This window comes from Denticeps clupeoides, chromosome 2 (genome assembly GCF_900700375.1).
Source record: "Denticeps clupeoides chromosome 2, fDenClu1.1, whole genome shotgun sequence".
NCBI classification, from domain to species: Eukaryota; Metazoa; Chordata; class Actinopteri; order Clupeiformes; family Denticipitidae; genus Denticeps; species Denticeps clupeoides.
The window spans coordinates 3,388,728-3,638,966 of record NC_041708.1 but is presented as its reverse complement, the minus strand read 5'-3'; the positions used below and the strand labels follow the sequence as shown (position 1 = coordinate 3,638,966).

Genomic DNA, 250,239 nt, shown 5'->3' with positions numbered 1-250,239 from the left:
GTGTGGGGGGATTTGGGAAGGTTGAAGATCAGTCGTGCTGCTGCATTTAGTATGGCTAAGTATGCAATGCAGTCCAGTAACCCTTTTGCTCAATGCGGGGCCGGTGTTCTGCCATTTCATCCTACTTATCGAAACGTCCTCCCAAAGGCAACTGCGCATGCGCACGGCATGAACGCACGCTGCCACCGAACGATTATTTCGAGAATTTGAAGGAAAACACGGGGAGTGCACCACCAAATACTTGTGTTTATGGGCTATCAGAACATACACGTGGCTTTTCGACAGTAAAGTGTCATAATTATTATTCAGACAGGTAAAACACTGTTGGTAGGACGATCTGATGGGTGTTTCTGAGCTATCACAACATTCTACTTGTGGTTTACGGACAGTATAATAGTATAATTATTATATGAATAAGCTAGCCGGAAGAGTCGCTATAAAAAAATCCTCCGGTAGGAAATTCTGACAAGGCAGGACAATCCGACAGAACACCCGATTCATGACGCCGCCGTCCCTCTGCAGGAAAATTAGCCTGCATTAGCCAGCGGGACCACCTCGCATCAAACTGTTGCTGAGGCCAATAGCTCTTCGGCTGCACTCGGCGGCGTCTGTCGCCAGGTGTCGCTGCAGCGTCCCCGGCCGTCAGGGGGGAGCGGCTCGCCCAGCCTCGGTCCCGCCAGCCCGCAGACGCTCGGCGAACAATGGCGGACAGCGCGAGCGAGAGCGACACGGACGGGCCGGGCAGCGGTGGCGGCGGCCCCGCTGCGCCGCAGTGCTCCTCGTCCGCCAAGCCGGGCGTCGTCATCTCCCCGTTCCGCCTGGAGGAGCTGACGAACCGCCTGGCCTCGCTGCAGCAGGAGAACAAAGTGCTGAAGATCGAGCTGGAGACGTTCAAGATGAAGTGCAAAGCGCTCCAGGAGGAGAACCGGGACCTGCGCAAAGCCAGCGTCACCATCGTAAGCGGCCAAGCTAGCGCGGCTCGGTTAAAACGCGCAGCGCCTCGGCCCGCTGCCGTCATACTTTATCACGCGAGAATGAGACAGCTTTGTCATGGCGGCTAAGCTAAATTAGCCCGAGATTCGCTCCGGCCCGAGTGTCCCGAGTGAACGGGACGCGAGTCTGTTTCTGCGGCGTCCGAGCGGAGCGGAGCTTCGTCCAGCGTCCGTTCCCGGTCGGTTTTTCCGCGACGCAGCCCGTGTTCCGGCTCCGTTCGTCGCCGAACCGAACCGCGTGTGTTCGGACAGCGGGCCGCGAATCTTCATTACCTTTTATTACTAATAGCGTCGCTCTTATAAATGACGCGCGGACTGGCTGGCTGGCCGAATACCTGGTTAACAGTTGTTCCGTGTTGTCTCTGAAGTAAATATGACAAATATATGTTCCAGTGCATCTTTTAATAGGTACGGAATTAATTACATTTACAGCATTTATCAGACGCACTTATCCAGAGCGACTTACAATCAGTATTTACAGGGACAGTCCCCCCCTGGAGACACTCAGGGTTAAGTGTCTTGCTCAGGGACACAATGGTAGTAAGTGGGATTTGAACCTGGGTCTTCTGGTTCATAGGCGAGTGTGTTACCCATTAGGCTACTACCACCTAATGTTTTAGTGTCTTTTTTTTTTTTTTTTTGGTAGCTTGTGTGTGCTGTTTTCCTTAGTGGTCTCATTCATGTAAATATAAATGTTTTTAAGGATATATATATATATATATATATATATATACACACACACATATTGTTGGGCGTGACTCATAAACGCATGGTCACCCTGCGTCGTGGCACCGGCAGATGTCACACGAACCTCGAAATCCAACCGGACGAAACTGGCAAGCTGCTGAACTTTATTCCGATTTCTGCAGCAGAAGAGACGTCGGCCTGCATGTCACAGGGTTGCGCCATTGTCCCCGGGCCCGCCCGCACGTCACTGTGCCCGCGTCCTGCCGACCCGCCGTGAATATTTAACCGGGTCTCCGTCGGCCCGCTTTGTAGATTCTGGGGGTGTCGGGATGTGAAGAACTCTGTTGGTTCTGTAACGTTGCGGACGTCTCGCCCGCAGCAAGCGCGAGCCGAGCAGGAGGAAGAGTTCATCAGCAACACGCTCTTCAAAAAGATCCAGGCGCTGCAGAAGGAGAAGGAGACGCTCGCCGTCAACTACGAAAAGGAGGAGGAGTTCTTGACCAACGAGCTGTCGAGAAAGCTCATGCAGGTGAGTTTCCGCGCTCGGGTTCTCGATCTCGGTGCGCACCTTGGAACCGCAGGGCTGAAAGCATTCAGGCGCCGCGCCGGACGTGGCTGTGAAAATACAAAAATAAAAATGAGATTCATCCAGTTGTCTGACAGCATGTCTGATGGGTGCAGTCAAGGGCCAACCAGAGATAGGGAAGGGGGCGGGCCTTCCCTGCACTGACCCAGCAGTCGCTCCACCTGCGAACGGCAACATCGCGTACAACATGTTTATTAAGCCAGGGAAGACACCAAAGATGTCGATAAAGGCATATGGAGTAAATGGCGCTGGGCTTGGACTGAGGTCATGACGAAAAAATAAAGAAATTCTGCCCTCTGTTCACATGGAAACTGCTGTGTGGAACTATATTAATTTGACCGGTCGCATGTCAAATTTAAAAACTCCTTCGTTGCTGAGCATGACGTGTCATTTACTGTCGCTCATCCACTAGTCACTTTATGTAAAACCTCTGTCTGAGAAGCTAAAGTAAACTCTCTCTCTCTCTCTCTCTCTCTCTCTCTATATATATATATATATATATATAGAGAGAGAGAGAGAGACAGCATTTTCATTCTAATTTAATAGCAAATTGTTTTGAATAAGCTTTAGTGTTTTAGTGTCCTTTAGTCAATTGCTACTTAGTCAAGTACACTGGAGTACTGTAATTGTCACCTACTGATCTTTCGTGCTATGCCTGTAATATCATGGTGCAGTGGTGGCTTAGCGGTTAAGGAAGCGGCCCCGTAATCAGAAGGTTGCCGGTTCGAATCCCGATCCGCCGATGTGCCACTGAGCAAAGCACCGTCCCCACACACTGCTCCCCGGGCATGGCTTCCCACTGCTCACTCAGGGTGATGGGTTAAATGCAGAGGACAAATTTCACTGTGTGCACCATGTGCTGTGCTGCTGTGTATCACATGTGACAATCACTTCACTTTATTATTATTATTAAAAAAATAAATTGTGGCGCAAACTTGACTAATGATTATCAGGTATCACGTGGAAGCATACCTTGCTGGCCATATTCAATGGGTCTTTTTTTACATTTGGCATACTGTTTACTTCGAGAACGAAGAACTATAGACTGCTGTCGGACCACGAGGAAGCTGTGAGAGTTGCCCACAATGGTGCTTGTTGAGGATTGAGCTAAATTTGTGTACGAAAATATTTGATGTCCCTGTATCGAGACAATATCACACGCTTGGGGCTGTACAAACCGCTGTATGCTCCAAACCAGATCCCGGGGATTACATTTCATAGGTAAAGCGGGACAATTGTTTTGAATATATTTGGCCATTATAAAATCTTGTTTTATAAGTCTTAACCTTAGCTAAGCTAGGCTAAGCTAGCGAAGCTATGCATTCCTGTGTTCAAGTCAGCCTCCAAACAACGTTTTGGCTAAACGTAGGCATTAACTATTGTTCTTAGCTGTTTAATTAACTTTTCTCAAACTTTGAAGGTTTCCTAAAGAAATTCACCTCAGTTTACAAATCTTAACCTTAGCTAAGCTAGCAAAGCTATGCATCCCTGTGTTCAAGTCAGCCTCCAAACAACGTTTTGGTTAAACGTAAGAACTATAATACAGGATTTTATGATGGCCAAATATAATCAAAACAGTTGTTTAGCCTTACCAGGATTTGTTGTTCGACAGTAATATAAAACATTTTTTTGTGATTTATTTAATTTTGTAGAATATTGTATTTTGAAAGCACTGGGCATTTCAGGTTGTTATAAGTAGTTTGTATGTTTCACTTTGAAATTAAACATTTCACTATTAGTATGCGACTTTTCATTGGTATACAAGCAAGTGTCATTTAGCATATCGCAATCGCATATTGCAATATTGATCTCAATAATCGCAATATGTCTTTTTCTCCAAATCGTGCAGCCCTAATCCCTAGTTGTGTAATAAAGAAGAAGAACTAGAGTAAAATGGATTATGATAGATTATGGCTTTGCTTATCAATGCTTGTTAGAATTTTTATTTTTATTTTTTTATCTAGTGTGTGAAATGGGACATGCACGATGCCTCACTCGCTGCAATGCAGACCTACCTTACTGTGTCTGCCGCTTATTCGTTTTAATAGAAATTTTTTTTTTTTCGAATTCCTGCTTGCGGGCTTCATCACGTCCCTGTCGGTCCCACAACGAAATGTATGAAGACGGGTTTGCACTTGTTCCGTTGCATCGCCGAACCCGGCCTGCCTTATCAGGTTTGTTCGGTCGGCTCAAGGCCGACCCTTATCTCCTGCCCGTAAACGGCAACCTCGGCTTTGATCGTACGCGCTCGCCTTGGAAGCCTGTGGTCACAGAGCGAACGGCGCGGTGTCTTTGCCGTGCGCCTGCTTCCAAAAGAATGCGAGGACCAGACGGCTCCTCACAAGGTTTTTGCAAATGCTACCATTTCAGGCTTCAGGCCAGAGTGAGCGTGTACGGCTCGTCACCGCACCTCCTCCTGTTCCCTTGGTAAACGCTGACTGGCGGTGCGAAGCCTCGGTCCGATTTTTATTTTTTCTGTTTTCCATCTGCGTGCACATTCCTCGCCGTACCACGCACCTGCTGAGCTCCGCAGCCGCTCGGAGCCGTGGGAACGCGCCCTGCGCCAGCGCCGTGTTCCAGGTGGCGCGCGGGCGTGGCGTATGCCGCCGGTTGCCACGTGCTCCAGCTTTCTCCCACTGTGATAAAGGGAACAGGCTTATCTCCTGGGCGGGAATTTCCTTTTGTTTTTTTTTTACACACGGATGACCTTATAAATGCAGAACTTGCCTGGTGGTTTGGAATCATTTAAAATCCGTAACGCATCTGAGTAAATGAATCCGGTTTTTACCACATTTTCACACGTGTAATAGCCGCTTAACCCGCTATAAACCAGGCCGACTGGCCGGTGTATGTGCAAGGTGAGTTTCGTATAATGCTTCTGGTTCGTCCAAGATATGGGAAAGTGGAGCGATTGTCGTTGCGAGGCACAGCACACGGTGACACAACAAAACGTGTCCTCTGCATTTAACCCGCCGCCCTTGGTGAGCAGTGGGCAGCCATGAAAGGCGCCCGGGGAGCCGTCTGTGGTCAGTGGCACCTTGGTGACCTTCTACAGGTCTGTTTCCGTACCTGCTAGACCGCCACACTCTTAACCAGCTGAGCTAACTGCCCTTGCCGGTATGTGTCCAGGCACTCAGTGACATACCCACAATTCAGTTTGGCGCCCAATTTGAAGCTTTAGTCTGGAGAATTAGTTGCGGTTAATTTTCTGTGAGCTAAATTTAGCTAAATTCTGAGGCGTGAGACCCACCTGATTTTAACCCGTCGCCGCCTGCAGCTGCAGCACGAGAAGGCCGAGCTGGAGCAGCACCTGGAGCAGGAGCAGGAGTTCCAGGTCAACAAGCTCATGAAGAAGATCAAGAAGCTGGAGAACGACACCATCTCCAAGCAGCTGACGCTGGAGCAGGTACGACCTCCTCGTCTGGTCCACGGGTCCGTCTCTGTAGCCGCCGTCCCAGCGAGTGGACGAGCAACTACTGTGTGCGGATCGTGTTTTATGGTTTTTATTACCGCTGGGAATCGGAACGATTTTGAATCGTTTAATTTCTAATTTCTTTTTTGGTTTTTGTAGCTCAGAAGAGAAAAGATTGACTTGGAGAACACACTGGAGCAGGAACAAGAAGCCCTTGTCAACCGATTATGGAAGCGCATGGACAAGCTAGAGGCGGAGAAGAGGTTTGCTTCCACGGATATATAATGTATATATTTTTTGACTCTCCATAAAGTTGTGACTTTGGGGGACGGCATCAAATGTCCTCCGCGTGACAGATCCTGCTTTCAGTTCTTTTTTTTTTTTTTTTTGCTACGTTGAGTACAGTGTGAGATCTTGTTTGGTATGTCGTGCATTCCTCCCGGTCCAGAATCCTTCAGGAGAAGCTGGATCAGCCGGTGTCTGCGCCGCCGTCGCCCAGGGACATCTCCATGGAGATCGACTCTCCCGAGAACATGATGCGCCATATCCGCTTCCTGAAGAGCGAGGTGGAGAGGCTGAAGAAGAGCCTGCGCACGGCCGAGCTCCAGCGTGAGTTTCAAGTTCCTGCTTTTGGTGTCAATCTGTCCTGGCGGGGTCCCCTGATGGAACGTTTATCAGACCCACGTCACGTGTTCAGTGTCACGCACCTCCAGGAACAGGCTGGTGAAGCCTGACCAGGGGCGTGCCCTCCACTCTGCCCTCGTCAGGCTCAGGTCTTCATTAATTGGCTTATGATGAATGTGGCTGGTTGGACTTAGTGTGGCGGGGAAAGTGTGAGGCCTGTGAACGTCCTCTAGATGGAGCTGCAGCCTTCGGGTCAAAGCTGGTGAAGAACTCAAGCTGATGAAATCCTGAATCATGTGTGAACACACTTGAGGTCTTGCCACAGATTTCCTTTTTTTAGTCGTCGCTTGTTTTTTAAGGACTGTCTTGGTCCGCTTTTGTAAATCTTAACTTCTGGTCCGATTTCATCACTGCTCTGAGCCAATCAGAGCAGAGTGCAAGAAACAAATTTTCACTTTTGTTGAGTTGGTAGGAGCCTAGTGGGTTAGACACTCGCCTATGAACCAAAAGACCTCAGAGTCCCAGGTTCAAACCCCACTTACTACCATTGTGTCCCTGAGAAAGACACTTAACCCCGAGTGTCTCCAGGAGGGGACTGTCCTTGTAACAACTGACTGTAAGGCACTCTGGATAAGGGCGTCTGGTAAATGCTGTAAATGTTGGATTCTTGCATGAGGTCGCTAATATAAACAAGTTATGTACAGGGTGGGCCATTTATATGAATACACCTTAATAAAATGGGAATGGTTGGTGACATTAACGTCCTGTTTGTGCCACATTAGTACATGTGAGGAGGCAAACTTTTCAAGATGGGTGGTGACCATAGTGGCCATTTTGAAGTCAGTCATCTTGGATCCAACTTTAGTTTTTTCAATAGGAAGAGGGTCATGTGACACATCAAATTTATTGAAAAACAATGGTGTGCTTGGTTTTAACGTAACTTTATTCTTTCATGAGTTATTTACAAGTTACTGACCACTTATAAAATGTGTGTTCAATGTCACCAACCATTCCCATTTTATTAAGGTGTATCCATATAAATGGCCCACCCTGTACACCCCATGGAACCTGCTTGAAACCGGTGGATCCATGAAGATCAGCGCAATGTGACCCGAGCGGCAGCGCTCTGGTGGTCCCATCAGAAATGTGGTCACGCCACCGGAATGATCCGGCTGGCCTCATTACCACAGGCTCTGTTGGATGTGAGCAGTAAGGCTCACGTCCGTAATTACAGGGCGGCGGTAATTGGCCTCCGTTGATGCGGCGGACTGACATGGTCCAGAGAAGAAGCCATTATCAGTGGGGGGCGTTGAGAGTTGGTGATTTAGAGCGGCCTGGGCCAGATGTTCAGCCCGTCCATTAGAGTGAGACAGGCAGAGGTGAAAGGTCACTACTCGAGAAAACGCTGAATCTTTTCATACGTCAGCATCGGAGGTTGCCATTACTTGGTGGACCTGTGGTGTTTTATCCTTTTATTTGCCATGTAAACAGATGGGCGTTCCTCTCTCCCCTCTATTACCACCCTGAGCCGTAAAGCCACCAGCTGCTTCCCGAGGAAGAGGACCGGTGTTTGTTCAGCGTCCGCTCCCCAGCGTTTATTGACCAAGCGCTTCATGGGTTGGTGGACACGCGCGATTGTCACGTCAGACCCGGGGAGGTGGCCGCTGGTAATCCGCCGTGTGCACAGTGACCCAAACGTGAAAGGTTAAAGGTGACTGGCTGTAGGGTTTCTTGGGCCGTGTCTGAAATCGCCTGCTGCGGTCGATACCCATGTAGTCACATGATGCACAATCATGTGGCCTGTTCAGCCACTAAATCTCTTATTTTGAAGGGCAAATTGATTTATTTATTGTTATGATGAGAGCATACCGATTAACATACCGCATTCCTCACAATACGGTTGGTTCTGCAGCCGTATGAAAAAAAGGACTTTCGTAAATCAGTGCATTTTTTTTGTACTATGTTTTGCGTTTCTGCTGTTACAGTATATTGGCGTATTGGTTGAACCATTTCCACTCATGGAAATGCCACGTTAGTGAAGTTCAGAAAAGTGTGGGTGGCGTTGCCACACCCTGTCTGGAAACTTCCGAGTCGTAACCGTGCGGAGGGTGACAGTTACGGAACGTCTGCGGAGTAGGCCGTGGTTTTCGCGCTGCTCCGTGGCCGCCGTTTTCATGTTTTACGACCGCTGTCGCTCTAAAAGGAAAGTGCAGCTACAGCCGTATTTAGACTGTGTTTTCATCAAATGACTGTTGTCTGTCATTTCCATCGCATGACAAAGACTCCAGTGACAAAGTAAAAGTGAAGTGATTGTCATTGTGATGCACAGCACACGGTGCACACCGTGAAATTTGTCCTCTGCTTTTAACCCATCACCCTTGGTGAGCAGTGGGCAGCCATGACAGGCGCCCGGGGAGCAGTGTGTGGGGACGGTGCTTTGCTCAGTGGCACCTCGGCGGATCGGGATTCGAACCGGCAACCTTCTGATTACGGGGCCGCTTCCTTAACTGCCCCCTAATTACAGTATTCATCTATGCCATCAGACACGGAGAAGCGCGCCCAGTACATCGAGGAAGAGCGGCACATGCGCGAGGAGAACATCCGACTGCAGCGGAAGCTCCAGCGGGAGGTTGAGCGCAGGGAAGCGCTGTGCCGGCAGCTGTCCGAGAGCGAGAGCAGCCTGGAGATGGACGACGAGAGGTACGGTAGAGAGGACCTCGCTCTCTTTTTTATTATTATTTATTTATTCCTTTAACAGTAATGAGACTGTGTGAATATAAAACTGAATTGCTTGTCCGTGCTCCAGGTACTTTAATGAAATGTCTGCTCAAGGCCTCCGGCCGCGGACGGTGTCCAGCCCCATTCCGTACACCCCCTCACCGAGCTCCAGCAGACCCATATCACCAGGTGTGTTACGGCTGTAACGCTGAGGATCGGTTCATCTATACACACACACAGTAAATTGCAAGAAAAAAAATTTTGCTTTACTTATGCTAATGTTAATATATTTTGTAAAATATATTTTGTCACTTTGGATAGTGTAAAAAAAACATCAATGTTCACGTTGAAAGATTGTGCATGTAGGGGGGGTTTGTGCTCTTTTTTTTTTTTGTTACTGACATATTATGTGTTCGGATTGTAGTCTCAATATCAATGAAATATGTGGTTTAAAATAAATCATACATTATCCAAACTGTAAACGTGTATGTACTAAGCTAGTCATAAAATATAGATATTTTTCCTATGATTAGGAATTAATTACTGATCACAGCTCTTTTGCTTGAGCGTTTCATTCATTTCATTTGACTGGCGCTCTTATCCAGAGCAACTTGCATGAGTGAATTGTTTTCATCTTGAATCAACGGTGCCAGTCTGAAGGACAGGATCATTATTTATTTATTTTTGTCTTGGCAGGCCTGTCATATGCCAGCCATACAGTGGGCTTCACACCCCCAACCACGCTGACGCGAGCGAGCATGTCCTACTACAACAGCCCTGGCCTTCACGTGCACCCAGGCTCGTCCCACGGCATCGCGGTGAGTCACGCACCAGCCACACCGCGCCCTGATGACACACACGCACAATTACCACAGGTCCTATATGCAAACGGACATTTTCTGACCCCTAGAAGATTTGCTTTCCCTCGGTTCTCCACATTCCCAATACCCCTTGTACAGACCACGCCCACTACCGACATGCAGATTATCAGCGCTTTAATTTAAACGTTCTGATTAGAGCTGCGGCGTATAAGCGGTGTGAGATATACATTTGGTCAACAGGAGAGATTATACTGCCGTACCGCAGAAATATCTGCTCCTCGCGAAAACGTCGAGTCATCTGAGCGAAACCGAAGGCTCACCGAAGGCATCAGATCTATGACTGAACACATGTGGAATTATATACTTAACAAAAAAAAGGTGAAATAACTGAAAACATGTTTTATATTCTAGTTTCTTTACTCTGATTACTGCTTTGCACACTCTTGGCATTCTCTCGATGAGCTTCAAGAGGTCATCACCTGAAATGGTTCTCCAACAGTCTTGAAGGAGTTCCCAGAGGTGTTTAGCACTTGTTGGCCCCTTTGCCTTCACTCTGCGGTCCAGCTCACCCCAAACCATCTGGATTGGGTTCAGGTCCGGTGACTGTGAAGTAATTAAGTACATAAGTAATTAAGTACATAACTCCACATGTGTTTATTCATAGTTTTGATGTCTTCAGTGAGAATCTACCAACGTAAATGGTCATGAAAATAAAGAAAACACATTGAATGAGAAGGTGTCCAAACTTTTGGCCTGTACTGTATATGTGGCAATAAATATATATTGTTTATGGTTCAATTTATAGCACAATATGAATTTAGTCATATCGCACAGCCCTAGTTCTAATGAATCCAATCTCTTTCTTCAGAGACCATCTCCAAGAAGAAGCAACAGCCCGGATAAGTTCAAGCGTCCAACGCCCCCACCCTCCCCCAACACACAGGCCAGCGGGCTGTCCCACCCTCCGCTGGCCCCGCCCACGCCAGTCCACTCACCGCAGTCGACGGCGACCTCCCAGCATGCTGTGCACCAGTCCTCGCACCCATGAAGGCACCGCAAAGCTCTCCACCCGAGGCCTCGCCAGAGCAGCTTACACTTATTCCCGTGTAAAAATGGAGTCGGCAACGTCTTGCACTGAAATCCTACAGACTACACTTCTGCGTGTGTTTAAAAAAAAAAAAAAAACGACAAATACTTTTGTTTCTCTCTCTCTCTCTCTCTCTTTGTTTTATGCAGTCGATGTTGTGGACTTGCAGCACTCAGCCCCGTGTCACGCCGCCGCCACGCCCCCCTCTCTCTGTGTTTTAGCCGCCGTAGGTCCCGCAGGAGGCCGTGCGACTTAGCGCTTTCGTGTTCCCGGCAACGTGCACAGTGGTTTGGGGTTTTTATATAGAACACGAGCGGGAATCGGGAACTGCGGAGAGGATAATTGACGTCTTGGGCGCATGCACTCGCAGGGAGGCTGCGTAGCTGCAGCTACAGTTCTTCACGGCGCAGGCGAGTGGCAGATGTACGTAGGAGCAGGGGAAGGGATGCTTTCGGTTACTATTTAATACGGGAGACCAAGGTGCATTCACTGTGCTGCTCCGTGCATGGGGACATATATGTCTTCTGTCTCTGTAATAATCGTACTTTTTGTTTTTTGGGGTGCGCGAGTTTTGCGGTGGTTTGGACGGGAACCATTTATTTTTTCTTTTCCTGCTGCAATGTTTGCGTTCCTGAGATGACGATCATGATGATTATGATGAAATGATTTTATATTTTTTCCTCCTCCACCCATCACGTGTCCCCACATTGGCGTTTGCATACCTCCGTCGTTATGGTGTGCAAAATTTGTCGTCGCGAATGTTCCTTCACGTACTTTTGCATCGCCGCGGTTTTGTCGAAAGAAGAAACGTAGCGGCTGGAAATGGCACAAGTCGTGTCTGCACACACCGTTCTGGGGGGGGAGAAGAATCCACCAAACCCACATCCTACGAAAGAACGGACCAAGAGCAAATGTATATACGCTTCGCAGAATAAGGGTATAGAGGAGGTTAAATCCTGATACGTTTGGGAGTCGTTCGAGTCCACATGTCGTGTATTTGTCTGTGTTTTTGTGATCTTCTGCACAACTTTCAGCCGATTACTGGCTACCTTGGGGGTGAGACAAATAAAAAGCACTTATGTAATCGTTCCCACCTAAATTATTACCGCAGCAGGTTACGCAGGTAATAAAATGATGAAAATAAATGTTGTTTAAAAGCAGACACCCCCCCCCCCCCCCACTGTGACACTGCCTGTTTACACTTCCATCTCTCTCTCTTTTTTTTTTTCTTTTCTCTTCTTTTATCCTCTAAGAGGTGAGGTTGCCCCCCAAATTGTTTTAACGTGTATATTTTCTACACTGTAAATACTCCACCATTTCATTGTTTTACCATGCAGCGTTCATGTACATTTCGATATTTTTACTTTTTTTTTTTTTTTTTTTTTTTTTTTTTGAGACTTGACAAATGAATGTAAAATTTGCTCTCATGTTTTACAGCTGTTATCATTTCTGGATGGGACACCTTTGAGCCTTAACTCACTGTGGTATCGCAAAATGTAAGCTTATCCAGCTTATCCCCACATCAGATAATTAAAGCCTTAAAATGTGGTCAGACCCGCTTCTCTATCGTTCCTTCTTTCGTTTTTCACGTTATTTTAGAGATACTGTGGCATCACTGAGCAGACAGTATCTTGGACCTCGACCGGCTTCCACGGTAACGTGTCGTGTTGGAGGACACGCTGCAGAGCTGGGCCTTCGCCTGGGTGTTGTTTTAGGTCAAAGTAGGTCCAGTTGCATTCGTTCATGTCAAGTAATAGCCGTCATTAGGCATCCAGCATTTTGCAATGCAAATTTACCAAGCCCGGACGTTACTCCAGCTATCAGGCCCTGGCTGCTCCAACGCAGAACACTCTTCATGCACACAATCCGAACCAAACCGGCAGTACGCCCCTCGCCATTTAGTAAACGCTTCATCGTCCCTTTTCTTTTGACGACAATGAAGATATTTCACTCACTTTAGTTGCCAGCGGTGCACTTTACAAAGTGGCACGTCTGCAGCATTCGCCCAAGGAATGTTTAATAAAATGCAAGGGCTGTGCCAAAGGTTTGGACACACCTTCTCATTCAATGTGTTTTCTTTATTTTCATGACCATTTACATTGGTAGATTCTCACTGAAGGCATCAAAACTATGAATGAACACACATGGAGTTATGTACTTAACAAAAAGTGGAGACCTGGCCTCCACAGTCACCGGACCTCAACCCAATCCAGATGGTTTGGGGTGAGCTGGACCAACAAGTGCTAAACACCTCTTGGAACTCCTTCAAGACTGTTGGAGCGTTTCAGGTGACGACCTCTTGAAGCTCATTGAGAGAATGTCAAGAGTGTGTAAAGCAGTAATCAGAGCAAAGAAACTAGAATATAAAACAACGTAAATGGTCATGACAATAAAGAAAACACATTGAATGAGAAGGTGTCCAAACTTTTGGCCTGTACTTTATATAACAGTCAATGGTTTGCAAGCACCTACTCTGGTGGTTAGAGAGACTAAGGAGACTAAGAATCCAACGCAAGAAACATGTTCAGTATTTGTTGGATCAGGAGAAAGTGAAGTATTTGATGAATCTCTTTTCACCTTCACAGCTGTTTTCTTCACTATTGTCACCATTAAAAGCCACTTAACGAGATGCTCATTAACATGAGTGAATGATAATAAAGTGTAATAAACCTTCAGGACTGTTGGAAACTTAAGGTGGGGGAGAGAAGACAAGATCGCAGCAAAAGATCCCTGATTTGGAGAGACGCAAATATTCAACTTTTAGCTTTATTCGCTTACATTTTTACATTTACAGCATGTACCAGACGTCCTTATACAGAGCAACTTACAGTCAGTAGTTACAGGGACAGTCCCCCCGTGGAGACACTCTGGGTTAAGTGTCTTGCTCAGGGACACAATGGTAGTAAGTGGGGTTTGAACCTGGGTCTTCTGGTAATTAGGCCACCACCACCCAACGTGTAACTTCACACGTGTGTTATTTTATAGCCATGTGTCTTCGGTTTTGTTGTTTAATGTAAAGGATGCAAGACCCATAAGTCCACATGCTGGACTGGTAGAGTAGAAATACGGTATTTTTTAATAAGCTTTCAGAACGTAGAAATGACCCCCAGGTCCTCTTACCTCCTCTAATCCAGTCAACCTACCTGCTTGGAAAAGAGCTTCTTTTTCAGACTTCATCCTTTACCGGGGCCTGTATATATACGTGTGTGTATATGTGTGTTTTTATGTGTAAATGTGTGTATGTGTAGATGTATGCGTGTGTTTTTATGCGTAAATGTGTGTATGTGTAGATGTGTGTGTGTGTATATGTGTGTGTGTGTTTATGTGTAAATGTGTGTGTAGAAGTATGTGTGTGTGTTTATGTGTAAATGTGTGTGTAGATGTATGCGTGTGTTTTTATGTGTAGATGTATGTGTGTGTAGATGTATGTGTGTGTTTATGTGTAAATGTGTGTGTAGATGTATGCGTGTGTTTTTATGTGTAGATGTGTGTGTGTGTAGATGTATGTGTGTGTTTATGTGTAAATGTGTGTGTATGTGTAGATGTATGCGTGTGTTTTTATGTGTAAATGTGTGTATGTGTAGATGTGTGTGTAGATGTGTGTGTATATGTGTGTGTGTTTATGTGTAAATGTGTGTGTAGATGTATGCGTGTGTTTTTATGTGTAGATGTATGTGTGTGTAGATGTATGTGTGTGTTTATGTGTAAATGTGTGTGTAGATGTATGTGTGTGTATATGTGTGTGTGTGTTTATGTGTAAATGTGTGTGTAGATGTATGCGTGTGTTTTTATGTGTAGATGTGTGTGTGTGTAGATGTATGTGTGTGTATATGTGTGTGTGTTTATGTGTAAATGTGTGTGTTTATGTGTAGATGTATGCGTGTGTTTTTATGTGTAAATGTGTGTGTAGATGTATGTGTGTATATGTGTGTGTGTTTATGTGTAAATGTGTGTGTAGATGTATGCGTGTGTTTTTATGTGTAGATGTGTGTGTGTGTAGATGTATGTGTGTGTATATGTGTGTGTGTTTATGTGTAAATGTGTGTGTTTATGTGTAGATGTATGCGTGTGTTTTTATGTGTAAATGTGTGTGTAGATGTATGTGTGTATATGTGTGTGTGTTTATGTGTAAATGTGTGTGTAGATGTATGCGTGTGTTTTTATGTGTAGATGTGTGTATGTGTAGATGTATGTGTGTGTATATGTGTGTGTAGAAGTATGTGTGTGTATATGTGTGTGTGTTTATGTGTAAATGAATATCCTTCACCCGGCCATGTAAACGCCGCGACCGTCCCGACGCGCTCCCGGCGGGGAAGAAGGCGGCGCGCCGCGGGGTGGATGTCGGGTGATGGAGCCGGAGACGGACCGGCGCGAACAGCTTCAAACCGGTTTCGGCGCCTGGCAACAAAAGCCGCGCCGCGCCGCCCGCGCCGCCCGCGCCGCCAGTCCGCCAGCCGCGCGAGTCCCGCCGGCCGCCGCAGGGTCGCGGGGAGGACGCGACGATGCCGAGACGCAGCGGCGCCGCCGGCCGCGGGCTTCACCTGCCCCGCAGGGCGTGAGGTTTGAGGTGAGACCCTCGGTTTTTGTTCCGATTCCTCGAACGCTGTCACGTTCGTTGTTGTCGTGCGTATTAAAAAAAGATATAAAACTGTAGAAAATCATAACCTTTTTTTTTAGTATAAGACACGTGACGTGGCCAATAAGCATTGGTTACATTAATCATTTGCATGTTATTTTAATGAGGTCGTGATGTGCATGATGCATTCAGAAAGCTTCCCAAAATTCCCAAAATGATTCATCAAGACGTGCTTCACAGAGTGGAACATCGAAGGGTGAAAAGGACCGTGTTTAATAACTGCGTCTGTGTCTGCTCACCCCTGTCAGGAGACCCAGCCAGATCCCGGAAGGCCGAGGGAGACGACGCGGCGCGCGAGACCATGAGCCCGCAGAACTCGAAGAGAGCCCTGGACGGTGGCTGGGGCTGGGTAATCGTGGTGGCATCTTTCCTGGCACAGTTCCTGGCCTATGGGTCTCCCCAGTCTGTCGGCGTGATCTACCCGGAATGGCTAAGTGCCTTCAAGGAGGGGAAGGGCTTGACGGCGTGGGTGGGCTCCTTGGTGTCCGGCGTCGGGCTGATCGCAAGTGAGTTCAGAGAGAAAGTGAAAAGATTGTCAGTGCGAGACACTCCATGCGTCCTCTGCTTTTTAACCCATCATCCTTGGTGAGCAGTGGGCAGCCATGACAGCCGCCCGGGGAGCAGTGTGTGGGCACCTCGGTGGCACCTTGGCAACTTTTCCGATTACGGGTCCGTTTCCTTACCCTGCAAGGTCACCTTTGCCCCACCACTGTTAACCATGATGGACCAACCTTCACACTAAGACGTCTCCACTGAACGTTCTCTCTTTTTAGCTGAGCGCCAGTCCAGTTCCAGTAGCTCAGAACTCCCGGCTCAGTTTGACATTCAGTGGGTCCCCTACCCCCCCATCTGTATACCTGTGGTGGTTGTGGCCTAGTGGGTAACACACTCACCTACGAACCAGAAGACCACAAAGTCCCAGGTTCAAACCCCACTTACTACCATCGTGTCCCCGAGCAGGACACTTAACCCTGAGTGTCTCCAGGGGGGGGACTGTCCCTGGAACTACTGACCATTAGTCGCTCTGGATAAGGGCGTCTGGTAAATGTCGATGTAGATGTAAGAAGCCCTTTTTCTTTCTTGCAGGCCCCATATGCAGTGCCTGTGTGGTCAACTTTGGTGCCAGGCCTGTCACCATCTTCAGCGGTGTCATGGTGTCCGGTGGCCTCATGCTCAGCGCCTTTGCACCGAACGTCCAGTTCCTCATGTTCTCTTATGGCATAGTTGTTGGTATGTTCGGTTCACGTCCAGGGCACTACTTTCAAACTAAGCATGGCGCAGTGCACAAAGTGTGGGACTTGCACGCGAGTGTAATGCCAAGCGCGTCCTCGGAATTTACATACGGTGAAAGAAACGTCTTTAACGATCGCTTATCTTTCTTGTTTTATAGACACATAGCTTTGCGTCTAGCGTGGAAATAGTGAACCTACTCATAATACATTTGCCTCTATTAATGTGTGCATTTCTAGATCAATTTTTCCATAAAGTTTTTTTGTTCTCAGGACTAGGCTGTGGGTTGGTTTACGCTGCTACTGTTACAATCACCTGCCAGTATTTTGACAAAAGACGTGGACTCGCCCTCGGAATTGTTACTACAGGTACGGCTGCCCTTGAACACTCACGTTTTCCTCCCTTTCGTATTTGGACGTAGCGACAACGGGCTCTCTTTCCAGGCACGAGCGTCGGAGGCTTCCTCTACGCCACTGTCCAGAACGAGTTCATCGAGCTCTTCGGCCTGGACGGCTGCTTGCTGATCATTGGCTCCTTGGCCCTGAACATCGTGGCCTGCGCTGGACCCATGAGGCCTCTGCAGCTGCCGGCCTACTACCTCAGACAGAGGGCAGCCCTGGAGAAGGCCGAGCAGCTCCTGGACACCCCCGGCGCCCCCCGGGAGTCTAGCAAGGCCAGCGACAAAACCAACGACCCTCTGGTTGCTGCGGACCCAGAGGAGCCAATGGGGAGCCAGAGGAGGGTTTGCTTGGCTTTGCTGAGGTTGGTCAAGAAGAAGCAGAAGTCCTACAGCCGCTACGTTCGCTCCACCGCGGACCTGCTGCAGGACCCGGTGTTCTTGGCTCTGTGCGTAACCATGCTGCTGTTCACCATCGGGGCCTTCCCCCCATTGCTCTTCATGGAGGACGTAGCCCAGAGCGAGGGACTCATCGACGGCATCAGCGTGATCCCCCTGGTGTCCATCGTGCAGTTTGCCGGGGTGCTGGGCAAGCTGGTGCTGGGCATGCTCACCGACATCAGGTGGGTGAGCAGCACCTGCCTCTACGCCTCCACTGTCGTGGGGTCTGGACTGGCCCTGCTGGTCATCCCGGCGACCCACAGCTACACTGGGCTGCAGGCCATCTCGGCCGTCATCGGCTTCCTGTCCGGGAACTGGTCCATCACGCCGTACGTCACCACCAAAATCGTCGGCATGGAGCGCCTTACCGAGGCTTATGGGATTCTCATGTTCTTTGGAGGCTTGGGCATCATGCTGGGACCCCCAATTGTCGGTAAGGCCATTCGTTTGTTTGCATTCACATTCACGCCCTTATCCAGAGCGCCTTACAATCAGTAGTTACAGGGGACAGTCCCCCCCTGGAGACACTCAGGGTTAGGAGTCTTGCTCAGGGACACAATGGTAGTAAGTGGGGTATATGGATTATAAAATATATGGATTATAAAAATATGGATTTTGTAACATTGCAACGCTGGAAGGAGCCATGTTGTCTGCCCACAGTTTATGCGCGGAGGTACATTTATTATGTAAATAATAAATGTACCCTTCTATCAAGGGTGATGGTTAAAAGCAGAGGACACATCTGCTATTCGCTGTGCTGCGGCGTGTCACAATGACAGTCCCTTCACTTTCACGTCATATAAGTGTTAACAATATTTCGGATTTCCCGGCAGGCTGGTTCTATGACTGGATGCAGTCGTACGACCTGGCATTCTACTTCAGCGGGACCTGCGTGCTGCTGGGGGGACTCTGCCTTCTCGCCTCCATCACCCACAACTGGTGCAGGTCCGAGGCGCTGGACTCCGAGCCCGAGGAGCGGCCTGCTAGCGACCTGGTCGCCGCGGTAGCCTGAGGAAGTGACATCACCACACTGTCAATATTGCTGTCGATCATAACCTCTTCACCAAACCTTACTGTCAGCAAGGTATTATTATTATTATTATTATTATTATTATTTTCATCTGTAACCTGCACCAGTGACATATTTATACCACGTTTGGAAATGCAGGACTTATTAAGCCACAGGATCTAGTATTTACCGAGCATGCCAGTCCTCAGGTTCATTGATTTAAGAAATGAAACACGATTCGAATTAAATATAGCCCTGTTTTAAGAGGCCCGTGCAGACACTTTATGTTTACATGATTTTATGCCACTATTATTTGATAGGAAGCCTTTAGTTCCTTTGTAAATTATATACAAATTTGACCAAAAGTCTGTCTTCAGTGTATTTCTGAAGACTGTATTTCACATGCAAAAGATTATAATTATTTTTTGGTGACAATAGACACTGCGATGAGGGTGTTATTTTTTATCCAAGATAATCCAAGATGCACGCTATTTTTGTACAACAGGGAATTGCCACTTCTGAAGCAATATTCTCAAGGTCATTTCATATCTTTTTCCTTTTTGCTGCAGTGTGCATCACCCTTTTAGAGCGACTGTATGTCGAATGCTGTGTTGAAATGTTCTGTTTTATGTCTTACTTTCCCGAACTGACCCGGAGGACGAATTTGTTACTTGAAATTGTGTTTTGGATTTAAGGACCCAGTGCCGTTATGTGGATTTCACAGTGTTCCATGCCAATTGTTCTTCTTGTATTTATGTGTGTTCCCTACACTTTTGTGTTTTTGATTCATTTTGTCTTTTAATAAAGTTTTTGTATTTAAAAAAAAATATCTGGTCTTTTTTTTTTTTTTCATGGCAAAATCTGATGGTTTGCAAACAACTGGCTGCAGTTTCAAAATTGATCTTCAGTGTGTTTGACACTTTTTAAGTTCAATGAGTCACTTCCCAATCCAGAAATCCACACCACACACACACACACACACACACACTGGTACCGGCCGGGTGCTGGGTTTCTGGTAAATCCTTTCATGTCAGCAGAACAAATCGGCGCTGTTTATTGGTCATGCAGAGTTGCGCCGTTCAATGGCAGTGACGCACTGTTTGCTCTTATCGTGTTCCAGCCACACTGGGGTTGAAACCAATCTGGGGTGAGGCACAGCGAACCTTGGAAGCCATGCAGATATGCCGTCCCCTGGCATCCGTGACGCTAGAGAGAGTGAAATTCCCTTTTTCCTGAAATTTCAGTCTCGGTGGATGTGAGACTCTGGGAATTTCCTTCCACTAGGAGGCACAGACATGGCTTCTTGCAGGATGAGTAATGAAGAACAAAGAAAGGATCATTTGTTGTTCGGAATTCTAGTCTAGCCTGGTCAATTAACTGACATAATTGCTTTGATCTCCCACAAATACGGAACCACATAAAGTAAACGCTGCCTTTTATGACATTTCACTGATGGTGAACTACTTCAAAGCTCCAAGGTTATATTTATCTGATTCTGTTTTTTGTTCATTGTTGTGGATCATGCAAACAAAATCCAACACACACACACACACACACACACACACACAAAAAGAACAATCTAGATTTATTAGCAGTTACTGTCAAGCAGTCTGGGCTTTCATTCCAGCCATCTGATATGTGGCCTTCATGGAAGTTCACAGCTTCATTAGAACCTTCAAAACAAGGCAGTGGTGGCCTAGCGGCTACGGAAACGGACCCGTAGCAGAATCCTGAACCGCCAAGGTGCAACTGAGGTCCACTTGATGAAAGCACCGTCCCCACACACTGCTCCCCGGGCGCCTGTCATGGCTGCCCACTGCACAGGGTGATGGTTAAATGCAGATGACACAGATGTGTGCTGTGCTGCAGTGTTTCACAATGACAATCACTTAACCTTTCTTGTAGTGTGACTGGCGCCATCTAGAGGTACTTTAAAAAAAAAAAAAAAAAAAACACCACAACAGGGCCCTCCTTCTATCCAGCAGTTTTCTTTATTATTCTGATAAAAGAAAGGCGAACATTTGTATAACGATTGCATAACGATTTAGCACCCCCATTATCAAAATTCTTTACAGTCGTTGGGAAACTAATAATAAATGGACTGAGTATCTTATTTGCTCTACTTTGGTATGAACATCTTTGAAACTTATTTTACACATTCGGTATAATAAATATTGATAAAAAAAAAAAACCTGTCAAGTAAAAAGAAGTTTGTCGCAGCATGCAACGTGCAGCGTAAAAAAGTGGCATTGCCACCACTATAGTGCAAGCGGTTGTGATCCCTTTATCATGGTGCCAAGGCACAAATATACAGACCACGCACGAGTGGTGTCAGTTCCCATAGAGTTACATTTACAGCATCTGGCACATAAGTGCTTTAAAACGTCCAACATTAAAACCGCTCGTTTGGATCACTAGGATTCGATCTGTAAAATGCCATTAACTCAGAAACAGACGTAAGAGCACTTTTCAATCTAAGTATGTCCTAACAGGAAGGTTTACAGCTTTAGTGATTCAGCTGAGTGGAGGATTATTCCACCACTTGGGATCCAAGACAGGGAGGAGTCCAGCTGGATGCTTCCCTGGCACCCTGAGAGGTGGCGGTACCGGCGGAGGAGTGACGAGAGGGCTGAGGTCGGAGGGCGTGACCCTTCCTTGGCACCAGCGTTTTGGATCGTCATGCTTCGGTTTTTTTTTTGGTCCACGTGCTACACACCCAGGCAGTGGTTCTAATCATCTCAACCATCCCAGCAAAGAAGTGCAAACTGGTAATAATACTCTTATTAACACAGATGAGGACACACAACATGCAAATACAATTTAAATATATCAAACCAACATTTAAATCATCAAAAATAAATAATCGCGCAGCGTTTGCATTAAAACCCTTTTGAGCCGTTTCAGTGTGATTGAGGGACCGCCGCCGTTCCGTTACTGGTCGGTTCCAACTGTAGCCGCTCCTGCTCAGACTCCCCGTTCTCCCGCCGCTCCTCCTTGCGGCGCCTCTGGAACTCGCCGGTGATCTCGGCCACAGTCCGGCCCTTGGTCTCCGGCAGGGTCAGGCCCAGGTAGAGGCAGGCGAGGACGCAGACGCCGCAGAACGGCAGGAAGCAGAACTGGCCCAGGCCGGCCACGATGAACGGGAAGGCCATGCCCACCAGGCCGAGGTTCAGCCACATCAGGGAGCCGGCCACCATGTAGGCCGCGGGCCGCGCCATCTGGTCGAATATCTCGGCGGGCAGCACGCCCGTCACGCCCGCCGGGCCCATGCCGAAGCTGAGGATGTAGCAGAAGACGCACGCCATGCTGAGGTAGGGCATCCCCGCCACCTTGCCCTGCAGGGAGAGGGCGAGGGTGAAGACCAGCGCCCAGGCCGCCATCAGGGCGTAGCCCCCCATCAGCAGCGGGCGGCGGCCCACTCGCTCGATCAGCAGGTTGCACACGACCGCGGCCGTCAGCTCGCAGGCCCCCGTGCCGATGATGACGTACTGGATGGCGCTGGCCGGGATGCCGGCCTCCTGGAAGATGTAGGAGGCGTAGAAGTAGATGGAGTCGTTGCCGCAGAGCATCATGGCGCTGCTGGCGGCCATGGCGACGCGGAGCTGCGGCCGCAGGGCGCGGTCGGCGAGCAGCTCCCGCAGCGTCCGCGCCCGCAGCCCGCTGGCGGCCGCCTGCTCCTGGAGGATCTCCTCCATCTCCTGGTGGGAGAAGCGCTCGCCGCGCAGCCTCCTCAGGGCGCGGCCGCAGGCCTCCTCGTCCCCCCTGTCGATCAGCAGGTAGCGCGGGCTCTCGGGGAACCAGGGCAGGGCGAGCAGCTGCGCCAGGCCGGGGAGGGCGTTGCTGGCCAGGAGGTACGGCCAGCGCGCCTCGCTGCCCAGGAGCTCGGTGAGGCCCACCACCTGGCCCAGCATGATTCCCAGCGCCGTGAAGATGGCCGAAGAGAAGGCCACGGCCCCGCGCAGCTCCTTCGGCGCGCTCTCTCCAAAATACATGGGCTGCACGTTCATGCTGACCCCGGCGTTGACGCCCACCAGCAGGCGGGCGAGCACAATCATCTCGAAGGAGCCGGCGGCCCGGCTGGTCAGGGCGAGCAGGGCGCTGAGGAACAGGAAGCAGTTGTTCAACAGCAGGGCGCCCTTTCGGCCAAAGCGGATGGACAGGGGCCCGGCCAGCAGCGCGCCCACCAGGCCGCCCAGGGTGTAGATGGTCACGATCAGGGTCCAGATCAGCATGACGTGGCTGGGCTCCAGCACCACGGCCCAGCGGTCCCAGCACGTCTGGTTGACGAACTTCTGGATGTGGCTGGTGGCAGAGTTGATGATGGAAATGTTATAGCCGTACTGCAGCGTGCCGCCAATGGCGGCGGACAGGACTGTCAGGGCCAGAGTCAGCAGCCCTCTCATCGTCCCAGAAATACTCCCCAGGAGGCCGAGAAGAACCGTCTGTGGAGGCCTCGCACCAATTCTGCCGACTGAGTCTGTGATTTGTCAAGAAAAATAAGCTGCGCGGCATACTTTACAAGATGAGGCGGCATATAGACAGGGGCTAATCATTTCAAACAGTACTAAAATATATCATATTGCTCCACGGTCACACGCCTGTCCCCGCATTCTGTCCTGTCGCCGGTTTTACCGTTACGTTAGTGACCGTTCTCGTTTACTTCTGGGTCCACGCAAAACCTTTTCTATCACAATAAGGGCACAAACCGCACGATACGCATCCTTTCGACCTCGGTACCATTTTTTTTCAGTCAGGAACAAATTCGCGTTAAATGTACCGTTTCAATGGATCGATCTAACTGCTTAGATATTGCAACATTACACTTGGAAAGGTGTATCTTGGAGCGCAGACCCTTATTTTGAAGCAAAACGCAAATCTGATTGATTCCACTTCAGGCGCAGCGCCGTGACGTCATTCGCCCGCGACGTCGCCTCTTTGTGGGTGGAGGAGATTTCTCGATTAACGCGGTGAAATATGTGAGTTTTGTTGCCCTTTTCTTGCTGTTAGTTAATCGTGCACTGTTATATATTCTGTAAATATTCCTAAATAATTCGTGTATTTTTTCAAAGTAGCCAGAATGAAGCCGATACTAATAATAGTTGAATTTGTAGCCTAGCCAGCAACCGTGCTAATATTGAGATATTTATTTTGTGGTTGTTGTGCAGAATTTTTTGGCAACCGAGTTAAATTAAATGGCCGAACTTGAGCGCGTTATAATGCGTCGTGTCCGTCGCCCCCCGTCAACAGGGCGCCTTCTCCCACGAAGAGGAAGGACCGATCCGAGGACAAGGCTAAAGAGCGCGGGAAGGAGAAGCCGGCCGCCAAGGACGGCGCGGAGAAGGACCGGAACCGGGAGAAGAGCCGCAAGCGCCGCAGCGCGTCCTCCGGAAGCAGCAGGTTCCCTCCTCGGTTCTTTTTTTCCTCTCCCCCCTCCGGGATTTCGGTCGCGTTTTGTAGCTGAAACGGTCTCCGTCCTGCACCCCCAAGCTCCAGCTCCAGCAGCAGCTCCGGCTCCAGCTCCTCCAGCGGCTCCAGCTCGTCCTCGGCCTCCAGCCGCTCCGGCTCGTCCAGCTCTCGGTCGTCCAGCTCGTCCAGCTCCTCCGGGTCCCCCAGTCCCAGCCGCCATCGCCATGACAACCGACGGCGCTCACGCTCCAAGTACGCAACGCTCTTATTTATTATAAGACTTAAATACTTTTTTTATTGTCATTGTAGAGTTACCTGGACAATGAAATTAGCTGGCAAGACGGCCAAGATGCAAGAAAAACAATATAAAAACACTACATACACAGTATATAGGTTCAAGGGACATGGGGGTATATGCAATATTATCATATTTATGCATAAATATGATAAATAAGGGGGGAAGGGCTTTGGTCAGTAGAAATAAGTGAAACAGTTGGGTAAATTGGTAATTGCACATTGCCAGGATATCACAGGCCCGTAGTCGTAGCAGCAGTGAGATGACTGTACGAAAGAAATTTGCGCTCACACATTGAGAGTTAGGACTGCCCGTGGGTAGAAGCTATTCTTTAGTGTGTTGGTTTGCACCTGATGGATCTGAACCTTTTACCAGAGGGCAGTATGTTGAATAGGTGGTGGTTAGGATGGAGGTGGTCTTATGATTGCCCTGGCTTTTGAGAGACGTCTAGAGCTGGCAATGGAGTCCAGGGAGGGGAGTGGGCAGCCGATCATAATCATTGGTCATTAAGTATATACGACAGCAACTCGTGGGCATAATTGACGGATATAATTAATTGAGATGTTATGCTGTTGCATTGGATGCGTGCAGGTCCAAGTCGGTGAAAAAAGACGAGAAGGAGCGACGTCGCAGGAGCCCCAGCCCTCGTCCCACCAAGGTTTACCTGGGCCGCCTGACCAGGAATGTCATTAAAGTGAGTCTACACAAGTAGGTTGTGTCTTTTGAAATGTCTGGAAAGTCGTGTAAACACCCAACTTCACTGTGGCCCTCAAGGAACACATCCAGGAGATCTTTTCAACCTACGGAAAAATAAAAATGATTGACATGCCAGTTGACCGACTACACCCGCACCTCTCCAAGGGTTATGCCTACGTGGAGTTTGAGACACCGGACGAGGCCGAGAAGGCCCTCAGACACATGGATGGAGGTGAGCTGGACAAGACATCACCTAAATCTCAGAGCAGAGCCGGCGTGGCTGAGTCATGTGCTTCGCGTGTCCACGTCTGCAGGTCAGATTGACGGTCAGGAGATCACCGCCACCGCTGTACTGGCCCCTAGGGTGCGCCCGCCCCCTCGCCGCCTCACTCCGCCCCGCCGGATGCCCCCGCCCCCTCCCATGTGGCGTCGTACCCCGCCACGCATGAGGAGGAGGTCTGTTGCCTGATTGGCTTATCTGGTGTATCTGTTGCCAGGTTCAGCGTTAAGTGATCTAAATTCTTTTTCTTTTTTGTCTTCCCCTCAGGTCGCGGTCACCACGGCGACGCTCACCAGTGCGCCGCAGGTCGCGCTCCCGCTCCCCTGTTCGCCGTCGCCACCGTTCCCGCTCCAGCTCCAACTCCTCTCGATAAATTAAACAAAGCCTCCCCAGTACATCTGATTCTAGAACACCAGTTTAGAGACAAAGTCACCGTCTGAAAGGCACAGTCTGGCACAAAAAAAAAAGAGAACAAAAACACGCAGCTTTTCACCCAAATATGTCTGTTGCTGACAGCTCTGAAAACCCAGTCAATCTCAGGATTCATTTTCTTCGTCAGACTGTCCCTTTCAGGGGGTGGGGCTCGTCTCTAAATAAAATAAAAAACATTTTTTAAGAAACCTTCCCAGCAATTGTTCCCATCGTTTTCGTTTTTGTACATATTTTCACATTTCATGTGGGTTTAACGCTCTGCTGCAGGTATGGTGTTGTACAGAAGTTGACCGCCTGCAGTGTAGATGATGGCGGTTGATTCTGTGTAGGAACTGCATGTGTTGGAGACGTGTTACTTTGCTTTTAATAAACTGTCGTGACCACAATTGCAATTGTGTAAATTGTTTTGTTTTCAATATAATACATCCGTGACAGCTTGGCAGCAAAAAAAAATTATGAAGATTGTCTGATTCCTATGCAGTTTATGTACAAAGAGGGTATTAGAGGGTGCAGCTCTCATCTCGGGTTGGTCTCCTGCGCTTCACCTTTCGGCTCCTCCATGAGGTCCTTGAAGCCCAACTTTTCCAGGGGTTCTTTTGCCATTAGTTGCCTACGGACGACAGAAAGAAGATTGTGCTTTCATCAAAGCAACTTTTATTTTAACTGCTACAGAAGATTTTCTAAGGTGCAGCGTTTATTGACGCGGCCTGAACCACAAAGTCCCAGGTTCGAAGCCCACTTACTATATTTACATTTAAGGCATTTGGCAGACGCCCTTATCCAGAGTGACTTACTACATGCTTTCAAGTTACCATCGATGAAGTGGTCAGTTCTGGTTCATTAGGACCCCAACTATGAATACAATCTTTTTATTCACTCTGTTCTAGTTTCTGTACAGAAGTCAGAAGTTCATCTAAATATTCTCTAAAGAGGAAGGTCTTGAGCTGTCGTTTGAAGGTGCTCAGTGACTGAGCTGTTCTGACCTCGAGGGGAAGTTCATTCCACCACCGAGGGGCCAAGACGGAGAAGAGTCTAGATGAGCATCTTCCTTTTACCTTCAGAGATGGAGGGACCAGGCGAGCAGTACTGGAGGCTCGGAGAATACGAGGTGCAGTGCGAGGTGTAATAAGGGCTGTGAGGTAGGATGGTGCTACTCCATGTTTGGCTTTGTAGGCCAGCATCAGTATTTTGAATCTGATGCATGCAGCTACTGGGAGCCGGTGGAGGGAACGTAGCAGAGGGGTGGTGTGGGAGAACTTGGGAAGGTTGAAGATCAGTCGTGCTGCTGCATTTTGTATGAGTTGTAGAGGTTGGATGGTACATAGAGGTAGACCAGCTAGAAGGGAGTTGCAGTAATCCAGTCGTGAGATTACTAAAGACTGGGTGGTAGTAGCCTAGTGGGTAACACACTCGCCTATGAACCAGAAGACCTGGGTTCGAATCCCACTTACTACCATTGTGTCCCTGAGCAAGACACCTAACCCTGAGTTGCTCCAGGGGGGCTGTCCCTGTAACTACTGATTGTAAGTCGCTCTGGATAAGGGTGTCTGGTAAATGCTGTAAATGTAAATGACTGAACCAGTATCTGGGTGGCCTGTGTTGCCTGATAATGGCGGATTTGTCTGATATTGTAGAGAAGGAATCTACATGAGCGGGAAAAGTTGCTGATGTGAGTCAAGAAGGAGAGTTGGTTGTCTATTGTTACTCCCAGGTTGCGGGCTGTTGTAGAATGAGAGAGCTGTGAGTTGTCCAGGTAAATAGCAAGATCCTGATGTGGTGAAGAATCTGCTGGAATGACTTACTACCGTCGTGTCCCTGAGCGAGTAGAACAAATTTTCTATGTTAAATTTTAAAGGGCGATGGTATAAGAGCAGAGGACACGTGTCGCAGTCTTTCACAACGAAAAAAAAAATCACTTTTCAGATGACTGTTTCATGCGTTTGTTTTGCGGCCGCGACACTGACCCCTGGTGGTAAGGAGCGCAAACTACAGATCACGACGCACAGCACAGGCATAGTATACACAGTACACGTTACTTTCTGATTATATACTTATACTTGAGGGGTGGAGACGCACCGGTCCATGCGACACTGCAGATACTCCTTGGACTGCAGCCGGCAGCGGGAACTGTCGAAGCTGCTCTCCCGCAGGCACCGCATGAACGTCTCCTGAAACGCGCGGCACTCGCCTGCACACACAACACCGGGGTGAGCGGCAGCTGGAGCGGCGCGGCGCGCAGGGACCCGACCGCCGCCCGACTCACCGAAATGATCTAACGGGAACGAGCCTTTGTCCGGGGGACGCGGACGGAAGGACTTATTCCCGAAATTCATCGCCGTCGACATGTCGGGTCGCTTCTTCTTCTGAAAATAACCGGGCGATAATGTTTCGGGCTGTGGGGTATACCGCCACCTAGAGGTCTGGTAGAAAATTGACATTACATTACATTACCAAGAGCACGTCAAGAAGCAGAAATGTAATTACGCAATTACAAATGTTATTTTTTTTTTAAATACATGTATTGCATATGATTATGTTTACATTTGTTTGATTACATTTTTTGATGACTAGATCTCCCAAGACACATCTTATGTAACATGACGTACTTTTTTAAGAATGAAAGATTATTTAATTCAAGTGCACGCCATGTATTAGTCTTTGCTGCTGCTTTGCAACCTTTGTTTGCTGCGGTTTGGTCAGTTCAGAGTTCAGGATGAGTCAGGGACATCTCCTATGCACATATCCCTCCGCTGGTGGGCATGCATGTTTTCCATATGATTTTGATAGGGCGTCCGACTTGTTAGATGTTAAAAGTTCAACCTTATCCCCTCTGGCTAATGTCATTAAAGTTAAAAAATATGTAATTAGAATGAGAAAAAAATTAAAGAAAGAGAGGGTAATGGAGTTTAAATTTTATTATTGCAATGACATACAACGCTGATGGAAAATGTGAAAAGCCTCATGCTGTTTCAAACATTTTCAACATATCCTGAATAAAAGGCACAGGCTAAAATTAAATAAGAGTGCATAGGTCCTTACAAGAATAGAATCCATTTCACTTTGCAGTCCTGTACAAGAATACATCTTTTAATAATATACACAATGGGCTATATATACAGTAAAAGTATACACAGGGACAAGCTACTGAATAAATAAAGGTGTTTCTAGGGATTGTTCATGGTTTTGGGGCTTGACAAGTCCACGTTGGGCCTTCAGGGTGGTATACAAAATCCTTCCTGAGAAAGCAGCGACAAGCGAAAGGTCACCATACAAACCGTAAAATGTAATAGAAATATTCTACAGGTTACTGATAGGTCAGAGGTCCCGGTACTCACTCTCTCCTTGGCTGGCCGCCGCCTCCGCGGCACAGCAGGCCCTCGGAACAGGGGCAGATCTGGTTAATGCTGAACGCCAGGCCGCCGTCCGGCACGAAGCAGCTCTCGCCCGGGGCCAGCCTGCGCTTGCACACCCGCTCGCCGTGATGGCGGGCGCAGCACATGGACGCGCCACAGTCCCTGTCAACTTTACACCGGGCACCTGTGGAAACGCCCCAACGTTTAGAGGGCAACCGGACGATCGGTCTTCGGTGGCACCTTATCGATGGCTTTACCTTCTTGGCCGTCTGGGATGCTCCTGAGGCACTTCCCATACATGCAGCTGAGGCCGCGGACGCACTGGCCGTCCCTCCGGCAGTACTGTCCCTCCTGCCTGAGTGGGACGCACAGGCCGAAGTGGCGATCGCACGAGTGGCCTCTTCCACAGGCGCGGTCGTGCTCGCATGTCACCTGCGAATCCCACGACACAGAGCAGAAATGCTGATCTCAGAAATAATGAGGTTTTGTAAACTCAAAAAAAAAAAAAAGATGGCATGTTATTTATTCAATATGCGCTAATATGCAAAAAAGTCTCTAAGATTAGACGATGCAAGCTGAGCTAAACTTTTGAAAAAGAACATTGAAAAAGAATGCCGCGTGGGACATAACCATGGCACCTACCACGTCTCCCTTGGGCTCGGCTGAAGGGACCTTCGGGTCCCTCTCTCGGAGTGCCAGGGGCCCGTCCTCCGGCGGGCTGTATGGCATGGCCAGCATCCAAGCCCAGATGCGAGCCTGGGCCCCGGACAATGACAGGCACAGACCCAGCATCTGGAGCGTCCTCACCAGGCCAAAGATCTCCATCCTTCGCGGGGGCCCAGTCCAGTAGGGGTTCTTGAGTTCTCTAAAGACTGAAGCCTGATCTGTGGGTAGTTAAACCGTGTGGGATAAAAGACAGAGGATGAGATGTTACGAGATACCAGGTGTCCAAGATGTCCTTAGAGTAGGCGGCGCTGGGCTTTTATAGGCAGCCAACCCCCTACCACCCCCGCCACCCTGCCAGTCTGTTTGTATAAACCATATGAGAGCAGGAGACAATTAGTGGTTAATGGATTAGCTAAATTGCCTGCACCACCCCCTGTCCCCTCCAACGCAAATAAGCGTGGTGAAATTATCAGCGAGGGTGGTGAAAGGGGAGCCGGAGGGGGTTATTTGGGGTAATGGGCTGACAACAGGCCCACACAATGGGGGCAAGACAAGCATCTCGTCAGCTTAGAGCTGTAACCCCGCTTGGACAAACACGGCGGGTGAGGCCCGGGACAAAAGCACAGACAAACAAACGGACAGGTCCCTCAGCCCGGGGAGGCATCTGCGGGGAAAGTCAGCGGTGACCCACCCTGACCGTGGAACCCATGCTGTGAGCAATTTGCGGAGGTGCGCTCCTCAGACGACCCCAACGATCTCATTAAACAGAATTGTCATTAGTGATTATCACGCTGAAGAGGGGGGGGGGGGGGTTACAGAAAAACCCACAGGGGTTTGAGACGGTCGCACGTCCGCTTTTGGGTTGCTGTCCAAGTTCCTGTTAAGCCTCTTATTAAAAATGTACATTTCACATATTTATTCACACATAAGTGAAAGTGAAGTGATTGTCATTGTGAAACACTGCAGCACAGCACACGGTGACACAACAAAATGTGTCCTCTGCTTTTAACCATCACCCTTGGTGAGCAGTGGGCGGCCATGACAGGCGCCCGGGGAGCAGTGTGTGGGGACGGTGCTTTTGCTCAGTGGCACCTTGGCGAATCGGGATTCGAACCGGCAACCGTCTGTTTACGGGGCCGCTTCCTTAACCGCCTGGCCACCGCTGCCCCAGTCAAAAGTGTGGACGCACCTACTGATTTATGGGTCTTGCATTTTTTACATGACAGAACAAAGCTGAAGACACGGGGCTATGTAATAACTGGTTAACTAATAAACAAAAAAAGTTGAAGATTTGCGTCTCTCCAAATCAGGAAGCTTTTGCTGTGATGGCAGCATTTCACACTCTTGGCTTCTCTCCACCACCTCTGGTTTCCAACATTCCTGAAGGTTTATTACGCTGAACACTTTTTTATCATTCACTCATGTTAATGAGCATCTCATCAAGCAAATTTTCATGACGACAATAGTGAACAAAGCGGCCGTGAAGGTAAAAACAGGTTCATCCAACATACTTCACATTCTCCTGATACAACAAATGCAGATTAGGGGCGTCCACACCAGTCTAGATGGTAGAAGGTAGTGTAGATGACCGCGGCTGATAGTTCATGTTAGTCCAGTATATCAAATTATTTAAAACTACATATAATACTTCTGAAAAAATGTATTAATTGATACAGTCAGTTTTTTTGATAGGGTTAAGGCTGTTTTTATTAATTAAAAAATTATAAAACCATCGTTTTTTTCACATTGTTTGGAAATTGAACATGTTGAATGTGGTTTGGATTGTTCGGTTTCGGTCGGACTGTTAGTATTGTTTGTCTGTTCCGTTTGAAAGGGACCATGAACCTCTCCAAACCCCGGTTGTTCCTCAACTCTGTCCTGTGAAGATCCATTTCTCGCCCCTCGGGGGGAACGGCAGGAGAACTCCCTTACACATCACGCGTTCCCCCAGCGTCGTTTCAGGGCGCTGAGGTCATGAGGAGCTGACTGAACGCGTTAGAGTCGAGCGCAGATTCATCAGCTCCGGCAGGGCCTCCTCCGGGACACGGCTGCATGGAGAACAGACGAAGAGCTGGGCCACTTCCTGCTTCGGCGAAAGCGACAGCTCAGTCTCTCCGTTGGCAAGTGAACGCGTTGCGAAGCCAAACGTCCCGTTTTTGTAGAAGGCAACGTGCAGGAAATAATTTCAGATGGATTGTGCAAGGTTGAAATATATATCGATAAGGACATGCTTGGGCTTGAAAAACAACACGGTTTGTATGCATTGTATGCAGATGTTTCAGCTGTTGCCCCCCACTTCAGGCCCCATCCACACAAGAAACTCTTTTTCTTTCTGATGAGCGAGAACATTTGAAATAGTTTTTGCCTTGCGTCTACACAGAAACCGCGATTAGAGTAAAAAAAAAAATTTTTTTTGGATGTATTAGCGGACCTCCAACGTGGCCCTCAACCCCAACAGTGTTGTACAATGGCGGATGTGGGTTCGTGGTTGTGCTGCGGATGTGGCAGAACCTCGTGAATCAAATACTTTTTGGCCGAAAAGAGAAGGCCGGTGAACGGCATATTCCAGATGCCTGACGGTGCCATCTACAGGCATGGGGGGGTTGAGATCGCATTTTGGACAAAAAAATCGGAAAACGTTCTCGTGTGGACCGGGTCTCAGGTTGTTATTTAGCCAGTGTGTGCAAAGACACCTCAAACCCCCTCATCCTCATTAGCGTCAATTAAAAGCCCTTATCAATTAACGTAGGCCTTGCACATAATGAGTGCAGGACATGGAGACTGCAGGGTGTTTTGGGTTGGCTAGCGGATGGGAGGCGGGGGTCTGCTTGTGTGCTGACCGGCTCCCCGGAGCCCCTGCTCCAGATAAGAAAGAGATGGGCCTGAGGGGTTTCGGCACGAACGATGCACCAGCAGCATTAGCCTAGATTTAAACGGACACTAGCACAAGCCCAGTTCTAAACAGGCGCGTGCAGAGAAGGTCCCAGATAATCACATTCTTGCCTTATTTTGATCATCAAATTAGAAATCACATTCCAATCACATTCAAACATGTCAACCCTATAACTCCATTTGGCGAGGAAGAAATGGCCAATCAAGACAGACACCCAGAATAATGCTTTAACCTTTTTACATGCTGCCTGAGCAGAGTTATAGGAGCTGATCGGGGATTGGGGAGACAATGGGTCTTAAAATAAAATGTATTATTATTATTGTTGTTAATAATTAAATAATTAATTAAAATAAATAATATTAGATAATCAAATTAAATAATGTCCTTGGGGGATATTTTCTGCATTTTCATGCATTGCATTTTTTAATCCTTAACCTGTTTGGCTGTGTTGAATTAATATGGGTCAGACTTCCTAGAGGATATTAATTTTAAAAAACTTTATTATTGTGGTGTCAGATTCTTAAAATAGCATAAAATGGCTAAGCTACAAGAAAACGTCTTTACGTGTTCCTAACTGCAGAAAATGTCCCATGGGAAACCATTATAAGCACACCTATTGATCCCTTATTTTTCTTAACGTGAATGAATGCAATCCTTAATTTTTCAATATGCGCTAAGGCTTTCTTCACTTCATATAAGTGTCCACCAGTGTCCTTCTCAATGCATGCAGTAAATTCTATGATTTTTTATTTATACAAAAGGGGCTTCCTTTTGACATAATTAGGGTGCTTCCCTAATGAAATAATTAGGGTGTGTCAATATTGATGTTGGACTGATGGAGTGTGTGAGGTGTGTCCAAAAGTCATTTCACACATTATAGGTGTGATCAGGTGTGTGTGTTGGACATTTCAGTACATGGACACAGAGGACGACCTACAGGCTTGTGTGAGGCTGCTCATTTTGTATGCTGTTTACCGCTCAACAAACAAATCAAATGCAAAGGACGTGTTGACAGCTTTGATAAGGTAGGTGCTATTACACATCAGATGTGCATTTATTTATGTTCTTGTCTCAAAGATAAACATATGAAAGAAAGCATATAAGAAAGAATTCTTGTTTCTGTTTGTGTCGTGGCACCTCATTCCTCAGCAGGAGACCAAATCAGTGTAAAGTAAAGTAAAGTGAAGTGATTGTCACATGTGATACACAGCAGCACAGCACATGATGCACACAGTGAAATTTGTCCTCTGCATTTAACCCATCACCCTGAGTGAGCAGTGGGCAGCCATGACAAGCGCCCGGGGAGCAGTGTGTGGAGACGGTGCTTTGCTCAGTGGCACCTCAGTGGCACCTTGGCGGATCGGGAATCGAACCTGCAACCTTCTGATTACAGGAAGCTTCCTTAACCGCTAGCCCACCACTGTGGTCACTGGCCCTGTTCCACAACCTGGTTGACATCCATCGAGCCATCCTGGCAGCAGCAGAAACCATACAGGTAGAGGTGGGAGAAATGCTGGTGACGCCACACCTTCCCTGCTCTTCCTCCAATGCAGAAGTTGTTGAAAATCTAAATCTAAATCCCTTCTGTCATCAGCAGGAAGCAGTTTGACTATTGCATCGGGAGGGGGGGTTATGCGCCTTGTGCATGCAGCAGTTTGTATTTCATTATCAGCCGACAAACAGCAAAATGGTGTCTCTCAGCCACGTGGCCGTTTTGTCATGTGTGTTGAATGTGTGCCGTTTAATAAGGCAGATAAGGCAGGACTGTAACAACGATGTAAATTTCATGTGCATGGTTCAGCTGCTTCAAATAGTTCTTTGGAAATATGGGAGTCCTGGAAATCCATGTGATCCACGAAATCTAGTGAGCGCTTTGTGTCTTCAGACCTTGTTCTTATTAAATGTCACTAAGATGTTTCTGAAAATTAACTGGCTCTTAAAAACACATTTACAGTTCCACAGCCACCCATTAAGCCTTTACATTGTCCTTCTGTGATACTGTCAGCATCGTATTACTTTCTGCCTGTAGGTACCACATGTGGGCAGGAGCTTCAGTCGGTGGGATTCATCTCCAAGCAACTAGTGCACAGCTTACTTGTCATGGCCGAGAGCAGAAATCATCACCAAGCACACATGTAGTAAGGCTGCAGTCAATGTTAGCATCACAATTGGCAACCAGTCAAGACAGCAGACCCATTTGTCCATTGTAGTAGAACTAGACCTCCTAGAGAGGGAGGTCAATGGAGCATGGTGGTGTGTATTCAGGGCCGGTGACAGGGGTGTGTGCGTCTCTGGATGCACTTTTCTCTAATGAGTAGGGGGCTGCAGCAGCCCATGCAGTTTTTATGAAAGGGCAGCGAATGGAAAGCTTCCCCCCCGCATGTCTTCTGTTAAGAAATGACTTACTTACTATATACCTGCTAAAGAGGATGTTGTTTCTTCATAGCTTTTGTCCCATCTGAACATATATCAATCTGTAACACATGAATTATGCATTGGATCTAAAAGACCTGAAAAGAGTAAAGTTAAAATAATCTTTATGGGAAGTAATGGGCCATAACTGTGTCTCTTGTCAAAAATGCATAAAGCACAAGTTCACTAGTTCCAGGGTGAATGCTTTATACAATATTTGTTAAGACTTGTTTGTTTGGTGGAAAAAATGGTGAAAAAAGTAAAAATGTCAGAAATTAGTACCTCAAGGTTCTGCTATTGGTCCTCTACACTTCTGATTTTATCATTTGTGTTTCTTTCCATTCAATGCCGTTTTATTAAACATGCAATGCTATGCTTTCTAAGACATTAAATAAGTAAATTCTCAGTCTGTAAAAGAAAAAAACACCCATTTAGAACCGGACAGTCTTTCTGTCCCTCTCTGTTTGTTGCGTTTGACCTCTATATCTTCAGGCTTTATGCCTCTGTGAAGCGTAATTGTTACAATATCTGGGAATAGTGTTGCAGACAGATCTTATGTTGAATTGGAGAAAAAAATGAATTATTGTTTTGGGGGGAACAAAAGGACTCTTTTTTTGCCATTTGTCTAAAGTGTCTAAAGGTTTCCAGTTGGAAAAAAGCCTTTAGGCTCCAGTCTGACTTCATTTTAAAGGTTTAGAGAATCACTGCAGAAAACAAGCAACCGTTAAAAAAATTTAGGAAGGGCAACAACAGTTTTGATGGTCATGTTCTTGTCTTTCATTCAGGTTTACAAGCGGCATGCAGACATGTCGTGATAAAAACCCTGGTGGAAAGTAGATGATCGTAGATGTTTACAGTGATCTCATTACATTTATCACTTGTTTGTTTTGACACTTGGTTTGACAGTGATGTCACACTACATTCATTGACAACATCTGATCTCTCAAATATATGGTGTTTATTGGAACATCGTAAAGTGATGTGCTGTCTGAAGGAGGTAATTTAAAGTCTTTCTTTCATCGCTTCTTCTGGTTTGTCCTCATTTTTCATCGGCATCAGTACAGCAGTACTGGATATTTTCTCTATTTTTTTTAATCTCCTTGGAGACTATGTTAGGTACTTTATATACAGTTAGTTTGCTAATCTACTCTTATTTCAACTTAAAGAACCATGGCTAATCAGACAGCAATCAACACATCAATGATACAGACACAGTTATGGGCTGCTGGTGCCTTTTGCTTGGCACCTTCTGGGAAAGGGGTGGTCCACCACTGGAAGAAATCCCGACAAAAGCTGTCCTGTGGTCAGAAACTGACCAGGATGAGGAACACAAAAACGCTGGACATCGTGGACCTACAGGGCAGGCGTTTCTATAATCACGTTTGGTTAGTGTACCTTTCACCACATTGTAATTTCAATGGTGGGTTTCCATATTTGTTTAAATAAGTATGGACGCATGCTAGTCGATGTTTCAAACACCTCATACAGGTTCTGGACATGGGCACCCGTAAATACACTCACACATAAACTTCCAGGCCCAAGCATGGTTTGGTAATGTTTTTCTTGGTCGTTCCTGTTATACTTCTTGTGTTTTTTTCCCCCATGCTTCAGTCCTCAGATGTTTTGCTGGCTTCTTCTTCCCCCTCAACCTGTTTCCAATTGGATTTCAGGGAATGTGTGATTCCTTCTTTAATGGGAACCAGTCCACAGCATCTCATGCCAGGTGGACAGAGCGCACCCAAGAGGGAAAAAAGTAAGAATGGAAGGAGGGGGGAGATAAAAATGGAAGGTGGCGATGGAGAATCATAGCAGAGCTTCTTTTTTGTGTAGTTTATTTTTCGTGTTCATGCAGTTGGTTCCAATAAAGCCAATGATTTGTGACTGAACCTCACAATCAATTTCATTCGGTGGCTAATGAGTTAATGTTGCTTTGCTGCCTCGTCCATAACACTGAATCATTCTGAACATCATGATCGGTTTACATCAGTTTAAGTATTTACACATATTATTGTAAAAAATTGCACCCATCCAGTCTTTTTCAACTCTCACATAACCCCTTGTATTTGAACCAATAAAAACTTGCGTACAACGTGATCATTCTATCATAAATTGAGCTGATTTGGTGAACATTTCACTCACCTAAAACTTTTTTTTTCATCTTTTGGTGGGTTTAGAGTATGCCTTCCCACTCCATGGCTTTGTTTAGATCACAAGCACTCAGTAAATTGCCCGACTAACGAATCAGGCAGAGAGCCTACGGACCAGTCTCTCTTCTTCTGAAGAGTGGATGTATGAGTCTGGCTCTCATCCGTTTAGATCAGTAGTAGCATTTCATTGTACGGGTGCATGAGGCTGGGCCCAGCTGCACCAGACTCATGGGCCCAGCTGCCAGTTGTTCATTCTGATCAATGTTGCGGTGATGCATTGTGCAAATGTGAAATGTGAATTACCCACAATGTCCATGTTCTCACCTGTTGCCATGGCAATGGGCTGCATTTGTGTGTGGGAGGATAAATATTGCTGTTGGCAATTTATCCAGTTTTTCATTGGCTATTCATGTGTTCTGTAGAAATGAATATATCCACATGTCCATATATAGGCGTGGGAGTTTATCTTTATATAAACTATATATACATATGTGTTTTTACGTATTAAATGTATTAAAGTACCATATTACTGCCCTGCTCTCTATGTTTACATATGGTGAGTGCTGCATGCAACAGGATGATTGTATAAAAGAGATAGGATAAAATAATATAATATTTTTTCTATCTGTCTGTCTGTCTGTCTATCTAATAAAGATGGTTTGTTACAGCAGCGCCATTGTCTGTATTTTTCCACTAGGTGGCGATGGCTTCAGGAGGAGCACAGGAACATGTTAATAAATAAATAAATTTTCCTTTTTTTTAATGTGGGGTAGAGTTAGCCTCACTTCAAATCCAGAGCACTCCACCAGAGACAGAGCAGGAAAGAGCGACAGCAGAGAGAAACAGAGAAACCCGAGACATGAAAAGAGGCACAGACTGAACGCGCTGCATTTCCATGACAACAACATCCCAGAATTTTTGAGTCATCCAAGAGAAACAAAGTTGGAGGATAAGTGGAAGTTAAAGGAAAACAACTGTTTTCTCCCCTCCCCTTAAGTTGAGAACAGAGGGAAGAGGGTGGGCTCTCAGGCAGAGGACAAGCCGGAGAGGCTGAGCGCCGTGCCCTCCTCCATAAAGAGGTGTGAGGGAGCGAGGGAGAAGAGGAGTGGAGAAGGAGCGAGGAGAGTGAGGGAGAGACCTGGGTGGCCATGGGTCTGTATGCTGTTCTCCTGCTCTACCTCTTCCAGGCGGAGGTGCTCACGGTGTGGGGTGAAGAGCAAACAGGTAAGACCTGTCTCACACACACACACACACACACACACACGCACACTGTAAAAAGTAATCTTAATCTCAGCAGCCAAGGGTACATCTTTTGATTTCTTCTGGTCTAAACACTTTAAACTGTGTTTGTGAGAGAGTCTCACTTATTGCACGCTTGTGCATGTGAGTTTTCTTGTTCTCCAGCTGATCAAGGACCAGTTCCCTGAACTGTTATCACATTTTCGGTATTATATATGTGTGTGTGTGTGTGTGTGTGTGTGTAAAAACACACCTGCTGAGGTCTTGCGGCATGTTGCTCCTCCTTCCATGCCTGCGTTGTTCTATATTTTCTATATGTGCCTTCATCCGTCTGTGCATATGCATATTTATCTTTATTGTTGAGTTTTTATGTGTGTATTGTGTATATATGTATGTGCCATTGTGTTCATTGTCCTGATGGGTGTGTGTGTGTGTGTGTGTGTGTGTATTTTTATCCTCCTCGGAGATGCTGTATTTTTAGCAGTCCTGATTCTTCTGTCCTCCTCTCTCTGGCAGCCCAGCGCTGCTCTACTTTCCCCTGCACCTCTCCTCCGCTCTTGTGGCCTCCTCACGGTCTCTACCCAGTCGTTTCCTGCTCCTCCCTGCTGGAGGTAAAGCGGAGGCTGGCATCTCCCCACCACGCCACATCCTCTCCACCTCCAGCAGTGAGGAGCTTTAAAGGACCCGCGGACCATGGGGCCACGCTGTGTCGCTTCAAAATAAATCACAAAAAAGTGCAAACGTGGGACGTCTCATTCAGAATATTAGAACACCACCATAAAAACCAGATCTGAAATATATTTGGCCAATTCTGTGAGATTACTCCTCCAGAGGAGGCTGAAAGAGCCTGGTGGGAGGCAAATTTCAAAAAAATGTCACAGATGCCTGACCCAATTTCCCGGGGCCCGGAAATATAACTCTATATACCATTCGTGTAAAACTGGCTGCTAATATAATATCTAAACCTCCCTGACCAGGACAATGTACGCAAATAGCAAGAAAATATGAAGCTTTACTGGCGCCACAAGGTGAGATTTCGTCATTTACAGCAGAATATTTGGAAGGAAACGAGTGTTAGGCTGTTTAAATGGGTATGCGTTCCAATAAAAAAAACACACACACACACACACACACACACATATAAATATTTCTTATATTAATTTTGTCCCTGGGTCCCTTCCAGTGTTGCTTGAACCTTGCGTTCATCCATCTCCTGTTCTCGTCTGGCCAGATTTCCAGCATTTAATGGTGAACGCGACCACACTGCTGCCGTGGTTCGCTGTTGGATGTTAAGAGATCACGGAGCATCCAACCTGAAAAAAAAAACCCTTATAACAGTTTATGGAGCTAAGAGGTGAACGCTGAACATGTTCTTATTTATTAACATTAACATTTCAGAACGTTTACACGGTTCAGTCCGAATGCCAGAATTATGAAACTGAAACACTGCAGAACGGTAAACTGTGCATCCTTACAGCTGTGTACGAAATAACAAGAAAGATCTTCATGAAAAAACGAATAAAATGACACCATGTCATTTTAAAATGAGTGATGACTAAATGTCTGTGTTACAAAATTTAAAGCATAATCTTTTATTTCCTGTAATTTTGCAGGTATTCGGTGCAGTTATGCAAACAGCGCTTTGACAAAACCTGAATTTATCAGATGTGCACATTTGTAGGATCTTCCTTCCTTAGGCGCCAGGTCTTGCCACGGGCCACCCTGCAACCATTCCCATCTAACAATGACTCCTCGGGCCAGAAAAAGTTTCCCATCTGTGTGACAAAGTGACAATTTTCTCAACCTTGCAAGTGCTTGTCAACGTCCATTTAGAGTAAAAAAAGAAGCCATTAGAGGGTGATGCTGGCTTAACCAGAATCCGAGTCAAATTAGGCCTCTGGAAGATTAGGGACACGGAATGTCACCACCCCGTGACCGTGTTTATTCCCGTTTTGCACTCACTAGTCCCCATCTGTTTTCCGTTATGTCTGGCGTTGTCCTAAAGACGCCGAGCCCATATATTCTCTTGCTTCAACCTCTGCCGTCTTTCCACTGCAGTTATCAGAGACGCTGGCTGTGTTTGGGTCCGGGTGTTGTGGATACTGATTCGGCCTGTTCGACAAAGAAAGCCAGAAGGCTAGAAAGTCACAGGTTCGAACCCCACTTACTACCATGGTGTCCCTGAGCAAGACACTTAACCCTGAATGTGTCCGGACGGACTGGGCCTGGAACTACTGATCCTGTCACTGCTGCTCTGGATAAGGGTGAACGGGGATTCCAGTTCGGGGATTCCAGCTCCAGATTTGGAACTGGGAGCATGTTGGGAGATTCTGGAGAGAGGGGTTGCATGGTGCATGCCCTTGCACTCTGTCCAGGTGCTCTTCCATCTGCTGCAGAATCTGGATTATCATAGACAGCACTTGTATTATCCGGCTCTATTCTCCGAGGGTTTGGGTGAGCAGAACTGGTAAAGAATAGGCTAGATTGTGAGTTAGGAGTGAATTAAGGAGAGGAAAGTGACTGCCACTGTCAACATTAAAACCCGACGCTCTGGCGTCTTTCCTCGTTACATTGCTGGAAAGAGGAAGTGCATTAATCTGATCTCGCCTTTGTTTTGAAGTCACATTGTGCATCATATTGAAGATGTCTGTATTTCCATATTTCCATAAAAAGTATTTTTTTTATGCTCTGTGCATTTAATTGACGACAGATGTTCTCGAATGATAAAAGAGATAAAATGGGTTTGAAGACCCCCAGGGGACTGTGGGAACAGGGCTGGAGCCTGTTCTGTTTAAGTTGGTTAATTTGCATGTGTTCTTGTCATGAGGTGATCTTGTCATCTCTTTTAGTTCTTCTGACTTTCCGGAATCTTGTATTTCTTGCATTTTTTTGTCTTTGTCCCCTCTTCTGCCCTCGTCCCTCTCTTTGCTCTGTTGGAGTGGCACACATGAACGCGGGCAAGTTGACCTAATTAGCCAGCGGCACTTGTGGTGAATAACAAGGCGCTTCTAACCTGGAGTTTTTCGGCTAGTCTGCCCATCATTGTATTCTGAAGTAGAGGGTGACCTTTGACCTCTTAGGGTTGAACAAAATGTTGGAGCTGGACGGCTTGTCAAATCAGCGCACAAAAATTAATAAATAAAGAAAATAAACCGAAATAATGAAGTAAAATGAAATGAGTAACACGATGGAGTCCATAGTGAAGTAGATCACATTTCCATAACCCAGATCTCACATGAGGGTGACGCCCAGCTTCCTTAAATTAAACCAAGTGTCATCATTATCACCCAGAGTGTCATCATTATCATCACCTTGATTTGCTGTGATTATTTTTTCCCGTGGGTGCTGATGCGGATTGCTGTGGCTGCTTTGGTTTCACATTTACATTTACGGCATTTATCAGACGCCATTATCCAGAGCGACTTACAATCAGTAGTGACAGGGACAGTCCCCCCCTGGAGCAACTTAGGGTTAAGTGTCTTGCTCAGGGACACAATGGTAGTGAGTGGGGTTTGAACCTGGGTCTTCTGGTTCATAGGCGAGTGTGTTACCCCGTAGGCTACTACCACCCAGTATATTACGTATGAAAGGTTTCAGGACTCACACCTTGGTCTGTTCTTACATTTTCTTTATCGTTTTTAAACCACTTCCCTGCAGAAGAGCCACTGCTCTCGTGCTGTTTTGGGGACATTTATAACTTGGCTAAAAGAAGTCCGAATTCCTCTGGTTTTGATGACATGAGCAGCCGACCACTAACTATTTGAGAGGGCGCTGTGGTTTCTTTGGCGCAGCGAGAATCAGGTCATTTATTTCTCTTTTTTTTCCCTCGCCTGTTCTCGGCTGCCTCCAAGAACACATGCTGTTAGAGGGGAGCTTACTACGGGAATTTCGCGTGGCCGGCGTAAAAGAAATATGCGTTTAACAGGCGTTGGTGAGGAGGGGCAACGTCAACAAAAGCCTGCGATCTGAGAGCTGGAAAGGCGCCGTTTAGGGGAGGGGGGGTCATGGCGAAACCACGGAAGGCTTTCTCTTCTATCTCCTGCACCTTTCATTCATCTGTACCGCATGTGACACATAGGCCACGGCACAAACGTTTAAAAGCTACGGCCGCCTGTTTTATTGTACATTCTACACGTATTATACTGTACGTACACACTGTAGGGGTGTGAACTGTGGTAATTTTCAGTTTTACACACTTCAGCTCAGAATCTTACAGATTCCTTTAACATGCCTTAATATGGAGAATATGTGATGAAGGGGTCTATAAGGTCCCCTTACAACAGTCTAATCTTGGGCGTCCTCCCCTTCAGAGGACCCCCAATGGGATGCAGTGTCCCTCGAGTGAATCAAGTGATGCGGAGTTGCATGGGTGTCCCGACATGCTTGTAAACGTGGAGAAATCTTGCTGGGTGCCCCTTCTAGTGAGGACAAATGTGATATTTAGCCACAAATTTCACTTTAAAACAAATGGGGGGTGTACAGCTTGATTCGCACCAACTCACAAAGGTCAGATATAAAGACCAACGTTTTCCTTTAGACAGTGAAGCAAAACAGAAAAACACTAAACCAGAATAGAACAGGCCACACCAATGAACACTTATTCCAATAATTCGGTACATTATTCAGTAATGTATGTAATGTATGATTCTTTGCTGATTTTCAGCCCACTGGAACATTTAGCTACGGCTACAGAATAGAATATAATTAATGCAATTCTACAAGAATCTGGCAACATTCTTATATAGGCCAGTGCGTGCATGTGCATTCGCTTGTGTTGTGTGCAGCTTTGGCTGATGGGATTTCTGTGTCCTGTGATCAGATGGAGGACTCTCGGTGCCGCAGAAGACGAGGAGGGACCAGCCAACGTCCAACCGGACCAGACAGTTCCCCCTGGGAGGAGGCCTGGCCATTGACACCTTGCCCGACAACTTGACACGCGTAGTGGTGAGCAGCCAGCTGTCTGTTGTGTCACCAGACATGACTGGTAGCCCATCTGTAACGTCTGTGACATTCGGAGACAGATGAAGCAGACCATTCAGCATACACTGGGAATGGCTGCATTTTATACCATGCATGAAGCATCTCTGCTCCTCAGGAGACCTGGAAGCACCCAATCTCTCCATGTGGGCGAGACAGCGATTTTATGCGCTGCAGCGATAACTTATTTCCTATAGCGATATCCTGTCACTGGCACCACAGAAGCAGCACAAATCAGATGTTTGGTTCGGAAGTCTGAATCGTGGGGTATCAGGGAAATGTCCCGCGAAGGTCAGGCTAATGTCCGTCCATGCAAAACATTAATGTGCAAGATAAGAAATCTTGGACCACCCCGGCTTACATAAAACACTGTGCTAACGCAGTAAAAAGCCCTTCCAACACTGTTCCAAAATGACACAACAAAAAAAGGTCCTCCGCTCTTCAGCCGGTGTTTTATTGGTGATTAGTGCTTATCGGCCCCTCGCAGGTTTATTTAGTAAAGGAACATGGTGCTACGTCCCTAAACAGTACACAGGATTGGGGTCAGTTCAGTGCAGGAGGGAGATACGGAAAGCCAGAAGGAGGAATAATATGTAACGGTTAAGGTTATGGTACGGTGTTTAAGTGCCTGGGAGATATAGGCAGGCACTGAAGGGCTGCAAGAAGGCTTCATGTAAAATCTGATATTATCTCTTATCATTTAAAAAGTTTAAGATCATAAATTAATTAAGTTTTGAACCCATGAACCATTTTGCTCCACGCATGTTAGTCTTGTTAGGCTCAGTAGAAGTGCTCAGGCATTTCTGCCTACTGTAAGACCTACAAATACTAATAAAAATGTTCTGGCTCGCTCCTTCCTACCCTCAAAAATAAAAAAGCGAAGGCACAAGTGGCCAGTGGCAGTGGTGGCCTAGCGGTTAAGGAAGTGGCCCTGTAATCAGAAGGTTGCCGGTTCGAATCCCGATCTGTCAAGGTACCACTGAGGTGCCACTGAGCAAAGCACCGTCCCCACACACTGCTCCCCGGGCGCCTGTCATGGCTGCCCACTGCTCACTCAGGGTGATGGGTTAAATGCAGAGGACAAATTTCACTGTGTGCACCGTGTGCTCTGCTGCTGTGTATCACGTGTGACAATCACTTCACTTTACATAGTGGTGGTCACGTATTTAGGGCCTCTTTAGGAGGGGTCACAGGGCAGGCTGCTTGATTCTTTTTGAGATATGCCACAGTTTACCTTTACATTTATGGTATTTATCAGACGCCCTTCTCCAGAGCGACTTACAATCAGTAGTTACAGGGACAGTCCCCCCCCCGGAGCAACTCAGGGTTAAGTGTCTTGCTCAGGGACACAAAGGTAGTAAGTAGGGTTTGAACCTGGGTCTTCTGAGTGTCTTATCCTGTAGGCTAATACCACCCACAGCGGTTTGTGTTCCATTCCTCCATTCCTCTTTTGTGGTTACTCCAGTCTATGGGAATAAAACAGAAGAACAAGACAAACAGAGTAAAAAGGGAATAAAGCCACAGTGTTGTTTGGTTGGTTGGTTGACAAAATGCAGTTGGTGGCGACTTTTGCTATTGCTAATTCAGGGAGTTGTTACAGAGAAATACTGGGATGGGCTCCCCACATTTTCATTAAGAATGCTGGTTGTAGCCTAGTGGGTAAGACACTCGCCTCTGAACCAGAGGACCACAAAGTCCCAGTTTACTACTGTCCCTGAGCAAGATACCTAACCCTGAGTGTCTCCAGGGGGACTGTCCCTCTATATGTTGATTGTAAGTCGGGTGTCGGGATAAGGGTGTCTGGTAAATGGCGCAAAAGTAAATGCAAGAATCATATGAAGCCACGTGACGTCAAAAGTGGCCAAAAGTGCTATTGCAGATTGGGCTGAGATGAAAAGGAGTCTTATGGCCTCCCACACTGGCCAGGTATTAACGTTGCGTGTAATAACTGTGCGTAGGAGTTAAATGTGGAGTTAACCGATCGCGACGATGCAATGTCTCAGTAGCTGTAGCGGCGCACGTCCAGCCGGCACAGCGGCCGATCTGAAGTGGTAGCAGGCGAAGTGTGTCCGCCCGGAGGACCGGAGCTGAAGCGTCCCAGTGAGAGGGTCTTCTCAGGGTCTCCCGGAGAACGTCCAGCCTGCGCGTGCACTGGCACGGGTTTGCCGCGTATGGCCTGTGCCTGTGCTTATCCTGTTTCCCCCCGGCGTCCAGAGGAGGATCATTTCCATCGAATGATGGACTTGCGTTGTTGCTTCTCCCACACCCCCGCACCCAAATTCAAAACAGATCCTCTCCGGCCCCTGCCAACAAACAGTGTTTCTTTTAAGTGTGTCTTCACCTCTGGGGTCTTTTCTTTGCGTGTGCATCCAAGCCACCAAGTGAATGCATGCTCTTACAAAACATGTGTTTTGGGCTTTTTTTTTTATGTTTTCATCTCTGTGTGTCTGTGTGCGTCTGTGCTTTAAGTACCCTGGGTGGCCCACCCGACCTGGGCCGGTGGTGGGACAGCACCCCCCTCCCGGCACCGGAGGTTCCCCCAGAAACAGAGGCAGGTCTTGGGGGAGCAGATCTGGGTCAGTGCCTGTGCTCATCTGTATGTGGAGCGGAGCAGTGCGGCAGAGAAAGAGGGAGAGAGATCTGCTGTTACCTGCTCCACTTTTCAGATGCTCCTCCCCTGCCATGCCTATACCACTCACTTCCAGTCACCTTGAAAACGCGCCGCGGTTTAACGTTCCAAACTCACACCTTAACAACAGTAGATCAATAAACTGGTTTACAACTTATTTAGTGCAACGATGAAGCTCTTCAACGTCCAACAATGTCTGCAGTTTGTGGAACTCTGGCAGTTGTTCTGACATATTAAATGGATTAGTAGGGCATCTGCGGACCATTCTGGAGAAGCTGAACTTTGAAGTGTTCTGCGCACAGTTTAATTCGGCCAAGGGACTGTAAAGGTTCTGAGATTTCTATCAGCTCGTCGCGGTATGAACAGATGTGTGAGTGGATGGTGTGTGTGCGTGTACGTCCAAAGGTGGGCCGGTGCCCCACCTGGCGTCCAGTGTCCTGGGAATAAGCACGTCAAATTTTAAAAAGTTTAAGATGTTGTCTTTCAGACATGATGCATATTATCTTGTAATATACTGATATGTGATGTTGTGCTTCCTCAGGCCGACGCTCATAAATACTACTCATGGCGCAGCTTCAGTGCTGCTGTGGACAGGCACACCAAGGATCTCTGGACAGACCTGAGTGCCATTCAGCAGAGTCAAGTCAGAGTGCATGGCATTCTGTCCAACACACACCGCCAGGCAGCGGTAATACGCATGCTTGCAGACAAATACACCTTCATTTATACATACCGGCTTGCATCATATTGCAGGCTGACATGCACATAGAGAATAAGTATATAAGTATATGATATATATACAAGCAGGCATGCAGTAGTGGTCAAGGCTCAACATTTAAACACACATAAAAAAAAAAAAAGATTTTTGTCAATGTTGAAATTAAAACCTTTTATACACTTTCTCTCTTGCCAGCGTGTGCCGTTGTCCTTTGACTTTCCTTTCTATGGACACTATCTGAGGCAAATCACTATTGCAACTGGAGGTATGGTGCACAGTTCCAAAATAGGGCCCTATGTCATTGTCAGCTCAGTCGCTGTCTGTTGTCTTTAAACAAGGCCATGGCGAGATGAATGAAGCTCAGCCGCTGCGTTGGTACCTTTAGACTTACTAGGATAAGAAACCCTTTCACTAAACTTACCCGTTTTGCATTTCGTAATAGTTGGACACAGCAGTTTTTTTACTATTACAGCAGAAAGCTGAACATAACAAAGTGGGTGTTTAAATTGTACTCCAGCTTATTATTTACAATATATTGGTTTGCAATAAATACATTTATTTACTGCTGATAATAACTAAATTAGCTGGTATTTAACGTACTTATGCATCATTGATTAACACCTGACATTCCCAGGCTTCATTTTCACTGGAGAGATCACCCACAGAATGCTGACAGCCACACAGTACATTGCTCCCCTCATGGCGAACTTTGACCCCAGCTTCTCGAAGAACTCCACGGTGCGCTACCTGGACAATGGTGAGCTATTTAAGAGAAGGGTAATGTTGTGCCACGGCTGGCAGATGGATCTTTACCTGCGTGAGGAGCTCTGACCCACGACCTCTCACCCTAGGTAGGATGTTCGTGGTGCAGTGGGACAAAGTGAGGCTACAGGGTCGGGAGTCGGAGGGGTCCTTCACATTCCAGGCTGCCCTTCACCGCAATGGCACCATAGTGTTTTGCTACAGAGATGTGAGTTTCCCAAAAATGGCAAGGCCAGGTTCAAGGTCACAGTGCAGATTTGGTACAAATGTGCACTTCTCTCCTGTAAGATTCCTTTACTAGTAGAAAAGATCAACTCTACCGAGCATCCAGTGAAGGTCGGTCTTTCGGACGCCTTCATGGCTCTTCTCTCTTCCCCGCAGTCACCAGGTCAGTAACTTTTCCAACATACCACTTTTGGCAACACAGCACTACAAAATTATAGTACAAAAAATTATATTCATTGGTTTAAATATTGAAAGTATTTTTTATTAAGTGTTTTCAGCATGAACCTGTCATATTTTACTGTCCACACCACCCAAATTTTATATTGGCCTTTGTTAAATTAACCCTTTAAACCTGAAGCAGCTAATTTTTTCAAACAAACGGACAAAAAAAAAAAATCAAAATATAATCAGCATCCTGACAAATTTCAAGATTTCCTATCATGAAAATGTCCCTTTGTGAGATTATTTAACATAAATTGAGTTCCCCCAGCCTGTCTACAGTCCTGCAGTGGCTAGAAATGGCGATAGGTGTAAAGAGTGCTTTGGCCATTCTGCTTCACTGTTCACAGAGCGGCAGCTGAGACGGTGGGATTTGGAATTTGTCCCCTTATGACATAATAAGGGGAAAGGTTACCTCCCATTTCTCATGCTTGTTCTGCCCATAGAATTTCCCACCCCTCTTCTAAAACATTATCTCCACCAACCGTCATGGCTATGCGATGCATTGCATTTCATGTGAGCCTCTGAAGAACCAGGGGTTCATCAATTTTTTTCTGAGAAAAAACGCGACACGACTTCCGGTCTGCACCAAACACTTGTTGATGAATGGTGTTGATGACGTCATTTCTGTGAATGCCCGCTCAAATTTTATAGGCCGATCTGCTCCTCGTCCTGCCTCTCTACTCCTCATTAACATTTAAAGCTACAGACACCAAAATGGCACGTCCTGGGAAATCTCATTGTGGGACTGGTTAAAAGTAGCTGTAATTCTGCACCAAGGCTGAATTTCGGAGAGAGAGATTTCAAATGCTTTTGCTTTCCCTTATATTTCATAAGTCAATCTCTCCATTGCAGTTTCGTATCTCCTCCAAACATAACAATATTGATGGTGCATCATTTAATAGTCCAAAGTCTATTAAATCTATATTATTCAGGAATTTGTATTTTAATAATGAACAACATCACAGAATGCCTTTTTGGACTAATCGCACATCAAGCAATCTACCAATATCGGCATCTGACAAACCAGTCTCCTGTCTCCAGCTCTCATTATCGAATGATCCTGACCTAATTATTCAGGCCCAGTTTTTGTGTCACTGTGAATATGTGAATGCTAAAGCCCATCGGAGCTTAGTCGTTCTTTCGGCCTCTTGCAGATTCGAAGAGGAGGACTATTTATGAGTACCACCGAGTGGAAGTTGACACCACGAAGATCACCAATGACTCTGCCTTCGAGTTCTCTCCTCTCCCCAGTGAGGGCTCACCCCCACACACCTGTCCCATCACAGTTGCTGTAATAAGCACCCATGCAACCATCCACCAATCACAGATGATGCTGTCATAGCGTTAATATGGACGCGTTCTGAATTCTTTCTGAATTTTTTTCCAGCTTGTTTACAGCACACCAGCTGTGAAAGTTGCCTGAACTCCAACTTGACCACAAACTGCGGTTGGTGCAATACCCTCCAAAGGTAATGTGTTTTTTGCCATTGTGATACACGGCACATCACGCGGTGACACAAGGTAACGTGCCCCCTGCTTGGTGAGCAGCGGGCAGCCATGAAAGGCGCCTGACGAGGGGATCTCAGTGGCACCTTGGCAGTTTGGGATTAGAACCCACAGCCATGGAGGAACATGATAACTGAACAGATCAATTAATCAATCCATATATATGCATTTAATGACAGCGTATTCTGAGTCTTTCCTTATAATTCAGTTAGTGACTCAGTGGTCAGTAATCCTCCGCCCAGCTCTGTGTGCCCAGGAGGGGCATCATTTACCAACGCCCGGCGGTGAATGCAGGCGATGGTCCCCTTTCAGAATTACAGCCTCGGCCCTGAACGCGTTGCGGCGCCCGCTGAAGTGATGCCAATCGACCCAGTAGATCTCCGCCGCTCGTTTACAGCGAAGCCACGCCGCAGATGTCTGGCAGCGCAAAGCAAACGGGGAACTGACTTGCTGGCCGGACGCCAGTCATGCTGCTCCCCTTGTCTCGCGCTTTAGCGTCACACCTACAGAGCAGCGGGGTGCCGATTGGTGATAAGAGGCGGATTGGCTTCACTTCGTTGGACAGCCTCAAACATGAAAAAGGAGCCTTTTTCCCTGGGGGATCCGTCCTACGTCTTTTCCACTAAAGAAAAAACTATATTTAGAGCAAGCATCAGAAATCTCATCAGAATGACAAACCTTTTGAATACTGACAGGTGCACAATACAAATGTGACATGATATAATATACATGTGATGTTTGGATGCTATGATCTCAGAGCCAAAATGATTGAATTCCGGTGTTTCGATAGCTTCTGTGCCCACGGGAGTATAAAACCAAGCACCAGGGCATGCAGCCTGCTTCTGCTTAGCTTTGTGTAAGAGCAGGCCTCTCACATGAGGATTGAGGGAGGATTACAGTGTGGAGTTGTATTTGGCCCCTTGTGTTCCAGTGAAAGGAACTCTGGATGCTTTGGACAATTTCATGCTCCCAACTAACACCCCCGTCTCACAAATACCCTTCTGGAAGAATGATTAAAAAAAATCCCATAATCGAACCGAAAAAACCCTGTTATGGCTGTTCTGCATTAAAGCCTATGGTTTAAAATGGGATGAGAAGTTCACGTGCGTGTAAAGAATGGTGTACGTTTGACCCCGTGTGTGTTGCAGGTGTTCAGATGGCATCGACAGACACAGACAGGAGTGGTTAGACTACGGGTGTTCAGAAGAGGTGAGGTTCACCTCTGCACTGGCTTCATATTGCACGACTCCGGACGGGTCGGGCAACTGAGCTGTTGCTTGTCACACAGGCCAAAAAAGGCTCATGTGAGGACTACGGCCAAGACAGCTCCATGGGGCCCTTTTCCGAAGCCCCTAAAGCCACGCCCTCTTCTGCGGCTCGCCCCCACAGACCCGTGACTGAGGGTGAGTGTGTGTCCGTATTCCAGGTACATGCCACAACACTGTCATAAATATTCATGTTAATAATGGTGGTTGCCGTGTGTGAAATTTATGGAAATGTTCTGAGAGGAACATTTCAGATTGACAAATTTCTGAAATGTCCCATCTCTGTCCCTGATCTCCATTGTCCATCACCACCCTAATCTTAGTCGTTGGTATTTTCCATCTGCTCATATTTGCGATGGTCTTGGAAGAAGCTAACTGCTTGACATGGTCCTCACCTGCACAGTTTCTTCTCCGTCTGCAATGTATCTAGAACACCTAGCTCCAGCATTCCCCACAACCACTAATACTAGGGCTAATGTTCCATTGCTCCATGCTTTACTTCCTAGAAAACATCTAACATAGCATCTTGTGACAGTTTTTTTTTGTGTCCATTTGTTAGTCCAGAGTTTGTTCATCTGCTGTCTGCTGCAGTCGTTGAAGAAACATCACACATTTGGAATTACATTTACTTTGATGTAAAAAACAATATTGCATCTTAAATTCAGCTCATGTCAGTGATATAACTCATGTGCTAACCCGTCTGCTGTCTAGTGTGTTTGCACGAGGGCTTTTGCTGCCGAACAGCCATCTGTGACACGATGTCCATCTTCGCCGTCTCTCCCCGCTTGGTTTCTCTCATCTTTCTACACTACAATGCTCTTTTTCCCCCTTACAGATGACACCAAGCTTCTCTTTCACTACCATGGTGATGGTGAGTCTGCCAGTAGGTAGTATGGGTGCAGAATCGGTTCAGGCAATCATTCATTTCCCATCGGCCATGGCGTGAACACGGAAGAGTCTGTTTTTCATGCACTACAAGGCTGTGAGAGGGATCGAAACCCACGCGACACGTCCCTGCCAATTAAAGCCTCTTGCTACGTATTCATATCATCACGCTGTTTGGAGAATGACAGTCATGTGACCACAGCCTTGTAGAATGCAGACGATTTGATGTGCTGCGTGTGCTGCATGTGGTAACTGAGACTGTTGCTTGTGCATTTAAATGGATTAATTTGCTGCATGTGCGACGCTGCTGCTCTGTCTTTGTGCTCAGATTTCACCGTCCTCTCTCATCCAGTGCTGCGTCTGTTTCATAATCCGAAAAAGGAGATGCTGAAGGTTTGATGTTTTCCTAGTTACACTTATGCAACTGGGTTTCTTTCCTGTCTCAGTCAGTTTGTGGTCTCTGCTTTTTATTTATTTACTTTTCATCTATAAGACACACTGACGGGTACGCCAGGACCACCAGAGCACACGGCAATCATCGCCGGCGTAGTCGCCGCCTTGGTCCTGCTGGTCTTCCTGACCCTGCTGGCTGTCTACTACATCAACACACACCCCACTGTCGCCCCTCCATTCTACCTCATGCAGGTAGGGTCTTGTAGGCAGAACGAGCTCTAATTTTGTTTCAGTGAACAGAGTCCAATTGTATTCCATTACAGCAAAATACTTAAAATACATAAAATATTTGTCTCTCCAAGGATCAGTGTTAAAAGCATTAAAATGCATTCTTAACATTAGAATACGGCAGCATGGGCCTACAGTACAGGCCAAAATTTTGGACGCACCTTCTCATTCAATGTATTTTCTTTATTGTCATGACCATTTATAGTCTAGTTTCTTTGCTCTGATTACTGCTTTGTACACTCTTGGCATTCTCTCGATGACCTTCAAGAGGTCGTCACCTGAAATGCTTTTCCAACAGTCTTGAAGGAGTTCCCAGAGGTGTTTAGCACTTGTTGGCCCCTTTGCCTTCACTCTGTGGTCCAGCTCACCCCAAAACCATCTGGATTGGGTTCAGGTCCGGTGACTGTGGAGGTCAGGTCTCCACTTTTAGTTAAGTACATAACTCCACATGTGTTCATTCATAGTTTTGATGCCTTCAGTGAGAATCTACCAACGTAAATGGTCATGAAAATAAAGAAAACACATTGAATGAGAAGGTGTGTCCAAACTTTTGGCCTGTACTGTATATGTACATATATAGTTTACTGAGGAGACAATATTATTCCTAATATGAATATTATTTATTGTTGATTATCATCCATAGCCACTGCCACTGTAATGCATATTGACTGATGTGTTTTTTTTTTCTCAAGTCTGACAAAACCTATTTTAATATTTACAGACTTTGTAGTTAAGGATTTTCGCTAATTATTTCTCACAGAAATTTCAGAGGAATACCAGTAGAGGGAGCCTGCGTCCAAGAAAATTTATTTTTCTATTCTAAAAATATCCTCTTATTTCTACTGATTCTTAATTTTTTGTACTCTGAGTACCTGTTGTTATTTGTGTTTTTATTATGGCACACATGACTGTGCCAAGTTTGCTTGTTGAGACGAGTTTGTTTGTTCACAGCGTCGCACCACAAACTATTGGCCTTCCATGAAGTTCCGGAACCAGGGCTGCCACTCCAGCTACGCTGAGGTCGAGCTAGGAGGCTACGAGAAGGAAGGCTTCATCGAGGCCGAGCAGTGCTGAGGAGGCAGAAGGTCGTGGAGCGCAACAGTCTGCGGAACCAACTAGGGATTCCGATATTTCTTGTTTGTTTCTCTCTTCTTTATTTTTCGAGGAAACTCCTAAAGACTACGGTGGAGCCATTTAACCCACATGGACAGGTGTAACTCCATAGACTTGCTCAAAGGCTTTCTCTTTCCCCCGGTCCATCTTGCGGTTCCTTCTTGTTCTAACTATTTTAAGATGGAAGGAGAAGAGGAACATGAGAACGTGCAGAGAAGATCTGGTCTCCTGAAATCTGCGGCACTTCCTGTGAAAGGAGTCTGGCAACAGGATATTGCCAGTGTTACTCCAGCGTGTACAATATGATATATTTTCATTTCCATTCTGGTCAGATGTAATGTGAGATGTTCTTTGTGTTTTTTATGTTGTCTTTCTTTTTTTTCATGTAGAATTTATGGCTATGATAACTGGACTGCACTTTAAAAACATTTCCTTTTTTTAGCAACTAAGGTAGTGAACGCCCATTATTGTTAGGATGTGGTCTTTGAGGCTTAGTGAGACATCACTCTGATAGTCAGAAGGTATTTATACAAGCAGCAAAGGCATCTATTTTTGATTCACGAGAGCTTATGAATTCTCTGTCATGCGGGGAGAGCTTTTTGTTTTACAGAATGCGTTGGTCAACTAGAAGGCTCTCCCTGCCGGTGACCGTCCGACATTTAAATTTCCCACGCAGAGACTGCCATAGGGATCGATCATTCAAACGTTTCTTTTTGACCATACAGCGCACTATAAATAAAAGAGCTGAGCTGTAATGAGACCTTGTGTGTGACTTTTTCCTGCCTCGTCACTCCTCTTTCACCGTGCGTACGGGGGGGGGGGTCGCTCTGGAGAACTCCCGCCAGCAGCACTTTGAAAATACTTTGCAAACACAGGTCTATTACAACATATATATATAGTACAAAAGTTTGGACACACCTTCTCATTCAATGTGTTTTCTTTATTTTCATGACCATTTGCATTGGTAAATGGCTGGATCCAAGATCCGGACTCCTCCTGTTTTTGTCTTTTATACTTATTTCTAACAACCCTTCACCGGCAAATCCACCACTGAGCGCATTAAATACAGTAGAGACCCTCTTGTTTTCACTCAGAAGGGAAATTATGTTAAAATGCTTTTCATTGACTACAGTTCAGCATTTAAAACACTCACCACCAAGCTGGAGCACCTGGGACTCAGCTCATCTCTCTGTCAGTGGATCTCCAACTTCCTAACCGGGAGACCACAGACAGTAAGGATGGGTGGACATGTCTCAGCCTCCATCACCCTCAGCACTGGAGCCCCCCAGGGCTGTGTTCTGAGCCCCCTGCTGTACTCTCTGTACACATACGACTGTACAGCCACTACTAACTCCACCACCACCATCAAGTTTGCTGACGACACCATCGCGGTGGGCCTGATCTCGGACAACGACGAGACGGCCTACCTGGAGGAGGTTGAAAATCTGGTGAACTGGTGCCAGAGGAACAATCTCCACCTGAATGTCAGCAAGACAAAAGAGTTAATAGTGGACTTTAGTACCAAGCAGGAGAGGATCTACCAGACCCCTGTCATCAACAGGAGCCCAGTGGAGAGAGTGGACAGCTTCCGATACCTCTGTGTTAACATCACACGGGACCTGTCATGGTCCTGTCACATCAACAACATGGTGAAAAAGGCCCGGCAGCGTACCACCTCAGATGCCTGAGAGACTTTAGACTGCCCTCCAGCACCATGCAGGACAGGCGAGCCCTACAGAGGGTGGTTCAATCAGCTGAATGCATCACTTGTACCAAACTCCCTGACCTTCAATCCATCTACAGCAAGCGCTGCTGGACCAGGGCCAGGAAGATCGTTCCACCCCAACAATGGACTGTTCCCTCTGCTGCGATCAGGGAAACGCTTCCACTCCCTGAAGTCCAACACAGAGAGAATGAGGAGGAGCTTCTTCGCGCAGGTTATTCGAGATCTCAACAACAACACTACATAGAACTCCAATACACTCCAGCACTTTCTCTTCCACTTGGATCAATCACTCTGGACTCAATCCCCCCAGAATTTTGGCACAAACTCTTTACTCTTTTTTTGACTCTTGCACAATTTTTTTCACTTTATACCTTGCTGTTACACATATTTTATGTTAAAGACATTTTTGTGTGTTTGTGTGTGTGTATATATACTGCATTTTACTATATTATTTTATATAGTCTGATACACTATATAAACTACACTTAAAATATCCTTAAGCATCACATATTCTGTGAAGAATGTATGTTAACAAAACATGTCATTAATTTATTTAGGTGAGAATTAAAAAAAATCAGGACTGAGAAGCACAAAATTCATTCAATATTCTCATTTTACACTTTTCCAAATGAACGCCCAATCTCGAGGGCTTTTAAAAGCTTTTTTAGCGGATTCCTTCACTTTTAGAAGAATCACTGAAAAGACCTGGCGAAGAAGAACGAAAAATGTATATTTGAGGGGGCACCCGGATTTGAACCGGGGACCTCTTGATCTGCAGTCAAATGCTCTACCACTGAGCTATACCCCCGCACGGCCAAAACAGCGGGAACCGCGCTTTTCTACCCAGCAACCCGCACGGACGCTCCCGACGTTCACCGAGAGAAGAGCCGGTTTGCGTGCAATACACTGAATACGGATTTAACACAACAGCAACATCGGGTTTGTGAACCGACGTTCGCTTCTTGTAATGATTTAAAAAAATAAAAAAATCATAAATCGCCAATCAGAGGGAAGGACCGGAAATTCATTTCGACACCAGAGGGCGAACCGCGACGAACAAATCCCACGATTCGCTTATGTTTCTATCAACAGGTTAAAACCAATTATTTGCTTCTCCTGTGCGTTTTTTATGGCGAAATAATGTCGTGGCAACGTTTTTTTTAAGAATTACGAGTTGCTGGCATTGCTCAATAAAGTGCAGTGGACGCTTGTGCGCACCATTACTCCATATATGGCTCATTTTTGAACGGCGCCCACTGGCCCCGCCTTCCTCCTCCCAAAGGCCCCGCCCACTCGCCACATAACCCAGCGCGCATGCGTGCGCCCATTGCTCGAAACGCGGTCTGGTTGGCGATCCTGCCGGGCTTTTTATTACGATAACCAGCCTTCGCTCAAAGGGGAAAAATACATAATAAACATTCCAGGGAAAAGTTGTAATATTTGAATCTAATAGCGCGTTTTTTCCCTTCCGGAATAACGTACTGAGAAGATGAATCCGTTGTGCGGCAGATGTAATCGGGTGGTATACCCGACAGAAAAAATCAATTGCCTGGACAAGGTGAGTGACGATCGCGCATTCCGATGCACGGAACTTGTTGCCTTATACCTTTGCGCACATTAGCGCGTTTTTTTTGCGCAACGTACCCACTACACGCACACACGCGTTTAAACGTTCAGTCGGTGGTTTTGGGGAATGACGATGGAATGACTCTTGTGGCGTTGGCGCGCTTCCTCTTTCCAATGCCGACTTCTTTTTTTATTTTTCTTACGCGAGAAACCGCTTCCTGTTGTGCGGACCTGCGCACAGGTCAACTTTTCTTCCTCCTCCTCCTCCTCCTCCTCTTCTTCTTTTCTGTATTGCACGGGCTCGGCAGACGCGTAAACGCATCCGGATCGCACGCCGGATGCGCAGGAACACGCCCTGTTCCGCGCCCGACACTTCACGTAGGCCTGCGTTGCAGCGGCCGACGTCGCGACGCAACAACAATCGCCGCTGCTCGTCCCCCCCACCCCGGAGCCCGTGGCCGCCGAGCTGAGCGCCGCTGTCGCGGAGTCGCGACCCGGGTCCCCAGGTGTGGGCGTGGCCCGCCGCCTGATCCCGCGTCTGCGCCTCCGGCCTTTTTTATTACCCCACAGTCGTCCTGCAAAAAAATAAAAAAAATAAAAATAAAGGTTAAAAATGCACCTGGACCCTGTTTATTTGCGGCATGAGCCGTGAAACAGGTTTCTTTTTGTTCTTTTTCTGCCTGCCTGTTAGGGGGGAACTATTTTTAATGCCCCTGCGGCCTCGGTGAGTGCATGCAGGGCCGGATGTGGTGCAGGATTCCATGCATGCGCGCATATTTTATCTTTTCGAACCAAGAACGCGTTATTAAGCCACAGTCCTGCTGTGCGTGCGGCCGAGAATGTGGCTTTCGGTTCGAACCTGTGACATTAGAAAAAGGGGGTCAAAGAGGAAGTTCAGGAGGCTGACACAACGCCCCGGTGTAGGAGTAGCTCGTGTTAAGCAAAAACGACTTGCATCCCATAATTCGAAGTGCGGAGCAGCTGCAGTAGATTTGTGCATTTGCAGGTTTTAAAATTACCCTCCACCCCTTCTCCCACCGAGTCAGTGACAGCTGAGCTTTGTTGTCCTCGCACAACTCCGGAATTTTCCCATGCTGTCATCAGCGCGATGAAACGGCCATCTGATACCCATTAGATGCTTTTCCCTCGCCGCTCTCGCTGATGGCGAGGCTGTTCCATTGTGTGGGGGTGGGGGTGGGTCGGGAGAGACCCCGATTGTGCAAGAAGGGAACGTGCCGGACGTCCAGCAGGCCAGTGGCGCGGTGTGCGAGGTTTCGTGGCCGCGAAATCTGCTCTCCTGCTCGGACCCGGTCAGCGCTTCGCAGGCGGCGTCTCTCTGCGGGCTGCCGGCTTCCGCAGTGTCCTGGTTTCTGAGGCTGTGGAGACCTACTTCTGCTGCAGACCTGAAGACCAGAAGCTCCGTGTGTGTGTGTATGTGTGTGGGAAAGTGGTAGATCTGACATGTCAGAAGGGTGCTACGCGCTTATGGCCCAAGTGTGGAAGTCGAGAACAAAGTCTCCCTCGGCCCCTCGGGCCTGCTAATGGAAATGCAGAGGTCTTAGGTCGTGGTGCTCCGAGGAAAGCTAGTGGGCAGAGGTCAGAGGTCTCCATGTTTGCCAGTAGGACGGGCCTGATAACACAAGAATTTAGGCAAAAAAATTTGCGTCCTGGTTGTCAATTAACTAAAGATCTTTAGTCACCATTATGACAAATTTTAAAGCAGGGCCGGCGGGCCCGTGGCATAGGCAATGTAGGCGTCCAGGGGGCGCCACAAACGTAAGAAGAAAAAACTGTGTTTCTTAGAACTAGTTGGTTTCTTAAAACTAGTTGGTATTAATGTGTCTTAATATGAATATGACAGGCCCACAGCTTTAAAAAATCCCCATTCACTGCCATTCAATCCCCCACCGTGGCATTTTTTACTCCGCTTAGTGGTAAAACGGCAGAAAATAGCGGCATTCTGAACAGTGTCACCCAGGACGACGTCAGAAGCGCCGCCACTTAAAATCTTGCCTTGGGCTCCATATTTGTTAGGGCCGGGCCTGTTTTAAAGGCATACCTTTTCTGTCCTTTGCATTCTCTTAATTATTTAAGTCGTTTTTTTCCTTCTCATTTTTATTAACCATTTAAGTGATGCATGTTTATTTATTTCCGTGTAATTACAGTGTCTGTGCTTCTTTTTTTATTGTCCTATTGTTAAAATAATTCCTCTTTGTCTTTTTTTTTTTTTTTTTAACAGTACTGGCATAAAGGCTGCTTCAGCTGCGAGGTCTGTAAATTGACCCTGAACATGAAGAACTACCAAGGGTTCGACAAGAAGCCTTACTGCAGCCAGTGAGGACCCGTTCTGCTTTTAACTCGTCTTTCTTACGTCTGTGTGTTCGTGTTGTTAGTGTCTCTCTCTCTCTCTCTCTTTTCTCTCTGTCTGTGTGTGGGTGGACAAGCATTTTCTATTTGAACAGAGGAATACAATCACATGCTTATGATTGTTTTTTTTTGTCTGCTTGAGACAATACACACACATTGAAGAACTCCTTACACTGTGGCACAGTTCCTGCTGTACACGCCCTCAGAGACATGTTGTGTCTACTAGAGCATCCATTAAAAAAAATGAGTTAAATTAATGTTTAAAAGGCTATTTGGTTTTGTGAATACATTCATTACGTCTTTTTTGTTTTAATTTTCATTGCTGTACTTGGTTGGTGCTTCTGAAGCCTGGGAACCATGGTACCCAGGTGAAGTTAAAGTGAATAGTTGTCACATGTGCCGCCCAACAGCACAGCACACGGTGACATGTGGACTCTGCATTTTACCCGTCCCCTGAAGGGGCATTGTGTGGGGACTGGTTTCTTTACCCGCCACTTTGAGCCAGTCCCACAATGAGATTTCCCAGGACGTGCCGTGTCTGTAGCTTTAAATGCTAATGAGGAGGAGAGGGGCGGGACGAGGAGGAGAGAACTTGAGAAGTTGGCCAATAGAAGTAGAGTGGTTGAAAAGTTCCTAAAACACTTTCACTTCAGTTCAACTGCATAAAGTGCTGTACAAAAACAAGACCAAAATATATACACAAATATACACAATCCAGTCATGGAGCAACTGCAATGCTTTGCACGTTTGCTAGCCATGTGGGTTAGTGGAGCTTATTTTTTTAGTGGAGGGGTGCGGGCAAAGCATGAGAAAGGGGAGGTTTTCACCTCTTTACTTTACACCTATCGCCATTTCTAGTCACTACAGGACCACAGACAGGCTAGGGGAACTGATATTAAATAAATAAGGGAAGGCTGTAGAAGTTGTAGAAGTAGTATTAATATATCAGCCAGTTGATTAGTGCCACCAAATATGGTGTAGATCCCCCTCTATCTGCCAAACCAGCTTGGATCCATAGAGGCCTGGTCTCTGGTACCATAAGGTGTGAGGTGCTCCATTAGATTGAGTTCTTGGGAATTTGGAGGACAAGTCACTACTTGTCATTTCATGAATGTTCCTCGTGCAATTCCTGAAGAATTTTGTGCAGTGTATTATCCTGCTAAGAGGAGGCACTGCCTCCCCTGACTGGTCTACTTTCAATGCTCCATGGTCCAGTCAATTATTCACCGGTTGTCCTTCCATGGGGAGATTTTTGGTGGGTGGTAACTACGGCATTCTGGGACCAGTCATGAGAACTGCAGTTTTGACGAGAGAACGAGAGAACTGTGCTGCAAGTCCAACCGAATCCTCGGGCAGCGTAAACGTCCAACGAGGCGGAGCGACTGAAAAAAGCGAGAAAACGAGAACGTCAAACTGTATAAACGAACAACGTAATGGAGCAAGATCTATGTACGTTGTCAAAATTACAACCTCTTATTTTACATTTCAACGTCTTGAAAGTTTTGTTTAAAAATTTTGTCACAAATCTGATTCCACGCTCTGCCTGCCTTTGGTCCTTGTCAGAGTCGCACCGTCACGCTTTTCCTGCACAAATTAATATCAAGTTCACATTCTGATTCCTTCCAATATAACCAGATTATGCTATTCACTTCACCGTCTGTGGCTGATTCAGGATCAGGAATTTGTCCATCACTGCTTTAATATCATGATTCAGCTGCTCAGGGAAATAGCCTTTTTAAGGAATTTCAATACCTGAATGCACCACCAAGGGGGCTTGTTTCTAGAAACTTCTAGAAAGGCCAATGCGGCCACTGGAAAGCACGATGAGAATTGTTAGTACCCATTTAGCGTCCACTGTGTGCAGAGGAAATGTATCCTGTCAAACTAGACTGCATGTCTGGATTGTGGACAGACTACTACAGAGTAATGGAGGCTGAGCGGGTTCTGTTGCTGCACTGCGCTGTACTCTCCTTATTAGGCCATTTTTCAGCCGTTCAAAAGCATTTTGCATCGATGGTAAAGGGAATTGTGGTGCTTTAATCAGGCTCATCAGCCAGTTTCACTTTGCAAATGGGGCTTGTAATGTAAAATATATTTAGTGTTATTACTTTGGTGGGCCTTATTAGTACACCCAGGAGTATTAAAATGAGGGTGGGGGGTGATTGTTGCACGCCTACCTGGCCTATTTCCCTTTTCTAGCCTTGCTGCTGAGTCTGGGTGCATGTAATCGTCTTGTGTCTTTATTGTGTGTGTGTGTGTGTTTGGTCTGAGAGGGCAGGTATTAACATCTTCCACCTTGTTGTAGACACTATCCCAAGACCTCCTTCACCAGTGTGGCCGACACACCGGAGAACCTTCGCCTCAAGCAGCAAAGCAAGATGCAGAGTCAGGTCTGGTCCAAACATATAACTCTTTCACTGAATCGATCTCGACTCACGGAAGCCCCGCTGCCCCATCTCAGACAGCCGTTTCTGTCCTGCTGTCATGACGATGAGATTCCCCTGGCAACCGACGTTAACAGGCAGAGTGTCTCAGCAGTGGGAGAAATGTGCTCCTTTATCTCATTGATTATTACACACCAACACTCCCGCAGATTACTGCCCTGAGCAGTTGATGGCCGGTGACTGCGGCTCGCTAATTGACGTCTGCGAGGTGAAGCCTGTAGCATGAACTTTGTTCCGCGTTCATGTAGAAGCACTGGTCCACTCCCACTGTTTATACTAGTGCATTTGGAAAAATCTGGATTTTGGATTGGCACGATTGTAGTGACGAATGTAAATTCAACACCATCGTCTACTGAACTTCAGGTACGAAACAGCGCACATTAATGTGCAATGTTAACAATTGTTGTCCCATCACAGAAACTTGACCTATAAACGTCTTCTCAAAGCATATGGTGGCTGTTTATATCACTGTTATGCCTTAAATGTGCCCTTCAGACCATGTCAATGGAAGAAATGAAGCTGTTTGTTGCTGTTAAAATGTTCATAGGGAGATACTTTTCTGCATTGTGAAACCTATTTTGATTATAAGTAGTAAGATGCACTAGTGCGTTGGTCTGAAATATCTACTTTTATCCAATAAGTAAAATTAGATTAGATTTAGATCTTATTGGTTGGTTTGTTTAAAATCAATACGTGTACAGAATGCAGTTTAGTTAGCTTGTTAGCATCTTAGCAAGGCTAGTTTGTGTTTGTTTTTGTATTTAGAGAAAAATTCATTCAGTTACTCCTGAATAATATTTTTTTTTTCTGTATAGCTGTACAGGGCTACAAAACAGTGTCAACATGACATTAACTATGGCATGGAAAAGATATGTAGCCTAGTATTCGGCGTATCAGGATTTTTAAACCTTTTTATCATTGTTCCCTCATAATTTCTTATTTCTTGTGTTGCTGTAGGGTAAATTAAGCAGTTTGAGATTGATGTAAAAATATAATTTTGATACAACCGGGTCGGTACGTTGGTGCGCCTTTTTTTGAACCAGTGTAGCCAGATCCTAAAAGTTTAAGTATCGTACCAGCATCTTTGAAATGGTGAAACAAATGAGAAAATTCCCCAATTTCCATTCTGACGTTGCTCAGAAAATCTACTTCAGTAACACATATCTTCATACACTGTGCATATTAGTGAATAATGCAACCTTTACCTACAGAACGTTTGTAAAATCCTTACGCTGAACACCAGAGCAAAATAGCATTTGCACATTGCAACAGCGACAGGAAGCTTTACTGCTTTCGTAAAACGAGGGTCTCTCTCCCGTTCATTTCTCTACGTCTGATGGCGATGTTAATCTTTGCGTTTTCCATAACTGCAACTCTGCCATGCAAATCCACGCTTAAACCCCTCATCGTGGTTTATTTTGTGCGTCACCCCGTGTACATTGGCAATTTATTGGTTGTAAAGGCACGTGAGAAGCATGTCCGCACAGCCAGATGAGAACAGAGATCTGTACCTCGTCGTGCTAATGAAACGACTATAAAACCATGACCATGAAATTAAAGGTTAAAATTAATTATTTTCGCGCGTTATGGAATTTTTGGTATTTTTATGGTACAAATACGATAATTAGCATACATCTGGTAACACTGTTCCAGACAAAACACACACGGAATTCCCTTTTTAAAACAATGCCCCTTTCACGTGTCTCCTCCTCGGTGGACTTCCTCCTGTGTGACCGCACATGCCCATAAAAGCCCACGAGCACAAGAGATCTTTATTAAGATGCTGCAGTGCCCATGGCACTCATAGTCACCGAGTGACTCATCATTTTTGGCATTTTTCTGCGCCGTCCGGCTATTAGGGAGCATTTTTTTGGGGGGGGGGCGCTGCACCCCAGGGGTCGGTTGAGGGGTACTTTATGGGGAATTTCCGGGATGGTCACTCTGGCTGAAGGAGTGGAGGGGGAGGAGAAGGGCGTCTGGGGAATTTCATCGGCCTTTCGCATACATGTGTCTGTGTATGTTAGTGTAGGACTCTTCACTGGCTGAGAGGGCTGTTGTGGTGGTTCGGCAAGGGTCTTATTCTCTTCTTCTGGCTATTCTAACTATAATTTAATATTACATACCTATATTACATATGTAACTCTCTCAAAATTCTCTTTCTCATACATATAGCTTAATCGATATATAGACTACAAAACATCTGTTTTCTGTAGAAACTCATTTACAGCATTTATCAGACGCCCTCATCCAGAGCGACTTACAATCAGTAGTTACAGGGACAGTCCCCCCCTGGAGACACTCAGGGTTAAGTGTCTTGCTCAGGGACACAATGGTAGTAAGTGGGATTTGAACCTGGGTCTACCACCCTACTCCACACACTTTTATCTACACCGTGAATTATACATATTGCACTTATAATGGAAACTAAACACCCATCAAGAATTCAGGTCGGCAGTGGGATGTTCAGGGTGCTTGTGTATTGTTTCTGAAAATCCGCCACATCGGTGTGACTCAGATGTAAATGTGCTCGACTGTGGTCCGTTGACCTGAAGGGCGCAATTGAATAGGACGTTGAATGAGAGTGCGAAAGCAAGTTCATTTCTACTGTAGTTGCCGTTGATAGTTCTTTGGTAATTTTTCCCTAGGAAGTGTCACATTGTGGGCGTCGGTGTGAGATTTGCCGGCACCCGGGGGCTTTCCGTGGGCCTTGTTCACGGCTTTCCTGTGGAGCGATCGGCTGGCATCGCTGCCAACCCACGGCTTCCTCGCTAGGAAATGCCAATCATTAATTCACAGTCCGGCCCGGCGTAACGAAACGCGCGACCCCGTCATTAACGGGGTCATTGGCGTTGTGTCATTTTGTAGAGAATACTGGGTCTGTTCCGCCCGAGGGAAACATCTGCAGTTTCTTCCAATCATCAATCATTAGACGCCCAACCGGGGACTTAATGACCCTAAAACAGTGTTAATCTGGGACTCTTGTTCCAAACAGGATCCTTTTTGTCATTAGCTCGTTGGGGAATTTTTCTGAAGCTGTTTAGGCTGAATGTGGTTTTGCTATCGGGGCGGTGTTCGTTTCATGTGGGGTCGCTGCTGGTCGATGCGACCGCTGTCACGTTACCGGGATGCTGCTTGTGGGCGCGGCAGGGTGGCGTCAGGAAGAGCGTTTCGTCGTACACACATTGGCCGCATCTCTCATAACCTTATAAGACCCTGTGGGTGAGCTTCAAGTCTGACGCACTGCAAACGCTGCTGTTTCAGAATCAGCTGAGGAAGAGACATAGACGGCACATCGCCACGTGCTCGCTCGCTCGCTCACTCACACACACACACACTCTCTCGCTCCTGCACAGGCACACAGTGGCCAATGCAAACGAATGCACTTCATTTGCATATATGGCTTTAGTGCGCTAACATTTCAGCATGTAGGGCACTTTGATTTGGTTTTACTTCAAGGATGCAAAAGACGTGCTGCGTGAGTCGGGTGAGCTCACTAGAGCCACAACGTTTTTCTGAATTTACAGATGTAAGAAGATGAAAACAATGAAGAGACTTCTAGCTGGTTATCTGTGTGTTTGAGTTGAGGAGCCAACTGCCACACACATCTACACTTTTTGTAGATGTGCAGTTATTTCTGACACCCGGAAATAATTACATTTCAGAATTGGAGGAGCCTGTAGGTATGATTGACAGCTCTCACTCAACCTGCTTCCTCATTCGGGACTATTTAACTACCAACTACCACGACCAGATTATGAGCACTTTCTTTGAAAGTGAAAGTGAAGTGACTGTCAATGTCGTGCACAGCACATGGTGACACAACAAAATGCTTTTAACCCATCATCCTTAGTGAGCAGTGGGCAGACTTGACAGGCACCAGGGGAGCAGCGCGTGGGGACGTTATTTCTGTTCATCAGGGGGACCTCATGTCTTACAGCTCCAGGAAAATATGGATTTAATATCCCCTATTAGGAAAAATGCTTTCATACATGTTTTTCATACATTTCTTTTTTCTTAGTGGTCCCCTAATACTGTATCTGAAGTCTCTTTCTGAAATTCAGCCTTGGTGCAGAATTGCAGCCACTTTGGTCCAGTCCCACAATGAGATTTCCCCAGGACGTGCCGTTTCAGTGTCTCCTCATGAGGAGGAGAGCGGCCTATAGATGTTCACGGAATTTACGTCATCAACATCGTTCACCAACCACAATGTTTTGTACAGACAGGAAGTCGTGTCGATGTTTTTCTAGAAAAAATAAAATTAATTCTTCTAAAAAAAAATACATTTATGCTCATTTTTACATCCAATCACCGAGCAATTGCAATGCTTCGCACGTTTGTAAACCATGACGGTTGGAGGAGATCATGTTTTAGGGGAGGGGTGGGAAATTATTAATGTTAAATCAGCTCACAAAGTGAACTTTTAATAAAAGGGGACCTTTAATGCATTTTATTCTATCACTAATCACTCTCTCTTTCTCCGATTGGTTTTCTCTTTCTCCGATAGGTGTTATACAAGGAGGAGTTTGAGAAGAACAAAGGCAAGGGCTTCAGCGTGGTGGTGGACACACCAGAAATGCAGAGGATCAAGAAGACTCAGGACCAGATCAGCAACGTGAGGCTCGTGTTCTTGTATTAATGTGAGGTTATGTAGTAAACACAGGGTTTCCACGGATCTTTAAAAATCCTTAAATTGGATTTTCCCAAATGAAGGCCTTAAATGTCATTAAAAATGACTATAATCTGTAAATCCGGAGTTTAAAGATACTGCAGACTCAATAAATCAAATAAAAACAAGCCTTGAATCTGCCAGTAATCTGCCGCTCGCTGCGCACTTCCCGACGCCCGTTTGGTGCCCTGTGCCAGAACACACCTCCCTGTCCTGCGCTAAAGAATCTTGGCAGGTTCAGGCTCAATTTCTATCAGGCTCGAGTCGGGTCGGGTCAAGCTGACGCGGTAAATGAGCGGTCAGCAGTTTTCCCAGATCCTAAAATGATCATACCTTAAAATGATCATATTGTGAGACATTATTGTACACACACAATTTCTATTCTGACGTTGCTCAGGAAATCTGTTTCAATAATTTTACCTACACTGAACAGCCCAGAATATAATTTACATCTTGCAACAGTGGTTGTCGGGTGTCTGAGAAGCTAAAGTAAATTTTTTTTTTAGTTTTCTCTATTGTATTTACATTCTATCATTTATTTAATAACAAATCATTTTGAATAAACTTTGATGCTTTAGGGTCCTGTAGTCAATTGCTACTAATCAATTCCTAGTTTACTTTGAAGTACTATGATTGTCACCTACTAACCTTTCTTGGTATGGCTATAGTATCTTCTCAGTATGCTATTCAAGCAATAGGTGGGCAGAGAAGTGACCATTTAAAAGGTCTCAAGAATTTTTCACCAATTTTTCACCATAATTTAAGGGTCTATTAAAATAAATCCTCACAGGGGAGCATACCCATGGACCTCGCTTGACATTAATGATGATCAGAGATATTATAAATCAGGCTGTTTATGTATCTGGGCACAGGGGACAACATGGAGAAAGTTCAGGCTCAGGTTTTTTTTAATGGCCCATGTCATAATGGCCCATGTCGTCCATATCAAAAACTGCCCGAAATGACTCACAAATAGCAAACCGAATGAATTGCAGTCTGTTAATATGAGACTGTTAACACTGACAAAGGCTGAAAATTCACAGAAATTTGCAAAGAAATCTAACACATCAAATAATAACATATTAACATATATTAATTTGATATAAAATAATTTTGTATTTTAGAAGAGCATCTGGCCCTCAAGAGTGTCTGCTGAGAAAAACTCTGGCCCTTGGTCAAATGTAGTTGACGACCCAGATGCCAGGTCTTAAATTTGATGAAAGTGGCCTTAAAAAGGTTCTTTAAAAAAGTTCAATTTGGCTTCCTTAAACCTGCAGAAACCCTGAAATCTTTCCAACTTTCACTGTGATGACAACAGCATTTTTGCGTTTCTCAGCCTTGGGTTAAGTTATATTCCTTGGGTAAGATTAAGCCTACTCCTACAATAAAAGCGCTTTTGAATGGAGAACTTCATTGAAGCTCTCTTTCAGTTTAGAGTTCCCACATTGTCGCTTTTTCCTTCTGTATATTTCCTTCTGAGCATTTACCCTTATCCAGAGCGACTTACAATCAGTAGTTACAGGGACAGCCCCCCCCCTGGAGACACTCAGGGTTAAGTGTCTTGCTCAGGGACACAATGGTAGTAGGTGGGGTTTGACTTTGACCTGGGACTTTGTGGTCCTCTTGTTTATAGCTGAGTGTGTTACCCACTGGGCCACTACCACCCTGATCATGTCATGGAGTTGCTTATGATGATGATGATGACAGTAGCGTGGAAAGCAGTCGTGAAGGGAGGCGACTCTGAACATTGTGATTCATGGGAAGGAAATAAAACCCCAGGTATTTTCACAGTAATACTCCATTCAAAACAGCCTCGGTCATAGACTTGCATAGACTGTATATCCTCCATAGAGTAGGTGTGTCTTAGATAACCTAGCTACTCGTTTGCCATCTGAGGGAATTCCAGCAAAGATGCGATCTTAAAGTGTTTCCCATGGTGCACAGAATATGTCTGGGTTTTGTGTTTCTCCCTCGCTTCCCAACCCCTCCCGCCATTCAAGTCCTAATAACTTCCACGCGCCCCCTTCTTCCAACGCCGGTCAGTTGTGCTCAGTTTTTTTTTTTTTTGAGGTGCGTTTTGCTTTTCCTCGGTCTTTCTAACATGAAGCAGCTTCTGCTGACTTTTCCCCTGCTACCTCTTCCTCGTTGTGAGTCATGGCATGTTGCCAGGCAACCCGGTGGTCACGTGACAGGCACCGAAGTGTCATTTCCTCTGTGTTTGTGTGGACATCCAAAAAAACGCCATTGCCAGCGTGTCTTCTTCCGAAGTCCGGCGAGGCGGGGTGCAGATGGCGGGTGTTACTGCCCTCTTGTGGTTGAAAATGGAATCTAAATTTATTTGAAATTTTATCACTTCTGTGTGTGTGTGTGTGTGTGTGTGTGTGTGTGTGTGCATGATAGATAAAATACCACGAGGATTTCGAAAAGAGTCGGATGGGAGGGGATGCACCAAACTATGATGCAGATCAAGGTAAAAATGTGTGTGTGTATAATACATCCTTGCCATACTTTAGATTTATCTGTCCAATTTTATTTCTTAAACTTCGCAATGTTTTCTTTTCAATAGCTTATCAGCCTCAACCTGCCAGCCAGAGCTACAACTACGACCCCCAGCCTGTACGTGCTGCTGCACCACCGGCCACTAGTGGTGGGGTAAGAGACCTCAGCCATTTATAATAAGATATTTTATATTTTGGACATTGTTGAAATGTGTCAGTAGTGCTCATGGGTCCAGAAAACCTAGATTCCTATGCTTCTTATGGATCATGGATATTTTGTAATTCGAAACCATGTTGAATATGAAGGGAACAAACTTGGAGATCTGAAACAATAATCAGATTAATAAATTGAGGTAAAATACAAATTAAATATGTGAAAATTAAATGTAATATACTGCATATAGCAGACAGAGGGGTGACCTGACCTGAAATGAATAATGGTCTAATTACTCATTTTTGTACAAAGTTATTGTAACCATTGGATAATGACAAATTGTCCAGTGAACTCAGTCAGGAAATTGAAAACCCCGGCTGAAGTTGTGTTCTCTTCCTGTAGAAACGCTACCGGGCCGTGTACGACTACGCCGCCGCAGATGAAGACGAGGTGTCGTTTCTGGAGGGGGACATAATTATGGACGTGCAGCAGATCGACGAGGGCTGGATGTTTGGCCGCGTGGAGCGCACCGGCCAGCAGGGAATGCTGCCTTCCAACTATGTGGAGTCGGCCTGAGATTAGGAGGGAACAACGGGTTCGAAAGGGCTGGGGTCGGGGGTTATACCAGGGCACACGAGGAAGACTTGTTCAGATTGTCCTGCCCCTGTTTTCAATACGGCCTTTTGGCAATGCATTTCATTATTATATATATTTTCTTCGTTTCCCCCCTGTAATTAAAAATCTATAATTAATAATGAAAACACGAGGAAGAAGAAATGCAAATGTCAATTTAGGAAAGTTGTTATCATTATTCAGACATATTTTTTTTGAGACGTTTCTTCTATATTTTTGCATCACTGGCTGAATTATTATTTTTTAAATCACTGTTATTTCAGCACAGCAGATCTTTGGTATGCACAGTGCGAATTTGTTATCCAAACTTGTCTCTCTCCTGACTGCAGGAAAGGGTCGGACCACCATAATGACACTGGGCCATTCCACACAAGTGGGCTGCAATGGCTGCTGGGTAACATGCTTGCTATAGATTCCTATCTGCTTCTTATCAGGTGCGTTAAATGTGCATAGCTGCAGCATCTTACTAAACGAGTTCCCAGATGTCTATAGATGTGCTTGAGGGAGGGTTTGGACCCTCCCCCATCCTTGATTGCAAACCTATGATGCACTTTTAGAGATGATCAGGAAACAAGCCAAATATTCTGATTGTTTTTTAATGGGGAAAAAGGACAAATGAGGTCTTAAGTATGGAAAAGAATAACCATGAAACGGAATGTTTTATATAAAATACATATGTATAGCATAATCAATGACCTATTCTCCGTTGTTCTTTTGTAATAATGCATTCCAAATCCATTGTGTTAAGAAATAAAACCAAACTATGAAATGATTGACTAAAATGTCACATAGTGGCTAATTATTTTTTTCTTTAAAAAGGCTACTGACCACTTGTGTTTGTCTTCTGTTACTGAGTGTGACCATTTTCAGCTATGCAGATTAATTAACAAGTCTTTGTTAATATCAGAAATATCCAACCAGCAGAAATGAAAGCAGTGATAAAATGAAAATCCATGTTGGACATAACTTGTGTTAAATATAACTTATAACTTTTTTAAATAATAAGAACTGGAATTTGATTGCAAAAACACATGTACAGTGGGGCAAAAAGTATTTGGCAGCCACTGTGAAAGTTGTTAATAAGATAAGCAACCTGAATTTTACTTGATATCGGATAGAAAAGAAATCCAGTGGTTTCACATATACCTAGTTTCCACCCCCATGCTTTACAGTGCGTATGGTGTTCTTGGGATGCAACTCAGTATTCTTCCCCCTCTATTTTGGTCTCCCACCACATGACATTCTCCCAGTCCTCATCCAGATGGTCTCTGGCAAACTTAAGACGGGCCTGGACGCGTTCTGTCTTAAACAGTGGGACGTTTCGGGCACTGCAGTATTTGAATCCATGACGACGTGTAAAAAGTGACAAAGTGAAGTGATTGTCATTGTGAAACACTGCAGTGCAGCATACAGTGATACAACGAAATGTGTCCTCTGCTTTTAACACATCACCAAGTGAGCCATGAAAGTGCTTTGCTCAGTGTCACCTTGGCAGTCTGGGGATTCGAACCAGTATCCTTCTAATTACGTTTCCGCTTCCTTACCTGTTAGACCTCAACTGCCCACATTTACATTTATGTCATTTATCAGACGCTCTTATCCAGAGCGACTTACAATCAGTAGTTACAGGGACAGTCCCCCTTGGAGCAACTTAGGGTTAAGTGTCTTGCTCAGGGACACAATGGTAGTAAGTGGGATTTGAACCTGTGACTCTGTAGTCTTCTGGTTCATAGGCAAGTGTGTTACCCACTTGGCTACTACCATGCCCAAAAATGTGTCCTCTGCACCCCATGTAGTTCTGGGCTGTTTCCTCACCATTCTCAAGATCATTGTACCCCATGGAGCCCCAGGTCGAGGGAGCTCCAACAGTTGATCTCTTCTCACCAAGCTGCTTGCATATTGTGGATGTGCTTGTTGTGTAGGTGTACAATCTTGTCCCTGGTATTCTTAGAAAGCCCACTGGTCTTGGCCATGGTGGAGGTTTGAGTCTGACTGTTTGAAAGTGTCTTTTATACAGATAATGAGCCATTAATACAGGTAAGAGTGAAGAACTTCTTAACGAAGAAGTAACAGGTCTGTGAGGGACAGAATTATTGCTTGTTTGTAGGTGTTAAATACTTATTTTCTGCACCATTGTACAAATTCATGGAATTTTGTCACTCACAGATGGGAGTGTACATATAATGAAAATGACAGACCGTTCTTATCTATTTTTAAGTAGGACACCTTGCTCAATTGGTGGCTGCCAAATAATATTTTGCCCCACTGTGCTGGTTATTTGAAACTAAACTATCTATCTACATCTTATCTACAAAACTGAGGCCAACTGAGTTCAAATTTGAGAACCTAGAAGATCCAAGCAAGTTTTTTACTCAAACAAGATTTTACATTTTAACAGCGCTAGAACGTCTGCAAATAAGGTACGTTAACGAACATTTTCCGTCTCAATATCAAAGTGTTTAATATCAGCCCTTTCTTGATTTGTGATTGAATTTATTTTTGAACATGCAAAAGTTAGGATTCTGAGCAATGTGCAAACATGCCAAGTCTCATCAGCACTAACTGCAAAAAAGTATGAACGTGATCTTTTATTCACAACTTAAATTCACTGGCATTTTTATGGCATTTAACAGTCAAAATCGGAAACGGTCATCAAATACAAAAATTAAGACTCTTTTACATAAAACAGAAGGTATAACAAATAAAATAAAGAAATAATTGCACTTTTGATAGAAACGCGGCAGGCGAAATGTCTTCAGTCGTGCTGCGGCGCTCCCTTCTTGTAGAAGGATATGCGCTTCAGGATGACTTCCCGCACTTTTGCCGGCAGCCACGCCACTTGTTCCCTCAGGAGAGATGCGTTGCGTCCTACGGTGTCCTCACACAGCCTGCCGAGAAGAGGACGTGATTTTAAAGACTTGCTGGGTTTTTGTGGTCCACGTTTTTCATAGAACAGAAAAACGTCCCTCAAATAACTCAACAGGAGCAGCTTCCCTTGTCCATAGCTGTTAATTATATGCAATTATGTATTCAAATGCAAAGAGCATTGTGACTGGTGACGGGACAGGAGGCCATTTTACCTGAGCAGGGGGTAGGGCTGTGTCTGGAAGATCAGCACATCTCCGCAGTGCTTCTGCACAGGAGACCGCAGGATGGTTATCTGTAGGAAAGGGGGAGTTCATCAGGACTTGCACCAACACCTTCCGTCCTGTCCAGGGTAGCCCCAACAAACTCAAAGACATTCCAGAGCCTTCAGCTGGCTCTGTCCCCCCGCACACAGGAGACAACAGGCCTGAATCCATACACAACGGCCTATTGCAATTACATTTTTAACAGACTGAAATAAGTCCCTTCGAGGTGGGTTTATAGACTTTTATTTTGTTCTGTACTGCTCCCTCCTGATGGCTTAGCCACATACCGAATCCATGAGTACAGTGTACTCGCAGCTTCCTCCAAACACAACCAAGTCGTTGTCGTTTCCCAGCGCTGCAGTGTGCCACAACCTGAAAGGCAGCAGAGCAAGTTATTCCCCGAAAGCTGAACCGAAACGCGCAGCGCTGGCGACGGTCGGAGCAGGACGCCCACCTGGGCTTGTCTTTGTGCGGGTGCGCCCTCTCTCTCCACTCACACGTTTGGGCGTCAAACTCCCACACGTCGCCTGGTTGGAAACAAACAGCGTGCATTAAACGCGGGGAAGGCGCCCATGTACGATATTTAAAGGACTGCGACCTTTGAACTTACTCAGCGGTTGCCCAGTAACGCCGAGCCCCCCAAAAAGGAAGAGCGTGTGGTCTGTGACAGCTGTGAGCGTGTGCAGAGAGCGTCCGACTGGTAGCGGTGCAGCTGGCGTGTCGCTGACAAGACGCACAAACGTTTATATTCATGTGTATGCACTTTTTATACCAGCACTCTCTATAACCCCCCCCACACAAAAACAGCCTGCACGCAAATACGAACCATACAATAATCTCTTATTTCACCGTTGTTTTGTAATAACCGTATAATACCTTATACACGAGCATTCAAAGGTTTAGGGTCATTCAGATATATCCTCAGTTTTGATTGTATTGATCAAATATCCTGACCTGTTCGTGTTGTAAGTGACTGAGAATGACTGTTAAAGAATGGAATATGGAATATTGACTGATTATTTGTAATGATCTTAGTAGAACTGAAAACAGGGTGATAGTAGCCTAGACGGGGTGGTAGTAGCCTAGTGGGTAAGACACTTGCCATATGTAAATGACTTTTGCACCTTGGTGGCTCAGGATTCGGAAAACCTTCTGATTACGGGGGCCGCTTCCTTAACTGTTAAATTGTTGTTTTCAATAACTATTTCTTATTTCTGCTGTTCAAGACTAACACTTCCTGGTTATGTTTATGAAACGTGAGATTAAAACCTGCAATATGATTCATCATTAATCAATAAAGTGAATAACATAGATTATCTGGCAACTATAACAGCTGCCAATATGTGGGTAACCAAAATGGAGAATGTAGTCACTTCCTTGCAACACACTGTAAATGACTTTTAAGCCATTTTGTCTATTTACAAAAAAAACTAAACAAGTTAGCAGTCTGAAGGGGGCGGAGCTTCCCACAATAATGCATGGCGATACTACACAATATAAAAAGGGATGAAAACAGGGATTGTTCTGATGGTGATGTTGCCCGTGGTTGCAGTTCTGCAGGATAAGATGACACTTTACTATTTGTTAGTAGATTTTTTATTTGTGGAGTTTCAGTAAGTCTGTTAGCAGAAGATTGTTTCTTTTAGTGACCTCCTTCTTTTGCTACACATTATTTATGATGTATGTGAATGGGTGAATCTCTTGACATGCCACATCATGACAGTTCACCTCATAAGTGTGAAAATGTTGTGCACTATGAAATTACACTAAGATGGATTATGACGTAGAGAGAACTTTAATTGCTGTGGTGAATGTCTTAGGTCAATTTATGGTTTAACTTAATGCAAAGGAAAAAAAATCAGTTTACTCAGACATTAGTATGGTGGTAGGGTGGTAGTAGCCTAGTGGGTTACACACTTGCCTATGAACCAGAAGACCCGGGTTCAAATCCCACTTACTACCATTGTGTCCCTGAGCAAGACACTTAACCCTAAGTTGCTCCAGGGAGACTGTCCCTGTAACTACTGATTGTAAGTCGCTCTGGATAAGGGCGTCTGATAAATGCTGTAAATGTAAAATGTAAAAAGTATGCATAAGTTGACGTAACTGCAGTTTTTTACAGTACAGGGTCTTTGGTGCCATTGTTTGAGGAAAGAGTGACAAAGAAAAAGGTCTTGACCTGACCTGTAAACGTCTCAGAATGTGCTGGAGAAACACACCCCATACATTTCAAAGAACTTAGGACCATGGTGACTGATAACATGTGGATGGAAAGCTCTTCTCCCAGACATCAGCACGAAGCAAATATGAAAAAAAAAACGTTACTTACATTTGAGACCATGTCCACGTGTCCAGATCCAGGCAGTGGATGTCCAAAGAGCTTGTTTCCTATAGCGATTGAAATGCCTACATCAGCAGGTAAAATACATTGTGCAAACTATTTTAAAGACTCAAAACTATGAAATAACACATGTGAGATGTAGGAAGATATAATATTTCTTAACAATGTGACAGATTTAACGTTTTGAGCTTTTCGCGCTTTTGGATTTTCTCAAGTTAGACACAGTTATTATGTTTAGAAGCTTTTCCTTTTACTGATGACGTGGAGCAGCCATGAAGTCGGCTCCACAGATGGGTCCCGACTTGTAGTGTACAGTGAGAGTAAATACTGGAGCTCGGCATTTCCTTCCCATCCTAGCCAGTGAACGTGGCGTGTCTATTTTCATTTCTGCCTCGCATAAACACATTTCCTCTCCGGTGGAGAGCAGGACCCCCACACACCCGTACGTGTCCATCTGCATTCCATCTGGTCAGGCCGACCTTTCGAGATTCCGTGCCCTTTACTCACCGTCCCGCCGCACACGTAGCCTCTGTCACCCAGGCAGGCGCTGGCATGGGAGGCTCTGGCCACCGGAGGCGAGCCCTGAAATAAAGAGGTGGGGAGGAAAAAAACGTTTAAAGTGAAGTGATTGTCACTTGTGATACACAGCACGGTGCACACAGTGAAATTTGTCCTCTGCATTTAACCCATCACCCTGAGTGAACAGTGGGCAGCCATGACAGGCGCCCGGGGAGCAGTGTGTGGTGCTCATTGGCACCTTGGCGGATCAGCATTCGAACCGCCAACCTTCCGATTACGGGGCCGCTTCCTTAACCGCTAGGCCACCGCTGCCCCTAAAAGGGGTTTCGCGTCGTCGGCCAAGACCAGACAACTATCACAACACAACAATGGGGCGAGAATTTGAGCCCATTCTCTTCTTTTTACCGCATACTACATGAAACTGAAATTCTAAAGGTGAAAACGATCACGTTCCAAAAAAAAAAAAAAAAGCCCCACTTCCAATTTGTTTCTAAAACTAATATTCCCGCCAAGAGCCTGTTAACGAACTGCATTACCTTGTGTAGGAACGACATAGGCACTCAGTAAGAAATACGGCGTGGAGAACGTTCCAGAAGAACGTTGGCGTGTGACCTCTCACCTGAGTCACCGGTTCCGTCCAGGCGTTTTCTTCCGGCTCGTACACGTGGACCTCGTTGTTCCAGCCCCAGAATCTAAAGAAGGCCGTGCCAATCGCCCCCTTGAAGAAAAAAAACCAGACAGCAGCACATTTATACATTTGTGAAACTGACAGCATTTAAAAAAAAAAAAAAAACTTGTTAAGAACGAAGGACGGACCCAGGACGACTCGTCCACGATGAAGTTCTGGTTGTTGTTGACCTCTCTGATTGTCTTGCAGCCGTATCCGCCGAAGTAAATGAGCCTGGAAACAACGGCAAAGGCAACGATCAAACGTTTCCATGCTCTCCAGCTCGAAGTTCACGTACGACCTAATTCCAAATTCTCACTGTGAGGGCCGGACGGACGAACAGCGGCGTGCCCGTGCCGACCTGCGGATGCAGTGATAGATTAGGGACGACAAAGCCCCGCCCCTCCCTCGCGCATTACAAAACAGCGGCCCGGCGACCTGTCGTTAGCGCCGTTGGCCGGCTTTATGCGGCACTACAAGGGACGTTAAAGTAAATAAAGGCCTTCACAATGGAGGCCGCCGAAACCCCGGGGGTGTCCGTGGTGTCGGTTCCTTGTGCCTTTTTGTCACGGAGGGTCATTGTTTAAGCCGAAACCTGCCGCCGCTCCAGCAGATTCGACCCTCCGCGTTCATTCGGCCACGGCGCATCTGTTGCGGGAGCCTTATTTACCTATCTCTGTTCACCCAGCAGGAGTGCTTATCTCTGGGCGAGGGCGTGGTCCCGGCCGCGTCCGAAACCCTCCTCCAGGAGAACTCTCCATCCTGGACGTTCACGCTGTACATCTACAGGCAAAAACATGCATTACATACGCACGTGATGGCAGATTCTGAATAGTCTGCATTTCTCTCGAATCTTCCATATAAAAAGAAGAGTGTGGTTGCTTTCATCCTCTCTTCCTAAGATAGACAGTCCCTTCCCAGCCTTTTGAGACAAGCATGCGTGGTTGGCGCTTTGGATCGAGTTGCAGGTCCCGTCTAACCTGTCTGGCAGCTTTCGGCCAGCAGGCCTTTAAACCGGGTGCTGGTGGTAGCCTAGTGGGTAACACACTCGCCTGTGAACCAGAAGACCCAGGTTCAAACCCCACTTATTACCATTGTGTCCCTGAGCAAGACACTTAACCCTGAGTGTCTCCAGGGGGGGACTGTCCCTGTAACTACTGATTGTAAGTCGCTCTGGATGAGGGCGTCTGATAAATGCTGTAAATGTAAATGGGTGCTGTATTGGCTGGTAGTGGCCTAGTCGCCTATGCACCGGAAGACCCAGGTTCAAACCCCGCTTACTGCCATTGTGTCCCTCAGCAAGACACTTAGCCCTCAGTGTCTGCTGGGGGACTGTCCCCGTCACTCCTGTAAGGCACCGTGGACACGGGTGTCCGGTAAACTGCGTTAATGTGAACTGGGAGCGTGGCGAGGCGTACCTGGTTGCTGTGGCCGCCGCTGCTGCAGCCCCCGAAGACGTGGAGTGTCCCCTGGAGGTAGGAGCCACAGGCCTGGGAGAGCAGGGGCGGCACCTCCCCCTTCATGGCCTCCCGGCTCCTGCCGGAGACAAGCACTTGGTGAGTTCAGGGCCGGCCGGGGAAAGTAGGTGTCGTGTGCGCGTGCACGGTTAACACATCACCAAGTGGTGACGAAAGAACGGTCAACAGTGGCAAAGCCTCCACTTCCTCACTTGCACCACATCATTACTTATGTTGCACAGCAGCAGAAATGTGTGCGGTTGCAGAAGTTTTAATCGGTTCAATAAATATGCAATGAATCCAAAATGAATGAGAGTGTATATGTATATATATATATATACTATTTTTTAAAATATACACATATAAACCTACCAGCCTCCACTTTCCATGTCGTACAGCCAGATTTCATCACTGGGCAGAATTACTTCCTCTCCGTTGACCGACTGAAAAAAAAAAAAATCATAATAAAAAAAGATATCTAAGTATATTAATTCTGAGAAGAGAGAGGAAGCTCGGTTAACATTGCGATTTCGAAGGGAAACAAAAGGCTAGAAAACGAAACCACGAAGCTTTTTTTTCCCGTTCGGACTCAGCTCCAAATGCAACATGTGCAGTTTACTTATATATTTGAATTATGATAATAACAATAAACGGCGTGCGTCCCGCCAGCCTCACCTGACATCCTCCCCACACGTACAGCACCTTCCCGTCCGCGAACGCCGTGTGGCCGCTCCTGAGACGCGCCATGACGCGGAGAGAAGCGCGGAGCTCCGGAGCTTCACCTTTTACACGCAGGAGTGGGACGGGGGGGTGGGGGAGAGAGGGGGCGGGGGAGATAGGGAGAGGGGGAGATGGAGAGAGAGAGAGAGAGGGGGAGAGATGGAGAGAGAGAGAGAGAGAGAGAGAAAGATGGAGCGAGGGAGAAAGAGTGATGGGGAGATAGAGAGGGAGAGAGAGGGAGAGAGAGAAAGAGAGAGAGAGGGAGAGGGAGCGAGGGAGAGAGAGAAAGAGAGAGAGTGAGGGGAGGTGGAGAGGGAGAGAGGTGTTTGTGTGTTTGTCCGGTTACCATGTAAGACGGACGACTGGGAACAGATTTATTCGCATTAATAACATGCTGCAGAGAATAAAAGTGTGGAATGGTCCAAATGCAAAACAACGTGGAAAATCTTTTTTTATGATGTATTTTGTATGCACGCACACGTTTATGTTTGTGCATGTGCATGTATGTGGACATTATTCCAGAAATACATATTACCTGTCCTGGATTTGATTCTGGTGAATGAAAAAGGAAAAGAAAGAAAGAAACTCTTAACACAGACTGTGTGCTTGTTCTCTAATTTGTGCCCTCTTCAGGGATTTTTGTACATTTTCCCATTTTTTTTAATTTGATGATCATTCTGGCTGTGTTAGACCTTAGAGCTTGAATTTTAGCCAATTTCTTTTAAATCCAGTGTTTTTTTACTCTGTTGTCCATCAGTGATTCAAATGATTCAATGGGTATTTAAAGTGCTAAAAATGATTGAATGTTTGATCATTTCGTAAAGGGCTCAAGTTGATTAAGTGATTTATTGAAAAAAGAAACAAATATTGATGTAATATTATTTTATGGCAGATTGTCACGATGGCTGGACATGGCGAGGAAGGAGGACGCATAGGCACGACGTCACGAGACAGACAGGGGTGTAATACATAGTAGACAGGACAGGGGAAACATCACCAAACAACGTCCCGACGGTGAACAGACACAAACAGGGCAGCTTTATACAATCATACACAGGTGATAACAATCTGGAAACATAACACAAGACCAACATGAATCTGCGGTCTGAACTCCGGACCCGGAGTAACCCCTGCCGGACCGGGTCATGACACAGATGTTTGACGAAGAACGAAAGTGAAAATAAGTGATGTGATTGTCATTGTGATACACAGCAGCACAGCACGCGATGCACACAGTGAAATGTGTCCTCTGCTTTTAACCATCACCCTGAGTGAGCAGTGGGCAGCCATGACAGGCGCCCGGGAAGCAGTGTGTGGGGACGGTGCTTTGCTCAGTGGCACCTCAGTGGCAACCTTCAGATTACGGGGCCACTTCCTTAACTGCTAGGCCACCACTACCTGACCAGAGGGTGCAAAAAGATTAAATGTGGCACAACATAAAAAATACAAAATCAATCAAATAATTTTTTTTGCTGGTCTTTGACATGACCAAGACTCAAATTACCACTACTAGATACTATTTATTATATAAAAAATATTTACAGGGCTCAAGTTGATTAACTGATTTATGAAAAAAATTCTGAAAAAAATATTGATAGATGAGGATTTTATGGCAGATTTTGTGTGTGGATGAGAGTAGTCCAGAGGAACGGGGCACAGGGGATAAAAATTAATTCAGAAAAGTGGACTGTCCCCGAACTAATAGTTTTGGCAGAATTTGTACTTTATGACTACAAAACAAGTTGCATTTTTCATCATGGCCTGCCAGATTTACATAAAATATTAGATGTATGAGTAGAAGGAGTCATGGTTGACATTGTCAGGTGCAGAACATAGATAAATGTTGGTTTTATATCAGGTGAATCCTTATTCTTTATTCATTTACATTTACAGCATTTATCAGAAGCCCTTATCCAGAGCGACTTACAATCAGTAGTTACAGGGGACAATCCCCCTGGAGCAATTTAGGGTTAAGTGTCTTAGTCAGGGACACAATGGTAGTAAGTGGGATTTGAACCTGGGTCTTCTGGTTCACAAGCGAGTGTCTTACCCACCAGGCTACTACCACCACATTTTAAAGGTTCAAAGAAAAAAAATAGTAAATGCAGACAGAGATTGTCTTTGTGATTGGCTGTTAAGTAATATTTTGGTGTCACTATAAATGATGGAATGATGGCCTTTGGTCAGCATGCTTGCAACGTGGACACAGATCTTGCAGTCAGCGCATTTATTTTTGTATTTTTTTTGTAATTATTTGTTAATTTTGGGAATCTTATTTAGTGTGGATCTTGTTTTCTTCTGCGGAGTTTAAGTGGGGATTAAACATTTGTCTGCTTACTTCAAACGTATCACGGGTCAAGTTAATTTTTTGCAAAATATCTGTGATGCATTTACACTTTTCTCGCGGCTTCACCCTTGTATTTTCCAACCCTGTCCTCAGGGACCCTCGGCTGGTCCACATTCTTCTTCTGTTGTAGATGGCAGATAACATACCTGAAGCAGGTCACCTACACAGCTGGAATGTGGGGTGTCTGGGGGCTCTGAGGACAGCACGGCGAACGGTGACACAACGAAATGTGTCCTCTGCATTTAACCATCAGACTTAGTGAGGGCAGAGAGCAGCCATGAAAGGCCTCAGTGGCACCTTGACGGCTCGGGTCCAGTTACGAGTCCGCTTCCTTGGCCACAAGGCCACCGCTGCACCCCTCAAGCCAACCCAGACAAAACGTTGTCTAATGGAAATGTAACCTGCATGTAACGTTTGAGATAGTTTGATGGACTTTTTGAGGATGCAGACGATTTTTTTTCTGCGTTCTCTCCCCTCAACTAACACACGCTACAACTTTCATCAGCTGAACACCCCTGAGCTAGGGAGGGTCAGGTGAGCAAGGGAAGAATGTCTGTGCATTCCTCAGTTGTGTATCGACATATTGTTGCAATGTGGCTGCAAATTCCTTTCAAAATGTCAATATTTTACACCAGCGTTATCAGTGTTGGCGGAGCCCGACTTCCTCTCCCGCTTAAAATTGCCAGGGAAGGCGAATTGATCTTCATATGAAGTGTGAGGACCCTGCGGACATCATCTGAAGGACATACCCTCAGCTCTAAAACGGGCTCAGGCTGACCGCGCATAAAAGCTCGCTACCAAGGGGCGAACACCTTTAACGGTGGCAGTAAAAGAGGAATTTATGGCAGCCACGGGCCATTTTCACCCAGTTATCGCCATTTTGCACATTCACCTCGCGTCTCAGGTGACAAGACCAAATAAAACATAGGCTTTGGCGACATTAACACTGTTTTTTTGCTACCAGCTGTAGGAAACAGGCGAGTGTAATACCACAGTTGTCCAGTAGATGTCGCTTTCTGACTGTCTGGGCCCAGTGGACAATGAGTGGGAAATCCTACCTGCAATATGATATCAGCATGCTGATTTTTTTCAGGTATTTATGCATAATTTAGATGATGTAGGGTACTATAAAAGCCGTGACTGGTCATAATGTCACAAATGTGTGCAAATGTTCAAAATTCTATGACAGTCATAGAGTGGGCATTGGTAAACTTTTTGCCGGTTCCATTTTTAAAAAATATTTAAATATTAAAATAACATCTGTTTGTTGCATCTACTGCTTGCACCGACACATAGTTAGCTGGCTTGATGGGACTAGTCACTTTTCTATAGTTGGCTCATTTATTGCGCCGGCATCGTAAAAGTTTCGGGCTGCTCGGAGCGCTGAAGCCCCAGAGGCCAGTGGGTTTTCAAGGATCTGGTAGGCGGGAAACACCGGGCCCACACCGGGAGAGGGCTTCCTGTTGTTGAGGGGTGGGAGTTTCCCGTGATACAGGGAAACGCCGGAGGATGTCCTGAGCCGTGTGTGTGTGAATGTGTGTGTGATAACCTTCGTTTAGTAACTCAGGAGGTGTTACACGCCTTCAGCGGCTGAACTGAGACAAACCTTGAAAGTCCAATCATCTTCATGGCTCCCTGATTTACGTCCAGGCATGCTTTGCACTACAAATCCCATGATTCCCTTTGTCGGAGGCAGAAGGGAATCCGTTAAGCTGGTGTCACCGCACAAGAAGCCATATGGAGGGATAAAGGTGGCAGGGTCTCGGTAGCGGCTGTCGGCCCAGACGGATATTTCCATAGAGGCAAATGGGCGTGACAGCTGTTGCTGGATGCCGTGCACAAACACACAGACACACAGACACACACACACACCCCACATATAGAATGCTAGCTCAGGTTGTATGATCTTTCCTTACTATCTCTCTGATCCTGCTTTCTCTCAGCCATTAATACTCTGTGTGTGTGTGTGTGTGTGTGTGTACAGTCAGAGATGAAGGGGGAGGGGAGGAGAGAGAGAGAGAGAGAGAAGGAGGGGGTAGAGAGGGTGAGCGAGGGGGGAGCGCCGAGGCCGTGCCAGAGGCAGGGAGATGAGTCCGGCTTACAGCAGGCGAGCGGCAGAGTAGGAGGGAGGGGACGCTGAAAGAGTGGAGCCTTTTCCTGGATCCCTCTCTCTCCGTCCCGAGAAGGAGAGGGGATTACAAACGCGCCGCTCCCGCCCTACAGGAGAAAGGGAAGCGTGTGAGACTGAGACAGAGAGAGAGAGAGGGGTGGGGGGAGGCAAGACACTGGCAGGTTCGCAGCGCTGGACATGAGTGACTCGGCTGTCACCGGAGCAGAAGCACAGGGGCCGAGGAGGGGCGACGGGAGAGGATCATGGTGAACGAGGAGAGGGGACGCAGCAGTGTGTGTGTGTGCGTCCTCACGTCCTGACGCCCCTGTGAGAGGCCGAGCGAGGTCCCCGCGGAGGACGTGCCGGAGCTCAGTGCCATGACTGGAGACAGGAGCCGGCCGGAACGTCACTGAAGACATGGCCCAGGTAACACGCACTCACACACGGGCGTCAGCTTCCTCACCCAGTCTCTGGCGTTCGTATTAATATCACCAAACCAACGTGAGGCGTGAGGGGGAGCAACAGTCACAGTTCGAATGACTTTAATACACCAGCTAGTGTGGAAAGAAATGTGAATAAGGGGGGAGAAAGGTCACTTGTTTCACTCATTTCATGAAATCAAGACATTTCCAATTTCGTCATAGGTAATATTCTAATAACTTTGAGAATCTGCCATTGAACATTTACAACATTTTACTACATGTAATAAACATACCATTTTAGTTACTATGTAACTAAATGGTACTATGTAACCATTACTATGTATGCTGTATTCTGTCCAGTTTTCTCTCGGTAAGTGCCTGTATTTACTGTATTTACGAAGCCTCGCCACATCCATTAGGAGGCAAATGCACTCATCGGTGCTACAAGCAGGGGTGGCGCCTTATTCTCGGACGCCTCGGTGGCCTTAATGAACAATAAAAAAAAATAAAAAGGAAGAAGATAAAATCTCAGTCGCACCTGATATTGTGTATCGCGTTGCAGAACGCTCTGGGGTGTTGCTGTGATTTGGTTTCCTCCAGCTCGGCCCGCTGTTATGCTGGTTCCTTCCTGATTTGATGGCATCTGGCGACGGCTCTGCGCCTTCCACTGGGTGCAGTAGCCGCGGCTCAAGTTCGAGTGTCGGTTTCACCTAAATATGTGCAATTAATGCGTGAGAGGCGAGGCACGTTACTGTCCCGCGTCCCCCCCGTGCTGCTACTTGCATTGTGCGATACCCTCTGACCTTTTTTCTTGTATTGTTTGCACCCTGCTTTGCTTAAAGGCAAAACTGAGCTGTTTTCAATAATCGTAGTTTAAACTCCTTGTTGGTGTCATTTATCATTATACCTGGCACATGATCACATGATCCATTACTACATTTACATTTACAGCATTTACCAGACGCCCATATCCAGAGCGACTTACAGTCAGTGGTTTCAGGGACAGTCCCCCCCTGGAGACACTCAGGTTTAAGTGTCTCTTTCAGGGACATGATGGTAGTAAGTGGGGTTTGAACCTGGGTCTTCTCACAATAAGAAATGATCAGTATTTTACTGAATTTAGAGAATATCATAATGAGTAATTAGTTTTGTCTAAAGGTAACAGGTAACAACTTGAATGTTAGATATGTCACAATAAAAGACAATAGACTAGGACTAGGCAGCAGTTTTATTATATAATACGCTACTCTTTTAATAATAATAACAACGTAATATCTACATATTACTATGTTGAGTATGGGGCTGTCCTAGACCACTTTTGCTATTCAGAGCTTTCCATTTACAGCATTTTTCCAGACGGCCTTATCCAGAGCGACTTACAATCAGTAGTTACAGGGACAGTCTCCCTGGAGCAACTTAGGGTTAAGTGTCTTGCTCAGGGACACAATGGTAGTAAGCGGGACTTGAACCTGGGTCTTCTGGGTCATAGGCGAGTGTGTTACTTTCCACGACTGGTTGTGGTCTGCTGGAGAACAGAAAGAATGGGACAGACCGTTTACCGAGAAGATCTACGTAGCAAAGTGCGCGCGGCGGTGAGCCCAGCTAAGAACTATCGATTTGTGCCATACATAAAACATAGGACGGAACAGGAAAACACTAAATTGCTAATAAAAAACAACCTTTTATGAGGCTTTTGAACATTTGTGTCCTGAGATTAAAACAACACATATTGCACATATTAAACAGTATTAGGATGTATGATGAAAAGTGCAAAATAGATGATCGATGGAACATCCCGGTTATAATAATCTGATAATGAATATTGCCTTGTGATTTTGTTTGCGCTGCACCCTTCGAAGAGAGACAGACCGGGACGGAAGGTGAAGTAGAGCACAGCTAAAGAGCAAGTGATCAGAAGAGATAGAGTGTGGAGTAAAGACATTCTAGCACTTTGTGTGTGTGTGTGTGTGTGTGTGTGATAACTCGGTCATTTCAGCCCCAAGGCCGTGGTCCAGCGCATCCTCTGCTTGAGATTCTGTAGCACGGGTGCATTCGCATTATTTTATTATTATTTTTTACCCTGTTAGGACAGCGAGACCTGGTCTCATTCTGCCATGATGCATTTCTCTGGCTAGTATTCATTTTTTGGGGGGAATTGGGACTGCTTCTTTGCTGAACTTTGCCTCCAAGTATCTAATTGCCTGTCTAGATGCTGCATAGGTCTGCGGCCGCCATGCCCTCCCAGACGCTGGGTTTTTGTATTTAGGACGCTGCCCGTTTCCTTCTTTTGTCCGCCGCCTTTCTTTCTCTGCAGCCCTGAACTTTTAATATCCAATTAAGAGCAATGGTCTCCTCCGTCTCCAAGGCTCAGGTCAGGAAGCCCAGCTTCCCATCCCACACTATTAGTTAAGGCCGAATGCGGGCCCTACGCGATTTGACTGGGTTTATGTAATGGCGCTTCATTAAGAATGGATGGGCGAGCGGGTCCGAGGTCTGCTGACTCCATCAACTGATCTGAATGGCCAATGCAGACAGCGTTGACCAGGAACATCTAGAACATTCCGCCTCTCATTTGCTCGGCCTGTATTGTCGCCCAGACTCAGTTTCTGTGTTGCTCCATTGCGGAGATGAACGGGCCCCTGTTCTCGAGGCTACTTAGCCTAACAGTGGCATTATAGCACGTCTTATATGGCGACGTGAAAAGGGAAATGGAGATACAGGGATCTACTATCCATCCGCACAAACACGCACAGCCTATTTCTACTATCTGCCCTGCGCACAAAGATATCATTAAGTGCACATAAAAACTCCTCTTTTCATCATGCCTAACACTGTCCTGATTCTCTCTGTATAGAAAGAATCTTTACTACAGTCTATGGGTCTAATCTGGTGCTCCCTACCCATGTATGTAATTATGTGTGACACCCAGAAAATAAATGTCAGTGATGTTTTTATTTTTTATATTAAGTTGAAAAGGGGCGGAGCTTGTAGAGCTTGTCGATAGCTCTTCTCTCTTCCTCCTTTGTTTCCTCCAATTTTCAAATGAAGCTACTCGGAAATATCCCCCTAATTAAAGACAAGAGTTTGTCATAGAAAAGTTTGTTAATGTCACTTCAAGACGTTTTTTTTAGTGAGGAAGGGCTAGCATTATAGTCAACAGCTGGCATGAAGAGGAGGAGCTTGTTCTCATTTCTGAAAATATGGAAGTCATACTATAGACCTGATCATGTGACATGATCAAATATGTCTCTTATGTGGATGGATTACTCTAGGTAACAGTTATCGGTACAGAAAAGAGTTTACCGAGCTCAGTTGTTTCGGTTGCGTAATTTCTGTCCTTGACTCATCCCTTACTCACACACTCCTCTCGGACGTGCCAGAGCTTCGCTTGCCAGCTCTTTTTTGTTTTCAGTTTTTTTTTTTGCAGATGAGACGGTGGAAAGGCGCTTTGCAAACATCGCCACACTGCCGCTCCCCCGGCCACCCGCTTGTTTACGTGGTTAATGAGGCTGAGTTCTCTGACATCATCGCTCCGCTGCAGGTCCCAGAGGAGGCTGTGGTTGGGGATGTGGGGGCCTCAGATCCCTGGGATCCGCTGAAGGATCTTCTGCTTGTATCTGCTAGAGGGGCGTTGGCTGGGCACAAATCTATCTATCTATCTATCTATCTATCTATCTATCTATCTATCTATCTATCTATCTATCTATCTATCTATCTATCTATCTATCTATCTATCTATCTATCTATCTATCTATCTATCTATCTATCTATCTATCTATCTATCTATCTATCTATCTATCTATCTATCTATCTATCCTTTTAATAGATCTGTCCTATTTGCCCTGGAAATGTTTAAAGTTGATTAAAGCCATGTCCTCTTTGATATCATGTCTGTGTGGCATTTGATCGATTAATTTTTTAGATGGGACCTTTAACAAAATTGCACAATTTTCCGATAAGGAGCTTTACAGAAGCCACCGCCCGAGTGTACGTCCCATAGATTTCCATGCACGCTGCGTGCGTGCATTTCTGTTCGATGCAGCTGCGTGGAGACTGGCCGCCCTGACAAACACGGCCATCAACTTCAGGAAGTAAACAGTTTGCCACCATATTGTGATTATTTTTACTCAGGGGCGTGGCGAGGGGGAGACGTGAGCTTCGTACGTACATGTTCTGTGTACAGGCACCACCACGTGTTTTGTGTGTGTCAGTGTGGACGAGTGGAGTGCCGGTGGGAGACAGTGGGAGCTTAGCGTCAGGGATTAAGTCTGTTGTGTAATAACAGCGTTCTGCTGCTCTTCTGCCCGTTTGCTTGGTCCTCTTCACTTAGCAGGGATTCTAGTGTCTGGGGATGGCAGCTGCATTTCAATGTGCATATTGATCATTACCATTGTTTCATATTCTGGAAAGCATCAGTACACAATGAATCATTTGTATAGAAAAATAGTAGCCTAGTGGTTAAGACCACAAAGTCACAGGTTCAAACCCCACTTACTACCATTGTGTCCCTAAGCAAGACACTTAACCCTGAGTGTCCTGTAGCTCTGAATAAGAGTGACTCCGAAAATGCTGTTAATGTTTTGAGGGTAAATCCCTTTAAATTTTAACATACTTGACATTATAAACTACTAACATTTAACAATCTCTAGTCCTGCTGATAACATCATAAACCATGATGTTCATCATAAACATCATAAAACATGCTGCAATTTCCATATGTGTACCTACGCAGGCACGCAGACAGAAGGGACATTGTGGCCGTTACCCCAGCCTCTATAGAACGGGGTTCGTGTGTGCAGAATGCCCATTGTTCGCCACTGCACCGCCGCTTTTGGGGCCCTAATAATTGAATTGTTCGTATATTTGCATATGCGTGTGAATAACATCACAGACTCGGCACTGCATGCAAGCCTGCATTTGTGGTGCTGAGTAAGGGCAACACGTGGTTTCCTCTTCCGCAAAGATAACTTGAAAATATTCTAAAATGCCTGATCATTTTTTTTTCCGACTGCAAGAAGAATCAAAGGAGTTTTGTATTTGCTCACCAAGACAAGCTTTTAGTATTTTTTTTGGTTGAAATGTTCCAAACAATAGACTTACCTGATCTGGTGTGGTATCGCTTATGTTCATTATTATGAAAGCTTTATGAAATGACTTTGGTGTCTGCGAACACAAGAAAACGGAATTCCGCTCATCAACTCAAATTTTGTGAACAAGGCCTGATTCGTAACGCCGCACCTCCGGGTCATCCCTTGCATCAGAATAAGGGCGCAAGGTCACGCTGCTGGTCCCGTTTGGCGCCCTCTCGCGCTGCTGGTCCGCCGCCTCCCGACCCGCTCCGCTGCTGCACTGACCGGATTAGTGGATTATTTATTTAGGGCTGTTCGCCCCACGCGTGCGGCAAACAGACAGATGGAGGCTGCCCTGAACCCGCCAGGGCCGGGCAGATGTTGGCCTTCTCGCTCGCGTTTTTTGGACGTTTTCCGACGCTTTCGTTTATCACAGCCCACGCGTGTCAGAGCGGGGAGATCTACATTTCTCTAAAAGTGTCTGTAGGAATGTGAATATTTATCCCGGCCAAGGCCCAACATTGTGTCGTATGTGTGAGGGGGTTGCGGATGGTTACATGGTAATGATGCACGTTGGGCAGGTGACCTTTCTGCTGGGTAAACGGATTCATTCATCTGGCACAGGAAACGTCATCAGTCTTGCTGTGTCCTCACTCTCACCTGTACTCCTTTCTCACCCTTGCTGCAGGTTATGGTTCAAAGGTCAGCAATCTGGGTTATCAGTGGGAGGCCCAGGGACCAGGGGACGAGCTCAGATTAGAAGGAGAATCGTTTTTGCTCTGAATTGGTCCCATGGGGCAGCATTCATCTCCTTCATCTCCCTCCCCTCACCCTCTATCCCTCCATCGTCCCAGAAAATCTCTATCGAAACACACATGTCTGCACCCACCTCCCCCCTCCCTGCAGTTTTAGTGGGGCATCTGGGTGTTAGGAAACGGTGGCTGAAGCTTTGTGGGTATTTTAGGGTATTCGCCGCATTAATGTGGGGGGACTCGGTGACCTTTTTTTTTTTAGCTTGTCCGTTTGATGCATCGCGTCGGCCAGGATTGGGAATTGTTTCTGGTGTGTTTACATTTGCACAGATGAGATCCAGTTGATGCCGTTTTTAGAACTGACCTCATGCCACATCTTGAGGACCGTAAAAATGCCCAGGACAGTGAGCCGTTTCTAGCGTGCCAGATGGGAACTGATGAAAGGGGGCCGTGTCGCCCTCTGCTGGCAGAAATTGGTTAGATCTGCCCACAGACATGCGGCTACAAATATTATATAAAAACCTGGACATCACAAAGTAACGCATCACATGATACCAGGCCTGCAGGGACTGGACACAACATCATGTGACCTGAATCTAGATTATCACTGGTTGGCCAAATGCACTGACGGATCAGGTTGAAATATCTATGGCTATATTCTATATCTATTTAAAGTGATGCATTGCCTCTTCCTGTGTTGTATCATAGCATATGAAATTGTGTCACGTAAGGTTTCCGGTGAGTCAGTATTTTCACCAATATCACATGCATCTGACTGGATTACATGGTATACCACTGCTTGTAAGCGTATTAGAGTAAATATGTCTTTACATAAATGCATCTATATACAATACTGATTCTGAAAATGCACAATAATTGCCCACTCTGTCTAAGCTCTGTATAATCAAATAGGTTTTCCGGCCCCTCTGCTATTAGGCATAGGGCCTAATTTAGCCGGACCCGTGGCGTGGGCAGGTTAGATGAGTGGCAGTGGGTGGGCAGTGCAACGGGTATGAGGCATGGAATCAGTGAAGTGACATTACTGTGGGTAAAACACATTTAACCCCATAACCTCCGCCGGTTGCAGCGACACGTGGCACGGCGTTGTCAATTCCACCTCTTCTGCTTTATCTGGGCTTTTATGCCCTGTTATGTAATATGCGCGTGTGTCTCTATTGCCCTTCGGGGGTTGTCTCCTAAAATCAGCATCAAAACAAGATTCTGCTTCAATGACCATGCATCGCTCTGTTCACTCGGGGGCCAGATGATGCTCCCACCGACACACACACACACACACACACACACACACACATAGCAGTACCATATTTAAAAAAGCATGCATGATAAAGTTGATGATATGATAATATTAGGTTCTGTATTTTAAAATCAGCTCTTGTGCATTAAGTCTTTAATAAAATGCTGTGGCATTTTTGGTGACATTGCAGAAAAGCACGGCCTGTGTCCCTCTGCCTCAGTCACATCTAGGCTGTTACTTGGGTATATTGGAAACCTCCATGGAATATGCTATTAACAAATGTTAATAGCATATTACACAACATCAAGAAGTGTCTGTGCTGGACTATGCTGGACTCCAGGCTACCATTAGGGTGGTTGCAGCCTTTAAGGTTCAAAGTCACCCTGGATAAGTGCTGTTAAATGCTGTAAATGCAAATGTCCAGGCTTGCAGTGTGACGTCTGATGCTTTTCACACTGATTCCCAGTCGTTCCTTGGCCATTCGTGCCCTCCCTTTCATCGACGACTCTGCTCTGAGAACGATGTACAGCATGGGACTGTGGTGAATCTGTTGTTCTGTTGATGCGTTAAGCAGCCTCCTGTTAACATGGCAATGGATGATTTTTCTCAACATGATTTTTTGACCACAGGACTGACCAGTAGACCACTGCCTGAATTCAACTTAAACATTTACATTTACATTTACAGCATTTATCAGACGCCCTTATCCAGAGCGACTTACAATCAGTAGTTACAGGGACAGTCCCCCCCTGGAGCAACTCAGGGTTAAGTGTCTTGCTCAGGGACACAATGGTAGTAAGTGGGATTTGAACCTGGGTCTTCTGGTTCACAGGCGAGTGTGTTACCCACTAGGCTACTAGCACCCAAACAAACGGACCATTTAAAATATACAAGTATTGATGCTCAGCGTGATATATAATGCTATACTTTAAAGCAAACATTCTCATGCCTCAGGTCCATCAATTAAAAGATCTTGTGTGCAGCTCTGAAGACTAAGCGGAGGAGCATGAAATTGCTGTCAAAATAGCCAGTACATGATGTCCTGATGGCATGTGATGATTCTTGAACATTAAATTACTTGTATTGTGTCAAATGAAGCAAATGTAGAGCAATACATTATGTATTTTGATACATAGCTAAAGAATAATAAAGAAACTGCATCAGCTTTTATTTTTCAGTTTGTCTCTGATGGATTGATGGACTTGTGTTCTTTATATTGTCTAATGAATTATTAGCTGAAGATAGTTAAAAGAATTATGTATAGAATTATTATGTAGAGTTAAAATGACAAACTCTGTGATTCTCAAAAACAGATCATCCTCAGATTCACTTGTTAATGGACACAGAGGCTGTACATTGTCATTTGTATTATTATGTTTTAATAACAAACTAGTTAATAGCATAACCAACTTTATTAACTAGTATTGGATTGAAAGCATTAAAAACCAGTGAAATACATCACACCTTTAATAGATTTTTTTAAGTGTTAACAACTCAGTTTATTTGACCACTAATATGACAAATTGTTAAGTTTATGTACAGTACAGGCCAAAAGTTTGGACACACCTTTTCATTCAATGTGTTTTCTTTAATTTCATGACCATTTACGTTGGTAGATTCTCACTGAAGGCATCAAAACTATGAATGAACACATGTGGAGTTATGTACTTAATAAAAAGTACACTGGACCTGAACCCAATCCAGATGGTTTGGGGTGAGCTGGACCAACAAGTGCTAAACACCTCTGGGAACTCCTTCAAGACTGTTGGAGAAGCATTTCAGGTGACGACCTCTTGAAGCTCATCGAGAGAATGCCAAGAGTGTGCAAAGCAGTAATCAGAGCAAAGAAACTAGAATATAAAATATAAAATAATATGTAAATGGTCATGAAAATAAAGAAAACACATTGGATGAGAAGGTGTGTCCAAACTTTTGGCCTGAACTGTATGTTTAAAAATATGATGCGAAATGTTTGGGTTTGATGCCTCTTGTTTTCGTTCAGCGTGGACCTGCGGGCACCTCCCCGTCCGCGTCCCGTGGCCTGCATGCGCTCCGCTCATTGGCTGGCTTTCGACGGGGGGCGTGGCCGCTCACTTCAGATGGTGTAACGGGATTTACAGTCGCAGGGGCGGGGGCCGCAGCCCACTCGCCCGCGCACTTTCGACAGAAACAGAAACGACCCTAAATGTCCGCCGAGGACCGTCGCCGGTCGCCACAGCTCCGAACGTGAAGCGGCGGCGGAGCCGACCTCTCCGCTCCCGAACACGTCCCGCTGCCGCCCGCAGAGAACCCCCCCCCGCCGCCCAATGAATGGAGTCGCTTTCTGCCTTGTTGGAATACCGCCGCACGCGCAGACGCAAGTAAGCGGCGCTTTTATGCACTTTCAGAGAGACGTTCCATTTATGAATTAAAAACAACTAAATCACTGTCAAGGTATAGTCGTGTATAGTAGCAGTGTTAAGATACTTAAAAAACATTTCCCTCATCTAAACGCGTTTACATACTGTACAAGTTTAATGCATAATTTATATATAATATTAATAACACATAATGCAATGAAAACACTGGCACAGATTTGAAAGTTTATGTGTTGTGTATGATGTTCGTGTTTGTTTTACATCCTACATTTGTAATACATAAACAGAAAGAAGTAATAAGAAATGTACATGAATTGTACATGTGATACATAATGTATGTGCACGACACTTTTTAATGTATATAAAATGGTTACAAAGTTTGTTCTGCCCTTTATTTGCCATAAAATGGAGTTCTAAAAATATCTTGAAAAATGAGGGAGGGGGGTGGACCGGGAGAAAAATGCTGCAATTTCCATATGTGTACCTACGCAGGCACGCAGACAGAAGGGACATTGTGGCCGTTACCCCAGCCTCTATAGAACGGGGTTCGTGTGTGCAGAATGGCCATTGTTCGCCACTGTACCGCCGCGCAGCGGTTAAGCCCTCGTGGCCGGGCCCTAGCGCCCTTTCAGCGCAAATATGCCAGCACAATTCCACGCGCGCCAGCTGCGGCCTGCGTTGAGAACTCAGTTCCATTCACACTGGCGCACTGCTCCGTGGGGCGAGGTTCAGTTATACCAGTCCCCCCACCCCATCTGCGTTTGTCCATTTCGATCCCTTGTTTCGTATCCGTTGATACGACTCCTGAAACGTTGCTTTCTGCTTAAGTGCATTTCCGGTTGCCCAGGGCTCGCCAGGTTTATTGATGCAGATTATTTATTTCTGCCTCCTGAGCCGCGCATTCTGAGCGAAAAGGTCACTGGATGCTCGCCGTCCACAATCTGCCTTTCTGTTGGTTCCGGAACATTTTCTCTTAAGATATAAGAGGGTTTGTTGACATGGCCAGGCATGACCGGGTTGGTGACCCCCAGGGTGAAACAGGCAACTCGAACTCGGCGCCAGCGTCTGAGTGATGTGTTTCTTTAAATCATTTCCCTTATTTATCGTCTACACGGATAAATTTTACTTTCCTGCCATCAGGCAAGAGACTCAGGACAATTCACACACGCACATCACGATTCAGAAACAGTTTCTACCCCAGTGCCATCAGGCTATACAACACATAGTATGCACTGCACTGTCACTTAAATTATGCACAATGACTTTCTTATGCAACTTAGATATATTCACCCTTCTGTGACTTATTTATTTATTGCTGCTGCACTTTGTCTTCTATGTCTTCTATGTATCATGTTCTATGTTCTGTCTACGTGGGAGAGGTTTTCAAGTAAGAATTTCATTGTGCTCTGTACGCTGTAATTTGTACATATGACAATAAACTTCAACCTCAACCTACACGTTTCAATGATCAGAAACGTGCTGCGTGCTTTACAATGTGTGGCGTCTGGCGGCCACGTTGGTGAAGATGTGGAGGAGACGATGAGACTGTTTCCAGACTGTTCTGGAAACTGTTATTTAGGCTACTTCCTTTGACAGGCCTATCATTTTCACCACGCTTTGACTGCTGCGCCGCCTGGGTGATAAATACTCGAACCACACCTAAGTGACTAATAAGGGCCGGCGTGATTAAATGGAAACCGAATTTGGTCATGGATATGGGGAGACTCCGATGAATGACCTGTCTGTCCTCAACATGCGAAAATACCCAAAGAATCAAATCACAGAGGCAATTGTGGCGTGAGATGGGGCTGGGTTTGTAATACATTCTTCATTAGCTTTGGCAGCCTATTCATACTGTGAGCATTTTTTATACGTTTTGTGAAAATAGGGTGGTAATAGCCTAGTGGTTAACACACTCGTCTATGAACCAGAAGACCCAGGTTCAAATCCTACTTACTACCATTGTTTAACTGAGCAAGACACTTAACCCTAAATTTCTCCAGGGGGACTGTCCCTGTAACTACTGATTGTAAGTCGCTCTGGATAAGGGCGTCTGATAAATGCTGTAAATGTAAATGTAATGTGAAAATATTTTGGTTGACCCCATGAAAATGTATTTAATCGTATTAAAGCATTTACAGCATTTACTAGACGTCCTTATCCAGAGCGACTTACAATCAGTAGTGACAGGGACAGTCCCTGTCAAGTGGCGCTTCAACCTGGTTCATAGGCGAGTGTCTCGCCCACTAGGCTACTAGCACCCTAACATTTCCCCAAAAGAAGAAAACTTTTTCATTGAGTTTAACTGACATGTGCTTTTTAAGTTAAAAGATATTGCAGAACCGTTCTTTTTATGGGCGTAACTGTACTCCACAATTCAGTTTGTGCCTTGTGTTTTAGGGTAATGCCTGTTGTACAAGGGGGTGTTAGGGGACGTCCAAAACAACTCTGCGGTAGACACCCCAAGATAGAGGCCGCTGCCAACATACATACTGATTATCAGCGCTCCAACTCATGCGTTCCTTTGGCACTATATATGCACACACACACACACACACACACAAAATCCAATGCAATTTATTTGTCTCAGAATACCACATAAGAACAATGACAACAACAGTTATTTTTTTATTTAGCGCAAAAAATCACATACAGTATGTCACACCTTATAGGTGACACTCCCCAAAATTATGGAGAAGCATTCATAAGCTCATGTGGTATAATAATATATTTTTTTACCCTGTAAGGTCCAAATTGACTGAAAACGTCTGTGTGGGATGGGTTGTTCATCTGGTACGCATTGTGTGTTGCGCCTCTTGCGGGGCGGGACAATGCGAGAGCAGGTCGTCAGCTTTCCCGTGGGGCCAGGCCTTGAGCTGACAGCCTGAGCGCTGTGTACACTTCAGAGAAGCTCAATAATTAACTGAACCCTCGCTGGAGAGTGTGCTGGCGGTGGTGGGCGTGACCACGCTTGTGTGTGTGTGTGTGTGTTTTTGTGTCCATCGAACGGAGCACACAGACCCAGGGCCATGCCAGCAGGAGGCATTTTGCCATAATTCCGCTAATACAGCAAGCTCCTGTTCAGACGCTTGCCCATAAGAGCCCAGAGGGCGCGTGTGCGATACGGGTGCTGCCTCAGCGCCTCAATAAAAAATAATAATAAGAGAAACAGAGAGAAGGAAGTGTCTTTATTACTCTGCTGTTCTCGTCGTAAGTTTTATGGTTTCTGAACACTGGCCGCCATTTCTCATTTCATCCTCCTGCCTGCTGACCCTGCCTTTGAACGTGCTAACAGCCTAAAGATGTCCATAAAAGTGACAGGGTAGCAGTTTGGGCGGAGCTCTCGCCCCGCTGCCGAGGGCCTTCTGAGTTGGGGGGGGATAGAAAAGAGAAGAAGAGAGGGGAAGGGCGGAGTGGAGGGCGAGTGGGCAGTGAATGGGTCCCGCTCATGTCTTGGCGTGGGCAGGAGGGCCGGGCTGGCCGGTCCTCGCCTCTGAAATGCGGCCTGCGACAATGGGGCTCTCTGTGTGCGTCGCTCTGAGAGGTTGCCGGAATGGGGGGGTCAGAGGTCAGAGGCCAAACGCAAATGTGACCACGCTTACTTCATTAATCGGGCAGTTAGTCAGAGTTGAGAGGCACTTTTGAGGAGGCCGACGGTGGAGGTGTGCGCGCCCCATTGTAAGCTGCGTTTTGTCGCAGCCTCGGATTGTGATTGGCTTACAGGAATTCTGGGAAGGCTGAGAAGGAGTGTCTGTCGACATCATTCTGCCTCATTTAACTAGTTTTACAGTGAAATGCACCTGCTAGCTACATGACGGAATGACGTTGCTTAGCAACAACATTAACTAGTTATGTTTGTTAACGTTGTAACTAAATTGACTATGAGTTGCACAAACGAGAATACGAATAATGCGAAAAAACATGGACCTAGCGCAATGGCTCATGGGTAAGGTGAATGCAGTTGGCGGGGGGTGGGGGCATCAGGTGTGGGCCGCAGTGGAAGCTGGCGACTGTAGAAATCTCCGAGGGGGGTGTCTGCCCATCCACAGGCCCAGCTGCTGCCATGTGAATAGGGAAAGTTACGCACCCCCCCCGGCACCCATAATTCTGCTCTTTAACCTAATGTATCACCCCTGAAAGACCTAAGGACTCGACACTGGAACAGTCTTATGGGCGAAAGAAAGCGATGTCTTAAGTTTATACATCAAAGACCCAATAAAAGTGTCCTTCTGTCATCTAGCATCAATCAGCCAGAGGTCGAATATGTAACAGATGCTTGTCGCCGGTGACAACACGCCCCTCAGCCAATCCGTCTGCATCGTAAAAAGTAAAAATGGGATTGGGGAAGATTATATTGTACATAAAAGTATGTGAGGAATATGCTACGAGTGGATGAGGAAACTGTGAAAGTGAAGTGATTGTCATTGTGATACACAGCAGCACAGCACATGGTGCACACAGTGAAATTCGTCATCTGCTTTTAACCATCACCCTTGGTGAGCAGTGGGCAGCCATGACAGGCGCCCGGGGAGTGTGTGTGGGGACGTTGCTTTGCTCAGTGGCACCTCAGTTCGAACCAGCAACCTTCTGATTTCGCGGCCGCTTCCTTAACCGCTAGCCAACACTGCCCCAAAGGATTGCCGAAACCCGGGATCGAACCAGGGACCTTTAGATCTTCAGTCTAACACTCTCCCAACTGAGCTAATTCGGCCACAGCGAAGTGACACAATGAAATATGTCTTCTGCATTTAATCCATCACCCTCGGTGAGCAGTGGGCACCTCCGGATTCGAACCTTCCGATTACGGGTTTGTTTCCTTACCCACTAGACCACCACCACATTTTGGTCTTTTACTTCCCAGAGTCGTCTTCCAGCAGCTGCCACGCTCTAATAACAGCTTCTTCTGAACGTCTTCAGAAAGGCCGGGGTCCTAACGCTCCTAACTACTGTTTATACAACACTGTTCCGACACAGACGTTCTGGTCGGAACAGGGCTCAGACAGCGGGGTTCCCAAACTCGGAAGATGTAGAAACACATTGGGAACCACGGCTGGGTTTCAGATCCCCGTGTCTAGATTGAACCGCAGCAACTCTGGTAAGATTCACAAACTTCAGAGCCTCTGCAGATATTTCAAATCACTTCGGACCATTTATTAGTAGTGTTATTACTTTAGTTTTCCTATCATATGCTCTCCTTTTCAGATCTGTTGTGAAAATGCAACAATAATTGCTGCATTTTGCAATTATTTTATAGCCAGAGGCCATTACGGCTTTTGACCATCAGTTGTTCCACTTTACGAAAGCCTATTCATTGTTTTGGTTAGTGTTTTTTTTTTTATAGTTATTTTAGGTCCACAGTCGTCAGACTTATATCAACAGGATTTATTTTTTATTAATCTTCATGGCTTCTCGCTGCCGGGGCGACTGATGCTGCGTTCGCTACCGGTGACCTTCTTCGGCAGTGGTGTTGATTGACAGGTCAAAGTCGCCTGGATGAATGGAGAGCCACCCTTCCTGCATTTCGAGGCCAGCGTCGCAGATCCAGCACTCCACCCCTCCCCACCCCCCGCAATTCCTGAGGAATGTGTGTGGAATGGCTTCTGGGACAAAGGGGACAGAGGGAAGGGTATTTCTTCTTCTGGGGGATGGATAGCTCAGTGGTGCCGTCATAGCTGCATGGTCCAGCGTAGGCCTGGCGATGTTCTGATGGTGGCTCTTCGGCCATGTACATTTTTCAATGCATTTTTAATAATAGCACATTTACATTTGTCACCATATGCACCACAATTTGTCATCATATACATTTACTGCATTGTCCAGACGCCCTTATCCAGAGTGCCTTACAATCAGTAGTGACAGGGACAGTCCCCCTGGAGACACTCAGGGTTAAGTGTCTTGCTCAGGGACACAATGGTAGTAAGTGGGGTTTGAACCTGTGACTTTGTGGTTCATAGGCGGGTGTGCCACCCACTAAGCTACTACCACCCTACCACCCATATACATATTCTGCAGTAGCGTTATTCTGAATTACAATAAATGCTCATCACGCTTTACTGGATGAGCTTGTTCATGCCGATTGTTTTCCTGAAATAATACTTATTGTTGTCATGACAGTCCCATAATATTCTGCGAGGAATTATTTTTAGAATGTTCTCATCAGGTGGCAGATCAGGGACCTGCGCAGGTCAAACTAAGTGTTGATGATTGGGTTGGGTGTGTTTCTATCCGGTGTGTTGCTACGCTGTGGTCACATGACCATGCACATTCATGAACGTTTTAGGGCCGGTCGGGGTCTGGGGGACACTGCTAGCGTGGCAGGAGGTGCGTGGTTGCCACGGAGATGATCCTGGTTGGGAGGCCCGGGCTATAAATGAGAGCAGATGCAGTCATATGGAAAACATGAGGGGGGTCAGAAAAAGAAAAAAAAAAAGTCTCAACTTGGAACCACAAGGCTGTATTTTTAGCATGGAACAATTTCACAGTCGACTAAAAATAGGTCAAATTAAGAGGCTTTTTCCTGCCATTGAGCACGGAGTGTGTGAGTGTGTTTGCATTCTCCGGGACGATCACACCGCTGCTGTCATGTGTCAGCTGAACTTTCTGTGGTCTCCTCAATCCCAGAAGCCTATTGTGTGTTTTCATTCTTTTTTTACATTTTGAATCACTGTGCCTGATTCATTCATGAATTTCTCTTAAGTGTACTGCAAAACGGATTTGTACACAAAAACTTTAAATTATTACATTGCATCCATTTGAGCTATTTAAGTTTTTTTATTTGTAGAAAGCATCTGTGCATTTCGAATTCTATAATATTCTATGGATGAATGTTTTTTAATACTGTTTCAAAAAATTTTTGTTATTCTGTCAAAACTGGCCAACCCAGAATAAAACGGAATTCCAACAGAACAAAAAATTCCAAAAATTCCAACAAAACAAAAAATCCATGAATTCCCTTCCTTAATTTAAAACCACTCTCCTGCAGATACTGCAAGAGACCATGGACTGCAAATTGATTATTAGCTAATGAATTGTGCTTTAGAAGAAACCTGAAGAGTGGGAATAGGACAGACTGTGTGTAGTGTGGGTGTAGTGTGGCAGCGCCCACTAGTGGCTGTCGATCGTTCTACGTCCCGTAACAGAAGCATTGAAGTGAGTGTGCGAGTGTAGAAACAGTGTGTGTTTGTTATAAGTCTGTGTGTGTGTGTCCTTCTTTGCTCCAAGAGAAATAAAACAGGCCGTTTTTGGACAAGGACGCAGGTAAATGCGTGGACGGCCCCCGAGGGCCATCTGAGATAGCCCCACCTGGCTCGGCCCCAACGCGGGTGTCGGGTGAGGGTGGCACCACAGCTCCGGGCTTTTAGGGCCGATACTTCATGCCCCTTATCATCACTCGTGTCCTAAATTTGCTGGACGCTTTTACGGTGGTAAGGGGAGGCCGGCAGCAGTATCCAGGTCTTTTGATTCTGAGGAGGGCTGACAGAGATGCGGAGCGAGCGAGCGAGAGAGGGGGAGAGAGAGAGAGAGAGAGAGAGGGAGAGAGTGAGAATGAAAGAGCCGGGTGGAGAGGACGGGACTTGAGGAAGGATGAGAGGGACGGCGCGAGCGAGCGTGAACAGGGGGCAGGGTTGACGGACAAGCGGCGCGGTAGCAGGGCGGGGAGAGGGAGCGCTGTGGAGTTCACACTGGGCTGCTGACAGAGGGAACCGTGGCTGGACGGAAAATTCCGGCAAACGGGACAGGGCAGCAGCGACGAGGACATAAGCTGCAGCCACCGCGCCGGTTTGGTGGTTCTTCGCTGCTGGAGATCTGTCAAGTTCTGGGAAGTCTTGCAGAAGGTCAGGAATATTTGGCACCAGGTTCCGAACCCTGGGCTGGATGGCCTGGCTGTGGTCGGTGCCGTGGTTCTGCAGAGATGGGAAGGTCACGGGGCCCTCGAATTTCGCGTTTCGGGGCGGAGCGAGGCGGCGTGTGTGAGTGTGTGTGATCCAGGCCAAGGCCAGGGCTCGGTGGTGTCCGTCATGTCCGCGGCGGGCGTGCCAGCTCCGGCGGGGCAGCGGTGGTGTTTCGAGTTCCCCGTGGGCGTGGACTGCAGCGACCCCGAGCCTCGCTGCATATGGCTGGCGGCCCTCCGGAGCATGGCGGCTCAACGTCGGCACAGGGGGCGGATCCTCAGGAGGGGCGCGCCGCCCCGGCTGCGGTGCAGGGTAAGACTGACAGCCGGCCCCGCGGGTATTTTTAAACCCTGTCACTATAAATAGCCGTTTCATTCACAAATAGTGCAGTCGTGTTAAATGGTGATTATCGGCGTCCTGTTTGTGTGCCGCCGCTGCCAGAAGTGGCCCCAAAATATCCTGCTTCAAGACACATTACTCTACTTATGAAACATAAAAAGTCCATTCTGGTCTTAATAGCTGCAACATATGTTCCAAATCCACTTTATGGATAACCATGGCAACTACAGCTACATATACATCTGAAATAATTATAACAATTGCGTTCAAATTTAATGTTGATTGTTTTATGTTATCATAACCACTATCAAGTTTCAAGTCTTTTTTTTTATAGTGAAGTGATTGTCACATGTCACACACAGCAGCACAGCACACGGTGCACACAGTGAAATGTGTCCTCTGCATTTAACCCATCACCCTGAGTGAGCAGTGGGCAGCCATGACAGGCGCCCGGGGAGCAGTGTGTGGGGACGGTGCTTTGCTCAGTGGCACCTCAGTGGCACCTTGGCGGATCGGGATTCGAACCGGCAACCTTCTGATTACGGGGCCACTTCCTTAACCGCTAGGCCACCACTGCCCCATACTGGAATAAGTCATTTCCACTTCTGAAAAGGACGGCAGCAAGTGCATTTTTTTTTTTTGGAACATTCTTATTTCTTGAGATGTTTTTTTCCACCCTTCAGTTCCTCATGGTGTCCATGCTTGGAAAGAACCGGTCGATCGGCTGGCCAAGTCTGTTTAAATCTGCATCGACGCCTTGACAGAGGCTGTAATAATGACCCGAGAGGGTCAATAGCCTCTAGAATGGATAGATGGTGATCGTCTCTGTGCATTTCAGCACCCCTTCCTGCCACTCGCACGCGACAAATCTTCCAAACCGTGGTTAAAATACTGCGATAAGTTGGTGATTCGTTTCTGATACGCTCACATCCATTATTGCGTCCAGTATTGATGGTTTTATGTGTGTTATTAGGGCAGAAGAAGCAAAGCTAAGAAACTGAAGATCTTTTTCACCAGTCACTTATACCTGATGATTTTTAAAAACCAGAGTCTGTCCCCTCTGTTTAAATTAAAACCGTTCAAAGCCTGGTTACCACGTTCGTACTTCCCTCTGGTGCAGCTTTTGTGGTGGCGACTTGCTTTCTTGACTGATGTTTTGAGGGTATTTGTGTGTGCGTGTGTGAATGCGTTGGTTTGGACATATTTGCTCTCGAGCCACCGCTTGTCACTGCATCTACTCCACGCATTACACAAGGACGGCCTGGGGACAGACGGAGGAAGACTTGCTGAGAGGAAGAGGTTCTCAGCCCTGCTTTGAAGGGTTCACAGGGGGTGGGGGGGTGGGGGGTCTGCCCGTTCCTCACTTTCTCGTCACGTCCGAGCAGACCTCCACTCGGCAGCGCATTGTTCTGCATTACTCCACAATGAGGCAACGCAGACGCACGTCTACGCGTCATTTCCAAGGAAGAGGTCGGGTACGATTCCCACACAAAAAAAAATCCTCGTCTTTTCAGACGCCCCCGAAATCCAACCAGCTCAAATTACGTGGGATTTTGTATTTTGTCTGTCTGTAGGGCATCCATGTTTATTCTCCTGTTTTCCCTGCTTTCAGTGGAATCGCTGGTTTTATCTGCAAGTCAGGTGTGAAGCTTCTGTCAGGATCGGTCATTATTATCAGGAGGACCAAGCACAACGGGCGGGGACCAAAGCAAGCAGAAGATTTGTGGGGTAGAGTCACAATTGGAATAGTTTTTTTTTGTCCCTTGGTAAACCCCATCCAAGGTCTACACAGGCCTAGTAAGACTCTAAATGAGTAGGAAAAGAAAAAAATGGCTTCACAGCCCCCCTCCCAACCTTCGCATTAGCACGAGTGGAAGTGAATAGTGGAACTGATGGATAATGAGGATTATCCTCAAAAAGAGGACATGTCCAGGTCAAAGAGGACGTCTAGTCAACCCTAAAAGGTGGGAAATACTCCCTCCAGCAGGTGTTGTAGAACAGTTGGAAGATGGAGGATTTGGGGGCAATTTTTTGGTGAAGATTATGCAATAGGGTTGAAGAGATATATGAGATAAATTGCTGATTTTGCAGGATATGACATGATCGTGAAAATATGTAGGGACTGCCTCAGGCTACCATTTTACATTTACAGCATTTAGCAGATGCCCTCATCCAGAGCGACTTACAAACAGTAGTTACAGGGACAGTCCCCCCCTGGAGCAACTTAGGGTTAAGCTCAGGGACACAATGGTAGTAAGTGGGATTTGAACCTGGGTCTTCTGGTTCATAGGCGAGTGTGTTACCCACTAGGCTACTACCACCCACTACCATCAAACCAGTTGAAACCAGGTTGACTGCTGGTTTGAGAGGACTGGAGTACCAGATGTTAGTGTATGTTCTGGTGTACGTTGGTGTCTTTTACGCATGACCGTTGAAGGACTGGCATCTCTCACTAGTGTGTGTGTGTGAGCGAGTCAGATTGAATCTAACACTCAGGTGTGTGTGTGTGTGTTTGTTGAGTCTCAGTGGGGTGTGACATGGCCAGCACAGGAGGTGTTTTGGAACAGAGCAGTTGCATCATCACCCCCCTCCATCTTTCCCTGTGTCATGTCCCCCACAGACAAACACATTATCCAACAGACCCCACTGCTGTCTCACGGCCTTGCCTGATTGTGTGTCATCTATTGTGTGTCTCACCCTGCAGACATTCTTCCTGGTCTCGGCTTTCATATTCAACGACTACTCTCTCACACACACATGTACTACTAGAGATCATTTCTATGCTGATACTGTGCTACATGTATTTCTTCATAAAGTTACTTATGTGTTGTGCATACATATTATGACATTTCAGAGTTATATATATACAGTACAGGCCAAAGGTTTACATTTACATTTACAGCATTTATCAGACGCCCTTATCCAGAGCGACTTACAATCAGTAGTTACAGGGACAGTCTCCCTGGAGCAACTTAGGGTTAAGTGTCTTGCTCAGGGACACAATGGTAGTAAGCGGGTTTGGACACACCTTCTCATTCAATCTGTTTTCTTTATGTTCATGACCATTTACGTTGGTAGATTCTCACTGAAGGCATCAAAACTATGAATGAGCACATGTGGAGTTATGTACTTTACAAAAAGTGGAGACCTGACCTCCACAGTCACCGGACCTGAACCCAATCCAGATGGTTTGAGCTGGACCGCAGAGTGAAGACAAAGGGGCCAACAAGTGCTAAACACCTCTGGGAACTCCTTCAAGACTGTTGGAAAAGCATTTCAGGTGACAACCTCTTGAAGCTCATCGAGAGAATGCCAAGAGTGTGCAAAGCAGTAATCAGAGCAAAGAAACTAGAATATAAAACATGTTTTCAGTTATTTCACCTTTTTTTGTTAAGTACATAACTCCACGTGTTCTTATATATCAAACATACTACTTGTCACGCTGGTGTGACATGGCGGGGCAGCATTTCTGGACCGATGGCTGGACATGGGGAGGAAGAATGATGCATACGCACGACGTCAGGGGTTTAATACACGAGGGTGGTTGGCACACTGGAAGAAGCAACATGACACTTGTCAATCTGAGTAACTTTGAAAGGGACTGCATTGGGTCATGCCACACAGTGGCATGTTAAAAGTTAAAAAGTGAAGTGATTGTCACATGTGATACACAGCAGCACAGCACACGATGCACACAGTGAAATTTGTCCTCTGCATTTAGCCCATCACCCTGAGTGAGCAGAGGGCAGCCATGACAAGCGGCACCTCAGTGGCACCTTGGCGGATCGGGAATTGAACCGGCAACCTTCTGAATACAGGGCCACTTCCTTAACCGCTAGGCCACCACTGCCCCTGTAACCTACATGGCCTCACACCATTTGAGTTTGAATCCCGGCTCAGACCTCGTGTTTGAAGAATTTGCATGCTCTCCCTATGTTGGTGCAGGTTCTCCAGTTTCCTCCAACTTTCCGAATGCATGTACACTAGGTGGATTGTCGACTTTGAATTATCCGTAGGCATGAGCGTGTCAGTGGATGATGTGTTTGTGTGTTCTGTGGTGGGTTGGTCCCCAACCTGCACCCAGTGTCCCGGGATGGGCTCCTACAGCCACGACCATGAGTGATAAAATGGTCAGAATGGTTAAGAATAGTGAGAGTGTATTGGGTTGAATTGTGTAGTGTTGCCCATAGGCCGTGGTTAGTACCCACCAAAGGTGGTCCAAGGAAGGGCAACTGGTAAACTAGGGAACTAGAGTCAATTACCGAATATAATCTGGACCAGGAAGTGTTGTCCTGGCAACAAAGTGGAATAACAACAGGGATGACTTACAGGGGAAATGAGGGAGTGAGAATTCTGGGAAATGTGTGAGTCGCAGTCAGGGCACTGGAAAGTCGGCCCCACCTTCCTTTATTACCCAGGAATATTTTTAGAGACTAGAGGGTTCCCTGAAGAGTCGGCGAGAGCAGGTAGCGCGCTTCCTTTCTCTAAGCTACCCACTTCCTGTTGTTTTCCGGGACAGGGCTGGAGGCAGTGGAATTCTTGGCAGAGCAGGGTTATGCGGACCGGGTGGGTCCAGTAGGAACAGGAAGTCTAGCGTTCTGGGAGACATGCTTTGCCAGCTGTTTGGCCTTTCTGTGCCCAATCCCTGGGCTTCTGTGTCCAATGCTATCCCACCAATGGTACCACTGGGGCCCTGAAGGTCCTCTTTGTTTTGCAATGGCATCTTCCTACACCCGAAGCTTGGCCATTGGCCCCTAGCCTGCCGTTGTTCGTCCTCCTTGGCCTCAGGAACTGCTGTATTTATTCTTTGTGCGCTGCCATTGTTAAGGAGCCTCAATGGCATTATGGCACGGTGGTTTAAAATAGACATTCCATCAAGAGGGAGGAAGATACTCACGCATTCCACACACCTCCTCGGGAGGGCGGACTCCCCAAATAAGCCCCCTCCCTCCTCACCAATATGCCGACTATTAAAACTGTGGGGAGGAAGGTACAGTTTAGTTGAGCGGACGCCGGCGAGTTGAACGTTGGCCCTTTCTTACGAAGATGCGAGTTATCTCCTACAGCAGCATGCAGCTTGTTGCAGTTGAGTTTCGGGAAATTACTGTGTATTTGTTTTTTTTTTTTGTTTTAAGGAGAGGAATAATCTTGGTCTTCTTCTGTTACAGGCTAAAGGGCGGAGAGATGGGATTTCGACATCCAACGAGAAGGTGCGCCCGCTGTCAGGTACAGGCGTGGCCTGTCAGGGTCCACGCACGGTGGTTTTGCAGAAGAACTCGCAGGGATTTGGCTTTACCCTGCGCCACTTCATCGTCTACCCACCAGAGTCGGCCCTCCACGCCAACCTGAAGGTAATATTGCAGGCTGAGCCACACACACATGACAAGGGCTTTTCTGATGCAAAAGATCATTTAGTGACACCTGACCGCCACATCAAGTGTTAAATATCAGTTGGTTATGTGACAGAGGAGAAGGTCACGGGGTTAATGAAGCCGCCAGTGGCCTGCAGAAGAGGGCACTTACTGACTGGGACCAAACTTACACACAGGTTAACTTACACAGACGTCACATTCAGCAACAATGTGAAGAGGAGAGGGTGTGTGTACATGTGTGTGTGTGTATACGTGTTCACTCGCTGTCTTTCTGTCCCTCTAAACCCCAGTCTTTGTATTCGAGTGTGGCTGGAATGAGCCCCGTCAGCAAATCCCAAACACAGATCACAGCCTGAATGACCATACTGCCCACTCAGCTTCTGTGATCTTATTTACAATTAGAAACAATGCTCTAATTGTAATTTAGTATTTTTACATGCACAATGCAATTTTTTTCCTCACACACAAATGCACACAAATAATTATTGGTTACAGTCCATCGTAACCTACTGGGGTCCCATTATTTGTTTTATTAAACTGGTCAGTCTTCATGTGGAAGTAGCTCCCTCTTGTGGCACATGGCCTGTATTACAAGATGTAACTGTTTCTGTTTTTCAGGATGAGGAGAATGGCAACGGGAAAGGTGCGTCGTGGTTTTGAATTTACACACCCTAAATTCAAAGGCAACATGTTTGGTATGTTTTCTTACACATGTATGTGTTTCAGGGTGCCAGCGGAGTCGTTTGGAGCCAATGGATACAATCTTTGTGAAGAGTGTGAGGGACAAAGGCCCCGCCCATCAGGCTGGCTTGTCCACAGGTACTGTTTCCTAAAAGAATACAACCTTGCATATACCAAAACAGCTCCTTTCTGTAAATGAAATATGTTTTTTGGGGTTGTTTTTAGGTGATCGACTGGTGAAGGTGAATGGGGAGAGTGTGTTAGGGAAGACCTACTCTCAGGTGATTGCATTAATACAGAACAGGTGAGTTGCTTAAAATTTTTTGCACCAACAGTTTCACTATAATTTCTGCCTCTCTTAGTAGGACACCACAATATGCACGTACCACAATTTGGGGGATTGCTGCAGCTTAAAATACATTATTTCATGGCAACTTGTCCAACAATATTGTAATGGTTCTTTTATAAAATTGCAAATATCAAAATTAGTTGCAATTGATGCATCCATGACTAGCATCTCTTCATAATGTGACTGACTCGGTGTACGTCCTTATATAAACAGTTAAGTTAGGTGGTATATTTAACCTTTTCATGTTATTAACCAGCTATTTGGAGCATTGAATGTGTGTTGTTCACTGTTCATCTTTTGTTCATCAGTGACAGTGCACTGGAACTGTCAATCATGCCCAAAGATGAGGATGTGCTGCAGTTGGTAAGTGTGAGTATGATTTTTCTGCTGCTCTTCCTCACTTCGCCCTCCTCCTTCGCTTTGCCTGGACAAACTCACATGGTGGTATACTGGCATTCCGGAACGTTCTCACGGCCGAGCTGACTGGCTTGTTTTCCTATATGGACATACGGACCAACTAACTTATCTATACTAACAGAGTTCTGTGTGTTTCTGCTTGTCCTCTCACTCAGTCCTTTCCTTTCTGGTGTGTTTTCACCTCTCTCTAACTTCTTCTCCTTGTGTTTCTGGTTTAGGCATATTCTCAGGATGCCTACCTGAGGGGCAACGACCCCTTCACAGGCGATGCACAGAACCTTCCGGACCCCCCTCCCCTCTGCTACCCAGCCAGGAGGCCTTCTGCTCCGGCCATTCCGAGTTTCACCCATGGAGAAAACCTCAACTGCCACTCCAGCCCTCCCCTGGATAACCGAACCACATCGTCAGTGCCCCCTGGTGGCTTAGAGGGAAATGCGGGGGGTCGGCACATCCAGGGACACGCTCGCGGGCGCTCTGCTTCCTCTGTGGGCTTATCCTTGAGCCCACTGGACTTCCACTTTGCCAATCACAATGCCGCCATTGCCTCAGCATCCCTGCCACCACCGCGCAAAGGGAGTCTGCCCCAGGCACGCAGTGAGCTGTGCCACCAGGCCCTATCCGACTGGTACTACAGCCAGGCTGAACGTCCGGGACTGTCCATGTCCCCTCGACATCGTAGCATATCCCAGGACCGATTGGCAGAGCTGGGGCTGGCACTAGGACACCATCGTGGGACCTGCGTTGCTGGGTGGCCCAACAGCGCCTCCCAGGATACCCTGCTACTGCACCATGGGTCGTCGATGGGTGGCTGGGGGATTCCTAGCGGGGGTTCCGCTAGTCGCTCCTGTTCAGAGAACCTCCTGGCCGCATATGCATCATATGAGCAGAACTATGGGCGCTCGCTCGATGTTCTGGACCAGGCAGCCACTCTTGTTTCCCCTCGTTATGAGCATCTGACTAGGGCCCCGCACAGCCAACAAACCAGATCAGAGGTCAGGGTGGGGCCAACCAATCACAGAGCCACAGTATCAGCAACTGTACCACCCCACGGACGGACAAGCCAATCACGACAGCAGCAGCCAGCTCAGGCCAGACGTTTCCCAGATGACCAGACGGTGGGTTATCGCAGCTACAGCCCCTCTTTCTGCCGAAAAGCTGGCCACCTTCTTCAGCAGTCACACTCCTTCAGGGACCCCTCATACAAAGGACCCCAGCTCAGCTGGACCCCAACACCAAAAACCAGCCCCCCAGAGGCCACCACCTCCTCCAGCCCTTCCCCATCCACCACAGCAGACTCTCAGGAGATGGCCAGACGTGGGTCTGGGGCCTCAGGCCAACATGAAGAGCTCAGTCCGGCCCCGCTACAGGAGGTGGTGCTCAGACAGAAACCTAACGTCAGTCGGAGAACACCCCACGGCCCTCGCCACTCCCAGTACACCCTGCCTGCGGAAGCAGCCGATTCCCCATCGGGCACTTCTCCTGCACCGCCTAATGGCAGTCTGCCACCTGTGCCTGTGGAGCAGGACTCCCTGGCATCCATTCCTTTCATAGGTCAGAGAGCCATCTTTTCCATTGTCTTGTCCATGTTGAAGCATACAGTGCCATAGTGTTTCCAACTCATTTCCATCTACCAATTTTGTCCTCTACATTGAGTTGATAGATTGCAACAGCATTAATACTAAGGCTCAGCTTCGTACTGTTTTAACAGTATGAAATGTTGAAATGTTGCCGGTATTGTATAAAGATAAATATGGTGTCCTCTTACCTCTTACCGGGGTACAAAAAAACAAAAAGACAATACCAGTAGAGCTTTCTAAAAAAGAAACATGTAAAACATAATGTAACATGCTCTAAATCCATTTACATCTACAGCATTCATCAGACGCCCTTATCCTGAGCGACTTACAATCAGTAGTTACAGGGACAGTCCCCCCCTGGAGACACTCAGGGTTAAGTGTCTTGCTCAGGGACACAATGGTAGTAAGTGGGACCTGGGTGTGTTACCCACTAGGCTACTACCATCCAATCCCATGCATAAATCTGATGCATTCTGACAGCTGTCTTCACTTCATGTGGAAATCCTCAACACACCTATAAATAGTCCTGAAGGGAATTAGCGGATGTAGGTTTAGTGTGGTACTTTTCAGCACCATTTCAGCCTTTATGCTACTTTACACTTTTGATGCGTCCACCCCCGACAGAACAAGTCGTGACGACAATAGACATCAATAGGCGTGTTTTTGATTTGTCTGTGCGACTCTCTTTGAAATGTGGATCTAAACGAATCACCACAGATAGACATTCCACCTTGCGTCGGTGTGTCCACATTTTATACAAAAGTATGGTTCTGTATGAAGTCTAAAGCAGTCTAATGGACTCACAAATATGATAGGAGAGTTGATCCCTGAAAAGAATAAAACAAGAGTTGTTTGATACCTGTTTGATTCGTACTGTCATATTTACGATGTTAATATTGGTTGTGTTGGGTATTAATGACAGCATGAGGTCTGAGAAAATGACCCTCCTCCTCCTTAACCCTAAAAAAGCCCTTCCCCTCACCTTTAACCCTTGACCTCACAGATGAGCCTGCCAGCCCCAGCGCTGACGAGTCTGCCCGTCACGTGCCCGCATCCTCAGTGGTCTCCGGAGTCCAGTGTCCCCCAGCGCCCGCTCCCCCCTCCCTAACCTCACCCCTCACTCAGCTCCTCTCCACAGACAGCAGTGAGTGACTCCCTTCCGCCTCGCCCACCCTATCCCATCACCCTCTGCATCAGCGTCCCCATCTACCATTTTCTGCCAACCCCTTCTCCAGAAATGGTGTCTGTTTGTCTTGTGTTCTGCTGCACCAACCGAATTCCTGTCAATATCCAAACCATGTTTGTTCGAATTAATTGGCAAATGTCAAGAAACTAGACAATTTTTTTTTTTATCATTTTACAGTTATGTTACGATCTGTCGTTTCTTTGCTCATCCACTAGCAGAGAGCTGCTCTGTGAAGGGCTCTGTATTGGTGCGCCTCGTTTTTGCCTATATGTAAATGTCTCTTTTCATCCATTGCACCTCCACGAACCCCGCCCTTGATACCGCTCCCTCTCTTATCCCCAATTGCTCCTTTCTTCTCCGTCCAAGCAGGCAACATCAAGAACAGCCGCCGCTCGTCCTACCTGCTGGCCATCATGACGGAGCGGTCCAAGTCGTGTGACGAGGGTCTGAACGTGTTTCGGGAGGAGGGCCGCGTTTTCTCGTGAGTGGTCGCAGAAACTTGCCGCTTCCATTTATTATTCTAAATTATTCTAAAAAACACATAAATGTCCTTAATGACCTGCTACGTCAGGTTCTTAAACAAGCGCAGCTTGTTATATACAATCGCAATTAACTTTTGTTACAGTCACATCTGAATATTCCGTTAATAGGTGTTAATGGGATTAAAATGATTCCTTCCACATTTGCACATAGTTGGCGGGAGGTGCGGGTGTGCTCGCACAACTAATTTGGCGTGTCTATCTCTCACCAGGCGGCTTCCAAAAAGAGTCAAAAGCTTTTTTACTGATGGGGTGAGTCTCGTCTCTCTGCTTTAGTAATTGTAATACTGGACCTGATTTTCCCAGATCTGTTTAAGACACAGTGTATATACAGTACAGGCCAAAAGTGTGGACACACCTTCTCATTCAATGTGTTTTCTTTATTTTCATGACCATTTACATTGGTAGATTCTCACTGAAGGCATCAAAACTATGAATGAACACATGTGGAGTTATGTACTTAACAAAAAAAACATGTTTTATATTCTAGTTTCTTTGCTCTGATTACTGCTTTGTACACTCTTGGCATTCTCTCGATGAGCTTCAAGAGGTCGTCACCTGAAATGGTTCTCCAACAGTCTTGAAGGAGTTCCCAGAGGTGTTTAGCACTTGTTGGTCCAGCTCACCCCAAACCATCTGGATTGGGTTGAGGTCCGGTGACTGTGGAGGCCAGGTCTCCACTTTTTGTTAAGTACATAACTCCACATGTGTTCATTCATAGTTTTGATGCCTTCAGTGAGAATCTACCGATGTAAATGGTCATGAAAATAAAGAAAACATATTGAATGAGAAGGTGTGTCCAAACTTTTGGCCTGTACTGTATGTCATCAGGATCTATAGAAATAATCAGATACAAACAAGAAGGGACTGCTTGCTAGTTATCTGTATGTCAGAGAGGAGGATTTAACTACCCACCCCGCCCTTTTTGATTTCTTTTATAAACAAAGATAAAAAACAAGAGGAGCTTGTAGGCATGATTTACAGCTCTCTCTTCCATTCTTCCACCTCCTGTCAATACGCCACATGCCCACTTTAATTCAGGCACTCTGATGGGTGAATGTGACAGTGGCGACTATAAGAATATAAAAAAAGTAGTTCGATGTTCCTGTTTTTGTACCTGATGTAATATCTACACTGTTATTATCCAGTCATTGGAGAGTCTTCGGGCAGCGGAAGACGCTCGCTCCAAACGCCACTCCACGTCTGAGCTGGGCAACATCACGCTGACCGATGTGAGAAAAGAAGGATGGCTGCACTACAAACAGATCCTCACGGAGAAGGGCAAAGTAAGCGTTTTCAACATTCCACACACCCTGAAAGAGTAACCACCATCTTTTTTTATTAGAAGACCAACTGATCGAATTCTATTAAACTCAGATTATTTTGTATTATTGACACAAAGTACAATATAAATTTACTCGACATCTTATTTGATGTGTATGTCCATTGTTTTATTAACAAGTTTTTCCACGCCTGTACTTTTTAGAAAGTGGGTGGTGGCATGCGCCCATGGAAACGTGTCTTCTGTGTGCTGCGCTCCCATTCGCTCTTCCTCTACAAAGACAAACGGGAGGCGGTCCTCCACGGGGCCGGGGGCCACGGCCACACCCACGGCGATGACGAACAGCCAATCAGCATCCGCGGCTGCCTGATTGACATCGCGTACAGCGAGACCAAGCGCAAGCACACGCTGCGGCTGACCACCCAGGACTTCTGCGAGTACCTGCTGCAGGCGGAGGACCGAGAGGACATGCTGGGCTGGATCCGGGTCATCAGAGAAAACGGCAAGACCGACAGTGAGGTCGGTTGGTTGCAATGGGATTCCACTTTGTCAGAATTTAATGCCAAAATAAGTCAATAGTGGAAAATAAACCAGGGAAAACCTTCAACCAAGTATTTACTGTATAATATAAATGATGTTGGACATTTGAACCCTTTTTTAATTGTAGGTATTGTTAAGTGTCACAATTCAATGAATCATATAGGCAAATTGATAGAATTAAACAGCAATGAAATTGTCAGTATGGAAGTGTAAATCTGATGCGTAACGTCATTAAAATGACAGAAATATATTTTTATACAGTATATGGCTAGATAAACTGTAGCTGTTATTCCTTGTTGTTGGATTTTAGAGTTCATATTTAAAACTGTTCCTGCACTGAAGCACGGAATAACTTTGGAACTGAAAGTTACCATGAATTTAATTGTTTTAGGGTGAACTGTGCAAAATGGCCAAGGTCAAGTTTGTAAGACAAATAGTTCAGTTTTGCACATTGCTTAAGTAAATATGAAATGTGTTTTATGAAACTTCATTAAATCGGATGTAGAATGTGTGTCAATATGTGTACACATTTAATGAAAACTATGCAGCAACATCGAGGAATGTTTGCCTGCAAGATGAAGGCCAATGTGAAAATATACATTTATTTATTTAGAAATGAATTATTGTATTGACTATAATATGTTTTACTATAATCAAATGACTTAGGCCGATATAATTAAGTGACACCCAGGCTGTTTTGCTTTTTTTAGGACCTGGGCTTCTCTCGACAGGCACTTATTAACAAGAAGCTGAACGACTGCAGGAAGCAGAGGTGAGCGTCTGAAATTCTGTCGCTGCAACCATGAGCAAGTGAAAATGTAGTGAAAATGAAATTGCCTTCCCCCCCCCCCTTCCCTCCAGTCCAACAGGCAATAAGCCGGACACCTCGCCCCGCGTCCATCGCATGATGCCACCCTTTCTTCTGTCCAAAATGGACAGCCCTGCTGGGATTACCCGTTCACCCAAAACTGAGGGCAAAGGTCAGTTGGACAGCTCTGGTTAGACATTGTAGTCTGCTCTACATCTGGAGTCCTCATGCTTGGCTCTCCTCAGACGAGAACAGCTCCCCCAAGACACCGTGGAGCATCAACATCATGAAGAAGGCCAAGAAAGGCAGTCCCAAAGCGTTCGGGGTGCGACTGGAGGACTGTCAGCCCGGCGCCGACAAGGTCTGTTGAGTGGCCGCCTCGCTCTCTATCTGTCCTGTAGGTGTCTCTGCTGACGAATGCCGGTGTGCTTGTGTAGTTCGTCCCCCTGATCGTGGAGATCTGCTGCAGCCTGGTGGAGGCGATGGGTCTGGAGTACACAGGCGTCTACAGGGTGCCGGGGAACAACGCCATGGTGTCCAGCTTGCAGGAGCAGCTCAACAAAGGCATGGAGATCAACACGACCGAGGAGGTGTGTGCGTGCTTGGGTGTATAACACGAAAGAACCACAGACAAGGGCAGCGCTTCTCATATGACAATGTTCTGCTTGTAGAAATGGCAGGACCTGAACGTGATCAGCAGTCTTCTGAAATCCTTCTTCAGGAAGCTTCCAGAGCCACTCTTCACCGACGGTTCGTCCTTCTCCATTCTGCATTCTGTATGTGCAGTAACAAGTCTGTTTTTTTTCTAGGAAATAACCCTCTGCCTCCCTCCATCTGCAGATAAGTATGGTGATTTCATAGACGCTAATCGCTTAGAAGATACAGGAGAAAGGCTGAAGACCATGAGGAAACTGGTACATCTACTACAATAGATGACAATAATGATCCAAAAGCAATTCTACAGGTTGGACATATTTGTTAATACAATATATTATTCAACTTAGGTTCACGACTTGCCGGACCACTACTACCACACACTGAAGTATCTGGTAGGCCACCTGAAGAGAGTGGCTGACAACTCCGACAAGAACAAGGTTCCTAGATGGTTCTACATTACTGTAGTAGCCAAATCACATTCGGTGTATGGTTGCAATGAACAACTCCATCTCTCTCGTTCTTCTCTCGAAGATGGAGCCCAGAAACCTGGCGCTGGTGTTTGGCCCCACGCTCGTCCGCACCTCTGAGGACAACATGACCGACATGGTGACCCACATGCCCGACCGCTACAAGATTATTGAGACGCTCATCCTGCACGTGAGTTTCTTATCTGCCACCGTGGTATTGGTAAATCCAGAAGAGTTTTCATTACTTGATGTATTGAAGCAGAGTAAACATCTTTATATATTAATTGGATCAGACTGGATAGTGAAAAGGCTTTTCTTCTCCTGCAGTACTGTTGGTTCTTCAGTGATGAGATGGATAAGGATGAGAAGGTAAGGATTTCCGTGTACATTCACATACTCGTATGCCAAGCTATACAGAATTAAGTGATAAATTTGGCTCAATTTATACTGGATCACTGATGAATGCTTTCAGACCAAAAAAATTTAAGGATGCACAGTAATTCCCAAAATGGGAATTACAAACAACCAAACATGAAAGTTACATAAATATTTAAACCAAAGTGCTGTGCAAAAAAACTGCTTATATAATGCTCTTCGAATGTATTATTTATTATATGCATGTATATGATTCATATTAAACCTTTTAGATAAACAGTGGCAAGGACGTCCAACTCATCTTACAAGCCTGTCCTCTTCAGCGCCGAGTGTTGCGAATATAAACCAACTATCGGCTGTAATTACTGTGTAGAAACAAACAGCACACCCTTGATGTTTCCGCAGACTCCCGAAGACCAAAAAGACGTGCAGCCTGTCCCAAACATTGACCACCTGCTTTCCAACATTGGGCGGACGGGCCCTCTCGGAGACACCCCAGGTGAGAGGTTTGAACGTAGGATCCAAAACAGGCCACCTCCCCCATCCAACTGCAGTATAGACCAGCATGCCGGACTTCAAATGAATATGCAAATTCAAGATCATGTTGTTAATTATTCAAATGTTCATGTGCAGACATAGAGAACATGTGCCTATAAATTAACTCCCTTATTCTGGCCGTGGGCAGTTGAACTATGATTTTTCCACATTCCGAACTCTCAGATTTTTTTTTCTCAAAGCAATCAAAAACCTGCGCTCACTTTTCCCATCTCCTGCCTCACGTAACGTCTAGCCTCCTTTTTTTTTACCGTTTCCTTCCACTTAACTGCTCTTCTTTGTTTTCTACTTGTTTCCCACTTTCTTCCTTCCCTCTGTCTGGGTGTCATCCTTCTGCTAGCCGAGCCCCTGGAGCAGACACTACGGTAGGAGTTTGAACACCGGCCGTCTGTGTGAGCCTGTTGGTGTGTGTGCGTGCTTGTGCGGGAAGTTATGGAAACGCTCAGCTCCATTCATACTTGGAGCTCATAATCAAGAATTATGAATATGAATTGAAGTTAATTGACCTTGATGCAGTCTGTAGGACTAGACAAGGCAGAAGGTTGACTGGTTTTGTGTGTGTGTTGTGTACCTTTAATGAGCCTTTACTGAAGTTGTTCTTATGAAATTCCATCCAGATTCCACCAATAATGGCCCAGTTAAACCAAAGGTGAGTCATGTAGATCATGTTATTTATTTTTGCAATTTCATAAAAAAATGTCATATATGCTATATTCGTGTGTAAAGTTAAATATTTTGATTAGGACTCATAATCATAAATTATTGTTTGAATTTTAAGAATTTCAGAAGTAGTGCCTGACTGCAAAATCTTCATTTATGCAGTCAGTACATGGGGACTGAGAGTTGAAAGTTTGAATTCATATATCATATATCCCATTTTGGGAGGTGTATAACTCATCTATAACTCACGGTTATCAGGAGTCCCTGGGTTCCAAGAAGGACCTAAGTGCCAAGGACTTTCTCCCCCGGTCCATCATGTCCGCCGTAACACGGAAAAGAAAGAAACGCCAAAGCGCCTGCCGCCCAGGCAACAGCACAGACGAAGACTCCGAGCACGAGCCGGTCAAAGCCAGCAACTACGGGGGGAACAGCAGGGCGGAGGAAGGCAACGACGAGGAGGATGGTGATGATGAGGATGAGGAAGTTGAGGGGAATGAAGGACGAGTGATCCACAGGTCAGAGCTAGGTGACGCTGAAGGAGAGTGCGGGAGTGAGCGTAAAAAACTAGATGGCGGGAACACGGGGGGACAGGAGGCAGGAAAGGTGGGTGAAGGAGGGAAAGGAATGGGTGAAGAGGAGGAGGGCGGAGTCCGGAGGGTCCAGCCTATCCACGTTCCTCGCAGCTTCCTGTACTCTCATCACCACGCCACCACGGCGGCGCAGACCAATTCCACGCCACCCTCTGCCCACTCCTGCCAAGCCGAAAAGGCACCAACCCAGACTGGCCCTCTGACCCGGAAGAAGTTAAGGGGTGAGAAGGCCCATCCCCACTCCATGTACCTACAGCAGGACGAGAACAGGAACAACGACTGGCCTCCAAACGCCGAGGCCTCGAAGACCAAAGCAGCCCTTATTCACGGCCAAGAGAAACTTCGCACGGGGCAGCCAGGGTCCCCAGAAAGCAGGCGCAGGAGAAGAGACTGGAGACGACACACCGTAGTGGTCGGCCCGTCAGGGGACGGCTGACGCGGCGCAGAGCTCCTCCCACCGTGACAAGGGCACACAATCAATACACTAATTAATAACACGTTAACACACACACACACACACACAAAAAGCAAGATACATCCCAGTATGCAAAACCTTTAAAGTCTCTGTGGAATTTGGGTTTTACTTTTTTCCTTTAACCTGGAGTTACCACGGGCTGTGTTGACCGTTCTTAACCTGTTGCGTTTTTTTTGTAATATTTGCCCCATTTGTCTGTGCACCAAACGTTTGTTTGTGCCCCCTGTGCATGTACATATGTGGCTGAGTGTGTTGAACAATTTTTTGTAACAGTTGTACAAAAGCCTTGTTAAGTTAACCTCTGTGTACATATGATACATACATAATATATATTATTTGTTTTGAATATTGTTAATATGTGATGTCCTTCCTGGAATATTCTATGGCCTTACACAGGCACACACACACACACACACACACACATATATATAAAAATAAACTGATGTAATGAAAAGTCTTAACCCACAAAAAGCATTAAACCACACCCACCCTACATTATCTGCATAAATACGCATATAAAGGATATTTTACTTAAACAATTGGTAAAGTACATAACATCCTGGATGAAACCACATCAAGTGTCGCGATGGTCTGACAAGCGTCAAAACCCTCACATAGGATGTGAGATGTGTCACGTTTTCAGTCTTGGTACAATTGCAACACACTGGGACTTGCAAAATAAGCTCTGTGTGGCGGGGCATGTCGTAATTTGCCCACAATGCTCATAGCTTAAGCCCATAAACGTAGCTCGTGAAGCAGTTTAATACCAGCCTGTGCTTTTAATAACGGTGGACAAAAGATTACCAACCTGTTTCTTTCAGGGGAAGGGATGCGTTTTACAGGCCCATAACCTCAGGCATGACCCGAAAATGCACCTTTGGACGGCAACTGTCTTTTGGGAACCATCGAGGAAACATAATACCAGGCCACTCATTTAGCAATCGCTATCTATTAATCCTGTATCTTTAAGTATATTGGGCAGACATACACATTATGAAGATGAATTCTAAGGCCTGAAATGATCAAATTCATAGTGTTTCTTCTACATTATCAAAAATGTACACGCAAGATACCGCAATGTGCCCGATTGTTAAGAATGTAAAGAAATGGCTGACATTCCCGACTCATTAATACCACTTATGTACCTTGAGAAATGAAAGGGAGTGTAGAAAAGGAGCAACAGTGCAGCAAAACATTGTGCCTGGTCTGTCACGTTGAAGGCACAGGACTCTTTTTGAACTTTACAGGAATTTTTTTTCCCCCCCAGACAGTAGAGTGGGACATAATTCTGGCAACATAGTGCCCCCTACTGGACTTAGTTAAAACGACCCAGTTGGAAGCGCTCACATTTCACACTCTGAGCCAGGAGGCACGCCTGACAAACCAGTGGATACACCAAGCCTGGATTCAAGGTCAGAGTCGATGAGCCCAAATGCCTTGTTCCCTTTCCGATCTCCTATACCGTGAACGTGTCACTAGCGTTCATTGAAAAACCGATAACATTTTCAGCAAACAAAGCATTCGTAAGTAATTTCCGAGGAAAATAAGAGCTGTCTGGTCAAAAACGAGCACCGTAGCTCACCTTTCATCTGCCACCATGGGCATCGACAACGACAGCAGCAGCAAACTCATTTAGAGCATTTCTGGCAACATACTGCCCCCTACCGGACGGAGACGAAACTGCGGGAACACGTCGCACCTTTAAAGCCAGAAGACTTGCTTATAGATAAAAATACAACCTGTACGAGGCTTTTGGGTAAAAAAAAATATATATATATGTATTATTATTATTATTGTACTTTCTTATGCTAGGCAGATCACAACAAGTGACTCATAACATAAGCTTTATGCTGCTTAAGATGTATTATAAATAAAATAAAAAGAGCTGATAACCATTCAGTTATTTAATAGACACATAAAGCAACGACAAAATGAATGAAGAAGCCCCGTCAGGTTTTCGATACAGACTGCTTTGGTCATGCATTAACACGTTTGATTAGCTAAAACCCAGGCGGATCTGCAGGAGAACAAAATCTTTTCTTTTTTTTTTTTTTACATCTATAAAAGACACATCTGTTCGCGGCATGTGAAGGCAAAAATTAAAATCCGCTCCTTTTTTTTTTTTTTAAATCCATCGTTCTGATTAATATTCTCCCCGCTGACAATCGAGCGTTAATTTAAACATTTAAACCGCAAGAATTAAAGACGCGCTCGTCGGAACATATAAAATAGGCATTGTGGATGTTCGGATAAAAGACGTCCGTCACTGCGCGCCGGCCTCCGGAGCCGCGGCGGCCGTGGCGTTGGCCGGGCCCCCGGAGCCGTGCGCCAGCAGCTCGCCGTTCTGCGCCCGCAGCCGCTCCAGCTCCAGCTCCAGCTCCCGGAGGCGCTGCTCCGGCCCGCCGCCCGGGCCGCCGTGCGCGCTGCGCAGCCAGTTGTTCTCCTCCTCCAGCCGGGACAGGCACTTCTCCAGCTCCAGGTACTCGCGCACCAGCTCTTGCTTGGACATGTTCTGCAGGGTCTCCACGTGGTACCGCTCGTAAGTCTCCGAGAAGTCCCTCTGCAGGAACTCCCCGCCGGCCGCGTGTCCCGGCCGGCCCATGCCGTCGCTGCCGCCGTCGCCCTCCTCCTCCTCGTCGTCCTCGTCGAAGCAGTCCTCCTCGCTGGCGGTGTCCTCCGAGCGGCTGGCGCCGAAGGAGCGGCGGCCGCAGAGCTCCGTGTTGAGGTCCGGCTCCTCGCGGTCGTGCTCCTCCATCAGGAACTGGGTGGTGTTGTACGGGGCCACCGGGAGGCCCTTGGCGAACATCTCCGCCCGGACGCGGGACGCCCGGGCCGTCTCCCGCTCGTCCAGCTCCTTCTTCTCCTCCCAGGACAGCTTGTAGTAGGGCTTCCAGCGCCGCTTCTTCTTGGAGGCCCTGCGCCGGTGCTTCTTCTTGCCCTGGCGGCCGTCCGGGACGCCCGGCTCGGAGGACGCCGGCTCCGCGTCGGCCGGCGTTTGGCCGCGGCACGTCGGGTGCGCGTCTGCAGAAACGCGCTCAGGACACACCTCCAGCTGGTTCCGCTGCACTTGTTTCCCGTCTCGATGGCGCCCCCTGCAGTCATCCTCCGGCTTCGCGCCGCCTTCGCTTGTAGTGAGTTCCATAACTGTACACTCCCACCTGAGCGAGGGATAAGTTTAAAATAAATTTAAAAAATACTATTTAAAAAACAACAATTAAAAACTAAGCTTAAGTACACTGAAACAGTCCAAATTAACAGTTCGACACTTTAGACTGTTATAAACTAACGTTGAATTTTAATTTGGTGACGTGATTAAAAAAAAAAAAAAAAAACATTCACACCCCATAAACTTGTTTCTACAAGTTGCAAAAACCAACCTCGCCACGGTTTCCTCCAATTTTCCGCGACTAAAATTCTTCGCCTCTTTATGAGTATTATTGTTAACCCTTGCGGCGCCGTCTTGCACCGGGCGATTCGGCCGACAGGAGACGAGTGCTTCCTCCCCACCGCGAACTCTCCCGTACGCTTCTGCTGGAGAGGAAAAGGGGGCTTGTTCATTTATTACCTCCCCCAATGCGAGGGCGCATGCGGCTGGCTAGCGGCTCGCAGCGCATTGTGGGACTCGTAGTTCCGCGGCGGCCAGGGCGTCGTTGCAAGGGGCGCCTTAAGAACTACATCGACCACAGACACGCGATTGTTTTCAAGTGCCAGCGCGACACGCCCCCGACGAGTTATTATTGGCCAGGGACGTGTTTTCACGTCCGCTGCTCAAAGGGAGCGTGGCGAATGGCTATCGCCACTGTCAATCATAAAGAAAGCTGTCCCGGTTATTCTTTCGGGCGCTACCACTTGCTCCGTAATGGGTGGACATATTTCTCAGAAACAATTAAGATGTGCAGATTTATGAAGCCTGAAGACTTAAAACATAATTGAATACCAATTAATGCAAATGTTCATATGATATCGTTTAAAATAAATCTTACAATTATCCGAAAATACGTTTTTGTCAGCGACCACGAAATACAAGCGACCCTGGCGTGCATTTAGCGATTGTCGCCCGTCATACGCGAAGCAGTTCTCCTTCAACGTTGTTGCGCTGACGGCGGTGTCCGATCCAAAGCCCAGTTATATTGTTCAACACCGTCGTATTATTAATTGCTAGGCTGTGCGCGCAACATAAAATGCTCCGTTTGTCTACAGATTTTGTGAAATTGTGCATTTTGTAACGCCCTTTTGCCGCACTCTACGAGAGGTTAAGCTTAGCTGGCTAGCCATGCACTGTTGTGGTGAAGCGAGGCTGTTTGAAATGAACTCGGTTAAAGATTTTTTACATGTTAATAACGCTATTAGTTGAAAAAAAAAAAAACAATACTAATAATAATGGTGTATTTATCCGCCCATGTCTCGTCGTGTGGCCATTGAATGCTCTCCCCATTTAAGTAACCACGGCCTGTGGTGGTTAGCACGCAAAGGCGGCTAAACGAGCTAACTAGTCAGTTAGTGATCGCATCGGTTTTATCTTCTGAAGAGAAATAATGATAAATTTTTTAAAAAGCGTAGAATTCAGTAAAATAGCGAGGAGTGATCAGTTGTTTCCATGAAATGAGCATGGGCGTGTGTAAAGCAACGGAAACCGGCCACAAACAGAACTTAACTAGCTGGCTAAACTAGCTAACTGCGCTAGTCAACCACTTCCTTATTGTTGACCAGTCCCGTCGTGGCAAAAATCTCCCACGTACAATTCGGACATCTTTTTAACACCGAGCCAGCCTTAAAAAACTCTACTCATGTTGGTAAATGATAGCGCGGTTAGCTACAGCTAACTAGCCACGTTTAGCTTTTTTATTATTATTATTTTGCCTCGGTCCGTGGTTATAACCAGAGCCTGGAAATAAATTGGAAACGAAGCTCGCTGCAGGCGTGTAGCTCGTTGGAATGTGTTTATTGGGAGTTGATACGCAGACATGGGGAAATTACAGCAGTTTGACGCGGGGCTGTCTGTCTGTTGACCTCCCGCTTTCTGGCTCTTCTCGTCGGGCTGCGCCAGTTCCGAGTCTCGCCCGGACTTGTCGGAACGCATTTCACGTTTATTCCGCCGCCGCGGAGAACAAGGCGTCCACAGGAGTCGAGCATCTCATGCATGCAACACAAAAATCTTAATTTTGACGGAGCCTTTAGGATCTTATTGCTGCGAAGGTTCTGCACAAAGCCGCACCAAAACACCCCCGAATCACGTTGATATCGGAAGTTTTCGGAGCGTCGAGTACAGTTCTCCTCCGTACGAATATCAAATAAACCAATCCTAAATTGTTAAAGAACAATTTAAGTATTAAATGCACCGCTTTCACACAACCTGAAAACGTAAAATGATTGTCACCTTATCGTCACGCCCACTCAAATATCAAGAAAATCACGCAAGAGGAAACAAAAAAAAAAAGCCCCCCAAAATTAAATCAACTTTGTTCTTTTAATACCTGAGGGCTACAACCACATGCTAGGCTGCTCGCTGCCATTTGCTCATATTGACACGGAAAGTTGGGACTTCCTCTTTCTGCGGCCCAGCAGGAGCAGCAGGCCGTGCGCGACGAAGGGCCAGAGCAGCAGCAGCAGGAGGGTCTGTCCGGAGACGTCCAAGGGCCACCACCCCTCGTCCTGCACACAGCGATGCGTTTAATGCGACGAGGAGCCACACTCGGCGACGCACACGGCGAGACGTCGGTGTTGTCCCTGGGCAGGACGTTCCCTGGAACGTCTCAACTGCCGAGCTCGTTGCCTACCTCTGGCTCAAGAGCCTGCAGCTGCGTTCTCCATTCGGAGCTCTGAGCCTGTTGGGGAAAAAAATAAAAATAAATGTAAATCTAGTTAATGCATAAACGTGCACCATCTTTGAGTAATTTATTACTTCGTTGTTTAATATCTAACATGTAGAAATTGCTCCTCAGTGCAGCAAGATGCAGCCAAGTATCAGACTTACAAATCAGTAGTTAGAAGGGACAGTCCCCCTTGAGACACTCAGGGTTAAGTGATTGTGCAACACTGCAGCACAGCACATGGCGACACAACAAAATGTGTCCTCTGCTTTTAAACGTCAACCTTGGTGAGCAGTGGTCAGCCATGACAGGCGCCCAGGGAGCAGTGTGTGGGGACGGTGCTTTGCTCAGTGGCACCTTGGCAGATTTGAACAGGGCTGCTTCTTTAAACCGCGAGGCCCAGTCCCCACACACTGCTACCTGGGCGCCTGTCCACGGGAGACAGGCCGCGACTGCCCCAGTGTCCTGTTCAGGGACGCTGTGGTAGTAAGTGGGGCCTGAACCTGGCACATTGGGGTTTTCTGGTGCATAGGCCAGCTTGTTCACTATTATTTGCGAGAAGCTAATTGTGGCAAACCATCGGTTTTGAAATGGAATTGAACAGATTTGCGTTGGAATACATCCCAGATATTGCAGCCTAGCAGTGTTTCAGGTCAAACTTCACTGTGTGCATAATAAAGCCATATAAAATAACAGAAAAGGACTGCATGCATCTGTGCACAGAGGGTTAGAAGTGTGAGCAGAGGGTGGTAGTAAGCCTAGTGGGTAAGACACTCGCCTATGAACCAGAAGACCCGGGTTCAAATCCCACTTACTACCATTCTGTCCCTGAGCAAGACACTTAAGCCTAAGTTGCTCCAGGGAGACTGTCCCTGTAAATACTGATTGTAAGTCACTCTGGATAAGGGCGTCTGATAAACGCTGTAAATGTAAATGTAGCTTTTTCTTGCCTCGTGAAGCCCTGGGGCACAAGCTACGTCTTAGATCTCTGCCATTTTTTGGCACTTTTGGTCGTACTTGGTCTACAACGTTACAAATGAGCAGCGAATAATCAAGTCGTAAACATTCTTCGCGGCCGCACTTTTACAACATGCAGGTACAAGCTTATCACAAGGCATGACTGTGATATTCCATTTCTTTATTTGCTTGGAGCCATTTTGAGGGGTTTAGTAAAAAGTCAGTTTGGATGGTATGGTAAATGTTTTAGAAAATATAATGCATAATATTGGCAGCAAGCTTATGCAGCTAAAAAAAAAAAAAAAAAAAAAAAAAAAGGCGATGCCGCCAAACGTGGAAACGTTAATATGAATGCAAGCTTGGTCACCCACATTGGCTGCAGCGAGGCCTTCCACCACCTCCAGCCGCTCCATGACGCTCTGCATGTCCTGTCGGAGCCGCCGCAGGGCCAGGACGATCTGCTGCTGCACGTGGGCGCCCTGCGGGCCACCGGCCCCGCCCTGAGAGCCACCGGCCCCTCCGCCCCCCGGTCCCGATGGCAGTCCGTCATTCCACCGGACGCCGCGATGGGCTGCGCCACCTGCACCACACACATGCGCGCTTTAGTCTATTGCTACCCATTCCAGTTTAGCGGAGTATTAGAGGTAAATGGTCAATTACTGCAAAATGGCTGTTATGTAACAATTTGTTCCAATCAAATTGCTAAAGCAAAAAAAAACCAAAAAAACATGACTTATGTTTTTGCCTATAGGTTGCTAGGCAACTGCCTTGTTTAACGAACTACACTGTACGGGTTATGAAAACGAAATTGGTAATTGGATATCTTCTTCAAAAATCAATCAACGACTCTGCGTTGATCGAGATTTGATCAAATCTTTTCATTACCAAGTTGAGACCAACCCACCATTTGGGTCCCTCCTGCCATGTCTCGTTCCATCTTTTCTGGGACCAGTCCTTCTCATGGGGGCGCCGTGCCCCTCTCCTCCACCCTCGCCACCTTCACCCGCGCCCACTTGCATTGCCTGTTATGCAAAACGTCTTTATATTCACATTTAAATCTCAAGTACTAGAGAGCAGGTGGTCTGGTTCTTACCTTTAAGTTGTCAAGCTGCTCTACTGTGTCGCAGAAGTTTTCGCTCTCAGAGTCACTGGTCAACACCTGAGCATCAGTTAAAGCTGGATCTGTTTTGAGTGTTAGAATAAAAATAAATAATCTAAAAAATTTTTTTACGTATTATGATCATTTTTTTGAGCTACTGTAGAGATTGTGCGAGTTCCTACCTTTGTCCCGAGAGTCGCTCTGTGGGACAGTCTCAGCTGCTGCTTCTCTACAAACCTCGTCCTTAAGCTCCTCAATAGGAGACGCCTTGCCAATGTGGATGTTGGCGTTAACGTCTATATACAATAAACGATCAGGCACTGTGATCAGATGAACACGTTACGTTGTGAGGTTATAGGACGCATGTGCATAAATCGTCATTTACAGCGGGGGAGGGAAACAAGACATTAGAATTATAGATGTTTGCATAAAACTGACAAAACACGGATGGATTATAGGTATAGAGTCGGTGAGGTCACCTGGCCTCAGGGAGAGCAGTGCCTCTGGTGGCCTCGGCATGTCATGGATAACGGAGTACAGTGGCTCAAAGTAATGGAAAAAGGAAGCAGTCTTTTCATTTATCGGCATACAATCAATAACCTGAGGGGAATTAAAAATAAACAAACAAATATATATATATATATATATATTTTAATAAAAGACGTGATGCCTGCAGGTGAAGTCACTGAATAAGAAGAGAAAATGTTTTTACCTCCTGTGCTATTTTCTTCATTTCATCCACGTAGGCGGTCATGGCCGCTTCGCTGCTCATCTCTCCCAGCCGATTCCAGGCGTCCCTATTGATGAAGACAACCTAATAAAATTATGACCCAAAGATAGTCAACTCAGAATGAACTTTTCCAGCCACCTGATTACGGTCAGGCCATCCCAGCTTCTCTCCAAAACCATGGCCAAAGGTTTTGACAATGACAATGTTTGCTGCTTCCATTTTTATTATTCAAATTTATGGCAATCTGCATATACACGAGAATGTTATGAAGAGTGATCAATGAATTGCAAAGTTCCTCTTTGCACTGCATTCCTGCGCTGTCAGTGAGTGTAATTTAAAAATAAAAAATAAAAAAGTGCTTCACAGTCAAGGATATTGCTGCTACTAAGATTAATTTAGGTGTAATCATTTATCCGATCATCAAAAACTTCAGGTTCAAGTTCAAGAGAGGTTCAAGTGTTGTGAAGAATGCTTCAGGGCGCCCAAGAAAGTCCAGCAAGTACCAGGACACTCTCCTAAAGATGACTCAGCTGTGGGATCGGGGTGCCGCCAGTGCAGAGCTTGCTCAGGAATTGCAGCAGGGAGGTGTGAGCCCATCTCCACGCACAGTGAGATGACTTTTGGAGGATATCCTGGTGTCAAAAAAGTCAGCAAAGAAGCCACTTCTCTCAAAGAAGACACAAAAAAAAAAAAAAAAAAAAAAACAAGGAAAGACTGATATTGTGCAAAACGTACAGGGAATGGACTGCTGAGGACTGGGGTCCGATTGTTTGGGGAACCTGGAAAAATGATTGTCCGGAGTGGAACAGGTGAGCGCTACCATCAGTCCTGTCTCGTGCCAACAGTAAAGCATCCTGAGACCAACGAACGATGCTTTTCCAGCATGATTGAGCACCGTGCCATAGGGCCAAAGTGAGAACTAAGTGACTTGGGGAACAAAACATTGAAATTTTGTGTCCATTTAATCCAATTGAGAACTTGGTCAATCCTCATTAGGCAGGTGGACCAACAAAAACCCACAAATTCTGACAAACTCCAAGCACTGATTATGAAGAAACGGGTCGCCATCAGTCAGGATTTGGCCCAGAAGTTGACAGCAGGGCAAATTTCAGAGGTGCAATTCACTGCAAATATCGACTATTGCATAAACTTTATTTAATGGTCAATAAAGCTCATAAAATGCTTGTAATTATATAGGCAAAGAACCCTCTTTGGTGGGCACTTGCCACAGGATACCGAGAACAAATGCTCTCGATCAGTCGGTGCCACAAACGGAATTCACCTTGTTGGTCAGTCAGTGACTTGAAGGTTATTGTTGTATAATAATAATGGGATGGGTGCAGGCCACTGGGACATGCCAAACTACAAACTGTCTTTTGCACTCACCATTTATATCGTCCTACAGGGTCCCAGAAGCCAGGCTTTGCCACTTTGCAGGGGCCACACATGGCCTGTTTGTACAGGCCATAGAAGCGCAGCATCACATCATATGAAGGCGTGTATTCGCCTAAAAACGACGGCCAGAATTCAGACAGAGTGAAAAATAAAACCAACTGGAAGACGGCAAACTTCGATCATTGGCGTCGGTTAAGGATCAGAATGTGCGTAAAGACGGTCACCCTTCTTGGGGAGACTCTGGATGACGTCTACAGCAGCCTGAAAGCGCTTCTGGTGATTCTCCGTTTCGGTCATGTTCGGTCTCCGGAACCTGCAGCGTAGAAGAACGGTGAAGTTTGGAGAAGAACGGAGGAAGAGAAAGATCCGAAGCCTCTCACCTCTCGCGCCTGGTTATTAAACTCGTGGTAAAAAGCCGCGCGGCTCACATGGAAAGCATTTTATTTTATTTTATTTTTTTGGCGAACTTCGGTCTGCGACGCGCTGGCGCGGAGTGACACCCCACTTGTCAAAGGTCGCCCGAGCCGCGCTGGCCGTTTTATGCTCGCCCCGCACGCATCCCCGTCCTTCCGTTTAACGGACACGGCGTCGATAAATGCTTCAAATCATCTGTCAAGATCGCGGTGCGACTTTTTGGGGTGTGAACGTCAAACGTCGCTTCACTACATGATAAAGTGCATTAAAAAATATTATGTTTTACATGTTCAACCCCCGCACTTTACTGAAGTCTTACTTCCGTGTTAGGTCACGTGGTTTGAATTTACCGCAATGTGATTGGTCGACTTGCCGGACCCGCCCCGTCGCGTCTCGCATCTCGACTGTGATTGGCTGCATTTGTAACACGCCCCGCTCCGCCGAAGCTCAGTTCGTTTCAGCTGTGCACGTCGCAGCTGTGATTGGCCGCCGACCGTGAAAAACTGGACGCGTTTAAAAAGAATCGTTTTTGGGAACAGATTGACATATTTAATTTTTTGAAGTGTAAATGCAGGCTTATTGATCTCCGAAAAGGGTGCCGATCGCGGTGCAACACGACATCGTGGCAAAACAGATCGATGCTTATCAATACTGCGCACGTCCTTCACGCAGAGCTTCGTCTTTACAAAAAAATAGATTTTTATGTTGTTGTCATGTCAAGCTCTGACGGTGTAATGCTCCTCCTCGCTGGCGTTTCGTCGGCCGTCGCTAGAGGGCAACATTTCGCCACGTCGGGCCGGGAGGGAGGAGGAAATCCCGACTGCTTTACGCGTTCATGCAGAGGAACTGTGAGAAGCCTCCACGCGTTTTCTGTCGCATCGTGCTGGTTTAGTCCAAGTGGAGCCCAAAAAAATCTAAACCGCTTAGCTAGCAATGACCGATGCATTCTTTTAAGTATATACATATAAATATAATTTACAGTCCGATGTGTTGCAAGCTTTGGCCTTTTTATCCTACTGTTTCCAATTGGGAGACGTGCGAATCTGCCACTCACTGAACTAATAGAAGAATCTGTGCAAAATGCACGTACGACCATGCATGTGCATCCTTGTTAATGTTAAGCTGCGTTCGGCTTTGCAGGTAAAAGTAACTAGTTTGCCCTTTTTTACGATGTCCTGGCTGCAAACCGGCATGCAGGTTCTCGCCGAACCGGGTGAGGAACCGCTAACGTCGGTACAAACGATCATCTTTTTTTTTCACGGCTCCTCCCTCGGGGCCCGGAGAAGACTCCGCCTTCCCGGCCTCCATTGCTGGGTCTCTAACTGAACAAAACACCCCAAATGAACGAAAAGCATGCATTTAATTCATTCATTAATATGCGAAGAATGCGTGCAAGGATGCCTTCGCATAATAAAAAAAAATCGAATAACTCCTAATGTTATATTTTTTAAAATTAACGACTCTTTTGTTTGTGTGTGTCGTAATTTGTCCGATTAGAAAAAGTAATTATTATTATTATTGGTGTTGTTATCTGGAACGCTCGCTGCGCCGTAATCCGCGGCGTGTGACGTCACTAGCAGAACGCGTCACCGCCCCGCAGCAGCAGCGGCGACAGCGGCGGCGACGGCGCCCGTATAAAAGCCGCCCGGGCGTCTCCAGGCGACGGGCTGCAGGCCGAGTCCGGAGCCGAGGCGGCATGCTGGGGAAGGGGAGCAGGGCCGGCTCCCCGGGGAAGAACGGAGCCGGGACGTCCGAGCCCAAGAGCAGCGACCCGCTCCAAAATCTGGGTAGGATCGCATCTTCTACACCGGCTAGCGCGTAACCGATGCATTATTTCCTCCCGACAGTGTAGGAATCCACCCTTTATAGCATCAGCTGAAATTCATTTCAAATAACTCACAGTATTTATATCCTCTTTGGACTTCCATGGCAGTTTGTGCATCGTCTATGTCTCTCGCTTCAATGTCTCTGCCAATGTCTCTGTCAGGGTCTGATTTACCAAGACAGCCCAGGGGACCATGAACCCATGTGGTTCATCCTGGGTGATTTTTATTCTCTTTTCAGGGGATTGCGGAACCCTAGTCTGCTTAGAGGATGGAAGACGACTTCATGTTCCTCCGTCCTTCCTTCCCTCCTTTTCATAGCTCTTTAACGTTTAATGTCTTTAATACATAATGCGCGCGTGTGCTTTATAAATTGGCACCTCCGATGGGGAACAGCCAGGGGAGGACACGGAGCTGTCCCCACCGGGGGGGATTACTGTCCGCTTCTCCTGAGCTCTGGCTCCTCGTGCAGCTCTGAGCTATTCTGGGAGCCATAAGCCAAGCAGCCTAAAGTGCAGAAGATAGCGGCGAGTGGCAAAAACTGGGTCCCGGGTTCAAACCCCTCTTACTACCATCGTGTCCGTGAGCAAGACACTTAACCCCGAGTGTCTCCTGGGGGGGGGGGGGCTGTCCCTGTCACTGCCGATCGTAAACCTCTCTGGATAAAGCTGTCTAGTCAATGCCGTAAATGCGACTTACTGGATAAGGTGCTGCGGATGGCCACAGATTATCCATTTAGGAAGAAATTTCTGCCGAAAACGGGCCTTTCCTCCTGCACCATTTTCATCAAAGGATGGAACGGCCTTGTAGGTAAACCAGGAGGACCGGACCAGAAAACAGAGCATGGAAACAGCATAGATACTGGAGATGCAGTCAGGGTGCTGACATGGCGACTGCTCCTCAGCCAATCACAGTGCATGTTATAGGACGGTTGTAAAAAGAAACAACGGCCGCCACTCTGTACCAATGAAGTGAATATTGGGATAAATACCTGTTGGGTGACGTTCTGTCCCTGCCTGTGCTCGTATCTGCTCAGGAGACTGGCTTCCCGGCCATGTGTGGACGTTTTCATAAAAACTCCCATTTTACAAACACTTTACTTCTGGAGTCGGGGGATGTTTGCCGGTCGTGTTTATGTTCAGTGCCACTCGGAAGATGTTAATGGAAATGACTTTTTTTTCTGCCGTCTGACTCCAGTTGGCCAGGACCACGAGGACGTAAGGGTGATGATGGAGGGCACGGCCATGATGAAGGTGCGCTCGCCGCGCTGGCAGAGGCGGCGCATGATGAAGCTGCTGGACGACGGGCTGACGGTGTGGTGCGAGTCCAACAAGACGTCCAGCAGGGCCAAGTCCAAGCAGTCCTGTGAGTGTGTGTGTCTGGGGGGGGAGCGTCCTGTGGACCAATTTACTAAACATTTACAAAATATTTACATTTACTAAAAATGTACCAATTTACTAAATATTTACATTTACAAAACATGTGCTAAATATTTACATTACATTTACATTTTCAAAAAAATTACTAAATAGTTACATTACATTTACTAAATATTTACATTACATTTACTAAAAATGTTGTATTTATTGAAGACCTTGGACACGAGACCTGTTCACTTAAGTCACATGAAATGTTAATGTGTTTTTTTTTTTTCTTTGGAAATGGATGCCGTCTTGTTCGCTGTACCTGTAACTCGCCTTGCAGACTTGATTTTCATTTCGTATAACGAGGTAGATACACGGTAATTTAATAAAAAAGGCCCTTGCCACGTATATGTAGATAAGAAAAGCCACAAGGAACCCCTCTCATCATCTCTACCGCGAATTCAAAGGCATCCTAAAAAAAAAAAACCTTTCCTGTAATTCTGCAGACTTCATTCACCCAGAGGAGCGAGACGCAGAGGCCGTTCGCCTCTCTGATGCTGGAGAACATCCCCGCAGACCTCCAATTTAGGGCGGTGGAAACACCCAGCAGCATGGGTCTGGTGACCACAGAGCTTGCTTTCATTTCCGAGCTGCTCTGCTTTTGGAGGGCGTCGGTGGCTGTAAGTGGCGCGGCCCTGTTGGCTGTAATTAAGGGATATGATTCTGTGGGCCACGGCAGAGGTTTCTGGCGTGGAGACGGTAATCATTGCCCTGGCGGCTGCTGCATGGAGCTCCCTACACGATGGAAGGTCTGCTTTCTCCCTAATGCTATATATATATAGAGCATTTTTTATTTTGCGACGTGGCCTGGGCTGTGTGTGTGGGTCCCTCTGCACTCTCCAACTCTATAGTTTATTTTGTGCGACCCCACCCTTCCCATGCTGCACCCTAATAGCACAGCCCCACACAGGGCCGTATGGGCTCCACGGCCACACAGGGTGTGGAGTCCCACTTATTTGCACAGGCCTGATAAATAGGGCCGAGCAAACAGCCCTGGTGTTCGTTGCGATTTGTTCGCGGCCTTCATTAATGCACCGCTTCACCCCATGCGCTCAAACAAAACCAAAATACCTGCAGCCAGGATCCCAAATCCTATTTACTGAGCAACTGTCTGCGTCAAATTGGCCATATAGTCAAATGTTTAGAAATCAAACCGATATGTGTGTGTCTTCTAAATTAAGCTGGCCAAATGACATTAACTTTAACTCTACAAATGTGTTATGTTATGTTTTGTGCTGCGTATTTGCATACTCACTGCTTTTAAAATATGTTGATTAATAAAATGAATCAGAATCTGAATGAATGTGTTGGGAGCTGGCTGTAGTTGCTGTTCAGAGACAATGTCAGACAAGCAGATGGGTTTGCAGGATTTGTTAAATCAGAGGGAGAAACAGGGACATTTTTTATTTTCTAAGCTGACAAACAAAAAAAACGAACAAAACTGAAGGCCAGTTTATTCTTGCCGCCTTCGTTTTTATCAGCGAGTTCTCACTGCATCGCAGATTAAACAAATACATACAGGGTGTTACTTAGTGACCAGTTACTGACATAGTCACGGATGTAAATATTATCTTCATTTGTGAAATTCACAAATAGAAAACCGTGAAAGGTGCAATGTGTTTGTGAGATTTGGGAAATTCAAATTTCGTCTAATAGGGGGCTCGTTTTTCACCACCGCTGTAATAAGAAACGTGCCAGTGTTTCGTCAGGCAAATGTCCAAATCATAATTAAAACCATAACTCATCTGATAATTCTGTGGATCGATTTAACTGAGGGAAGATTGAGCGCTGCAGAAACTCACTGTTGCCCCTTGAGGTAGACAGTGGTATTGCGTTTGCAAACTGCCCCTGGATTTAGCAGACACCCATATCCAGAGCAGCTTAAAATCGGGGACAGTCCCCCTGGAGATGCTCAGTAAGTGGGCTTTGAATACCAATTTTAGTAAATATCTTGGCAGTTTTTAAAAATGGTCTCATCGTCATCATCAGTCATGTTTTACTCATTGAAATGACACATCCAACCTTCCTTTTGCAGTCCTGGTTACGGAGGTGGAGTGCGTGCGCGAAGGCTGCCAGTCGGAGATGCTGCGTAGGCTGGGGAAATCTTTGAAGGAGGACGAGTGCCTCACCATCGTCTTCAAAGGGCCCAGAAAGGGCCTGGACTTGCACTGTCCGAGCCCAGAGGCCGCCCAGCACTGGTCTCGCGGCATCCGGACCCTGCAGGAGCGTGTGGAGAACATGTCCCAGCCCGAAAAACTGAACCAATATCCTTCCTTGGCGCCCAGACTGCGACTCTCACTCTTCATTTTACAGTATTTTATAAACAGCAAGAAAATTGAGACTAAATGACTTTTTTTCTTGTCATACGTTTAAATGATTTAAATGATTTTACATCTACAATGTGTAGCCACTATGCAGTCAAATTTGGATGTTGTTTCTTGAACTCTTTGTACCTGGATCCGTGGCTACCTGAAACAGGCAGATGAGAACAAGGATGGGAAGATGAGCTACGAGGAGGTCCAGGGCCTTCTGCAGATGATCAACATCGACCTGGATGAGCAGTACGCCCGCAGCCTCTTCACGGTGAGCCATCTGCGTTTCAGGGCTGCACTGGAACGGAGCCGGGAACGTTTGTGCTTGTGAGCGTCTACCGTCATGTTTTAGTTGCTGACCCGTGTTCGTGGATGCTTCATGAGGCGTGAAGCCTGCTCTGATTTCAAAATGAGCCCACAGCCGAGGTTACTGATTACTTACTTTTCAGGGGTTGACACGCCTCTAAGACACTGATGTCCTTCTATTTCTCTCTATGTCCTTCTCACTGGACTTATTCCTCAGGGTACAACGAATCTGCAGTAGGTGCCAAAGCAGGGTTGGTCCATATTTGAACTTGAACTTTTCATCATTTGAATAAGCATTTGTTTTTATCACTCTAGCCATTTTTTCCCAAGCAGAAATAACCCTAACCCTGCTTTATGACCATCTTACAAATCATCAGCTTCCAAAAATCACATCTACAGGGTGGGCCATTTATATGGATACACCTTAATAAAAGTCGCCCATTGGATCCAACTTTTGTTTTTTCAATAGGAAGAGGGTCATGTGACACATCAAATTTATTGGTAATTTCACAAGAAAAACAATGGTGTGCTACCATCATGTCCCTGAGCAAGACGCCTAACCCCGAGTGTCTCCAGTGTGGTTTTAACGTAACTTTATTCTTTCATGAGTTCTTTACAAGTTTCTGACCACTTATAAAATGTGTTCAATGTTACCAACCATTCCCATTTTAAAAGGTGTATCCATATAAATGGAACACCCTGTATATTTCAACAAATGCAAATTATATGTAAATGGATGAAGCGTAATGAAAGAACTATTAACATTTGAGAAACAATCTGGCGTTTTCGCTATTGTTTAGCACATTTACCTGTGTTGCCTAGATACAGCTAGATAGGGATTCCTCGGTCACACCGGTGTCATTTTGCTCGGCAGAACTGTGACCGCTCCAAGGACGGCCGCCTGGAGCACGGTGAGATTGAAGAGTTCTGCCGCGAGCTGCTGCGCCGGCCGGAGCTGGACGCCGTGTTCCAGCGCTTCTCAGCCAACGGCACAGTCCTGTCCACCGTGGACCTCCGGGAATTCCTGCGTGACCAGGGGGAGGACGACACCCTCATCCACGCCCAGAGCCTCATCTCCACCTACGAGCACAACGAGTGGGGTGGGACTATAGTTGTTTTTGGTGGCCTGTCTTTATTTTAGCTTTATTTAGTCTTACTTTTAGTCTTTTGCGTCAAGCTGTCATGTTAGTCTTTATTAGTCTTAGTCCTGTCCAGATTCATTTTAGGCATTCAGGCTTCAGTCAACTTAAAGTGAGCATTTGAGTCTTATTTTAGTCAGAATTATCCATTACTATTTTAGTCTAGTTTTAGTCAACAAAAACTGAAAACATTTTAGTCTAGTTTTAGACTAGGAAAATTGTATTTTATTCTCTTTTTTTCTGTTTGACCCAGTCATTATAGTACATGTACATTGTAGATCAGACAAAAACATTATATTGTTGTTATTGAAAGTAAAATTGAAGCGATTGTCATTGTGAAACACTGTGAAACACATGGTGACACATCGAAATGTGTCCTCTGCTTTTAACCATCACCCTTGGTGAGCAGTGGACGGTGCTTTGCTCAGTGGCACCTCAGTGGTACTGGGATTCAGGGTTCAGCGTTTTGGGAACCGGTGACCTTCTGATTACGAGTCCGTTTCCAGCGTTATGCAGCTGAGATTCCCACATTTGGGGAATTCGCAGACTCAAGAATACACTACATCCATTCCAATGTCCGCACTTCATCATAAAGAAGTTTTGTCCAAAGGTTTTCTCCCCGCCATCAGCTAACCCACCACCACATATCTATTACCCACCACAAGTATTCTGAATTATAAATAATGCACGATCAGGAATTGAAGAAGTAACGGGTGGGACACACAGGAAACCGAAATACTGCGTAATAAATGTGATTAAACAAGTGGAAATAATGTCTCGAAAGATTTGCCAAAAATATGACATGATGTATTTCGTTATAGTTATCATCATTTATGTTTCTCCTCTTGTTTCCATCACATCATAAAGGTTCGTTGACAAAGATATTTCTTCCAAATTTTCCAAAACAACACTTTGTAGGTCACACATTTACATTATTTATCAGACGCCCTTATCCAGAGCAACTTACAATCAGTAGTTACAGGGACAGTCCCCCCCCTGGAGCAATTTATGGTTAAGTGTCTTGCTCGGGGACACAATGGTAGTAAGTGGGATTTGAACCCGGGTCTTCTGGTTCATAGGCGAGTGCGCTACCCACTAGGCTACTACCACCCACACGCCTGTTAGCTCCTTAGACGGGGTTTCACCAAACTCATACTAGTGCAAAAGTTCATTTAATTCAAATAAGAACAGCCGCCATAAATGCTATATTCATTGGTGGTTATGGCTGATTATTTGATTTTGACCCCCCCCCTATTGATCATTAATTAGGACCCATTAGGACCAGTTCCTGTATTGATAAAGTGTGTTTCCACTGAGTAAGTGGTACCAAACGAATGTCTGGTTTCTGCCCAGTACAGCCAGGAGGAACCAGTACATGACGGCGAATGGCTTCACAATGTACATGCTGTCGAAAGAGAACGACGTGCTGGACCCGGAGCAGGGCCGCGTCAACCAGGACATGAACCAGCCACTCGCCCACTACTTCATCTCCTCCTCCCACAACACCTACCTCACCAAGGACCAGCTGCTGAGCGAGAGCAGCACCGAGCCTTATATTCGGTATTCAGATTATTATTCATTACAGGGAAGAATTACTGGGTCGTAACGCACCCCTTTAGTTATGATTCTACTTTATAAATCACTCCATCTTGAATTGACTGAAATTTGAATATGAATGCCCGGCATTTCCCGCCCTGCAGAGCCCTGAGCAGCGGCTGTCGGTGTGTAGAGCTGGACTGTTGGGATGGAGACCAGGGAGAGCCGATCATTTTCCACGGCCACACCTTAACCTCCAAAGTGCCTTTCAGGGACGTTGTGGAGACCATTGCTGAGTACGCCTTCAAGGTGGGCTTCCAAACGTTAGATTACGATCATTTCACAGATTACGAGTTCACTTGGTTCACCAGGTCTGGAAAAAAAACCTCAAATGTGTTTATAACATGTCATAAAACTGCAATGACTTTAAATAGTGACAAATGTTTCTAGGACGCTCGTTACGCTAATTCCTGGAATTAAATTAATATAATTAATGCTTTTTTACAGAAATAGCTACCTTGTAATCAACAGCTTGCTGTAAGACTCAGACTGGGTGCAGTTATACAGTGGGTACGGAAAGTGTTTGCAGCCATTTGCTAAAATCATTAAAGTTAAATCATTAAATCATTCTCATTGATGTACACACAGCACCACATATTGACAGAAAAACACAACAATTGTTGACATTTTGGCTGACTTATTAACAAAGAAAAACTCAGTATTTAGCAGAAGCTAAATCTAATTTTAATCTAATACAGCCCATGAGTCTTTTTGGGAAGATGCAACAAGTTTCTCACACCAGCACTTGGTCTGCAGATCCTCTCCAGTTCTGGCAGGTTTGATGGTAAACGTTGGTGGAGGTCTCTCCAGAGATGCTCATTTGGGTTTAAGTCAGGGCTCTGAGTTGTTGTGAATCCACTCCTCCATTATTTTAGCTGTGTGCTTAGGGTCATTGTCTTGTTGGAAGGTAAACCTTTGGGTACTTTCCATATCCACTCTGTATCCAGATTTCACTCAGATGATTAGACAAATTAGCTGGCACCGAAGATTCTTTCTCGTATTTATTAGATGCCCGCCTATTAGGATCACTTTGCAATTTTTGGAAGCTACATGGCAATGTATGTGCTGGGGTCACTTTTTACAACGTCCTTGACGTCTGCAGGCCTCCCCGTTCCCGGTCATCCTGTCGTTGGAGAACCACTGCTCGCCGGCCCAACAAACAGTCATGGCCCAGATCCTGCGCTCCGTCCTTGGGGACAAACTCCTCACGAAGCCCGTCAGCAGCAAACTGTCCAACAGCTTGCCATCTCCAGAGGTCTCACTTTATCCCTATCCCATGTCTGATCCAGTCGTCTCCAAGCCAAGCAGAAATTTGTAGGTGTTTGTGTCCAATCTCAGGAGCTGAGAGGGAAGATCATGATCAAGGGAAAGAAGCTGGCCGGAGAGGAGGAGAGCTCCTCCAGCTCTGACGGCTCCTCTTCCGAGGACGAGTCAAAACCAGACGCCAAGCCCAGGACAGGCGACAGGAAGGTGAGTCCAGCTGGGTGTTGTTTTGCATACCTGTGTCTTTTGTCTGCGTCTTTTGTCTGTTGTGTGTCTTCGGTCTGTATGTTTTTACAAGTCTTCGTCTTCGGCCGTGCGTGCGTTGCGTCATGCAGTGTGTGTGCGCATGTCCTCAACCTAAGGTGAGTCCGGAGCTCTCAGACCTGGTGGTCTACACCCGCAGCGTGCCCTTCAAGGGGTTCGAGCCGGAACCCAACAAACCCCCCAACGAGATGACATCCTTCTCCGAGAGCGAAGCCCTCAGGCTGATTAAAGACTCAGGTACGCCTGCACTCATATTAGCATGATAATGTGTCTACATTTGCAGCATTTATCCAGAGCGTCTTACAATCAGTAGTCCCCCTGGAGACACTCAAGAGTTAAGTGTCTTGCTCAGGGACACGATGGTAGAAAGTGGGCAGACAGGAAACACAGGACGATTACACATGGCTTCACAGAGACGGGGGGACTATTACTAATACAGGACAACACCGCGGGCTGGCAAACACACAGAGACATACAATTAAGACTACTTAAAGACTACTTATATACAGGCAACAACCGGTGAACACAATATGGGATTAGGCAGACAACGTCAACACCACAAAACCCCAGACTGAAAGTCATAGCCGCGACAGTGGGGTTTAAACCTGATTTATGGTCTTCTGGTTCATCGGCGGGTGCGTTAACCACTAGGCTAATATAGTGCGTGTGAGCAATGAATGTCTGTACTGTAGTCAGGAACTAAACATGCTATACACACGCACACAACATGCACTGGGGTCAGGTGTTTCTAATAAAGTGGCCAGTGTCTTGTATGTGAAAGTGAAGTGATTGTCATTGTGAAACACTGCAGCACAGCACACGGGACATGTGACCTCTGCTTCGAACCATCACACATAAACCCGGACAGGCGCCCGGGGAGCAGTGTGTTGTTGCTCAGTGGCACCTGGGATTCGAACCGGCAACCTTCTGATTACAGGGGCGCTTCCTTAACTGCTAAGCCACCACTTCCGCTAAAATAAATAAAGTGGTCACATTTACATTGTACAGCATGTATCAGAAGCCCTTACAATCAGTCCTTACAGGGACAGTCCCCTTACGAAACAAACAGATATTGCTGTTCAGACAAGGATCAAGGAAAAACAGCTCTTCCTAAATAATGTGCATGAGCTGTTTTTCCCTGTTCGCATTCTGCTAAAAGCTCTGACCTCCTTTGCCACATGAATCATCATGTGCTTATACCACTCCGCGGAAGTTAATATATTCAAATAGATTTTCTGAAATGCTGTGTGTGTTCTTTTTTCTTTATAGGGAAGTATTTTGTTCGCCACAACAGCCGGCAGCTGAGCAGGATCTACCCCTCAGGTCAGCGCCTTCAGTCGTCGAACTACAACCCCCAGGACATGTGGAACGCCGGCTGCCAGATCGGTACATAGATTCCTTCCAATCTCTCCGGCACTAACCTGATAATAATGTTGATTGTGGCAAAACCACACAGATTACACAACGAAATGTGTCCTCTGTATTTAACCACCACCCTTGGTGAGCAGTGGGCAGCCATGACAGGCGCCCGGGGAGCAGTGTGTGGGGACGGTGCTTTGCTCAGTGGCACCTTGGCGGCTCGGGATTCGAACCTACAACCTTCTGATTACGGGGCCGCTTCCTTAACCGCTAGGCCACCACTGCTCCTGCATGACATTTTAATCCTGATTTAGTGCCCCCCCCCCCTCCAGAAATACAACTATTACTTTTATTTATTTTCATCCAGTGGTAAGGTCCTGTACTGTCAGACAATCTGACTGTTGACCTTTAACCCCCCCACTCATTAACCGTATGTTCCACAGTTGCGCTGAACTTCCAGACCCCCGGTGAGCAGATGGACCTGAACCGCGGGCGCTTCCTGCCCAACGGCCGCTGCGGCTACGTGCTGAAGCCCAGGTTCCTATGCCAGCCCGATGCCGAGTTCAACCCAGAGAACACCGGCGGTGGGCCGGGGCACTGCCCCACCCTGCTGACTATTAAGGTGAGTTTATGATGACAGTTTACTTACTCTACGCTGTGTAGGTTGATTCATTAAATGTGGAAGCCTTAGCTATTTCCAAGAGCCTGGACATCTTGATGTTGGCTAAATCTGTTAACCAAAACGCTCCATCTGGCAATCTTTTACCTAACACAAAAATACCTCTTATGCAGATCTTGCAGATAGATATATGGAATTCATGTTCATTCTTTAGTGATTTTTCAACACTCCTCTACTCTGTGGCGGTTATGGAGACTAAGATGGAGCCATTTAATTGAATCCAACGCAAGAAACATATTTAGTATTTGTTGTGTCACGAGAAAGTGAAGTATGTTTGATGAATCTGTTTTTACCTTCATGGCTGTTTTGTTCTCTATCGTCATCATCAAAAGATGCTCATTAACATGAGTAAATCATAAGAAAGTGTTCAGCATAATAAGCCTTCAGGAATGTTGGAGACCGTCCTCGTTGTCCAACTTAAGGTGGTGGAGAGAAGACAGGAGTGTGAAATGCTGCCATCACAGCAAAAGATCCCTGATTTGGAGAGACTTCAAGTTTTTTAAGTTTTGTAAAAAATGCAAGGTGTCCAAACTTTTGCCTGGTAGTATAAAGGGTAGTATAAATGGATAATAACATATACAGCATTTACCCGACGCCCTTATCCAGAGCGACGTACAATCAGTAGTTACAGGGACAGTCCCCCCCTGGAGCAATTTAGGGTTAAGTGTCTTGCTCAGGGACACGATGGTAGTAAGTGGGATTTGAACCTGGTTCATAGGCGAGTGTGTTACCCACTAGGCTACTATCACCCATAATAACAGACTCATTTCCTATGGCTTTTAGGTGATTTCAGGCCAGCAGCTCCCCAAACCACCTGAAGATAAACCCAGTTCCATCGTGGATCCTATGGTGTGGGTGGAGACCTATGGCGCCCCCATCGACAATAACAGAAAGAAGACGCACCGCATCGACAACAACGGTAACAGCAACGCCCCCCTTAAACCCCTTCAAACCCTCATATGGTAGAGAGTGTGTCAGCATCTTCGCGCTTCCCATCCCGCAGGGTTTAACCCCAGGTGGGACTGCACCTTCAAGTTCCAGCTGCATGTGCCGGAGCTGGTGATGGTGCGCTTCCTGGTGGAGGACCACGACTACACCTCCTCAAACGACTTCCTGGGCCAGTTCACGTTGCCCCTCACCAGCCTGCGCCCTGGTATGCACACCTCACACCGCCGGATCCGTAGCCGCCCCGACTCGAGCGGTTCTCTGCATCTCGTCTGACACAAAGCTGATTACTGCACGCAGGTTACAGACACGTGAAGCTGCTGAACGCCGACGGCGGCAGCCTCTCCCCCGCTTCGCTCTTTATCCACGTCAAGATCGGCCCTTCGCACGCCTCTCCTACCAAGAAGGCATCGCCACAGAAGGTCTGACTCGGCCCATACCAAACAACAGGAACCGTCCGGGAGACTAGTCAGCGTTACTAACAGTTTACTACCACTATTACTAATACTACTAATAATGATGGCTAGTGATAAAGTGAGAGCGAAAAACTAATAACAATAATTGTATTTATATTAAAAACAGAATCAACTGCTGTACCTGAAATGCAAAAAAAGGAAATTAAAAATGTTGTTTTCAGGAAAAAGAAAAATTCCAAAGGAAATTAAAAATGTTGTTTTCAGGAAAAAGAAAAATTCCAAAGGAAATTAAAAATGTTGTTTTCAGGAAAAAGAAAAATTCCAAAGGAAATTAAGGGGAAAAAGTTTAATATATTTCCAGCACTGCAGATGCTGGAAAAATAGGGGGGTGGGTGCTCAAGCAATATATATATATTCAGAACCAATAAATTGATAATTTGTTTCATTTTAATATGCACGCTGGTACCAGAGAAGACAACATTTGGTCAAACTTGAGCCCTTCACAGTCTAAATCTAATGCATGCATGTCATGCATATTAAAGGTGCACGTGGCCTTTATAAATTATGAACAGTTCACAATAAGATGAACTGAATATGTTATGCTGGGTGGGGTTTCTATGAAAATCAATGTAGCACTTAAAATTTTTTTAAATTTAAGTTTTTATACTGATTACAATCGCAGCTGGAATATTAGCGTCAGGTAGGCGGTAGTATTCACATTCATTTTAGAAATGTACTCTGTTTTATATTACTGTAGATTTCTGTACATTTCTTTTTATTGTCAACTGGTCTTCTCAAGGTTAAACAAGGGGTTCCTTTGGAGTCATTTTAGAAAAGTAATGGAGACCACGGTGGGCGATGTTACAGCTGACAGGATTATATGAAATGTAGGAACTGATTTAAAATATCAGTGTAAATGAAGCAGAGTTCCTGGGCAATCATGGATGTGAGTCCTTACATCTGAGACCCCGAACACTCAGGGGTGATGAGTGATTTATTCCTGTGTTTTAATCACTTTTTTTTACAAACTTGTTTGGAAGAAATCGGTTTCCATGGAAATGGAAGGGGAAATGTAGACAGTTATATCCACATCTGGTATATTTTTTACTTCTATGCCAACCTTTAATCAAGGTATTATTTCACTGTAGATGCAGTCGACTTGTTCTTATTCATGAGTGTGCCAATCTCTGCAAATAGAGGCCTGCAAAAAACAAAACAAAAATGACCGCAGTGTCAGCATGTCACAATTAAGAATTCTGAAATATTATTTCATGAGACAGATGGCTTATTCACAATGAGATATGAAAAACAGGACTAATAAATATGCATTATTATAGATTAATAACTTAAAGAACTATGCAACAATGATAGATGAAAAAAAAAACAAAGCCCCAAAAATACATCATTCATATTTTTTTCAATGTTTTAACTTTGACCCAACTAATATATAACTTTCTTGTATTGTATTGTAATTCTTGATGTGCATTTATGCCAAAACGTAGCAATATTCATTATGTAAGATGATACAATTTTAGTCATCATTAGGAACTGTAATAATGTGTCAACTGTAATGCATTTTAATATTTAAACGTTTGTTTTAAATAATGCTTTTATGCTGCATGAAAGTATACCCATACACAAAACTTATTGCAACTCATTGTGTATTTCTGCAAAATACCTAAATAAATTGCATTATGAAATGTTTGAACGACTCGCTGACCTTTTCTGATGGCGACAACAGCGCCACCCTGTGTTGGACTGGGAATTGCTCGCTACTACAATGATCATCGATTTTGCATGGTATTCAATTCTGCCCGGCTTTTTTAAAAGTGTGTTAATCTCAATGCATATGCAACTCAAATGCGCTGCAATAAATGTCCCGCCTATAGACAGTTTTTCTATACAGTTTCTTACAGTTGAGTGTTTTCAAATCAATTACTGAGGGTCATTAAAGAGACATATTCATATGAATTAATCAAAACGAATTAAAAACTGACAGACAAGTTGATAATCCAAACAGGGAGCAGAGTTGTTTTATGGGCTCAAGCTGATTATGAGAAAGTTTGAACCTTCCACTCATGCTAGTGTGGGTAAGCAGTTAATGTTCATATTAATAGTTAATGTTGAATTATTAGTTCCCTCCAAGTGAGCTTGATGGGTCAAAAAGACTCCTCTCATTAGAGACCTTCTTTTCTTCTTAGATTAATAAAATATTATTATTAGTATTATTATTATTGTGTGGTGTCAGTCCTTATGGTGGTGAAATGTCACTCAGAGTAACCCAGAGACCCCGGGTGGGGCGGGGCAGATGCATATCTGAGGGGAGGAGATCTCTGGGTGGAGGGGTCGAGGTTAGGAACTGCTGGAGGAGATAAGGAGCACAAAGCGGCGGACCCAGAGACCAACACCCATGCCTGAAAACGCTCACATGGCCAGCGCCAGACCCTCGTAACTATGACACTTTCTTCATTTCTTCAGTTATTACAGTGCTGGTTGTCGATTAAACGGCGGGTGTGGATGTCAGGAAGTATCTCGGTTCCATTTCCAAAGGGAGAAGAAGCCGGGGGAAGATGACCAGGGGAAGAAGAAAAGAAAGAACAAGGAGAAATCTTGGGCCAGTGGACCCCGGGACCCCTTTGAAATGGTTTTTATGAATAATCGACTTTAAACACCAATCTATTGAGTACAGTTTGTGCTAAAAATAATTATTCTGACTGTTTCTAGACATGAAATGAATACACTGCACTAGATCTGATCATTTTTCAGCTCTTCCTTCTCAGGAATGTTTGGTTGCATTGATCTCTACTCGTGTCCATTATAAGAGAGATGTATCAATGTTCTTGTCCTAGCTGGATGCACTCCCTGAGGAGAAGCAGCAGGAGATCCAGAAGGCCTTACACCTCTTCTCTCTCGGTCAAGGTCCTCCCAGGAGCCTGGCGGAAGCCCGGCGTCACACCTACCATTTCTGGGACACCCAGCCCGTGCTGAAAATAGGTGCGAAGTGTGGCGATGACGACCACACCGTCTCCCTAGGGTCTGTAGTGTCTGCTCCTAAAGCAGTGGTGGCCTAGTGGGTTCGTCACAGAATCGCCGAGGTGACCCCTGAGGTTCCCACACACTGCCGCCCGGGCGCCTTGTATCAGGATGACAAAAAAATACAGTCACCTTCACTTTGAAATGTCATAATTTTGATTGCATTGCTCTCTTTTCTTGTGACAGACGAGGAGGTGACCTCTCCGGGCCCCGTGGCTACAGAGTGCGGCCCGGCACGTGAGGATCCCTTCTCTCTGCCGCAGGGTTTCGTCTGGGACACGCTGGATTTACAAAACCCCACAGAGGTGAGGCACCAGCCACTGGTTCTGCAACTGATGTGTTCTTGTCCTTTTCATGGTACATGTTCTCAAAAATGTAATATATGCAGTTATGTGTTGATTATTTACTGTAGTAATTATTTACTTTGGTTATTTGTGCCATTAGCTGGGGGAGCTGTGTGCTTTTCTGAACGAAAACTACACTGAGGAGGACGACAACACACTGCGCCTGTCCTACTCCCCAGAGTTCCTGCAATGGTCAGTATGTCCGCTAGAGGGCAATGCTAGCCAATAATAATAGTTATTATTATTCTTATTCAGAATTGCATTAAAAAAAAAATAATTCAGGGCTCAAGATTTGACATACTCACAATATAGTATACATTGCAATAATTTTTTTATAAATATTTTTAGATGGAACATCATCAGAATGTAATAAAAATCTTCTAAAGAAGTTGTTTCTTCTGTGTCCAAGTTGCAAAATAGCCGTGTAGGGTTCAGAAATTTCTATGTGAACAATAGGAATAAATCTGAATGTTGTTGACGTGCAAACAATGCGTATGTTGAGTACAGCATTACACAATTCTATAGATCTACATAAATTACTGTTACACTTTATACAGCATTGCACTATATTTCCTTTTTCGATGGAATCACAACATTTTTGAACTAGTGGAATTATAGTCCATAGTTACGACATTTACGGGAAATGCACAGAATGCTTCTTTATTGTTTTTTATTTTATTTCCTGGCCAGGGCGCTGTGCCCACCTGGTTGGCAGCAACAGTGGCACTGTGGCATGCGAGTAAACACCAACCAGAAGCTGGTGGGCTTCATCAGCGCCGTCCCTGCGACCATCCACGTTTGTGACACGTAAGCCCACAAGTGGATAAAGCCACAATACAAACGTTCATTTTTAAATTTCAATGAAGAGGATGCCATTTCAATCAATGAGTGTGTCTGAATTTATGATAAGTGAATTAGTGAATATTTCATCATGAATGAACACCTGACCTGACTTCTTCTTATCAGTGCCAAACAGATGGTGGAGGTGAACTTCCTGTGTGTCCACAAGAGGCTTCGCTCCAAGCGTGTAGCACCGGTCTTGATCCGTGAGATCACGAGACGGGTCAACCGGCACGGCATCTTCCAGGCCGTCTATAGTGCCAGTGCCGTGCTGCCAACGCCCATCACCACCTGCAGGTACTGGCACAGGTCCCTCAATCTGCGCAAGCTGGTGGACGTGAACTTCTCCAGCCTGGGACGGAACATGACACTGCAACGTGCCAATAAGCTGAACCGCCTGCCTCAGGTTGGACCAGTATTGACTAAAGTGATCAGTAGTGCAGCATTTTTATTTTAATAATGTTCACGATTTTCTTAGATGCCCAAGACCTCTGGACTGCGGCCCATGTCTGAGTCGGATGTGTCTGCAGTGCAGGACCTGCTGAAGAGCTTTCTGAGAGGGTTTGAACTCAGCACGGTCCTCAACCGGGAGGAGGTTCAACACTGGTTGCTGCCCCGAGATGGAGTCGTCCACACATATGTGGTGCAGGTTGGTTCAGTCTGATGGAGTCATCTATCCATCCATCCATCCATCCATCTACCCACCCACCCATCCAACCATTCTCCACCATTCCTCCTTCCATCCATCCATCCATCCATCCATCCATCCATCCATTCACTATCATCCAACCAATCACCATCCACCAAACCATTCACCATTCATCCATCCATCTACCCACCCACCCATACAACCATTCTCCATCATCCATTCTTCCATTTGCCATCCATCCACCCAACCATCCAACCACTCACAATCCATCCATTCGCTATCATTCAACCATTCTCCACCATCCATCCTTCCATTCACCGTCCAAACCTCCATCCATCCACCCAACTATCCATCCATTCGCTATCCTCCAACCGTTCACCAACCATCCATCCACCAAGTTAATTTTTAACCCACAGAGCCCAGAGGGTGTGGTCACTGACCTGCTGAGTTTCTACACGCTCCCCTACACAATCCTCAACCACCAGGTGCACAAGATCCTGAAGGCTGCGTATGGCTTTTACTATGCCAGTACCACCACCCAAATGTTGGAGCTGATGGAGGATGCCCTCATCATTGCCAAAGAGGTGAGTTCAAATCTGCACAAGACAGAGATAAAGATGTATCTAACAGACTAGCGATTGCTTCATCTTTTCTTTTGCTGATGTACCATTTACTCTGCTTCATTCCTTCATACGTAGAAAGGGTTCGATGTGTTCACCATGCTGGACCTGATGGCCAATAGGAGTGTTCTGGAGCAGCTTAAGTTCACTACAGAGGATAAAAGTCTGCACTACTACCTATACAACTGGAAATGTCCCAGTTTGACCACAGACAAAGTAAAACCTTTTTGCATTAAAAGATGGTTTGTTTAATAAAATAATTATCTGAAACCAACTCAATTCTTATATAGATGTTGTTATAGTGACAGTAACTTCAGAAGCACTCATATGTCTTACTAGTTACCATAGTGTTAGCAAATAAGCATACACTGATTATGATTATACATCAGTTTTTTATGGGGAGAATGTTACATGATCTTTTCAAAATGCAATATTTAAAGGTCATAATAATAATAATAATTCTCCATTATATAATTCTTTTCACAATGTAATCACAAAAAGGTGCATGTACCATAGATATACAAATCTAAATTGCTGCTTTGCTCTGCTTCTTAATGGCATTTTTTAGATTAATGTCGATGCAGAATACATAGAATGTACAAAACAATTGCTCTCCAGGAAGGGAAACAAGTGACGAAAAAATATTTTCATTTTGCAGGTGGGCTTGGTGTTGAAACGCTAACGCATCAGATGGATTCTTCCTTCAGTGATTAAAGTAAATTGTGAATAAAAACAGTTTTCAAATGTTTTTTTTATTATTATTAATAAATACAGCTCATTATAACAATGATGCATTTCATCTTGCATTTATTTGTTTACCGATTGGAACAGTTTAAGGTTTGCAGTGACGATACATCACCGTTCTTCAGAAATAAAAACCGGAACCGGGCATTCGATTTTCTACGCTTTCTCTTCTTCGAGGAGAGCGGCGAGCTCCTCCCTGCGTAAAGTGTAGGGCGCGTGCTTGAATCTCAGCAGGCCGGAGGGGAACAGGTTCCCGCTGGGCGCGTACATCTCCACCCCCTTGGGTCCCATCAGCAGGCGCAGAGTCTTGTTCCGTGACAGGATCTTGTCGTAGAACTCCACCCCTCCTCTGGCGTAGTCCCGGGACAGGCCGGCGGCCCGGCGGTCCGAGCTGTAGTCCAGCCAGTGGCTGATGCTGTCGGAGGCCAGGAAGTAGCACACGGCGCCCAGGCCCGCCACCAGGACGTTCAGGAAGGCCCGGGCGATCAGGGAGCCGGAGTAGAGGCCGAAGATCTGCTTGAGGGCCACGCTGTAGACGCAGACGCCGGCCAGGCAGGCGGGGCCCGCCGTAGCCTGCAGCACGGGCCCTCCAGACTCCAGCCGCATCACCTCCCGGGCCAGGGCGAACCGCTGCGCCTCCGGGGAGAAGAGCAGCGCCTCCTTCAGCGCGGCGCCGGCCTCGCTGTCCCACTCCACCTCCTTGCCGTTGATGAGGACGGTGCGGTCGGTGATGCCGCCAGGGTCGCTGCTCGTGCTGTTAAAGTTGGCCGGGATGCCGATGTGGACGCCAGCAGGCAGCCAGGGAAGGCCGGCCCCGACCGGGTGGAACCCAAAGGAGGCGAAGGCGTGGTAGTTTTTGGGCGAGGCGACGCCGCAGTCCTTCAGCACCTCCCGAAACGTCTCCTCCAGCTTCCCGGAGAGCTGGGCTGGTTCTCCTTTGCTCCACGCCTGGTAGAGGTTCTTGTAGGTGCTGTCTGGGAAGGCATGGTAGAAGATGCTGGCTGAAAAGGCCCCTCCACAGCCGAGGAGCAGCAGCGACCTGCGGTTCTTCTGCAGGAACGCAGAGAGCTTCAGAAATGGGGGTGCCATGTCCTCCAGGAGCCCACAAACATGCCACCCTGTTACAAAAAAAATTATTCACATTTGGAGCTTTTATCCCAAAAACAACGGAACAATATTGGTCTTGCCAGACTAGGGTCATTTGTTCGCAAAACGTATTTTAAACCTGCTTGGTGCTTGGAGTTAAAAGTAAAGCACTTTTGACATCTGTGACCTACACGTTTTTATCCGCAACAGAACACATGCAAGCTGCAGCCGTAGCTATAATCAAAACGGACTCGTCAGGGTAAATCGGTGATCGGTGTGAAAAAACAAGCACTAATACTCACTTTCAGTGTAAATGCATACCAATCCTGGCTAGAACACATCCGACCATGCGGGAGCGGTCAAGCGATTCGTCCAGACGCTCGCTGGCAGCCTTTACGACAGTTCATTACGACAGTTCAAGTACGGCAGTCAAGTAAACTGACGTCACATCTGTCTGTGATCTGTGATTGTGTTTTCTGGATGGGTGAAACGGCCACTATTTTTTAGTAAAACACGTTTTTGACCAGGAAATTTGTAATCAGAATGTGTGTTGCTTCGTTCTGCCGGGCGCGTTTTTTTTTACTCCAGGCCGGTAGGAGGCGCGAACACCCCTCTCCTGTCCGGCTGCGGCATTTACTTTAACCGAAGAGACAGAATCCGCTGCTCGGTGGGGACGCACATGTGCAACGAGAAGTTGTATAAAATCCCCCCTTTGATGTTTTGTCCGGTAAATTATTTTGTATTCGCGTGTATATGTGACCGCAGGATAGAATAAAACATATATGCATGTCTTGGTGTTGGGGAAGTGTTGTAAAAGCGTTGTTTCTGTCCATTCAGACTTCGTGACCATGTCTGACCCGTTGCTGGCCCGGGTGCAGCAGTTGGAGAGCGAGGTGGAGTCCCTCAGGGCTCAGCTGAGGGACAGAGACGCGAAGAAAGAGCAGGAGCCCGCGGCGAAGAGGGGCCGGAGAGACGGACCGGGGCAGCCCTTCGACTTCTCCTCTCACCCGCGGCGGCACGTCGCGCTGCGCCTCGCCTACCTGGGCTGGGAGTACCAGGGCTTCGCCGTGCAGGAGAACACCGACAACACGGTGGAGGCCCGGCTGTTCGAGGCCTTGCTGAAGACCCGGCTCATCCCGGACCGCCAGAGCTCCAGCTACCACCGCTGTGGGCGCACCGATAAAGGGGTCAGCGCCTTCTCTCAGGTGGGTGTTCTGTCGGATTGTCCTACCTTGTCAGAATTTTCTACCGTTTTTATAGCGACTGTTCCTGCTAGCTGTACAAATGCGATGTGCAACATGTTTATATAATAATTATACTATTATACGGTCCATAAACCACAAGTAGTATGCTGTGGTAGCTCAAACAGCCACCAGATTGTCCTACCACCAGTGTTTTACCTGTATCTTAATTATGTATATTATTATAAAATATTAAGACATTTTATTGTCCAAAAACCACAAGTACGTTGTGAAGCATTTGGTGCTTTATTTATACTCAGTAGATATAGTTATTTATAAACAGTACAACAAATTCCACAACATTGTACTTGAGAGACACCATCAACCGGAATCAAATTCCTTGTATGTGCTTGCACATACTTGGCCAATAAATACGATTCTGATTCTTATTCTTTACCTACTGTGCTTTCCTTTAACTACTCCAACTAAACTTTGAAAACCTTGCGATGGCAGCATGTGTTTATGGGCATGCACAGTTGCCTTTGGTAGGACGTTTCGATAAGTAGGATGAAATGATAGAACGGCGGTTTTCTTGCAGTGGACCCTTCCCTGCCCCTGCGGGACATACACTGTTCCAAACACGTTTACCTTTTGTGCAAGTTATCAATACGCTGTATGGATTCTTCATAGTTGCCTTCGGGTTTAATAAAGTTTTCCTGTTCTGAAACTGAAGCACTGCATTATGAAGTCTGTAGTTTGCACGGCTCATATCGCTCTATATAATCTATATCAATCATATCAATCTATATAAAGTGATCTTGGAGGATATGTTTGACAAGCTGTCTTGAACTCACAGCAACGTTTGCCGTGCTTACAGTAGTTTATTATTGGCTGACGAGGCTGTGAATGTAATATGGGACCAGAGCTACACAAGAAGGGTCCATATTTTGGGATGTCCTGGACCAACCGCGATAGTCGACAACCCTACCCTGCATGCACGCTTCAGAATTGATATCTTGTTTATAATCCTTTATAACAGGTCATATCCATTGACCTTCGCTCTAGTCAGTTCTCCGGAGGCCTGGGAGTGACCGTCCCAGAAGGAGCGTCTGCCAAGGCGAAGCCTGAGGCGGCCGAGCTGCCGTACGTGAAGATGCTGAATCGCGTCCTTCCTCAGGACATCAGGATCCTGGACTGGGCGCCGGTGGACATGGGCTTCAGCTCCCGCTTCGACTGTCAGTCCAGAACCTACCGGTACTACTTCCCCCGCGGCTCCCTGGACGTGCAGCTCATGGCCGACGCGGCCAAGCGGTGGGTGTCGTGGCTGGCACTAATTCTGTCATATCTATAATCTTTATCTTTTGATGAAAGATTTATTAAATTGTTTACACTGTTGCAGTTATGAGGGAACCCACGACTTCAGGAACCTCTGTAAGATGGACGTGGGTAACGGGGTGCTCCAGTTCCAGAGGACCATCCTCTCTGCCTCGGTGAAGCCTCTCCAGCCTGGCCACACGGACCCCTACGACCTGTACTTGTTTGAGATTAAGGGGCTCGCCTTCCTTTATCACCAGGTGATGGACCCACACGGCGAGTAACCAGCGCTTCAGGTAATGCGCCGCTTACCTGCACTTCAACTCCACTACTACTCCCCCTGCAGGTGAGGTGCATGATGGCCGTGTTGCTTCTGGTCGGCCAGAAGCTGGAGGCACCCGAGATTATCAGTCACCTTTTAGATGTTGAGGCAAATCCCAGGAAGCCTCAGTACAGGTGAGACTACAGCTTCATCAATGACCATCTGGATTTATTGCACAAACACTGTACATGCAGCACAGAGCTGTGGAGACTGTTTGTTTTTTTCTTTATGCATAATGTGTATACATAATGTTACATAAAAAAAAATATTTTGCAATAAACTGTAATACAACACTGCATTTTGGAATAGTTATGGTATAGTAGTAGTTATCGTAAAATAGAATAAAGGAGAAAATAAAACAGAATAAAAGAACAAGCCTACTAAAAAGTAGGCAAACTATAACTCAGGCGAGATGTTGATGTTCAATGAGAACATGAATATCAACTGTATGGATTACAGTTAATACAATTTATTGCAGCTTAAACAGTGGTACACTTGTGCAATACTCTTGTGTGTGTGTGTGTATATAATATATGTGTGTGTATAAATATATATATATTTGATTTAAACTGATTATTTTTTGTTTTTGGTACATTACTAACATTATTAATATTATACATGATTGCCTTTTTTATTTATTGAAATAATGTTTTATTATTCCAGTATGGCTGTGGATTACCCTCTGGTTCTCTATGATTGCCACTTTGAGGACCTGAAGTGGATGCAGGAGGCCGAAGAGGTCAGCCACACCCTGAACGTGCTGCACCAGCACTGGGTGCAGTCTGTAACGAAGACCCAGGTCCTGCACGGCATGATCCAGGGCCTACAGAGTGCCGGTGAGAGACCCGCGGAGATGAACCGGTAGAAAGAAGGAACGATATAACGTTTGCAAGGTTGAACGCCAACGTCTGTGGTTTCGTTTATCCACAGTTGAGGAGGCGTCCAGCAACCCGTCACTCTCCTCCCTGCAGTGCTGCCTGATGGAGGGGTCGCGACAGCGCAACTACCGGCCCCTGCTGGAGAGGCCGCGCTGCGAGAGCCTGGAGTCCCGGATCGAACACTTCGTGAAGAGGGGCCGACTGGAGAGGGAGGAAGGGGAGAACGGAGAAGAAGCAGTGCACCGGGGCAAGAGATCCAGACATTCCCATAATTCCCAGCCCAATGCACAGGAAGTGTCTACAGACCAGGATGCAGAAAATGGACTAAAGAAAATGGACTAAATGAGAACTTTTTTTTTTGCATTATTATTTAATATTTTTGCCCCTTTTTAGTGTCCCTAGTTCTAGAAATATTGGTTTTGACATGAACTACATCACCAAACCTCACTACAGGCAGACCTATTTTCTCAGTTATGAATAGATGAATAAATACTGTGACCGCTTACGATTTTATATCTGCTATGAATTTAATCTACTTGTCCATTTGTTGGTAGGCAAGAGCAGCCTGTTTTCTAACAGTGGGGCAGTGGTGGCAGGAGCCGGCCCGTAGTCAGAAAGTTGCCGGTTTGAATCCCGAGCCGCCGTGGGGTTACTGAGGTCGCCTTGATCAAGGTTCTGTCCCCATACGCTGCTCCCCGGGCGTCTGTCATTGCTGCCCACTGCTCACCAAGGGTGATGGTTAAATCCAGAGGACACGTGTCGTTGTGTCACCGTGTGCTGTGCTGCAGGGTTTCACAATCACTAAGAAAGTTAACAAACTTTTTTTGGTGAAGGAATCCTTCACTTATTATAATACAAATAATGTATTATAACGATAAGGGTGTCGATCGGTTCCAAATCGCTCTGCGACGACGTCGCCGCTCTGCCGTCGTCTGCGCATGCGCGGTGACAGTCGCTTCCTGGTCTCCGCACCGAGACGCTTCTGGTGGGTCCAGGTCTCCACGGTCCGTGTCCTCGCTGGTCCGGTATCAGCGGAATGACCTGCGGGCAGCCGGACTGGCCTCATCGGGACGCTTCTGACCGGCTTTGGCTCCAGTAAGTCCCGTGGACGGCGCGGCTTTCCCACGCTAGCAGCGTCCGCGGCGCTACCAGGTAATAACAGCACTTGTTTCACCAAAAAATCTGGCTTTTGTTGGAAGTTAACAACGCATTTGGACTGCCTTGTGTTCGGATTTGCATAGACAGTTAAAAACAGCGTGGATCTGATCATGAGATTATCTATTTATTACTTATGCACGAATCAGTATTTGACTAACGCACCAATGTATATCTGTGATAGGGTCATTTTTTTATTTACGTCACAAACAGTGCACAATATACATACGTGTTCGTGGGAGTTATTAAGATATAAGTGATGAACCCGTCGGAGCTATTATCTGTGGGTTCTGGCCAGCTCTTGTAAACAGGTGACCGGTCCCCGCTGTAATACCAGGTCCGGCCAGCAGAGGCGCCACACGACCTTCAGTCAGAGTTCAACCACAGTTTTTACCGAGTTGGTGAGCCTAACTTGTTCTCGCTGTACCTTCGCAGGATGTTTCTGGTGGGCCTGACCGGCGGGATCGCGTCAGGGAAGAGCACTGTATCGTCCGTCCTCCGAGAGCTTGGCTGCGCCATAGTGGATGCCGACGTTGTGGCAAGGACAGGTGCCTGGGTTTTTCACTTTCCAAGATATTAACCCCATTACAGTCTTTGCTGGTGGTTGTGGTCATGCCTTTTTTTTTTTTTTTTTTTTTTGCCGAACTTTTAACTGAAACTGATACCTTGAAATCTGCCACTGAACAGTTTCTGTTTTACTGCGCTCGCCCTTGCTTTCTGTTCTTGAATTTCGGGCCTCGGTTATAAAAAAAATAAATGCTGCATATGAATTCTGGAATGATGCTATATTACATTACACAGCTGTAATGCCACGTTCTCGCATCTGTTAGTGGTGGAACCGGGCACGCCGACGTACGGCCGCATCGTGCAGCATTTCGGCCCAGACGTCCTGAGGGAGGGCGGCGAGATCGACCGGCAGAAGCTGGGCCAGGTCATCTTCTCCAGCGAGGAGAAACGGCGACTCCTGAACTCCATCACTCACCCGGAGATCCACAAAGCCATGCTGAAGCAGATCCTCCTCTACTTCCTGAGAGGCGAGGACATATAGAAGCCCGACGCTTTATTGATTGCTCACGTGCACCAGCGGATGCCGTTACTGACGCCTCGTCTGTGTTCCCCCTTCACCAGGGTATCGGTACGTGGTCCTGGACGTCCCCTTGCTGTTTGAGACGCGCCGCCTCACCCGCTTCCTGAACCACACTGTAGTGGTGTACTGGTACCGTCTGTCCTTTTCTTTTTGGCCGACACGGGTAACGTCGTTTGGACGCTGATCAACATGGGTGACGTTTGATATGTTCCGTGAATGCGTCCTAAAAGGGGCCTTTTTTTTACTGGGACAGACACGGCATTTACCAGATGCCCTTATCCAGAGCACCTCACAATCAGTAGTTACAGGGACAGTCCCCCCCCTGGAGACACTTAGGGTTAAGTGTCTTGCTCAGGGACACGATGGTAGTATGTGGGGTTTGAACCTGGGTCTTCTGGTTCACAGGCGAGTGTGTTACCTGCTAGGCTACAACCTACAATAACTGTGGTGAAAGTAAGAGCAATCCATTGTTCATTGGTAGACATATTGCTTCCTGTCTTTTTATGTGCTTAAAACCCTGAAATAATTATTTAATGCAAATACTGTAATCGAACTTCCAAGGTTGTTATCTGCATTAGTGCTTGAAAAGCATTAGCGGTGCCATTAGCACTTTTAATTAGCTGTTCAATTTGATTTTTAAAAATTGAAATGAATAAATGTTTTTTTCTTTGTTGCCGTCAGTGACCCGGCCACCCAGTTGTCCCGGCTGATGCACAGGGACGGTCTGACCCCCGAACAGGCCAAGCAGCGCGTCGGCGCCCAGATGCCGCTGAACGAGAAGCGCGGACTGGCCAGCCACGTCATCGAGAACTCGGGCACCCGCGAGGACACCCACAGGCAGGTCCTCCGCCTCCACGCCACGCTGGAGGACTCGGCGGAGCACCTGCCCGTCCGACTCCTCGCCATAGCTGCGGCCTTGGGGCTGGCCGGAGTCCTGCTGTACGCCGTGAAGCTGCTGGTCTCCTAGCAACGGTGACTGTGGGCTGGGTCAGGATGGGACTGCAAACACTACTGAAGCAACTGGAGCACAGCTCGTCATTTTCTTAAATGCACTAAACCGAAACTGTGGAAGTGTGAGCTTCACTGGGGGTGGCCGTGTGTACATAGTGTAGTGAGCAAGGCGAATGGACGTAGATTTGATTGCTGCTAAATGTTTGCGTATGAAGGGAAATTTTGTGAAGAATGTAAATCCTCAGTCACTTTCTTCTTTAGAAATAAACGTGACCTTTTGGCCGCTCTGTGCTTCTGTTTTCATTAATGTGTTGAAGCACGGGTACTGTCCTTTATGCGTATTATTCTTCTATTTTTATCATTTACGTTAGTACACAGGACGTGGAAAGGCACTAGTGCGATGTAGAACATTACAAAATACGGAACTTTATTTATACGCTCAGGCCTGGCAAAATAAGTCAGCTTTATTCACCATACCACATGTGTTTGAGGTGAGATGTTTTACTTTTATCTGCAAACGCCAGCATTTTTGACACACAAACATAAAACCCCAATTCCACTACACAACTATAATACTACTGGTGTAGGGTGGTAGTAGCCTAGTGGGTAACACACTCGCCTATGAACCAGAAGACCCAGGTTCAAACCCCACTTACTACCATTGTGTACCTGAGCAGGACACTTAACCCTAAGTTGCTCCAGGGGGGGACTGTCCCTGTAACTACTGTCGCTCTGGATAAGGGCGTCTGATAAATGCTGTAAATGTAAATTTACTACACTACAAAGACAAGATTTCTGATTGTCAAACTGAAAAACATTTCTTGCAAATATTCATTCATTTTGCATTTGATCCTAAAAAAACTGCGACCGGGGCATGTTCACCATTTCTTCTACCAACGCTGTGTTTCGGACTAACTGCTGGAGCTGTGCATGGCGGATTCTGTCCCTGAACTGTCCGAGGTCTCTTAATTCAACAATTCACACATTTTCAACTTTCAAACATGGGACCTAAAGAGGCCCCGCAATCAGAAGGTTGCCGGTTCGAATCCCGATCCCCCAAGTTGCAGCTGAGCAAAGCACCGTCCCCACACGCTGCTCCCCGGGCCCCTGTCATGGCCGCCCACTGCTCACCAAGGGCCAAGTTTTAAAAGCAGAGGACACGTTTCGTTCTGTCTGCTTCCGAATCCTCCAGGGGTTTTAACGTTGTGGCTTTTCCCACGAAAGACGCACTAGTCTCGGCCCTGGGACAACTTGACCTTGACCTGGGTTGGTGGGTTTAGAATGTGGGTGTACGGTTGCGTTCATGGCAGGGTGTGCATGCGCCTCGGAGGACAGCGAGATTAGCATATGTTCCGTAAAGCGCAATGTGAAATTTAGCAGCTGCCGGTTTTCATCGGGGGCACGGCTAGGAGCAGCCTAGGGGTCAACAGACTGAGCTTTCAACCAGCTGACCCCCCCCCCCTGCACGAAGTGTGAACCCCACTACTGCCACAGCACCTGGGCGACTTGTCACCTCTCAAGCGTCTCCCATGGCGGACGCGTGGAAAATTGCGGCGGGACGGGATCCGTGTCACCGCGTGGCGTGTGGTTTTCAGCGGTCGGGGTGGAAGTGACAGAAGACCGGCCGCCGACAGTTCCGTTCGCAGCGTTTTCTCGTGGATTCCTCTCTGTCCTCCCCCCTCCGCCGAAGCTCATTTTTTTATTATTTTATTTTTTTATGCAGCTGCCATCAGACTGATGCAGAGTGACGATGGCCGATGGGCAGCCAGCAATAATAAGCGCCCACACAGAGTCTGTCAGTGTGTGTGTGTGTGTGTGTGTGTACGATGGTTACAGTCTTTTTTACCCGCCGTCCTGACCAGAAGGCACCCTGTCACATAACTTACAGCTCAGCTGTGTGTGTGATCGAGCATATGTTGGTGTGTATATGTATGTGTGTGGTGACTTGTTCTCACCCCCCTTGGTACAAAGGACACTTTTTCAGTCTCAATGTTGCACTGAACACGGATTCAACAGCGGTGTTTCCCAATCCTGCCCCTCCACATTTACACTGCGCCTTTACTGAAGTGAAGGTGAAGCGAACACTGCAGCACAGCACACGGTGTCACAACGAAACGTGTCCTCTGCTTTTAACCATCACCATTGGTGAGCAGTGGGCAGCCATGTGTGGGGACGACACCATGGCAGCTCGAGATTCGAACCGGCAGCCTTCTGATTATGATTCCACTTCCTTACCCGCTAGGCCACCACTCCCCCAAGAGTTTTTGAAAGGGATTCCTGCCACACAATGCCTATGAACCAGAAGACCCAGGTTCGAACCCCACTTACTACCATTGTGTCCCTCAGCAAGACTCCAGGGACACTGTGCATGGCTTTCCAGGAGATCATTATCCCAAGACTTCCTTCCTTTCCTTCCTTCCTTTTATAAGAAAACGTGATCATCAGACCAGTTCTGATGCACACATGCCCCTTGTAAGCATTTTTTGGTGGTGGGCACAGGTCGGAATAGACGACCTGACTGGTTTACAGCTTCAAAGCCCCAGAGAAGACCATTCTATCTAAACCAGCATTAGACTGTGGTCCCGCCCCTGACCCTGTCACCAGTTTACCCCCCCACCCCCCCACACACTTTCCAGGATGAGCTTCTCACTTACATTCCATTTGCTCTCCAGAAGCTTTGGGCTGTAAATTCCACCCTTGATCTCGCGGCTCTGCAGTACTTAGCCCCCGGCCTATCTGCAGAGTATCTCTCCTCTGCTCCCTCCTGATGTGCCGTGCCGATGATGGAGAGATGCCGGAGCCGGGAAAGGGGGACAGGACATGGCGGGGCCTTTCCTCTGTTTGTGCAACGATAAGCGCTCTGACATTCTGTGCCGCCTTATCTGAATGTCCCCTCCCCTCATTTAAATATCGTGGATAATAAGTTCACAGTTTAGTGCTCAATCGGGGGTTGATGAGCACGAAGAAGCGATGAAACGATGTGACTCGCTGTGTAAATGTCAGCTCCGTATTGTGTTAGCAGCGTGGTAAACTACATTAAAGTTCCCCATTGAGCAGCAGCTTTCAGCTTCTTCACAGCCCCTCTGGGCATCCTTCCACCTCTTTACTAATAATGATGAGCAGTCCCTGCAGAAAAGTCTCAGACAAAAAGAATAAATAATTACCAGCATGACCAGCATAAACCAGCCACAACATTAAAACCTCTCATCAGTGAACTGAAAAAAAAATAGCTGATGAGTTTGAACATGCCAATAATTCTGAATTTCATTAGAAATAATTCTGAATTTCATATAAAATATACTCTACAGTATGAGATGGTTAAATTTTTAAAAATTAAATTATGAAAATGAATTACCTTGTTCTATAATGTTTTTTTTTATTCAGTGGTATAGATTTACAATTTCTAATTGTTATGATGAAGACACAGAACTGAAATAAAACGTGAGGTTATGTAATAAACAATAAAAATAGCAAACAGAACATTTGCGTCTCTTCAAATCAGGGAGCTTTTGCTGTGATGGCAGCATTTCATACTCTTGGCTTCTCTCCACCACCTTAAGTTGGACAACGGGGACGGTTTCCAACAGTCCTGAAGGTTTATTATGCTGAGCATTTTCTTATCATTCACTCATGTTAATGAGCATCTTGTCAAGCGTCAATAGTGAACAAAGCAGCCGTGAAGGTACAAAGAGGCGTCAAACAGTTATAACAGTATAATAATATAATATATATATCTGTATTGCTATTATTATTCATAATAAACAAGTAAATAAGTAATAGTACATTTTAATTAAGATAAAAAGCCATTAAATGGCCTCTGCCCCTTTATCCTTGCTATTTATTTTCGAAGCATGTGCTTTTTTTAGCCCAGAGCTGCCAAAGCGCCGACGCCCGCCAAAGTCTCCAGAAGTTTCTGTCTGCTCGCGCACTGTCATGATGACAAGAAGTCGCTAATTTGACGCTCATATGCCCGGGAGAGCTGGTGGACAGGCCTGCTCGGGGTGGGTGCATCATAGGCTGGGTGGGTGACCCATCCACCGCAGAGACCCCCAGCGCTAATTGAGTCCAGAGGAAGTGCTGCTGTCTCGGTCGACGTCCCAGGGAGTGGAGTTAGCTTTATACGCCCTGTTTATCTACCATGCTCTAACACGAAGCGTGCTCATATTTTCATATTACTTCCTATTACGTTTCCTGTTTCTGATTACAGTTCATTGTTTGACTGCTTTAGGCTAGTTGACGTACGATCAGAATCGCATGTATAGTCTATGGCTGTTCCGATGCATAGTTTATTGCTTTTTGACCTAGTTACCCGCGTCAATTTGCAGCATTAAGGAAGTAACCCTTGTCAATTTTGCAGCATTGATAGCGAGGTATGAATCACGGATGAAGGAACAGCAGCTCTTCTTATTATTGTAAAAAAAACGTTTTGGGGATCCCTACCTGGACAGGGGCATGAAAATATTTCCAGGGGCCCAAGAATATGTGGAGAAAGCAGGGCATAAGAACTGGTCGGCCTGGAGTTAATTAATAGGCCCGGGACCAAAAAGTTGGTGTTGGCGATCGAACAGAATGAAAAAAAGAAGCAAAACACAATTCAACACAAGTCTGAAAGCTGCTCGTCGTTCTCCCGAGTGGCCATCGATCCTTTCGGCGAGCTTTTGAAACGGACAAAAAAACCCGCTCTGACTGTCCCCGATATTTGCCTTCTTCCACAGAGGGTTTGTTCCCAGCCAGAAAAAAAGCCCCCATTACCTTCCCCACTGTTCATCCAAATCCCTGACAGGGGGTCCCTCTTTCTTTTGAACCTTGCCTGCATCTCTCCCCCAACTTCCCCCTCCTTATCTTCCTGCCTGTTTGGAGCATCGAGACGTATCCGCTTTGATTGCATGTGTCTCTCACACCCCGCAGATATTTGGCATCTAATGCCACTTCTTGTCTTCAAACACCCCTTTCTTGCTTTCAACTGTGTCGTCCTCCAGTACGTGTCGCGCTGTGATAATTTGTTTTGTCACACCCCTCTCGTTGGCGAAGAAACAAAGCTGTTTGCCTGCATACCGGCCGAGTGATTTTCACACCGCATTGTCAGGGCGCGTCTTGCAATTAGGCGACATGTAGAGTTTGTAATTGGCAGATTAAAACGCTTTAAAACGTGCATTTCTTAACGAAAACCAGAGGTCAGTTTAATGTCAAGGCGAGTTTCAAACACAGTTTACAATAGAGCACTGCAATTCAACTTTCCAAGACGAGAACGTTAACTTTTGCGGGTCAAAATATACACAATCGTTGCTTTGCTGTACATATATTTCAGACACGTGGTTTGGTACGACAAAAAGACAAGTAAATAATTAAATAAAAGACATTATTTCCATAGGAAGGATACATGTCTGCATTAATATTGGTCACAGAGGTAAAATACAGATCATACCACAGCACAGAGAGAGGGAATCAAGATTTTTTGTCACATCATTTTTTTTTTTTCAAAATTCATATATGTGGGTATTACTAACAATTAATTTCACAAGGAGTGAATGTAAAAAAAGACCCAAAACACTCGTAAATCACTGAGAACTGGGAGAGAAATGCAGGCGACTGTACGCGGCTCAATTAATTTCAACGTTTGTAATAGCAGCATTGGGATAAAAACTGTCCAAGAGCACAGATGGTATGACGATGGTAGTGACTACGACTGCATATCCATAAAAGCATTGCTACCTTGGGAGGATGCTTTGAATCTGACCTTTGACCCCAGTCAGTCTTTTTCCATAGAGTGTGCCCCCCCACCCCACACCACATCTCACTCCTGGCCCCGAAATGATGAACCCCTAACTCTAGTCAGCAAAGAGGATAAACCCTGAGAAGGTGCTATACTTGTTGCTGTTCCCTCCGTGGGCTTTTCCTCCATCCAGCTTGATGAAGATCTCGTCCCCCGCATCCAGGTGTAGAACGACGCTGTTGGAGGCGTAGTCGTAACTCTGGTCCTGGTCCTGAGCAATGGCACTGGCGCGCACCTGACAAGAGAACAACAAGTGAGGCAAATCAGTGGCGCGTGCCAGAAGACCACAAAGTCACAGGTTCAAATCCCACTTACTACCACAGGAAATCGCTGCTCTAGAAAAGATTCATTGAAGGACTTAGGGTGATTCCTTTCCTTAGAGGTATGACTTATTCGCTGAAGTAAGCAGAACTTTTTTTCACTTTTTTCACACTGATGCTAGCTACAGCGCTATGCAGTAAGTGTGGGAAGAGGAGAAACAAACTACCAATTCTGTTGGTGTGTTACTGATCTTTAATTATATGAAACCAAATTTAAAGTCGGAGGAACACAGTGACGCTTTTGACCTTACGCGAGCAAACAAGCCTCATGCTGGTTTGAACGTATTGCCAGTTCAAACCAGGCACTGGTTCAAATAAGGCACTGGCCTCCTAAGCCAGGGATTGTGGGTTCGAGTCCCATCTAGGGTGATGAGCAGCAGAGTGGTGCAGCGGGCGCGTGCTGGGCCCATAACCCAGAGGTCGATGATTGAAACCATCCTCTACTACTTTACTCTTTAATGGCTGCCCACTGCTCACTCAGGGTGATGGGTTAAATGCAGAGGACAAATTTCACTGTGAGCACCACGTGCTGTGCTGCTGTGTATCACAAGTGACAATCGCTTCACTTTAGTTTGACAACCATCAATCAAGATCAAGCTCTAGTACATATTGTCATTGGTGGAAACTAGTTGGAGAACACTTTAAATACGAGAAGTAACGTCTTCTAAAAGCATGTAGAGTATGGAATAGTTTGACAGATTTGACACCTGAAATAGACCAGATTTTCCAAACTTTCAGGCTTAAGTTCACTCAGCACAGTCAAGGAAGTTCAACGGGCCAAATAAAACATTCTATCTTCAAACCAGAGAAGGCTAGTCAAGCAAAAGACTGCGGTATCGGCGATCATACGTGCCCAACGTGTCCAAATTTGCAGTTGTCCTCAGCACTCTACTTGAAGGGTGGACACGTTCCACCATCATCCAAATGTCAGGGCATCTTTTTTGCGGCAGAGCAAGGGTGTCCCCATGGGCGCAATGTAGGATTCGCGACGTGCTGACTAACGCCGGTGACTCAACCAGAAGGGCCAGTTTGAGTCAGCCGGTGATTTAGTAAGTGTCCCTCCACAGGGACGTTGCTTTGCGGCGCTGGACGGCTCAAGGTCAGGCTGGCGTGTCCTTCTTCTGACAGCGAAGAGTGCCGCAAAGTGACTGTACAGGAGTTTTGAGAACTCAGCGCTGGGAAGCTGAATCATTGGTCTGGGCGGTTGTTTTGTTGCACCTGGACTCGAGTGCCGAGAGGGAGGAAAAGGCCTTGTGGCGCTGTACATGTTACGTCTTGATGAGCTCATAGGGACAAATGAGAAGCGTGATTCAGCATGGATTTTGTTTGCATGCTTAGCATTGCGACTTAGTGTTGCAAAAAGATACTCCTGCGGCCCCATCTAATGCACTATGGGTGCCAATGAGATAGTAATGAACCGATCCTTGAAGGGAAGTCCAGCCATATAGGTTGTTATAGTGGGAAGAACCTATTTTCACTGATAATTGCAATGACCAAGGAAAATTAGGTGGTAGTCGGTGTCCATGAGCAAGACATTTAACCCTGAGTGTCTCTCGGGGGGCTGTCACTGTAACTACTGATTGTAAATTGCTCTGGATAAGGCCTTAAAATGCCTTAAATATTTTTAAACCATTGTTTTTTGATATAGAAATTAAGCGTTATAGCATTATATAGGTTCATTCTTGGAATGCAAGAACATTGATCAGTGATGACCCGTCAATGTCCTCCCACTCGCAAGATCCTAGAAAATATCGCAAGATTGTGTGTGTGTGTTGTTGAGAAGTTATTTAGGAGCCCCTGTCTTCCTTAGGGGCATGAGAGACAGTCCTGATTGAGTATGACATAATGATAGATGCCAGGGGCCAATGAGTTGCCTGAGACTCACTCTCTGCCCACTTGATCTTTGAGTCCGAGTCTGGAAGGCCAAGTACACACACACAAAAAGTAGATAGCACAAAAAAATCACTTAGGGCAAATGCTTCTATCTTAGAAGGAAAACTTTGAGGTTATAAATAGACCTTCCAAGGACATCTGAACTTTTGACATGTGCAGCCATTTTTATTATTAAATGAAAGTTGAATTACATGATATTATTCAACTTGATGCACACAATGAGATGTGTCCTCTTTTAACCATCACCCTTGGTGAGCAGTGGGCAGCCATGACAGGCGCCTAGGGACCAGTGTGTGGGGACGGTGCTTTGCTCAGTGGCATCTTGGCTGATCGGGATTTGATACTGCAACCTTCTGATTACGGGGCCGCTTCCTTAACCGCTAGGCCACCATTGATTTTTAAATGTGTTCTTATACCATGTTGTGCCAATCTGTGCCAGCAGGAAACAGAAGATGCAATGGTATGATTTACAAATACAGGGGATTAATTCCAAGACAGGGCATGTTACCCTGATCCAACAAGGACAAGTCACAACCAGGGTAGATTTATACAGAGCAACATATGGATATACAATCTGGAAATCAGGAACACATGCAGTCAACAACAAACTCCGGACCGGAATTTTCAACCATACACCAACCTCTTTCCGTGATAAATTCTGACATATTTGCCTTGTTTGTTGGTGTGTAGCCTGTGCTCTAAACATCCAGCTCGCATTCTTGTTTTCGTGAGTGTGAGTAAGTGTGCATATTCCGATCAGTCACTGCACTTTGGTGAAACCCTAACAAGCCCCTGGCCCATGCAGGGGCAGCTGGGTACAGAAGCGTCGCAACCAGTGGAAGCTGTGAGTTTATTTGTCTTATACATCGCTAGGATTTAAAATTTGATTTCATCTGTAGCTGTTTCCTCTTGACTGTCCATCTCATGCTTCCTCAGAAAACACGTCTCACTAAAGTCACGCCTCATCAGCCAAGCTGAGGTCGTCACTCACCTGCCCGTTTTTGCACAGGTCAGCCCACATGCTTGTCCCGTCCCCGCCTCTCATCAGCACGTTGTAGGTGAAGAAGTAAGTGCCGGGTATCTTGCAGAGAAACTTGCCCACGGCCGGGTCGTAGTTCCCCCCAAGGTTGGTCACCACGTCGTCGAACTTCAAGATGTCGTAGCCCTCCTGCGGGTTCCTGAGGCCGGCGTAAAAAGCCACGCGGGGGACAGTGGAGTAGCTGGTGGTGCTCAGCCGTCCCCCCAGCGTTAAAATCCCGGTTCGCTCCACCTCAGCCCGGTCACCCGGAGGTCCCATTGGCCCTGGGGGGCCAGGTTCTCCAGGAGGTCCTGGAGGTCCAGGTTTCCCAGGTCGCCCAGGCTTGCCCTGCGGCCCGTGGGCGTAGGTGGGCAGAGGGGGACCCATGCTGTGGTCGCTCAGCGCCTCCGCCTCCTGCTGCAGGCTGGTGCTGATGGTGCCGACCGTGGTGCCGCCTTTGTCCTGGTACGGGTCGCACACCATGCGGCAGGTGCCCAGCATCTCGTAGTGGCCGGCGTCTTCGCCCACCGTGCTCACCAGCACCGGGATGAGAACGACCAGGACCAGGACCAGCATGACGCCCACGGCGGCCCCCACCAGGGTCTTCCTGCCCAGGCTGAGCCGCGGGAGGGGCTGGGCTGCCAGCGTGGGTCTTCCTGCGGCGGAAATGGTGCCTGGTTAAAGGTGAGGGCACACCCTCCACCTGAGACCTGAGGAGACCGCAGAGAAAGGAGGGGAGGTGGACAGGTGAGAGAGACGCACTCCCAGCAGGTGCTCTGCCGAGAGCGAGGGACTGGGCGAGCGCGTGGCCACGGCTCAAGCAAGAAAATGAAGAAAGAGGAGGAGGAGGAGGAGGACCAAGAGTGAGAGAGCGAGGAAGGGAGGGAGGGAGAGAGAGAGATAGAACGCAAGAGACAGAGACAAGGATAGAGAATGACATACACTTACACACTCCTCTGTCTCTCTGATGCTCATGAGTCACGCTGAGACCAGTGCGGCGGGAGGAGACGTCCTCCTGGACAAAAAGGGGACGCAAAGACGGTGACAAAATCCAGCAAAGTTCCTGAAAGCACACGTGTCTCGCCACAGGAATCAGACCAGAGTCCTAATACAGGATAATGACGTTCCAAGCTCCACTTCTGCATTCTGCCCCCCACCCACGCCGAAAAAAGAAATGACCCTCATTCTGTCCGCTCCCGCTTCCTAAAAATACATTGACGACTTTCCCCGTGCCGACCCTTTTGGCCAGCAGGTGTCCCCCTTCATTAAAGGCCCACTGAGTGTGACCTGTCAGATCAGCTGACAGTCCACCATAAGGGACGCGGCATGAAGCATGTAAGACGTTGTTAAGCCCCGCCGAGGCTGGGAGTATAGGATGTGTAATTAGAGTGTTATTAGAAATTAGCTCTCGGAGGACGGCCGTCCCTTCGGGCAACCTTGTGGGAGCTTGAAGAATAAGAATTAATAAGCTGAGCATAAGGTCACAATGCTTTTTTTAAAAAGAACATTCTGCCCTCGTGTTCTTTTTTCTTGTCATTTTCGTGCATTTTCTGTTTTCTTTTTGTCAGTCACGTTTTTTTCCCGCCCCCTTCCTGGAATTCTGGACGCTCTTTAGCCAAGAGGACCTTCTTCTGGCTGGGGGTCGGGAACCCAGCCTTGTTCATCTGCTCTAGGGAACCTAGCAGGGGGTGGGGGGTGGTGAAACGGGGTTTGCTCGCCAAGGGTGGATGACTAAAGCGCAGCCGTCCTGCCCTTGACTGGCGCCGCGGTCAGCGTGACAGCGGCCGCAGAGCAATGTCCTCCCATCTGCAGTCGCCCGGAGGTCAGAACATCTAGAACCCCGAGCTGACGGCGACCTCGCCTTGACGAGAAACGTGTCCCGGTCGCAGGGGCCGGGGACGTTTTCATCTGATGTTATTCTCGCAGGTCTGAAGGGAGGACACTGCGAAGTTCGGTCCTTTGGGCCTCTGCCGAGGGCAGCGGAGCAGGTACGCAATTTTAAAGTAAACATCTGTCTCCTCGCCTCATCTTCAGGACAAGCGCGCAGCTCCTGCCTGACGCCCGTGGAAGCCGGTGGAGAGGCCGCATGGGTTAACGTTCTCCTTCGGCCCAGTACAGCTGAGCATAGAATTTGCATAAAATTTACCAATAAATAATTATAATATAGTGCAGAGGGAAAGAGAGTGAAAATAATGATAAGATGAGATAATGTAATATAAGATGATGCTTTATTAGTGGATCATTTTCATTGTCACAGCTGAAAGTGTGTGATGTCTAGGCAGTCCAGGACTGGCCAGGTGCTGCCTAACACATGCATGTGTGTTACCCTGATATTTGTTACATTCTCCCTCACCCCGAGTTCTGCATTAATGTTATTTCCATGTCTTTTCGTTTATTAAAACCACCTTTTCAGATATCGAGCGTTCGCGCCTCATCGTTCTCACCCCGAAATGGCATGACAAAGTCGACAGACGAGAGCAGAAAAAATAAATAGCATGAAGACTATTTACAAAAGTTTACTTTACCTTTATCTCATAGAGATACTGCACATTTTTTAAGTTTTAGTTTTTTGTATAGTTTAGTTTAGTGTGTATATACATATATTTTTTTCTTTCTTTTATTATTGCACTATGGGGGGTCTGTGTGAAACTTTATTTCAATATACGGTATACTGTATATACTGTTGTACTGACAATAAACCAATATTGAATCTTAAAAGTGTAATATAAAAAGTACATTATTCAAATAAACAATATGGAAATAATACAGCAATTATTTCTGTCTGCTCCCACTTTCACTGATGACTTTCCCCGTGCCGAACCTTTTTGCCCCCCTTCAAAAAAGGTTCTACTTAAAAGTAGTGATAATTTTTTTGGTGTGATTTTTATACTGCCAGTGTCCATTTTGCAGTCTGAATTTAACATTGATAAGGATTTAATTTCAACTACATTAAACAGCCTCCCTTAACCCACCATGATCTGCAGTCTGGTGCTAAGAAATAACATTCGATGGCCTTAAATTCTGGAGGGCCGTGCTGTGAATCTCTCCATCCGCTTTGTTCCCTGAATGAATTAGATGAAGAAGCCAGGCGTGTGGCAACGTTTCAAATTCTTGAAGCGCAGAAAGGTCTTTTTGCGCTAAACCGGCCTGACAGATTCGCAAAGATCTGTCTTCTGCTATGAGTTCAGCCTGCCTGACATCATCTTCCGTTCGTCCGCCAGCATTTTCTGTGATTACTAGTGATTGCTGGGATTGACTCCAGCTTCCCTGAAGTGGGTTTAGGACATGTCCTTAAAAAAAAAAAAAAAAAACACCACCCCCTCTAAACTCAGTTTAACTGAGGTGTAAGACTCCAGATCTAGTAGTTGTTCATTAACCTGGTGGAATTTACCAAAAGCACGATTGATTGGTTGGAAGCATGTTTTTTATTGATAGGTTGAGGAATATGAAAAACAATGATTTATACAGTTGACTTATTCAGCCAATACCTGCTTCTGTAATTGCAAGATATTGTAAGACGCGTTCTTCTTCTGAAGATTAATTAACTGTTTGCCTTTAATTATTTTATTAACAGGTTTACTTAAGGTATGGAAAAAAAAAATTAAAATTGAAATCTCAAAGATCTCACCTGAATTACTCAAGTCTCCTTTTGATGTAATTTTTTGGCCACGCCCACGAAACAACTTGTACCAAAGTGGCGGTGTTTGGCTCTCACTTAAGATCAATTAGCCAACTAATTAGCCACGTAATCACACGATCCTCTTCACAAGACGAGTGCCTGTTGGTGCTCAAGTGACCAATTGGTTTGTGCAGAAAAAAAACACTCTGCCACCTGCTGGTCAGTTTTATCTACTACAAATATTCTGATTGTGTAGATAATGGAAAACTTTTAAATCAGGAATGTTCCATTTTACAAAAAGGATTACATTATTTGCTAAATTATGAATGTATTTTAATATTTTCAAAGTAACATGTCTATCTGATTCTCAGCTAGAAACACTGATTAACTAATGAGCTTTATGTATGTGTTTCTTTGAGTGTATGGAGGTAGAACGTGACTCTCTGGAATTTATTATACAAAATGTTAAAATACATATTGATAATCAAGGTTTGTTGGATATCTGGCTTTAAAATAAATAAGTTATATTGCTGACAGGAACAAAAGAAAAAAAATTACACATGACAGTACATCATTATACAGTACAGGGTGGGCCATTTACACGGATACACCTTAATAAAATGGGAATGGTTGATGCCATTGAACACATTTTATAAGTGGTCAGAAACTTGTAAATAACTCATTGTTTTTCTTGTGAAATTACCAATAAATTTGATGTGTCACATGACCCTCTTCCTATTGAAAAAAAACAAAAGTTGGATCCAAGATGACCGACTTCAAAATGGCCATTATGGTCACCACCCATCTTGAAAAGCTTGCCCCCTCACATATACTAATGTGCCACAAACAGGACATTAATATCACCAACAATTCCCATTTTATTAAGGTGTATCCTTATAAATGGCCCACCCTGTAGATCAAGAAAACCCATAAATCAAACAAAGGAAACAAGCATTCACTGGCTGCATGGATTCCGTCGTGAACTGGAGGACTATTTGGATACAGACTGCTCATGAATTCAGGCATGTTCAGTTGAAAGGTGTATTAATTTTTTCTCAGGCGCAGCGCTCATGAAACACACTGACCTCCGTCCCAAACCTCCGTGCCAGATGCTCCTCCAGCTCAACCAGAGGCATGGCTCTCACGTCGTACCCCGCTTGCTTTTTCTTGGACCTGTCCACTGGTACGATCTCTTCTGTGCTGTTGGGATCATTGCGCCCGATGGCGGCAAACGTTGGAAACGTATCCGTGAGGTTTTCAGGAAGGTTCCTGCTGTGGTTGAGGCAGCAGTACGCTGACCACATGTACTCTGGAATGGCCACTCGATTCTTCAGCCACCGGTCCCTCACATAAGGAATGATCCCTGTGACGATGTAGGAGGGGCCCTGGCAGTATTTAGTCAGAACGTTGCTAACGTGGCCCTCCAGGCTCGCCCAGGGCCCATCGTTGGACTCCGGCCGCTGAGGAACTATATTGGTGAGAGTGAAAGTTGCCACGCGGTCCCGGTGGTCCGTGTGGTGCAGGCTGGGGTTGAGGTGGCCTCGGGTGAATCTGGAATTTTTGTAGTCATCATCCACTGCCTGGCTCTCCACAACATTCTGGTCCACAGGTCCAGGGGGGAACGGAACCATGTTCCCATCTGCTCTGGAACTAGCCAGCTGAACAAGAGCATGAATAACTTACTGGTTAACAGCTGAGACGATTACAGTATGTCAAAGTGGTCACTTGTTTTTATTATTTTATTACAAATGTGAAACTTTTTTCAATTCTCTTTTAATTGATTGTAGAAAACATTAGATAATCTGAGATACTGGATTTCCGATCACCATAAATAGAGGATTCGGTGTTTGTTGTCATATTGTCATGTTGTCATATGTCAAATGTTTTTTGCACTCTACATACAAAAGTAGAGTTAAATACAATAAAAAAATGTTTGTGAGGATGTGTGTGTAGATGTGAATAAATATTAACTGTGCATCTGCAAAGTGAAAGAAATGGGCAAGGAGCAGAAATATTACACTTTGAAAAAGAAAAAGACCATATAAGAAATTACAGTATGATATGCAAATGAAACAAAAAAGTACAGTACGAGGAAGAAGCATTTTTTCATACACACACACACACACACACACACACACACACACATATAATGTAGTCTAGCGTCAATTGAAAACATAATAATAATAATAAAATGAATGATTATAAATCTAAGGACAGGGAAATTATATGTAAAATGTCAGCAAATTTTTTTAATTTGCCCCGCTCCCCCTGCTGTATGATGATTTATAGCCTAGCGGGTAACACACTCGCCTATGAACCAGAAGACCCAGGTTCAAATCCCGCTTACTACCATTGTGTCCCTAAGCAAGACACTTAACCCTAAGTGTCTTTAGGGGGGTACTGTCCCTGTAACTACTGATTGTAAGTCGCTCTGGATAAGGGCGTCTGATAAATGCTGTAAATGTAAATGTAAATGTATTCCTGGCTCTGACCTGTGGCTCGAACATCCAGTCAGCTCTGGGTCTCTTCCCCGCTGGGGGGCTGAAGATGTAGGCGGAGAACCAGGGTGATCGGCGCTGGCGCCCGTACAGCGTGGCGAAGTGGAACCTGTTCTCGTAGCGCTGGCAGATCGGGGTCCCACCGATGACCTTTGGCGGCCAGGAGCGGTGGAAGAGGTTCAGACATGGCGAGAAGTCGCCCACGTCTCCTAAACCCACAGATAGCGACACAGCGAGCACCACAGAGGCCAGATAAATCATGATGGTGGTAATAAAACCGTCTTCTGGCGCCTGGTACCAGATGTTCTGTGCCCGACCAGTAAGAAGGGAACTGAAAAAAAGCAGGTCCTATATTAGACTTTCTTTTCTTCTTCTTCTTTCAGTTTCCTTCTCTTTCTGGAGGTCGTGGGTCGAATTACACAACTGATGAGTGAAATGCTGAGGTTGATGAGGCCTTTCCACACCATGCAGCATGATTCAGTTCAATTCTAGACACTCCTGCTTAACATGACTGTCAATTAAATTTCAATCAACTCATCATACAGTAAACCACTTAATTAGTCAGTCTGCTTGTCCCCTTCAAAAAGGTATTAAATATGTCAACGTGTGCTTGTTTTTTTAAGGCTTTACACAAAATCTACAGGGGTTATAATTATAATGATTATTATTATTTCTTTTTAGGTGGCATTTAAATTCTATCCAACAACAATAAATTTGTTTCATGTAAAGTTACATCTGCTATGCATTATCCCTGTCATATGAAATAATAAATGAATACCAGAAGGCTGAAAAATTATCAAATGATTATGGAACTAACATGGAACAGAACACATTTATGATCAATGTGATATTAGTATTTATTCATGCAGTTACTGCATTGTTTTAGTAAAATAAACGACAAGACATTTGACAGCTTGCTCATAAACCATACAATGCTGTGTTCAGTATTTATATTGACTTTACAAATGACTTTAAACTTCTGGATCAGGGCCTTTTTTATATAGCCTGTTTGCATGATCATGACGTCCATGAGATCCTTGTGTGTGTGGCAAGGCGCTGAGGCCATCTGTTGCACGCTTGCGGTGCACTTCTGTGTTGTGCCGGCGAATGTTTTGTCTGGGTGAAGATAATGGAGGGAGGGAGAGAGAGAGAAACTGAAATTTGCGTTGCCCTAGGGTGGGGTGGAAGGAAACCCAAGGAGGCTGGGAGAGCCGCTATCCCTCCCTTTTCCTCTTCCTCTGACCTGCTCTCTCTTTCTCTCTCTATCACACACACACACACACACACTCACACACTCACACACACACACACTCTCTCTCTCTCTCTGTGGGCGTGCTGCAGTCCACTATTCCCCGGCATGATCCAACCCCCACTACATTATGCAACATGAATACCGGGGCTTCGCTGGGCCGCAGGAGCCGGGCTCAAAGTTCTCCACTTCTCAGACGCAGGAAACAAGGTAACGTACCGCGGTCCCATCTGGACGCTTTCTCACGACACTTTAAGACTTGACGTGGCCGACATGAAACGAGGCGTTGCATGTTTGAAAAAAAAAAAAAAACAGAAGAGGTGGTCAGGTCAGACAGTTCCCGTACTTCGCTGGCATGCTAGTGAGCTTGTGAAATATTTTATTGGGTCAAGTCTTCCAAGAAACACTGAGAAAAGTTCTGAGCGTCTGTGAGTCCACAGAAGAACCATAAATTCGAGTTCCCTTCTCCTAAGGCTTCCTGTAGGTTATTGTGAACAAGATATGTTCTTCCTCAGACGTTCTGCACTTCTTCTGCCTGCTCTTGTGTAAATAGATGATTACACAATAGCTGGGCATGGCAGCAATGTCTAAGCAAAGCAAACTTCCTTCTCAGGACCTTCTTCCAGCACTTTGACTCAACAAGCATAATGTTCAAAAGAACATTCCAGAAGTTCGGCACTGTGTAGCTGCAATCAAACTGTTCTTTAAAGAGAACCTCATGTTGCCATTGTCTTTGCAGAGAGGACCAATGGTGACCATGCAGAACCTGAGATGTTTATTACTAGTGCTTGGTGCAGTTCTCCTCTCCTTCCACCGACATGTAGCACTGGGTGGCAAAGTGCTGGTGTTCCCTGTCGATGGCAGCCATTGGATCAACATGAAGCTAATGATCCAGGAGCTCCACGCCAGGGGCCACCAGGTAACAGTTGTGCGGACGTCCAGCAGCTGGTACGTGAAGGAGAAGTCCCCGCATTACGACTCCATCACGATTACGCTGCTAGAACCTATCAACATCGAAGACCCGGACTTCTACGTATCATTTCTCGGCAAGATGCTGGAGATCCAGAGAGCTGGAGCATCTGTGTTCACCTTCGCTTCTTTCTGGTGGGAGATGGTGACTACGCTGGGAGACATACACCGACTTGCCAGCCAGATGGTGGTGGAGATGTTTGAGAATCAAGATCTGATGAGGAGGCTGAGGGACGCCCAGTTTGATGTGGTCTTGATAGACCCAGGGCTTCCAGGAGGTGTTTTGGTGGCACATGAGTTAAAGGTGCCCACAGTGTTCAATGTGAGGTGGATCACTGGAGGAGAAGGGCATTTTGTGGTTGCCCCTTCACCAATCTCATATGTACCATCACCTGGTTCACGCCTGACAGATAAAATGACCTTTCTACAGAGAGTGAAAAACATGTTCCTCTACATGCTCGGCATCTGCATGGACAGACTGATTGTGAGTCCTCATTACGACCGACTTGTGGAAAGGTACTTTGGCCCAGAAACAAACTTCTACCATCTTCTACAGGCCACAGACATATGGCTCATGAGGTCCGACTTTGTGTTTGAGTTCCCACGGCCCACAATGCCCAACGTTGTCTACATTGGTGGGTTCCAGTGCAAGCCCTCAGAGCCACTGCCTTCAGAGCTGGAGGCCTTTGTTCAGAGTTCTGGAGAACATGGGGTGGTCCTCATGTCCTTGGGCACACTGGTCAAAGGGCTGCCCGTTGACATCACCTCCGAAATTGCGGCTGCTTTTGCCCAGCTACCTCAGAAGGTCATCTGGAGGCACTTAGGTGAGACTCCCAAAAACCTTGGGAACAACACGCTATTGGTGGAGTGGATACCCCAAAACGACCTTCTAGGGCACCCTAAAGTCAAGGCCTTTGTAGCCCACGGTGGCACGAATGGGGTCTATGAGTCGATGTACCATGCAGTGCCAGTGGTTGGCCTTCCTCTGCTGTTCGATCAGTTCGAGAACTTGTTGCGGCTGAAGGAGCGGGGTGCAGCCAAGGTGCTGGACGTGACCAAGATTGACAGCAGGAGCTTCCTGGAGGCCCTGAGGGAGGTTCTCCACGAGCCCTCCTACAGCGAGAACATGCGGCGCCTCTCTTCGCTGCACAAGGACAAACCGATGCACCCGCTGGACGCTGCCATCTTCTGGACGGAGTTTGTCATGAGGAACAAGGGTGCGGGACACCTGGTCACGGAGTCCTACAAGATGCCCTGGTACTCCTATCATTCCCTGGACGTCATCACTCTCCTGGCAACAGTTCTGCTGGCGCTTGGCTGTCTTGCGGTGACTGCGTTGCGCTTCCTGATTCTCAAACTGTGTAGGAGCCGGAAGCCAAAGCAAGAGTAACAAAGAAGGGTCAAAGGACAGATTCCATGAATAGCTACGCCCTAATGCCAAGTCTTTAATCTGCTCAGATGATTCTCACATTTTTGAACTGGCTGTAGGACCAGGGGCCAAATCAAGGGCAACTAGTGACACCCACCTCTCTGACAAATAAAAAAATTGTGCAAGATGCAATTTTCATGATTTTTCAATAAATATTAATAAAAATTACAGAGTATAATTAAGCAATCACACTTCATACATTACAATATATGAAGATGGGGAAAACAACATCAACCTGAAGGTTGATGAACTCATACTGCACTATTGACACAATCTTTCGTTATGCATGACTTTCCAGATGTGGTGCAGATCTTCTCACTGTGCAGAAAGTTGTGGTCGGTGAAGGCAAGTCATTTCAAGGCTGTTGACATTTTATGGGTCCTTCTGCACCACTCAGATTACATGCATACACATATTCCTCTGACACACCCCGGTGGTGACAGCAGAACACAAATAGATATAATTTTGGAATTACAATATTTCACACCAAATATGATTTGCATTTCTGAGAATATGGAAATGATCATCTTTGGTTTTAGTAGATTTAGTAGCCAAACCAGAGAGGCCAGAGTCTTGCATTTTTTGAAAAATTGCGACCAGGCAGTGTAAACGTGTGAAGCATTCACAAACGTTATTACACTTTCAATTATCATGAACTTGTTGGTAAACATGATATTACATAATAACTACGATCTAAATTAATGATCATGTTTATCTTTGTGTCATACAGAAGTTAGCTAGTAGATGGACTGCTATTTGTTTTTTATGTACTGTTTTTTAACAAAATGTGCATTAGTCATAAAATTTATATACAAAATAAACGAAATTGCAAATGTAACAATTCATTATGAAACTTTTTTTTTACTGGAATTTCTGAAAATAAAAACTATGCATTCACTGCATTCACACAATGGTGTAGTGTAAAATACATTTTTACATTTTACATTTACTATGAATAAAGTACACAGCAGACGATATAAATTAATGCTTTATGTTAAAGTTCACAGAGACTCACTTTACTCATAGGCAGTGTGTAGATAAAAGTGATATAATTTTGTGCACTTTATAACTATTAACTATTCACAATTTCTTCTGTAAAATGTAAAGCAGTTCATTCATTATGTCACAGTAGAACATTTACTTACATTTTACTCTCATCATATTATGAAGCAATTTATTTTTCAATTGTTTACATTATTTGAGTGTGTTTGAATGTATTTGAAATGCAGTAGTTTCACTTCCATCTTATTTCTGTGTCTGTGTTCCCTTCCCTTCTCAGCCGGAAGCTGTCAGTCCCGAACTTTGTTTTTCCAGACCACCAGGAAGACCAGGCCGGGGATGATGCTGACAGGGATGAGCGTGAGCGCCAACACCAGGCCCGCCGGCTCCTCCACCATCATGACCTCCTCGGAGGCACAGTGCTGAAAATGCTCATGGTGAATCTGGACGAACACCTCCTGCACTTTGGGGTTGGGGTAGAAGCAGCCGGCGTTGCCACAGATGACTTCCATGCAGTGGGTCAACTCATTATACGGGCTGGGAACACACAGAAAAATTCTGATTTTACTTTTACGCAAGCCTTCATTAAAGATAATTAAATTCAAACTCCACCTTGCTCTACCAAAAAATTAAAATTCACATTTAGGGCCATGAACCTGATATTCCACTGTACTCCATCTACCATGGCCTTACAGGAATGTCATTTTAACGTATTAAACTTATCGATTAATATAACATCAGATTCATTAAAAAGGTTGTCCATTCATGTTTTAATATATACAGGTTGTGCATTTTGGATTGGATTGGTACAATTCTATTAAATTCAATTCTGTAAATACATCATTTCTTTTTTTAATGGTTTGCATAATAGACTGAATGAAACTGAAGGCTGAGACGCATCGGAAACCGAGCTGAAGCTTTATCACACTGAGGGACAGCGACAGTCACAAAGACTGGCAGGAAGCGGCGCCCGGTCGAGGCAGGGTGAGAGACGGATTAGGTTAAGCTTGCACAGTCACAAAGGAAGAAAAAAGCGGCAGATAAAATCACATGACATCAGACATTAATAATCTGTTTTAGTGTAAATGTTCATTTACATTAAGAAATCCAAACTGTTGTTCTTTTAAATTTAACTCCTTTGTGCTTTCATTACACATAATACGAAAAACTATATTACAAGGACATTTTAGGCAGGGTAAAAAAAACATAATAAAAAAAAGTATTTAATTACAAGTTTCAGCATTTAAAGATTCTAATATTCAATGTGCATTTCTATCATAAACACTCCCAAGTATTTATTTTTAATTCATAGTTTCTATTTGAAAATGGAGCATTGAGAAAGGGTGTGAATTAAGATGATGCGTGTGTGTGTGTGTGTGTGTGTGTGTGTGCTTAGCCTGTCCTGTACTTGCTCAGGTTAAATCCGGGTTGAACCACCGACCTGACGACCTGATCCCAGTCACAGCGGTCTTCCGTGTGGAGGTCCCTCATCAGCCCATCAAAGTCGGCCCGGCAGTAAATTTCCAGCAACTCCTGCAAGAAGACCTGGTCACAGTGTCGTGGGGGGGCATGCGGGTCCTGAAACAGCTCTGGAAAGGATAGCATTCATTTATTCCGTTTCATTCTGCGTTTTGTTTCAGAAGCACACTTTTTAAAGACTGCACTGATATAAAAGTGTTCTCGACCATTTACCATCGTCTTCTCTTGTCCAGTTTCCCCTCTGAGTTTCATCTGAAAATATATGTTTTTTTTTTTTTTTGGTTAGTTCTATGCATACAGTTAAATGTATTTATATCTTAATGCAGAAGCCCCTGGAAACTTCAACATCAGAAAAGACAAAAAGAATAATCCAGAGCACTGTTGTCTTGCTGCCTTGTATGCAGATTTTGTCTTACAGACAGTCAGTGCAGTGTAATACAGCGCTGATGTTTGGGGACTCGGTTCCTCTCAAGGTTCCACCAAAAGGCTTTTTCTGCCTTTGTTTTGTGCACTACGGGCACTTTGTGGCAATGTACACTACAACAGGTACTAGGAAATCATTCATCTAGATCACAGTAGATAGACACCATCATTTTCAGGAAATCATTTTTTTACGTACGGTTCTCCTGTACTGTATATTTTATGAAAAGTTGGGTTCTGAATTACTAAACGAATGATATTTGTAGACAGGGTCCTAGTGGACCAAATGGGGGATTTTAATGATAAACATCTTAAAGTATTTACGTAAGTCGCTCTGGATAAGATGTAAATGTAAAGATTGACAGCAGTTATGGGAGTCCAACCAGTGTATAAAAATGACAACACATGATTAATTAAAACTTTAAAGAGCTTTGCACTGTCATATCAAGTTAAAAACCTGGCTTTTAAATGCATTTAAATAAGACTTGCAGGTTTCTGTTCTTGCTGAGGTTTTGCATGCTGGGTGTTTTCACCATTTGCATGTGTTCATAAGAAATGATTTAGCTTCACCGCCATCTCTGCAGTTAGTTTTATGGGTCAGAGGGAGTTTACCTGACTGATTACCAGGCGAACAGCTTACCGAATGGCACGTCCTTGTTAATGACAGTTAAGTTGACATCATGTGACGAATGATGGAAAATCTCTGTGGTGGAGAAGCAAGAAGGTAATGCAGGTTGGAGCAAAATCAATTCTAAAGTCCGCAGAATTGGATTCTTCGTGAAATAGAGCAAACAATAACAATAACAATAACAATAACAATATATATATATATATATATATATATATATATAGAGAGAGAGAGAGAGAGAGAGAGAGAGAGATTGAGAGAGAGAAATCCTGAACTCTATGATGATAAAAAATGCTAAATTATACAGTATTTTTAAAAAGGAATAATGGTATGGTAATTGCATTTCTTTGCTGTGTAATAAATGAAAATATCTCAGTTTAGACCAGTAAAACCTGCGAGGCGCGTGGTTGAAGGAAGGCACGTGATTGGTCGGTCGTCGTACCTGGACTGGGGTGGGAGACGTTGGTCTGGAGACCTCGACCCGCGGATGCACAAAAAACAAAAAGGAGAGCGACGGCCGAAAGTGAACGGCTGTTGTCCAGAGACGAGCCCTGAACGAGGAGCATCCGGAGGTTCATGGCAACCCGACAGCAGACCACCATGTGTGAGGGTTCAGGAGGGCTCCGCCAGAGCCTTTAGCCTGTGTGTGTGTGTGTGTGTGTGTGTGTGTGTGTGTGTGTGTGTGTGTCTTTTCCTGACATTGTTAACCATGTCGCTGTAAATGGGCTTGACAGGTAATGACTGGGCGTGTGTGTGTGTGTGTGTGTTTGTGTTGGGGGTTGAGGGCAGGGTTTCTGGTGGGAGTCTACCAGCACGTCTTAAACTGGATGACCGATCTTGATTTGACCTCACAGGGGACCGGCTGACAGACACGCCCGATCTGACATTCAACTTACGTTATACGTTATATTGCATACAGGCATCGCGTTAATATCTGAGAGGAATCGGTCAGGCTGTCGGCGTTCGCTGGTGAATCTGGTGTCTCCTGCCAGCCAGTCCACATGGGTGTGTGTCCACAGAGTTTCCTTCGTCTAGATTCCACAGCGCTGTGCTTAAGGGATTTCCGGCTTTGTTATCAACTCTGCTGCTACTACACACACACACACACACACACACATTCTCCAGACATGATCACACACTCACCCCAGGGAAGCACAATGAAGCCTGACAGCATATCACTAAACTAGATAAATAAACGAGGACACTTCCTCTGCGCTGTTGCATCCATGGTTAAAAAAAACAAAAAAAAACACCGCAAACAACTCCAGACCAAACGAGACCAAAGGTGAACTTCAAACAGTTCTTTCAGCAGAAACACCATACCACATATTTGCCTCATATGCCATTGCAAATTCATTCAGATCCCTTATTTTTCATACATTCATTTGCTCCCTGGTGCCCTTTTTAACTTCCTAAATGCTGATTATGTCTCTTTTATCTTCAATATAACGTCCTTATAATACATCTTTGGATATTTCACTGTCATATGTAAAGTAACACTAACCATAGTGACCTCTGATTGGCCTGTATACTCCATATTGACCCCCACTAGTGGAGAAGTGCCCCTCCAATGGATCAGATGTACTGCAGTGCATCATGGGAGCCCTTGCAGTAGAGAAAATGTGATTTAGCTCCACGTAAGGTGCCATTAAATCAGACGTGAGGAAGGTCTGTGGTTGTATTGTAATCTGGCTCATGCAGATTAATATAATATAATGAACTGCACGATTTCCTGCTCCCCATGGCAACGCTGGTATAGTTTCAGTAAACAGTTCCTGTCGAAAAAAACACCTTGCAGTTTCAGGATCTGCCACATATGTGTCACTAAGTCCTCTCACAAGTCAAGAAGAAACCACACAGCCTAATTCTGTTTAACGCTGTTAAAAAAAAAACCCTAAAAAAAAATAAGAGAGAAAAAAAAAAAAGTTTCACCAGGGCGTGCCAGTGTAGAACTTGTCCTGCATTTTGCTCCTTTCCTCCCCCAGGTCTTCATGCTGCTTCCAAAATTCCAAAATCTCATTTTGGATGACAGCCCATCCCCTCAAACTCAATCCCACCAAAACTGAACTAATATTCATTCCAGCAGATTCTTCACTACATCAGGATCTTGCTATTTACCAGGACAACTCACAGCTCTCTCTTTCTACAACAGCCCGCAACCTGGGAGTAACAATAGACTCACATCAGCAACCTTTCCTGCTCATGTAGATTCCCCTCTACAATATCAGACGAATCCGCCATTTCCTGGCAACACAGGCCACCCAGATACTGGTTCAGTCCTTAGTAATCTCACGACTGGACTACTGCAACTCCCTTCTAGCTGGTCTACCTCTATGTACCATCCGACCTCTACAACTCATACAAAATGCAGCAGCACGACTGATCTTCAACCTTCCCAAGTTCTCCACACCCCCCCTCTGCTACGTTCCCTCCACTGGCTCCCAGTAGCTGCACGCATCAGGTTCAAAATACTGATGCTGGCCTACAAAGCCAAACATGGAGTAGCACCATCCTACCTCACAGCCCTTATTACACCTCGCACTGCACCTCGTATACTCCGAGCCTCCAGTACTGCTCGCCTGGTCCCTCCATCTCTGAAGGTAAAAGGAAGACGTTCATCTAGACTCTTCTCCGTCTTGGCCCCTCGGTGGTGGAATGAACTTCCCCTCGAGGTCAGAACAGCTCAGTCACTGAGCACCTTGAAACGACAGCTCAAGACCTTCCTCTTTAGAGAATATTTAGATGAACTTGTAACCTTCTTCTTGTCTGACTTCTGTATAGAAACTACAACAGAGTGAATAAAAAGATTGTATTCATAGTTGGGGGTCCTAGTGAACCAGAATTGATCACTTCATCAATGGTAACTTGAAAGCACGTTGTAAGTCACTCTGGACAAGGGCATCTGCCAAATGCTGCAAATGTAAATGTGTGCAACCTGCAACGTTTATATGTTAGAATAAAACTGAATAAAATTTCCTAGAGTTAGTGTTCCATTCTATTGTCAGATACTGGGTGGTAGTAGCAATGCAGGTAACACCATAATGCTTTTGATACACTGTTCATAAGCTTTCGTCTACATGCATATTTGGTTCTTTTTACACGTTTCTGCTTTTGCCATTGTTTGAACTCGCAACCTTTATCCAGCCAGATGATTGATAATTCTTAATTCTGATAATTCTTTCATTCTTTTTTAAAATTTTCATTCACACCTGCCTGGCATGATTTTTGTTTTTTCAGTCTACAGTCCAAAAAAGCCAGGAGGGCCAGGGTCACAGTCATCATACAAACAACCCTGCACCACCTGAGGTGCCACATCCTGTTGTTCTTCCTGTTGGTCTGACCAACTCCAGCATTAACCTGTTTGTAAAAAGGGACACGTGTGGAGGTCTGGCAACCGAACGTCCGCTGACTCAATTCTGTCTCCCCACCAAGGTGACACTGGTTACAGTGAAAGAACAGTTTTTACTACAAACACCATGAAAGTTGCCTCCAGGGTTCAAGGTGTGATTCGTTTTCTAGGGTTGAGGGTCTCCCATTCCAGGCTGGCCACCTTCCATGGTGGAGCAACAAATTCCTTGAAGTCCATATAACAGAAGACCTCTTCAGGACCTCCTGTAGAAAGAGCACCTCTCCCAACCCATCCTCACGATCGAGAACGTCCTGGCCTGCTGTATCACTGCCACGCCTTCGGAGGACTGTGCCGTTCATGATTGTGCTGCAGCAGCTACAAGGAACCCTCTCCACGGTGCACATTTGTAATGAAAAGACGAGGCCGGAGAAGAGTGGACTAGACGCCAGACAAGGAGAGCGGGGAGTTACAGCGCCACTTACAGGTGTAGAGAGGGGTTAAAGCAGCGACTGGTACCTTCTCTGTGTGCACAACAACATTTCATAGAGCGCTGTGGACGCACGTTTTTTAGAAACCCATTTTTTAATAGAAGAGCGGTCTTCCCATCCATATACATAATGCACAGTGAGACAAAATACCGTCCTCCTGGACAAGGATGAGGTTAGTGGTGTGCAATACCACTGATTTTCCGTTTCGATCCGATACCAAGTAAAATTCAGGTTGATATCGGTTGAAATACTTCTGACTATTCAGACTATTTATTTGTTTAATTAACTTTTTATATTATTCATTCGTCATATTGTCTACGTTACTTATTTTTTTGCTGCTCTTATCTTGTACTGTCCACGTTCTGCTGTGACAATGTACATTTCCCACTTGTGCGACTAATAAAGGACCAGCTTGTCTTATCTATTGTTAAATCTGTCTGACTCCATCCTCACACACAGACCGTTCTACTCCACACCCTGCTGTACCCCCACCCCCATCACATAACAATTGTGAAACAGCAATATGTTAACACACGCATCAAATTCATTTTTTCATTGCAAACATCATGCATGTTCGATGGCAGTGAAAATAAAACGGAATATTTTATAACCACACGCCAGCATGCAGCGTAAAACCGGTGAACTCGTGCTGCACCCAGCGGTTAAGGAGCCACCGAAAAAGTTGTTGTTCACAGGCTGGCGAACGCTGACAAAAGTTGAAGAGGGTCAGGTAAACAGCGCTCTATTCTGATAGGGTGGCACGGGACCACATGTACAGTTAAAGGGTGCCACTCAAGCCAAGAGGACCCTGAAGTTCCTGACCTTCCGCACGCGCCAGTTAACAGTAAGTATCACCCTTCATCAGGGTATCGATAGGGACGAATGAAAGCACACACACACACACACACACACACACATACGTCTTTCACACTTTTGATCCTCTTCATACAACGTGTGTGTGTGGTGACGGAGGTTGATAATATTGCTTTGTTCAGGGGAATATATATTAAGGGTACATATTAAGGGTGATGAATATATCGTGAGACAATTATCCAAACATACCAGCTCACTAAATACAAGAGCAATAAATTAAAATAGAACATTCACTGGATTGCTTTTTATTTAAATCTGACAAAGGACGTCGCTGCTTCTTGCAGAGCACAGTCATTTCCAGAATTAAGTGTTAATAACATAAACCACAGCAAAACTTTCAAGGCTGGAGATTCTGCTCATAATTTCATAATGATGATGTTTAAGCAATATCCTTCGGTATTGATAAAGTTGTTTGATTCTGATATAAGAAGAAAACAGATGTTTTTTTTCTCCTTTCTGCCTCAAAAAATGCACTTAAAAATATGGGATGCAATACGAATGAATAGATTTGATGATATTTGCCTTTGACATTTTTGCCTGTGCTTCCTGTAAAAGCTTATTAGAACTTCCTTAAGTAATGATTTGTTAGTTTGATTAGAATGTATTTACACACAGTTTACAACACAGTTTCATTAAATGTTTCTGAACTTAAATTAAAATTGGAAAAATAATTCCACTCTTTCTGACCACTGCTGAATGTTGAATTTGCTACGATTTTTCATCTTCAGCAGATTCTGAAGATGAATTCTGGCACATCTCTAATTTTTTACACACATCGCTCGTTTTAGAAAGCAAAAATATTTGAATAATTAATTAAATGTGTTAAAATAATAATTGTTAAAATAATAAAATAATTTGTTTTGAAAACAAAATAAAAACAAAATAAAACAAAAGTTATTTTTTAATCTTTCATCACCAGAAACCGAGGTGTAGAAAATGGCCACAGGTGAACCACAGGTACAGTGCTTTTTACAGTTCATTTCATAAATCGTCTTCAGCGTTCACATTATAGCCCATAAACTGTGATTATAATATGGAGATACTGCTGTTAATTTATTATTATAAGGAATCAATGTCTTTAATTGACAATGTATGTTGGGATTATTAATATTGTTGTTTAATTCATTGTCAGTAGAGTATTGAGATTTGACATTAAGCAGCCACACGGCACAACATACACATTCCTGATATTCTAATCAACACTTCATCCACACCTTCAGCAATCGAATTAATATCGCCCGAGACTGTGTTCTCAGACAGCAGCACACACACACACACACACACACACACACACACACAGACACACACTTACTTCCAGTTAGAGACATGGTTCAGAGGAGGGCCTGTCTGTCTGTCTGTGACCCTCGGCTGTGACACCTGGGCTTTTAAGCGACGGTTCGCCTGTTTGCATGCGACGGTGGCTTGTTTCGGGAACCCCTTTCATGCCAAGCGTCCTCAGACGGTGGCACGCAACGGGTTTCAGTATGATTCACGAGCCCAGGCCAGATTACATAGATTAGTGTTACGTTCATGACAAGCAGACTTCACTAGTTCAACACAGAAGTGAGAATTTCGACCTGACGGCACCACAACAACATAGGTCTAAATGTGTAAAATGTAGGAATATTTTTAAATGTTCATCTTTCATTAACTGTTTTTCACATCCACGTGTATTTACTTATTTAGTTTTATTGCAGCAGACGTATTCTTATTTACAAAAAGAAAAATGCTCTGCTAAATCCATCTGTCTATATCTCAAAATATCGAACAATGCACTGTACAGGCCAAAAGTTTGGACAGATCTTCTCATTCAATGAGTTTTCTATATTTTAATGACCATTTACATTGGTAGATTCTCACTGAAGGCATCAAAACTATGAATGAACACATGAAGAGTTCTGAAATAACTGAAAACATGTTTTATATTCTACTGCTATATTCTACTGATTACTGCTTTACACACTCTTGGCATTCTCTCGATGAGCTTCAAGAGGTCGTCACCTGAAATGCTTTTCCAACAGTCTTGAAGGAGTTCCCAGAGGTGTTTAGCACTTGTTGGGGTCCAGCTCACCCCAAACCATCTGGATTGGGTTCAGGTCCGGTGACTGTGGAGGCCAGGTCTCCACTTTTTGTTAAGTACATAACTCCACATGTGTCATGAAAATAAAGAAAACACATTGAATGAGAAGGTGTGTCCAAACTGCTGCAGTGTAGGGGGATTTTTATTATGGAGTTTGAAAATTTTTAAGAGTCCTTTTTTCATTGCATTGGCCACATGCAAACTCCCAGTCAAAAAAAAAAAGAACCCCTCAGCAGATGATGTGAACGTTTCATGCTGAATGTGTCATGAATTTGCTTGACTTGATGTGTCTGTCTCCAGTATAACACCGTGAGTGTGGAGAACGTGTCTGAAGATGATTACAACATCACGTACTTCACGTACACAGACATGGTGGAGCAGTGTGACGGCAGCGAGCACAGCTTCTCCCTGACACTCTTTCAGACGTTCTGCTTCGTCGCGGTCTTCCTCCTCGGCGTGGCGGGGAACTCCCTTGTCATCGCTACGTTCACCAAGTTCCGCAACACGCGGCTGAGGTGCATGATGGACGTCTTCCTGCTGCACCTGGCGCTGTCGGACCTGCAGGTGCTGCTCACGCTGCCGCTGCAGACTGGCGAGACCCTGATGGGCCGCTGGCCGTTCGGCGCGGGCCTCTGCAAGCTGACCCACTTCCTGCGTTCCGTCAACACCTACAGCGGCCTGCTGCTGCTGGCCTGCATCAGCGCGGAGCGCTACGTGATGGTGGTCCTGCGCTCTCGGGCCGCGCCGTGCCGCTGGAGGGCCGCGGTGCGCCGCAGCTGGCTGGCCTGCGCCGCCGTGGTCCTCACCTCCATCGCCCTCAGCCTGCCCGACTTCGTGTTCGCCGCCGTGGAAAAGGAGGGCGACTCGGCCCGGTGTGTGATGGAGGTGCAGGTGGAGCTGGACAGCCGGCGCATGAAGCTGGCCATGCGGGGCGCCAAGATCGTCGGCTTCTGCGGCCCGTTTGCTGTCATGCTGTTCTGCTACTCCGCCATCGGCTACGTCCTGGTGCAGGGCCAGGGCAAAGGTCCGGGGTGGCGTCGACAGAGGACCCTGCGCCTCATGGTGGCCCTGGTGCTCCTCTTCCTGCTCTTCCAGCTGCCGCACGCCGTGGTGCTCTCACTGCGGGTGGCGGCCTACAGCCGAACGTGCGACGCCTGGAAGAGCACCCTGACCTGGGAGAGCGTCACCCGCACCCTGGCCTACGCCCGCTGCTGCCTCAACCCCGTGCTGTACGCGCTGATGGGCGTACGCTTCCGCACCGACGTGCTGAGGCTGCTGCAGCAGTCCGGCTGCACCTGCTGCCCACGCCCCGGCCCGAGCCTGGAGACCCCCGGCAGCTCCGGCACCCTGACGTCCCTGCCCACCTCGCCCCAGAGCTCCAAGTCCCACATCACCTCCCCGTACAACGGCCGACACCCTCCCGTCCCCGGCCCCATTCGCCTCTCCTGATTGGGTGCAAATCCGCTTGGCAGTCGTGGGACTTTCTGTACTATGATGCTTTCAGGTTTTAAATAAAAATCTATATTTTTTTTAGGTGCTTTTTAAAAAATGATTTGATGTGTCTTTCTAAATAATTTCTCACTGATCTTATAAGGATCAGCTGTAAAGCATATCCATCCTTGTGCGTGTTTTTTTTTCTTGTTTTTTAATAAATTATTCTGATATGATGCCACATTGGTTCCGTGTAACACAGAAGATTTTTAAGGACCCGGTGACGTGCACTGTCATCATGAGGAATTTGTCCAGTTATGAGCACAAATGATCTGCAATCTAGACATTCAGATGGGATAAGATAAGATAAGATCGTCCATTATTATTCCCACAAGTGGTAATTATTTTCATATTTACAGCAGAGAGTGGATCGTACAAGACAAGAGCAGAAAAAAGTAAATAGCATACAGGATATGTTGATCGGATAATATAAAAAAGTAGCCTATTGGGTAACACACTCGCCTATGAACCAGAAGACCCAGGTTCAAACCCCACTTACTACCATTGTGTCCCTGAGCAAGACACTTAACCCGTCTCCAGTGTCTCCAGGGGGGGACTGTCCCTGTAACTACTGATTGTAAGTTGCTCTGGATAAGGGCGTCTGGTAAATGCTGTAAATGTAATTATTAACTTTAAATCTGACTTCTGACTTATTGTTACTACGCTTTCTGCAGCGCAACTGGTGTCCTTTGTCCAGACCTGCACACATGGTAACTAAGAGAGCGGCTTCCTGTTCTGGTTAACAGTTTCAGTGTTGCCAGCTAAAGTAGATCAAGACCATAACTTCCATAATAGCACAAAACATGCAATGCAATTATTTTATTGATATTGTTATGAATAAAATCACACAAAAGCTCAGGCTCTTTGAGTATCTGAATGACAGTAAGAATCGCCTGTAACGCCACCACAAAGAGTTATAAAATCATTTTATAATCACAAATTAATGATGGATTCAAGTCTCAAGACTTCCTGTCGTGCTTGTAATCTAACCTAATCTGACAAAATTTGCTGGCCGTTTCACGCTCACTCAGAAAAAGTTGTGTTTAGGTTGCGAGGGCGTAAATTCAGGCCTACAGCACACACGGGGTATGTCTGACAAAAAGATGATGTCTAAACATGAAAATTTTTTTGATTATAAAAAAAAATCAGATTAATCCAAGACTACATCCCTTGGGATTGACTATGATAGGTTTCAATTTCTCATGGGGTGGGGCAGCTCAAGGAACTTTCTCAAGGATGATTAGAAGAAATGGACAGAACCTGAGTTAAATATATGAGTTAAATATATGAGGTCTGAATACTTAGGACCATGTGACATTTCAGTGCTGTGTGTACATAAATTACAAAAAAATTTACTTAAATGATTTTTGCAAATGGCTACAATATAACAAAGTGTGAAAATTATAAGGGGGTCTGAATACTTTTTGTACACACTCTGTATTATGGTCCCACACAAGAGATATTAATGCCCATAACACAGCCCACTCTCCATCCACCCACTGAGAGGCTATATATCCATGGTGAAGGCCAATTCAGAGATGGTGCAACCAACCATAATAATAGTCTCCAGGTGCTGCCAGGCAGTTGTATTATCCTGGTTTGTAATGTCCCAAATAGGCTTGGACCAGCCTTATGATGACCTTTGGGGCCTTGAAGTTGAAGGCTGTCCACAGTAACTCATGTGGCATTGACCCAAAAGCATTGGCCAATGCAGTTCTTTCTTTTCCTTCTTGGCCTGTCATCTGGTGACTGGCACACACTGCTGGATGTCTTACTGAGGTGCGCCTGAGATGGGAGTAGAAAGTGAGGGAGAAAGAAAAAGAAAGGGTTTGTTGGTGATCAATTACCTGAAATGACAATAAGTGAACAAGGGTAGTAGCTTAGTGGATAACACACTCACCTATAAACCAGAAGACCCAAATCCTATTGTGTCCCTGAGCAAGACATTTATCCCTAAATTGCTTTTGGAGGTACTGTCCCTGTAACTACTAATTGTAAGTCGCTCTGGATAAGGTCGACTGGTAAATGCTGTGAATGTATTGCAGTATTACTAAAGGTTAGTGGAGTGTTGGTAAAGTCATGACTGCATAAGTAGGTTTTTAGCCTGGTTTTGAATATTGAGACAGTGTCTGATTCCTGAATATTCCTTGGAAGGTTGTTCCAAAGATTTGAGTCTCTCTGAGCAAAAGCTCTATTTCCAGCAGTGACTTTACGTACCTAGCGGGCAGCAAGTAGGCCTTCTCCTAGAGAATGAAGGGCTTGTGGTGGGTTATGAAGGACTAGCAGGTTACTAAGATATTCTGGAGCATGACCATGCAAAGATTTATAGTTGAGAAGCAGAATCTTAAAATCAATATGGGACTTAACCGGAAGCCAATGCAGAGAAGGCAATGCCGGAGCATGTGTTCATACAATCTTGAGCATGATCAGTTCCTTTACAGTAGTTCTGTAGACTTCCTGTCGTGCTTGTAATCTAACCAAAATGTGACAAAATTCACAGGTTTGCTGGCCGTTTCACGCTGACTCAGAAAAAGTTGTGTTTAGGTTGCGAGGGCATAAATTCAGGCCTACAGCACACACGGGGTATGTCTGACATAAAGGAGAATATTGTGCAAAAGATATTTTATTTGGGAGAACCGGCAATAAGAAAACAAAGCAATAAAGTAACATGAAATATTATTCTGATAATACTTAAAATAACTTCAAATATTTTAATTAAACAATAATTCAGATTAATCCAAGACTACATCCTGTGGGTTTGACTATGCTAGGTTTAAATTACCTAATGACTATAATCTTTCAGAGCAGAACTACAGTAAAGGAACCGCTCGAATTGTGACTGTAGTGCCACCTACTGGACATGAGGAGTGGCAGATTTTTTTGTAGTATACATGTGGAATCATTCTGGTGGCCTAGTGGTTAAGGAAACAGCCCCGGATTTGGAAGGTTGCTGGTTCAAATTCCGATCCGCCACTGAGCAAGGTACCCCACACACTGCTCCAGTGGGCGCCTGTCATGGCTGCCCACTGTTCACCAAGGATGATGGTTAAAAGCAGAAGACACATTTTATTGTGTCACTGTGTGCTGTGCTGTGTATCAACTGCAGTTAGATCATTTGATTTAAGATTCAAAATTACAACGATAGGCTTGAGGCTGCAGTATTTGGGAGGTTGAGGCTAGTTGCTGAGACCATTTCATGCTTCCAGTCCTGTTCCTGCTTGTTTTCTTTAGTCGTTACTGTTATAAATACCACAAATATGAGCGTTACTCATTTCGCATATTTTGAAAGCATTTTTATACTTTTTGTTTTGTCATTTTTCACTGTCGATGGAGGAACGTGAGATAAGAAAGGTACGAGCTACACAACAAATAACACAGTTTCTTTATTTTTACTGTTGGTGCGGCGTCAGTTGCGCTAGCGCCGTGACAGTGTAGTATGTTTTATAACACTACTGTGCAAATGTGCAGCATAATTTTGTATTATAATAGACAACTATTGAGTGGTCCAACATTGACTTGATTAAAACAACATCAAATTGATCAAAAATCTGTAGGATATACACGTAGACAGGAATTTTAGAGTGCCAGTGAAATGCTGCTGTGTTCACTAATTAATTATTTGAAAACCATTTTGCAACGATCTCAGTAGAGCTGAAAACAGTTAACCTGATTAAACAGGAAAAAATTGACAAATTCATGTTAGTTGAGTATCTGAGTATCTCAATTGTATTTCTTGGTAAATTAGTATTTCTTGGAAATATAGTAATAATTTCCATTCAAACACATTTTTCATGAAAAACAAAGACATTTATTCCTAGTTGACTGTAAACTTTAGAACTTTTTAAGAATGTACAGCATGAACAGTTCAGTATGCAGTATAGGTAAAAAAAATGCTATAATAAAATAAATATTAATGTTCATTTTTGTATTTAATGGTTTTTTTTTAGGTTCTTGGACTCTTAAATCCTTATAAAGCTCAACCAAATCCGCATCTTTATGTGGATGGTAAATTAATACCCCATAATTCTAACAACATGAAGCTGAAAATTGAGACTCCAATATGTGATGTAATCACCAAGAAAAGAATAGGAATTGGAACTTACTCTGGTCAATCAAAAATTCTAACCATTGCTCATGTATTTGAAGATGATCCTGATGAAGTGTGGGCTTTTTTCTACTCTGAGACCTACATTCTAATTTACAAGATCATAGATCATTACTTAGACAAAGTAAAAGCTCTGTGCCGTATTTTTTAGACTCTGGTATCATCCTTGATAATGCTGGTGGTGAAGAAAAACTGAATTTCTTATCACAGCATGTGGACTGGCGGGTGAGAGCGGAAGTCCCATTTTTAACAAAATGGGTAAATTTGTTGGCATGTACCGGGGTACCATCTTTTTAGGCAAGTACTGGCAGTGGTCATGGAGTTGTGTGGACCGGTGTGGACACAGAGGTCAAAAATATCCCAGAATCTATAGAACATCTGGGTGTTTCACCTGAGAACTGGTTAGCACCATGGTTTGGTTTCCTGGGTCGTCGGTTCAGGTGGGAGTTTGAGGGTTTTACAACTTTCTTCAGGGGCAAGTTGTCCCCCCCAGTCCAGATATGGAATATGGGTTATTAGAATTTTCTTTGAATATATTAGATATATTCTATAGATATTAGATATATTAACTATATTAGAATTAGGGTCTGTGTGTACGATGTAAAATTGAAGGTGCAAGAAAAGGCATGGATTTGGACGTCCTTTGGCCACATTTCACACTGATGAGGCTCAACATCAACAGCAGCTGAAACCAGCAGGCTGTGGAGGACCTGTCCAGCAACACCGCCTGAACTACAGCCTCCTGACCCTCGAATCTGGCTCTACATCTACAGCACGGCAGTAATCTGTGACTCTGCTCCTTGTTAGAATAAAGGATTATTATTTGGAATGGAATTATTTCCCCTGGAATAACAACATGACACTTGTCTTTGTCACCATAGCCTTGTCTCTTCTGCCTAATTATTTTAATGTGTCACTCATGATCTAAAATACCTTCTTATTCAAGCTCCATTGCTAACTCATGTCCTTGTTGCTTGTTTACTGTGGTTCATCAGTTTAACTGATGTAACCCACTTAAAGTAGACACGGAGAAAAGGTTGACTTTATCCTAACTACTTGCTGCTGTAGTTATACATTAGTGTATAAAGGGGCCGTTTAGGAAATATTTCAGACTTTAGTTACACAAACACATGTGAAACACACACACATTCACATATGAAACTGACCAGCATGCATTTATACTACTGAAAACTCACACACACACACATATGAAACACTCACACAGATCTACGAGAAATGGACATGGACACACACACACACACACACACACAAACTGTATATATATGTATATATGAAACGCTCAGACAGATACAGGTGAAATAGACTCTTATGTAACAAACAAAAGGCTTCAGCATTCAACTTAAATGGGAGGTTAAACGCCCATATAGCATTTGTGAAGCTTGTCAGTATATCCGGAAAGCGGTTCTATGGATTCATGTGTGGAGACCTGATTTTAACCGGGTAGCAATGTCTCCCGAGCGCCGCCGCGCTACCAGCCACAGCTCGCCTACTATGAAAATAACCTTTTTTTTCATGTTTTTTACTTAGCTCATTCCTGGAAGTGTGGGGGAATGGAGACATAATACAGTTCTTCACGTGTACACCGCAATGTATTGATATGATACAGAGAGAAAGAGAAGGCAGAGTGCTGTCGCTACATGGTTTGAATCGGGTTGCCAACCAAAGAAAATATATAACCGCCTTCCGTATATAGTGAAATGTTTTCACTCACACGAACATGTGAAAAACTTCACTAATGCTACATGGGCGTTTAACACACCGTTTAAGTTTAATACTAAAGCCTTTTGTTTATTACAAAAGAATCTATTTCACCTGTATCTGTCTGAGCATTTCATATATACATATATATACAGTACAGACCAAAAGTTTGAACACATTTTCATTCAATGTGTTTTCTTTATTTTCATGACCATTTACATTGGTAGATTCTGGTAAATGTAAATGGTCATGAAAATAAAGAAAACACGTTGAATGAGAAGGTGTTCAAACTTTTGGTCTGTACTGTATATAATTCAGGAGAAGAAAATTGAGAAGAAAGAGAATGGAGAAGAGAGAATGAGACAATTTATTTCAATATCTGCTAAAAAAGACGAAAAACAGCAGAGAAACCACAGCAACAACCAACATCTGTATGAATCATAGTAAATAATAATTTAAAAATGTTATTGAACATGACCATGATTGGAAGTCCAGCTCGTCCTCGCCGCCCAAATGTGGTGTTGGTGTGTTGTAGGCATGTTCTGTAAATTAAATGGTGCAAAACTAAATTTTAATTCCAGACAACAACATGAACTATACCAAGGGCTGTGAACACTTTGCAAAGCATTGTAACTAAAATTTTATTTGTGTGTGTGTGTATACATGACTTTTATACATGTATTTATTTACCTTATTAAAGATATCAGATACAGGCGTATGCATTAGTTAAAAAACGTGACAGTGCCGAACTCAACCAATTATAACCGGTTTAGATTCTTTCTTTCACGTTGTTCTTCCAACACGGTTTCATGGAATCATTCAATGTGGGCCTCTCCCTTTCAAGTAAATCGTCAAAACTGCACATCTCGCACATCCCTTCATTGCTGCCTAATAAGACATGTGACGTATAGAATGTTCTTCATGCAGTGAGACAGGTTTGGTGTTTTTCTGAAAGTGAACATTCAGAACTAATGAAAAGTATGTGGTATATCGGCAACATGGCCTTAGAATTAAAAGCGAACTTTTTTAATCATTAAAGATGTGCAGATAGACTTCAAAGAAATCAATAGACTACATGACCTAAATGCAGGCAATCAGGGTGTGGAAACTGAACGCAACTAAACCCACTACTTCAGTTCAGGAACTATGGTCTGGCTGCAGATTCGATCGACCCCTGACCCACAGAGTCATCATTTCACCCAGACCTGAGTTATGAAAGAAGACACAACACATATGCAATCAAATGATGCAATTGTGAAGTTGATTAATCCAGTCGGGATAAAATTTTATTCACCCAAACTATTTCCAGCTTCATTTTTTAGCCTCACCCTTTACAGTAAATCTGACGTAGATGCCAGAAGCGGTTTTGGAGTCATTTTTCCAGTTCTTAAGAATCTGTTTTGCACAGTGAACATACATTGGAATCTCGCCTTATTGACAAGATGTCTCAGCGCCGTGGATGTCCACAATCACGATAAAGCTGGTGTATAGTTACATATGCTGTACAACATTTAAACAGTCCAACCCGGTGAAAAAGTGGACAAAAGTGGACATCAGAGATAATGTCGACCTCTGAATGAATTAACTCTTAAATCTTTTCTCAAGTTGTGAAATAGTTACAGATCAAATCCTGAACTGCCAAGGTTCCACTGAGTGCCCACACACTTCTCCACGGGAGACTTTCATGGCTGCCCACTGCTCACTAAGGGTGATGGTTAAAAGCAGAGGACACATTGTGTGCTGTACTGTAGTGTACAATCACTTCACTTTTCCGTGGTCATCCCCCCCCAGACGACTTTGCCATCTCAGCATTTCAGGCTATTTCCTGTCTTTTTTTTTAGCCACCTGGTGATAGTCTTTGTAGTGAGGAGGGTGACCATAGTTTGGAGATAAAGTGGGGGTCTTCATTAACACACGACAAGTCACACACCTGAAGCCTCACATCTTACAGTCAGCCCTTCAGTGACACACACTCCAGTTTCGCTTGTGGATCACAATTTGTCTTCACAATGTTCTTCATAAACAGAAGATGGAAGTTGAAGAACTCTTCGAATTGCTTATTTGAAACTCCATGTTTTTTCTCTCAAATATATTTTTATTAGACAAAGTACAAAAAAAAGTTATACAATACGTAAATGCTATAATGATTAGTTAGATTGTGTAAATATTATAATTTATATAAATCTATATAATAAAATATTATATATTTGTGTGTGTGTGTATGTGTTTGTGTATTAAACAAAGTATCTTTTTAATTTTTTAATAAAAAAGGTGGGCTGAGCTGAGCCCCGCAAACCCAGATAAAACCAAGTTTAACACACCTGCTCCACATTGGCACAGATTTTTTGTGGACAGCAGATTGAACACTAACGGCTTTTCTAATGGCAACCTTCAAGCCAGATGAAGAGATAGCCAAGAGAGAAGTGAAAGATATTGTGATTGTCATTGTGAAACAGATGTGAAACAGAGATGTAACAGATACTTTTGTTTAATATATACAGTGCAGGTCAAAAGTTGGGACACACCTTCTCATTCAATGTGTTTTCTTTATTTTCAGGACAATGTACATTGGTAGATTCTCACTGAAGGCATCAAAAATATGAATGAACATGTGGAGTTATGTACTTAACAAAAAGTGGAGACCTGATTCTTCTCTTTTTCCTGGCCATGAACGTGTGTATGTGTTGCTGCACTGTCATAAGTCATATATATAATTTAACTTACTACAATCACAACAGACAAGGACGGTAAAAAGTAAAAGAAAGGTGGGGAGAAAGTCAATAGAAGGAGAAGAAGAGAAACAAATTGAGAAAAAAGAGAATTGAGAAGAGAGAATGAGAAGGAGACAATCTATTTCAATGCCTGCTAAAAAAGAAAGGAAAACAGCTGAGAAACCACAGCAACAACCAACATCTGTATGAATCATAGTAAATAATAATTTTAAAATGTTATTGAACATGACCATGATTGGAAGTCCAGCTCGTCCTCACCGCCCAAATGTGGTGTTGGTGTGTTGTAGGCATGTTCTGTAAATTAAATGGTGCAAAACTAAATTTTAATTCCAGACAACAACATGAACTATACCAAGGGCTGTGAACACTTTTGCAAGCATTGTAACTAAAATTTTATTTGTGTGTGTGTGTATACATGACTTTTATACACGTATTTATTTACCTTATTAAAGATATCAGATACAGGCGTATGCATTAGGTAAAAAAACGTGACAGTGCCAAACTCAACCAATTATAACCGGTTTAGATTCTTTCTTTCACGTTGTTCTTCCAACACGGTTTCATGGAATCATTCAATGTGGGCCTCTCCCTTTCAAGTAAATCGTCAAAACTGCACATCTCTCACATTCCTTCATTGCTGCCTAATAAGACATGTGACGTATAGAATGTTCTTCATGCAGTGAGACAGGTTTGGTGTTTTTCTGAAAGTGAACATTCAGAACTAATGAAAAGTATGTGGTATGTCGGCAACATGGCTTTAGAATTATAAGCAAACTTTTTTAATGATTAAAGATGTACAGATAGACTTAAAAAAAAATCAACGGAAGATTACATGACCTAAATGCCCACGATCAGGGTGTGGAAACTGAATGCAACTAAACCCACTTCTTCAGTTCAGGAGCTATGGTCTGGCTGCAGATTCGATCGACCCCTGACCCACAGAGTCATCATTTCACCCAGACCTAAGTTATGGAAGAAGACACAACACATATGCAATCAAATGATGCAATTGTGAAGTTGATTAATCCAGTCGGGATAAAATTTTATTCACCCAAACTATTTTTGTATATATTATATATTTTATTGTATATAATATACATTTTTTATTTATATTTATGTATTGGGTGGTAGTAGGCTAGTGGGTAACACACTTGCCTCTGAACCAGAAGACCCAGGTTCAAATCCCGCTTACTACCACTGTGTCCCTGAGCAAGACACTTAAGTTGCTCCAGGGGGGGACTGTCCCTGTAACTACTGATTGTAAGTTGCTCTGGATAAGGGCGTCTGATAAATGCTGTAAATGTAAATGTATTTACGTAATCGTAAGTAATCATTATAACATTTACGTATTGTATAACTTTTTTTTGTACTTAGCTTTTTTTGGTCTATATCTAAATAAATATATTTGAGAAAAAAAATGGAATTTCAAATAAGTTCAAAGTTTTTCATCTTCTATGTTTATGAAGCACATTGTGAAGACAAATTGTGATCCACAAGCGAAACTGGAGTGTGTGTCACTGAAGGGCTGACTGTAAGATGTGAGGCTTCAGGTGTGTGACTTGTCGTGTGTTAATGAAGACCCCCACTTTATCTACAAACTATGGTCACCCTCCTCACTACAAAGACTATCACCAGGTGGCTAAAAAAAAAGACAGGAAATAGCCTGAAATGCTGAGATGGCAAAGTCGTCTGGGGGGGGGTGACCACGGAAAAGTGAAGTGATTGTACACTACAGTACAGCACACAATGTGTCCTCTGCTTTCAACCATCACCCTTAGTGAGCAGTGGGCAGCCATGAAAGTCTCCCGTGGAGAAGTGTGTGGGCACTCAGTGGAACCTTGGCAGTTCAGGATTTGATTTGTAACTATTTCACAACTTGAGCTTTTAAGAGTTTTAAGAGTTAATTCATTCAGAGGTCGACATTATCTCTGATGTCCACTTTTGTCCACTTTTTCACCAGGTTGGACTGTTTAAATGTTGTACAGCATATGTAACTATACACCAGCTTTATCGTGATTGTGGACATCCACGGCACTGAGACGTCTTGTCAATAAGGCGAGATTCCAATGTATGTTCACTGTGCAAAACAGATTCTTAAGAACTGGAAAAATGACTCCAAAACCGCTTCTGGCATCTACGTCAGATTTACTGTAAAGGGTGAGGCTAAAAAATGAAGCTGGAAATAGTTTGGGTGAATAAAATTTTATCCCGACTGGATTAATCAACTTCACAATTGCATCATTTGATTGCATATGTGTTGTGTCTTCTTCCATAACTCAGGTCTGAGTGAAATGATGACTCTGTGGGTCAGGGGTTGATCGAATCTGCAGCCAGACCATAGCTCCTGAACTGAAGAAATGGGTTTAGTTGCGTTCAGTTTCCACACCCTGATCGTGGGCATTTAGGTCATGTAATCTTCCATTGATTTCTTTGAAGTCTATCTGTACATCTTTAATCATTAAAAAAGTTCGCTTTTAATTCTAAAGCCATGTTGCCGACATACCACATACTTTTCATTAGTTCTGAATGTCCACTCTCAGAAAAACACCAAACCTGTCTCACTGCATGAAGAACATTCTATACGTCACATGTCTTATTAGGCAGCAATGAAGGAATGTGAGAGATGTGCAGTTTTGACGATTTACTTGAAAGGGAGAGGCCCACATTGAATGATTCCATGAAACCGTGTTGGAAGAACAACGTGAAAGAAAGAATCTAAACCGGTTATAATTGGTTGAGTTTGGCACTGTCACGTTTTTTTACCTAATGCATACGCCTGTATCTGATATCTTTAATAAGGTAAATAAATACGTGTATAAAAGTCATGTATACACACACACACAAATAAAATTTTAGTTACAATGCTTTGCAAAAGTGTTCACAGCCCTTGGTATAGTTCATGTTGTTGTCTGGAATTAAAATTTAGTTTTGCACCATTTAATTTACAGAACATGCCTACAACACACCAACACCACATTTGGGCGGCGAGGACGAGCTGGACTTCCAATCATGGTCATGTTCAATAACATTTTTAAATTATTATTTACTATGATTCATACAGATGTTGGTTGTTGCTGTGTTTTCTCTGCTGTTTTTCCCTTCTTTTTTAGCAGATATTGAAATAGATTCTCTCTTCTCCATTCTCTTTCTTCTCAATTGTTTTATCTTCTTCTCCTTCTATTGACTTTCTCCCCACCTTTCTTTTACTTTTTACCGTCCTTGTCTGTTGTGATTGTAGTAAGTTAAATTATATATATGACTTATGACAGTGCAGCTACACATACACACATTCATGGCCAGGAAAAAAGAGAGGAATCAGCCTATAAGGAACAAAATGGTCAGCTGCTCAGATTAATATTTACTCATGCACACACACACACACACACACACACACACACACACACACACACACACACACACACACACACACACACACACACACACACACACACACAAACAGTTACAGTTATGTTCACTCATGTCATGTTCAGTTTATTGTTTGATGTTTTATCAGTTTAATGTAGTATTGCAGGCCATTTATACTGATAAGGAGAGCATGTGTTGATCATATGAAATCCTAAACACTTACGAAAGAAATATCAGTCATAAGTCATCAATTATTTACATCATACCATGAGGTTAAATGTAAACCTGAAAATCGAGTTTTTCACACCTGGGGCTATCCTACTTTGCAACACTTAACTGGAACAAATAACCCCGCCCCTCTAAAATGATTGGTTTTAGGTTGATATAAATTGTGAAGAACTCTTTCCTTTGGTTAAGAATCTACCACGACATTGAAAAAGGTAAGAGCTTAATATTTAAGAAACATAATTCTTATTAACATAAGCCAGCAAGATAATGTGTATTAACATTTAACTTATGTTGAAAATGTATTATCATACAGTTTCCATTGTGAATATCCAGTTCCCAAGGTTTCTTCCTTTCTTTTTTTCTGTCCTAGAGTTTCTTTTTGTGTGGAGTTTTTCCTTGTGTGCAGAAGGGTCAAGTGTGGGGAGTGTCAACTGTAGGGCCTGACAAATCCCATTGAGACATACTGTATGTATTTTTATGGCTATATAAGAAATAAATGTTGTTGTTGTTGTGTTTAATGGCCTAAGCAGAGTGCTTATTTTTGTATTTGATGTTTTTTTCAGATTGAAAATGGAGCACAACATTTTAAGAGCAAGATTTGGTATATCTGTCATTATAACCAAAGCTTCTGATTTGTGGGGCAAAATATGTTTTTTTTTTCATTTTGAGGAAACTTACAACATCATAACGTGTTTCTCTGGTTGTTTCTACAAGGGAAACATTGGGATGAAATGTAACTTGTTTAGTTATTTGAACTCCATCCCACAATCTTCTGATACTCAGTTAGAATGTGTTCAAGTAAGAGAGTGAGACATCTATATTTACATTTACAGCATTCAGACACCCTTATCCAGAATGCTCTTGCATTCTTGCTAAGGGACACAATGGGATAGGCTACTACTACCACCCTCAGCATTATGCTTTATAAGATAAAGTAATTAAAAAAAAAAACATCTACCCCTCCCCCCAAGAACCTAAATCCTGCCCGCACCCCTCCCTGTTCATCCCATTGGAAAAATCCATCTGTCTGCACCAGTCTGTTGCTAAAGAAACATGCATCCAATCACACTCTGCAAACAATAAGTGAAGCACCGGAAACAGACCACCAGCAACAGACCACCGGAAACAGACCACCAGCAACAGACCACCGGAAACAGACCACCAGCAACAGACCACCGGAAACAGACCACTGCAATCGTCATCTCTCGTCATGGTAAGATTTTTTTAAAGAATGCCATGGCCATGATAGGTAAGTCCAGTAACATGTATGAGATACATAATAATGATATGATTATAATATCCAAAATTATTAGGATAAAATAATGAAATTATTATGATAGCACACATCCTTTTTGCGCTGCCTTACATTTGGCTTTATTTCCTGATTTCCACCTTCCCCATGTGGTCACTATGTAGGTTATCCAGGTTATCCTGATTGTAAATGAATAAAAGACATGGATGTGGGTTCACTCACTCACCAGTCATCTTTTTTGTTAATTTTTTAAAACAGGGACTTGGTCAGTTGTGATGTGACAACACTGAAATAGCCAACGGAGACCAGCACGATGACCAGCAACACTACAGCCTGTTTATCATCAAATCTCGCAGTATATGGAAACATACTTTACAGTGTTTCATTTGTTAAGTAAGACATTTTGAGGAAAAAATCTTTTGAGGAAAATAAAACTTTTTATTACTCTGAAAAAAACAAGCACTGTATTTCAATTCATCTGATGTTACCTGGAGATTACCTGGAGCATGTTTATCATCAAATCTCACAGGATATGGAAACCTACTTTACACTGTTTGTTAAGTAAGACATTTTGAGGAAAAAATCTTTTGAGGAAAAATAAAATTTTTATTACTTCTAATGAATCTGCCTTTCTGTGTAACTAAATACTTGTAAATACACATGCCAACCATTAGCCTGTATCATACCATACATGTTGGTTAATACACACACACACACACACACACACACACACACACACACACACACACATGAACAGACACACCAAATGATTTTTACTACCAGCTCCCATTACACTGCAATACATTCATTCACTTTTAAAAACCGTGCAATGATGAGCCAGCAGATGGGGGATGATAATGGGGTGGTAGTAGCCTAGTGGGTAAAACACCTGCCTATGAACCAGAAGACCCAGGTTCAAATCCCACTTAACCCTAAGTTGCTCCGGGGGGGGGACTGTCCCTGTAAATACTGATTGTAAGTCGCTCTGGATATGGGCATCTGATAAATGCTGTAAATGTAAATGTAAATGGATGATGGAGTTAAAGACTGTAACAGATGGGAACGTTGAGACTTCAATAATGATTTTTCGACTAAATTACAATGTGGAGCTCCATTAAAGACCTGTAAAGGATTATGGTGGCCATCATTAAATGGTGGACCTCGGTCTGGATCTGGACCTGTGACCAGTCTAGTAAATTCACCTAGATTAAGTCATTTTTATGGAGCATTATTTTGGACAGTAATATGACAGTAACTTCACTTAGTTGAGCCAATAAAGGCGGAAAGTCGCATATGGGAAAGTAGATTATGAAAATCATTGTTTTAAAGATGAATGGACAGAGAAATATAACGGACGACAAGAAGGTTAAATCAAGTGTGCCTCATATACAGAATTAATTCATAGCGGCAATGAAAGATCCGGAACTTCTGCGGCAGTGGAGCATTATTTTCTTAAACCTAAGCGTAAAGCTAGACTAAATGCTAAATGGTGGTGATACAATGCTTAGTACCAGCGCTGCAGCCCTGAAATCAGCTAATCATTCCAACTGATATGGTTTCGGATAGTTTTTTTTAATTGATCATTTTTAGTGTGCAGGAAAAGAAGAAAAGCATTCAGCGTTTTTTGGATATTTGCTCTCTTGTGATTAGAGGATTTTACAATAGCTGTTAACACAACCAAACTATCAGTGCAATCATCACTATAGGTGCTAATAAAACAGGAATCAGGAATCCACTGGACTCTTTCTAATTTTTTTCTACTTTTTTTGCCGTCGATAACTGAAATCACTGATTTTTGAACAGCCTGACCTCCGTCCCAAATCTCTGTGTGAGATGGTCCTCCAGCTCAACCAGAGGCATGGTTCTCACGTTGTACCCTTTTTTGGACTTGTCCACTGGTACGATCGCTACGGTGCTTTTATTATCGTTGCGCCCGATGGCAGCAAATGTTGGAAATTTATTGGATTCTTTACTGCTGTAGTCGGGGCAGCAGTACGCTGACGACTCTGGAATGGCCACTCGATTCTCAATCCACCGTTCTGTCTTATAAGGAATGATCCCTGTGATGATGTAGGCTGGGCCCTTGCAGTATTTGATTAAAATCTTTTTAACTGTCTCCTCCTGGACGTTCCAGGTCCCGTTGTTGAAGTCTTCACGCTGAGGAACCATGTTGGTGAGAGTGAAAGTTGCCTCACTGTCCTGCTGGTCCCTGTGGTGCAGGTTGGGGTTGAGGTGGCCTTGGGTGAAGTTCTTGTAGTCCTGCTGCACTGCCTGGCTCTTCACAACGTTCTGGTCCATGGGTCCATTGAGGAATGGAATCATGTTCCCATCTGCTCTGGAACTAGCCAGCTGAACAAAAACTATGAAAAAAACAAGCACTGTATTTCAATTCATCTGATGTTACCTGAAATTGAAGTCATTGTCATTGTGAAACACAAAACAGCGCAGCAGACGGTGACACAAACAAAAGTGTCCTCTGTATTTAACCGTCACCCTTGGTGAGCAGTGGGCAGCCATGAGAGGTGTTGGGGAGCAGTGCCACCATGGATGACTCTGTGGGTCAGGGGTCGATCGAATCTGCAGCCAGACCATAGCTCCTGAACTGAAGAAGTGGGTTTAGTTGCGTTCAGTTTCCACACCCTGATCGTGGGCATTTAGGTCATGTAATCTTCCATTGATTTCTTTGAAGTCTATCTGTACATCTTTAATCATTAAAAAAGTTCGCTTTTAATTCTAAAGCCATGTTGCCGACATACCACATACTTTTCATTAGTTCTGAATGTTCACTTTCAGAAAAACACCAAACCTGTTTCACTGCATGAAGAACATTCTATATGTCACATGTCTTATTAGGCAGCAATGAAGGAATGTGAGAGATGTGCAGTTTTGACGTTTTCCTTATAATGGAGCGGCCCACATTGAATGATTCCATGAAACCGTGTTGGAAGAACAACGTGAAAGAAAGAATCTAAACCGGTTATAATTGGCTGAGTTCGGCACTGTCACGTTTTTTTACCTAATGCATACGCCTGTATCTGATATCTTTAATGAGGTAAATAAAAACCTGTATAAAAGTCATGTATACACACACACACAAATAAAATTTTAGTTTTGCACCATTTAATTTACAGACCTTGCCTACAACACACCAACACCACATTTGGGCTGCAAGGACAAGCTGGACTTCCAATCATGGTCATGTTCAATAACATTTTAAAATTATTATTTACTATGATTCATACAGATGTTGGTTGTTGCTGTGGTTTCTCTGCTGTTTTTCCCTTCTTTTTTAGCAGGTATTGAAATAGATTATCTCCTTCTCATTCTCTCTTCTCCATTCTCTTTCTTCTCAATTTTTTTCTCTTCTTCCCCTTCTATTGACTTTCCCCCCACCTCTCTTTGACTTTTTCCCGTCCTTGTCTGTTGTGATTATAGTAAGTAAAATTATATATATGACTTATGACAGTGCAGCTACACATACACACGTTCAGGAAAAAAAGAGAAGAATCAGCCAATAATGAACAAAATGGTCAGCTGCTCAGATTAATATTTACTCATGTATACACACACACACACAAACAGTTACAGTTATGTTCACTCATGTCATGTTCAGTTTATTGTTTGATGTTTTATCAGTTCAATGTAGTATTGCAGGCCATTTATGCTGATAAGGAAAGCATGTGTTGATCATATGAAAGTCATCAATTATTTACATCATACCATGAGGTTAAATGTAAACCTGAAAATCGAGTTTTCACACCTTTGCAAGACTTAACTGGAACAAATAACCCCGCCCCTCTAAAATGATTGGTCTAAGGTTGATATAAATTGTGAAGAACTCTTTCCTTCGGTGAGAGGGTGCATTACTTTTTCAAGGAGATTTAAAAAGGTAAGAGCTTAACATTTAGGGTACATAATGCTTATTAAGATGGCAAGATAATGTGTATTAACATTTAACAACTTATGTTGAAAATGTATTATCATACAGTTTCCATTGTGAATATTCAGTTTGCAATAAAATGTGTTTAATGGCCTAAGCTTATTTTATGCATTTTGTATTTGATGTTTTTTTCAGATTCTTGGGAAAAAAAAAAAAATGCAGCCTAACATTTTAAGAGCAATAGCCACTGGATTTAATTGTGGTATAGCCGTCATTCTAAACCAAGTTTCTGAATTTCTTGGTAAAATATGTTTTTTTTTTCATTTTGAGAAAACTTACAAAAACATAACGTGTTTCTCTAGTTGTTCCTACAAGGGAAACATTGGGACGTTTTGTAACTCGTTTAGTTATTTTAACTCCAGCCCACACTCTTCTGATACTCAATTAGAATGTGTTCATGTAAGAGAGTGAGAGTGGCCGTTCTCAGCATTAAGCTGTATAAGATAAAGTAATTTAAAAAAAAAAAGTGTATCTTGGTTTCCATCTCCTCTACCCCTTCCCCCCAAGAATCTAAATACTGCCCGCACCCCTCCCCATTCATCCCATTGGCAAAATCCATCTGTCTGCACCAGTCTGTTGTTGCTAAAGAAACATGCATCCAATCACACTCTGCAAACAATAAGTGAAGCACCAGCAACAGACCACCGGAAACAGACCACTGCAACCGTCATCTCTCGCCATGGTAAGATTGAACTTTTTTTCAAGAATGGCATGGGCATGATAGGTAAGTCCAGTAACATGTATGAGATACATAATAATGATATGATTATAATATCCAAAATTATTAGGATAAAATAATGAAATTATTATGATAGCACACATCCTGTTTACTCTGCCTTACATTTGGCTTTATTTCCTGATTTTCACCTTTCCCATGTGGTCACTATGTAGGTTATCCAGGTTATCCTGATGTAAATGAATAAAAGATGTGGATGGTATGTATGTGGGTTCACTCACTCACCAGTCATCTTTTTTGTAAATTTTTTAAAACAGGGACTGGGTGGATCAGTTGTGATGTGACCACACCAACGAGAAACCATCTGCCTGTCACTGAAATAGCCAACTGAGACCCGCAAGCTGTAGAGAACCTGACCAGCAACACTACAGCCTGTTTACCATCAAATCTCGCAGTATATGGAAACCTACTTTACACTTTTTCATTTGTTAAGTAAGACATTTTGAGGAAAAATAAAGCTTTTTATTAATTCTAATGAATCTGCCTCTCTGTGTAACTAAATACTTGTAAATACACATACCAACCATTAGCCTGTATCATACCATACATGTTGGTTAATACACACACATGCACAGACACACCCAATGATTTTTAGTACCAGGTCCCATTACACTGCAACACATTCATTCACCTTTAAAGTCGTGCAATGTTATAACAGGTACAGGAGTGTACAATTTCCTGTCCCCCTTTAAATGATGAGGCAGCAGATGGGGGATGATGGAGTTAAAGACTGTAACAGATGGGAAAGTTGAGACTTGAATAATGATTTTTAGACTAAACTACAATGCGGAGCTCCATTAGAGACCTGTAAAGGATTGTGGTGGCCATCATTAAATGGTGGACCTCGGTCTGGATCTGGATTTCACGAGAGTCTGGTAAATTCACAAGATTAAGTCATTTTTATTATTAGCATTATTTTGGATGGTCGCGGCTACGCCAGTTAATATGACAGTAACTTCACTCAGTTGAGCCAATAAAGGCGGAAAGTTGCATATGGGAAAGTAGATGATGAAAAACATTGTTTTAAAGATGAATGCACATTGAAATATAACGGACGACAAGAAGGTTAAATCAAGTGTGCCTCATATACAGAATTAATTAATAGTGGCAATGTAAAGCACCACTACGAAACATCCAGACATACTATGGGTGTGGGGACAAGCCGTTGTCCCGGGAGAGGACATTGGACGCGATGGGTAGGAGGAAGCATTTGGTTGGTGAGGGAGAGACGGGAAGGAAGCACTGGTCGGGGGGAAGGCAGGGGAGCATGGAGGTGGTAGTAGCCTAGTGGGTAACACACTCGCCTATGAACCAGAAGACCCGGGATCGAATCCCACTTACTGAGCAAGACACTTAACCCTGAGTTGCTCCAGGGGGACTGTCCCTGTAACTACTGATTGTAAGTCGCTCTGGATAAGGGCGTCTGATAAATGCTGTAAATGTAAATGTAAATGGATTCACTTCTTAGCCGAAGGATCAGGCAGGCTCAAGGTCAGGGGCAGACAGAGGTCGTGGCCAGGAAGTTCCAGTCAGGGTTCTTTCGTGGTTTCAAGGGGGTCAGGCAATTCTCGAAGTTGTGGGCAGGCGAAGGTCGTATTTCATGGATTAAAGTATTTTGGGCGTGGGTGAGAGAGCTAGCTTCTCTGGTGAGTAATCTCATTCAAAGAGTGGGCGTGTCTCCTCGGAGTTACCTCACTTTTATACTTTAATTTCCTCTTCCGGGCAGTTGTCTCCCAGGCTGGTCCAGCGCCCTCTGGCGAGCTGGAGGCGCGTTGGCCATGACATTTACATTTACATATATTGATATTGGGACAACCCAAGAAGATGACTGATGGTGGTGAGGAAGAACACTGAATTCTTTGACTGTTGCTTTCTTGACACTTGTTTTGAGTTATGTTGTGTTGTTGAGTTGTGTTAAAACTAGCAATGTGTGGACAAAAGATAAATTTTTTTAATTTAGTTTTTATTAACATTCTGTATCAATTGTTACATGTACATCCGTCTTATGTATTAATCACAAAGTATCAACATGAATGTCTGTTTTCCAGAAATAAAGAATATAACTGAAATAAAAAAAAAATAAAAAAAGGGTAAGAAAACCAAAAAACTTGAACACTGGAGTGGGAGTGAAGTGTGGTTACTGCTACGTATACAACATTTTATTGTCTCAGGTTAAGCAAATCAAAGTCCGGCCTGTGTGGTGTTATATAGTCTATCAATTTCTTCCAATGTGAAACAAACAAGTCCTTCTTATAGTTCAAATCTGCTGTTAATTTCTCCATCCTTTATATATCCATCGTGATGTCCATCCACATGGTCAATGTTGGACTCTCCTGTGAAAGCCATTTTTTTGTAAGTGCCTTTTTGCCTGCCACTAACAAAATACTAAACAAATGTTTGTCTCTCTTTGTCCATCAGGCATGAGTCCAAAAAAAGAGACTTTGCTTTGCAATGGCAGTCCCAAAAATGTCTTGTATTGCTTTATGTATTTCCTTCCAATCTTTAAAAACCTGACAACCCAGAAAAACATGATAATGATTTGCATTTATATTTCCACAGTTTCGCCAACAGGCTGGGGAGTTACCTTTAATTTGTTCGAAACTACGGAGTGTATTATCTTTTATTATCTTGCATAAGGCTGTTACTCCTTTATTTGTCCATTCCTTAAATCTCGTATTTATTTGGGACAAACTGTGTGTCGTATGCACACCATTTAAGGACCACAGTATCCTCCTCTAATTTGTATTCTGCTATCGCTGTTTTCCATATTTTAAGTGTCAACTTTAACCATGTGTTTTCCGTATTTTTAATGAATTCTTGCAGTCTACTATCGGCTAGAAGTGCTTGTATGGGGATGGAAGTCAGACCCTCTTCAATCTTTTTCCACTGAGTATCGTATGATGGGTTACACCAATATATCATAGGTCTCAATTGTGCTGTAATTGTGCCAGTAATAATCTCTGAGGGAAGAAAGTCCCCATCCCCTTTTTGCTTTGGTCAATTGAAGGGTTTTAAATCAGATTTGGGGTCTCTTACCTTGCCAGATATATCTGGACAACATTTTGTCCCATTCATTAAATAGTTTTTGATCTATTTCCATCGTTAGGGTTTGAAATAAATAAAGTAATTTGGGTAGGATGTTCATTTTAATGTAATCTATTCTTGAACTGAAACTTAAGTATGGAATTAAATTCCATCTTTCTATATCCTCTTTAATATTCTTTTGTATCGGTAAGTAATTATATTGAAATAGTTCTGTGAGATCCTTTGGTATTACAGCCCCCAAATATCTAAGATATTCCGTTTCCCATGCTAAGTCATATTTATTCCTAATTTCTGGTGGTCTATAATTGTATTTAAGCAGTTGTGTTTTATTCATGTTAAATTTGTATCCTGATGGTCTGCCAAAGTATTCAAATGATTGCATTAATTTGGGTAGGGATTTGTTGGTTGACCCAGAAAAATCTAAATTTGTGCTCTTTATTCTGGATATTTATGCCTATTATTTCTTTGTTTTGTCTTATATATTGGGTTAACGGTTCTAAATACAATGCAAATAGGAGTGGTGAACATGCACAACCTTGCCTTGTGCCCCTTTCCAATGTAATACTATTAGACAAACTGCCATTTACCTTAATTCTAGCATTGGGCTTATCATATAATGCTTGTATTGTTTTAATTATGATCTCGTGTAGGCCAATTTTATGTAAGACTCGATAAAGAAAACTGCAATTCACTGAGTCAAAGGCCTTTTCTGCATACTAATTTATCATAGCTGCTTTTTTATTCTTTTGGATGTGGTTAATAATTTGTAGTGTCCATCGTATGTTATCTTGCGTTTGGCACTCTCGAATAAAGCCTGTTTGGTCATTATGTATCAAATTAGGCAAAAATCTCTCTAATCGTCTAGCCACAATAGATGTAAATAGCCTATAGTCTATATTGAGAACCGATATAAGTCTATATGATTCACATTCTAATTTCTTTTTATTTTCTTTTGGAATAGCAGATATTATTCTTTCCTTCCAACTGGGTGGTGTTTGTGCTGTCTTTAGAGCCCAGTTCAAAGTAGGGAGAATTACTGGTATTAGCTCTTCTTTCAACTCCTTATACCACTCTGTTGTGTAGCCATCTGATCCCGGTGATTTGAGTTTACTTATTGCCATTTTTAGCTCTTTTTCAGTTATGTCCTCAATCATTATTTTATTCTGTTCTTCATCTAACACTGGTAGTTCCAGAGGGTCCAAAAAATGATCCATTTCAGTTATGCTGCCTCCTGTCTTTTTAGAGTAAAGAGTCTTATAAAATGTTTCAAAGACTCCTAAAATTTCGTTTAGTTTATTTTTTGCTATTTTGGTCACTGGATCTTTGATATTATGAATTGTGTTCTATGCCAAAACTTTCATTGAATTGGATCCGCCTTCATAATCAAATTATTAATTTTGTTTCTTGTTTTCATGATTTCCTCCAATAGAGGCTGTGCTGTTTGCTCTTTATGTTTTTTCTCTAATTCTTTTAGTTTATTTTGTAGTTCTCCCAATTTCTAATTTCTCATCTTTTTTAATAGGAGGATATTGCTATGATTTTCCCTCTCAGGACCTCCTTTAGGGCATCCCACAGAATGAGTAATTTTTATCTTGCCATTAGCCATAATCTAATTGCAAAACCTGGCGCAATCCATACACTCCCTGAACATACATAACCAACCATTATATAATCATTGGAGCTGTATTGAACAACAGCTGCAAAAAGAATATTGAATTGTCTTTGAACAAATACAGAATACAGAAAAAACATGTTGACTTCCAACTGTGGGGTCATCAAAAAGACCCTGGGTCTTCATGCGCTGTCTGGCTGCTGTCCATTGTTTTCACAGCACAGATAGAACACCCGACCATTTTATTGATCTCTAATGCCACATTTAACTTAGAAATTAAAAAAATTAATTGTTCTCTTTTTCTTCCTCCCCTTTTCAAAACAAAGAAGCCCCTTATGCGTCTCACTTTAACTATCTCTTCAGGGGGGAAAAAAAAAGGAAGAGCAAATGAAGAAAAGAGAAAGAAAATTAAAAAAAAAAAGGTGGAGAAAAACACCTCACTGTCAGTCCTCTCCATATGTCAGTTTTCACGTCCTGTTGTTTCTCCTGTTCCTTTCGTCTGAATCCTTGTAGACCCGGGTCCGAACCTTACTCATCTGACCCCTGGTCTTTCTCGTTGTGCACCATGTTAGGCGTCGGACTTGTTCCTTAATGGTCTCCGGGCGTTTAATGACCGTGACCGGGAATCCCCTTTTCGCCAGATCGCTAGTTGCTTCCTCCACCGAGCTGTATAACACCGGCCCCTCCGGATAGAATACTCTCATCTTTGCTGGAAATGGATTTTCTTCTCTTTTAACACAGATTTAACCTCTGAACCTCAGGTGCATAATCATGATCCAGGTTAGATTTGTTACCGAGATACTCAAACCTACGTTTCTGCCAGGCTAATTTTAATATTTTGAGGTTGAAGTTTATTGTCATATGTACAAAGTACAGCGTACAGAGCACAATGAAATTCTTACTTGAAAACCTCTCCCACATAGACAGATCATAGAACATGATACACAGAAGACATAGAAGACAAAGTGCAGCAGCAATAAATAAATCACAGAAGGCTAAGTTGCCTAAAGTGAGTGTGCATAATTTAAGTGACAGTGCATACTATGTGTTGAATAGCCTGACGGCGCTGGGGTAAAAACTGTTCCTGAATCGTGAATTGTCCTGACGGCAGGAAAATAAAAAGTGACAGTACAGGATGGCTGGGGTCCTTCGGGATGCTCTTCGTTTGCCCCTTTTTCTTCTTTTGTTCTGTGACTGGCCATTTTGGCAACGATGGATCTTGGCGCCGCATTTGGTGGTTGTTTTGGCGCTCCACGAAAACAATTGATGGTGCATCGTCTTCCGATCCCTCTTTGACGCCGTATATCCTGATATTTTCTCTTCTGGTCCCTCCAGATCCGTCAGCTTCGCGTCCATTTCAATATGCAGTTTGAGTGTCTCAGTTACTGCTTCCTCGTTAGTTTGTATTCGAGTTTCAGCGTCTTCGATCCTTCCCTCCGCCTCTTCCACTCTCTTATTTGTCTTATTTATATCCTCTTGGATCCCCTTTAGCTGTCATTATCTTTCCTAAATTCCCTCAGTTCTCCAGACTTGCGTTGCTAGCTTGTTCTCCTTCGTCTATTAGCACGTCGTCGTCCATAGCGCTGCTAGCAGGCGAGGTGTGTTCGCCTCTGTCTCTCTCTCGTGTAACTCACTCTGTGTAGATTACTTCTTGCTTTTGATTCTTGCCATCTTTGAGCCCCCTTCTTATTTTTACTTTTTGCAAAAGTCTTTGCGAATTCGAGTTACTGTGGGCTGTTTTCGTCTCAAAGGTCGGGAGCACGTTCTCCTATGCTCTCCATCCTCTATCAGGCCCAAAAAGATCAATTTTTGGTCAGATTCTGCGTCCTCTTCCCTTCGACTGCTCGGTAATAGTTGGATAGGAATGCTTTTCACTGGCCCCTAAACTGTGTTCCTCTCAGAACCAGACACATCTACTGGACGCCTGCTTGGACCTGTTCACCATGGATTTAACTACAGTGAAAAAAAATATATCCTACCATTCATCCACCACTGTCGTTTTGTTCTCATAATCATCTCCATGATCTCCACCAAGCCGAAAGATCCGGAACTTAGCTCATCTCTGGGGCAGTGGAGCTTTATCTTCTTCAACCTGAGCTTAAAGCTAGACTGAATGCTAAATGGTGGGGATACAATGCTTAGTACCAGCTCAGCAGCACTGAAATCATTCCAACTGATATGGTTTCGAATTGTTTTTTTTTATTGATAATTTTTAGTGTGCAGGAAAATAAAAAAGGATTCAGCATTTTTGGATATTTGCTCTCTTGTGATTAGAGGATTTTACTATAGCTGTCTACGGAACACATGTTCTTACATTTAACACAGCAATAATACATTTGTTCCCTTTCAAATCTATCAGTGCAATCATCACTATAGGTGCTAATAAAACAGGAATCTGGAATCCGCTGGACTCTTTCTATTTTTTTTTTTTTTACTTTTTTTGTTGTCGAGCACTGAAATCACTGATTTTTTAACAGCCTGACCTCTGTCCCAAATCTCTGTGTGAGATGCTCCTCCAGATGCTTCTCATGTAGTACCCTTTTTTGGACTTGTCCACTGGTATGGTGCTTTTATTATCATTGCGCCCGATGGCAGCAAATGTTGGAAATTTATTGGATTCTTTACTGCTGTAGTCGGGGCAGCAGTACGCTGACCACAGATACTCTGGAACGGCCACTCGATTCTCAATCCACCGCTCTGTCTTATAAGGAATGATCCCTGTGCTGATGTAGGCTGGGCCTGTGGTGGAAATTCTGCCGTCTGGGGAGCTGCAATAAAGGAAGTCAACTGAACTGATTATCCAAGTTTATTTTACCGTGCACGGGGGGACCCACAAGAGAACTTACCCCGCTTGATTACAGTTCACAAGCATTTATACCTCTGGGGTATACAAGGTCGAAAAACAATCTCGCACCACTTTGGACAGTGGTGCCCATCAACGTCACAGAACCTTTTCTTTTAGTGTTCGGCCTACTAAATTTCATGGAGTGTCTGGGCCTACTAAATATTCCTTCCACAGGTTCTTGCGAATTTACTTAAAAACTTTTTAACTGTCTCCTCCTAGACGTTCCAGGTCTCGTTGTTGGAGTCTTCACGCTGAGGAACCATGTTGGTGAGAGTGAAAGTTGCCTCGCTGTCCTGCTGCTCCTTGTGGTGCAGGTTGGGGTTGAGGTGGCCTCGGGTGAAGTTCTTGTAGTCCTGCTGCACTGCCTGGCTCTTCACGTTCTGGTCCATGGGTCCATTGAGGAATGGAATGTTCCCATCTGCTCTGGAAGCTGAACAAGAACAGCTGAACAAGAACATGAAATAACTTCACTATAAAAAAACAAGCACTGTATTTCAATTCATCTGATGTTACCTGGAGATTAATGTATAAAGAGGCGTGGCACAACAGAAGTTACAAGAATGAACAGTTTGTCATTTATTAACACAGGTTACTATTATAGTTACATGTAAATATTGTAGGGGAAAATGCTACCAATGTTCCATAAAGACCCAAAATAAAAGGAAAGAAAGAGATAGAAGAAGAGAAAGTCGGGAACCAGGCTTCAGAGTGACAGTTTGGCCCTGGTGAAACAGGAGGACAGAGGAATGCCCAGAAGCTGGGGGAGAACCCCAGAGAAGAGACCACAGCCCACAAGAGAAACTCTTTTATACTCTGCATTTGACCCCCAAAATGGTTGCCACACACCGATCCAATTGTCCTTTGATGTCTCTGTCTTGTCCAGACAGATACAGAAAGACAGTGGTCGTCCATCCCCCACAAGACGTTCCTGTCATGTTACCTCAGGCAATTTGCTGGACTTATTCTTGCTTGGGAGAGGTCGCAATTTCATGGATACAAGCAGGGGTTCTTCACCAAAGACAAAAGCACAAAATGCCTGGAATTTTCTACATATTGTAAAATACATGGGACATTCTTGTTATTATAACTGCACTTTTGTTGAACTGAAAGTGAAATTGTGAAACACAAAACAGCACAGCAGACGGTGACACAAACAAAAGTGTCCTCTGTATTTAACCGTCACCCTTGGTGAGCAGTGGGCAGCCATGAGAGGCGTCGGGGAGCAGTGCCACCATGGCGGTTTGGGATTCGAACCGGCAACCTTCTGATTACTTCCTTAACCACTAGGCCACCACTGGCCCACAACTAGGCCACAACTGCACTTCTGTGGAACTGCGCTGATGCACTGATGCTGTATTCTACATGGCATATAGTCTAGGTGTGAATGCTTAACATGAAATTTTGAAAATGTGAAAAAACAATGTTCCAAATTAAACGAAAAAAAATACTGCCACCGCTGCTAATAATATGTTGATTTCAGAATGTTTAATATTTTCCATATTTACTTACAGTACTAAGTACATGATAAACAATTACTATTAATACATTCTAAGTACAGGCACACAGACAAATGCACATTCAGTTAGAGTTAGAAACTATTTAATAAAAAAGATTTTTTTGTTATTGTCTTTTGAAAATGTCTAATGCTGGAGAAATATCACGCTTGTGGACGTTGGACGCACTTGTGCGTCTGGAAGAACAGTGAGATGGGACCTCGGGACTTGGTTTGTGCTTAGTGCATAACCGAACAACAGCGTGAGCTGGAGACAGAGCAGAGCATGCAGGGCTGATGGCATTCAGGTTTATTTCATTTATTTCTTTCTAAATCAAATGAAACTGAAATCTAATTATAAATCTAAATCTCTCAGTAATCAACTGATCAAGGTGCGCCACGCAATTTTGGGTTCAGACCTTTGGGGTCCTCTGGTGGTAGGACACAGCAGGGAGCCCTGTGGTTGCCGCCACTGATGCTACTGCTGGGGCTCCGAGGAAGTAGCCCGTGGAGGGGGGGGGCTCTGTCAGGATTGGGTGCACCTGGAGACGCAACTGGGACCAATCTGGAGAGCGTTTATAAGGCGCTGTTGAGCAGCCCATTGGCGGCTGCGACATTTTAACATGTCGTTTTCAGTTCGTGGCAATCGGCACACGCCTGCAGGTTTGTTTAAGTTCTCCCCTTTTGCGCTTCTTTCCCACGTCAGCTCGCAGACATAACATGTGGCAGACGATGAGTTAAAGAAATATAGAGTATTTATTATTGCAGGGGGCTTATTGATTTTCACAGGGTTTTATCCGAACACTACAGTTCTACAGTTCTTACTATGTTTTCGTTCACCATTCAAAGCCACACCTACCCCATACAATAGCGATGCACTCTTAAAGCAACACGCACATTTTTTGTGAGTAAAAAAAAGACCATTTATGATATTGCAATCACAAATTGCAATATTGAACTCAGAAATCACAATATGCCTTCTTCCCCAAATTGTGCAGCCTTGAAATAAGAAAGCAGTTGCTGCCTTGTGGCCTGCTGCAGTACAGGTAATTTTAGTGTGGTAACATTGACAAAGGCGAAAAAGTAACAGATATCTGGATGTAAAATTAATAATCAAATATAAATATAAAATACAATTAATATTTCACCATGATCCAACCTTGAACAATAATAATATTATAATTATTATAGTGATATATAATAATTCTATGCTTTTTCTCTGGTCCTCCTCCTGTATTTCTTCTGCAGTCTGACCTGTGGATCATATATCCAGGGCACTTGACTCATCTCCCTTTTATCATTATTCTCTGCAGTGAGGTTGTAGGCGGAGAACCAGGGTGCGAAACTGTTCCTGTAGTTCTGGCAGTTTGGGGTCCCACTAAAGCCCCTGGGAGGCATGGATTGGTAAAAGAAGTCCAGACATGGCCTGAAGGTGCCAACATTTTCCTAAACACAGTCAACAATACTGCAACCACCTCTAAGCGAAAAATATATCATGATGATGAAACTAAAGAGAGTGACATCTAGTCCCACCAGTTCAGTGTCCGGCTGTGGTGTCACTTCAACACGTCATTTTTTATGTATGAAGGCATCATGTAGAGTAAAGGGAGGGGTCTGCAACAAAGACAGAAGAATGTTTATCTTGTGACATCATACCAGGAACATTACACAACAATGTAACACAACAGTGTAATGTAAAATGAGACAATATCTAAGCCATAAACCAGACATTTAAAACTCTATATATAACATTATACAACATTGTATTGTACACTATTACATTTGTTTTATCACCCTGAAGCATTTATACACCAGTACAAAATTATGAAAGGTAAAAAGAAAAGGTATGAATGTGAGGATAAAGAAGAAGACACATTTATGCAATTAAATGATGAATGTTAAATGAGTAGTAAAGAGTAAAACTATAATTTGTAGTTCCTGTCATGTTATAGTTCCAGATGGCTCCAGCCTCCACCATTATCTGAACTGGAAAGGTTTTCTCACTCTCCTTGTGCGCATTAATGTCTTGGTCAGGTTTTGTGCTTTTTCTGGACTATTACGTAGAATGCAATGTACATCTTTAAATGAGTGTGAAAAGCAACATTTAGGTGCATGAGTTACTTTGAATTTTCTAAAATGAACAAATGGTAACATTACTTTCATTTATTCTGAAAGCTCAACCTGTTTCACTGCATGTAGAACATTCTTAAGAATTTTTTATTTTTTTTGCACCAGTGAAGGAACATGAGAGATGTGCCGTTTAGACGATTTACTTGAAAAGGAGTGGCTAAGAGAAGGATTCCATGAAACAGCTTCAAAAGAATAATGCAGAAGAGAAATTCTCAATTGGTTTTAATTGGTCAAGTGCAGCCCTCTCCAGTCAAAAGGGTCTTTTACTGCAAAACCTAAACTTAATCCACATGCTGTACCTGATATCTGCAATATGCTCATTATATAGATTTCTTGTGAAAGAGTCATTTTCATTTGTACCTGTCTCACCATTAGGGCACAGGATGTAACACAGAACTGTTGTTCCAGAGCAAGATGAGGAAATCGTTCTCTAACAACATAAATGGTCAAAAGTTGCACAAAGGAACCATTAAAGGCCAACTATCAAATGGAAAGGAAGGTGACAGTGGAACAGACCTTATTTCGTACAAAAAACTTTTTGCCATTTACAGGGGAGTATATGACAACAAATATTCATATCAAAATTGAAGACGTTTTGTCTGATTGTCCCTGCTCTATATATACCTGTTTGGCAGCATTCATAACCATAGACAGCACAGATCTGGTGACTAAATAAACTGTTTGGTTGGTCATATGAGATGTGGGAAACCCCTCCTTTGTTCTAATGAACCTGACTGTCAATTACTGTCATCAATTTATCAAGTGCTCTGAGAAATTCATATATGGTGTTCATGGTATTATGTTCTTGACTAATTTTGACAACTGAACAGATGACTATTTTGCATATGATGACTTACGCAATGAAATTGTGCTGTCATGTTTTGGAAAGAACAGCCATTAGACTGAGAATCAATTAATCAGTTTAGATCCGCAGGATCTATTTACTTGGAATATGTGCTGGAGGAATGGAATCATGTTCCCATCTTCTGCAACAGCCAGCTGAACAAGACCATGAAATAACATTATTGTACATAATAACTTTATTATATTTCCTGGTCCGCCTGCTGTATCTGTTTCTTTTGAGGTCTTGACTGTGGTTAATACATCCAGGGCACGTACTGTATCTCCCCCTCCAGACTGATGAACATGTAGGCGGAGAATCAGGTTGAACGTTGCCGGCACCCATACACTGAGGTGAAGCGGAACATGTTCTCATTGCTCTGGCAGCTCAGGAGTGGTAGAAGAAGTCCAGACATGGTGAGAAGTTGCCCACGTCTCCTAAACATGGAATCAACAGAATGGCAAGCACCACAGAGCACATAGTGGCTGAAAATAAAGTCTTCAGCAAATATGGTTGTGGTGTCAAGTACCACCTGCTCAGTGTCTGGCTGCAGGTTCCACTTCCTGTCTGATGAACTCATGTAGCAGTTTGCAACAAACACAGACGATGTTGATCTGGTCATGTAGACGTTATACCAGGAATTTGTCATGACTTTATGTACATTTCGGTTTTAATCAGAAATTGAATACTGCTTTCATTTAACACTATTTTTACTTATACGCTGATCGCCTGTAACATTATTATCTTGTTACAGTGGCATGTGGCAGTAGGCATTAATTGTTCTGTGAGGTTGAGGCCTTACAAGACCTGACCGACACAATTGCAAACGTTGGAAATTCTCCAGATCCTCCAGACCAAAACTGTACCGTATTCCAGAACGCTCCCATTCACACGTTCGTGTGCAACCAAATAAAATGGTTTTTATGCATGCATGTTACATTGTAATCGGCCAGCCAGACAAGAGAATGAAGTGCAGAAACACGACATATTGGGAAACAATGATTTATCAAACACCAATTAAACGGCACGAGGGCCAAAAACAGGGGAAACAAGAGGGGAGAACATAAACGAACCCAAAGGTGGCAATTGTTGCAATTGCCAGAACTGAAAACCACTATACGGCTAAGTTGCACGGTCCACATGAAAATGCTCAAAGGTCCTTATAACAGGGCTCCAGCCATGTCCACCTAATTCCTCACACCTGTCCATGGCTGGAGCCTTGACATCAGGCAGATTGCCGCCAGGGGCGTCTCCAACCACACCCAATCGTGACAGTAATGTTTTTATTAATATTATTATTTATCAAATCACACAATAGGTCAGGTCCTTTGACTGTCTGACTAATAGTTACTTAGTAAATAACCATGGACTCAAGTCTCATGACTTCCTGTCGTACAGAGGCCTTACATGCATGAGGCAGGAAAGGCTTGTGCCCATTATCGACACAGGCACATTAATAGAGTGTAAGAAACACCATCCAACGCTAATCTAACCACATTCGCAGGTTTGCCGAAGCAGCTCATGCAGAAGCCCACAACTCAGTTGCATTTAGGTTGCGAGGGCCTACAGCAAATATAGTGTATACATATAGTGTATGTCTGAAATGTACATTTCTGGTAAAAAAAGGAGAATCTTGTGTAAAGAACATTTTATTTAAAAATAATATATTCACATCTGGCAATCAGAAACCAAGGAAAAAAGTTATTTAAAACATAATTCATGTAATAATTGAAATAATTATTGATTACAATATTTAGTCAGTCTGGTTCATTAAAAATGTCAATTTAAACAATTTAAACTATAAGGCTTGTGCCCGTTATCGACACAGGCACATTAATAGAGTGTAAGAAACACCATCCAACTCAAATCTAACCACATTCGCAGGTTTGCTGAAGCAGCTCATGCAGAAGCAGCTCATGCAGCAACTCAGTTGCATTTAGGGCATAAATTGAGGCCTACAGCACATATCCATAATTCAAAACATAATTCATGTAATAATTGAAATAATTATTAATAACAATGTTTAGTCGGTCTGGTTCATTAAAAATGTCAATTTAAACTTTTTTTTTCTTATTTTCATTTATATTTAATCCAGATTATTCTAAGACTACATCCTGTGGGATTGACTATTTTATATTTAAATAAAATATTACCTAATGATTAAAATCTTTCAGAGCCGAACCCTGATAAAGGATCCACTCGATCTGAACCTTATGGCCACCTGGACACGAGGAGACTATACATGTGGATGTATTCAACTGCAGTTGGAAGTATATGTCCTGAAACATAAAATTACATATAGACAATCTGTATAATCTATGGAAACAGAAAATTTAAAGAACAATGTCTGATATTAAAACCATGCATTCCGACTGGAGCGACTATAATCCAAGCACTATGCAAGAACACTGAAAAGATGGGCAAAATGCATGGGCGGTAATATCCCCACATTCTAAGTAAGCGAACTATGCCCACTCATTTCATTTTCCTGAGCACTGATTGTGAAACACTGTAACCTCCGTTCCAAATCTCTGCTTGAGATGCATTTCCAGTTCAACCAGAGGCATATGTCTCACATCGTACCCTGCATTTCTAGCGGCTGGTACGATCTTGTCATTGCTGTTGGGATCGTTGCGGCCGATGGCAGCAAATGTTGGAAGTCTATTTGTGAGGTTTTTACTGCTGTAGGTGGGGCAGCAGTATGCCGACCACAGGTACTCTGGAACAGCTACTCGATCCTGTTTTAACCACCAGTCATCACTCTCATAAGGTAAGATTCCTGTGACAATGTAGGCGTCGCCAATGCAGGATCTATTAAGAAACTTTAGAACTTTCCCCTCCTGGATTGCCCAGGGCCCGTTGTTGGACTCCGCCCACTGAGGAACAACATTGGTCAGTGTGAACGTCGCCATGCTGTCCAGATAGCTCCGGTGACCGAAGCTGGGGTTGAGGTGGCCTCGGGAGAAGCCGGAGTTTTTGTAGTCCTGCTGCACTGCCTGGCTCTCAACAACGTTCTGCTCCAAGGTTCCATTGGGGAATGGAATCATATTCCCATCTGCGCTGCCGTTAGCCAGCTGAACAGGAACAAGAAATAACTTTAGTATATACTGTAAGAGTGACACCCTCTAATATAATGTGGAAAAAATGCAGGATGGGAACTATTCATCTGTTTTGAGATGACGGGAAAGTAACCCCCACATATGTGGAACCGCACATCATATAGTCTATAAATGCTTACACGAAAGTTTATAGGAAAATCTCAAGCCATGGAAAAACACTTTGAGAAGTAGAATTTTCAAAATTCCCACAGAATTCAGCCCCTTTCCAAATGGTTAACCATCATGAGTTTGATAGCAATAGTCCCAATTTTCTACCACCCAAAAACAACACACAGTCACACACTCACCATTAATAACAAGTTATATGTGTTTCTCTTTACATTCAGTTTTTTCCATGTTACTGTCCTGTTTAAAAGTAAAAAAAGGCCTCCCCCCGAGCAAGAGGTGTGAAAGGCCCGCCATTTGTTTGGGGTCCTCCGCTTGTGTCTTTGTTTGGCTGCGACACCCCCCAAGCAGGAGACACAAAGGGCCGGCAAATGACAACGAGCGCAAAGGGGCGGAAACAACAAATTTTCTCTTGTGGTCTGTGGGCACTTCTTTTTCCTTTCCATCAGGAGCTGGAGGGAATTTTTCCTCGCTGTTTCTCCTGGACCAGGCGACCTCTCTGAAGCTTGTCTCATGGCTGTTCTCTTTCTCTATCCCTTTCTCCTTTCTTTTATTTTGAGTTTTTCTGTAACAGTACAGGGTGGGCCATTTATATGGATACACCTTAATAAAATGGGAATGGTTGGTGACATTGAACACGTTTTATAAGTCGTCAGAAACTTGTAAATAACTCATGAAAGAATAAAGTTACGTTAAAAGCACACTGGAGACACTTGGGGTTAAGTGTCTTGCTCAGGGACATGATGGTAGCACACCATTGTTTTTCTTGTGAAATTACCAATAAATTTGATGTGTCACATGACCCTCTTCCTATTGAAAAAACAAAAGTTGGATCCAATGACCGACTTCAAAATGGCCACTATGGTCACCACCCATCTTGAAAAGTTTGCCCCCTCACATATACTAATGTGCCACAAACAGGACATTAATATAACCAACCATTCCCATTTTATTAAGGTGTATCCATATAAATGGCCCACCCTGTAGATTACTGCAATAGTAATCTACTGGTGTTAATAAATTAGAAACTGTTCATTCTTTTAACCTCTGTTGTGCCATGCCTCTTTCGTACAAGGTAACATCAGAGTGGACTGTTTTAATACAGTGCTTTGGGTAAAGAGTTTATACTTCTTTTTACAATTTACCTTTTACAATTGCCTTGTTTTCTTGAAACAATTACATGATATGCGTGGAGAATGACACTCTGTGATCTAATTTTATCCTTTTTTTAGCCCTTACCAGCAATTATTTGAATTCTGCCCCAGTTTGAATAAATTCTGATACTCAAACCAGGCACAAAACAAATTTGGACAATGTTAAATATTTTGAGGGGATGAAGTTGTTCACCACATCCAAATCATCATAATGGGCCTAAACATTATTCTGTTTTTTTTCTTCTTCATCATACATTCTACTGACCAGACTGTAGGCATCTGAATGATACAGTTCTTATTTTTTTCTGTGATCTGACCTGTGGTTCATACATCCAGGGCGTTTTGCGTCTGTTCTCCTTCAGATCGGTGTAGAAGACGTAGGCAGAGAACCAGGGTGATCGACGCTGGCGGCTGTACAGCGTGGCGAAGCGGAACCTGTTCTCGTAGCGCTGGCAGATCGGGGTTCCAATGATACCCTTAGTCGGCCAGGAGTGGTAGAAGAATTCCAAACATGATGAGAAATTGCCCACGTCCCCTAAACCCACAGCCAGCAAAATTGTGAGCACTGCAGAGCACAAATAAACCATGATGCTGAAATGAAAGTGCCCGGAACAAGTCTCTTCAGCAAGTCTGGTTCTGGTGTCTACTGCCACCTGCTCAGTGTCTGGCTGCATTCGTGGTCATTCATATGTGCCCCCTATTTTAACATGTTCCACCCACTGCATTTCCTGTGTGAAGAAAGCAACGCCTTTTCTAGGTCAGTTTTGCATGTCATATTTTTAGAAGGTGTAGAATGTGATGCCTTTTTTTCAATGTCTTGTAAATTCATTTTTGACAGATATGTTGTTTCTAGGCTCTGTACATAACTGTTTCAGGGCCATTACAGTTCATCCAACAGCTTCATTTGATTGTCTCAGCAGCAGATAACTGAAAATGCACAAAAACGTGTAAAGCATTTCCAGTTCAAATCTGCTAAACCAAACAAAGCTACAGGAAAATGAACTGGAACAGTTAACAGGTTCTCCTCCTTCTAGAACTACTGTTACACATATTTTACAGTTTTATACAACATGTCTGAAAGTTGAGTCATGGCAATCAGATTGACAAAGTTCTGTGGATGCAGAATGAAGCGTCTCTGCCTTAAAGAAAGAAGTCCAGTTGCCATGACTCAACTTTCAGACAAATTCACCTGGATGACTGAGAATCTTCACAGTTATATACAACATGCTTTAGAAATAACAAAATTAAAAGATACAATCCTTAGTTATTTCTTTCCATTATCATTTATATGAATTATGTACACCAACTGCATTGAATACAGAAAAAAAGTTCAAAAATTGAGTCCTGAGAGATGACTCAGTGTCCACTACCCCCATATCTTTGTGCCGCATGATTCAAATGCTCTGAAGCACACATCCTTATAAAGCCCTCTATATACAGTGCTATCTTCATTTTACATGTCAAAAAGGATTTGCAGCTCCTGGTGCTTTCTCTTTTGGGGAAACCAGGACCAAATGGCTCTTTCAGATTGCCGACCTTTGGCTCCTGAACCACCAAGGTGCTACTGAGCAACATACCGTCCCCACACACTGGGCGCCTTTCATGGCTGCCCACTGCTCACCAGGGGTGATGGGACACATTTCATTGTGTGCACCATCTGCTGTGCTGCAGTGTTTCACAGTGACTTGCTTCACTTTCACTAAAATATTTAGTCCTTTGTGGACTTACTGTCAATTTTCACTAACACACCCTTCTCATTTCTTTATCTCTTACCACCCACTCCCATGTGGATGGGAAGTTTCTCCTGGAGAGCATCCTGATGCGTAGTGATTATGTGGGATCGCTGAACTTCATGGCTTTCCCTGCTAGGCCTAAAGAGACAACACATAACCCCAGTTCTTGCATCACTGCACTGGTTACCGGTTCATTTTAGAATTCGGTTTAAAATTTTATTGATAGTTTTTAAGGCCCGAAAAATGACAGGCCCCACCCTACATAACAGATCTTGTTCATTTTCAACCAACTCCTAGATCCGTAAGATCAAGCAGCAACGCCCTCCTCCACCTCCCTTGATCTCGCCCCTAGCAGAAAGGTGAAAGATCCTTTGTTGGGCCCCGCCTGTGGACCCAACTACCAGTTGACATAAAATTTGCCCCTATGACCTCTTGCTTAGAAACCATCTATACTCTTTAGCTTTCCCATATTTTTAAAGTTTTCCCAACAATAATCTTATATTCCCAATTTTTTAAAGGTTTATGTTATTATGCATTTTCTGTAATTTTTTTTCAGCCTCCCCAGTTGTATTTATTCATTTATTTTTATTGATTTGTTCCTATTTGTTAGCTCCTGCTGTCCCTGTGTTTTACTGCATTCCTCTTGTGTATATTTGAATGTCCTTTACAAAAAAAAAATGCTCTACAAATAAAGTTGACTTGACTACTGCCTGGCCCTTGCAAGCCATCTGCTAATCCCGACTGGAACATACTACCTCAATATTAAATAATAATACATAACTGAAATCCATGGACAAATCTCATGGAACATCCCAGTATAATCTAGTGCTGACCAGAGGAGGATGGGTTCCCTTTGCTGAGCCTTGATTCCTCTCAAGGTTGCTTCCTTTTTTAGGGAGTTTTCCCCTACCACTCTCTAGGGGCCTCAAGCACTTTTCTATTCTTAGCCGCTTTGTCACAATGTACACTGTAAAATGTGCTGTATAAAAAATGTATTAAATTGAAATTTAGTCTGACTTATTGTTACTACGCTTTCTGCAGCCCGACTGATGACCTTTGTTCAGACTTGCGTGCATACAAACTAAGAGACCTGTTCTGGCTGACAAGTTTACCGGAAGATGCATCTCTGTGCAATGTGTTGTCAGGACAATGAAAGCAATGGACTCAAATCTCAGGACTTGTTGTACAGAAGCATGACATGCATGAGTTTGCCAGTCCTGTCATGCTGATTCAGAAAACTGCATTACCTTTGGCTGTAAAGTTCATCCCTTGATGCCAAGGGGCAGAGAAGAGTCCCAAGAACCCCATTTCCTGATTTTCACTCTTCTCATCGTCTATGTGTGGGGTTCACTCACTCACCAGTCATCTAGTAAAATTTTGTGAAACAGGCTGGACGGGTCAGTTGGTGTGTGATCAGACTGAAGGACAAAATCAAACAAAATATGAAACATGTTTCGCTCTTGTTACACATTCCGGTCTTGGGGCAGTGGTGGCCCAGCGGTTAAGGAAGCGGCCCCGTATTCAGAAGGTTGCCGGGTCAAATCCTGATCCACTGAGGTGCCACTGAGAAAAGCACCGTCCCCACACACTGCTCCCCGGGCACCTGTCATTTACATTTAAATTTACAGCATTTAGCAGATGCCCTTATCCAGAGCGACATACAATCAGTAGTTACAGGGACAGTCTCCCTGGAGCAACTTAGGGTTAAGTGTCTTGCTCAGGGACACAATGGTAGTAAGTCGGGTTTGAACCTGGGTCTTCTGGTTCTTAGGCGAGTGTGTTAACCACTAGGCTACTAATCACTAAGGGTGATGGTTAAAAGCAGAGGACAAATTTCATTGTGTGCACCGTGTGCTGTGCTGCTGTGTATCACAAGTGACAATCACTTTACTTTATTTTATTATTTATTTGTTATGGGTAAAGTTTTTTTGAATTTTAATGACTCTGCCTTTCTGTGCAATGTCCTGTCACTACTTTTCACAATGCATTCTTTGGATGCATTGTTCTAATTTCTATAGCTGATCATACTTAATGACCAGATGTTATTCTACCATAACCACTGAATCCAGATCCAGAAGCCATCCTGGAACATTGGGCACACCAGCCCACTGCACGACACAAACACCATTCCCTCCCATACCACACCAAGGGCCAATTTAGAGTCACCTAGTTCACATGCTTTTGGACAGTGGGAGGAAACCAGGGAATTGTAGGTAACCCAGGCCCACTCCACACCCAAAACATCTGGGAGAAGGATCCAACCTTGCAAAATAATCTGGATCTTGGACACCTTGTTCAAATGTTACATGTAGCACCAGGTTCAGGAGAAAATGTTGCTTCGTTTCACTATGTACCGTCTAACATGTATGCAGCTGAAATGACATGGAGAGCAGATGTTCTGAAGTATAGCTCAGTGGCAGATCTAGGTGAAATGTTGTATTTTACAATTTGACACTTATTTACTGTAGTTTGTTTTATTGTGTTTATTTTTTCTAAATAAATGCCATTATCTTATGCATATGTTTTGTGAAGAGGAGGTAGTTTGAGTCTTCACGCCACAGCATTGTCAAGTGGCCAGTAGGTGTCAACGTGGAGATGGCCATCAGATTAGTTACATGATTCCAGGAAGTAGAACAATGTAGCGTCTACGTAGGATCACAGATGGTTGATCTTCAAAGAACCTTTTAACCTTTGACATTTACATACAAATTACAAACCTGGACCCTCAGCCTGATCGTCCCGTCTTCCCCCACTGTCACAAACATGATGCTAAACAGACTGGGTCTGCAAACTGCTCATCGGGGCTCCAAGCTTCAAAGCATTCCAAAGACCTCCTGCCTGGCCCCACCTTTGCAATACACAATCACGCACACACTTAAACGCATTGTCTGTATCTTGTGCTAGGAATATGTGATTATAAGTGGATCCCGTATATGCACGCGTTGTGTGTACGTTCCCTTGTATGAATTATACTAGTTACAACTTTCTATTTTGCATTAGGTAAACTCTAATTACCTATAATTAAGTGTATAAGTGTATTTCCACTTTCCTACTTCCTAAAGGTCCCTTTCTTGGTATCAGAAGGAACATCTCTTTACTACTGAAACAGTGATGCATACCATGTGATCACAAAATACATCATACAATTTCTATAGGGTAGAAATTGTAACTGCAACAAACTACAGTTTCTCTCTGGGCCAGCCATAAAAATTCCGGTCAGTCGTAAACCCAGACAAAGGGAACTTCTCCCGCCAAAATGTCACACTTGTGATTGGCCATTCAGGCCACATGATGGGCGTGCCAGAAAGCATCAAAAACACTTCGCACAGACCACGCATTGCTCAGAAACCTTTCCTTTTCACGAGACACTCTTTTCAACACTTTGTTAAGCTCACCTCTTGGGCTTACTCTTTGGCAAGTTTACCTTCAAGGAGGACTTCCAGCTCAAGATCTAAAGGTTGTGGATCACGACCCTACCACATCAGGACTCTTTTGCATGAAACAAGTACCAATGCAAGTAACTATTTAGATGCACGTTTAAACCCCTTTTTAAGGTGAACTTAAGAATTCTCTGACGATTCTCATTAGGCTGTGGTTAATTGATGTGTAATACTGCCATTCTCTTTTCATCACTTTCCTTTACCCTGTATGTATATGCTTGTCTAATTGTTGTATGTTAGCTATAGCCGTGTTTATTAAATTCTTTAAATTCACAATCGTTTGTTTCTGTGTGCTGCACACATCTGGAGTCACTGAACGTTTGACCCTTTAAGCTACATGCTAAATTACTGCTAGCACGCAGAGTGGGAAAGCTACCTTTCCTGGCAAAAGGGGGGCATAATCGTTCCCAGAATTGATAAATAATTATATTATCTGCTCCGTGGACGGACAGATCAAGTAATTGTAACATTAATTCTGCTACCGTTTATCCCAAAATCTAATCTAAATGTTTATTATTAATTATAACCAGTTATAATTAATTATAGATATTTCCTTTTGAGCTAATTCGTTACAACAAGTCGACTGAAAATGTCGCTACACATGGTAAGAGATAGCACAGAGTTGAGCCTTTAATACTGATTTTTAGACTATTGTAAGAAAACTGCAACACTGATCTCCATTGAGGTGCTGTAAGGATATAGGGAAGATATAGAATATAGGGTAATAAATGTTTATATAAATGTCCCCCTTTATAAAAAATGAGGACACGTGCTTTAACATGACGGTAGAAAAGGCCAGAATGTGGCTGAGAAATCAGAAATCGATTTGAATCCCTCGAGATTTGCATAAAGAACAAGTAAAATTCAGAAAAATATCTTCTTATCGATAGAGGTTTCACCCGCTGCTCTTCCCTGGAAGATCCAGTATTGTCATGGCCAACGCGCCTCCAGCCCGCTAGAGGGCACCTCACCAGCCTGGGAGACGACGACCCGGAAGAGGAAATGGAAGCGGGCGGTGGCAAGTATAAAAGTGAGGTAACCCCAAGGAGACACGCCCGCTCTTTGTATGAGTTGTATGAGTTTACTCGCCAGAGACGCTAGCTCTCTCACCCCCGACCCAAGATAATTGTACCTTCTTGAAATACGACCTTCGCCTGCCCACGACTTCGAGAATTGCCTGACCCCATGGAAACCACGAAAGGAACCCCGACCGGAACTTCCTGGCTACAACCTCTACCTGCCCTTGAACCTACCTGACCCATCGGTTAAGACGGGATTCCATGCTCCCCTACCTTCCTGCCGCCCAAGACCTACTCCCGTCCAGTCCAAGATCCCGGACCATCCTGAAACCCGCCGTCTTCCGGTTCTCCTCTGCCCCGGTCCTTCCCAAAGATCCCGAACTGACTCCCCGCTGCGTTGCAGCGCGTCCATTGCTTCCTCATTCCTCGCCGGCCAGGCGCCCCCGGTCCTCCTGCCCCGCTCGCCCAGTGTCCTCTACCGGTACGCCGGCTTATCCCCACGCCCAAAGTATGTCTGCAAGTACGTCATCGAATTCCCCCTGTGACAAGTATGTTTAATTCTGGGTAATTCATGTGGACACATTATTACGACATGTCATAGCTTTGAAATTACAGATAAAAGTAAAGGCCTCCTTGTGCTTTTTCCATATGAAAACATGGTTGTGATTTATTTGGTTTCTTTTCCAACAGAAGCTGACATGCATCCAGAAACAGATCATTGCATTCTTCATTTAAACTACAATACAACTCAATTGAGCAAAGGATTTGAAGACAGAATTTATGTTACAGGAAATGGAGAGGAAATCATCTATCTACACCTTTAATGAAAGTAATCCAAGTCTTCACCAGGAGCACACAGGCGCCATTGCTGGAAGATCAGGATGTAGGGAAACCCTGTTAGCAAATGAGTTTCTCATGACAGCTTATGGAAAAGCAGGAGACAGTGTAAGCCCCATATTCAGTAGAACATCAGGCCAATGTGTAGGAGTGGAGGTTGAATTCAGGGTGACTGCACATATGGACGGGGACTAAACATCCAATGTTCATCTCCCACATACTAGACAACCAACCTTAACCAAATATTTGGCAACTCTTTTTTTCTCTTTCTTTTCCTTCTCCCAAGAAAAGTTGTTATATAAGAGTTCAACATTCTACGTCTTCTACGTTGATGAAGCAGGATGCACAGGATGCAGATGTTGCACCAAGTGCCCTGCCAACACTTCACAAACACAATAAACACTTTTCATAATTAACCATGATCTGAAAACAATATGACATTCACAAATGAAAATCTATAAGGAAATATGCATATTTCATTGGCCGAGTTCGGGGACACATTCGCAGGCATGCCTGGAGCGGGTGGAGTAGCCGTCGTACTGGGAGAGGAGGACCGGAGGCGCTTGGCCGGTGATAGTGCGGCCGGAGGTGAGCTGGAACGGGAGCGGGGCCGTGGACGCACCGCGGCGGGGAGGGAACTCTGGCTCCGTGGGGGGTAACGGGGGAAGGAGGCGAAGGACGGAGGCTGGACGGGAGGGCGTCTGGGATGGCAGGAAGGTGGGATAACATGGGAGATCGTATTATGCAAAAGGGGGCAGGCAAACTCAAGGTCAATGGCGGGCGAAGGTCGTGGTCACAATGGGGAATCCGTTTAGCGATCGTCGTCACAAGAGGGGCAGGCAAAGTTCTAGGTCGGGGACAGCCAAAGGTTGTGGTCATGGATCTCTAATCAGTCGAACGAGGGGAAATAGGACTGGCGTCTCTGGAAATAAATTCATCAAAGAGCGGGCAGTGTCTCCTCAGTGTCATCTAGCTTTTATACTTGGCACTGCCCGCTCTCACTTCCGTTTCCGGGTTGCCGTCTCCCCGGATGGTCTGGCACTCTCTGGTGGGCTGGAGGTGTATTGGCCGTGACAGCATACCATGCGTTACGAATACAAAACATAGCTTTTACACAAACACAATGAGTTTAGCTAAATGGACCACTATGAAAACTAAGTTGCTTGCAAGATAAACAAAAAAGAATCATTAACAACCTTTTGCATGTCTGTGTCACTTGTTTTACATTTACACCATACAAATAGAATGAGCTCCGCGCCAGAGGGAATCGGCATTACATTCTAGTGATTGGAATTACGGCTCTTTGACGAGAGCTGGCTCTCATAGCTTGTCTCACTTAAAAGAGCCGACTCTTTTGACTCCTGAGTGGCTCTTCAGAATTTTTTGCTGCTTAAATTAATTTATTACCAAAAGTAATGTAAAATTATAAGTGAAATCAATGACTAACATACATTAAACTAACTTAATATTTATACTAACATGACTAACTTACATTATATCAAATTTGGATTGATTATTTGGCACGGTAAAGAAAACAAAATCATTTAAATTAGAGAAAATGTTTTTATTTTTCTTCTCACTGGATGGATGTACACTTATTTGTAACGCCTGTTCGATATGAGGACCATGGCCTTAGACACCCTGCAAACCAAACCATGGCTACCATGTCACGTTATTGAGGCTACCATATTCCACATTTTATAGCTTAATTTTAGAACCCTAACCAATGAACCTAACAAAGTTTTAGAATCTGCACAGCTGCCTGTTCACATGTGGGAAAGGGACGGCCGCTATGCAGCCCTGGTCCTGGATGGCACTTGTCCAGTGAATAGACATATGGAATGGGAAAAATAAAAAGACTTATGGTTTGTTTATCAATGTGCTTTAACACTTGAGTCGGGGTTAGACCATCTGACCTGACATTCTTGATGTTTAACCTATGAGTCACTATTCTAAAAGTGCTATATATGAAAATATTCAGCACAAACTTCAGATGCGCTAAAATACTGTAAAAAACATTCTAAACATTAATGGAAGATATTTAAGTCTACAACTTTCGTCTTTGCATATTCTGTCCGAGCTGAAGCTGCTTACTCTGCTAAAATTACATTTAGTTTTTGCTAAAATTATGTTTCGTTTTGGTGGTTAACTCCATAGGGTTAATAGATTTGCGTTGGTGCATCATGACCTTGGACGTGCAATATACGATATTTGCATTCATGTTGTGACATTTGCATTCATGTTGAGACATTTTCATTTGTGCTGGGACACCGTACTATACTATCCCCTTGTGGTCTCTGAGAGATATTACAGACTTCATTAAAAGGGAGGCTTTAGATGTCTAATTTACATGATGGCATTATGCAGTTTTACTACTTTTTGCATGTTGGCCACTATTGTCTGATCAAATAGAAGAGCTTCTGAAGCTGAAAGGGTTAATGCTGGTTCTGATGTAAAATGACTCCCCAGAGCCTTGGCAACCCATGACCCTGTTGCCGGGTTTCTTTGGAGAACTTTCCTGACCATTGCAGAACAAGAACTTCCTATGGGACCTGCAGTTTTGGAGGTGGCATTACTAAGCCGTATAGCCATCACAATTTGGTCCTATTTGGTAAAATGTGGTCAAAGTATTTTAAAACACTTGCCCACTTTTTTACCTCCAACACCTTAACTTAAACGTCAAAATGTTAAATCTCAGCCTAATCACAATTTAGCTGAACAAAGAAAAAACACAAATGTACTATAATTTACTGTAACGTACATTTTTTAACAATTTTAAAACAAATTAGCATGCATTTATTGTAGATTTATTCTGTTCTTTGACCATGGAAACGTAACTACACTGCAATCTAATTACTTGTAATTACATCGTGATTCTATGCATTTGCACAGTACACATGTAATAGTAAACACTTGTTAAAGTGTTCAGTGTTAAGTCATTTGGTTTTTATTTAAAAAGAATAAAGCTGTTTCTCAATATAATATATGTAATATCATGTATATATCAATAATATCAATATCCTTTGCAAGAACTGATCAAGAGCTTTAATTTGATATGTTTATTGCTGTGTGATAAATGGACAGACAGATCCTGCCCTAATACACAGAAGGATAGATGCTGGAAAAGGAAATCCAAATCAGCAAAAACGTTCTCTCCAAAATGAATTCCATGTTAAAATTACCCATCAGTTATAGTAACCTCTCCAACCTCTTCATCAAGTTTGCGGATGACACGACTGTGGTGGGACTCATTAATAACAGGGATGAGTCTAACTACAGAAGCGAGGTGAGCCGCCTGGCCAAGTGGTGCGGAGACAACAATCTCTCCCTGAATGTGGAGAAGACGAAAGAGATTGTTGTTGACTTCAGGAGAGGAAACACTCAGCATGCTCCTCTGACCATCAACGGTGCATCTGTGGAGAGAGTGAGCAACACCAAGTTCCTGGGTGTGCACATTACTGAGGATCTCTCCTGGACAAATAACACCACTGCATTGGCCAAGAAAGCACAGCAGCGTCTTTACTTCCTCCGCAAACTTAGAAGAGCAAGAGCACCAGCCCCCATCATGTACACATTCTACCGAGGAACCATCGAGAGCATCCTGTCTAGCTGCATCACTGTGTGGTTTGGAGCCTGCAATGCATCCTGCCAAAAACCTCTCCAACGCATAGTCAGAGCAGCTGAGAGAATCATCGGTGTCCCTCTCCCCTCCCTCCAAGACATCTACAGCACACGCCTCACCAAGAAAGCCCTCTGCATAGCAGCTGATCCCACCCACCCAATGCAAACCTTCTTCAGCCTGCTGCCATCAGGGAGGAGACTGCGGAGTCTCCAGGCCAGGACCAGCAGACTGAAGGACAGCTTCACCCATCAGGCTGTCAGGAAACTCAACACCCTCCCAGCTCTGCCCCCACTCCCCTCACTCCCCTCTTCAGCTCCACAAACTTTCTGAACCCTAACACACACAAACTGACCATGCACCAGTCACTCTGTGCAGCTTTGTTCTGCCAACTACCTCACTTGTCACTTTGTCACTTTAAACTTACTCTGTTGCACTACATGGGTTTGCACTCTCCACCATGTGCCCTTATTTGTATATGGTGTTTTTACAATTGTATATTGTGTTTTTTTTTTTTTAATTGTATTTATACCTTTGTATTCAATGTTACTGTTTTGTATTTAATGTTACTTGTATGGGTCTGAGAGTAACGTCATTTCAATTCTCTGCATGTCCTGTACATGTGGCAGAATTGACAATAAATCTGCAGTTCTGTTAATAGAGGATTATACAACAAAAATGCAATGTTCAAAATAACCCCAAAATTCACCCACTCATGCAGTAACACTCTCTAAAAAACACTTGTTTGCTCTTCTGTCACTCAGGTTGGGGTGAACTGATGACTCTGTATGTCAGACCCCAGGAATGATGGGATACCTGTCCGTCTCCACCATTACCAGAACTAAAAAGGGTGTATGAGTTTTTCTCTAAAGGCATGTAGCCGTTATTCTACTTTCTTCCAGTCAAAAGAGTCTTTTACTGCAAACCAAAATCTAATCCATATACCTGTTGCTGATTTCTGGAAAGTAAGATTTAGTCAGATACAGTCAATATTTAGTCAAAATTACAATTGGGTATGTTCAGTCATGTCATGTTCAGTTTACAGTTTAATGATTTTCAGTTTAAAATGTGTCAGTTTCAATCTTCCATCTTTAATATGCTGAATTGTCACATATCATCTTATATATATAATATTTAAGTTAAAACTGAAAAACCAGTTAGAACATTTTGATTCACCTACTTCAGTAACACTTATTGACCTGGGTCTGTGTGGTACAGACATGCCCTAATTTGCAAGTCTTAACAGAACATGGTTAAAGTTTCATTTTTTAAAATTAATTTCTCGTCTTTCCATTCTCAGAAGGGCCAAATATAATAGACGGTCGGGTCATAGCTTCTTTAAAACTGCAACTGTTGTGGGATGTTACTAGTTACTGGTCTGCCGAGGTCTGGATCTACTAAAGGTTATCCAAGGAAAGACAGGACACATGCTAGTCCATGTTGCAATAGAACGTCTAATAATATATTCTGTAGCTCAAATAGCAATTTCTGACACATCAATCAACATAATTTATGTGAATTGAAGCATCTGCTGCTGATGGACCAGTACCAGATACCACAAGAGACCACACCTCTACTGTATTATGAGGTCGAATGTCGTAGACTGTCATGTGCTAAGCCAACATGAAGTTCCATTTTCTAGTTATCACCGATATTTTTATTATTTAGCAAACCACACAAATCTGTTTCCTCTTTAAAACAAAGCTGTCTAATTTTTGCTGATGAGCAATTTTTTTCTTAACTGTACAATAATGGTACTGACAGCAGGTTTGTTTGGTTTATTCACATCACAGGATAATAAAATATATTGGTGCGACAGCTTGATTAAAGTTTTTAAGTTTAGCCTGTGTTCACTTTTTCCAGTGTAGAACTGGTACGGAGCATGGGAAAAGCCAAGCCTTTGTTCAGCCAAAACATACAGGTACATACAGGGTTAATCCACATTAATGCTACAGCCATTATGGTTTAATGGAGTCCTGATCGATTAAGCCTAATTGATGTCCGCTGGGATGGATCAGGACTCCATTACCAGGTGTATGGGCACCTACTGTTATGGGCCCATGGCCCCGAAACTGAAATCTGACAACATTCACAGGTTTGCTGAAACTGCCGCCATGTTCCTTTCATGCTGAAGCAGCACAGAACGAGATAAAAAAAAAAGAAATATTGTATAATCAACATTTTTATTTTGAGAATTTTCATTGTGACACTGTCAGTCATACATTAATAAAATTGCCTAGATCTGGAACTAAACGAGTAACAAGGCTTCTATGTATTTAAATAGACATGATTCCTTCTTCTGCCAATTTATTGTGCAGGAAAAAAAAACAACGAAAACATTATTTCCGAGCATTAAACAACATGATAATCTGCTTTTTTTTTTTTAAACGCTATCACACTAACTACCACTATGATGATGATTGCTGTAATCACTATAATCCCTATAATCACTACCAGGGAACTGTTGCTCGCGGCTTCATCTACTGCTGTCGAGCACTGATTTTTGAACAGTCTGACCTCCGTCCCAAATCTCTCTATGAGATGCTCCTCCAGCTTATCCAGAGGAATGGGTTTCACGTTGTAGACTTTCTGGGAGTTGCTCACTGTTCCATTGTCCATCTCTATGGTGGTTTGATTATCGTTGCACCCGATGGCAGCAAATGTTGGAAATTTGTTGGAAATGGATTCGTTACTGCTGTAGTCGGGGCAGCAGTACGCTGACCACAGGTACTCTGGAATGGCCACTCGATTCTTAATCCACCGCTCTGTCTTATAAGGAATGATCCCTGTGATGATGTAGGCTGGGCCCTTGCAGTATTTAATTAAACGCTTTTTAACTGTATCCTCCAGGACGTTCCAGGGCCCGTTGTTGAACTCTGCACGCTGAGGAACAATGTTGGTGAGAGTGAAAGTTGCATCTCTGTCCTGCTGGTCCCTGTGGTGCTGGCTAGGGTTGAGGTGGCCTCGGGAGAAGCTTGAGTTTTTGTAGTCCTGCTGCACTGCCTGGTTCTCCACAACATTCTGCTCCATGGTTGCATTGGGGAATGGAATCATGTTCCCATCTGCGCTGCCATTAGCCAGCTGAACAGGAACAAGAATTAACTTCATATATACTATGAAATACATGGCAGATTCTTGTGGAAATGTGCTGATTCTGTGTTATACATGTCATATAGTCTACATACAGTCCCTGACAAAAGTCTTGTCTCTTGTGTACAAATTGACCTCAAATGCCGCTGAAGTATATTTCTAATCAAGATTTTTTCAATCAAGAAATAGCTCATTTTATTCCCAACAGCTTTTTTTTGTAATAATGTTTCAGTGCAAAACGAAACTGTCAAAAAGTATTCTAATATTCAAAGCTTAGTAAAGCCCATTGAGTCAATTTTTGCAAAGACATACGTGTTGTTGCCTTGTCATATGAGCTTCACCTGTGACCCCAGTACACTAGACCTTCACATCAACTGCAACTAGAGCTGCAAATTTGCCTAATATTCAACCTGAGACTAAAGTGTTGATTTTCAAGAGGATGAAGACCAGATCCACTGCTGATGTGGTAGACACCTTCAATGTGTCTCAGCGTACAGAAGTACAGAAGATAAAAAAAAGATTTGAAGAAACTGGAGACATTTTTGACACGCCCAGGTCAGGCAGACCCCGCAAGACAACTGCTCGAGAGGACTGTTTGTTGGCTCAAAAATCCAAGGCCAGATCATATTCCACTGCAGCAGAGCTCTACGAGACCCGGTCACCTGAAGTCCCTGTGTCAACCAGAGCAGTTTGTCGGATTCTGTCTTGAAATGACCTCCATGGTCAAGTCGGTGTCCAGAATGCAGCACTAAACAAAAGACAATTGAAAAACCGTGTGGCATTTGCCAAGGCCCACAGCCTGCTAAGAGGATGGACGCTGGAAAAGTGGCAGAAGGTGGATTTTTCAGATGAATCTTCTGTTGAATTACACCACAGTCACCACAAATATTGCAGGAGACCTACTGGAGCCCTCATGGATCTGAGATTCACCCAGAAAACAGTGAAGTTTGGTGGTGGAAAAATCATTGTCTGGGGTTACATCCAGTATGGGGGTGTGCGAGAGATCTTGTTGTGGAGAGAATGAATGAGAGAGAATGTTGTGGAAGGCAACATCAATAGTCTGAAATACCAAGAAATCCTAGCTACCTGTTATATTCCCAACCATAAAAGAGGCCAGATTATGCAGCAGGATGGTGCTCCATCACATACTTCGATCAAAGTTCCTCAAGGTGAAGAAGATCAAGATGCTCCAGGACTGGCCAGCCCAGTCACCAGACATGAACATCATTGAGCATGTGTGGGGTAGAATGAAAGAGGAAGCATGGAAGATGAAACCAGAGTATATTGATGAACTCTGGGAGGCATGCAAGACTGCTTTCTTTGCTATTCCTGATGACTTCATCAATAAATTGTATGAATCCTTGCCAAACCGCATGGATGCCGTACTTCAAGCTCATGGAAGTCATACAAGATATTAAATTTGGATCTCACAGCACCGCTAATTCATTTGCTGACATTTTTATTTGCAGTAATTTTTTTTCAATTTCTGTATAGGCAACAAAACGTATGTCTTTCCAAAATTCAACCTTTCTGTCTTGATTAAATGATAAATCTTTTTTCAGTGAAACTAATTCATTTCAATGCATTAAACATCATTAGGTAGGGTTTTAGCTTTTCATATGAGCTATGATTCAACCAATTGATTAACTAAAAGTCAGATTAAAAGCAGGTGTTTCTACAAAATAGATTAGTGACAAGACTTTTGATAGGGACTTTGTGCTTATATGAAAGTTTGACATGAAATTCTGAAAATGTTCACTGTTGCTATCAATATGATATCAATATAATGATTTCAAAAGGCTTGATATTTTCAATGTTTAAAGTAGTTACACAATAAAGAGTGTAACAGAGCTAAGGTCTGTTACTGATCTTAAACACTCCAACAACCTTAAAATATGTTACACATATTTTATGTTAAAGACATAAAGTGTAATATTTGTTTGCAATATTTGCATATTGATTCATTGTATACTTGCAATATTTTCAATACTTTGGTCTGTAGCAGTCGCTAAAGCATTTCTCTGCATATCATACCGTGTATGACTGTGTATGTGACAAATAAAAGAAATAAAAATACCTATAAAATCTATAAATACCAGTAAAATCTATTTACTCCTCATTTTATTATTACACACTGTTTACTATCCCAAAATTCCTGGGGTCCAGTTCACCCACACCTGAATGATGAAAGAAGACACATTCATGCAGCTAAATGATGAATGTAACAGTAAAGTAAGTAGTAAATGGTAAAACCAAAGGCAACAACCTGTAGCTCAACCTGTTTCACTGCATGTAAAACATTCTTAAGTAACTTTCATCACCTCATATTGTTATGAAAGTGAAAGTGAAAGTCATTGTGAAAGGACAGAGCAGAGCACACGGTGACTTAACGTGTGTCCCCTGCTTTTAACCCACCTCCCTTGGTGAGCAGTGGGCAGCCATGATGTTAATATTACTAGCTTTTAAAATTTTTTTAATTAATTTATTATCTTTCACAAATGGTTTGAGCAGAGAAGAGTTTTATTGGCGTTTCTTAGAGGTTGACACGTTTTTTTACCTCTATTTTTACAACCGTATTTATTTAAGTTTTTTAATTAATAAATGGTGTTTTTAATTTTTATAATTTTTCAATGGTGTTTTTAAAATGTCTAATCCTGGAGAAGTCCTGATATGTATTGGAAAAATTAAATATTTACTAAAAATTAATTAATCTTTCACACCTAATAATTTAGCAGTGATATAATGCAAATAATCCTGCTGAAACCTGGTTTATAGAAATTACAGCAATGCTGTAATGTGACAGATTACTTTAAGTTTAGCCAGTGTTTAATTGTTCAGTGCAGCAGCATGCAGAATTACAAACTCACTACGGTAAGGAGGAACTAAGCCATTAAAAGATTTAAAAGTGTTCTTCTAAAACCTACAGGCAGCCTGTGGTCTTGCTTATGTGATCCAGTTAAAAGTTGAGCTGCGGCATTTTGGACCAACTGAAATCCACCAACATTTACATACATTTTATTATAAAAATCTAAGCAGAAAACTAAAATCCATACATCAAACTCTATTCAAATATTGATGTACCAGAATCTCTTTCTTTTGAAACAATGACATGAAGTGTGTTGAAAAAGAGACTCTGTTCTCCTATTGTTCTCTGAGCAGCAATAGAATTTTGATTGTAGAAGATCATTCATTAGTTTACAGAATTGGGAGAGACCGTGGTAGTAGCTTAGTGGGTAAGACACTCGCCTATGAACCAGAAGACCCAGGTTCAAATCCTATTTACTACCATCGTGTCCCTAAGCAAGACACTTAACCCTAAGTTGCTCCAGGGAGACTGTCCCTGTAGACTGATTGTAAGACGCTCTGGATAAGGGCGTCTGATAAATGCTGTAAATGTAAATGTCTTCTAACACATCTGTACATTTCACCGCTTATTACCACTTACAGTTTTTAATCATTAGTATTTTTTTGTCTTTTACCCTTTTAACAAATCTTCTATGACATCACACTACACTGAGTTGATCTTTTTTCTTTAGCAGTCTGACCTGTGGTTCGTACATCCATGAAACTTTTGTTTTCGCCTTTTCATTCGTTGCGTCAGAGAAGATGTAAGCAGAGAACCAGGGTGATCGTCGCTGGCGGTCATACAACGTGGCGAAGCGGAACATGTTCTTGTAACGTTGGCAGATCGGGGTCCCGTTGATGCCCACGGGAGGCGTGGATTGGTAGAAAAAACTTTTACAGGGTGAGAAGTCGCCAACATCCCCAAAACACACAGTCAGCAACACAGCAAGCCCCACAAAGTGCAAATAAATCATGATGATGGAAAAAGTGCCGGCATCAAGTCTGACATCTAGTCCCACCAGTTCAGTGTCTGGCTGTGGTGTCACTTCAGCACCCATTTTTATCGAGGTTCCATACGTCACTTTTCCTGTCAGAAGGCATCACAGGGAGGGGTCTGCAGCAAAGACAGAAGAATGCTGACATTCTACCATGAACATTACAGACGATCTCTCAACTGTAATCAGACATTTAAAACTGCACATACAGGCAGTAGGTAAAATGTAGTGTCGTTTTATTCAACACCCCTTATTTGTATAATTGAATAATTATTTTTTGGTGATTACAATGATGATTTTAGCAGTTCCGACGTTGTTTAACTATACAAACCAGATTCTTAAGAACTGGAATCACGACTCCAACACCACTTCTGTCATCTGCTTTTGGTTTACTGTAAAGAGCTGAGGCTATTACAAGGCTAATACAACAACATACAAAGTATACAGTGTATTGAATAAAACGTTTCACACAGGCCCCCATAATGCATTTATACAAATAAAAAAAAAGTTTACTCATTTGCACTCATTTTAAATGCCTCTAAAATATTTACTCCTCATTTTATTATTACATACTGTTTACTATCCCAAAATTCCTGGGGTCCAGTTCACCCACACCTGAATGACACATTCATGCAGCTAAATGATGAATGTAACAGTAAAGTAAGTAGTAAAATGTAAAACCAAAGGCAACAACCTGTAGCTCAACCTGTTTCACTGCATGTAGAACATTCTTAAGTAAAGTTCGTCACCTCATATTCTGTTATGAAAGTGAAAGTGAACACACAGCACACGGTGACACAACGTGTGTCCTCTGCTTTTAACCCACCGCCCTTGGTGAGCAGTGGGCAGCCATGACAGGCGCCCGGGGAGCAGTGTGTGGGAACGGTGCTTTTCTCAGTGGCACCTTGGCGGATCGGGATTTGAACAGTTAGGTGTGTTCAGTCATATAATTTTCAGCTCGTCCATTGAGTTGGTGAGTCTTGCTAATTTTATTTTGTGAATGTGGGTCAGTCATAACCTTCACCTGAGCACTAAATACAATTGAGTGGAGAAATAGTTCGGCCTTTCTTTGGTCCACAAGAGTGGAGTAGCATCGAAGAGATGAACTTAATGACTGAGCATCAGTGATATGGCTGGCACCGATAAATTAATAAGGGAATAACTGGAAACAAGTGAATTAAACAGAGAGTCCTAATTCCTAGACCTAAATCACCAACATCTTATCACCAACGTCTTATTCAACATTTATTTTTTTGTCATCAAACGATGAGGAAAAAACCCTAAAAGTCTCACAAAGAGACTTTTATTGTGTATGCACGAATAATTTTTTTGCAAGCTGCTAGCTCAATGCCCTTTGTTAAGTCACTGACTGTAGATCAGTGAACCTGCATTGTTTTTACTAACGTTAATTTGACAAATTCGCTAGAAGAAGTGTATTTAACAATGTCAGTGAAGAAAGCAAGGGATCATTTCATAGCCATATTCATAGCTTATCTGAGGCCTCTGTCCCTGGTATAAGAGACTTTATATTAATATCTTTCTGGTATGTCGCATCTCTTTCCCTTGACAAGGTCTGATAAAATGATTATAGGAGAGGATTGCTGAGAATATTATTTTTCATCAGGCTTCGTAACTATGACGAATCCAGGAGATTTTAAATGAAGGACAGAAAACATATGGACAATATGATTAAAAAAAATAACATGAATTTGATTTAATGAGTAATGACACTTTACTGCAACGCCTTTTTTTCTGTACAGTTGACCTGAGTCATGTGATGTCCCTAGTCTTTTTTCGGTACCCTCAAGTCTCGGCAATATCTTGGACTTCATACCCTACGGTCTCTGCAATGTCTTGATCTCGGTTTAGGCGGCCTTGACTACAGCAAGAACTAAGACTTACAAAAACTCAAATGACAGCTTGACGCAAAGACTAAACTAAAGCTAATATTAAAACAGGCTGCAAAAACAACTCCAATCCATAGTATAGCATGGACTTGTAAGATTCTGGCCTTCAAATTATCCAGAACTTTATGGAACTTAAAGGATCTGCTGCTGATGGACCAGTACCAGATACCACAGCAAATACCTTCAGGAGTCTAGTGGAGACCACGCTTTAACACAACAGGGCATGTTTGGTGGAAAACTGGGTCCTATTATAATCCCACATACATAATCCCACATACATCATGCAACGTTAGAGAATTTGCCTAGCACGGTGGTGCAGTGGTTAGCAACATGGTATAACACCTCTGTAAGATGGGAGATTCCAAGTTCATGACTTTTCATGTGTTGTGAAGAACCCCACATGATCTCCAAGCTGTGGCCCTCCCCTCATATCCAGAGGTGGAAAGAGTACTGAAAAAATGTAAAAGTAAAAGTAAAAGTACCCATCTAAAAACCTACTTGAGTAAAAGTAAAAAAAAAAATCTTAATTTGAAATTTACTGAGTAAAAGTTACTTAGTTACTTTCAATTACTTGATGTAAAAATGACTAAATCCAATACAGCACTGGACATTTTTATTTAACTTTTAGGCATAATAATGTAAACTATTTTCAGACCACCGCATAAAACAGTTGGCCACAAAAGTACCAAATTCAATAAAAAAGAATTCAAAACTGTGATAATATTGAACAATTCCTTATTAACAAACTGAGCTTTTGGTTCTGTCTGCAGCAAACATAAATGAGCCCACTGACTGCTGATATAAGAAATGAAATAAAGTGCCCTGCCCAACAGAATACTACAGTATTGGACTGTAAAACTCTTGTTGTTGTTGTAAAAGCAATGTAAAGTATGGTATACACAGGCAAAAAGCATATACAGAACATCCGAAAAGTATTCACTTTTTCCACATTTTGTTATGTTGCAACCGTACTCCAAAATTGATTAAAGTATTTTTTTCCTCAGAATTCAACACACAACACACCATAATGACAAAATGAAAAAAGTTTTGGCAAATTTATTAAAAAGAAGATTCACAGCACAGCCTTTGCCATGAAGGTGCCGCCTGTTTACCCTGATGATCCTTGAGATGTTTCTGCAGCTTCACTGGAGTCCACCTGTGGAAAAAAACACTTTATTTTTCATAATTTGGAAAGGCACACCCCTGTCCATATATGGTCTCACAGCTGACAGTTCATGTCAGAGCACAAACCAATCATGAAGTCAGAGACAGGATTGCCTCGAGGCACAAATCTGGAGAAGATTCCAAAAAAAGTTCCGCTGCTTTGAAGGTCTCAATGAGTGGTGGAAGCATCATTTTGTGGGGAAGTTTTTCAGCTGCAGGAACTGGGAGACTTGTCAGGATGGAGGGAAAAGATGACTGCAACAAAGTACAGAGACTTCCTGCATCCAAACCTGCTCCAGAACGTCTCTTGAACTCACGCTGGGGCGACATTTCATCTTTCAGCAGGACAACGAGTCGAAACACACAGCCAAGAAATCAAAGGAGTGGCCCAGCCGGAGCCCGGTCTTGAATCCGATTCAGCATCTCTGGAGACATCCGAGCACTGACGCCTCCCATCCAACCTGATGGAGCTTGAGAGGCGCTGCAAAGAGGAATGGACCAGACTGGCCAAGGATCGGTGTACCAAGCTTGAGGCATCATATTCAAAAAGACTTGAGGCTGTAATTAAAGTATAACTCCACATGTGTTCATTTGTAGTTTCGATGCCTTCAGTGAAAACACAGTGAATGAGAAGGTGGTACAGGGCGGTAGTCGTTGAGGGAGCAGGATGGGGTTTCACGTGGACACACGTGCTAGCTGGTCTGCATGGCTCTGAGGATTCTACCCGAGATGCCGTCTGGTCCTGCTGCTTTCCTGGTGTTCATTCTCCTGAAGGCTCTCCTCATGTCATGCTCGGGGATAATGAATGCATTTTTGGTGCTGGCAGTGTCTTCCTGTCCGCAGCCGTTGGTGCCGCTAACCTTAACATCTCTGATCAAATTGAATAATCTCTGTATGCTGTTTGAAATCTATCAAGAAGACAGGCTCACTGCAACCTGGAGCTTCCATTAAAGTGTGGTTTCAGATGCCTGGACATCGTAAAGGAAACATTTCAACTCCACTGGAATTCCCAACTGACCAGGAAGGAGCAGAACAAACAACAGCATCAAACAATGCCGGACCCTCACTTTACCTCCCTAATAAACAGTATCACCAGGGTGCCAAAAGGCCAACACATGGCCATGATGGGGACGTCCTGTTGGGGGTGGATGACCACTGTGTTCCCTGTATTCGGGGTATCGGGGTTTCAGCTTGGACAAGGCACAAATGTCAAAGGACAATATGTTTGGTATCTGTCCAGGATAATGTCCAGTATAAAAGAAGTGTTCAGTCCTCATTTGGGCTCTTCTCTCTACCCCACACCTCCTCTCTCTCTCTGGAGCTTGGCTTCCTTTAATTTGGGTTTTGCTGTAATATTGGTACCATGTTTACATACAATATTTCCATGTAACTGCAATAGTAATCTAGCTGTGTTAAAACTTTTGAAATTGTTCATTTCTGTAACATCTTACGTGCCATGCCTCTATATGTCCAGGTAACATCAGATGAGTTTAAATTAGAGGTGGGTATAGATTAATTTTCTTAATATAGATTAATCTCACTGTAATCTTGGAATTAATCTAGATGAATCTACAATAATCTACATTAATCTAAATTAATCTAGATTAAAATGGCTCATTTGAATTCTGCCGAAGGCATTCAGAATATGTGTGTTACCCAAATAATGACTAAAAGTGAGTCTTTGAGAACGGGTTTCTCAAGCCAGGTGGTGCATTAGACCAGGGGCTCATCTCCTGTTTCCAAAATGCATCACAAACTGCTTGAGAAAGCTGTTCTACTATGATAATTGGTGATGAAAATAAATTATGTTCAATAAGATGTACTTGTGTTTACCAACTGTTTATTCAGTTAAATAGCTGCATCCATGTTACCACGTCACGTTTGATGTGGTAATTTCACAGTTCGAAGACTCGTTCTCGCCCCCTACAGTGCAATTTGGCTAGGTATACATCCGCGCTAAAATATCAAGGTGAAAGTCATCATAGTGTAGCGGTTCTTCTTCTGTGTTGTGTAATTTTTTGATTACGTTTTTTGAACCACAAATGATGAGCTGACACCCAAGAGATTTTCTGTGCAAAGTGTATTCTGTACAAAAAGCAAGTTCGCGTCAGAACATCGCGTCAGAACATACAAAGTGACAAAGTGAAGTGATTGTCACATGTGATACACAGCAGCACAGCACACGGTGCACACAGTGAAATTTGTCCTCTGCATTTAACCCATCACCCTGAGTGAGCAGTGGGCAGCCATGACAAGTGCCCGGGGAGCAGTGTGTGGGGACGGTGCTTTGCTCAGTGACACCTCAGTGGCAACCTTCTGATTACGGGGTCGCTTCCTTAACCGCTAGGCCACCACTGCCCCATCGCGTCACACATCGCGTCTTTCTGCACCTCTCTCTACAATATACAGTATTAAAAGAGTAGTATAGACCCAGCTCCCAACCCAACTTTGTGAATAGATTTACACCTGATAGGAGTCTCACATTAACGCAGCACGTTAACACCGATAACGGCCCACCACTAGTTTAAGTACATTACTAATAATTAATGGTGTCAGATTAACAAGATCAACAAAATTTCTTATGTCCACCCTTTGCCTTTTTCTACACCTCCAAGGTTGTGAGTTTGAATCCTGTGTTTTGTTGCAGATTTCTTCCGTGTTCTCCTGTTTTCATCCAAAATCATACACTAGGTTAACTGGTGACTCTTAATGGTCCATAGGTGTCAGTGTGGGAGTGAATGGTGTGTGTGTGTGTGTGTGTGGTGAGCCCTGTGGCAGGCTGATGCCCCACCCTGCGTCCAGTGTCCCAGGATGGGTCCCTGAGTGACAGGACTAATCAGTTCAGGATTATGAACTTGAACCTGAGACTGTAGTTTGCTGCAGTCCTGGTCATGCCTGTCAAACCCGTTTTCCCCCCTCTTTCCTTTCTGCATTGTGTTCGGATTGTATGTAAGAGACGAGACACAGAACTTTCTCGCAACCAAGGATTCTTCCTTTACACTGAAACAAATAACAGAGGGTGTGCGGTGTGTGTCGAGCGTCTTACACCCGGCTCCCCTCCTAGATCTCTCCTGGGAATCACATAACAAACTGATTTCCCACACAGAAGAATATACAAATCAAACAAATGCATAGGCAAATCACAGACATATAAAATTATTCGCTAATCATGATAAATATACTGCTGTTATATAACTAAATCATTATATAAAAACCACAAAATGAACATAATCGGTTCAACAATTAATATTACACATACAACCTAAAGTTCACCATACGTGAAAAAAACAACAGTCTGAGTGAACACAAAAATGTGCTCGGTGAACAGAGAGCAGCACATGTCTCTAATGTTAATAAAGTTAATAATAAACCTCTGCCTGAACTTGATTAGAAGCACCTCCCTCCCATCTCTCCCAAAGAGCAACATCTCACATGTCAAATTTTTATTTAGCATTAAACCCTATTTATCCATTTTTATATCACCCAGCTTTGCAGGAGAGAATTACCTCTGGTAGAGTAAAAAATATACTAATATAAAATAAAATAATATAATACATTTTTCATATTTATGTGAAATCCAAACACATAACCTCCTACATCTGCTGTTATTTCCATCAAAAAAGCTGACTAACTAGAAAGGAATTTTGTGGGTTTTGGCCTCAGGAGATTGTAGCCCCGCCTCTCTAAAATGATTGGTCTAAAGTTGTGATAAATTGTGAGCAAGCGGGTTTTTGCACTGGGTGCATTTAGTTTGATGAAGTATAGAAAGGTAAGACCTGCGTAGCAAAAGAATTAACATTTGTATAAAATCCTATGTGAATATTACGTTTGCACTTATTAAAGGTGATACAGGATAAGAGTGATACGATAAACGTTAATGTTGTGTCTGGCCTTTTCTTTTTCCAGGTTCTTGAGCTAATTAATCCATATATGGATCAACCAGGACCTTTTTTGTATCACAAGAAAAAAATGTTACCTTACAATTGCATAATAAATACAAGATATAAACTAAAAGGAAAACCATTTTGTATTATTAGGACAGAAAACAAACATGCTCATGGTATATATTTGGGACAATCAAAATTTTTTACTGTAAGTCATGCCATTGCTGAAGACACAAAATTTGTTTGGGTGATCTTCCCTTCTGATAAATTTTACATTATTTATAGGACTACAACATACGATCGGGATATTGCAGGAGACGTCTGCATTCTTCATTTGCATCCTGACAGTGATGTCTCATCATTAGGGCCGGGCATGCCACCCAATACTGCCATTCCAGATCAACATGAGGAAATAGTCTTGAAAACTTTTTCTTATGAAAAGCTAAGCAAAAAAAGAGTGCGCAAAGGAAAGATTTTACGTATAGGTAATGTTAAAGGTCAACTACAAAATGGATTTTTCCTGTCCACTTTTGGAAAGAAAGGTGACAGCGGAGCAGCCATTTTATCAAAAAGATCCGGCCAACTTTTAGGTATTTACCGTGGCATGTATGGAGGAAAATATGGATGTGGTGTAGTGCTAACAGACAATCTAATGATGAGATATTTACCATAGATGTAAATAACAATGCAGCCAATAAACAAATTATATTATTAATTAAAAATTATATTAAATGTATTATTTTACTTGGATAATGAATTGATATGTTTGATCAATTCACTGGGAATAGCCAGGTACCTTTCTAAAGTCTGCACCCCCCCATCCTTCCCCTGGCGACAAACGAGAGAGACGCTTGGTGTCTGTGTGTCCAAAAGGAACATTCCAGTCGTCACTCTTTACAACCAAGAGGAACGTGTTCTGAAACCATCAGAAACGGACCGCTGCAACAACCGTCTCTCGCCAAGGTAAGATTTGACCACTTCTGGCTACTATATACATTGAATTTAAGGCAGAGAATTGCATGGGCATGATGGGTAAATACAGTAACATGTATGTGAAATATTATTAGTAGTGTTGGTAGCACACGTCCTGTTCTTGCAAATAAGCTGCCTTACATTTGGCTTTATTTCCTGATTTTCACCTTCCCCATGTGGTCACTATGTAGGTTATCCTGATGTAAATGAATAAAAAACGTGGATGGTATGTCATTTTGTGTAATTTAGTGTAAAGGGCTGGATGGGTCAGCTGGTTCGTGACAAAAACACCTTCTGCCTGTCACTGAAATATGAAGATACCAACACCAGCACCAGCTGAGACAAGAAGGCTGTGGAGAACCTGACCAGCAACACTACAGCCTCCTGACCATCAAACCCTGCTCTTCATCTGCAGATCTAAAGTGCATATAAACCTATTTTTACACTGTTTCATGTGTTAAGTAAGAACTAGATTACTTTTTTTACGTTTAAGGAACAATAAAGATTTGACTATCAAATCAAAGATTTTGCCTTCCTGTGTAACTAAATAAACATGCCAATTTTCAGTATCAATGTTAATATCAAGCAATTGCAGTGCCATCAGTGAATCCAAAATGTTAATAAACATTTCTTTTGCAAAGGAAATGTGAGTATAAACATTATCTGGGAAATACATGGATGGAGCATTGTCCTGCATAAAAATCACAGTCTTGTTAAAAGATGCAAAAAAACTTCTAAAATCTGCCATTATTTTTGGGACTTGATTTTAAGTCCATCCTAAACGCAAAAAGGTCCTGGGTCCATCCATCTTGTCCATGGAAGTGAAAATGAAGTGATTGTCATTGTGAAACACTGACGTACAGCACACGGTGACACAAATGTGTCCTCTGCTTATAACCTTCACCCTTGGTGAGCAGTGGGCAGCCATGACAGGTGCCCGGGGAGCAGCGTGTGGGGACGGTGCTTTGCTCAGTGGCACCTTGGTGGATCAGGATTCAAACCGGCAACCTTCTGATTACCGGGCCACTTCCTTAACTGCTAGGCCACCACTGCCCCATGTCATCAGTCCATAGAATATATCTTGAGCTATTTCTTGACCCAGTCTTGACGTTTCAACTTATGTGTCTTGTTTAGTGATGGTCGGGTTTCATTCCTTACCATGGCCATGTCTCTGAGCACTGAACAGATTTACCTACCAAGTATTCTCTGAAGAGATCCTCTCAACACCAACAGGGCGCATACATAGTGCCCTATGAAATTAGTTTTTCCCCTAAATTCTGTTTAATTTTTATTAAATTCTTTTTTTTCCATTTTAATTCTCCTGAATTCCATATTTATTCACCTAAAAATTCTGTGATTATGGAGTGGGTGGAGGAAAATATGACAAATCACATTAAATCACTATTCAACAAAGGGCTCGGGCATTTACATGCAAAGAACTCTTTCACAATATTACAAATTCTTCCCCTCCCCTATAAAGGGAATTTCACCGACCATCGTGGCTTGAAAACCTGCAAAGTGTTGTCTGGTGGATATAAAAATGATCATAAGCATGACATCAGTTCCCACGAATGCCCGCTCACTTCTATAGGTCGCCCCCTCCTCATTTGTATTTAAAGCTACAGACATCGAAACGGCGCGACCTGGGGAAATATCATTGTGGGACTGGATCAAAGGGGCTGTAATTCTGCACCACGGCTGAATATCGTAAAGACTTCAGAAACTGTATATGGGGACCTCAAAGCAAAAAAATAAATCATCATAATAGTGGACCTTTAAGGTTTTAGAAAGAAAATGTTTAGGGGTGTGAGATGAAATTCTACTTTAAGTGAAACACAAGTATTTAGACACGCTAAACTTCGGGTCATACTTAAGGACCATGGTTGACCTTTTACAACTTTCTTTCATCTCCCGACTGCATCTCTGGAGCTCAGCCACAGTGATCTTTTGGGTTCTTCTTTACTTCTCTCACCAAGGCTCTTCTCCCCCGATAGCTCAGTTTGGCCAGCTCTAGGAAGGATTCTGGTCGTCCCAAACCTCTTCTATTTAAGGAGATGTGTGGCTTTCCTAATCAAGTCCAATCAGTATAATCAAACACAGCAGGACTCAAATGAAGGTGTAGAACCATCCCAAGGATGACCAGAAGAAATGGACAGCACCTGCGTTAAATATATGAGTGTCAAAGGCTCTGAAGTAACCATGTGATATTTCAGTTTTTCTGCAAATCTGCAAAATTATCAACAATTCTGTGTTTTCTGTAGATATGGGGTGCTGTAGATATGGGGTCTGAATACCCACTGTATATTGTAGTTTTTCTGGAATTAATGGTCATGTCAATGGAAACCCAAGCACTTCTGTGAAATGTTTGTTGCTAATTTATTCAAACAGTAGCAAGTTTCTGCAATATGTAATATGTCATAAATGAAAAACACTGACAAGAGTGGCATTATGTACCCAAGGAAAATGATTCAAATACCTGAAAATATTATATTTAATCACTTGGATTCTGTTTAAAACAGATTCCAAGTGTATGTTCACTGTGCAAAAACAGATTCTTAAGAACTGGAAAGATTACTCCAAAACCACTTCTGTCATCAATGTCAGATTTACTGTAAAGGGTGAGGTTCAAAAATTAAACTGGAAAATAGTTTGGGTGAAGAAAATTTCATCCCGACTGGATTAATCAACTTCATAATTGCATCATTTGATCGCATAAATTTGTTTTTTTCCTGGGTGAACAGATAGCTCTGTGGGTCAGGGGTTAGGGGTCGTTTCAATCTGCAGCCAGACCACATGAATGATGGGATCAGCTCCTGAATTGAAGAAGTTGCGTTCATAAGTTTCCACACCCTGATCAGGAGCATTTAGATCATGGTAAATGTAATCTTCCATTGATTTCTTTGAAGTATGTCTGTCCATCTTCAGTCATTTGGTAATTTAAAAAAAATGTAGCCAGCATGAATGTTCACTTTCAGAAAAACACCAAACCTGTTTCACTGCATGAAGAACATTCTATACATCACATGTCTTATTAGGCAGCAATGAAGGAATGTGAGAGATGTGCAGTTCTGACGATTTACTTGAAACGGAGAGGCTTAGAGAATGATTCCATGAAACCGTGTTGGAAGAACGATGTGAAAGAAAAATTTTAAACCGGTTTTTAATTGGTTGAGTTTGGCACTGTCAATTTTTTTGTACTGCAAATCTAAACCTAATGCATATGCCTGTATCTGATATCTTTAATAGGGTAAATAAACACATTCTAGTGAATTATTTAAACAGATACATGCAATATTAAGTCATGTATACACAAAACACAAGTAAAAGTTTAGTCACAATGCTTTGCAAAAGTATTCACACCTTGGTATTTTTTCATGTTATTACCTCACAACCTGGAATGAAAATATATACATATATATAGTGTGTGTATGTATATGTGTGTGTATTATATTATATATTATATATATATATATATATATATATTTTTTTTTTTTTTTTTTTTTTTTGAAGCAAATAAATAGGACAAAGTAACAGAAACATCCACTTGCATAACTGTTCATCCTCCCTTTTCCTTCCCTTGTTTAAAAAGCACCTTAGAAAAGCAGTCTGGACACACCTTCTCATTTAATGTGTTTTCTTTATTTTCATGACCATTTATGTTGGTAGATTCTCACTGAAGGCATCAAAACTATGAATGAACACATGTGGAGTTATGTACTTAACAAAAAGTGGAGACCTGACCTCCACAGTCACCGGACCTGAACCCAATCCAGATGGTTTGGGGTGAGCTGGATCAACAAGTGCTAAACACGTAACGTAAATGGTCATGAAGATAAAGAAAACACATTGAATGAACTTTTGGCCTCTACTGTATATGGAGCCAGAGTAGTGCCATATATACATGTATTGTACTTTCTACTTTACATAAAAAGACGTTTGCTCGCACTGAAAACAGTTTGTATTTGCAGAATAAGTACTGAACGGAAATGTCAAGTTATCTGTATTGGTATGTATTTTTTAAAAAAGGGTTTTTAAATCTTGAAACTGCATTCAGGAATCCAAGCGCTCTTGCAAGCACCAAATACCAAATAATTTCAAGCGCTTTCCAAGCACTGGCAGAAAAATATTTGCTCGCCTATCCACCAATCAGATGAATTAATTTTCTTGCCAATCAAAAAGCTGCATAAAAAGGTAACATAA

The 250,239-nt window shown here is 44.4% G+C and overlaps 23 protein-coding genes, 5 long non-coding RNA genes and 2 pseudogenes across 42 annotated transcripts; 16 read left to right on the top strand and 14 right to left on the bottom strand.

Annotated features, from left to right (window-relative positions):
* Nucleotides 1-642: 642 nt before the first annotated feature.
* On the top strand, nt 643-12,092 carry ccdc6b (coiled-coil domain containing 6b). Its single transcript, XM_028967156.1, has 9 exons — nt 643-956; nt 2,059-2,208; nt 5,543-5,671; nt 5,837-5,940; nt 6,126-6,286; nt 8,845-9,001; nt 9,108-9,208; nt 9,716-9,837; nt 10,709-12,092. The coding sequence occupies exons 1-9, from the start codon at nt 702-704 to the stop codon at nt 10,886-10,888; spliced, it is 1,359 nt and encodes a 452-aa protein (XP_028822989.1). The 5' UTR covers nt 643-701; the 3' UTR covers nt 10,889-12,092.
* A 238-nt stretch (nt 12,093-12,330) lies between these two features.
* On the top strand, nt 12,331-19,461 carry slc16a9b (solute carrier family 16 member 9b). Of its 2 annotated transcripts, none has more exons than XM_028968259.1 (6): nt 12,331-12,423; nt 12,527-12,648; nt 16,650-16,793; nt 17,066-17,161; nt 17,237-18,064; nt 18,465-19,461. In XM_028968259.1, exons 3-6 carry the CDS (start codon nt 16,715-16,717, stop codon nt 18,641-18,643), a joined length of 1,182 nt encoding a protein of 393 aa, XP_028824092.1. In that variant the 5' UTR covers nt 12,331-12,423; nt 12,527-12,648; nt 16,650-16,714; the 3' UTR covers nt 18,644-19,461. The 2 variants fall into 2 exon arrangements, with proteins under 2 accessions (XP_028824092.1, XP_028824090.1); XM_028968257.1 differs by lacking the exons at nt 12,331-12,423; nt 12,527-12,648 and adding exons at nt 15,079-15,494; nt 15,812-16,069.
* A 1,151-nt stretch (nt 19,462-20,612) lies between these two features.
* LOC114784676 (solute carrier family 2, facilitated glucose transporter member 11) lies at nt 20,613-24,212 on the bottom strand. The gene has a single exon (XM_074933617.1). It carries the CDS (start codon nt 23,041-23,043, stop codon nt 21,541-21,543), a length of 1,503 nt encoding a protein of 500 aa, XP_074789718.1. The 5' UTR covers nt 23,044-24,212; the 3' UTR covers nt 20,613-21,540.
* Nucleotides 23,540-26,135, top strand: LOC114784677 (RNA-binding protein with serine-rich domain 1-like). Its single transcript, XM_028970244.1, has 7 exons — nt 23,540-23,616; nt 23,888-24,037; nt 24,128-24,298; nt 24,933-25,035; nt 25,116-25,269; nt 25,352-25,493; nt 25,585-26,135. Coding segments are annotated over exons 1-7 (828 nt in total). The 5' UTR covers nt 23,540-23,614; the 3' UTR covers nt 25,691-26,135.
* cox19 (cytochrome c oxidase assembly factor COX19) lies at nt 26,096-28,134 on the bottom strand. The gene is made up of 3 exons (XM_028970245.1): nt 28,013-28,134; nt 27,826-27,937; nt 26,096-26,359 (listed from the first exon to the last, which is right to left on the bottom strand). Exons 1-3 carry the CDS (start codon nt 28,092-28,094, stop codon nt 26,266-26,268), a joined length of 288 nt encoding a protein of 95 aa, XP_028826078.1. The 5' UTR covers nt 28,095-28,134; the 3' UTR covers nt 26,096-26,265.
* Nucleotides 28,135-29,080: 946 nt separating this feature from the next.
* LOC114767936 (dickkopf-related protein 3-like) lies at nt 29,081-29,927 on the bottom strand. The gene is made up of 3 exons (XM_028959876.1): nt 29,766-29,927; nt 29,360-29,534; nt 29,081-29,286 (listed from the first exon to the last, which is right to left on the bottom strand). The coding sequence occupies exons 1-3, from the start codon at nt 29,925-29,927 to the stop codon at nt 29,081-29,083; spliced, it is 543 nt and encodes a 180-aa protein (XP_028815709.1).
* An 8,073-nt stretch (nt 29,928-38,000) lies between these two features.
* On the top strand, nt 38,001-54,202 carry plxdc1 (plexin domain containing 1). Of its 2 annotated transcripts, XM_028967134.1 has the most exons (14): nt 38,001-38,444; nt 43,279-43,403; nt 46,607-46,753; nt 46,979-47,048; nt 47,418-47,540; nt 47,635-47,753; nt 47,834-47,933; nt 49,147-49,242; nt 49,380-49,461; nt 50,647-50,707; nt 50,787-50,901; nt 51,599-51,634; nt 52,142-52,293; nt 53,281-54,202. In XM_028967134.1, the coding sequence occupies exons 1-14, from the start codon at nt 38,369-38,371 to the stop codon at nt 53,401-53,403; spliced, it is 1,425 nt and encodes a 474-aa protein (XP_028822967.1). In that variant the 5' UTR covers nt 38,001-38,368; the 3' UTR covers nt 53,404-54,202. The 2 variants fall into 2 exon arrangements, with proteins under 2 accessions (XP_028822967.1, XP_028822969.1); XM_028967136.1 differs by lacking the exon at nt 51,599-51,634.
* A 2,279-nt stretch (nt 54,203-56,481) lies between these two features.
* LOC114784794 (LIM and SH3 domain protein 1-like) lies at nt 56,482-70,278 on the top strand. Its single transcript, XM_028970493.1, has 7 exons — nt 56,482-56,726; nt 58,974-59,068; nt 61,407-61,491; nt 66,050-66,157; nt 68,612-68,681; nt 68,778-68,863; nt 69,266-70,278. Exons 1-7 carry the CDS (start codon nt 56,658-56,660, stop codon nt 69,437-69,439), a joined length of 687 nt encoding a protein of 228 aa, XP_028826326.1. The 5' UTR covers nt 56,482-56,657; the 3' UTR covers nt 69,440-70,278.
* Nucleotides 70,279-72,055: 1,777 nt separating this feature from the next.
* LOC114784327 (kelch domain-containing protein 1-like) lies at nt 72,056-78,425 on the bottom strand. Its single transcript, XM_028969635.1, has 13 exons — nt 78,287-78,425; nt 77,984-78,054; nt 77,573-77,690; nt 76,825-76,937; nt 76,304-76,388; nt 76,107-76,205; nt 75,476-75,550; nt 74,957-75,015; nt 73,238-73,350; nt 73,082-73,154; nt 72,915-72,999; nt 72,577-72,656; nt 72,056-72,384 (listed from the first exon to the last, which is right to left on the bottom strand). The coding sequence occupies exons 1-13, from the start codon at nt 78,356-78,358 to the stop codon at nt 72,252-72,254; spliced, it is 1,176 nt and encodes a 391-aa protein (XP_028825468.1). The 5' UTR covers nt 78,359-78,425; the 3' UTR covers nt 72,056-72,251.
* Nucleotides 78,426-82,751: 4,326 nt separating this feature from the next.
* Nucleotides 82,752-117,750, top strand: arhgap23b (Rho GTPase activating protein 23b). Of its 7 annotated transcripts, XM_028968002.1 has the most exons (25): nt 98,620-100,847; nt 106,043-106,225; nt 106,865-106,889; nt 106,973-107,065; nt 107,153-107,231; nt 107,585-107,645; nt 107,912-109,244; nt 110,274-110,414; nt 110,826-110,937; nt 111,208-111,247; nt 112,144-112,281; nt 112,482-112,796; nt 113,528-113,589; nt 113,679-113,797; nt 113,871-113,986; nt 114,063-114,215; nt 114,297-114,375; nt 114,466-114,539; nt 114,630-114,719; nt 114,814-114,939; nt 115,077-115,118; nt 115,530-115,623; nt 116,020-116,044; nt 116,297-116,328; nt 116,598-116,739. In XM_028968002.1, the coding sequence occupies exons 1-24, from the start codon at nt 100,662-100,664 to the stop codon at nt 116,307-116,309; spliced, it is 3,699 nt and encodes a 1,232-aa protein (XP_028823835.1). In that variant the 5' UTR covers nt 98,620-100,661; the 3' UTR covers nt 116,310-116,328; nt 116,598-116,739. The 7 variants fall into 7 exon arrangements, with proteins under 7 accessions (XP_028823834.1, XP_028823831.1, XP_028823835.1 ...); XM_028968001.1 differs by lacking the exons at nt 98,620-100,847; nt 116,020-116,044 and adding an exon at nt 82,752-83,214 and having other exon boundaries at nt 116,598-117,750; XM_028967998.1 differs by lacking the exons at nt 98,620-100,847; nt 116,020-116,044 and adding an exon at nt 92,296-92,646 and having other exon boundaries at nt 116,598-117,750.
* Nucleotides 83,786-88,546, bottom strand: LOC114781629 (uncharacterized). Its single transcript, XR_003747705.1, has 3 exons — nt 88,449-88,546; nt 88,311-88,373; nt 83,786-83,920 (listed from the first exon to the last, which is right to left on the bottom strand). It is a non-coding gene; the product is annotated as an uncharacterized LOC114781629 (long non-coding RNA).
* A 1,543-nt stretch (nt 117,751-119,293) lies between the features above and the next one.
* Nucleotides 119,294-120,948, bottom strand: hexim1 (HEXIM P-TEFb complex subunit 1). The gene is made up of 2 exons (XM_028970022.1): nt 120,782-120,948; nt 119,294-120,562 (listed from the first exon to the last, which is right to left on the bottom strand). Exon 2 carries the CDS (start codon nt 120,544-120,546, stop codon nt 119,668-119,670), a length of 879 nt encoding a protein of 292 aa, XP_028825855.1. The 5' UTR covers nt 120,547-120,562; nt 120,782-120,948; the 3' UTR covers nt 119,294-119,667.
* A 1,381-nt stretch (nt 120,949-122,329) lies between these two features.
* On the bottom strand, nt 122,330-128,149 carry acbd4 (acyl-CoA binding domain containing 4). 4 transcript variants are annotated; one of them, XM_028967298.1, is made up of 12 exons: nt 127,776-128,149; nt 127,620-127,708; nt 127,387-127,507; nt 125,983-126,067; nt 125,750-125,870; nt 125,453-125,590; nt 125,265-125,353; nt 125,076-125,193; nt 124,543-124,751; nt 123,182-123,229; nt 122,879-123,056; nt 122,741-122,757 (listed from the first exon to the last, which is right to left on the bottom strand). In XM_028967298.1, the coding sequence occupies exons 2-11, from the start codon at nt 127,690-127,692 to the stop codon at nt 122,922-122,924; spliced, it is 1,137 nt and encodes a 378-aa protein (XP_028823131.1). In that variant the 5' UTR covers nt 127,693-127,708; nt 127,776-128,149; the 3' UTR covers nt 122,741-122,757; nt 122,879-122,921. The 4 variants fall into 4 exon arrangements, with proteins under 4 accessions (XP_028823130.1, XP_028823133.1, XP_028823132.1 ...); XM_028967297.1 differs by having other exon boundaries at nt 122,330-123,056; XM_028967300.1 differs by having other exon boundaries at nt 122,330-123,056; nt 125,453-125,566.
* A 221-nt stretch (nt 128,150-128,370) lies between these two features.
* plcd3b (phospholipase C, delta 3b) lies at nt 128,371-142,966 on the top strand. Its single transcript, XM_028967296.1, has 15 exons — nt 128,371-129,596; nt 130,830-130,997; nt 133,092-133,320; nt 133,510-133,639; nt 134,549-134,774; nt 136,172-136,373; nt 136,514-136,658; nt 137,512-137,664; nt 137,748-137,879; nt 138,035-138,173; nt 139,206-139,322; nt 139,739-139,917; nt 140,758-140,893; nt 140,978-141,127; nt 141,220-142,966. Exons 1-15 carry the CDS (start codon nt 129,245-129,247, stop codon nt 141,345-141,347), a joined length of 2,586 nt encoding a protein of 861 aa, XP_028823129.1. The 5' UTR covers nt 128,371-129,244; the 3' UTR covers nt 141,348-142,966.
* Nucleotides 142,967-143,715: 749 nt separating this feature from the next.
* nmt1b (N-myristoyltransferase 1b) lies at nt 143,716-147,608 on the top strand. Of its 2 annotated transcripts, none has more exons than XR_003748856.1 (11): nt 143,716-143,783; nt 143,886-143,979; nt 144,185-144,329; nt 144,555-144,673; nt 144,813-144,904; nt 145,403-145,519; nt 145,679-145,958; nt 146,031-146,201; nt 146,618-146,785; nt 146,904-147,037; nt 147,480-147,608. XR_003748856.1 is itself a non-coding variant. In XM_028969768.1 (11 exons), the coding sequence occupies exons 1-11, from the start codon at nt 143,746-143,748 to the stop codon at nt 147,501-147,503; spliced, it is 1,386 nt and encodes a 461-aa protein (XP_028825601.1). In that variant the 5' UTR covers nt 143,716-143,745; the 3' UTR covers nt 147,504-147,608. The 2 variants fall into 2 exon arrangements, 1 of the variants encoding a protein (XP_028825601.1); XM_028969768.1 differs by having other exon boundaries at nt 146,900-147,037.
* tmem177 (transmembrane protein 177) lies at nt 147,225-149,059 on the bottom strand. The gene is made up of 2 exons (XM_028969770.1): nt 148,954-149,059; nt 147,225-148,683 (listed from the first exon to the last, which is right to left on the bottom strand). The coding sequence occupies exon 2, from the start codon at nt 148,652-148,654 to the stop codon at nt 147,722-147,724; it is 933 nt and encodes a 310-aa protein (XP_028825603.1). The 5' UTR covers nt 148,655-148,683; nt 148,954-149,059; the 3' UTR covers nt 147,225-147,721.
* Nucleotides 149,060-149,113: 54 nt separating this feature from the next.
* Nucleotides 149,114-152,854, top strand: pus3 (pseudouridylate synthase 3). The gene is made up of 7 exons (XM_028969987.1): nt 149,114-149,378; nt 149,489-149,856; nt 150,872-151,143; nt 151,232-151,406; nt 151,493-151,602; nt 152,132-152,304; nt 152,399-152,854. Exons 2-7 carry the CDS (start codon nt 149,500-149,502, stop codon nt 152,686-152,688), a joined length of 1,377 nt encoding a protein of 458 aa, XP_028825820.1. The 5' UTR covers nt 149,114-149,378; nt 149,489-149,499; the 3' UTR covers nt 152,689-152,854.
* Nucleotides 152,855-153,285: 431 nt separating this feature from the next.
* dcakd (dephospho-CoA kinase domain containing) lies at nt 153,286-155,777 on the top strand. Of its 2 annotated transcripts, none has more exons than XM_028969956.1 (5): nt 153,286-153,441; nt 153,937-154,049; nt 154,332-154,535; nt 154,630-154,717; nt 155,270-155,777. In XM_028969956.1, the coding sequence occupies exons 1-5, from the start codon at nt 153,383-153,385 to the stop codon at nt 155,553-155,555; spliced, it is 750 nt and encodes a 249-aa protein (XP_028825789.1). In that variant the 5' UTR covers nt 153,286-153,382; the 3' UTR covers nt 155,556-155,777. The 2 variants fall into 2 exon arrangements, with proteins under 2 accessions (XP_028825789.1, XP_028825790.1); XM_028969957.1 differs by having other exon boundaries at nt 153,311-153,498.
* A 4,916-nt stretch (nt 155,778-160,693) lies between these two features.
* On the bottom strand, nt 160,694-165,674 carry LOC114784290 (C1q-related factor-like). Of its 2 annotated transcripts, XM_028969570.1 has the most exons (3): nt 165,492-165,674; nt 164,517-165,253; nt 160,694-161,547 (listed from the first exon to the last, which is right to left on the bottom strand). In XM_028969570.1, the coding sequence occupies exons 2-3, from the start codon at nt 165,117-165,119 to the stop codon at nt 161,368-161,370; spliced, it is 783 nt and encodes a 260-aa protein (XP_028825403.1). In that variant the 5' UTR covers nt 165,120-165,253; nt 165,492-165,674; the 3' UTR covers nt 160,694-161,367. The 2 variants fall into 2 exon arrangements, with proteins under 2 accessions (XP_028825403.1, XP_028825402.1); XM_028969569.1 differs by lacking the exon at nt 165,492-165,674 and having other exon boundaries at nt 164,517-165,465.
* Nucleotides 165,675-168,985: 3,311 nt separating this feature from the next.
* LOC114784681 (endonuclease domain-containing 1 protein-like) lies at nt 168,986-170,962 on the bottom strand. Its single transcript, XM_028970248.1, has 2 exons — nt 170,655-170,962; nt 168,986-169,820 (listed from the first exon to the last, which is right to left on the bottom strand). Exons 1-2 carry the CDS (start codon nt 170,919-170,921, stop codon nt 169,218-169,220), a joined length of 870 nt encoding a protein of 289 aa, XP_028826081.1. The 5' UTR covers nt 170,922-170,962; the 3' UTR covers nt 168,986-169,217.
* Nucleotides 170,963-171,912: 950 nt separating this feature from the next.
* On the top strand, nt 171,913-175,142 carry LOC114784348 (UDP-glucuronosyltransferase 2C1 pseudogene; annotated as a pseudogene).
* Nucleotides 175,143-175,148: 6 nt separating this feature from the next.
* Nucleotides 175,149-178,902, bottom strand: LOC114784349 (receptor activity-modifying protein 1). Its single transcript, XM_028969667.1, has 5 exons — nt 178,276-178,902; nt 177,846-177,908; nt 176,999-177,037; nt 176,748-176,895; nt 175,149-175,843 (listed from the first exon to the last, which is right to left on the bottom strand). Exons 1-5 carry the CDS (start codon nt 178,433-178,435, stop codon nt 175,597-175,599), a joined length of 657 nt encoding a protein of 218 aa, XP_028825500.1. The 5' UTR covers nt 178,436-178,902; the 3' UTR covers nt 175,149-175,596.
* LOC114784350 (uncharacterized) lies at nt 175,496-177,606 on the top strand. The gene is made up of 3 exons (XR_003748846.1): nt 175,496-175,743; nt 176,178-176,290; nt 176,703-177,606. It is a non-coding gene; the product is annotated as an uncharacterized LOC114784350 (long non-coding RNA).
* A 3,587-nt stretch (nt 178,903-182,489) lies between the features above and the next one.
* Nucleotides 182,490-186,072, top strand: ccr10 (chemokine (C-C motif) receptor 10). The gene is made up of 3 exons (XM_028970157.1): nt 182,490-182,514; nt 183,463-183,500; nt 184,924-186,072. The coding sequence occupies exons 2-3, from the start codon at nt 183,480-183,482 to the stop codon at nt 186,070-186,072; spliced, it is 1,170 nt and encodes a 389-aa protein (XP_028825990.1). The 5' UTR covers nt 182,490-182,514; nt 183,463-183,479.
* A 12,391-nt stretch (nt 186,073-198,463) lies between these two features.
* LOC114784442 (uncharacterized) lies at nt 198,464-200,139 on the top strand. The gene is made up of 3 exons (XR_003748864.1): nt 198,464-198,729; nt 198,828-199,477; nt 199,775-200,139. It is a non-coding gene; the product is annotated as an uncharacterized LOC114784442 (long non-coding RNA).
* A 3,226-nt stretch (nt 200,140-203,365) lies between these two features.
* On the top strand, nt 203,366-204,671 carry LOC114784520 (uncharacterized). The gene is made up of 3 exons (XR_003748871.1): nt 203,366-203,405; nt 203,592-204,138; nt 204,450-204,671. It is a non-coding gene; the product is annotated as an uncharacterized LOC114784520 (long non-coding RNA).
* A 6,648-nt stretch (nt 204,672-211,319) lies between these two features.
* LOC114767900 (endonuclease domain-containing 1 protein-like) lies at nt 211,320-212,083 on the bottom strand (annotated as a pseudogene).
* A 6,554-nt stretch (nt 212,084-218,637) lies between these two features.
* On the bottom strand, nt 218,638-221,145 carry LOC114767895 (endonuclease domain-containing 1 protein-like). Its single transcript, XM_028959764.1, has 2 exons — nt 220,853-221,145; nt 218,638-219,231 (listed from the first exon to the last, which is right to left on the bottom strand). The coding sequence occupies exons 1-2, from the start codon at nt 221,120-221,122 to the stop codon at nt 218,638-218,640; spliced, it is 864 nt and encodes a 287-aa protein (XP_028815597.1). The 5' UTR covers nt 221,123-221,145.
* A 12,390-nt stretch (nt 221,146-233,535) lies between these two features.
* On the bottom strand, nt 233,536-238,130 carry LOC114784672 (endonuclease domain-containing 1 protein-like). The gene is made up of 2 exons (XM_028970234.1): nt 237,819-238,130; nt 233,536-234,264 (listed from the first exon to the last, which is right to left on the bottom strand). The coding sequence occupies exons 1-2, from the start codon at nt 238,089-238,091 to the stop codon at nt 233,536-233,538; spliced, it is 1,002 nt and encodes a 333-aa protein (XP_028826067.1). The 5' UTR covers nt 238,092-238,130.
* A 6,791-nt stretch (nt 238,131-244,921) lies between these two features.
* LOC114784579 (uncharacterized) lies at nt 244,922-246,564 on the top strand. The gene is made up of 3 exons (XR_003748880.1): nt 244,922-244,952; nt 245,090-246,030; nt 246,289-246,564. It is a non-coding gene; the product is annotated as an uncharacterized LOC114784579 (long non-coding RNA).
* Nucleotides 246,565-250,239: the final 3,675 nt, after the last annotated feature.

Coding starts and splice junctions, on each gene's coding strand:
- ccdc6b (XM_028967156.1), top strand. CDS start 702: ATGGCGGACAGCGCGAGCGAGAGCGACACGGACGGGCCGGGCAGCGGT. Junction 2,209..5,542: donor TGTCGAGAAAGCTCATGCAG/GTGAGTTTCCGC, acceptor CGCCGCCTGCAG/CTGCAGCACGAGAAGGCCGA. Junction 5,941..6,125: donor AAGCTAGAGGCGGAGAAGAG/GTTTGCTTCCAC, acceptor CTCCCGGTCCAG/AATCCTTCAGGAGAAGCTGG.
- slc16a9b (XM_028968257.1), top strand. CDS start 15,865: ATGAGCCCGCAGAACTCGAAGAGAGCCCTGGACGGTGGCTGGGGCTGG. Junction 16,794..17,065: donor CTCTTATGGCATAGTTGTTG/GTATGTTCGGTT, acceptor TTTTGTTCTCAG/GACTAGGCTGTGGGTTGGTT. Junction 17,162..17,236: donor CCTCGGAATTGTTACTACAG/GTACGGCTGCCC, acceptor CTCTCTTTCCAG/GCACGAGCGTCGGAGGCTTC.
- LOC114784676 (XM_074933617.1), bottom strand. CDS start 23,043: ATGAGAGGGCTGCTGACTCTGGCCCTGACAGTCCTGTCCGCCGCCATT.
- LOC114784677 (XM_028970244.1), top strand. Junction 25,270..25,351: donor CCTCAGACACATGGATGGAG/GTGAGCTGGACA, acceptor CCACGTCTGCAG/GTCAGATTGACGGTCAGGAG. Junction 25,494..25,584: donor CCGCCACGCATGAGGAGGAG/GTCTGTTGCCTG, acceptor TCTTCCCCTCAG/GTCGCGGTCACCACGGCGAC.
- cox19 (XM_028970245.1), bottom strand. CDS start 28,094: ATGTCGACGGCGATGAATTTCGGGAATAAGTCCTTCCGTCCGCGTCCC. Junction 27,938..28,012: donor GTTCCCGTTAGATCATTTCG/GTGAGTCGGGCG, acceptor TTGTGTGTGCAG/GCGAGTGCCGCGCGTTTCAG. Junction 26,360..27,825: donor CTGCAGTGTCGCATGGACCG/GTGCGTCTCCAC, acceptor TGTCGTCCGTAG/GCAACTAATGGCAAAAGAAC.
- LOC114767936 (XM_028959876.1), bottom strand. CDS start 29,927: ATGGAGATCTTTGGCCTGGTGAGGACGCTCCAGATGCTGGGTCTGTGC. Junction 29,535..29,765: donor GGGACCCGAAGGTCCCTTCA/GCCGAGCCCAAG, acceptor TGGGATTCGCAG/GTGACATGCGAGCACGACCG. Junction 29,287..29,359: donor CATCCCAGACGGCCAAGAAG/GTAAAGCCATCG, acceptor GCGTTTCCACAG/GTGCCCGGTGTAAAGTTGAC.
- plxdc1 (XM_028967134.1), top strand. CDS start 38,369: ATGGGTCTGTATGCTGTTCTCCTGCTCTACCTCTTCCAGGCGGAGGTG. Junction 47,934..49,146: donor CTCTTCCCCGCAGTCACCAG/GTCAGTAACTTT, acceptor GGCCTCTTGCAG/ATTCGAAGAGGAGGACTATT. Junction 50,902..51,598: donor CCACAGACCCGTGACTGAGG/GTGAGTGTGTGT, acceptor TCCCCCTTACAG/ATGACACCAAGCTTCTCTTT.
- LOC114784794 (XM_028970493.1), top strand. CDS start 56,658: ATGAATCCGTTGTGCGGCAGATGTAATCGGGTGGTATACCCGACAGAA. Junction 61,492..66,049: donor AAAGCAAGATGCAGAGTCAG/GTCTGGTCCAAA, acceptor TTTCTCCGATAG/GTGTTATACAAGGAGGAGTT. Junction 68,682..68,777: donor AAACTATGATGCAGATCAAG/GTAAAAATGTGT, acceptor TCTTTTCAATAG/CTTATCAGCCTCAACCTGCC.
- LOC114784327 (XM_028969635.1), bottom strand. CDS start 78,358: ATGGCGCGTCTCAGGAGCGGCCACACGGCGTTCGCGGACGGGAAGGTG. Junction 73,155..73,237: donor CGTTACTGGGCAACCGCTGA/GTAAGTTCAAAG, acceptor GTTTCCAACCAG/GCGACGTGTGGGAGTTTGAC. Junction 73,000..73,081: donor CCGCACAAAGACAAGCCCAG/GTGGGCGTCCTG, acceptor GCTGCCTTTCAG/GTTGTGGCACACTGCAGCGC.
- arhgap23b (XM_028967993.1), top strand. CDS start 100,662: ATGTCCGCGGCGGGCGTGCCAGCTCCGGCGGGGCAGCGGTGGTGTTTC. Junction 109,245..110,273: donor GGCATCCATTCCTTTCATAG/GTCAGAGAGCCA, acceptor TTGACCTCACAG/ATGAGCCTGCCAGCCCCAGC. Junction 110,415..110,825: donor GCTCCTCTCCACAGACAGCA/GTGAGTGACTCC, acceptor CCGTCCAAGCAG/GCAACATCAAGAACAGCCGC.
- hexim1 (XM_028970022.1), bottom strand. CDS start 120,546: ATGGAACTCACTACAAGCGAAGGCGGCGCGAAGCCGGAGGATGACTGC.
- acbd4 (XM_028967299.1), bottom strand. CDS start 127,692: ATGACCGAAACGGAGAATCACCAGAAGCGCTTTCAGGCTGCTGTAGAC. Junction 125,354..125,452: donor GAGCGACTCTCGGGACAAAG/GTAGGAACTCGC, acceptor CACTCAAAACAG/ATCCAGCTTTAACTGATGCT. Junction 125,194..125,264: donor AGCAGCTTGACAACTTAAAG/GTAAGAACCAGA, acceptor TTTGCATAACAG/GCAATGCAAGTGGGCGCGGG.
- plcd3b (XM_028967296.1), top strand. CDS start 129,245: ATGTTATATTTTTTAAAATTAACGACTCTTTTGTTTGTGTGTGTCGTA. Junction 134,775..136,171: donor CTACGAGCACAACGAGTGGG/GTGGGACTATAG, acceptor TGCCCAGTACAG/CCAGGAGGAACCAGTACATG. Junction 136,374..136,513: donor AGCACCGAGCCTTATATTCG/GTATTCAGATTA, acceptor CCCGCCCTGCAG/AGCCCTGAGCAGCGGCTGTC.
- nmt1b (XM_028969768.1), top strand. CDS start 143,746: ATGCCTGAAAACGCTCACATGGCCAGCGCCAGACCCTC. Junction 143,784..143,885: donor ATGGCCAGCGCCAGACCCTC/GTAACTATGACA, acceptor CCATTTCCAAAG/GGAGAAGAAGCCGGGGGAAG. Junction 146,786..146,899: donor CCCTCATCATTGCCAAAGAG/GTGAGTTCAAAT, acceptor CTTCATACGTAG/AAAGGGTTCGATGTGTTCAC.
- tmem177 (XM_028969770.1), bottom strand. CDS start 148,654: ATGGCACCCCCATTTCTGAAGCTCTCTGCGTTCCTGCAGAAGAACCGC.
- pus3 (XM_028969987.1), top strand. CDS start 149,500: ATGTCTGACCCGTTGCTGGCCCGGGTGCAGCAGTTGGAGAGCGAGGTG. Junction 149,857..150,871: donor GGGTCAGCGCCTTCTCTCAG/GTGGGTGTTCTG, acceptor CCTTTATAACAG/GTCATATCCATTGACCTTCG. Junction 151,603..152,131: donor CCCAGGAAGCCTCAGTACAG/GTGAGACTACAG, acceptor TTATTATTCCAG/TATGGCTGTGGATTACCCTC.
- dcakd (XM_028969956.1), top strand. CDS start 153,383: ATGACCTGCGGGCAGCCGGACTGGCCTCATCGGGACGCTTCTGACCGG. Junction 153,442..153,936: donor TCTGACCGGCTTTGGCTCCA/GTAAGTCCCGTG, acceptor GTACCTTCGCAG/GATGTTTCTGGTGGGCCTGA. Junction 154,536..154,629: donor CCTCCTCTACTTCCTGAGAG/GCGAGGACATAT, acceptor CCCCTTCACCAG/GGTATCGGTACGTGGTCCTG.
- LOC114784290 (XM_028969570.1), bottom strand. CDS start 165,119: ATGCTGGTCCTGGTCCTGGTCGTTCTCATCCCGGTGCTGGTGAGCACG. Junction 161,548..164,516: donor ACCTGTGCAAAAACGGGCAG/GTGAGTGACGAC, acceptor TTCTCTTGTCAG/GTGCGCGCCAGTGCCATTGC.
- LOC114784681 (XM_028970248.1), bottom strand. CDS start 170,921: ATGATTTATCTGGCCTCTGTGGTGCTCGCTGTGTCGCTATCTGTGGGT. Junction 169,821..170,654: donor ACTGGATGTTCGAGCCACAG/GTCAGAGCCAGG, acceptor GCTCTTGTTCAG/CTGGCTAGTTCCAGAGCAGA.
- LOC114784349 (XM_028969667.1), bottom strand. CDS start 178,435: ATGGTGGTCTGCTGTCGGGTTGCCATGAACCTCCGGATGCTCCTCGTT. Junction 177,909..178,275: donor CGTCTCCCACCCCAGTCCAG/GTACGACGACCG, acceptor TCTCCACCACAG/AGATTTTCCATCATTCGTCA. Junction 175,844..176,747: donor GACTGGGATCAGGTCGTCAG/GTCGGTGGTTCA, acceptor GTGTGTTCCCAG/CCCGTATAATGAGTTGACCC.
- ccr10 (XM_028970157.1), top strand. CDS start 183,480: ATGGCCACAGGTGAACCACAG. Junction 183,501..184,923: donor TGGCCACAGGTGAACCACAG/GTACAGTGCTTT, acceptor GTCTGTCTCCAG/TATAACACCGTGAGTGTGGA.
- LOC114767895 (XM_028959764.1), bottom strand. CDS start 221,122: ATGGTTTATTTGTGCTCTGCAGTGCTCACAATTTTGCTGGCTGTGGGT. Junction 219,232..220,852: donor CCTGGATGTATGAACCACAG/GTCAGATCACAG, acceptor GTTCCTGTTCAG/CTGGCTAACGGCAGCGCAGA.
- LOC114784672 (XM_028970234.1), bottom strand. CDS start 238,091: ATGATTTATTTGCACTTTGTGGGGCTTGCTGTGTTGCTGACTGTGTGT. Junction 234,265..237,818: donor CATGGATGTACGAACCACAG/GTCAGACTGCTA, acceptor GTTCCTGTTCAG/CTGGCTAATGGCAGCGCAGA.